We start from the raw sequence: 280,604 nt of genomic DNA on the forward strand, positions 1-280,604 counted from the left end.
ATTTTGTCCATTATTCAGTCAGTTCAGTCGCTCAGTCATGTCCGATGCTTTGAGACCCCATGGACTGCAGCACGCCAGGCTTCCCTGTCCATCACCAACTCCTGGAGCTTGCTCAAACTCAGGTCCATCGAGTCAGTGATGCCATCCAACCATCTCATCCTCTGTCGTCCCCTTCTCCTCCTGCCCTCAATCTTTCCCAGCATTAGAGTCTTATCAAATGAGGCAGTTCTTTGCATCAGATGACCAAAGTATTGGAGTTTCAGCTTCAGCATCAGTCCTTCCAATGAACTTTCAGGACTGATTTCCTTTAGGATGGACTGGTTGGATCTCGTTGCAGTCTAAGGGACTCTCAAGAGTCTTTTCCAACACCACAGTTCAAAAGCATCAGTTCTTTGGTGTGCAGCTTTCTTTATAGTCCAACTCTCGCATCCATACATGACCACTGGAAAAACCATAGCCTTGACTAGATGGACCTTTGTTGGCAAAGTAATGTCTCTGCTTTTTAGTATGCTGTCTAGGTTGGTCATAGCTTTTCTTCCAAGGAGCAAGCATCTTTTAATTTCATGGCTGCAGTCACCATCTGCAGTGATTTTGGAGCCCAAGAAAATAAAATCTGTCACTGTTTCCCCATCTATTTGCCATGAAGTGATGGGACCGGATGCCATGATCTTAGTTTTCTGAATGTTGAGTTTTAAGCCAACTATTTCACTCTCCTCTTTCACTTTCAACAAGAGGCTCTTTAGTTCTTCTTCACTTTCTGCCCTAAGTGTGGTATCATCTGCATAGCTGAGGTTATTGATGTTTCTCCCAGCAATCTTGTTTCCAGCTTGTTCTTTATCCACCCCAGCGTTTCTCATGATGTACTCTGCATAGAAGTTAAATAAGCTGGGTGACAATATAAAGCCTCAATGTACTCCTTTCCTGATTTGGAAACAGGCTTTTGTTCCATGTCGTTTTAACTGTTGCTTCTTGACCTGCATCCAGGTTTCTCAAGAGGCAGGTCAGGTGGTCTGGTATTCCCATCTCTTTAAGAATTTTCCAGTTTGTTGTGATCCGCACAGTCAAAGGCTTTGGCATAGTCAATAAAGCAGATGTTTTTGTAGAACTCTCTTGCTTTTTTGATGATCCAATGGATGTTGGTAATTATTCCTTTATAATCCTTTTCATTCCTATAACAATGTCCCGACCGAATATCTTGCATTTCTGATTTTTGTAATGTGAATCTTCTGTCAAGATTGTGTGTGTTTTTTCCTCCACTGGAGTCAAGTTTGCCACTTCCGGTAGTGGAGCGGCTTGGTTTCACAGCTGTTCTGCATCGGTAGAACCACCTAGGTGGTTCAGCTGAGGGAGCAGAGAAAAGTGGCCATGGGAGTGACCCCAGGCCCAAATGTCAGACTCTCACTTTTTAATGTAAAGATTCCTGAATGAACTCGTCTCAATTTGTTATATGCCTTTGGCTAATTTCCAGAGTGCTGAAATAGTTGGTTTTGACAATTTTTAAATTGTCAGTTTTTAAATACTTCAAACTTTTTAGATATTCAGTTTTTGAATTAGTTTTCATGGGGGAGATTTGCCAAGTTCATCATGTTGCCAGTGCTGAATGTATATTTTTACCCAATATTTTGGGTATTGACAAGCCCTGCCACTGTATAGACTGAATTGACTCACAAAAATGGATAGTTTTAAGTTTTAAAGACAAAAATCATCATAGCCATTTCCCTCCATTTTGGACCATATTAATATATTACCTAGCTACCATCTAGTGAATATTGGGATAATTGCTTTATCTACACACACACACACAAGCACACACACACACACACACACAAGCACACACACACACACACTCTACAGTCCTCACACTTGTAATGTTACTCACATCACAGGGAAACCAAGCCTTGAGGAGCTTGTCTAAGGTACTCAGTAGCGGAGAAAGAATTCACGCAGGCCATTCTGACTGTGCTGTTGCCATTATACCTGTTTCTGCAGTTGTTCACCACTCCTCCAAGGAAATGTGTTCTTGGTATCAATTTGATTCAGTCAGTTCAGTCGCTCAGTTGTGTCTGACTCCTTGCGACCGCATGGGCCAGCACGCCGGGCTTTCCTGTCCGTCACCAGTTCCCGGAGCTTGCTCAAACTCATGTCCATCGAGTTGGTGATGTCATCCAACTATCTCATCCTCTGTCGTCCCCTTCTCCTCCTGCCTTCAAACGTTCCCTGCATCATGGTCTTTTCTAGTGAGTCAGTTCTTCACATCAGGTGGCCAGAGTATTGGAGCTTCAGCTTCAGCATCAGTCCTTCCAGTGAGTATTCAGGACTGATTTCCTTTAGGATGGACTGGTTGGATCTCGTTGCAGTCTAAGGGACTCTCAAGAGTCTTCGCCAACACCACAGTTCAAAAGCATCATTCTTCGGCACTCAGCTTTCTTTACAGTCCAACTCTCGCATCCATACATGACCACTGGAAAACCATAGCCTTGACTAGACGGACCTTTGTTGGCAAAGTAATGTCTCTGCTTTTTAGTATGCTGTCTAGGTTGGTCATAGCTTTTCTTCCAAGGAGCAACTGTCTTTTAATTTCATGTCTGCAATCACCATCTGCAGTGATTTTGGAGCCCCCCAAAATAAAGTCTGTCACTGTTTCCCCATCTATTTGCCATGAAGTGATGGGACCAGATGCCATGATGTTCACTTTTTGAATGTTGAGTTTTAAGCCAACTTTTTCACTTTCATCAGGAGGTTCTTTAGTTCTTCTTCACTTTCTGCCCTAAGGATGGTGTCATCTGCATATCTGAGGTTATAGATATTTCTCCTGGCAATCTTGATTCCAGCTTGTGCTGCATCCAGCCTGGCATTTCATATGATGTACTCTGCATGCAAGGTAAAGAAACAGGTTACAGTATACAGTGCTGATGCACTCCTTTCCTGATTTGGAACCAGTCTGTTGTTTCCTGTCTGGTTCTGTTGCTTCTTGACCTGCAGACAGATTTCTCAGGAGGCAAGTCAGGTGGTCTGGCGTTCCCATCTCTTTTAAGAATTTTCCAGTTTGTTGTGATCCACACAGTCAAAGGCTTTGGCATAATCAGTGAAGCTGATGTTTTTCTGGAATTATCTTGCTTTTTCTATAATCCAGTGGATGTTATGTCCAGTGGCAATTTGATCTCTGGTTCTTCTGTCTTTTCTAAATGCGGCTTGTACATCTCGAACTTCTCAGTTCGTGTACTGTTTAAGCCTTGGAGAATTTTGAGCATTACTTTGCTAGCGTGTGAGATGAGTGGAATTGTGTGGTAGTTTGAACGTTCTAGTCAACTTGATTAATCAACATGTGTAGAGCACATATTGTTTTTTGAGTCTCATTCAACCTCGTTTGTTCTGTCCCCAGCCTCCCCCAGCGCATTCTAGACTTCCAATGTAGGTCCATAAAGAACTTCAATTGGGAGGGCTTAGGATGAAAGGTTTTCACTAATAATTCAAATCACATTCAGACCCTTTTTGAAAGCTGCCTGAGTATTCTAAAACCCACTTTTTTTCTGGGCTCTTGGTTTTGATGGGGCACCTACTTCCCACAATATGAGCCAAAAAAGAACCATCTAGAAGGTTCTTTTATTTCATTATTTCCTCTTCTTCCAGAATAGTATTTTATAGAATGCTGTACTACAATTTGAATGATCATTCTTCAGGCTCTTTATCAGAAACGTTACTCTTTCAGAAATGAAATACATCCGTTTTATCATCCTTGTAATGGGCTCATTGAGTCGACACAGAAAATCTATTTACCCGACCAATCTACCTACATATCTGATCATATAAATCTGGTCTTCCTTCTGGGAACTCACACCCAAGAAATAGACCAAGATACAAACGTTTAAGTGCATTAGATAAATAAACAAGCAGACCAATAGATGTGAAATCTACAGCCTTTGGCTAAGTCTAGCTATAAAAGGCAGGGGTCTATATGTACATCTAAAGAACTATGACCAACACATCAGGAAGAGAATTCGAGGTACCGAAGTTCAGGATGAACAGACCTGAAGTACAATTTTAATAGTTGTTAAAATGACTCGATAGGCTAATTGCATGAACCTAAAATAGTCCCTTTGTCACTAATCTAAGGCTTACAGGCATGAAGGACAGGACAAAGGTCTTGAGTCCTCTCCTTTATATCCACAAAGAGAATTTTATGGTCAAGAATGAGTCAAACTTGACTGTGTAGGGGTGTCTGCTAAGACTTTCCCAGTCTGTACATTGTATGTACATTACTCAGTCTTTCCTTCATTTATCCAGTAAACTATGTGGAGATTCATCTGTAGGCTCTGTATCATGTTAGACACTAACTTGAAAAAGATACAGTTCTTCCTTCAAGGTCAGAGTCCCTAAGTGTCAGGGAACAGTTCAAAACGATGAATGAGTTCATCAGCAGGCAAGGCAAGAGCATTCAGAGGCACATGACATGCACACACTGCCATATTTAAAATACATAATCAGTAATCACTAAGGACCCGTGTACAGAACATGGAACTCTTGCTAAATGTTACCTGGCAGCCTGGTTGGAAGGTGATTTGAGGAAATACATGTATGGCTGAGCTCCTTCACTGTTCACCTCAAACTATCACAACATTGTTAATCAGCTATACCCCAATACAAAATAAAAAGTTCAAAAGGAAAAAAAAAAAAAAGACGCACATGACAGGCAGTCTTTTAGGGCACAGAACAAATGGACATAAAAGTAACATGGCTTGATGGAAACTGGGAAGATGAGTCCCTAATGAGTCGCAGCGGTGGTCAAGTAGGGAGCTTTCAAACAGCAGAAAGGTCAGTAATGTTGCAGCACATGACGTTAGAGCAGCCAAGAGTAAGGTGTCAAGAAGGCAATGGATAGTAGCCAATGCTGCCTAGGTGTCAAGTAATATAAACTGGGTAGGGTCCACTGACTTTGTGATAGGATGTGACCTACACCACGGTGGGAACATAAAGAAATTAAGCCCATTTAGCATCATGTTGAAGGAATCACTACGCCCTTAGCGATCTTAACCTATGAGAGCAAAAAGGTCAAGGAAAGTTATGTCTCCAACAAGAGTTATTTTAAGGACCAAGACATCTGACTCCAGCAGTTAGGACATTTGTCTATTTGAAGAGAGTCTCTAGTTTCCTTTCAAAAGAGCCAAGATAAATCATTAAGGCCAAAGGGAAAAATCAAACTAATCTAGCATTGAGTACCCCAGTATACTGATGACTGCCACATTTCCTCATGTGTCAATGTTCCATATAATGGTAGACAATACTCCATCCCATAAACGTTTTTATAATCCTCTTGCTCGAAATCTTACAGCAGTTAATACAACCTCGTATATAAGAATTTTGAAGGTCTTAAATTTTCCCCCAGAAGAATTTTTGATATGGTAAAAACTAGAGGTTGGTATCTTAAGTTCTCCTCTTAAAAGAAATCTTCCAGTGTAAACTCCTTGCTATTCTAATCCGGCAAGCTTTGCAAAGGCCAATGCTTAAATTAAGAATTAAAAGAGAGACACATTCCTCCCTGCTCCATGCCTTCCCTTCATTCCCAAAAGTGACTTGCACACTGGCCTTCCAAAGAAAATGACATGCAGAATCTGAGTACAATCAGGCAGAGAAAACCCATCAGGCTTCATTCTATCAAAAAAAAAATGCTCAGTAACATTTCTTGACAAGATGGATGTCAAGGTGTTTTCTCTAACAATTATAGGTTTGTGTGTTTTTTGTTTTCAGAAATTGCTAGGTAATCACTGAGAGGTGAAATGTGTTTTTCCTTTTATAAAACGAGGAAAAGAACCAACAGGTATCATTAAAATATGTGAATACTTACATTATACTGACATTGGTTATCAAGATAGTATTTACACTCAAAAGCATGGATTTTTGAGTCAGATATAACTGTGTCAATTCAAGTGTTTTTCTAGTAATTTATTGCTAATAGTCTTCCTCCAAGAAACTTTTTTCTCCTATTATAGCAACTTGTATAAAGTTGCTGCTTTAGTAACCAACCTGTGCATCATTGAAAGGGCATCTCTCAAATGTTGAAGGTCAATAGCTAATACCTATTTTTTTTTTGTTTTTTAATATATTGGACCACAATTCATAAAAATAAGGGGGTGGTTCTTCCCATTACCCAAGAACTCCCAGAATACCTATCCAAGTGTTGCATGAGTCAATTAGAAAGGTCAGTTTAAACTGTATGTTTACGGAACAGACATTTCACATGGACTTTCTAGGTAATAAAGGAAGACATAATATAATTAAGTTAGATCCTATTAAGTTTTTGTTCTCTTTATTTACAACATAAATTGATTAAAATTATTAATTGCCAGAACTTGTGACCCAGAAGTATCTCTATACTGTAGTGAAATACACTTAACTCTTATAGTTAATAATGCACCCAGTTTCATTAAAAAACAAAAAAATTAGTCAACAGTAAGACTCTCTCACGACTGTAGCAAGTTGCTGATTTCTGGTTTTCTATTCGTCTGTTCCATGGAGCCTTATTTTTGGTACCGCAATGTACTGAGTGCTGGCAAAGGAGCTAAGGTAGAAGCACGCAGTGCTCGCTAGATTATCCAGTTAAAGTATGCGATACTTAAAATAGTATCCTTTTCCTAGATATGAATTTTTATTCACATTTGCAAATACATTCTTCCGTAAGTTCTAAAATCTTCACTTTAAAAAAGTGAAGGTATGTGGAACTGAGATATTTATGTTTCCTTAAAATTTTAGCACACCTAAGACAACAAAAAGAACCTATTTAAAAAATACTGTTAATAAAGTGGTATCTGATGGTCCTCTGGCCAGGTATTTATTTAGGAACCATCAATTACAACTCCAACTGGTATTCCAAAGGGAGCGGTTAAAAAAAAGAAAAAGAAAAATACAACTAATACAATTTCTCTTACTCTTCACTTTTATTATTCAAAAGTCAGTATGTTATTCTTAAATCATTCATCCTCAATTTTGATTTAATGTACCATCATTTTTTCCCAAGATATGAAATTTCAGAATCTCTTTGGAATACTAATTTCACGTTTCTAGGTTTAACAAAACTGTTGAAATTTTAAATTCCATTCTGTTTCCCTGAATTCTCAAGACAATTGCTGATGTAAATTTTAATATAAAATATTTAGTCACAAAATAGTATTGCTTTTTGTATGCACATAGTTGTAAGATTACTTTGCTTTTGTCAATAAAAACTATACCATCTTTCATAAAACTCTAAACAAATTAAGAAATGTAGAACAAAAATTACACATGGTAAAACAGGTACCAGCACAACGTTAGGTTATATTACATCAAAAAAAATTTTAATGGTCCCAAATATATATACTCAACAACTAAGCATACACTCAGAGAAGAAGAAAAAATCAAAAACAAAATGAAACAAAAAAATTATGACACAAATGACCACATCTAGAATTCCACTCAATCTTTAATCAAGTAGGGACAAATCCCCACTTTAAAAAAAATCTGCAGTTTGAAGGGCAAAGGGAACAGATAAAAAAGAGGAAACTTTATATTCGCCCCTCCCCCAAAGAAGTTTTCCAAACCTGTTGTAACTTGACTAAAATGTTCAGAATGTATGATTTTAAAGGCAGGTCTCTTTATACAAAGAAACTGCTGGCATTCTTAACTGGTGAAGAATTACGGCAGAAAAGCCTATTCTTCTGAGTCTCAAACATGGTCCGAGAAAGCATATTCTGATTGTAGCAACTGACCAGTCAAACCAGAGTTCCACTTACAAAACCCCCTGCCCTGTTGGCTTTTTGTTTCCATTTCCTTCCCTGAGAAAAGGGCAATGTGTGGTCCAAGCTGGAGAGCTCAAAGGCGTAAGTCTTTCCCCTAAATGTGTAATATCCCCTCCTCCTGCTCCACTGAATTGGCACTTGATGAGCAGAAGTCAAGTGTGCGAGCTGATCGGTGTGTCAGTCATTCACAAGAAACCACTGCTTTGTTGGAGATGTTGTAGTGGGGAGGGGTAGAGAACCAGTTTTCTCGACAGGTGCTGATCACAGGCAGTCGCCACTATTATGACTCAAACTTTGCTTTCTTTGACAACGGCAGAGTGTCTTCCTTGTCGTCATCCTCATCATCATCTTCATCATCGTCAGGATAATCTACCAGACCCACGAGGCCTCCCTGTTCAGAAATAAGGATTATTTCAAGAAAAGACTACATTTTTTAATACTCGTGTTTTAAGTCTGAGCAAAGGACACCCCCCCACCCCAATATACAAACTGGTTATTTCTGGGAGGTGAGACTGTATGGAGCTGAAATTTATTACATATTTCCCAAGTTTTCCATGATAAATTTTTAGCAGTTGATGGAACTTCCCTGGTGGCTCAGATGGTAAAGAAATCTGCCTGCAATACAGGAGACCTAGGCGGGATCCCTAGGTTGGAAAGATCCCCTGGAGAGGGGAATGGCAACCCACTCCAGTGTTCTTGCCTGGAGAATCCCATGGACAGCGGAACCTGGCAGGCTATATAGTCCATGGGTTACAAAGAGTCAGACATGACTGATAAACTTAACACTTTCACATGATCCTTGGAAATCACTCGGGAGATAACTACTAAGTACTGACTTTAAAATTCAAAATTTAAGTTTTAAGACTTAATGCATTAAAATTTTTTTAACACAGTCTCAACAGTATCAAAATTAAAACCACAGAAAATAAACAGACCACTAGAAATAAGGGCAGACAGGCTCTCAGAGGCTAGGAAAGTGATTCTGCCCTGTTCCTTCCTCATTTCATCCAGGCCCTGCTCCTTCACCAGAAACCACCATGGCTCACATCAGACCTGATGTAGATCAATGAATTCCAAATGCCACTGTGTTAACTTAGTCCAGGGAAACATAAGGTGGCCAAAAAAATTGTTTTTTATTCAGAGATTATGTTTGTCCCATATGTTAGTGGCAAAATTTTGATCCTTCCTAAATGAAATGTGATAGTAGACAGTTAATTCTTTTTTATATACCTTGCGTCCAGATATTTAAATTATCTTCTCCGCACGAAGTCTTTACCTGGGTATTAATTGGGAAAACTGAAAATAAACTTTAAAATTTCTGTAAATGTTTTGATATATGCAAGTATGAGCCTAAGGTTCTAAAATGCAAACAGCCAAAATAAGCATATATTCAAACTTCTATATGGGTTGTAAAAACTTTCAGAAATCTCTCAGCTGCTGGTGGGAGAATTATTCTCTATCACAAATGTTAAAATCAGTTCCAAAAGACAGTAACTGAAAGGAGTCCTAGTCATGACAACTAGTGTTGAGAGAGCTGGAACATACCTTGGTAGTAATAGCTGCCGTCTGAGATGTACTTTTAGGGATGGATCCAGGAGAGCCTGGAGACCCTGGGGATCCAGGTGATCCTGGAGAACCAGGCAGATTTGTTGCAGGTGACTGGCTGGAGAGGGTAGTCTTTGTTCCACTAGAGAGGGAAAGCTTGAAACTTGGGCTCTGCCGACCAGAAAGATTCGTTTTCAGAAGCACCTCCTTTTCCTCACTTTCTTTTACTAAAAATGAGAATATTGTCAATAGTTGTCACCCGTACTCATCTTTTAAAATACCTCCAAGTGAGGTGGCACTAAAACACAGTAATTAACTAGCTTACTCCTTCGCAAGAGCAACACTGAAGTTCAGTTTATGAACAAAGCTTAGAAACAAAGCTTAGCAAAATACTAAGCATCCTTATCCAGGAAAGGAAGGAGAAACCTTCATTGTTCTACCCTTCCTGAATATCTTATGTAAGTCAGATGAAGGAAATTTAGTCTATACCTTCACAACAGAGGTATTTAATCCACAGTCTATAAAAGCAAGAGTCTTTTAAAATCTGCTGTGACACAAAGTAGATACTAATCACTGTCAAGAAAAAAAGGATAAACCTAGAGTGAGAAAGCCTTCATTTTTCTCCACCCATCTTTTCAACATACATTTCTTCCTCTCCATGAATTTACTTATTGGATCCATAATGTCGTCATCGTTCTTAGTTTTGTCAGATGGAGACACTACAGCTTCTCCGTCCTCCATGTCATCCTCATCTGTGTTGAACCACATCTCCTCTTCATCTTCTAGAGTTCTAGCATCTCTTCGATATCGATGATTCCTCAAAATGGAACGCATACTGTGAGTAAAGAGGAGAAAACAGAATGAACAGACTCATAAATGACTCTTTTAGTCTTCAGATATTGCCCCAAATTACAGTCTTAATGGATTAATGAAATATTATAGATTCACAGACATACAGGCTGTGGGAAAAAAAAAAAAAAACAAAAAAGAACAGATTTTACCCAGCACAGAACAAAACACTACACTCTACCATATCTAGTGTTAATTAGTGGAATCAAAACCCCTATTATCAAAATTGTACTGTTACAGATCAGTTATTACACTAAGTCTTAATTTATGGATTTAAAAATATATCACAAGTATGTGAATTCAGGTAGTTTGGAAAAAGATACACAACTTCATCAAAATAACTTGTAACATTAAAGAAAAACTAATAATCTGATTTCACTTTGGACACAAAAAATAGCCTTACTGTCATATCAGTGTTTTGCTTTTTCTCTTTTGCACTAACTGGATATATATGCCCGAGATGGGTCTATAGGTCATATTGCTATCCACCTAACATTACCAGGAAAACATTTACATTGATCATTAGAGAAAAATACAACTTCCATTTATTTCCCCCTCCCTTGCCAAGCTAAATAATAAACAAAAAAGAGCTGCCACCATAAACCTGAATAGGTTCAAATATGTGGTAATCTACCTGTCAAGTTTGGGATTATCTTGCCTTTCTCTTTGTTGTTCAAATCTCAGTTTCAATCCTTTAAATGTTTGTACATAATCTACATCTTCCAGTGCTTTCCAGTAATTTTCAACTACATGAGCAGTTAATGATTTTATATCTTCCTAAAAAAAGAATTATAATACAAAATGATAGGGAAAATGTTATTTTAGCAAAATATGAGGCTTAACTGCAGTGAACTCATAAACTCTCCCAGAATAGTAATTTCATAAAATTGTTATCCAATCTTAGGGACAAATGAAAATGGGCATAACATACTAGCTACTTCCATATCCCCCAACTTTTGGTGCACCTCAGAATTATCCATGGCTCTTTCCAAAGTAAATGCCCAGGTTCCACTCTAGATGATTCTCATTCAGTTAAGTCTGGGCTGAGCAAATATATTTTAAAATCACACTACGTAACAGTGCTAGAGATGGATGGCGGTGATGACTGCAGAACAATGGGAATGCACTTAACGCCACTGAACTGCACCCTTTAAAAATGGTTAAAAGGGCCAATTCTGTTATGTATATTTTACCATAATGTTTTAAAAAAGCATGCCACAGATAATTGAGACACACACCAGTGTCTGAGAACTGCAAACATACTATATCATAAAAGAATCAAGTTTTTACTCTTAAGAAACATGGAGGAATGTCGAGAAAAAGCCAGAAAACCTCAAAGTTAAAAACAAAATAAAAACACATCCAAATACTATGTCAACTATAATTTCACTTTCTTAAAATGACCAATATGACATTATTATATCGGTTTTCAAACTATTCTATAAAGGGTTCACAGCTGCTGAGAGATTATTTCATTTTTTTCTTAGTCAGAATTGAATCTCTCATAAGCTTTTGGTAACACTGGTTTCCTTTCAGAAATTCTCTCCAAATATAATCTCAAAAAAGCCAAAATACCAATAATGCTTATTAGATTTTCTCAAACAAAATAAAAATTCTAACTAAAAAGCATAGAACCTACCACTCTAATAAATTCAAACATTTCTATTATAGCAGAGTTCATCAGATTGTAGCGGGATCCATTGTTGAGAAATGCTTTGACTACTGGTTCAAATAAAAAACTTTTCATTATGTAGCGGTTGTAAAACTCATCTTTTAATCCAATGATCTTTCTCTTAAAACGAAGAGCACCTGAAACACAGAGGTATTGTTGTTCAAATCACATACCGTATTTTAGAATTACCAAAAAACCCCAAACTATTTAATAAACATAGTTCTTCGTGCAGTAATAAGTTACTGCTTCCAGAAGTATGAACCTAAAAGATTACAAAAGGGTTATCAGAAAAATGTATTCTAAAAGTAGTGTATGTCATCATAGAACGCAAGTCTTAGCCAGAAAAATTCTGGAATTAAGTTACTAATTACAACAAGATGTATTTTATATCTGAAGAAATAAGACTGGGCTAATAAATGAATCAACCTATCATACTACTGCAGATGAGAAAATTCCAAATGTAACCTTTTGTATATACCTTCAGAACAACAGAAGAACTATTAGGGCAATCCACTCTATAATTTGATCTTATTTTTGGACACTCTTATTATTTTGTATCAGGGTTAATGGGTTTACATTGGTTTGTATTTCGATGTGTTTGCAGAAATGCCATAAACCCACAGAAATCTGCAGGACCCCAAATTTGCCTTCCCATAGATTAGGAATCAATTTAGAGGATGCTTTTAAAATGTGGTCCTCTATGCTTGCTGCAGCGAGTATGCTTTTTTTCCCTAGTTTTCCTTTTTACAATTAATTAGGCTTTAACTTACAGATTAAAAGGTATATTTACATCTTGAAGTATGGGGAGTTACTTAAGTCACCATTCATCAAGATCCAAATATACTCAGACAGCTAGACTTCAACAAAGCCCTCTTCACCTAAACGTAATTATCAGTAAGTTAATGCCCCAGTTATTGTAAACAGTTCAAAAAAGCATACTCACTTCATGCAGTCACATCGTCTTCGGTTGGCAAGATTAAATATTGTGTTTGTATTTTGGTTTCTTTGGAGATCATGGAAGTGGCTCGTTAAATTGCCAATTTGTTATTAATCAAGTCCTTCATGAGCAGGTAGCCAGGCAACCATGCTGACACGGTTTCTGGGTAGGAAGGCAGAGGAGTAAAGCAGCTCAATTTTTCTTTAGTTGGCAGAAAAGAGGTCCACAAGTGAATGCCCAATTAGGTACAGTTGAGTATAAACTGCCTTAACAGTCCAGCTTATTTAAGAGTGTCTCTTACTAAAGAGACACACTGGGCAGGGAGTTCAAAATAGTTTAAAAGTATTTTTAAACTACTGAATATTTTCAAATACAAAAGCATGGTGAAATAAAACATTTTAAACAATAAGCGTCATCTTTCTTTGTGATAATAAGTCAAAGCCTAACAATGAGTTTTGAGAGCCTTTTTTTTTTTTCTTTAAATGTTGCCTGACAGAGGAACTTAGGCAGTTCCATTTGTCAGAATAAAAATCAGAACTCATGCTAATAGGCCAAATTTTAAGCTTTTAGTAAATAAGGCAAGTGCTATTTTAAAAATTGTTACTCCAACTTTGCAGGCTTTTTGGAGACTTGTGTCCTACCATAACACACACTAGCCAAACCCCGTGGTCTGCAAGCATTTCCTGGGTAAGTGAAAAGAACTCCATTTCTAGAATTCAGTAAGATAGAGTATGCAGATGGCGCCACTGCCATCTCCTCAACAGCAGTTTTGTTCAGAAACTGCTAAGGTGGATAGAATGTGATTCTAATGGGCTTTTTTGTTTTGCTCCTCATTGCCCTTATGTATTTATATTAAGAATTGTGTTATTTCCACCCATACCTCTCCCCAAAAAGAAAACTTGTATGAAAAATATCCAAACATTATTCTTGTTCTTGAATAAAAACTTACTTTTAAAAATTTACCAGTGAGTTCTATGAAGTCAAGCTGCTCAAAGGAGAGTAGAGAAAGCTTTGGGGATGAGTCAAATTAGCACAACTGTAGGATTTTCAGTGTAAAAGTGGCACTCTGCTTCCACTCACATCTCTAACCTTCATTAGCATGCCAGTGATCTCTTAACGCTGTTAATCATCTCTGAAATAATAAATCTTACCTTATACAACATGAGATCTTATATGTAAGTTTGAAACTTTTTGCCTCACATGTAACTAATGATACTGACTAAATCATCTACCACGAAATTTTTCTTTACTTCATTCTTCATATAGATTTTCATATTAAGAGTAAGGTTTAATCAATGATAGCCTAACTTAGTTTGGAAAATATTAATAAAACTTAGATTTTTGCGAGCATGCTTAGTTTCCTATAATACAAACTCATTTTCTCTTCATAGTTCTCATCAAACTGTGAGACATTTTCTTTGCAGTACTCTAAGCAAATAACAAGACGAAAGAAAAGGCCTCTCCTTCTCTGCCACTCCTCCACTAGGCTCACGTGTCCCACCTATACCAAACCACTAACACACCACACTTAACATTTGTTCATCGGAATTATGTATTCAACCAGGAATGTCACCCTCTCTCATGATCAAGACACAACTTACTTTACTCATTTTTGCAAGATTTCCCTCATCTGCCTCATTCAGGTAGAATAAGTCATTTTCACTATACATCCAAAGACCCCCTGATAGAATACTGCTGTTGCTTTGGTTTTAACTCCTCCTAATGAACTCTGAGCCACTTGACAGCTGAGTCTAGGTCTTAATCATCTTTATCCTAATATCAGGTATGTACCATACTCCCTCAAATCTAAGATGCCATTGATTACAAAAAACCTTTTCTACTATTAAGAAAACAAAACAAACTACCAATCGTAACATGTCATTAAGACTCAACTTGATATGAGTATCAATACATATCTTAGAATCAATAAAATGTGGTAATAGGTGTTAAATTTACTGAAACAAAACTAATCAATTTATTCAGTTTTTCCATTCTGTCCCATCTATTCAAACTCCCTTTCCCACACTCAAATAAGACCTTCCAGACATGAAAGAAAAATTCAAAGAGGCGTTTGTTACTAACTCCCTCTCAACTTGCTTTGGGACTCTCCCTCTTCCTGTGGTAGGTCTGTAAGGAAACTGGGCCTGAGTTTGAAAGCCCTTCTTTATGCGCACCACGTGTGTTCTCAGTGCACACTGCAGAATGCACACCAGACAATTCACCTCTAACAACTGTCACCCCGATAGACTTCCTTCTAAGAAAAATTCATTAAGCTTTCTATTTTTAATACTGTTTTAAAGATAAAATGTTGACATGGTAAGTTAACATTAGGAATATCCTTATAACATGTTTTTAAATTTAAGGATATTTTCAAAATTTATAATTCAGAAACATGTTTCACTTCAGTAAACTAGGGTCTTATGAATACAGTGAAAGTCAATTTTTGAAAAACGTGTAACTAAAACAGCCTTGTTAGAAGAACTTGTTGCTCCAAGAGTTGACAAACCTTTCTCATAAAGGTCTACAGAATACATATTCTAGGCTTTGTGGGCACAAATGGTCTCTGTAGCTTTTTTTTTATTATTTCAACAATGCTTTAAAAACATAAAACTATTTTTCAGCTTCAAGTTGTGCAAAAACAGACCATGGACTGGATTTGGCCACAGCTGTGGTTTGTTACCCCTGCTCTAAAATATCTGAGGTAACACAATGGGGGAAAACATTTGTGGAATTAATGAATGGACCATCTGTAGACATTTGTGCTAGGCAATCTGTAACTTAGGAAAAAAATGCATTTTGGAAACTTAGTACTATTAGCTATGTTTTCCAAATTATGAATATATTCTTCATGACAGTGTGAGACTCTAGTCTCACAAGAGTGTCTAATTTGTGACTATCATGCCATATATACTAAGTAAAAACTAAATAAGGTAATAAAATGACTTAAGGTGTCATTTTAATAATGTAATACTTTAAAATATATCTTTATTGTATACTGAGAAAGAAGAATTAGGAAAATCACTGCTCAAAATGTGGCAAAAGTACACTGTCAGTATAGTTTAGTATTAGAACCTAGGTTTCCTGAAGTCAGTGATCTTTTCTTCTCAGGCAGCAAGACTGAAAGATAACACAATAATACAGAGACAATAAGTAATCCAGCAGAAGCAACACTTACACAATGCCAAGAAAGCATGCTTCGAGGCCATAAGAACCAGCACTCTCCGGAGGATGTCCTTGTTAATAATGTAGTTCTTTATGTGGTAGGTATGGTGCTCCACACAAAATGTTAACAATTCCAATACCAATGCCAACAACTGGGCAGTCTGAAAATCATCTGAACAAAACACAATTATACTTAATGGCTTATATTCATTTTCCCCCCAAATTTCAATCAAATAAAATCCTTTCTATTAACCCAAATAAGTTCAAATTAAGGAAAAGGAAACTAACATTTACTGAATGCCTACCATGTGCTAAGAACTGTGCTTCCTATTTTTCACATCTAATTTAAACAACTCTGAAGAATTAAGTGTCATAAGACCCAGGTGTGGAATGTTAAGGCAACTGAGACACAAATTTATTAGATCTGCTTTATTCCAAAGCGTGAGAATGCTCTACCATGTCTTACCATGTCCCTCAGCAGATGCAGGTATCACAGGAGGTCCTACCAGACATCACCCAGCTTTAATGAACTGCTCTCTCTGCTTCTCTGTGTTCTTGATTTGTGCCTCCTTTTACTCCATATTACTGAGTTCACACTGCATTATAATCTAATCACTGGTTTATCTTCCTCACCAGGCAGCAAGCCTCCGAAAGTATTTCACACATTTTTTAAAAATTTCCTTCATTTAACCCGTAAAGATTAGCACAGTGCCTTTCCCACAGAGGGCTAACAATAAATGTTTGATGAACTAAACATGTAGGTTTGCAAGGAAGCCTCAAGATTTACCTACTATATATTGTTTTCCTAAGACTTACTTCCAGAGTCATAAAAAAGGGTAAATTAACATGTTTTTAAGTGGTATTATGAATTATCAATACAACATATTTAACTTATATGACAAAATTACTTATTGTCAAAGCTTCAATAAGGAATTTCTCAATGCAGACCCTAAAACTACTGTTATTTTCTAAATCTCACACACAGACACACACAAGCTAAAGGAATAAAATGCAGAAATAAATAATCCTAACTTGGAATAATCCTCAATGCCAAAAAAAAGTTTAATACTGAGGACAAGCTTTGCTCTAGCTATACATGTGAAGTACAAATAACTTAAAATCAATCCTCTAATAATTACTTCCATTTGTTTCATATATGTAAATACATACTAAACACAAATATTGCTTTAACAAAAAAACTGTTTTAAAACTGAGAGCAACAAATTATCTCTGGTATTTCCTTTCAGAGTTCTACCACCTCTGATTATAACACTTAAAAAAAAGAAATTTAGCTTGACATTACCTCTTTTGAAAATGTGTTAGTAGACCTCCTGGTGGCTCAGATGGTAAACAATCTGCCTGCAATGCAGCAGACCTGGGTTTGTTCCCTGGGTTGGGAAGATCCCCTGGAGAGGGGAATGGCTACCCCACTCCAGTATTCTTGCCTGGAGAATTCCATGAACAGAGGAACCTGGCAGGCTACATACAGTCCACGGGGTCGCAAAGAGTTGGAAACGAATGAGCGACTAATACACATTAACACCAACTTTTTGGGTTTCAGAATTCAAAACAAAGAACTTAACTACCGACCTATATTATCTTACCTTTGCTAGGTTTGTCTTCAGTTGTATTTGCCAGTAAGGGAGCAGTAAGGACATGCATACAGTGCTTGTAGAAGAAACCCAGAAATTCAGTCTTTTCTGTTTTCTAAGGAATCAAAAACACTTTCATGAACTTTAACTGCACTGGTTCCTACCAGCAATAAAAATTATACTAGCATAAAAAGGAGAAAAATGCCCGTGGCTTACATTGGCAGTAGCCAACATGTTTTCAGGATCAACTAATGTTCGAAGCAGGCCCATAAGCTGGACTGCTCCTCCAAGTTCAGGGTCTGTATCACAAATCATATGTTCTATGATGAGGTTGATGAGCAAAATATCCTGTTGAGAAAAATGCACATAATAAGGATCACTGATTATAGGAAAGAATGGAAAGAGCACATACTATGACACATGCTACTGTATCACGCCTGGATCTTGTTAACTGCAAACCAAACACTCGACTAGCAGAATAGGATAGTGAGCAGGTTCCCTAAGTATGGTATAGGCACATTACACAAACAGTACCAAAATGAAAAAAAGTTCCTTTTTCTATTATCTTTTAAATCCCCTTAATTAAAAGAATGTTTAGCTAGAATTTGTAATATTGTTCTTTCACTGCTATAGATTCCTTCTATTTATGGCAAATAGTAACTGTATCTATTCTCCATTTACAGAAATGATGTAAAGTTTCCATTTAAAACAAATTTAAGGAAAAAATAGCTGATACCTATATGTCTAAAACTGGAGGAAATAAGATTGTGTTATTTAGAGGGCACACAGGAGAACAAATACAGATGTTCCAAATGACGTAGAAAATTGACTGTTAGTTTTCCTGATCCTCTACTGTGATTGGTTTTCGTGGCTCAGGGAGTAAATAAAAACTGAGGGATTCAGTGAGGAAATCTCTGCTCATGCCTATATATGCAGTAGCAGGACAGACAAGGAGAAAATGCAGACAGTCTATGAAAATGATGATCAAGACTGGGAATCAAGAAGATTACAGCACATGAATAAAGCACATTGATGTGTGTTCAACCAGTGGCTTACAGGGCTAACAACAATAGTCCTTAAAAAAAAAACCTATATGTTTATCTAGGTTTTCAAGATAGGACTATTTTATAAAAGCAAAATATAATATTCAACAGTTCAATCTGGCACTTCCTGCACCTACCCTGACATTATAATTTTCTTTTAAAATTATTAAATATACAAGTTTCTAGGCATTCCACTTCATTCTGACATCACAACACATTAAGATCTTTTTAAATAGTAGAAACTATTTTCTATTTTGTAAAAATACAATAGGGTATAATTCTGCATACATATTTCTTCTAAGAGGTATCTTTTTTACCTCATCCCTTAAGAAGGAATTCAGGGCAGGATACTATTTTTAAGTAACAAAGTACTTTCCAGATTTTATAGGGGAAGGAGGAAATAAAAACTCAGGATCATTGGTTTAATTATCTGAAAACAGAGCACACACACTTAGTGCTTCCAGATACGCCATGTACCACAGACTCTGGAAGCACCTTTCACATCACCAGGATACATTCTCACTGACTCTGAAACTGACGGGTGTTACAGGGGATGGAGGTGGGATGTGTGTGCATTCCTCCCCATTCTTGTTGATTTTGAGACTCTCTCCCTAACAAAGCCAATGTTTTCCTATTCATAGTTCAACAAAGAGAAGAACAATTTATTGACTAAATGATTTAGACAACACAATACAGCAGGTTAATTTCAGAATTAAGAAACTTCATCTCGAAAACTTTTAAAGAAATTTAAGTTGGGCATTATCAAATAACTGCTGTAAGACAATTTATAGACTAAGACAGGAGTCAATTTAGGAGAAGAACAAGTCATGATATTATGGCTATACTTTTCTCAAACATTAATTATTTAAATCTTTAAGATGAATAATAAATATAGTTATAGCTCCCCATGTATACTTACTGTTAGTGCAAATAATATTTACCTTGTTGGTTATTTTTTGCTCTGTTAACTTCTTACTTACATCATCATTCTGTTGTGCCTCCTGCATGACAAACTCTCGTACCATGGATGGATTATATTCAACCAAGTATGAGAATATATCAGTAGCAGCACTTCGCACCTGTGTATCATCCATGCCCTGCAGATTAAAAAAACCACTTATTTCTCCTATACTAATAAAAAGATGGAACTTGCACCTATATAAATCCAAAATCTAACAATAATAATAAAAAAAGGGAGGTCAAGGAAATTCTGCCATATGTAAAGTTCTTGTTCTGTGGATAGTTATACTTTCTATTCCTGTTTCTTTTTCTACTTTAACATTTCAATGAATAGGCTGCAAAGTTAACAAATTATTAAAAATATGGAAAATTCCCGTGAGTGTCCTTTTAGTACTGTGTTACAGGCCATCTAATACTAGGACTTTATAGCTTTTTAACTTTATGTAATACACAACTTATATTAAATATTGGCTATAATCAAATAGCTGCATGTTACATAAAAAATACAGTATTTTGTGGATTAAAAATAGAATGGTAATTAAGTATAAGGAGAAATAAACTTACAAGGATGACTTCTAAAGCTGGTAATATACCCATGTTTGACAAAGTCTTGAAAAAAGCATCTCTGTTTTGAGGTTGTAGCGTTTGGGAGAATGCACAAAATTCTTTTAAAAAGTTAACCTGAAATTAAGGAAAAGGGTGAGCAATCATAAAGGTGTGCGGTCCAGCTTCACGCCCTCCGCAATGTCAAATCTCTTATCAAATCTCTTACCAGCTCCTGTCTTTTCTCCTCATCTGTTGCTTCATCTGTTAGTTGTGCAAATAAATCTGTCAGAAATTTTTCATCTTCCTGTGAAATCAAAGGATAAATTTAATCATGCCAATAGTAAGAATATACTTTTAAGATATTATAGAAGATATAAATTATAATAACTAGAAAAGGGGAGATGGTATTGACAATGCTGTTTTTTAAAAGAAAAGTAAAAAAACTATTAAAGGATAAACTGGGCATTTATAAGGATATCCTTAGTATTTCGGCAAGGCTCTATTTCCTAAAGGCCACATTATATTTTTCTAAGGGCCACATTATAAATATTTTATGCTTTGCATTCTCTACCACAGCTACTCAATTGTTACCATAGGAAGCGGCCATAGGCAATGTCAGTGAATGAGTATGGCTGTGTTTAGATAGAACTTTATTTACAAAAACAAACATGGTTTATACACGCATCGTTTTCATAGGGTTTCATAACCTTACTTAACCTTAGAAGTTAAGGTTCTATAACCTCTCAAATGAAGATAAACTTCCTTCACATTTTAAAAACAGAAATGATTCAATTACTTAAAAAGCTAAATTCAGAACTTTTAAAGAAACATTAAAGATTTCCACATATACAATAATTTAACACATAATCAAATTATTCTGAAAATCAGTCAAATGATACTCTTATAGGATACTAATCTGAGCATGTAAAAGTTAAAAAGTACAGAACTTGGAAATAATATATGTTGTCTTATTTTTACCTCTTTATAATTGAGACACGATTAAGAAATTTACCCAAAGCTCAATCACAGTTAGCAGGGAGGTGGGTAGAGCCTTCCTGACTGCCTGTTCAATTTTTTCTGCCACTATTTTTAGTTAAAATTTTGTTTTAATTCCATACTACCACATCAAGTAGAAGTAAATTCAATAATACACGCCCTACAGTTAGGCCTATGAATTATCTCCCATTAGTTTATAAACCCCATATTCACTACTGTAAGTGCTCAACATTTGTGATACTAAATTAGTTATTCCCACCTTTACTTCTACAATACATATGCCATATCTCAAATGGCATCCAATATCAAGATCCAACTCAGATATAATATATCCCAAATAAAAATCTAATCATTAAAAAACAATCTCTGTACTGCTGCAAAGTATAGAGAATTAAGCAAGCTCCACAGTATCACACAGAATATAACCAGTCAATGGTAAGGCTTATGACCATGTAAAAGATGGGTAAGAACCTGCTTTAATTACTCCTTGTCAAAAAATTTGTAAAACTCTTCACAGCAGCACTTTGGAAATAAATGCTCAGCAACAAGAGAACAGAAGGACTACAGCGCTGGCAGCTGGCATTTTACAGAGCACACTGTAAGGAAGCAAAGCTTAACTTCAAATTATTCGTACTTAGTGAGTAAAACCGGCATTTTACCGGTCTGAAGCCCAAGAAAAACAAGTGACAGATCCCTGTGAAACAAAACAAACGAGAACCATGTGGAGCTAAATAGAAGGACCAACAGCACTCAGGACTATCCAAGGAAACCAGGAATCAAAACTACACCAGAACAAAGGATCTGTTAGATAGCTGGCAGGAACTAGTTCCTTAGCAAAGAACAAATGAACATTAGTACCAGAACCCTCCTCCTTCCATTATCAATCACAATATACTATGTAGAGGAATACGGTTGTAGTTACCAAATTGTATTGCCTGTATCATTTTCTTAAATGAATGAAAAATAGGTCAAATTAGTCAACATGAACTGGACTTATCACTAGCTTCAGAAAAGCAGTTTTGGTAAAATTGACCTTTCTATTTGAATTCATGGGTGTGTGTGTGTACGTTGTATTATATATATATATATATATATATATATATATATGTAAATATGTATATATACATAGTGACAAAACCGGATCACTGAAAATATAGTTTTCTAAAAAGGAATAGACAAAAATTATATTTACAGTTTTATTCATAACATATGCTACCAAGCAGCTCTTGCTGACATTTATTTGCTTCATTTTTTAATATAACAAACCCAGGTTCCAAATAATTATTTTATTTATAGATCTGGGGTAAGGTCTTTTAGCTTTCAAATCACATCACATATATGTTACTGTTAAAATATTCTGGGTAGGAACAAAGCACACAGGAGGTATGCAATGCACAAATCTTGGCACTATGAAGACATATTTCAGTTGGACTAGACTAATTCATGCACCATGGGATAATTTACTGAGAGATTCTCTGACTTTGGGGCTGCTACAAATGCAGATTACCAGCCAGCTCAGAGATCTGGATTGTGTGTTTTGTGCAGAATCCAGGATGCATCCTAGGTAATTCTGATGCAAGCACCCTAACACACCACACCCGAGAGACTGGGCATACTATAAAAAGAAAATCTGAAGTTTATGTTTAACAGGCGATTAACAGATATATAAAATAATACTCAAGAGTCTTGTATCATGTTCAATGCTTTACAAGCATGCATCTTATTTAATCTTCAGATGACCTTACAGGGTAGATACTAATATCACCAACCTTAAGATTAGGAAGCTGAAGCTTTTAAGAGATTAAGAAAGTTGCCCAAGTCACACAGCTATTAAGTAACAGGCAGAGGTGAAACTCAAATACAAGTCTAACCTCCCCACACTCTCATCCATTACAAAAGCATGTGTTTTGGAAGGGAGAGACACAGCTGTAACTTGCCAACCTCTGCTATATATTCTCTTGACCCTAAAGCTAGACCTTTAGTAAATAATTACCCCAGAGTTCTCCAAATTTTATAGAATTTATATTCTATATTTAATGACATATTTTTTGGCTTCTATTTTTTCTTTCTTGTTCCAATCTATTCCGTTTTATGCCTAATTGCTAGTTTAATATCCCTAAAATTCTACATTCAATTGTTTCATTCAGATCCTTTCTCTATAATTTCTTTGAGCTAGATTTTTTAAAAAACCACCTTTATCATCCCTAATCCAAACACAACCTTCTGTGTTCTGCAGTATTATATATTATAATCTCTTGCAATATCACCAAAGTAAATACCTTTAGACAAAAAATAAAATTCAACTCATGTGCCTAAAGGAACAGAAAATTTTTGCTGAAGGCAATGGGCATTTTTTTAAGCAGAAAAGAAAAAAAGAATGATCTAACTCACCTGTAACATACCAACAATTTCTACCTTATTGAAAAAAATAAAGGAGTGAAGTGTTGACAACATATTTTCTTCGAAGACTGAAGGGGTAGGTAGAACCATATCTTGTATATACTGAACTCTGTATGTCTGATGAATTTTTTGTTTCAACTCAGGATCTGATATGGGAATCACTTCTTTAAACTTGGCTGTTTTTGTTAGAAATTCCCTATGTTTTCGTGGTTGTGATAAAGCAGGATCATATTCTAAGCATCCAATGACGTCCATGATACATTCCTCAGAGAACATAACTTCAAAAAGAGCAGTTCGATTCAAGAGGAAGATGCCTTTGATAATTTCATACAAGTGGTGCAGTCCTTCAATATTTTCCAAATCCTCACACACATGAAAAAGCTCTAAGAGCTTTTTAATATAACCCTCATTTTCCAGTGCTAGTGCAAGTTTTTCACGACGCAGGGGAGAAGGTAAGGATGACGCCACAAGTTCTGCAATTTCCTCGAGACGACTTAATTCGCAAGACGGCAATTCTAAACCTGGTGACGACATGTCATCGAAACGCTCCTCTTCAGACTCATCCACAAGGTCCTGAGTGATGTCCACTGACGGGTCCTTTCCTTGAACCTGTTAACCAATATTTGTAACAGCTCAAGAAGTATAATCAAAGCAAATCTAAATGATATTCCTAGATATAAGAAACGTATAAGAAAACTATAATGATTTCCAAGATGAGAACTTTCTTCAAACTTGACACAAATGCCTGCTTTTCTAAGCACATTATTCTATAAATAATACACTTTTAATTTTAAAGAAGTTCAAAGTTCAGAAATGTAATGAGCTTCCTCATAAATACAAGGTTTATCAGCAATGGAAACATTCTAACACCTGCTGAAGTATCGGTGACTGTGACTTAAGAGTGCCCTGCAGACCCATAATAAAGAGGCCTGATGGTAAAACACCCATTCATCAACAGACCAGGGCAAACCCCAGAAACATTCCTAGCATTATGCTATGGTACATCCATTAAACTCTTCAAAGTTTAAGTAAAATTCAAACAAATGCTGTGACCATAGAAAATGTGTATCATTGTAAGCAATAAGAAAAATATTTAATATCAGTTAATTTAGAAACCAAGGGAAAAGAGCATGTACAAACTGGCTTTGGACCAAAGTGGGTCACTGATTTGGTATAAATGCTGGCTGGCAGCCCAAAAATATGATTAGGAAAAACTGAGCTGGAAACAAGTGCACCCACATAAAAATAAAACCACACAAAAAGTAACTGCAACCTATATGTAGTAGAGCTATGCCCTAAGAATACCTGCTTAAAGTTAAGTAACCAAACCATGAAATTTTTCTTTCTACACATCCAGACCTTTACCTTTCATGATCCCCTAGAAGCTCTAAAGTTTGTCATAAATCCCAACCTTATGTCAGTGTAGGGGGCTCTAATTATAAAAAGTTAACTTACAAGTCTTCACAATTAAATATAATTTAAAGTAAAAGAAACTTTTTACAAAAGGTCAGAGATATATTTCGGAATGAAATGAGTTTTGCTCTCTTGGCCCTATAATCTGACACTGGCATTAAACCAGCTCAAAAGGCCGAACTGAAAGGCAAAGGGATGGAAAAAATAGGCCTCATATGAAATGACCAACAAACTTAAACTGCTCAGAATGGTTAAGAGATGTTGATGGATATCAGAAGGGAAGAAGACCTGAACTAAGTCTTGAAATATGCTGCAAGGTGACACCATCTTGACCTTAATCCACTGGGCAGAAACACTAAAAGCAGGCCAGGCACATTCACAGCTTGTACCTGGCATGGTCTCAAGTTGGCTCTGGATTTTTGAAATTACATAAGATCTCACCACAGCTTTAGACTCCTAATATTCAAGCTATGGCTTTACCTATAGAAACATGGTAGGCATCTGATTACAAAATCAAATGAAAAGTGATGAGAGCCTGTAACTGTACTGAAAATGGTATCTTCTTGAGTGAACTCGCAAATATGAAGACTGAACAGGTAATCCAAAAAGGCCTGTGTTTAGGAATCTGATCTGCTTAGGGAAACAAGGTGAAACTCTTGAAATGACATGCTGAACATGAACCGTGTAACTATATCAGAAAAGAACAACAAAGTAGGCACGATTCCCAGGAATGTTAATATAGAGAAAAGTATACAAGTACTACTAGCGTCCCAAGAGAAAATGAAGAATTTATGGTGTTACAGACTAAGGAAAAGTACAATAAAGGTCTGAGAATTTTAAAGACGGCCCAGGCCTGACAGTAACAGACTGAATCCAGGTCTGAGTTAAATACTAGCCTAATGAAAGACTGTGTGCAGGGTGGGGCTGTTCATCTCAGGAAAGTGAAGAGGAAACAAGATTTGTGTGAATAACAGATACTTTCAGCACCACCCTGAGCTCATTAATTTCATCTCTTTCTACGGGAGAACTCCAAATGACAAAATCTAGAGGAATATGCCGTAGAAACAACTGTATGGGGCAGAAAGCAAAGAAAACATGAAGAAGGCATAAATACATCTATGTTAGTTTTTCACCTGTTAAGAGAAGGAAAGGGACAACTGAACAGGTTAATTTATGAAACACAACTGAGCAGAACAGTATAGCGGAAATAAACTCTGCAAGATAAGGAAAACCTGTGTCTCAAGAACACAGGCTTCTACAGTCTATTAAGGCAGTGGCTCTCAAATGTCATGGTTCTCCAGAGTCACCTGAAGCAGGCACTGACAGACAACTGCCAAGCCTGTTAATAAAAATGTACTGGGAAGAGAACCATGTCCATTTGTCATCTATGACTACTTTCTTAGTACAATAGCAGAACTGAGGAGCTAAACAGTAGCTAAACAGCACAGTCCACAAAGCCTAAAATATTTACTACCTTGCCCTTTAAACAGAGAAAATCTGACCCAGGCGGCTTATTAAAACTGCTACCTACCTAAAACAGAATTACTGGTACCTATTCATAGAGTTTTTACTTCAGCAGATCTGGGATGGAGGTCTCATAATTTGCATTTCTATCAGATCCCAGGTCATGCTCATTCTGCTGGTTTAAGGATCACACCTTGAGAACCAATGAATTAAAGAATCTGCGGAAAGTTATTTCTTCTCCAGATAAAATAAACATGAGGATAGAGAAAGTGTCCTTAGAATATAATGGTCTATGAGTCTTTAAGAAGAGAAAACAGCCTGAGCCACTAAAGTGCATTATCAATGACCATTCACAAAAGATTGTGGAGATGTTACCACTAGACTGAGGTACTAGAACCACTAAGGAATTCTGGAATCAGCCGAGAACAAAAATGATGAAACTGAAGAGAGAGTCAAGAGTCACAAGAAACTACTGAACAAAGAGTAAGATGATCAGACTTCCGTTTTAAAAAAGACACTCTAGCTGTGTAGATCTGGGATGAATGCAATAAACCAAGCAAGAAATGATGGGAGCTTAGTAAACCAACAGCAGTGAAAATGAAGATAAATGAATGCATTGAAGACTTAAGAGTTTAAGGACTGAATGGACAGAGAGGATGAAGGAAGGATAAACATGTTTCTGACTTCAGCAACTGAATGGCATTTACTGAGACGAGAGAGAGAGGAGAATGAACACATCTCAGTGAGTTTATGCTCAGTTTTAGACTACTGAATTTGAGATGCTAGTAGCACTCATGGAGGACAGCTCTGAAAGGCAGGTGAATATAAAACTCTGTGGAGTTCAGCAAAGGTCTGGACTGGGTACACTGGTGTCAATAAATTGTGCTTTTCTATACATCAAGTTTTTCATGGACAGCACTAATCTATATGCAATGTGTCTCTATGCATTTTAAAATATAAGGCATTAGCTTAAAGCACAGCAAAAAAACAAAGTGCTTAAAGTGAAAGCATGTTGATTTTCTACTTTTAAATTACCTGACATATCTTCTCCCAAATTTCATCACATCCAGCTTTTTCTTGAAAGCTGAGGGCCAAGTCATAATTTTCTGCTTCAGACCACACAATCAAAGTGTCCTTAAGAGAAAACAAGAAGTCTGAATGATTAACATATATTATCACAAACTACTTTAAAGTAAAAGGCAAATGAACAAAACAATAGGGAAATGAGAACAGTACTCATTTTTACTTTTTGCAACATTGGTATCAGTCATTTTCAATGTTCTTTTACACTTCACTTTATCCAATCTATAAAATGAAAACAATGTTCTCCTTACAGAAAAGTTGAACCCATATGTGAAAGGCACTACAACTGAGCACACAATCCAAATGTATCAAAAGATATAAACTAAAATTACATCAGTTTGCTTGCACATTCAGTCACATTTTATGCTCTAGTCAAAACGCCCAAAGAGAAAGTCTGAGTATTTTAATAACAAGGCTATGTTAGGATGGGATTAATAAAATAAACATAGCTCCTCCTCCTGTCAGTATCCAGTGTTCTTTACCTGGGGCACTTGAGGCCTGAACATCCTTGAAATGATCAGTTAAATTTGTAATATGTGAGCATTTATCTGGACAGAGGCTTTTTTTTTTTAACTTTTACCAACATTCAAGAAGCAAGATGCTCCTGCTGCTGCTGCTAAGTCACTTCAGTTGTGTCCGACTCTGTGCGACCCCACAGACGGCAGGCCACCAGGCTCCCCCATCCCCGGGATTCTCCAGGCAAGAACACTGGAGTGGGCTGCCATTTCCTTCTCCAATGCATGAAAATGAAGAGTGAAAGTGAAATTGCTCAGTTGTGTCTGACCCTAGCACCCCTTTATTTTTCATACTGACTTTTTTATGACAGCAAGTTTAATGAACAGTTTTTACTAAAGATGTCATCTCAGCAGGACTACAGTCACAATGCCAAGCCCACTCTGCATCTGCTGCAGTACAGGATGCATTCTACAGTACGCATGGTATAATACTTATGCGGTTTAAGGTTATCTTTTCAAGCTTGCGTTAGTCGCTTAGTTGTGTCTGACTCTGCAATCCTACAGACTGTAGCCCGCCAGGCTCCTGTGTCCATGGAATTTCCCAAGCATGAATGCTGGAGTGGGTTGCCATTCCCTTCTCCAGGGAATCTTCCCAACCCAGGGATCGAACCTGGGTCTCCTACATTGCAGGTGGATTCTTTACTATATGAGCCAACAGGGAAGCCCTTTCAAACTTACTGACTAAATAAAGAAAAATAATTCAAAGTGATTAATAAGTAACTGAAAAAAGCCAGGCCAAGGTGAGCTGAGCATCTGGTTGGAATGATTAAGATACCCGTATTGAAGAGGAAACCCAACTGTATTTTAAGGTATCTTAGAGGATCTATTATTTCTTATACTTTTTACTACCCTGGCAAGGGCACTTTATTGTACACAAACGGATCCCATGTTCAAAAATCTGTCTGCTAAACTTCATATAAATTCTATTCAATCATTTAACTATCAATCATGAGGCCAATAATCTCTTACTAAATTAAAGTGATGCCAGCCAGAAGTAGATAAATGAGCCTCTAACTGGGTTGTGCAGCATCACTACAGGATAAATCCACAAGTCTTACTCAGAATTTTTAAAAAAAGATCTCAAAGAGCCCTTTTTATTCTACCTTCAAGAACTTCTAGAGATCCCAGGCAAGCAGTCTGTTCCACAGTGACTGAGTAGCTATTCAAACTCAAAATAATTTACATTAACAGTGTGATCAACATGGAAGAAATTACTCAGTTGGGTGGCCTCCCTGAACCTCAGTTTGTCTTTAAATAAATGAGATAATACATACTGTTTTGAAAATTGGTAGTAACATAAGATTCACTGGAAGAAGTCTAAAACCACTACCATATTAGTAATGAGTTTAATACAACTAGAAGCAACTGTTCTGCTACAGTGTATATTATGAATCACCTGGAGGTGTAATCAGGGCACAGCTAGAAATATGCCCTTAATGATCCATTTAACAAATTTTTAAGTTTGAAAATTTTTAGGAACTGCTCGTCTGGTTTCCTTGAAGAGCCTAATTTTCACCAAATCATCTTGCTTATCATCCAACAACCTATAGGTTAAAACATATAGATTTGTTCATTCATCCTCAAAACAGATTCAGTCTTTTCTTTTTCTAAGGATGTGCTTTTACTCTTCAGCTGCCTGAAACCTCAAAATGTGAATTTAAGTATCGAACATCAAAATCAAATACTCTAGCCTCCAGCCATTCCCATAGAACTTGAAAGTTTTCTTAAGAACAACAAATACAATAGTGTTAATACACCATTAAATCATCAAGAAAATATTTCATATTGTACCAATGCTTGTTGGACAAATAAAACACCATTAAATAAATTTAGGAATAAATATCAAATTTCCTGTGTATTATCTGTGTGACCTCAAGCAAGCCACAACCTTTAGGCATCATCTAATGTGTAAAGTAAAACTAACTTCCCTCTAATAGTATTTAATGGTCAATGAAAAGCACTTTATATAATTCATTTATAAATATATATATATAAATGTGTTGGTAATATTTTTAAAGTTATTTTATATCTGTACCTTCAGAGCAATGAGAAGACTGATAATAATTTCAGTGGCTTTGTAGAGAACTCAGTATTATCTATCTGTATATTCTGAATACATACCAATTTTGGTGGTAATGCTTGTAGGCATTGAGAGATTTACTTTCAGATATCTCTTGCATCAGAAGGGTACAAGACAGTTTACTCAAACTGAAAGTTCTTAAAAAACTGTTACATCATTAGAAGGTCCTGCTCAGGCTATGTAAGAAATCAGATTCATATTTATACCAAGTCGCTGTATAGAGATACGAATGTTCCTCCTGCACTACTAGCATTCACAACAGCAAAGAAAGGAGCTGATTATTCTACCAGTGGTCACTTTTTAAATTCTCTTTAGGAGAGAAAACTGAGTTATTTTAGATGTGAGAAATAAGGCTCAAATATCTGGAACTGTATTTTGGAATTAGATAGGCAAAACATGTAAACTGCTCCAATTTTTCATGGTAAGGAATCAGATGGTAAATTTTCATTTAATCATCAAACTGAGAGGATAATATTCAAGATAAAGCACAACATCTTCAAAATTTTACCTGTTGTTTCTGGTATGCAGTATTTGGATTTATTTTGGATTCTAAAAGTAGAGAACCTAGGAAAGAGGGGAAAAAAACACATTCCATTATGTAACTGCAGAGCAGCAACACTGTATTATTCCCTTACATACACACACATTTCCTTTTTGAAGGTCTGATGCGCATACAACTTCGTACAGGAAATATTACTTAAAAAAAATACGAATTTAAATGTAACAGCCTATAACCCAAGAAATGCTCACTTCAGCATGTTTACTTTTAACAAGACAGACACAATCAACTAAAGAATGAGTACTGGATGCTAACAGGGATCTAACAAACTCCTGAGCAGCAAAGGTAGTGAAACAGCACAATGTGAAGCCAGATGATCTGGGATTAAACCTCTGATATACACCAATATTGAGAGAAATGCAAATAAAACATGCAAATTAGCATTATAAATAAAATCTGGCTAAAATAAGAATTTACTGATAAAAGTCTGAAAACATCAGGGATGATTCATTGACCAAGTACATCCCCAAATTGTGATTCACCTTCAGAAAATCTTATATTTTTGTTTAATACAGGAATTACCAAACTTCTCCATCTTCAAACTATCAATTTACTTCTCAGAGCAAGCGAATTTGCACATATCTGTTTTTCCCCTGGCAGTATCACAGTATCATAAGACTCAGGGTATTAGACCAAGTGTTCAGTTATATAAATATATACACACACACACACAAGTTCCCTTCCATCATGATTTAATCATAGGGTGAATATAATTCCCTCCGCTATACCGTAGGACCTTGCTGTTCACTCATTTTATATGTAATAGCATCTGCTAACCCCCAACTCCTAGCCCATCCCTCCTCTCCCTCCCCTCTCTTGGCAACCACAAGTCTGTTCTATTAATCTGCTTCATAGAAAAGTCTGCTCTATTAATCTGCTTCATAGAAAAGTCCATTTGTATCATATTTCAGATTCCACATATAAGTGATATCATATGGTGTTTGTCTTTCTGTTGGAGTTACCTTCATTTACTATGATAATCTCTTCAATCCATGTTGCTGCAAATGGCATCATTTCACCTTTTTTTGAAAATGGCTGAGCAGTATTTCCATTGTATATACGACCACATCTTTATCCATTTACCCTTCTACGAACAAGTTGTTTCCGTGTCTTGGCTATTGTAGATAGTGCTGCAATGAACACTAGGGTGCATATCCTTTCCAATTATAGTTTTCTCCAGTTACATGCCCAGGAGTGGGATTGCAGATCATATGGCAACTCCATTTTTATCTTTTTTTGGGAAGAACCTCCATATTGTCTTCAGTAGCCGCTGCACCAATTTGCATGCCCACCAACCGTGGAGGGGGTTCCCTTTTCTCCACACCCTCCCCAGCATTTACTGTTTGTAGATTTTTGATGATGGCCATCCTGCTTGGTGTAAGGTGGTGTATCTTACCGGTGTGTGTTTGCATCTCTCTAATTAGCAATGTGAGCATCTTTTCTCGTGCCTGTTGGCCATCTGTACGTCTTCACAAAGAAAATTTAAGACTAGATTTATACCTCTCCGCCTGGAGAGGTATAAATTGTGCTTAAGCTGGAATCAACCAAATCCAGTTTAAGGACAAGTTCTGGCCCAAAATACTTAAGAAGCATTTTCTCTGCAGCTGTCTCTCATCCAAGGCTTTCATCTCCTATTACATTTAACAATTGTTTTATCCATTCTAAATAGTGGCCAGACACTTGAGAAACAGGTGTGCTAACATTTCCAAATTGAACTACCTTTGCTTTAAATTCATTTACTAGTTTTGATACTGTCCTGTGTTAGCAATTTACTGACCCTTCACTGCCATGTACTCATAATGGTGCTAAATGGTACTGAATATATACAGTAAAATATCAGCATTTGCCAAGTTGTGGTGACTTAATTTGCAAACACCCAATTTAAAAATGCGCAATGGTTCTGAAGAGATACTTCTCCAAAGAAGATGGCAGTAACAAGAAAAGATGCTCAACATCATTATTCCTTAGATAAATGCAAATCAAAACCAAGAAAAGAACCGTTTCACATCACTTAGGAAGCCTACAATCAAAGACAGATAATGACAAAAGCTGGCAACCGTGTGGAGAAATTGGAACCTCAAACATTTTTCTTGTGGATATATAAAAAGGCATCTACTGAAGTTTGGCAGTTCCTCAAAATGTTAAGAGTTACCAGCAATTCCACTCCTAGCTATATACAGGAGAAATGAAAACACGCCCACACAAGTACGTGTACATACATTCATAGGAGCATTATTCATAATAGCAAAAAACTGGAAACAACACGACGGTCCAAATACTGATGACTGGGTAAAGTGAAATACTATTCAGCTATACAAAGGTATCAGGTTCTGACCCACGCTATAACAGATGAACCTTGAAAACATAAATGAAAGAAGCCAGTCACAAAGGACCACATATTTTAGGGCTGTGTTTATATGAATTGTCCAGAATAAGCAAATTTAGTGGATCTGCAGATTAGTGGCTGCTTAGGACTGGGTGGAAGGGGGAACAAATGGGTGCTAGTGAGTACATGATTTCTTTTAGAGGAGAAAATGTTCTCTCACTGTGGTGATAGTTGCATAACCCTGTGACTATACCAGAACATACTGAATTATACATCTAAAATGAGTCAATTAGCTGGCATGTGAATTGTGTTACCAAAAACCCCCCTAAAGTGTAAATATTCATACGATGGAATACCATATAGCATTGTTAATGAACCAAATATATGTAAATGCAATAATGTATATGAATCTTACAAACATGAATGAAAGAAGCCCCAAATGTATATCCCATAAGTCCATTTACATAAAGTTTAAAAAGTGCCAAATATTAATCTATGGTGTTAGAAGTTAGGTTTGTTGCGGGGAGGCGGGAGAGACGGTGACTGGAGAGACATGAATCAGGCTTCCAGAGTGCTGGTTATGAAGTTTTTTTTTTTTTTTTTTTTAACAGAAGGGGTAAAACAACACATGGCATGGGGGCTGCACTTCAAGTTGTGATTTCAAGAAACACATACCTGATTTGGCAGCTGCTAAAATAAAGCATCCAGCATTGGTAAAACCATTATTTTTTAAGAACCAGTTTCCATCCCCAGCCTCTTTTCATTTGTTTCAAAACTCAGTAATGTTACAACATTAGGAGGACTAGAAAGGAAAAACCAATTACAAATTATCTGCAGTTTGAAGTGTTCCCTTCCAAAGAGCTGGCTAAAACAAGGATAAGCACATACCAGAAGCTTCAGGTGTTAGTAAGTTTTTCTTTCTTCTGGGGCATTCAAGATTCAGGGGAAGTATCTCTCCTAAAACCCATTTCAGCCATATCTCATGGTTTCAGTCTAAGATACAACTTTACGTAGCCCAGCAACCCAGCTCTGGTCCCCAAGTACCATGTTCCCTAAGATGTCAGTAGGTTGTAGAGGCTGGACCATGGAAAGCAACCTTTTAATTGGGAGGCTAAGCAAGATAAAATGGAAAGACATCATGCTGACGTATGGCAGAAACCAACACAATATTGTAAAGCAATTATCCTTCAATTTAAAATAAAAATAAATTAAAAAAGAACTCAGAAAGACATATTTCTAGTTTTATTCCTAGCCCATCTATTAGGTTCCCCACCCCCATCTCTCAGTTCCTATTGGATCAAGTTACAAGCACTTACCAATCAACTGAAAAAGAACCAGTTGAGTGTCAACAGGTACTTACAAAATCTTCCCCTCAACAAGTTTGCTACCAGTTGCTACAACACATGGCATGGAGGCTGCACTTCAAGTTGTGATTTCAAGAAACACATACCTGACTTGGCAGCTGCTAAAACAAAGCACCCAGCATTGGTAAAACCATTATTTTCTAAGAACCAGTTTCCATCCCCAGCCTCTTTTTATTTGTTTCAAAACTCTCAGTAATGTTACAGCGTTAGGAGGACTAGAAAGGAAAAAACAATTACAAATTATCTGCAGTTTGAAGTGTTCCCTCCCAAAGTGCTGGCTAAAACAAGGATAAGCACATACCAGAAGCTTCAGGTGTTAGTAGTTAGTAAGTTAGTGAGAACAGTAGTTCCATCCTAATAATAAATGAGTGTGGAAGGGGATGCAGAGTTCAACTGTAGGTGAGAGGTATTTATCATGGTAGCAGAAATAATAAGGGGAGAAAGAAGAGAATAATCCTTAACAGGAGATCTTAAGCAAGATCAAGGGAGTTAAAGGAGACGTGCTTTTGATAATGGATAGATCCAGCATATATATCTTAATAACTGAATCACATACGCAAAACAGCTCCTCACCCCAATTTGGGAAATATATTCATCCTCTCCAATGAAACAGATGCCTTCCTTCATCCTCCACGGGGAATTTCATTCTCACCACCTCACTACGATACCATCTCCCCACACATCTGAGAAACCCTACATAGTTGAGAAAGACACTGTTACACAGACAAGAGAAAGACAAGCCTAGAGAGCAAACCCCAATATCAAGACTTGAAAAAGGCCTTCCCACTTGAATGACTCAGAAGGAAATAGGGAAATGCAAAAACAAGAGAGATGGATGAAGCTAAGGGGAATGCATCAATTAAACTTGTCACTGTAGAATCTATCCAGCAAAATCAACTACCCTCAGGTGAACTAAAGAATACTCCTGCACAGCAAATGCTTGCCAGTCCATCCCAAAGTCCTGATGCACCCGCAAGTCGATATTTATGCATATATATATACTTCAAAAAATAAAAGAGGGTCCTTAACTCTCATTTATTATTATCGAAACTGAGTATCAGCACAACCCTTTTGGAGGGTCATTTATCTTTATCTATGAAGCTTTTAAACACATATTACTCTTTAGTCCAACAATCCTTCTAGGAAATTATCCTACACCCTGATACAAGCGCCAAGCATATGAATAAAGATGTCATTAGCAGTGTTTGTAAAGGTTAAAGAAAACTAGAAACAATGTCTGTGCCAGCTATACTCAGAATGTGGGGATCTCCAAAGGCCTAGAAAATCAAAACTATTTTCACAATATTACTAAGAGATTAGTTGCCTTTTTCATTCTTATTCTCTCAGTGTGTCTATACTGATACTGCAACACATCGAATGCAGAAGTAGAAAAGAACCCTTAAAAAAAATTAAGCTGGACATTAAAGAGATATGTAAAAATGTAAAAGAAAAGACTTTTGAAGTCAGCTTTAAGGCGGTAAATACTGATATTTTCTGTTTAAACATAAATTAAGCTTTTAGAGGTCCTCAGTTATAATACATTAAAGTTATCCTAAGGGAAAAAATTTGAGACATGCTACTGTGTCAATAATGCTATACTTTGTGAATACTATGCTGATTTTAGATGAGATGAAACTGTATGAAAAAGTGAAAGTATTAGTCAATTTGTATATCCTGACACAAACAGATGCCCCAAATATACTGATAAAAAGGAGATCTATACACTCAGGGAATAGGAAGGGGAAATGCCCACTCATAACATAACCAAGACAACCACAGGTAAAGCTGTCATGGACTGACAGCAAGAAAAAGTGACCATAAAACAGTACAACTATGAGTATAAATAATTAAGTCATTAAAAAATGTTCCCTCTCTACTCCACATCCTGGGTCTCCTACAAAATAAAATCTGATAACTTCTCTAGTATTCTGTTGCAAACTCCCAACACAACCCTATCAAAAGGAAACACACACCTTCAGGGATAGGGGAGAGCAGTTAGCACGCGCAAAAGAACTGAAATGAGAGAACGCAAAACTGGTGCCTGCAGTATGGACCCAGCTCGGGACAGCTTGTTTAAGCCCCAGTTCTAGAAACATACTCACACAATATGTCCATGCTCGGTCGCCAGGCTTCTCTGTCCATGGAATTTTCCCTACAGGAATACTGGAGCAGGTTGCAATTTCCTACTCCAGGGGACTGGCCCCACCCAGGGACTGAACCTGCATCTCCTATGTATCCTGCATTACAGACAGGATTCTTTAACTACTGGGGAATAATTCATGCGAATCTTTTAAAATAGAAAGATTTTATATTAAAAAAAAAAATCTAGGTTTTTGGCTGGGTACAGGAAATAAAGACCCCAAAACTATTCAATCAAAGAATCAATGCACCAAGACTTAAAGTTAGAAAAATAATACCTCTCAGTGTTGCTTTTGAATATTAACTGAATATATAGTGCCTGAACCAGAACCTAACACATAACCAGCACTCAATACTCTTTTTAATAGCATGATCAGAATATCATTTCCCTGGCATCACTTTATTTCTGAATAGTAGAAAAATTAGTATTGATAACAATGATCTAGAAACACATTATGAACAAAAGACTAAGCATCACAGGCTCATTGTACTGTTTAAGAAAAACATTCTAGTATACAATATTTAGGAAGACTTTCAAATCTTCTGTTATACAGTTCAATTTAGCTGGAAAATTCACTTGTTCAAAAGGTATCAAAAGGAAGACCAAAAATCTCACCTGGATAGGAGATTAGCGTAATGCTTTAAACCTATAGTAGATCTGTGTTTCAGGTCCCTCCCACTCAATTTTGTGGACTACAAAGGCACTTAAAAACTAAAATGAAAGCTCAAGGAAAAAAACCTCAGTAGTGTTACATTAAGAGGTCTCACACCTCTGTCAGCCTTCAACACTCTCCACCCCAGTTATACACAACATAGCTGATGCCCTGAACTCAAAAGTTATCACATGCAACAGATGATAACTAGAGGCTTGATTATCCTAAGCCTATTAATTTTCCACAATGCAGGACTACCTACACAAGAGAAAAAGGAAGTGCATTTAAATCACGTTTTCAAAGTGAAATAGTTCTCCCACTGGATTCTTCGTGGTAGCTAAATTTTGAAATGCTTACTGTTGCAAGACCATATACTACCTTACTAATTTATAAGAATAACATAGAAAATGCTGATTCTATCTCTGCTCATTTCTCACCACAGCAGCCAAAACAAAACAGACTTTCCTACCCAAAGTGTTGACCTCTTCTCCTATTTATAGGAGAGGCAGGTCTATCTGTAACCAAGTTCTATCAAGGTAGAAGCACAGGATTCCAATTTTCACCATTTCACCATTTCAGTGCTACCCTGAACAAAACATTTCCTTATGTCTCATTTCTTCAGGCCTCAAGCAACAGTGAAAATTAAATCTTTGTAACTCTGAATAAATAAATCAGAATTTAAACTCTTAATATAAATTATTAAAATGATTAATAAGTTATCCATTTTTATTAATATTAATTACAATTATTTAAATATTAATTTAAACTACTGGATGTAAAAAAACATAAAACTTAAAGTAAAAAACATAAGAACACTATTCTTGATGATTGGCAAGTAATCCAGAACAGAGTACTGATGTGATTTTATGTTGAAAGACATCCTTCAGTATGTGAAGAAATTCCAATTTCTTTATCAATTCTAAAATTGGTAGGGCATGGTAAAAATCATAATGGAAAAAAAGAATGATTTGAACATAAAATGAGAGAGTAAGCAACAAGCTAATAGGTACAGCATAAACTGGAAGAAAATACACTAATCTTTACTGAAGATGAAACCTTACAAGTACATGGCTATGATAAAACCTGAGAAATTAGGTAATCTATCTTTGTTTTTAAAAAAGGATACATTCCAACAAACTATTTTGCTAGTAGGAACCTATTAAATAAGGATGCAAATCAGAAAATGGGCTCAGTAGCTAGTGGGGTATCTCTCCTCCAAGGGAAAGTGAGCTACAGATCGTCAAGCCAACTCAGCTTCACAAGGGAAGGGCACATTTGCCCAGAACGACATGGACTGACAGAAGACACAAGTACTTCCATTCAAAAACTGCCTTCTTAATTTTCAGGTAAGTCTATAAGCTCCTCTAACAAGATAAATGACTCATATGGAAAACCAGAAATAACTTTCCATAAAAAGAAAATTCTGAATTATCCCATATGGCAAATGAGGGAAGCCCACAATAATGGATAACCTAAGCTAGCAGCCAATGCAAAAATTCCCACATGTGGCTTGAAGACAAACTACAACTTGAAATATCGTTAGGCTAAAAATTTGTCTTCATTTCCTTTGATAAAACTTAGGTCTAAGTATAAAGCAGCAAATGCAAGTAGACAATAATATGGGTGTTTCAAACACACTGTAAACAGTTAATGATGTTAATTAAATAACTGATAATATGAGTTTCAAGTCATAGTCTAGAAATCTCATTCAATCTGATACCTCTCCCCGACCTCAGTTTGAACACTGATCTTCCTTGCTTTTCAATTAACCTAGCTATGTGATCTTTGGTTCTTTAGCTTCTCTAGGCCTCGGTTTCCCAATCTGTATATATGGCTAAAAATAGTACCTACATCAGAAAACACCAGAAGATACATGTGGCACACAGCAGACACTCAGTAAAATTTGACTATTATTCCTATTTGGAGTTTTCCTGTTAGAAAAAAGAATGATCAAAAGTAAAAGTTATTTATAAAGGATTCACAAATATCTTGGGATTTTGTAAGCCTACTCTTGGATTTAGTTTTCCTAATAACTTATAAATTGAACAAGGGCACAAAGATTCTTACATTATTGTGTTAAAAGAGTATGATTCCCTATGATAATATGACAATAGGATTTAATGCTTTAAAGTACTTTAAACAAAGGACTCTGTATGAGTACAATTAAACACAGGATGTGAAGTCACCTCTTATTTTAAATTATTATGAGATTTCAAAGAATTCATCTCTAATCTACATATGCTTTCATCTTAAGTTAACCAAACCTATAAAGCCTATACTTTCCAACTCATCACATAAAAAGTTTTCCAAAGAAGCAAAAACACAGAACTTAGAATAGTTGGTTATTATGTGATAGTCATACACCAAAGTAAACTAACACTCCACATTCAAACTTGTATTTTAAGAGGCAAGTAACATAGGCCTCAGAAACATATACCCAATGAATTCAAAACCCTTTAAACGCCACCAAGAAAAAGAGTTTTTCTCTGCTTTTAGTTTGGGGGAGCCTTATAAAGAAACCTATGGGCAATATACTCCAAGTTACCATTTTTCCTTCAATTCAAATTGAAAAGCAATGTCCTTGCAGTCAATTATAGAATGGTGAGCCTTATCTGTTCCAGGGAACTAGAGTTCTGGCTAGGAAGTCCAATTAAAATTCCTTAAAATGAGCTTGTAGTAATTCATTTACAGAACTACAATCATAAACTAAGATAGTTAGCTACCATAAAACTATGGGATATTGTTACAAAACAGGTTTTCAAATTGAGAGGAAAAATTCTGAAAAAAGTTTTACCCCATGTGAACTTTTTCTTTAAGGGAAATTCACGGTATGACACCGCGGGAAGTGGCAATCCCTGAAGAGTTGAGTCTTTAAAAATGTGAAAAGCTTATCTTCAAACAACTTGGTCTTTGAACCTTGAGGGCTGTTTCAAAATCTGTGAAGCTTACGCACCACTGGGGCAGAATCGAAAGGTTCTAGAGATACTTGCCAACTTCTCCCCACCTGTTAACTAAACCAAACTATGAACACATATTTAAGCAATCAAAAAGCTCCGATAATATGACTCCACACTTGCGGAACGTTTACACAGTGAAACTACACACAAAAATCTTCATTTCTAATGAAAAAGACAACTAGCACTGGGGAAACACCCATCTATCTTCTTACGCAAAGAAATATTTTCTCTGCCTAGCGCAGAGTTGCCAGATCCATGAACCAGCGCTGCCAACCTGCAACAGGATTGGAAAGATGCAGGAGTAACGTGTTTGGGCGGGGGGCGGGGGGAGTACAATAAAATATTCCTGTTCCAAAAAGCGAAACTGATAACTCTCTTAGCTCCGAGAAAAGTTTCATGCCTGCTCTACAGATGGATGAACTAAGACAGGAAATCGGTTTAATCAGTACCTTTCTCAAGGTCACTCTGGTGCACAGGAACGGCCCGCTCCGGGCTCCCGCGCCCACGTCCCCGATCTCGCCACACTCCCAGGCGGCTCCGCTCAAACGCGCCCGGTCCGCTCGCGCCCGCAAGTGCGCCCGGGAGCTCAGAGACCTAAACACTCTCCAGGCAGTTCCGGGAGGGCAGTGGTGCCGGGGCCCGCTCTGCCCCGAGACGGCGGCAGCTGCAGCCCCAGCCGCCCCCTTCGTCCTCCCAGGGAGCGGCCCAGGGGTTCCAAAGAACCGGGGAGGTGGCCCAGGGACGCCGGGGAGACGAGGGATTCACTCACCGTCACTCTCGGCCCTGACAAGCAGAGACATGCCCTTCAGGCGCTCCACGTAGCCGGACGACACATGTCCGGTGCCCCGGTCGTCCCACTGCCGGTCCTCGTTGAGGGTGTAAACCTTCACCCGACGCCGGGTGTCGGTCATCTTGCCGCCTGGGGGCCGGGCCCCGCCGGAGTCGCCCGGGAAGGGGGTCCGGAGAAGGCGGGAGCACGCCCGCGAGCCGAGGGCCCCTCGGCCTCACTGCCGCTGCTGGCCGCCCCGGAGCCGCGCTGCCGCACGCATGGCCCGCCGCGGGGCCGAGTTCTGGTCCCCGCCTTTCCTAGCCTCTGGCTCCTCGGCGCTATTGTCCAGGCCCGAGGAGCCCTGCCGCCCCAATCGGGGCGCGCAGCGCTTCGCAGCTTCCCGCCCCGCCGCGCTAGGAACTTGGGGCGCCGGTCACTGCCCTGCTCCCGCCTCCGCCATGATCTCAGCCAAGCCGCTTCCCGCGCCGCCGCCGCCTCCTCAAGCCGCCGCCGCCATGTTTTCCTTCCTTATACCTGGCCCTGCCACCGCAGCCGGAGGTTGTGCTCCGCTCGTCTGCTTCAAATGTCCGAAGCTGACGGGCTCCAGGTCCCGCTGCAACTGCTACCACTGCGCGGAAGACTCCGTGAGCTCCCAAGCACACGAGCGCTTCTGGCTACTGGGAGTCCCTATCCCTCCGGCGCCGCCGCCGCCGCCGCCTCTTCCGTCTTCCTCACCGAGCCAAAGCCGCCGCCATCTTGGTTCGCCCCTCAATAGTGGCGCGCGGGGCCACCCAGGCAGCGGCTGCAGGGGCGGCCCGTTGGCCCCACCATTTAAAGAGACAGGAACGAAGCTGTGAGTCTCGCAGCGGCGGAGGCCTCGGATGGAGGTGGGAGGCGGGCCCCGGGTTGCCGAGGTGGCGGGAGCGCAGGGAGCGGAGGAGGCGGAACGCTGGTCGCGCCGGTGACGAGCCGGGTCTCCCTCGCGCTCCCCGCACGCACCGTCGTGCGAGCGCAGGGCGGGTGTGCGTCCGTCGCGCCCTCTGTTCGTCATCAGCCGCTCGGGATTCGAAAGGGCGTGGAGGCCGCCTCTGGCTGCTGCGCGTTGCCAGGCTTTTTGCCCGCGGGGCGCTCTGGGTCTGGGGTTCTGGAGCCCGCAGCTGTCTTCACCGGTGGCTCGCGGTCCAGACGCCGATCCCGGCCGGCATCAGGCGGCTTAGGCCTGGGGTCCTCCCGCGCCCGCCCGCCTCCGCGAGTATCCTGTCCGAGCCGCCTTTGGGGCTGGACTGGGCACCCGGCGCGCAGAGGTCGGTGGCGCCGGAGCCTTCTGGCCTCGGGCCCTTTTCCTTTGGGAAGAAACAGAAAAGTTCTTAGGCCGGGAGGTCAGCCGCCAGTCCTGGGCATTGCTGTGGGGCAAACACTGCGGTGCGAATCTGGGGCCCTGGGGCAGTTTTCTACTTCTGGTTGTGGGACCAAGCTTGAAATCACAGGTCTAGACCCTCCACTTAAAATAGCTGCTACCTCTGTTCCTCTGTCCTTTGTCAGAATTGTTTTCTAGCTCTTCATGTTGCGAAAAGAACTTAACGGTTTTACAGAGACAAATGGGGTACTGTATAATCATACTGAGTAATTTTCAGCGTTCAGTGTTGAATCTGTTAATCTTCACGGAAGAATGACGTTCTCATTCCTATGATACAAACAATAGCCACCATTTTACAGGGCTTTTTACTATTTGCCGGGCCGTCTAGGTCATTGCTGGCCGCTGGGGGGAAAATGTTAGTTTCATATGTAGCTTTACGGTAGCCACTTCTTTAAAAGTATGAGGCAACTGCTGAAGCGTGTGTTTTTAGTGTGTTAAGAAAAAAATACCTGCCATGCCAGTTCTGCAAGATTCCAAGCATTAGCCACTGCAGTGTACCCAAGACAGTGCACCCTGAGGGGAATTCAGGATGGGGAAAAACGGCAAGTATTCTGTGCTTTAGATTCACTGGCCCCAAGAGAAATAAGATATACATATCTATGGAAAATTTTCTATGACCACCAGATTCTAACATCTTCCCCAAAGTAGAAAAAAACACTAAAATCATTAACCCAAGATGTCTGTTATTTGTGATTTACAGTAATCTTTTTATGCTTCACTAGGAATGTTTTTCCTAGCAAAAAGTTTGTATATATTCCTGGCTCCTCCCTTATTACTTTGGAGCAGTACCTTAGCGCTAAAGCCTGTTGCAAGGGCTATATATCAGTAAGGTCTCTTAATAGAACTTCTCAAAACTTTTACACGGTGTCTTTTTCAGTTGATAGTTGAATGCAAAATATTCAATATAAAATTAATGAGATATTTTGAATGATTATTTTCATGCTAAGTTCAAAATATGATATGTGCTTTACCTTGAGTGTCGATTTCTATATGGATGCTGAATTTTCACTGGAAATATATGATGTGGGTTTCAGTTCAGTTGCTCATGCATTGGAGAAGGAAATGGCAACCCGCTCCAGTATTCTTGCCTAGAGAATCCCAGGGATGGGGGAGCCTGGATGGACTGCCGTCTGTGGGGTTGCACAGAGTCGGACATGACTGAAGTGACTTAGCAGAAGCAGCAGCAGCTCAGTTGTGTCCAACTCTTTGAGGCCTCCTCCGTGTGGGTTTAGGTTTCACTAAATTTAACAGCTGAAAAAGTAGATTCACAAACTAAAGTTACCTCAAATATATTTTTCTCCCCAAAATAAATCAAGTATCATTTTTTAAATTTAAAAATTAATTAAAATTCAGTTCAGTCGTGTCGGACTCTGTGACCCCCATTGACTGCAGCATGCCAGGCCTCCCTGTCCATCACCAACTCCTGCAGCTTGCTAAAACTCATGTCCATTGAGTCAGTGATGCTATCCAACCATCTCATCCTCTGTTGTCCCCTTCTCCCGCCCTCAATCTTTCCCAGCATCAGAGTCTTTTCCAGTGAATCAGTTATTCGCATCAGGTGGCCAAAGTATTGGAGTTTCAGCTTCAGCATCAGTCCTTCCAATGAATATTCAGGACTGATTTCCTTTAGGATTAACTGGTTGGATCTCCTTGCTGTCCAAGGGATACTCAAGAATCTTCTCCAATACCAAAGTTCAAATTAATTAAAATTAAGTAGGATTTAAAATTTAGTTCCTCAGTCCCATTAGCCAAGTCTACAGGGCTTAGTTCTGAAAGCAAGCAGGACCCTGTGGGGCTTCTGGGCACAGAAGACTTTCTGTGTTCCCTGTGCCTTGTTTTCAGGGAATAGATTCCAACCTCCATCACCTTCCCTGAGTCATAAAGGGCACATTGAAACGGTTCCTCATCAGAGAAGGGAAGGGGTACGGAGACGGAGAGGGGAGAGGGGAAAGCCGAGAAAGCATTAGTGCAGCCCTGGGGCAGGGTTGCCTCAGGCATACACAAAATTTCTTTAAGCTCCTTCTGTAACTAAGTTCAGTTCAATTGCTCAGTCCTGTCCGACTCTTTGCGACCCCATGGACTGCAGCAGGCCAGGCCTCCCTGTCCGTCACCAACTTCCAGAGTTTACCCAGACTCAAGTCCATTGAGTCGGTGATGCCATCCAACCATTTCATCCTCTGTTGTCCCCTTCTCCTGCCCTCAAACTTTCCCAGCATCAGGGTCTTTTCAAATGAGTCAACTCTTCGAATCAGGCGGCCAAAGTATGGAGTTTCAGCTTCAACATCAACCATTCCAATGAACATTCAGGACTGATTTTCTTTAGGATGGACTGGTTTGATCTTGCAGTCCAAGGGACTCTCAAGCGTCTTCTCCAACACCACAGTTCAAAAGCATCAATTCTTTGGCGCTCAGCTTTATTTATAGTACAGCTCTCACACCCATACATGACTACTGGAAAAACAGCCTTGGTAGATGGACCTTTGTTGACAAAGTAATGTCTCTGCTTTTTAATATGCAGTCTAGGTTGGTCATAACTTTTCTTCTGAGGAGTAAGTGTCTTAATTTCATGGCTGCAATCACCATGTGCAGTGATTTTGGAGCCCCAAAAAATAAAGTCCGCCACTGTTTCTCCATCTATTTGCCATGAAGTGATGGGACCGGGTGCCATGATCTTAGTTTTCTGGATGTTGAGTTTTAAGCCAACTTTTTCACTCTTCTTCTTCACCTTCATCAAGAGGGTTTTTAGTTGTTCACTTTCTGCCATAAGGGTGGTGTTATCTGCATATCTGAGGTTATTGATAATTCTCCCGGCCATCTTGATTCCAGCTTGTGCTTCTTCCAGCCCAGTGTTTCTCATGATGTACCCTGCATAGAAGTTAAATAAGCAGGGTGACAGTATACAGCCTTGATGTACTCCTTTTCCTATTTGGAACCATTCTGTTGTTCCATGTCCAGTTCTAACTGTTGCTTCTTGACCTGCATACAGATTTCTCAAGAGGCAGGTCAGGTGGTCTGGTATTCCCATCTCTTTCAAATTTTCCTCAGTTTTATTAATCCACACAAAGGCTTTGGCATAGTCAATAAAGCAGAAATAGACGTTTTCCTGGAACTCTCTTGCTTTTCAATGATCCAGCGGATGTTGGCAATTTGATCTCTGGTTCCTCTGCTTTTTCTAAAACCAGCTTGAACATCTGTAAGTTCACGGTTCACGTATTGCTAAAGCCTGGCTTGGAGAATTTTGAGCATTACTTTACCAGCATGTGAGATGAGTACAATTGTGTGGTAGTTTGAGCATTGCCTTTCTTAGGGATTGGAATGAAAACTGACCTTTTCGAGTCCCATGGCCACTGCTAGGTTTTCCAAATTTGCTGGCATATTGAGTGCAGCACTCTGACAGCATCATCTTTTAGGATTTGAATTCGCTCAACTGGAATTCCATCACCTCCACTAGCTTTGTTCATAGTGATGCTTTCTAAGGCCCACTTGACTTCACATTCCAGGATGTCTGGCTCTAGGTGAGTGATCACACCATCATGATTATCTGGGTCATGAAGATCTTTTTTGTACAGTTCTTCTGTGTATTCTTGCCACCTCTTCTTAATATCGTCTGTTTCTGTTAGGTTCATACCATTTCTGTCTTTTACTGGGCCCATCTTTGCATGAAATGTTCCCTTGGTATCTAATTTTCTTGAAGACATCTCTAGTCTTTCCCATTCTGTTGTTTTCCTCTATTTCTTTGCATTGATCGTTGAGGAAGGCTTTCTTCTCTCTCCTTGCTATTCTTTGGAACTCTGCATTCAGATGGGAATATTTTTCCTTTTCTCCTTTGCTTTTCACTTCTCTTCTTATCACAGCTATTTGTAAGCCCTCCTCAGACAGCCATTTTGCTTTTTTGCATTTCTTTTTCTTGAGGATGGTCTTGCTCCTTGTCTCCTGTACAGTGTCACAAAGCTCTGTCCATAGTTCATCAGGCACTCTATCAGATCTAGTCCCTTAAATCTATTTCTCACTTCTACTGTATATTGTTAGGGATTTGATTTTACTGTGTATCATTAGGGATTTTACCATACCTAAATGGTCTAGTGGTTTTCCCTACTTTCTTCAATTTAAGTCTGAATTTAGCAATAAGGAATTCATGATCTGAGCCACAGTCAGCTCCCGGTCTTGTTTTTGCTGACTATAGAGCTTCTCCATCTTTGGCTGCAAAGAATATAATCACTCTGATTTTGGTGTTGACCATCTGGTGATGTCCATGTATAGAGTCTTCTCTTGTGTTTTCAGTAGAGGGTGTTTGCTATGACCACTGCATTCTCTTGGCAGAACTCTATTAGTCTTTGCCCTGCTTCATTCCGTATTCCAAGGCCAAATTTGCTTGTTACTCCAGGTGTTTCTTGACTTCCTACTTTTGCATTCCAGTCCCCTATAATGAAAAGGACATCTTTTTCGGGTATTAATTCTAGAAGGTCCTGTAGATCTTCTTCGTATAACCATTCAGCTTCTTCAGCATTACTGGTTGGGTCATAGACTTGGATTACCGTAATACTGAATGGTGATGTCCATGTGTAGAGTCTTCTTTTGTGTTGTTGGAAGAGGGTGTTTGCTATGACCAGTGCATTTTCTTGGCAAAACGCTATTAGTCTTTGCCCTGCTTCATTCCTCATTCCAAGGCCAAATTTGCCTGGTATTCTAGGTGTTTCTTGACTTCCTACTTTTGCATTCCAGTCCCCTAAATGAAAAGGACATCTTTTTTGGATGTTAGTTCTAAAAGGTCTTGTAGGTCTTCATAAAACCGTTCAACTTCAGCTTCTTCAGCGTTACTGGTTGGGGCATAGACTTGGATAACTGTGATATTGAATGGTTTGCCTTGGAGACGAACAGAGATCATTCTGTCATTTTGAGATTGCATCCAAGTACTGCATTTCAGACTCTTTTGTTGACCATGATGGCTACTCCATTTCTTCTGAGGGATTCCTGCCCACAGTAGTAGATATGATGGTCATCTGAGTTAAATTCACCCATTCCAGTCCATTTTAGTTCACTGATTCCTAGAATGTCGACATTCACTCTTGCCATCTCCTGTTTGACCACTTCCAATTTGCCTTGATTCATGGACCTAACATTCCAGGTTCCTATGCAATATTGCTCTTTACAGCATCGGATCTTGCTTCTATCACCAGTCACATCCACAACTGGGTATTGTTTTGCTTTGGCTCCATCCCTTCATTCTTTCTGGAGTTATTTCTCCACTGACCTCCAGTAGCATATTGGGTACCTACTGACCTGGGGAGTTCCTCTTTCAGTATCCTATCATTTTGCCTTTTCATACTGTTCATGGGCTTCTCAGGGCAAGAATACTGAAGTGGTTTGCCATTCCCTTCTCAGGGAATGTGGTCCTAGTGGACCACATTCTGTCAATATACCCAACAAAAGGAAGATGTTGGATTCTTCACTGCAGAGACCACCTGAGGCCAGATTAAAGGAGACCCTGCACACACCCTTCCCTTATCAGCAACCCCACACTTGAACCATAAAACCTGCATCTGGTCCCATCACTTCACAGTGAATAGATGGGGAAAAAGTGGAAGCAGTGACAGATTTTCTTACGCTCCAAAATCACTGTGGATGGTGACTGCAGCCATGACATTAAAAGATACTTGCTCCTTAGAAGAAAAGCTATGACAAACCTAGACAGTGTATTAAAAAGTAGAGACATCATTTTGCCAATGAAGGTCCATACAGTCAATGCTATGGTTTTTCTGACTCAGTGGACATGACTTTGAGCAAGCTCTGGGAGATGGTGAAGGGTAAGGAAGCCTGGCATGCTGTAGTGCATGGAGTCACAAGGAGTTGGATGCGACTGAATAATGGTTTTTCCAGTAACCATGTATGGATATGAGAGTTGGACCATAATGAAGCTGAGCGCTGAAGAATGAATGCTTTCTAACTGTGGTGTTGGAGAAGACTCTTGAGAGTCCCTTTGGAGTGCAAGGAGATCAAACCAGTCAGTCCTGAAGGAAATCAGTTCCTAAATATTCATTGGAAGGAGTGATGCTGAAGTGAACTCCAGTACTTTGGCCACCTGATTCGAAGAGCCGACTCATTAGAAAGACCCTGATGCTGGGGAAGATTGAGGGCAGGAAGAGAAGAGGGTGACAGAGGATGAGATGATTGGATGGCATCACTGCTCAATGGACATGATTTTGAGCAAGCTCCAGGAGATGATGAAGGACAGGGAAGCCTGGTGTGCTGCAGTCCATGGGGTCTCAAAGAGTCAGACACGACTGACTGACTGAACAAAAATCTGTTAACTTTTTACCCTTTAATTTTTCTGCCAGCTCAGACCTTTCATCTGGGATCATTTTCTTTTTGCCTGAAAGATACCTTTTTATAGTTTCCTGTAGTGAGACTGCACTTGGCGAAACTCTCTTAGTTTTTGTCTGAAAATTATTTTTTTCCTCATCTCTGACAGATATTTTTGGTTGCTATAGAATTCTAGGTTGGTGGTTATTTTCTTTTAAATATATTAAATATATTTTCAATTGTCTTCTTCCTTTTGTTGTTCTGAAGAAATCAGATTATTTCTAATTGCTACTAATGTTTGCCTTTTTTGAGGATGATACATTTTATTTTCCCTGGCTGCTTTTTAATTCTTTATATTTAGGTTTTCTTTAGTTTCACTATTTATTTCACTTTTTACTTGTATTGCTTGGAATGTGTTGAGCTTCTGGAGTCAGAACTGCTGTTTTTCATCATATGCTTGACATTATCCATCATTTCTTCTAATATTGCCCTCTGCCCTCTTATCCTCTCCTTGGGGTACTCCATCTGATTGTATTTTAGATTTTTGTATTGCTTCATCTTCATCTAAGTCTACCATATCTTCTGTATTCTCCATCATTTCTCTTTCTAGTCTGACATTGTTTTCTTACTGGATTTCTTTGTTGTAACAACCTATAATCCAATTATCTAACCCTTTTATTTCTAGCAATATTGTCACTCTTGTTCTTCATTTACTTAAACTTAGTTTGCACAGCGGTTTCATAGCATGTATCTGATAAATCCAGTGCCTGAAGACTTGGTGGGTCTGTTTTGGTTTGTTATTTCTGCTTACTTTTGCTGATAGAGTCCCTTTTTTTTTTTTTTTTTGCGGGAGGGATCCTGTTATTCTTCAGCTGTGGTTTGAACATTGTACTTGGAAAACTATTTGTAGAAATGGCCTGAGACCAAGAATTGAGGTGCTCTACTTTTTCTGAAGAAAAGCTATGCTCCTTGGAAGGAAAGCTATGACTGACCTAGACTGCATATTAAAAAGCAGAGACATTACTTTCCCAACAAATATCCATCTAGACAAAGCTATGGTTTTTTCAGTAGTTATGTATGGATGTGAGACTTGGACCACAAAGAAAGCTGAATGCCAAAGAATTGATGCTTTTGAACTGTGGTGTTGGAGAAGACTCTTGAGAGACCCTTGGACTGCAAGGAGATCAAACCAGTTCATCCTAAAGGAAATCAGTCCTGAATATTCATTGCAAGGACTGGTGCTAAAGCTGAAGCTCCAATACTTTGGCCACCTGATGTGAAGAACTGACTCATTGGAAAAGACCCTGATGCTGGGAAGGATTGAAGGCAGCAGAAGAAGGGGACAGCAGAGGATGAGACAGATGGTTGGATGGCATCACTGACTCATGGACTTAAGTTTGAGCAAGCTCTGAGAGTTGGTGATGGTCACGGAAGCCTGGCATGCTGCTGTCCACGGGGTCGCAAAGGGTTGGACACGACTGAGCAACTGAACTGAACTCTCTTCAGAGAAGAGTTGCATTTGCCTCTGCCAGGTTTTGGGGTTACTGCTAATTCCGAATCACTTTAAAGCAAGTTTAACTTTGTCAACCCAGGTGATTTGAAAACTGGCCATATTTCCATGGGGGCTGTTCCACTTCTTGGCCATCCTGTCCTATTTGTGCTTTGTGTTTAGTTGTTCAGTCGAGTGTGACTCTTTGTGACACCCCCCAGTCCCCAACCGCCCATGAATTGTAGCCCACCAGGCTCCTCTGTCAATGGGGATTCTCCAGGCAAGAATACTGGAGTGGATTGCTGTGCCCTTCTCCAGGGGATCTTCCCAGCCCAGGAATCGAACCGGGGTCTCCTGAATTGCAGGCAGATTCTTTACCAGCTGCTTCCAGGGTTCAGTTCAGTTCAGTTCAGTTCAGTTGCTCAGTCGTGTCCAACTCTTTGCGAACCCATGAATCGCAGCACGCTAGGCCTCCCTGTCCATCACCAACTCCCGGAGTTCACCTAAACTCATGGGCATCGAGTTGGTGATGCCATCCAGCCATCTCATCCTCGGTCGTCCCCTTTTCCTCCTACCCCCAATCCCTCCCAGCATCAGGGTCTTTTCCAATGAGTCAACTCTTCACATGAGGTGGCCAAAGGATTGGACTTTTCAGCTTTAGCATCAGTCCTTCCAATGAACACCCAGGGCTGATCTCCTTTAGAATGGACTGGTTGGATCTCCTTGCAGTCCAGGGGACTCTCAAGAATCTTCTCCAACACCACAGTTCCAAAGCATCAATTTTTTGGCGCTCAGCTTTCTTCACAGTCCAACTCTCACATCCATACATGACCACAGGAAAAACCATAGCCTTGACTAGATGGACTTTTGTTGGCAAAGTAATGTCTCTACTTTTTAATATGCTGTCTAGGTTGGTCATAACTTTTCTTCCAAGGAGTAAGCGTCTTTTAATTTCATGGCTGCAGTCACCATCTGCAGTGATTTTGGAGCCCCCCAAAATAAAGTCTGACACTGTTTCCACTGTTTCCCCATCTATTTCCCATGAAGTGATGGGATCAGACGCCATGATCTTTGTTTTCTGAATGTTGAGCTTTCAGCCAACTTTTTCACTTTCCTCAAGAGGCTTTTTAGTTCCTCTTCACTTTCTGCCATAAGGGTGGTGTCATCTGCATATCTGAGGTGATTGATATTTCTCCCAACAATCTTGATTCCAGCTTGTGCTTCTTCCAGCCCAGCGTTTCTCATGATGTACTCTGCATAGAAGTTAAATCCCTGTCCTATTAGAGTCCCTGCTACTGTCCTAGGCTTTGGTTCTGTCCTTGTTTTCTGGATAACTTTTTTGTTTCCTTTTGGAGCTTACAATTTCTTACTGTATTATAATTTTTAATGCTATTAAGATTTTTTAAAAATGTGTTAGCCACTACTTTTATGTCATTTTTCAGCATGTAAACTAGCCTTCAATGACAGGATAATAAATGGTATCTCCTTTTATCAGTTATATAAAGTTCTTAATAGCTACAAAGTTCTACATAGTTAAACAATGTGATCTGAAGAAAAAATACACAATTAAAACCTCATTTGTCAGGCTTCTCTGATGGTCCAGTGGTTAAGAATCTGCCTGCCAATGCAGGGGCTGTGGGTTCAATCCCTGCATGGTCTAGAGTCCATGCTCCACAATAATAGAGTAGCCCCCGCTTGCCGAAACAAGAGAAAACCCGCATACAGCAATGAAAGCTTAGTTCAGCCAAAACAAAACAAAAACGGAAACCTCTTTTGCCAAGATCAGGAAGCGTTGTCATTTCTCATTACAGACGAAAACCTCTGTGATTCCAAAATATGATAGTCCTCTCTTGGGTGCTTGTTTGAGTTTCTACTATAGAGCAAATATATATAAGCATCAATGGAAGACAAAGAAATTTAAAAACAGCTGAAGTTCTAGAAACACACCAGAAAGTAGAGCAACTAAGGTACTATATTAGTTTCCTAGAGTTCCCTAACAAATTACCATATTGTGTGGCTTCAGTTCAGTTCAGTTCAGTTCAGTTCAGTTGCTCAATCGTGTCCGACTCTTTGCGACCCCAAGAATCGCAGCACGCCAGGCCTCCCTGTGCATCACCATCTCCCGGAGTTCACTCAGACTCACGTCCATCGAGTCCGTGATGCCATCCAGCCATCTCATCCTCGGTCGTCCCCTTCTCCTCCTGCCCCCAATCCCTCCCAGCATCAGAGTCTTTTCCAATGAGTCAGCTCTTTGCATGAGGTGGCCAAAGTACTGGAGCTTCAGCTTTAGCATCATTCCCTCCAAGGAAATCCCAGGGCTGATCTCCTTCAGAATGGACTGGTTGGATCTCCTTGCAGTCCAAGGGACTCTCAAGAGTCTTCTCCAACACCGCAGTTCAAAAGCATCAATTCTTCAGTGCTCAGCTTTCTTCAGAGTCCAATTCTCACATTCATACATGACCACAGGAAAAACCATAGCCTTGACTAGACGGACCTTAGTCGGCAAAGTAATGTCTCTGCTTTTGAATATACTATCTAGGTTGGTCATAACTTTTCTTCCAAGGAGTAAGCATCTTTTAATTTCATGGCTGCAATCACCATCTGCAGTGATTTTGGAGCCCCAAAATATGAAGTCTGACACTTTCCACTGTTTCCCCATCTCTTTCCCATGAAGTGATGGGACCGGATGCCATGGTCTTCGTTTTCTGAATGTTGAGCTTTAAGCCAACTTTTTCCCTCTCCTCTTTCACTTTCATCAAGAGGCTTTTAGCTCCTCTTCACTTTCTGCCATAAGCGTGGTGTCATCTGCATATCTGAGGTTATTGATATTTCTCCCGGCAAACTTGATTCCAGCTTGTGCTTCTTCCAGTCCAGCGTTTCTCATGATGTACTCTGCGTATAAGTTAAATAAGCAGGGTGACAATATATAGCCTTGACGCACTCCTTTTCCTATTTGGAACCAGTCTGTTGTTCCATGTTCAGTTCTAACTCTTGCTTCCTGACCTGCATACAGATTTCTCAAGAGGCAGGTCGGGTGGTCTGGTATTCCCATCTCTTTCAGAATTTTCCACATTTTATTGTGATCCACACAGTCAAAGGCTTTGGCATAGTCAATAAAGCAGAGATAGATGTTTTCTGGAACTCTCTTGCTTTTTCCATGATCCAGTGGATGTTGACAATTTGATCTCTGGTTCCTCTGCCTTTTCTAAAACCAGCTTGAACATCAGGGAGTTCACGGTTCACGTATTGCTGAAGCCTGGCTTGGAGAATTTTGAGCATTACTTTACTAGCATGTGAGATGAGTGCAATTGTGCAGTAGTTTGAGCATTCTTTGGCATTGCCTTTCTTTGGGATTGGAATGAAAACTGACCTTTTCGTGTCCTGTGGCCACTGCTGAGTTTTCCAAATTTGCTGGCATATTGAGTGCAGCACTTTCACAGCATCATCTTTCAGGATTTGAAACAGCTCAACTGGAATTCCATCACCTCCACTAGCTTTGTTCGTAGTGATGCTTTCTAAGGCCCACTTGACTTCACATTCCAAGATGTCTGGCTCTAGATTAGTGATCACATCATCATGATTATCTGGGTCATGAAGGTCTTTTTTGTACAGTTCTTCCGTGTATTCTTGCCTCTTCTTAATATCTTCTGCTTCTGTAAGGTGCATACCATTTCTGTCCTTTATTGAGCCGATCTTTGCATGAAATTTTCCCTTGGTATCTCTAATTTTCTTGAAGAGATCTCTAGTCTTTCCCATTGTGTTGTTTTCCTCTATTTCTTTGCATTGATCACTGAAGAAGGCTTTCTGATTTCTTCTTGCTATTCTTTGGAACTCTGCATTCAGATGGGAATACCTTTCCTTTTCTTTGCTTTTCGCCTCTCTTCTTTACACAGCTATTTGTAAGGCCTCCCCAGACAGCCATTTTGCTTTTTTGCATTTCTTTTCCATGAGGATGGTCTTGATCCCTGTCTCCTATACAATGTCACGAACCTCCGTCCATAGTTCATCAGACACTCTGTCTATCAGATCTAGTCCCTTAAATCTATTTCTCACTTCCACTGTATAATCATAAGGGATTTGATTTAGGTCATACCTGCATGGTCTAGTGGTTTTCCCTACTTTCTTCAATTTGAGTCTGAATTTGGTAATAAGGAGTTCCTGATCTGAGCCACAGTCAGCTCCTGGTCTTGTTTTTGTTGACTGTATAGAGCTTCTCCATCTTTGGCTGAAAAGAATATAATCAATCTGATTTCGGTGTTGGCCATCTGGTGACGTCCATGTGTAGAGGCTTAGAACAACCGAAAGCCACCTCTTACCCTGGAGGCCAGAAGTGTTGAACCAACATGTCAACAAGACGGTGCTCCCTCCAGGGCTCTAAGGGAGAGAATCTGTCCCTCGCTTTTCTAGCTCCTGGTGGCCGCAGGTGTGCCGGCTTGTGTCCTCATGCTCATGTTCATACTCACGTGTCTTCCCTCTCTCCTGAGTCTCCTCTTCCGTGTCTCTAGCACACGTCCCCCTGCCCTTCTCTTATAAGGACACTTGGGATGGCATTTAGGGCTCAGTCACATAATGTAGGATAATCTCTCCATCCTAAAATCCTTAACTTAATCACATTTGCAAAGCAGTCCCACCCACCCCCAAATACAATGAATACAATAATTCTATAGGAGTCATATTATTAACAGCATATTATATTACATAGTGCTAAGTATATTGTTAATTTTTTTAAAAAAGCCATAGTTTGTTGCTGCTTGTAAACATGATGTACAAATGTCAAATCTTTATTTTAAAAGTTAAAAGTTTGTATTATCCAACTGTGTAGTTTAGCAACAGATTTACATGTTAACAGAAGAAGGATCCAATATGACAATTTTGCTATCTACCAAGTGTTTAATGTGCAGATTTTACTCATGCTACATGAAAAGCTAGAAACCTCGCACATATCCTATAAAATTGGAGGAAAAAATCCTAGGATTATAAGCATGGAACAATACTTGGATATTCTTTACTTGATCTTCTATCTTTTTAATAGCGATTGACAGCTAATGAAACATGCGGCTAAAAGACCCATGAGATAATTTGTATGATGTGATCACGGCTGCTCTAGGTCAAATCGGAGGCTCCAGGTAGGTCATTCTTTTTACTTTCTTTCATTTTTCCACCTTCCCTCAGTTTCTCTTGGTTAAATCGTGACGGTCACATCTTCCTCTCACATCCAGTCACCTAAAAAAGAGTGATTACATGTGCATATATACAAAAACAACTAAAGCTGCATGGATATTGGGCATATTAACTCTGACATGTTAGCAATGATAGCTCAAGGAAGAACTGGCTGTACACTCAGAATACGTTGAGGACCCCCCTGCATGAGATATTGCAAGCATCCATCCTCAGAACTCTTATGCAGTTAGTCAAGATGGATACCTACTGAAATTCCAATTTTCTAGTCAGTTCGGAAAGACTTCAATCCTTGAGTGTGTGTGTGTGTGCGCGTGTGCGCGCCCGCGCGCCCGCGCTTACTCACTCAGCCATGTGCGACATGACAAAGTGTCATGTGCGACACTTAGGCACAAAAGTGTTTCCCTCTACTGTTTTCTGTTGCATTTCTCTTGTGAGCCACAAGGGGAGTAATCACTTCTCTCTATCCTGACCTGAGAGGTTCAATGCCCTCTGCTGGAATTAGGGTCAGTTCAGTTTAGTCGCTCAGTCGTGTCCGACTGTTTGTGACCTCATGGGCTGCAGCACGCCAGGCTTCGCAGTCCATCACCAATTCCCAGAGCATACTCAAACTCATGTCCATCGAGTCGGTGATGCCATACAACCATCTCATCCTCTGTCATCCCCTTCTCCGCCTTCAGTCTTTTCCAGCATCAGGGCCTTTTCCAATGAATCAGTTCTTTGCATCGGGTGGCCAAAGTACTGGAATTTCAGATTCAGCATCAGTCCTTCCAATGAATATTCAGGACTGATTTCATTTAGGATGGACTGGTTGTATCTTGTTGCTGTCCAAGGGACTCACAAGAGTCTTCTCCAACACCACAGTTCAAAATCATCAATTCTTTGGCACTCAGCCTTCTTTATGGTTGAATGCTCACATCCATACATGACTACTGGAAAAACCATAGCTTTGACTGGATGGACCTTTGTTGAGAAAGTAATGTCTCTGTATTTCACTATGCTGTCTAGGTTGGTTATAACTTCTCTTCCAAGGAGCAAGCGTCTTTTAATTTCATAGCTGCAGTCGCCATCTGCAGTGATTTTGGAACCCAAGAAAACAAAGTCTGTCAGTGTTTCCATTGTTTTCCCATCTATTTGCCATGAAGTGATGGGACCAGATGCCATGATCGTAGTTTTCTGAATGTTGAGTTTTAAGCCAACTTTTTCACTCTCCTCTTTCACTTTCATCAAGAGGCTCTTTAGTCCTTCTTCGCTTTCTGTCCTAAGTGTGGTGTCATCTGAAAATTCATAATGGCCTTCACTTCTTGAGTTTTAAAACACTAAATAATATAACAAGCACTAAATAAATGTTGGCTCGTTTGATAAACTGCATGTGTGAATGCTTGGCTGAGAGCTGCGTTTTCAAAAGATTTTAAAAGACAAATGAACAGAGATTTCATCGTGTTGGACTGCTAGTATCACTTAACTTTCTAGTAATCAACATGCTTTTGATTTCTGCATACTTAGCCTCTTAGGTCCCGTGAAACTGAAAGTCCAGTCTGACTCTTTGCATCCCCATGGACTAATCAGTCCATGCAATTCTCCAGGCCAGAATACTGGAGTGGGTAACCTTTACCTTCTCCAGCGGATCTTCCTGACCCAGGAATCGAACGGGGTCTCCTGCATTGCCGGCAGATTCTTTACCAACTGAGTTATCAGGGAAGCCCCTTAGGTCCCTTAGCAGGAGGAACTTTTTGTCTTCTGATTTGAGGTTGCAAACTGCTAATCTGAGGATCAAATCCAGGTGATTGGCCTATTACCTTTGGCTGCATAGTTTAAAAGTTGGGAAATTTTACATAAAAATTTTGATTTGTGATTCCCTTGAGGGACTGGGAAATGTAACCACATTGCTTACATTCCCACAGGACAGCAAAGTGTTGGTGATACATGGTAGAAATTAGCTTTGAAGAGGGCCTGCAAGCTCCAGTTGGCTACAGGTTTCTCTTTTCTTGCTTCCTTATTGATTCCTGGCTCCTGTGAGCCCATTAAGTTTCTGATTATTCTTAGGAGATCAGTAAATGCCTTGCTGCCTAGGAGACAGTTGGCTATGTTGTAGATGAGTCAGCAGAACAGTTTTTGAGAGTTTGTGTGTGTGTTTTTAGTGTAGCTGCAAAAAAAGTTAAGTACCAAATATTCAACAGACTTGAAAAGAAAAACATTTCCCAGGTTATGTGATTTGTATCCCTTTTGAAGTTCCTTAACTCTTTCATGAGTTGATTTATCTCTCAATATATCTGATTTTTCTTTTGCTAAAGACATTAGAAAATTTAACTGAAACTAAGACTTAAACCAAATTAATAAAAAAAATTACCAGGGCTATTTTTTCTTTCTAAAGTGATTAATAATAATTACTCTAAAACATTGAATGGTGAACCAAGGAAGCATGTTTCCTGATGGCATTTACTAGAAGCTATTATTTCCAATATGTAGATGTACGTATTATCTCAATAATTTTTATTTCCATTTTAAGCACATTCAGATTTCCAACTAACACCTGAATAAATGTTACAGACAACACATTGGCAACTGCTGTGGAACCAAGAACTATTTACATTAACCTGGTAAGATAATGAAAAACTGTGTTTTAAAAAAGTCAAAGTTATGCTCAAAATCCTAGAGCAGAGACCAATAACTAGTAGCCCTACTCCTATATCTGTCTCACACATTGTATTCAAAAATTTTGAATTACTGTAGTTGCAAACTTGGAAAGTCACGGTGCTGTAGCGCAGCTTCCACAAGGGGGCGCTGCCAGAACACTTGACCAGGTCAAGTAACATGCCTGGCCCATAGGCATTAAGAATTTGTGACCTGTGCTCCACAGTTATTCTTTTTCAGTTCAGATGTATTACAAGGAGACTGATTTTCACCGTTTATTCCTAGTTTTAGAAAGTACTGATGGAAACACACACACACAAGAAGTAGCTGTTGGAAATGATAAGGCCAAAATGTGACATCATTGTGTGAGTATTAAATCCAAATAAATTAGCAAACTATCAGAATTAGAGGATTTAATAAAATGACTGTGAATAGATAAATGTAGCTGTTAATAATGCTCTAGTATTTCAGCATGGAAAATAAGATAATTTCTCCGTCACCTCATCTTTTTAAAAATATGTACTAAATACAGCAATTCTTGTTATATGTGGTAGTTAAGTTCTAAAGTTGCCAGACTGTGTTAGTGAATACTGAACTATTACTTCTAGGGGAAATACAGGGATGGTTTCCTGTGAGCTTCTGGTCCCAACTGACCAATACATGACCTTGTTTTTTGTATGTTTCGGTTTAAAGACACTTTATTTAACATAGTGTTAGTCACTAGAATTTTTCACACTTGGAGAATCCCTCTGTTCCTCTCTAGTGATAGAGGAAATCACCACATTGCTAAGTACTTCCCCCTCCACAAAAACAACAGTCCTTACCATCCTTAATCCTCAAAAATAGAATGGGCCAGAAGTACAAGTTAGTCAAATGCTGAGGAACTCAACCTGACTCGACTCCTAAGTCTTGTTGTTAGCCCTGAGGATCCTATAATCCTCACTTTCCCCTCAACAGTGATTCTCCCTTTGAGAAGTAATCACTGGCAGGCCCATGAAGATCCCTTACTCTTAGACCATAGGAGGTTCAGATCTGATCCAATTTGGTTTTCTTAAATATTGCCAAGGTCTTATCCGATACACTCATTACTGATAGTTCAAATGCATTTAATACTTTCCCCTGAGATATCCTACCTCAGCCCTTACATGATCTTCATGTTGAAGACCTGGTCTTCTGGAAAAAAAAAAAAAAAAAAAAAAACCATCAAAAGACCAATCCTGAAGCCAAATGGGAGGAACCTTACTTGTTGTTTAGTCACTAAGTCATGTTTGACTCTTTGCAGCCCCATGGACTGTAGCCCACCAGGCTCCTCTGTCCGTGGAATTTTCCAGGCAAGAATACTGGAGTGGGTTGCTGTTTCCTACTCCAGGGGATCTTCCCGACCCAGGGATTGAACCCGAGTCTCTTGTGCTGTGCTGTGCAAAGTCGTTTCAGTCGCGTCCGACTCTTTGCGACAATATGGACTGTAGCCCTCCAGGTTCCTCTGTCCCATGGGATTCTCCAGGCCAGAATACTGGAGTGGGTTGCCATTTCCTTCTCCATAGGGTCTTCCTGACCCAGGGATCGAACCCTCATCTCCTGCATTGGCGAACACATTCTTTACCGCTGAGCCACCTGGGAAGCCAAGGAAACTTACACTGTCTTTCTAACCACTGGTACTGCAGCAGAACCATTAGGAATACATCTTTTATGTCTCAATATTTAAAAAACAAAAGTCTTATTTTGAGGTTGGGAAAAGTCACCCGAGCAGCAGACCCTAAGCTGAGGCTCCTTGAGACCTCCCAGAAGCAGATGATGACGTGAGACAAACTGCTTTCTCATGAATTTTGGAAAAAGCAGATGGTACCACAATGGGGTCAACTTCCACCCACGATATTGGAGCACAATTGCATAGGATTCCTTTCTCCAGTGTCCTTCATGTTCCTCCTTTGTATCTTCATCATTTTTTAATTTTTCTGTTTTTCTTTAGTTTTAGAACTTCCTGAGTCATGTCTTTCCTATTCCTTTCCATTTCTGTCCTCCTTCTCTATTCCTCATTTATCCACAGTTGTGTACTTTTTTTCGCATTTGCCCCATCCCCCAACTTCTCTGACCTCTACATCATAAGCAAGAACATGTGAGATGCTAACCAAGAAATTCACTGCATTGCCTCCACAATGCAGTCACAATCCTGACCCCTTCTTCGAAGGATCTCCACATTAATTTCCTGGAATCCACTAGACTGGTTCTCACTGGCCTTGGGTCTTGGTTTTACTCCTTTTTACAGCCTCTGATAAACAATTTTCTGCTTTCTTTTGTAAGTATTCTTCTAATTAAGCACCTTTTCTCCAGAATCCTTTCTCCGCTTTAGACCACCATCAGAGCTCAACAGATGATTAAGCCCATGCTCCAAGGGGGGAGCCAACAAGAAATTGCTAACTCCATGGACAATTTTACTGAGCCTTGACCAAAACCCGCAGGAATTAATGAGATTGTTCTAAGACTGATGATGTTTGTATTCAACAAGAGGAGGCACTGATTAAGGCCAAATACAGACCTTTCCCTCTTTGTCTGAACCTGCAGATGAGGCCAGATACTGACCCTCCAACATTCCTTCTCTGTCTCACAACTGATTTGCTAAGATTACAGTTTTTTGTCCCCAGAAACTAGCTAACCACAGAAAAAGACATTTCCTGTTCACATAATTGACGTGACTTCTTGCTGGAAAAAAACACAAAACTATAAATCACCACCTCTGCAACTTGTTTACTCCTCCCTATAAAAGTTTAAGGCAGAATCACCCTGGGGAGACGTTCTGACCATTGGATGTTAGATGCTGTCGCTATTGCCTGAAGACAACCTATCTCCTTACTTGACTGACTGACCTTTGATATTTGTTGTTCAGTCACTCAGCCTTGTCCGACTCTTTGCGACCCCAAAACCGCAGGCTTCCCTTTCCTTCATCATCTTCCAGAGCTCGTGTCCATGAGTCAGTGATGTCATTCAGACATCTTATCCTCTGTTATCCCCTTCTCCTTCTGCCTTCAGTTTTTCCCAGCATCAGGATCTTTTCCAGTGAATCAGTTCTTTGCATCAGATAGCCAAAGTTTTGGAGCTTCAGCTTCAGCATCAGTCTTTCCAATGAATATTCAGGGTTGATTTCCTTTAGGACTGACTACTTTGATCTCCTTGCAGTCCAAGGGACTCACTAGTACTATATTGTCTGATCACTTTTAGTGTGATTTAAAAGTGACCAGACAGTGGAGTATTAGTGAAAAATCAAATGGACCAAGAAACAGAAATCAATCTATGTTATAAGGGAATTCCATGTAGGATAAATAAGGTACCACCATGGAATGGCAAAAAAAAATTTTTTTAATTGATGCTACTGGCCAAATTGCCTGGAATATTCCATGGACAGTGGAACCTGTTGGGCTACAGTCCATGGGGTCACAGAGTTGAAGATGACTGAGCAACTAACACTTTGATTTTCATGGAGAAAAGTAAAGTTGAATCCTTACCTTATTCAAATAAAAAGATGGGTATCAGACTGAAATCCTAAATTCAAAAATTAAATGTATAAATCTAATTGAAGAAAATGTAGAAGAATATCTGTGTGGACTAGAAGTGGAAAGAAATTTCGTAACCAAGACTCACATAATGAAGAAATGTGAGTGCATCAAACTTAAATTTATAAGCAGTGTACCCATTGGGCAAAATTAACAGAGATGTGACAGACCAGGAGATGTTTGAAAATCTATAACTGACCAGGGATTACAGCAAGGACAATTGATTTTAGATGATGATTTGCAGATCATTATTGAGTGATAAATTCAACTTAGTTGCAAGCAGAACTTTAGAAAATGAAGCAAAATAGAATAAAAAATATCAGCGTTCATAACAAGCATCATGAAAATATACTCATCAGCATTTTGTCCACATCATGTAAATAAAAATGTAAAATATAAAATGCATATATATACAATATTGTATATATACATTGTTGGGAATATATATACTAATAATTAGTCATATTTAATTGTATAGAAAAAAAACAATTATTTTATAAAATTAAAGTAATCAGGATCCAAAAGTTTTGTTACTTCATAATATGTATGCTATTTCTAAACTCCAAAATGAAAAAAAAAAAAGAGCACTAATACCTGAAAGGTATCTTACTATATTAGAAAAAAACAGAGATTTTTAGTATGGAATAAAAATAAACTTAGAGACCACAAATAAACATATCTGTTCTAATATAAAACAGGCTCAATCAAGGAATAAAATGTCCCTACCGTCACTGACCATTATATCTACTACTGTGCACAGAAATCCCTTAGAAGAAATGGAGTAGCCATCATGGTCAACAGAAGAGTCTGAAATGCAGTACTTGGATGCAGTCTCAAAAACAATAGAATGGTCTCTGTTCGTTTCCAAGGCAAACCATTCAATTGCACAGTAATCCAAGCCTATGCCCCAACCAGTAACGCTGAAGAAGCTGAATGGTTCTATGAAGATCCACAAGACCTTTTAGAACTAACACCCCCAAAAGATTTCCTTTTCATTCTAGGGACTGGAATGCAAAAGTAGGAAGTCAAGAAACACCTGGAGTAACAGGCAAATTTGACCTTGGAATACAGAATGAAGCAGGGCAAAGGCTAATAGAGTTTTGTCAAGAGAACGCAGTGGTCATAGCAAAAACCCTCTTCCAACAACACAAGAGAAGACTCTATACATGGACATCACCAGATGGTCAACACCATCAGATCAGATTGATTGAAATCAGATTGATTATATTCTTTGCAGCCAAAGATGGAGAAGCTCTATACAGTCAGCAAAAACAAGACTAGGAGCTGACTGTGGCTCAGATCATGAACTCCTTATTGCCAAATTCAGACTCAAATTGAAGAAAGTAGGGAAAACCACTAGACCATTCAGGTATGACCTAAATCAAATCCCTTATGATTATACAGTAGAAGTGAGAAATAGATTTAAGGGACTAGATCTGATAGACAGAGTGCCTGATGAACTATGGACGGAGGTTCATGACATTGTATAGGAGATGGGTTAAGACCATCCCCATGGAAAAGAAATGCAAGAAAGCAAATGGCTGTCTGAGGAGGCCTTACAAATAGCTGTGAAAAGAGAAGTGAGAAGCAAAGGAGAAAAGGAAAGATAGTCCCATCTGAATGCAGAGTTCCAAAGAATAGCAAGGAGAGGTAAGAAAGCCTTCCTCAGTGATCAATGTAAAGAAATAGAGGAAAACAGCGAATGGGAAAGACTAGAGATCTCTTCAAGAAAATTAGAGATACCAAGGGAACATTTCATGCAAAGATGGGCTTGATAAAGGACAAAAATGGTAGGGACCTAACAGAAGCAGAAGATATTAAGAAGAGGTGGCAAAAATACACAGAAGAACTGTACAAAAAAGATTGTTATGACCCCAAATAATCATGGTGGTGTGATCACTCACCTAGAGCCAGACATCCTGGAATGTGAAGTGAAGTGGGCCTTGGAAAGCATCACTACAAACAAAGCTAGTGGAGGTGATGGCATTCCAGTTGAGCCATTTCAAATCCTGAAAGATGATGCTGTCAGAGTGCTGCACTCAATATGCCAGCAAATTTGGAAAACTCAGCAGTGGCCACAGCACTGGAAAAAGTTTTCATTCCAATTCCAAAGAAATGAAATATATGAGAATAAATGATCAAATTGATAGCTCAAGAAGAAAGCGATAAGCTCTGGGATCAAGAGAAGAAACGTTGCTAGAAGGCACTATGGTAGAAAATGGGAATTAAAAAATAGTTTACTTAGTAAAATTAAAAATCAGTCAATCCATCCAGGAATTTATGTAAAGCAAAAAAAAGAGTGATGCCTAATGAGACCTACCATTGATATTTTATTAGTGAGCTAAAACAGTCTAGGCTTCAGACCTGGGTTCAATCCTTGGGTTGGGAAGATCTCCTGGAGAAGGGAATGGCTAACCACTCCAGTATTCTGGCCTGAAGAATTCCATGGACAGAGGAAACTGGCAGGCCATGGAGTTGCAAAGAGTCAGACATGACCGACCAATTTCACTGTATACATTCTTAATGGAATAGATAATTCATACCTTAAATGAACACACCATAATAAAGGAAAAGCTGTCAAACTCATTTTATGACTGAACTGCTTTATGTCAAAATCAGATACAGACAGTACCAGAAAAGAAAATAATAGGTTAATTTCACTTACATTTATAGCTGTGAAAATCTAGAATAAAATATTAACTAGCCAGACTCATCAGTATTAGTGATCAAGAATCAAGAATGGTTCAAGTAAGGTCAAATTACAAGTTTACAAGGCAGAAAGACTGGTTATAACTTTTCCTCTACCAGAAAAGAAATCTTCAGAAAAACCTTTATTTCAACATACCAAGAGTCTACAGTCAGCATAGTTACCTCTTGCTGCTGCTGCTGCTGCTAAGTCGCTTCGGTCGTGCCCAACTCTGTGTGACCCCATAGACGGCAGCCCACCAGGCTCCTCTGTCCCTGGAATTCTCCAGGCAAGGATGCTGGAATGGGTTGCCATTCCCTTCTCCAATTAACTCTTAGGTTGGTGCAAAAGTAATTGTGTCTTTTGCATTGTTGAAATTTGCCTTTGATATTGGAATACATTCTTTAAATAAATGTGGTTATGTTATATATAATTTCAACACACTTTTCTCAATTTTTTTTTTGCTAATGACATTTTTTTTACTTGCCATTTTTTATGTTTATATTAGATTATGGAAATGATGTTAGACAAAAAGCAAATTTGAGTGATTTTCTTATTTGAGTTCAAGATGGGTCATAAAGCGGTGGAGACGACTTCAACATCAGTGACACATTTGGCCCAGGAACTACTAATGAACATACAGTGCAGCTGTGGTTCAAGAAGTTTTGTAAAGGAGAGGAAAGCCTTGAAGAGGAGCCGGCCATCGGAAGTTGACAGCAACCAACTGAGCGTCATCGTCGAAGCTGATCCTCTTACAACTACATGAGACGTTGCCAAAGAACTCAATGTAGACCATTCTATGGTGGTTTGGCATTTGAAGCAAATTGAAAAGGTGAAAAAGTTCTATAATTGGGTGCCTTATGAGCTGACCGCAAGTCAAAAAAATTGTCATTTTGAAGTGTCGTCTTCTACGCAACAATGGCAAACCATTTCTTGATCCGCTTGTGATGTGCAATGAAATGTGTATTTTATATGACCGCTGGCAAAGACTCTCAGTGACTGGACTGAGAAGCAGCTCCACAGCACTTCCCAAGGCCAAACTTGCACCAAAAAAAATCATGGTCACTGTTTGGTGGTCTGCTGCTGGTCTGAACCACTTCAACTTTCTGAATCTCAGAAAAACCGTTACATCTGAGAAGTATGCTCAGTGAATCGATGACATGCACAGAAAACTGCTGTGTCTGCAGCTGGCACTGGTCAACAGAGTGGGCCCAATTCTCCATGACAATGCCCAACTGCATGTTGCACAACCAATGCTTCAAAAGTTGAAAATTTAAAAATTCCCCATTAAAGGTCTCCTTATATTACAGCCAAGAAAACACCTTCATAGATAAAGATAAATTATCAGAGAATTAGGCTTTTGAAAAATAATTGCCAAAGTGCTTCCCTGGTGGTTCAGACTGTAAAGAATCTGCCTGCAATGCAGGAGACCTGGGTTTGATCCCTGGGTTGGGAAGATCCCCTGGAGAAGGGCATGGCAACCCACTCCAGTATTCTTGCCTGGAGAATCCCATGGACAGAGGAGCCTGGAGGGCTACAGTCCATGGGGTCACAAAGAGTCAAGTAAAAATAGAAGACATCAAAGTAAGTACTATACACGATGTCAAACTGAGAGGAAGTCCCCTTGATGTAAAACAGTGCTATAAGCTTCTGTTTTTCCTTTGGAAATGTATCTTGTCTTAAGAAATAACAATAAACTTTTCTGAAGGGTAGGAAAAGTCAAATAATTGGAGAAAAGTACATCATGAAAGTGAAAAACGTGAAAGTGTTAGTTGCTCAGGCATGTCCCTCTCTGCAACCCCATGGACTGTAGCCCACTAGGCTCCTCTGTCCATGGAATTCTCTAGGCAAGAATGCTGGAGTTGGGACTTCCCTGGTAGTCCAGTGGCTAAGACTCCAAGCTCCCAGTGCAAAGGGCCTGGGTTCGAACCCTGGTTGGGGAATTAGATCCCATATTCTCCGACTAAGACCTGGCGAAGCCAAATAAAAATAATTTTAAAAAAAGATACTGGAGTGGGTTGCCATTCCCTTCTCCAGGGGATCTGAACCTGGATCTCCTGCATTTCAGGCAGATTCTTTACTATCTGAGCCACCAGGGACGATATCTTATATGTAACCTTAAATAAGGGAGATATTTTAAAGCACATATAAGCAAGAGACAGTTTTGGGTATTAATATGTCTAATTCAGGTTAACAAAAATAATCTTTATAGTTTCAGAATTACAGATTATATTACTAAAACTGCTAACAGTGAAAAGACATGGGCTTTTAGAACAAGGCAATCTTGTGTGAATTTGGGCTCTGCAATAGTCAGGGTGAGGATCCCAGGAAAAATAGTTAACTTTATTATAGTAAAGATTAAAACTAACAGATATTCTGTTGAAAATAGCTTACATGTCTGTAACATAAGTGGTATACAGTAGATGTTAGTCTTCTTCATTCATATTTTATAATATTATGTAGTTTTCAAAGCCTTATCATGTGTATTCTAATCTTTTATCCTTATCCTGGCATTGGGAGCAGGTAATATTATTCCCAGGTTTGATAGCTAATAAGTAGGAGAGCTAGTTAAAGGAATTAGAAGCTAGATTTTCTAATTTTAATACAGGACTCCTTTCACTCTACCACAGTATGATTCAGAATGGAAGTAGTAGTAAAAGGCCCTCATTTTATAGACGATGGGCTAGAGACCCAGAAAGTGATTGCTTAAAACATATACTTAGTTCTTGGCAGAGAACTAGATTAGAACCAGTGCGTTAAGGGTTAACAAAATTCTTTTCATTAGGTTAACAAAGAACTTCTGCAAGAGTGTTGGAACTCCTGTTAACTTTCTAACTGTTTCTTTGGTAACCTGATCAATAAGGTGTGTTGACTGTGTTACCAGGCAGTACTGCTTGTGGTAAAAATGACTCCTGACTGGGAAGCTGTGAGAACTATAAATACTTGATCTCCCTTGGGCTTCGCTGAGTGTGCTGAGTCTAGTCACCTGGAAGATATGCCTATAAAGTTGTCACAAGCGATTTTACTCCTCTAGGAAGTGGGGCTTCTAAAGTAGGGCAGCTCCCCTCCCCGTGATGTGAGTCTCATGTCCTTGAACCAAGCCCTTTACTGGGGGTGGAAGAGAACCATGCCTGCTGGGCTGCATGGACATCTACCAGAAGCCCTCTGAGAGCCATGCCTGACTGTCGCCTGGTAAGAGGGCCACCCTGTCCTATATCCTCTCACCAGACTAGGGGGTCTTGTGACTCTGAATGTTGAGAATCCATGCTTTAGCTAAACCTAAGACTGCCCCGAGGGCATCATGGAACACCCATGTCTAGACATTTAGTCCAATGTTCTTCCCGCGACATCATGGTTAAATAAGTCCTTAAAGCTGTAAATGGATTTTTGACAAATTCAAATTCTTCCATTGCAGAAATAGGAATAGAACACTACTACTTCCAAATTCCACTTACAAACCAGAGAGGTTGATGTGAATGATGGAAAAAACACGTGCTTCTGAGCAGGTGTGACGTGAGTTCAAATTTCCACTTTGCCATTTACTGTGTAAGCAAGGTACTCAACTATGCTGAGCCTCAGTTTTCCCATTGGTAATGTGAAAAGTCTACTTACCTTAAAGGGTTGTTTTAAGCAACAGCATGTATGTAAAGTACCTAGAATACAGTTATTGTTGCTGTTGGTGTTGCTCAGTTGTGTCTGACCCTTTGTGACCCCATGGACTGCAGCAAGCCAGACTTCCCTGTCCTTCACCATCTCCCAGAACTTGCTCAAACTCATGTCCATCGCGTCAGTGATGTCATCCCACCATCTCATCCTCTGTCGTCCCTTTCTCCTCCTGCCTTCAATCTTTCCCTGCTTCAGGGTCTTTTCTAATGAGTTGGTTCTTCACATCAAGCGGCCAAAGTGTTTGAGCTTCAGCATCAGTCCTTCCAGTGAATTCTCAGGATTGATTTCCTTTAGGATTGACTGGTTTGATCTCCTTGCAGTCCAAGAATACAGTAGGCATTCGTTAAATGTTTTATCCTCCAACTCAGGAATCAATCCAAGTTTGCCAGAGCATGTGGCTTCCTCTTCAAATACCAACAGTGAAAGATTCTGGGTCAGTAAGCGAACAAGTTCTCTAGGATGACCACAGATGCAGGTCTTGGGGCTGTTGAACAACGTCCTGCCCCTCCCCAATCAGGGGCCAACTGAGTAAATCGCCAAACTCTTTAGCATACAATGACTCAGTCTAAGAAGTGCTGCCATTTACAGAGTTCCCTGAGGAAGTTTTCTTTCACAAACCTTTCCTTGCTGGTCTGCCCCGTATCCCGGATACATTTTGACCAAGCTCACTGATGACATGATCAGCTATTTTTATGTCTTCTTAGGCACTTAGTCATGTCTGACTCTGCAACCCCATGACCTGTAGCCCACTAGGCTCCTCTGTCCATGAGATTTTCCAGGCAACAATACTGGAGTGGGTTGCCATTTCCTTCTCTAGGGGCTATTTCTTATAGGTTTATAAAAATATTTTTAAAGGAAAAAAGTTATAGTTTATTTGAATTATGTCTCCCCCAAAGTGGGCTCAGTAAATGGTACCTAGATGCTGGAGACAGACTCAGTTACTTGAATAATAAGATTTCTGTTCCTAATAATGGAAAATCTACATTTACATTATAAAATTTAACACAGGTTGATCTGATATCAGACCCCATGTCCGAGGTCAGGGGTGGCGGCTGAGAGGAGTACCCCCACGTCCAAGGAGCAGTGGCTGCGTGGGCACAGGAGGGCCAAGAAGAGCTACTCCACATTCAATATCAGGAGGGGCGGCTGTGAGGAGATACCCCACATCCAAGGTAAGAGAAACCCAGATGAGACGGTAGGTGTAGTGAGAGGGCATCAGAGGGCAGACACACTAAAACCATAATCACAGAAAACTAGCCAGTCTGATCACACGGAACACACAGCCTTGTCTAACTCAATGAAACTAAGCCATTCTGTGTGGGGCCACCAGTAGAGAGGTCTGACAGAATGTGGTCCACTGGAGAAGGGAATGGCAAACCACTTCAGTATTCTTGCCTTGAGAACCCCATGAATAGTATGAAAAGGGAGGATGACAGGATACTGAAAGAGGAACTCCCCAGGTCAGTAGGTGCCCAATAAGCTACTGGAGGTCAGTGGAGAAATAACTCCAGAAAGAATAAAGGGATAGAGCCAAAGCGAAAACAATACCCAGCTGTGGATGTGACTGGTGATAGAAGGAAGGTCTGATGCTGTAAGAGCAATATTGCATAGGAACCTGGAATGTTAGGTCCATGAATCAAGGCAAATTGGAAGTGGTCAAACAGGAGATGGCAAGAGTGAATGTCGACATTCTAGGAATCAGCGAACTAAGATGGACTGGAATGAGTGAATTTAACTCAGATGACCATTGTATCTACTACTGTGGGCAGGAATCCCTTAGAAGAAATGGAGTAGCCATCATGGTCAACAAAAGAGTCCGAAATGCAGTACTTGGATGCAGTCTCAAAAACAACAGAATGATCTCTGTTCGTTTCTAAGGCAAAACCATTCAATATCACGGTGATCCAAGCCTATGCCCCAACCAGTAATGCTGAAGAAGCTGAATTTGAATGGTTCTATGCAGATCTACAAGACCTTTTAGAACTAACACCCAAAAAAGATGTCCTTTTCATTCTAGGGGACTGCAGTGCAAAAGTAGGAAGTCAAGAAACACCTGGAGTAACAGGCAAATTTGGCCTTGGAATATGGAATGAAGCAGGGCAAAGGCTAATATAGCTTTGCCAAGAGAATGCAGTGGTCATAGCAAAAACCCTCTTCCAACAACACAAGAGAAGACTCTACCCATGGACATCACCAGCACATTCTATTGATTATAAATAATAAAAACACTGAAATCAGATTGATTATATTCTTTGCAGCCAAAGATGGAGAAGCTCTATACAGTCAGAAAAAAAACAAGACTGGGAGCTGACTGTGGCTCAGATCATGAACTTCTTATTGCCAAATTCAGACTTAAGTTGAAGAAAGTAGGGAAAACCACTAGACCATTCAGGTATGACCTAAATCAAATCCCTTATGATTATACAGTGGAAGTGAGAAATAGATTTAAGGGACTAGATCTGATAGACAGAGTGCCTGATGAACTATGGATGGAGGTTCGTGACATTGTACAGGAGACAGGGATCAAGACCATCCCCATGGAAAAGAAATGCAAAACAAAATGGCTGTCTGAAGAGACCTTACAAATAGCTGTGAAAAGAAGAGAAGCAAAAAGCAAAGAAGAATAGGAAAAATATTCTCATTTGAATGCAGAGTTCCGAAGAATAGCAAGGGGAGATAAGAAAGCCTTCCTCAGCGATCAATGCAAAGAAATAGAGGAAAACAACACAATGGGAAAGACTAGAGATCTCTTCAAGAAAATTAGAGATACCAGGGAACATTTCATGCAAAGATGGGCTCAATAAAGGACAGAAATGGTATGACCTAACAGAAGGAGAATATATTAAGAAGAGGTGGCAAGAATACACAGAACTGTAGAAAAAAGATTGTCATGACCAAGATAATCACAATGGTGTGATCACTCACCTAGAGCCAGACATCCTGGAATGTGAAGTCAAGTGGGCCTTAGAAAGCATCACTATGAACAAAGCTTGTGGAGGTGATGGCATTCCAGTAGAGCTATTTCAAATCCTGAAAGATGATGCTGTGAAAGTGCTATACTCAATATGCCAGCAAATTTGGAAAACTCAGCAGTGGCCACAGGACTCGAAAAGGTCAGTTTTCATGCCAGTCCCAAAGGCAATGCCAATGAATGCTCAAACTACTGCACAATGCACTCATCTCACACGCTAGTAAAGTAATGCTCAAAATTCTCCAAGCCAAGCTTCAGCAATACGTGAACCGTGAACTTCCACATGTTCAAGCTGGTTTTAGAAAAGGTACAGGAACCAGAGATCAAATTGCCAAACTGCTGGATCATGGAAAAAGCAAGAGAGTCTAGAAGAATATCTATTTCTGCCTTATTGATTATGCCAAAGCCTTTGACTGTGTGGATCACAATAAACTGGAAAATTCTGAGAGAGATGGGAATACCAGACCATCTGACCTGCCTCTTGAGAAACCTGTATGCAGGTCAGGAAGCAAGAGTTAGAACTGAACATGGAACAACAGACTGGTTCCAACTAGGAAAAGGAGTACGTCAAGGCTGTATACTGTCACTCTGCTTATTTAACTTCTATGCAGAGGACATCATGAGAAATGCTGGGCTGGAAGAAGCACAAGCTGGAATCAAGTTTGCCGGGAGAAATATCAATAACCTCAGATATGCAGATGGCACCACCCTTATGGCAGAAAGTGAAGAGGAGCTAAAAAGCCTCTTGATGGAAGTAAAAGAGGAGAGCGAAAAAGTTAGCTTAAAGCTCAACATTCAGAAAACGAAGATCATGGCATCTGGTCCCATCACTTCATGGGAAATAGATGGGGAAACAGTGTCAGACTTTATTTTGGGGGGCTCCAAAATCACTGCAGATGGTGACTACAGCCATGAAATTAAAAGATGCTTACTCCTTGGAAGGAAAGTTATGTCCAACCTAGATAGCATATTAAAAAGCAGAATAAATATTACTTTGCCAACAAAGGTCCATCTAGTCGAGGCTATGGTTTTTCCTGTGGTCATGTATGGATGTGAGAGTTGGACTGTGAATAAAGCTGAGCACCAAAAAATTGATGCTTTTGAACTGTGGTGTTGGAGAAGACTCTTGAGAGTCCCTTGGACTGCAAGGAGATCCATCCAGTCCATCCTAAAGGAGATCAGTCCTGGGTGTTCATTGGAAGGCCTGATGCTGAGGCTGAAAGTCCAATACTTTGGCCACCTCATGCGAAGAGTTGACTCATTGGAAAAGACCCTGATCCTTGGAGGTTTGAGGGCAGGAGGAGAAGGGGACGACAGAGGATGAGATGGCTGAATGGCATCACCGACTCAATGCACATGAGTTTGAGTGAGCTCCGGGAGTTGGTGATGGACAGGGAGGCCTGGCGTGCTGCGATTCATGGGGTTGCAAAGAGTCGGACACGACTGAGCAACTGAACTGAACTCAACTGATCTGTTGTATTTTCAAAAGGTGTTCATAAACTATTGTGAAATTAATTTATTTAGGGAAACAGCATCCAAATCATAAAGAAGATAATATAGACTCTGGTAGAGAATAGATAAGAAAAATCCTTTAAAAAGAAAAGTTAAATCTGTACAAGATGTTTAAAGCATGGGTATGAGAAAGGTGAGTCTTTGTTTATTTTAGACACTATCCTGAAAATAGTAGACAATAAGTGAAAGGAGCACATTCTGTCAATTACAAATAATAAAAATACTGGGCTTCCCTGGTGGCTCAGCAGTCAAGCATCTGCTTGCAATGCAGGAGCCTTAGGAGACTCAGGTTCAGTCCCTGGGTTGGGAAGATCCTTGGAGGAGGGCATGGTAACCCACTCCAGTATTCTTGCTTGGAGAACCCCATGGATAGAGGACCTGGTGGGCTATAGTCCATAGGGTCAGAAAGAGTTGGACACAACTTAAGTGACTTAGCTTGCGTGCATTAAAAATATTATAATGACAGTGCATAATATATCCCATGTCTGTAACTCACCATGTTACTGGAGGTAAGAAAATACTTGACTGTGTTTTTCTTTTACAGTTTTAAAATCAGAGTAACAGGAACAGTGTAACTTATTCTCTCCTAAATAATATAAAACACATGTTTTTGGTTACACATTTTTAAATAACAACAAACAAATGGAAAAGTTATACAACTCAAACAGAAGAATCATGATATAGTTTCATATTGCAATCCATCTTGCCCAAGATATTATTTAAATCTATTAAATCTTTGTTGTTGTTTAGTTACTAGTGGTATCTAACTTTTTTGTGACAGGCTCCTCTGTCCATGGGATTTCCCAGGCGAGAATGCTGGAGTGGGTTACCATTTCCTTCTCCAGGGGATCTTCCCAACCCAGGGATCGAACCCACATCTCCTGCTTTGGCAGACGGATTGTTTACCACTTCAGTTCAGTTCAGTCGCTCAGTCGTGTCCGACTCTTTGCGACCCTATGAATCGCAGCACGCCAGGCCTCCCTGTCCATCACCAACTCCCAGAGTTCACTCAAACTCACGTCCATTGAGTCAGTGATGCCATCCAACCATCTCATCCTCTGCTGTCCCCTTCTCCTCCTGCCCCTAATCCCTCCCAGCATCAGAGTCTTTTCCAATGAGTCAATTCTTCGAATGAGGTGGCCAAAGTACTGGAGTTTCAGCTTTAGCATCATTCCTTCCAAAGAAATCCCACTTAGTCCAATTAAATGTTTAAAAACTGTTAATTCATACAGAAAATATAGATTTTCACTGAGCACAGCAGATCTGTAATTCACCAGGGAACCAGCTCATCTTTCACTTCTCCCATTTTCTTATTCTCCCAGACTCAAAATCTTGACATTACCTCAGACTTCTTTCTTCTCCTGCATTTAATCAATTTTCATGTCGATGTCATAGTTTTTGATTCATCCTTTCCTTGAGATTCTACTCTCACCACCTCAAGTTGGGGCCTCACTACTTCAGTTGTGGATTGCTACAATAGCATCCTAACAACTATTTTTCTAGTTTGTCTTTTCTTTTTTTAATATTTATTTGTTTTATTTATTTGTCTGTGCCAGGTCTTAGTTGTAGCATGTGGGATCTAATTCCCTGACCAGGGACTGAACCTGGGCCTCCTGTATTGGGAGTGCAGAGTCTTAGCCACTGCACCACCAGGGAAGTCCCTGCTCTTGCCTTTTCAAATTGTCCTCTTCTCACTAGTTAAGTTGGTATCTCACATGTTACTTTCATCATGCTTTAAGAACTTACCTACCTACTACTAACTTCTCAGATTCATGTATCCAAGGACCTAATTATGTCTTATTTATCCAACATTAGACTCCTCCTCCTCTGAATCCTCCTTCCAGAAAACATGTTTGAAGTCTTATTTAACTGACACCAAAGGGATAAATATTTAACTGACACCAAAGGGCTTCCCTGGTGGCTCAGATGGTAAACAATTTGACTGCAATGCAGGAGATACAGGTTTGATTCTTGGGTCAGGAAGATCCTCTGGAAGAGGAAATGGCAACCCACTGCAGTGTTCTTGCCTGGAGAATCCCACGGACATAAAGGAGGGAATACGGACAACACAATGTCCTGCACACAGTCTGCATCAGGAGTGTGGGGTGTGGGAGGTTTCTCTCTCTAATCTGCTTTCAGTCTAATGAGTGACTGGCAACAGCTGTGCTTCTAGGGAGCGTCCATTAGAGAGATGTTGGGTCCTATACAAGTAATCCAGCATGAAATCGTATTTCCAGGTGCCCGTGGGGAATGGTAGCCACGGAGGTATCAGCTCAGGTCTCTGCTCTGGAGAACCTGCAACTGAGGATGGGGTCGGCAGACAGCCTCCAGCTTCCCCACCTCGTTCCCCTACAGTGTTCCCTGGGCGAAATGCCCTCCCTCAGCTGCTCTCAACCAAGGGAGGCCAGGAGGGGCTTAGAACTGGCCATTTCTGCTTGACATGAAACTCTCCTAAAGACAGTCCTGTTCCTAGGTTCACCCCTGGCTGAGACTTTTTTAGGATGACATGCAGCCTGAGTCTCCTCTCCCTCAACCCTTCCTCTTCCTCTCTCCTTCCACTGGAGGCTCTCTGGCTCCTGCTCCCTCCCCTCTTCATTCATTCTCTCAGGCATATCAGGTGCCATCTTGGAAGCTACAGCAGAACCCTGAAACTAGTTCTTAGATTTATAAGAAAACCTGTAAATTCCCACAGTTCGTTACCTGGGTCCTGGAACTTCAGGGAAGTTAGGAGGCCTCGATTCCCCCAGTTGTAGGGGGGTTGTGTGATCCAAGACCAACTTGCTGAACAGAATTTCTCCACTGACAATCATTTCTATATTACCAACCTTTGTTTTTTCTGATGTTCTTCCTAAATTACTACCACAAAATGAGTTACATCTTCTTACAGTGGTCTATGGATCAAGCATTTTCCCTTACAGGAATTTTTTTTTAAGTTCAAATGGTCCCTCTCATCCGGCCGCCCCGTGCATACACATACACACACACGGAAAATGCTTACTATTACTTAAAATCTTTAACTTGGTACTTTTTATTTTGGTTTTTAATTTTTAACATCTAATTCTCTTTCCCTGATTAATTCTTCTAGAGATAAACAGATTTGAAGTATCTTTTTTTCATTTATTCAACAGATACTCAGTAATGACTATGTATAAGAAACAATTTGCTGAAAGAAAAGATAACATGGAAAAGAAATATAAAAAGTTCTTGATAAAGAATTATTTTAAGCTCCTGTTTCAAAAAAATACATTCCCAGGAATGAGACTGTGATAATTCTCTATTAACAAAATTAATTTTTTCCTAAGATCGCTGTTAATTTGCGATAATTCATTTTAGAAAGATCAATTTGTTATCAGAGGGCTAATTTTTTCTTCTAAGTCCCAAAGGAAAACTGCATGTTCTTAAAAATATGATTAAAACAGAAAAAAAAAATTGACCAGAATGATTATCAATTTTATCACAACCAGAATCTCTGAGATTTATGAATGGCATGATGGCAAATCAGAAAGTGATCTCTTTTTAAAATTTGATCCTGAGAAGTGTTCACAAGATATAACCAATTTATTCAGAGACAGGATCTAACATGACAGATTCTCCTGTAAACTGATCTAGGTTGGGGACCAAAGGAAAGTTAGAATGAACCACAGTCTGACCCAAAACCATTTTTCCAAGACGATTACTTTATTTTAGGTATGCTTATATATGCACACACACACACACACACACACACACACACACAGATATACACACAAAAAACACAGAAGACTAAGAAAAGATATCAAAATTTCAGGTGGTATGATTTTAATTTTTCTTCCTCGTACTTTTATTTTCTAAATTCCCCTATTACTACTCTTAAATCAAAGACAGATGAAAAAGAAACACTTATAATTATATACATAGCATAATGATCCTCAAAACCTCTTCTTCTGAGTCCTTTTCTTCATCTGCTTATTCATTTCAACAAATATTTATTGAGTGCCTACTCAATAAATTGTGGGATGTGCCTGTTGTGCCTGTGGGATGTTCCATATTGTGCTGCTTCATCTGAACATCTCTCATAGAAGGGCTCTCATATCATATGTATGTTCTCCTGTTCATCCCCAAATTTGATATAAAATATTTTTTATTCCTCATTCACTTATTGAACATCAACCATGTGTTAGTCACTACCCTGGACAGGCATTAAAAGGAAATGTGATAGAAAATTAGCACCACACCTAGTGAAGAGGAGAGACAAGTATGTAAAGAGCAGAACCAGGCTAAGAGGTGTGATAATATAGAACTGTGCACAATGTTGCGCTACTCAAAGGCAAGAAAAACTCATTATCAAAGAAAGTTGGGAGAGAATTTCTCAGTAGAGGAGACATTTCAACTGGACCTTGAATGATGGGTCAAATGGTCATGGATGAGAGAGGAGACTGGCAGAGAGGAGAAGGCTGGCAGAGAGGTGGAGGCTATCTGGGAGGCTTTGTGGGGCAAGCTGGGGGCAGCAGGGAGGGCTCCCAACTCCAAAGCAGGCAGAGTTTCTAATGACACTGGCTGGCGTCTACCAAGAAAGGCATGGAGGGGGTCGATGGGCTTGGAGCACACATCCTTGTTTGAAGGTAGAAGGACTGTTTGCTGACCTTTCCAGTCTTGTCTAGTCACCTACCAATCCCCGCTCTTCCCCCTTCCCTTCCATCTGAATTGCACTGCAGTTTGCCCAGAGCCCTCAGCCATTGACACTCAGTCGCTGATACTCGCCATGCTCAGTCCTCATCTCTGCTCTCCATAGGCTGCATCAAGTTTTTGTTCTTCACCAGTTAGAGGGATTGCCAAGTCAAATAATGGTTTTTTCTTTTCTGGAAATGGTGCCAGTGAACAGAAGGGTGAGGTCTGCATTGCTTGACTTTGTCCCTGGCCATAGCTGGTTGATCTAGGAATAACTATCTGATCTTTCAGCCAATCAGGTTCCTGCTGAGGACTTTTAACCTGAACTGGGAGCCCCACAGTGGAAGTTCTAGTTGTGTGTATGTGCAGGGAGTTTAGTTACACGATGGCAAAGTGTGAGGTTGCTCAGGAACTCCTGACATTGTAGCCTGAGCTGCTTGTATAATCATGGACTGCCTGGCTGTGACATGAGATGGGGGTGGACAGGAAGAGGGGGTGGATATTAGTTGAACACTGAAAGAGGAATATTGTAATTTAGAATGGTTGCTTCTGATGGTGCTCAGAGACTCAAATCCCAGTATTACTGACCTAGCAAAAAAGCCTTCCTTGGAATGGTCTTGTGACCCTTCTGAATGAAGCTCTTACGGCTGTGGCCCAAAGCTGAGATGATGAAAACCCAGTTCAGAACAGATTTTGAGGATTTCTGAAGTACACTTCCAGTTGAATTCACAAGCCAGGGAAATACTGCTAGTGAACATCAAAGTGGTAGATTATATTTCCAAGTGTGTACTTCAGTTGTGTCTGACTTTTTGTGACCCTATGGACTGTAGCCTGCTAGTCTCCTCTGCATGGGATTCTCCAGGCAAGAATACTGGAGTGGATTGCCATGCCCTCATCCAGGGAGGAGATCTTCCCGACCCAGGGATTGAATCCTTATCTCCGGGATCTCCTGCATTGGCAGGTGGGTTCTTTCCCACTAATGCCACCTGGGGAGCCCTTTATACCTCCACAAATGACTGAAATAATCCCTCCTAACCGTATAGGCTCTTCTGCCATGTCACCTTGCCACTCAAAAGAGGTGGAGTCTGTTTCTCCTGCCTTTGAACCTGGGCTGGCATTGGGACCACCTTGACCAGTAGAATGAAGCAGTGATACTCTGAGATTTTGAAGTCTCAAGTGTTAAAGTCTGGCAGTGCCCACTTTAGTGTTCTGGGGGAAGCCAACTGCCATGTAAGAAGTCCAATTACTAGAACACTACAAGTCTGTAAGTAAGCCAGAGCTATTAATAGCTTCATGGAGATGCCACATGGAGAGACAGATGCCTCTTGGCCAGAACCCAGCTGCTGCAGTCAACCCAGCTGAGGAGCCAGATGTGTGAGTTAGGAAGACATCTTGGGCATCGTAGCCCTGGCACACAGAGAAGCCTAAACTTGTTCCTTTGGAGGACGGTGCTCTCTGATAAGTCTCCTGCATTTGGTGGCCTTCAGTGAACCTCATCTCTCAATATTTATGATTGTGCATAGTCCTCCTCCCTTAAATCTGGGCTAGGCTGGTGATTGGCTCTAGCCAATAGAATGTAGATGGTGTTATGCTAGTACTAGGCCCAAGCGTGGCAGTTTCCTCTTTTGCATTTTTAGGAGACCTGAGCTGCCATGTAAGAGGTCCAACTAACCTGGTAAAGAAGCCACATAGAGGGGCCAGGTAGAAAAGAAATAGGTCCAGAGACTACTACATGGAGTGAGAAAGAAGCTCAGACATCAGGGGCCCAGCTGAGCGGAGTCTCCAGCCAGTCCTCCAGCTGAGGATATACAAGAGGGTCATTGGTAAGACCAGCAGAAACACCCAGCTGAGTCCAGCCCAGGCTACCATCTTGAGAAAATAAAACGGTGGTGGTTTTGTTGCTATTGTTATGTCGCTCAGTTTTGTCTGACTCTTTGCGATCCCACGGATGCAAAGGTCACCTAAATTCTTATTTAGATCTAAATTCTTCCTTCAGTGAAACCTATGCCAGTTTCTGCTGTGCTTCCCTTGTAGACTGAACCTAAAAATCCCTCCTTTTCCCTACTCATTGTCAAATGGTGGATTCTGACTCAAACAGGAGAGTGTTAAGCACCATCAGAAAAGAAAAGAGTTATACCATAGAATTGCAAATTATAGAGTATGCTCATTTTATTGTTAAAACTCAGAGGAAATGTTTGTGGACCAGGAATTTTTGAAATGGTTGAAAAAAAATTGAAGAACCTAATTTGTGATTATTTTAAATTCATTGTCATAGTGAGACTGTATTTGTTATGCTAGCTAAGGCTGCTGGCTGGGGTTCTAAGGGATTGGATTGACTCATGTAAATTGGGCCCAATACCTGCACTATGTTAGGTGATGCTGAAAGGCCAGAAAGCACCTGATACAGTGGAGAGAGAAGAATTCAAAGACTGATAACACCCAGAAGTCTCTCTCCCTTTTTTCATCATTAAGAGCAGATCGATAAGGGAAGCATCTGAGTCTTTTAAAATATGCTCCCTGACACTCCCTGTACAATAGCTAACATGTCTAACAGCACTTTCTAGATGCCAGGCTCTGTTCTAAGCACTTTACATTTATTAGCTCCTTCAATTCCCAAGGAATCGAATGAGGCAAGTAATGTCATTTTTATGTTGGCAATAAAACTGAGACACAGAGAAGTTAAGTCACTTTCTCAAGATGACACAGCTAGAAAGTGGCAAAGACAGCATTCCAAAGTAGATGATCCTGCTCTGGCGTCCAAGCTCTTGACTGCCATCTTGGTAGGACTGGATGAAGGCAGGTAGTGCTGCACTTAGACACGGATCCCTTATATTGATGGAAACGAGAGGTGCCGAAGACGACCACAGCCCCTGTGCTCATTATGACGACAGCCAAGTGGGCACCGTAGCCATGGTGCCTAGAAGGCCCTGGCACCTGGCATGTTGCTTCTGTGCCGAGGATGGGCCTTCCCCTGGCCATTTAGTGGCACACTGTAACTTCTGCCACTGTGACTCTGTGCCCCAGTCAAGTGGGGAGCCAGGCGACCATCTTGCAATGTAATTGGACCTGAAGATCATAAAGAAACAATTTCCTAAGGTCTCTTGGTAAGATTCAATGATGAAATAGAAAATCAAAGTTAGTAAGAATACGCTTTAGCAAAGTTTGGATGTATTCAGTATTCTGGATCCCATAGTGATGTCCCATTCCAAAGTAAAGAACAGGTTAGAGAACCGCACGTTTCCTACTGCCAAGACAAACGATGCCTGGAAATGGGAGGCTGAATACCATTTAGAATTTCTGCTCTAATAATTTTGGTTCAAAAAAATGGACAGCTTTGAGTGGGATCTAGCCCAGTTCCAGCTGCAGTACAAATTGGTTACTCTTCTCTCATGACCCAGTAGACCCCGTGAACAAATTTAAGCCTTGTTTGTGTCAAGAACTGTGAAGGATCTGAGATATTATCCTACTTGCTAAGTAACAGTGTAGTTGTGGTGATGCTGGTGAGGACAGAAGACACCGGGACAAAACAAACAACTCATTACTTTCAACAGCAGCAGTAGCCAAAGTATCAGTATCTTTGTGCCGCACTTTGCACCTGAGTCCTCAGTTCAGTTCAGTTCAGTTCAGTCGCTCAGTCGTGTCCAACTCTTTGCGACCCCACGAATTGCAGCACGCCGGGCCTCCCTGTCCATCACCAATGCCCGGAGTTTACCCAACTCATGTCCATCGAGTCGGTGATGCCATCCAACCATCTCATCCTCTGTCGTCCCCTTCTCCTCCTGCCCCCAATCCCTCCCAGCATCAGGGTCCTTTTGAATGAGTCAACTCTTCGCATGAGGTGGCCAAAGTATTGGACTTTCAGCTTTAGCATCAGTCCTTCCAATGAACACCCAGGACTGATCTCTTTTAGGATGGACTGGTTGGATCTCCTTGCAGTCCAAGGGACTCTCAAGAATCTTCTCCCACACCACAGTTCCAAAGCATCAATTTTTTGGCGCTCAGCTTTCTTCACAGTCCAACTCTCACATTCATACATGACCACTGGAAGAACCATAGCCTCGACTAGACGGACCTTTGTTGGCAAAGTAGTAATATGCTTTATAATACGCTATCTAGGTTGGTCATAACTTTCCTTCCAAGGAGTAAGCATCTTTTAATTTCATGGCTCCAGTCACCATCTGCAGTGACTTTGGAGTCCCCCAAAATAAAGTCTGACACTATTTCCACTGTTTCCCTATCTATCTGCCTAGGGTGACACAAAGCAGGCTAGATGACTTGTGCACACATGATGAGTTGCATTACCTGATAGGAACCCTGAACTTAGGGAACCTGAGTCTTTTATCATGGGCAGTAAGCATGCTGCCTTTTGCTCCATAAAAAAGATGAATTATCTTTATTTACAGTAGGCATGTGTACCCATTCGCTCGGCATGTCTTATCTACTACCATGTGTTCCTCCATTTCTGTCTCTTTATGTACCAACACAGGGAATGAGGTAATAAAAAATGAGAATAGTAAGGCTCTGATGAATTTGGAATTTTTCCAATCAGAAAGTCTGGAAAGAAGTTAATTTAATTTCCACGTACATTTCAGTGTTGTATTATAATCAAACACTTAAAATTTTAATTACCCATAGAGAGACACAACAATCTTTTCAGCACACTGGAACCTTAGACATTTTAATCCCTCACAATTTGCCTCTGGCCCTAATGTCATTCACATCACAAAAAGAAGTGAGGTAATGGGTAGATGGGGATTCATAGCATTATTTTTTCTTAAGTCTTTTTTGAAATTTTGTTTCTGTCTTATGTTTTGGTTTTTTGGCCATGAGGCATGTGGGATCTTAGTTTCCCAACCAGGAACTGAAGCTGCACCCCCTTAACTTCTGGACCACCAGGGAAGCCCCCATTGCATGATTGCTACTCTGCCATCTAGACACGTGGATGGTCTTATGACAAGGAAGTCTACCAAAGGTTCATGCACAGTGGTCTTGGGGACACTGTGGTTTCTCCCGCTGGATGAAATGTATGTTCCATGTTGGAGATCCCCAGTATACAGGGATGCTTGCAATAGCTGGAACACAATAAAATGGGAAATAAGGGGTGGAGAGTGAATGTGATTATTTTTAGATTTCACTTAAGCCACTGCCAACAGTTTTGCTTTTTGAACTCTGTTAATCAAGCGGCCTATCTAACCAGTGTAAAAATACCAGTGAACACAACGGTGATCCCACTGGTCCCACCAAGACTGCCGCGTAACCGTTTTTGTGTGTTAGGAAAACAGGCATAAGAGGGGATCATCAGTCTTACTGAGAAAAAATAGAGATGCTCTAACACAGGGAAAAGTGAAGGTCTCTCAGTTGTGTCCGACTCTTTGCGATACCGTGGGCTATACAGTCCATTGAATTCTCCAGGCCAGAATACTGGAGTGTGCGGCCTTTCCCTTCTCCAGGGGATCTTCCCAACCCAGGGATTGCACCCAGATCTCCCACATTGCAGGCAGATTCTTTACCAGCTGAGCCACAAGGGAAGCCTGTAACAGTGAGGACCAATATTAATTGGGTGGCTTCTGGGCCACACACTTACTACCAAGGATACTCCAAGATAAAAATTCATAGAAACTGAAAAAAAAAAAATCAATGGAAACTAACTTACAGAGTGATAGGTATCTGATTGCCAAAGCCTCAGATCCTTCATGAATGAAGACATTTTGTTGTTTTGGGCAAAGGATCCTAATCAAATGAGGTACACTTCAGAGGCAAGGCAACACGTGGAATGTGTGGTGGAGAGATAAACCTAAGATAAACTAAGTCAGCTTTAGGGGCTTAGTTACAGGGTCATAAAAGAGTCACTTTTTTTTTTTTTTTTTTGTCTTTTGCTAAAGTGTACTAATTATCACCATTTTCTTCCTTTTTGACAAGAAATTAAGAGAAACTGATAGCACCTAGAGATTCTGGACTCCAAGAACAGTGGCTCTATGACATTATCTCTGGAATCCCATCATTAGCTATGACTTTGGATGGACTGTTTTCAGGGAAGAGGTGAATAAATTTGTGGTCACATGAAGAATGAATTAGCTGAGCAGGGGTATCTTTGAACACACAGGAATACAGATGCATACATGGCATCTACAGCTCAAACAGCCAAAGTGTAGACCACAGGATAGAATCTTAATAACTTTCCTGAGGTCACACAGTTTGCAGGTGATGGAGCTAGATAAAAACCAGGCTATAAGATGTTAATATCACCTTTCGACTTCCGCTTCTGGTCCATGTGAGAGACAGGCTGCTGAGATGAGCACGAACCAGGCTGCGGAGAGCAACCTTCTGGCTTCAAACCAACAGAAAGAACTAGAGGATTTGCCAAAAGACTACCCCTTGAGCACCAGTGAAGATGAAGGGGACAATGATGGAGAAAGAAAGCATCAGAAGCTTCTGGAATCAATCAGTTCACTTAATGGAAAGGATAGGCAGAAATTGGCTGAGAGGTCTGAGGCTAGTCTGAAGGTGTCAGAGTTCAGTGTAAGTTCTGAAGGATCAGGAGAAAAGCTAGTCCTTTCAGATCTGCTTGAGCCTGTTAAAACTTCATCCTCATTGGCTGCTGTGAAAAAGCAGCTGAATCGAGTGAAATCAAAGAAGACTGTAGAGTTACCACTTCACAGAGAAGAGATTGAGCGGATCCACAGAGAAGTGGCATTCAATAAAAGCTCCCAAATCCTCTCCAAATGGGATCCTGTTGTTCTGAAGAACCGGCAAGCAGAACGGCTGGTTTTTCCCCTGAGCAAGCCCCAATCAGCCTTTGCTCCCATTGAACATGTGGTCAGTGGCTGGAAGGCAGGAACTCCCCTGGAGCAGGAGATTTTTAATCTTCTCCATAAGAACAAGCAGCCTGTGACAGATCCTTTACTGACTCCTGTGGAAAAGGCCTCCCTCAAAGCTATGAGCCTGGAAGAGGTAAAGATGCGCCGAGCAGAGCTTCAAAGGGCCCGGGCCCTGCAGTCCTACTATGAGGCCAGGGCTCGAAGAGAGAAGAGAATCAAAAGCAAAAAGTATCACAGAATTCTGAAGAAAGGAAAGGCCAAGCAAGCCTTAAAAGATTTTGAGAAGCTGCAGAAGGTCAATCCTGCTGCGGCATTGGAAGAACTAGAAAAACTTGACAAGGCCAGAATGATGGAGCGAATGAGCCTTAAACACCAGAACAGTGGGAAATGGGCAAAATCAAAGGCAATTATGGCCAAATATGACCTGGAGGCTCGCCAGGCTCTGCAGGAACAGCTATCCAGGAACAAAGAGCTGACGCAGAAGGTCCGGGCGGCCTCTGAGAGTGAGGAAGAGGAGGAAGGCCAGGAGGAAGAGGAAGAAACTCTTGTTCCTGACATGGTGAATGAGGTGCAGATAAAGGCAAGTGGACTGAACCCCTGGATGTCCCAGAATCACTTCATTGATGCCAAAGAGACTGAGGTCCAGAAAGACCTGGAAGACCCTGCTGAGCCTGAAGCCCAGGAGACTTCTGAAAGTGAGGAAGAAAGAGCAGTAGTGGAGGAAGAAACTCTCTTGAAAGAATTTGAGGAAAGGCGATCACTTAGACAGAAGTCTAAGCTCAACCACATGGCGGAGCCAGTGCACAGACGTGTAACAAAGGATCCCAGCAGCCAGGAGGTGCTGTCCGAATTGAGGGCACTGTCTCAGAAACTCATCACGGAGAACCATCAGTCAGGGAAGCAAGAACTGAGTTCAGTGAGGACAGCTCAGAGAGAGGAATCTGCCAGGGAGGAAGAGGAGCCCATGTTGCTGCAGAGGCCAAAGAGAGCTCGGACTCTGGACGAGCTGGAGAAGCTGGGCAGAGAAGGGTGTATTGAAAACAAGGAGCTTCCCAGAACTGCAGTGGAAGGGCTGCAGTTGGAGAAGAATCGAAGTAATCATATTGGAGCCCCCAAGGAGAAGAAAAGGAAGGAGCAAATGATTGATCTCCAGAACCTCCTAACCACAAAATCGCCTTCCGTGAAGTCCTCGGCAGTTCCCACGACTGTACAGGAGTTGGAAGATGAAGAAGAGAGAGATCAAAGGCATATGATAAAGGAAGCTTTTGCTGGGGATGATGTCATCAGAGACTTCTTGAAAGAGAAGAGGGAAGCTGTGGAGGCGAGTAAGCCAAAGGACCTGGACCTGACTCTGCCTGGCTGGGGCGAGTGGGGTGGTATGGGCCTGAAGCCCAGTGCCAAGAAGAGACGCCGGTTTCTCATTAGAGCCCCTGAGGGTCCTCCAAGGAAAGACAAGGATTTGCCAAACGTGGTTATCAATGAGAAGCAGAACATGCATGCAGCAGCTCATCAGGTGCAGGTGCTTCCGCATCCATTCACGCACCATCAACAATTTGAAAGGACCATCCAGACCCCCATAGGGTCTACATGGAACACCCAGAGGGCCTTCCAAAAGCTGACCATGCCCAGGGTTGTCACCAAGCCAGGCCATATCATTAAGCCTATCAAAGCAGAAGATGTGGGCTACCAATCTTCCTCAAGGTCGGACCTCTCTGTCGTACAGAGGAATCCAAAACGACTCTCCATACGTCACAAGAAACGTGGAGAATAACTGTGTGGATTGAACTGCTGAAGTAGTGACACCTTGGTGCCAGGAACCAATAGCCCCGACTGTTCCTCCACTGGCCTGGTTTTACTTGGAGCTGCAAGATGATTCCAAAACAAGCTTAGCACACCATGGGTGTAGTTAAGCCACATTTCAGAAATAAAGGCATTTTTATCTATTTAACTGGAAAAAAAATGTTAATATCAGGGGCAAGTGAGTGTGGGTTATATGAGAATCCTCTGTACCACTGTAATAACTTTTCAGTAAATGTTAAAGTAGTTAAAAAAATTTGTTAAAAGAAGAAACACAGGTTGTCATACTCTGTAGTTTACACTTTTAATCTCTGTGCCATGTTTAATCTCTGGAGCCCTAGCCCAAGTGATGCTCTGAGGAGCTGACAAACTCCTGTCTCCTAAGTCCCCAGAATGAGTCTCCTTCCTCCCCACGGACAAGCACTCCTTGTCCAGATTTTGCTTTGATTTTCTGGCTTCCTGTAGTATCCTTCCAATAAATTTCCCTTTCATTGTAATTAGACAGGATGGATTTCTATTACCTGCAACAGAACAGCAACAGCTAACACTTAAGAGTATTCACAAAGCCAGGCACTGTTCTAATTACTTTGTATGTATTAATTCATTTGGCCTTCACAACAGCCCTATGAGGTAGGTATTAATATTACCCCATTTTACAGGTGAAAACACTCAGGCACAAAGAAATTAAAGGATTTTCTCAGGTCATACATCTAGGAAGTGGCAAACCTGTAATGTCTGGCTCCTGAGTCTGAGTGCTGGGTCTACCCTGCCCACTGTCCTCTCAGAAGAACTTTCAGGATACACAGGCATGGCCCTGGTTTGTGGTTCCCAGAACTGGACTCACCTGGGCTGGATGCATAGCCTTGCCCCACGTTGTCTAGAGCAGACTGTGGCTCCTGGGCTTTTCCAGGAGGGTGTAACTCTCTGATCTCCAAATGTACTGGCCATCTTCTGACGACCTGGGAACGGGTGCTCTGAGAGCACACAGAGGTGCATCTTTTGGAATTCTACATGTCACATGTAGTTCTGTAAACCAGTTCCTCCCCCAGACTCAGCCCCATGATGGGGTCACATTTCCTCCTCTTTAGGTGTTACAATCTGATTTTGAAGTTGCCTCAAGAAAACCCAAATGGAATTCCCGTGAGGTTCTGAATGCACACGTGGACAGGAGCCTCCTTTATCACCTATCTTTCCCTGGTAGGATTGCATTCTACTCATTCTAATCTGAAAAGGACAAGGCTCAGAATGGGCTCCAGTCAACAAAAGCTATCGAATAAATACAGAAAACCCGTTCCCCAAGAGATGGTTATCATTTTTCATTTTCTTAAAAATCTCAAGGAAAATCTTCTAAGTGTTACATAGAAATTTTCTATGTATCCAAAATAAGAGAATGGAATGGTAAACATGTTGACAGAGTGTAATTTGAGTTAAAATGCTAATTGTATAGTATTTTATCTAATTTTTACATTAACATTAAAATACATTTTTTTCCTAGGGATTGAGAAAATTATGATTATCATTTGTTCACTATTCAGAGTTTCATCTATGAACTAGCTAATTGGCAGTGATATTTGTGGGGTTCACATTGTTTCTTCTAATCAGTTTTTTGAACATATCCCATGGGTGGATATTACGTATTTGGAACATAAATGCTATAAAAATTAATCCCCCTAGCAGTACAGCTGCTGCAACAGCAATAAGTGTGTGTCCTGGAAATGGCAGAGGGACTTCGTCAACATAAATCTGCAACAGAGAAAGCAAAGTCTTTAAGTTTTCTGAGCTCAGCAATTCAAAACATTGAACTTGACATGATTCACGCAATGGTGGAAACACTACTACTCATATAGCAATATTCTGTCCAGACCAATATAGATATTCAGCCTCAACAGTCTCTTGGCAATCTGACAGGTAACAATGTGCACATGTTACATAGGGAATAATAATTCGATTTATATCCCATATCTTTATCTTTCATCTTTTTTCTTCTTCTTCTTAATCTTTTCTCCTATGCTTGGGCTTACTTGCTCCACGGCATGTGGGATCTTCCCACACACAATGTCTCTTGCATTGGCAGGCAGATTCTTTACTACTGAGTCACCAGGAAAGCCCTATCATTTGTCTTTAATGGCAGAGGTGGTCAGACAGAACACTTACGCAGTAGGAAAACGTTCTGTGTTCAGTCACAGGGGAACAGGCAAAGTGCCATCGGAGCATGGTGAAAGTGCAAGTGGCTCAGTCATGTCCGACTCTTTGCAACCCCATGGACTGTATAGTCCATGGGATTCTCCAGGCCAGAATACTGGAGTGGGTAGCCTTTCCCTTCTCCAAGGGATCTTCCAAACCCAGGGATCAAACTGGGTCTCCTGCATTGCAGGCAGATTCTTTACCAGTTGAGCCACAAGGGAAGCCCAAGAATACTGGAATGGGTAGCCTATCCCTTCTCCAGCTGATCTTCCTGACCCAGGAATCGAACCGGGGTCTCCTGCATTGCAAGCTGACTCTTCACCGACTGAGCTATCAGGGAACATGGAACATGGTGAGAAGTGCCTGACTGCTTAGAGTAACCAGGGAACATGCTTCCCGATCTGAACCTTGGAGAATGAGAGGAGGAGGAGAAGGTACATTCAAGGTAGAGGAAATAAGCATGTGCTCTTCCAGACTACCATCTCTTCAGAAAATTCTCAGTATGAGTGCCAACACTGGGAAATTTCTGTATATTCAAAATGTTTCCTCTGCCTGAGAGGATAATTAATAAACACAAGTTCCTAGAGGGGAGACAGGAGCACTGACAGAAGCAAGGATCTTCTGAGACTAGAGGGAAGGATGGCTGCCATGTACGCTACAGGTAGAAATGGGGGCATATGGAGAGTAAAATGGTTCAAGCTTGTGTTTTCCCTGTGAAGTAAGAAGCAAGACTATCTTTTGAGGCAGAATAAAGTAGAGATGAATAGAAACAGGATGTGGGAATGTGGGAAAATGCCAGGACAAGATAAAGGATTAAAAAGCTGCTTCAGTGTATAGCTCAAGTTCAAGGAATCACCATCCTTCAGTGACCTAAGGGTATATATGTTTTTAAGAAGCAATCCTATAGCTATTAATTTTTAAAATAATTTTTTCAGGTTCTTTCTGTTCTGCTTTTGATATTGCTATTTGGAATTTTATTACCTTACTTTGTATAAATAGCCTCCTTTCCATGCTGTCAATTCATGTTGACATAATAACATTGCCAGATTGATCTTTGTAAAACATTGGTCTGTCTATAAAACAACTTAAAAAAAAAAAAAAAGAGAGACTGCTTTATTTTCGACCAGAAGAATCTTGACCGTCTAGTTGAAGGTGAAAGTCGCTCAGTCATGTCTGACTCTTTGGACTCTGCTGCTACTGCTAAGTCGCTTCAGTCGTGTCTGACTCTGTGCGACCCCATAGACGGCAGCCCACCAGGCTCCCTCGTCCCTGGGATTCTCCAGGCAAGAACACTGGAGTGGGTTGCCATTTCCTTCTCCAATGCATGAAGGTGAAAAGTGAAAGTGAAGTTGCTCAGTCATGTCCAACTTAGCGACCCCATGGACTGCAGCCCACCAGGCTCCTCCATCATGGGATTTTCCAGGCAAGAGTACTGGAATGGGGTGCCATTGCCTTCTCCATTTTGGACTCTACAGTCCATGAAATTCTCCAGGCCAGAATATTGGAGTGGGTAGCCTATCCCTTCTTCAGTGGATATTCCCAACTCAAGAATTGAACTGGGGTCTCCTGCATTGCAGGTGGATTCTTTACCAACTGAGCTATGAGGAAGCCTTGACTGTTTAGAAGTAGTACCAAAAATGAGGTATTGAAAGCAACAGAATTTAAAAGTTGGCTCTGGCAAGTGGTGTGGAAAGCAGTGAGAAACTGCTTCAAATGTGAGAAGATAATTATCTTCATGGTAATGGACCAGCTGGTTTAATCATGTCCTGTTGTACTTGGAGGCTCAGACTATGTACCCAGTGCTTCAATATTTATTGGGGATTGAAGGAAATGGCAACCCACTCCAGTACTCTAGCTTGGAAAATCCCATGGATGGAGGAGCCTGGCAGGCTACAGTCCATGGGGTTGCGAAAAGTCAGACACGACTGAGCGACTTCACTTCACTTTTATAGAAAAATATTACCTATTGAATGTGATATACTACTTGTGGTTTTTGGTATGGTGCTCCAAGACAACAAAAGTCTTTTAAAGGTGGCCCATCAGAGGAGGTTGGATAATTAGCTTTGTAAGATCTGAAGATCTAATCTGTTTGTGATCTGTGAGGAAGACAATTGTGCGCTGCACGTAACTGCAAAAAATGAGTCTGCTTTTCTCTAAAGAAAATGCTAAAGTTAGGAAGACCAGAGGAAATAATCCATTGTAATCATAATCTATTTTTCTTCTGTCTCTGTTCTGCTTCCTCAGTATCAGATAACTCCCTCCAAAGTCCTAACAGTCCTACGGCTTGATAAGTAGCTCCTGAGGCTGCAAGCTTCCTTGTTCAACGTCATTAAGAAAGAGCAAGTTCACATCTTGGCACTTAGTGCGAAAGCACTGGGATTGCACAGTTGTAGATCATGTGCTCATCCCTAAACACTCCTTTCCAGAAATGTTTAATAGCTTCTCATTGCTGATAGGAATTTTCCTAAGTTCTCATTCTGACATTTGAGGTCTTCCACAATGGGACCCTAACCTACCCACTTTCATGTATATAACTTTCCATTCCAGCCAAATGGATCTACTACTGAAATGATTGCTTAATGCCTCTCTGTATCTGTATCTTTGCTGCTGTCATTCTTTCCACCCAGAATGCCTTCCTTACCCATTTCTACCTAAAACAAAATTTTAGTGACTTTACCAACTGGACAATATGAAAATTTCATTTCTTCAGTTAAGCCATCTAATACATTTCTAGGGCTTCCCTTGTGGCTCAGCTGGTAAGGAATCCGCCTGCAATGCGGGAGACCTGGGTTCAACCCCTGGGTTGGGAAGATACCCTGGAGAAGGGAAAGGCTACCCACTGCAGTATTCTGGCCTAGAGAATTCCATGGACTGTATAGTCCATGGAGTCGCAAAGAATTGGACACCACTCAGTGACTTCCACTTTCACTTCTATACATTTCTGAGAGTGGAAACCCTATCGCCCCTGAAATCATGTATTCTCCAGCTAAATTTCTGTCTCTAAAGTTCTTTTTTTTTTTTTTAATTTTTATTTTTTATTTATTATTTTTATTTCAAATGTCAAAGTTGCCTTCTCATTTATTTTTTTATTTATTTTTTTTTTTTTTAGTTTTTTATTTTTTAAATTTTAAAAACTTTAATTCTTACATGCATTCCCAAACATGAACCCCCCTCCCACCTCCCTCCCCATAACATCCTTCTGGGTCATCCCCATGCACCAGCCCCAAGCATGCTGCATCCTGCGTCAGACATAGACTGGCAATTCAATTCACATGATAGTATACATGTTAGAATGTCATTCTCCCAAATCATCCCACCCTCTCCCTCTCCCTCTGAGTCCAAAAGTCCGTTATACACATCTGTGTCTCTTTCCCTGTCTTGCATACAGGGTCGTCATTGCCATCTTCCTAAATTCCATATATATGTGTTAGTATACTGTATTGGTGTTTTTCTTTCTGGCTTACTTCACTCTGTATAATCGGCTCCAGATTCATCCATCTCATCAGAACTGATTCAAATGAATTCTTTTTAACGGCTGAGTAGTACTCCATTGTGTATATGTACCACAGCTTTCTTATCCATTCATCTGCTGATGGACATCTAGGTTGTTTCCATGTCCTGGCTATTATAAACAGTGCTGCGATGAACATTGGGGTACATGTGTCTCTTTCAATTCTGGTTTCCTCGGTGTGTATGCCCAGAAGAGGGATTGCTGGGTCATAAGGTAGTTCTATTTGCAATTTTTTAAGGAATCTCCACACTGTTCTCCATAGTGGCTGTACTAGTTTGCATTCCCACCAACAGTGTAGGAGGGTTCCCTTTTCTCCACACCCTCTCCAGCATTTATTGCTTGCAGATTTTTGGATCGCAGCCATTCTGACTGGTGTGAAGTGGTACCTCATTGTGGACAGTTTTTCTTTAAATGTTTCCCTTCCAGTCTTCTATGATTATCTAAATATTCCATGAGAAGTTTTTAAAAAAGGTTGAACGCCAGAATCACAGAAAAGTATGTTCTAGACATCTTTTTATCATCAAAATACTTCAGTTTGTGCTTCTTTAACACAAATTGAAAGGATTCACTCAGAGTGCAATTATAAAAACCAAGATATTAACTCTGAAACAATGCTACTTTCTAATCTACAGATCTTATTCACATTTTGTCAGTGATTTCAATAATGTCCTTTATGATGAGAAAAAAAGCCAAGATTTTGTTTTGCATCCCATTGTTTCAGGATACTTTCAAAAGCATGATTTAAGAAACTTTATCTTTTTCGATTGTTTCTTAATGATTCTCTTTCTTTATTAACTGTGCAATCACTTCCTATTTTTCTTTCATTCATTTTTGTAATTCTTCCTTCATTCCTGAAACTTTGTATCTCTGCTGACTCGTCTTCTTAGCCTGAAGAACTTCGTTATGCATTTTTTTTTTTTTAGAGAAGTTCTGCCTACAGTAGATTACTTTATTGTTCCTTCACCTGAAAATACCTTTATTTCCCTCTCATTCCTGAAGGATATTTTCACTAGATACAGAATTCTGGGTAGATAGTCCTTCCTCCCTACACTGTGACTGTCCTCAGTACATTAAGGATGTTGAACAACTTTCTTCTTGCTTCTGTGGATTCATGAATCTAATTCATTAGAGTTTTATCTCCCCGTATTATTGTGCTCTTCCATGAAACTGGGGCTGACCATGGGACAAAGAGGTGAGAAAAAAGAGAAAAATAATGAGGATTTTCTCTTAGGCTCCTCATATGACAGGTACTTCTTTTTCTGGATCCTCTTTCTAGTGGGATGGATTTTCTCTCCGGATCTTATCTACACTGCTGCTTTGGCCACCCATCTGGTGCAGACTTATTACTGAGGCAGGGCCAGGACAGAAAAAGGAAAAGGAGAGAGTTGAGAGCTTTTGTTTTTGATAATGTTGTGTTGGTATTTGACAGTGAATGAGCCATTAACTAATTAAATTCACATTCCTCTACACCCCCATAGGCAGCAGATACCATTATGCAAGTAAGCAAAAATGAGTCATTGAATATCAGAGGGTGATTTGAGGAGACTGACTTTGGTTTCCAATTCTTTTGGATCTTGATGGCTTTGGGAGCATATAAGACTCTATTATCACAATGCAAATAACCAAAGGGAGGATAATGCTGGAAACTAAAATGTTATAGGCCGAGGTCTCTGTGGGGAGATAGTCGGAGGGATCAGAAAATGGCTAAATATGGAAAGTGAGGAGGGAACAAAAACAAAGACAGGCAATTATTACAACTTTCCCAGCATCAACTGGTCCTGAGACCTATCGAGGACTCTGATTTCACCCTTGCTGATGATGTCACCTCCAGTCTCCAGGACCCCCATCTCTGAGCCTTGTCCATCATATACATTCTGTCCTTTTTTTCTCTTCAGTGTGCTGGACGGATGCCTGTCATATTACTTCCCCAGCCATCACCCCACTGGATATCTGTGCCTTCACTGTACCTGAAATTCTTCAACTAAGTTACAGAAAGAGACCCCTGGAACAACAGACACTCTGAAGTGAAAGAGCTCAGATCCCTGTGGAAAAAATACACCAGGCATTAGCAACATCGACATTTATGTTCCTTTAAGTAAAATATACACTGGGGTTACTTTCCCTACTGATGCTGCATAGAAAAATTCCCATCTCTTTTCTAAGCTTCTTGAGCATATACTTCATATAACAAGATAAAAATGGAAGGAGAAGGACAAGAGTTTGAAGCAGAGGGACTCGATAGCTGATACTTTTTTCTTTTTCTTTCATATTCATTCTGTTTTATTTATTTTCCCTACAGCTCTACTGAGGTATTATTGGCAAATAAAAATATACATTTAAGGTATACATGTGCTGGGGTTTTGGGGTAGATTTTTCAAAAATTGGAGTATAATTTCTTTTCAGTGTTGTGTTAGTCTCTGCTCTACAGTGAGTCAGCTGTATATATATATACATATATATATATATGTATATATATATATATATATATCCCCTGCCTCTTGTGCTCCCCTCTCTGCCCCCCTATCCATCCCACCCATCAAGGTCATCACAGACCACCTAGCTGAGCTCCGTGTGCTACACAGCAGGTTCACAGACACATAAAGTCTAACAAGGCCTTGAGGAGTGCTTTGGGCTAGTCCACATATATGGTTTTAATATGTCCCCTAACTTTTATTGGCTTTCACAACAATTACCTAGATTATGTCAACCTGCTGTGTTCTTAGAGGCAGCTGGACCCAGAAGACGTGTCTGTGTATGTCAAGGTGAAGAACGGTGAATCCGTTTCCACTAACTTTGGGAAACACCTTATCTGTTCCACCTTGATAATCCATTAGTCTTGTATTTCAGCTCAAAAAATGGTAAGTTAATGTTAAATTCAACATTAAGGTATCTATAGAAATAATGGCATCAAGGGAAATGGAGGAAAGCCTCCACACACTTCTCAGATGCTGTTTCCACCATTCATAGATAACTAAACTTTAAAAACAAAGACATAAAGGTCCTATCTAAACCCAAAATAGGGAAAATACAAATGTCAACTTACTTTTATACTTAAGTTGAGGCCTAAAGGATTATACACTGGAGCAGAAAGAATCGATTCTAAGTAGGTCTTCATTTTTTTAACGTTTTCTGGCACAGTATGTCCTAAAATCACACCAAGTGTATTTTAAGCACATGTATGCTATTTTCTCATTCTGCATAAAGTTTCTTAAGTACATTAAGGTACAATGAAAGATTCCACTCTATAACATGGCTAAATTCTTTCATAGTTTTAGTTCTTCTTGACTTGGTGGAGAATATATTTACAGGAAATTAGCCCTAGCATATGACAGGGTATCTTCTCAGGGGCATCATCAAGAAGGACAAGATCTCTGACCACCTTAATCCAGACTGACCTTTCTTTCCTGCCCTATGCTCTTGACTAGTCCTGATCAGCCTATATTTTGGATATTTGGCAATGAAATAATTTCAGGACTACCTTAGTTGGTAAATGATTTCCAGTAAGGTAGCAGAGAAGTTCCACAATAACATCACCAAAATCTTTTCCAAAGGAAATGATCAGTTACTCCTGTTTTCTCATAATTCTTTCTAAAACTATATATGTAGTGTAGGGGTTAGAGATTGCAGTGGTGTAATGGTACATGGGATCTAAAGGGGGGAAAAAACCTCTGATGGCAGCATCTGCCACTTTTCAGGATGTGAATATTCTTTTCTAAATTAAAAAAAAGTTTAAGTTGAAGTATAGTTGATTTAAATGTTAGAAAAAAATATTATGTTAATTCCTAGTATATAGCAAAGTGATTCAGTATATATATATATATATGTTCTTTTTCGTAGTCTTTTCTATTATAGGGTATAACAGGATATTGAATATAGTTTCTTGTGTTATACGATGAGACTTGTTTAGTTATTTAGTTTATATATAGTAGTTTGTATCTGCTAATCCCAAACTCTTAATTTCTCCTTCTCCCATCCCTTTTCCCCTTTGGTAACCATAAATTTGTTTACTATGTCAATGAGTTTTCTTCTGTTTTGAAAATAAGTTCATTTGTAACATATTTCAGATTCCACATATAAGTGATATCATATGATATTTGTCTTTTTCTTCCTTACTTTGCCTAGTGTGATAATCACTAGGTCCATCTATGTTACTGCAGATGGCATTATTTCATTCATTTTATGGCTGAGCAATAGTCCATCTATATATATGTCTCTCTCTCTCTCTATGTCTATATATATATATATATGTGTATCTCACATCTTTATCCATTCATCTGTCCGCGGGCACTTAGGTTGCTTCATGTCTTGGCTATTGCAAATAGTGCTGCTATGAACAGAGGGGTGCATTGTATCTTTTTCAATTATAGTTCTTTTGGGATAGACGCCCAGGAGTGGGATTGCTGGGTCATGTGACAGTTCTCTCTTTAGTTTTTTTAAGAAACCTCCACACTGTTCTCCATAGTAATTGTACCAATTTACATTCCTACCAACAGCATAGGAGGTTTCCCTACTTTCCATACAGGGTGTGAATATCCTCTTCATGACTAACTTTAAGCAACTAGTGTGTAACAACCAGTATGCCAAAATGCTTGAATATTTAACAATTGGCGCTCAAAGAGAACAGGTTTCAGCAAACCACAGAAAATGAGGATGTTAGTTAAAGCAAAATGTTTACTAATTCTCTTTGCTCAATTTTTCATTTCAAAAATTCATATGTGGGTCAGAGTACGACTCACAGAATATGAAATGTCTGGATATTTGGTCACATTTAGAAATTTCATTTAACTCCATTTATTGATCTATCAATCTATCTACCCATCAATCTCCTTAAAAGTACGCATTCATGAACAAACACAAATGTGCAACAAAAAATTATGTATTTGAGGTAAAATTGAATTTTGGTAGATTTCATTTTACTTATTTAGAAATACTTCTGCATTATTTCAGTTATTTTATCATAAGCTATTTAATAAACTTTTCTTATATAATTAGAAGATAGATCCTATGAATAATCTGGCAACACCTTTTATATCTTCCTCCATACAAGCAATGAAAGGAGACGCCAGACCAACATGTGGCACAAACTCAGTCAATCGTTTTTGCTGCTAATCTAGATAATGGCCCTGAATCCAGGTCACTGAAGTGATGATGAAATAAGTGTGAGACACAGACACAGAGAACAAACTTATGGTTAACAAAGGGGAAAGGGGAAGAAGGGATAAACTAGGAGGTGGGGATTAACATATATATAGAACTATTTACAAAACAGATCACCATCAAGGACCTATTGTATAGCACAGGGGAATCTACTCAATATTTTGTAATAATTCATAAAGGGTAAAGAATTTGAAAAAGAATATATAAATATATGTACAACTGAATCATTGCACTGTATTTAAAAAAAAAGTGTGAGATGATAGAAGTAGCATGAACAGTGATATAATAACTGATTAAACTTCTTTTCCAAAGACCTCTTGATTATCTTTTGGGTAAAAAGTTTTTGTAAACCACTTCTCTAGGTAATAACAACAGTGTGTGTGCTGTGCTCAGTCGTATCCGACTCTTTGCAGCCCCATGGACTGTACCCCACCAGACTCTTCTGTCCATGGAACTTTCCAGGCAAGAATACTGGAGTGGGTTGCAATTCCTATTCCAGGGATCTTCCTGACCTGGGGCTTGAACCCACATCTCTTGCATCTCCTGCATTGGCAGGTGGATTCTTTACCACTACACAACCTGGGAAGCCCCAAGACCACAGTACTTATAGCTGCAACAATTGTAGAAGAAAGCAAATCCTACTTAGGTTCCAGTTTTCCCTGTTATTCACTTCAGTCACAGTAACCAAGTATGGAGTTTCCACTGGGAAATTCCCATCTTCACTGTAAACTTGCAAAGAAACTGGATATTGTATAACTGGAAACTTAAAACGAGGAACCTAAAATGCAAATGTCAAGAATGAGTATAAATTTGGAAACTTGAATACTAATTTCATTTCCTGGAAAAGGATGAATAGAATTTGGCTATTCTAAATTAAGTGTGCTTCTGAGAGAATTTCTGCCTTCTCAGGTCATGAAAAAAAATCTGTCTTACAGCAGAATCAGTGTGAATTTCAAAAGTAATATGCAAACACTGTGGTAGCAAAACTCATATCTTTCTATTGACCTTTTTTCTTCCCATAGGAATTTGCTATGATGATTTTTTGACTAACCCATATCCCTTAAGGTACTGTATGAACTGTAAGGTACTGTATGAGGAGAGTGAAAAAGTTGGCTTAAAGCTCAACATTCAGAAAACAAAGATCATGGTATCTGGTCCCATCACTTCATGGGAAATAGATGGAGAAATAGTGGAAACAGTGGCAGACTTTATTTTTTTGGGCTCCAAAATCTCTGTAGATGATGACTGCAGCCATGAAATTAAAAGACACTTACTCCTTGGAAGAAAAGTTATGACCAACCTAGACAGCATACTAAAAAGCAGAGACATTACTTTGCCAACAAAGGTCCATCTAGTCAAGGCTATGGTTTTTCCAGCAGTCATGTATGGATGTGAGAGTTGGACTATAAGGAAAGCTGTAAGAACTGGGTCTTCCTAAAGCCCTCTCCCTGCCAGTCATGATCTTTCCATCATACTCGTTAAACTCAGGCTCTAGAGTTGAAATCTAGCTCCATCACATATTAGTGATATGATCTTTAGCAAATTACCAGGCTTCTGTGTGCCTCTAGCGAAATGAGACAAGTCATGGAGAAGCCTTAGAGCAGTATATGGTAGAAGTAAATGCTCAAGAAATAGTGGAATTCAGTAAGCGTGGAGTTGTGGTGGCACATAATAGCAACCTTTGCAATTTATTGAATGCTGACTCTATGCCCAATATTATGGTACATGATTTTATTTTTATATAAAAACAAAACAATGAAATCACTTAAAATAATGTCGTATGTAGTCTGACAAGGACTTTGAAACAGATCTACTTAAAAGTTATACCAAGGGCATAGGTTGAGTCAGCTAATGCAGACACCAACATCAACCTGATACATGTCTGAATGCTTGGAGACTAACAGAAGGAACTATTTGACATAGAACCCACTCTCTTAACCAGCATATTATACTGTCTTCTAGTTTGTCACTACTACCTTGAGCTTCAAGTTTGATATTCCAGAGCCTGATACATATTATATACTCAATACTTTTTTGAATAAATCAATATTTACCACAATCTAGTGTAGTTCTTGACAGGTTATAAATTGCTATCATATAGATATATGCATGTGTGTATCTTTATAAGAACCTGTGAAATGAACAGGGCAATGCAAGTTTTATTCTCTTTTACAGATGAGGTTAATTACTATGTCTCAGTTCAGTTTAATCGCTCAATTGTGTGTGACTCTTTGCGAGAGAATTACTATGTCTGGGAACATTTAAATTACTATCTTTTTAGCTTGATGTCATCTTTAATTCTATGTCACAGTAAGACATTATTTCTACGTCTTAGGTTTCATGTTTAACCAAAATGCACATTTCAAAATCTTATTAATATGAAAGCACTGTGTCTTCAGGAAATTAAAGATTATCTTACCTTTTCTCGACAATCTGAGAAAGCAACAGCATATGAAAACTTCTGATCATTTGTACAATTACACTCCTTCCGAGTAGTTGCATTTGCACACTGTTTGAATTTACCAGATCTCTGCAAATAGAATTAAAATAGGTCGATGTGCTGGTTTTGGTGGCAGAATTTCTGCAGACCGAGTAAATATGAAATAAATATTTGTTCCCTGAATGAATAAAACTTTGAGAAGGTCAAAGGGGAAAAGTCCATTAATAATAAGGTAAAAGCACAGTATTTCTGAATTTTGTCTCCTTGCTTAGTAAGGAATCCAAGTATCACTCAGCTGCTTACCTCAGGGTTACCCTAGAGTCGACAGGCAGGGGACCAGAAAGCTTGTATCATTAAAAAAAAATCACTTTATATTTGGTACGCTGAGTCTTTCTTGCTGTGCACAGGTTTCCTCTAGCCGTGGTGAGTGGGGGCTCCTCTTTGTTGAGGTGCCCGGGCTTCTCACTGTGGTGGTTTCTCTTGTTATGGAGCACGGGCTGCAGGATGCAGAGGCTTCAGCAGTTGTGGCTCCTGGGCTCTAGAGCGTGGGCTCAGTAGTTGCGGCGCACAGGCTTAGCTGCTCCGTGGCATGTGGGATCCTCCAGACCAGGGGCCGATCCTGTGTCCCCGGCATCGGCAGGCAGATTCCTATCCACCGTACCACCAGGGAAGTCCAGCCCGTGTCATTCTGAATGCACTAACTAGGATGCTCACCTCCCTGTCCTTGGCCGCTCCCATCACTAGCATGGAAGCTGAGACCTAAAGGAGCAGACCTGGCATGCCGTGTTGCAGACTATGGGTAGTCTTCAAACATATTATTTTGTACTTGTCTCTCCTCATCACAGTCACTAATGCTGTTAAAATCCCCACTGTAGCCATCCACATGTTCTTCATTTTTTCATTTGATCACTCTTGCTAGAGGTTAGTTTATTCATTTTGGCAAAGAACTGGCTTTTGATTTTGATAATCAACTCTATTTCTAAAAAAAGTTATTCTTCCTTCTTTTTATAAGATTACCATTCTTTTCCCCATTGCTTCTTTTTTCTTCTTTCTATTGAGATAAAATTTATCATTGTCAAGTGTACAATGCAGTGGGCTTTAGTACATTCACAATGTTGTTCAATCATTACCACTATTTCATTTCAGAACTAATTTGCTGCTTAGTTGGGTTCATTAGGTTCTTTGAATCTTCTTGAACTGTTGGTTTCACAATTATATTTTCAATTTTTGACATTTTGTGTGTGTGTATGTGTGTGATTCTGTCCCCATTTTTTTCATCATTACAATGGTTCCTTGAATTGTTCTGAAATAATTACTATGCTTATTCTAAAGTTTGCTTGTATTTATGATACTGTTTTTTGAGGCACAGTTTTTTAAGTTGTTGAGATTATGCTTCTTTCTTATTGTGGAAGTTTTTTTTTTCAAATATTTGTTGTTGATCATCATTGTTCAGTCACTCAGTGATGTCCAACTCTTTGTGACCCCATGGACTGCAGCACACTAGGCTTCCCTGTCCTTCACCATCTCCTGGAGTTTGCTCAAAGTCATGTCCATTGAGTCGATGATGGCATACAACCACCTCATCCTCTGTTGTTCCCTTCTCCTCTTGCCCTCCATCTTTCCCAGTATCAGGGTCTTTTCCAATGAGTCAGTTCTTCCCATCAGGTGGCCAAGTTCAGTTCAGTTCAGTTCAGTCGCTCAGTCGTGTTCGACTCTTTGCGACCCCATGAATCGCAGCACGCCAGGCCTCCCTGTTCATCACCATCTCCCGGAGTTCACTCAGACTCACGTCCATTGAGTCAGTGATGCCATCCAGCCACATCATCCTCTGTCGTCCCCTTCTCCTGCCCCCAATCCCTCCCAGCATCAGAGTCTTTTCCAATGAGTCAACTCTTCGCATGAGGTGGCCAAAGTACTGGAGTTTCAGCTTTAGCATCATTCCTTCCAAAGAAATCCCAGGGTTGATCTCCTTCAGAATGGACTGGTTGGATCTCCTTGCAGTCCAAGGGACTCTCAAGAGTCTTCTCCAACACCACAGTTCAAAAGCATTAATTCTTCAGCGCTCAGCTTTCTTCACAGACCAACTCTCACATCCATACATGACCACAGGAAAAACCATAGCCTTGACTAGATGGACCTTAGTCGGCAAAGTAATGTCTCTGCTTTTTAGTATGCTGTCTAGGTTGGTCATAACTTTTCTTCCAAGGAGTAAGTGTCTTTTAATTTCATGGCTGCAATCACCATCTGCAGTGATTTTGGAGCCCCCAAAAATAAAGTCTGACACTGTTTCCACTGTTTCCCCATCTATTTCCCATGAAGTGATGGGACCAGATGCCATGATCTTCGTTTTCTGAATGTTGAGGTTTCAGCCAACTTTTTCACTCTCCTCTTTCACTTTCATCAAGAGGCTTTTTAGCTCCTCTTCACTTTCTGCCATAAGGGTGGTGTCATGACAGGTGGCCAAAGTATTGGAGTTTTAGCTTCAGCATCAGTCCTTCCAATGAATATACAGGGTTGATTTCCTTTAGGATTGACTGGTTTGATCTCCTTGCTGTCCAAGGGACTCTCAAGAGTCTTCAACACCACAGTTTGAAAGCATTTGTCTGCTTATCCTTGGGGAGTCTAACTGTAAACTGTGTGTCTCGAATGATGTTACACATGATTGCCTAGTAAGGGGATGATGTCAGTGTAACGAGAAGTTACAGCATTGGTCCAGGTGCACTTTTCCCCCAGGTGATCAGAGGCAGAATTACATACATTTTTAGTCTGCCCCACTAGGTGATGCTATTTAATTTGTATAGCCTTCAAAACTTGAAAGTGAAAGTATTAGTGAAAGTGTTTGCTGCTCTGTCATGTGCCATTCTTTGTGGCCCCATGGCCTGTATAGTTTTCAAAGCTTATTCTCCCCCATTAAAGATCCTCAAAGATGTCATGTTTATCTAGTTCACTGTTGTCTCTCTAGAAAATATCTGTACAGTGTCTGATGACTCTGGAAATGCTGGAGTGTGAAATTAACATTTGTTGAATATAGAAAAGGTCCACCGAAATCTGTTATTTACTTGTATGTAAATTAGATAATTTCCTATTCAACTCCCAAGAAAATCCAGAAGAAAAAAAGAGAAAACCCAAACTAAGGATTTCCATGTAAATATATTAAACTCATATTTCAATGGAGAAGGCTTGATTCTAGTGACATAGCAGAGTTCATCTTTGGAAGAGACTAGAATTGAAGAATTCAGTATTTGAGTTGCTCATTGCCTGGAACAGAGATTTTTACCCTGAAATCTAAGGTTAAACAAGTCAGTCTCATGTTGTGTATGTACATGTGTGTATGTGTGCGTGTGTGTGTGTGTGTGTGTAATAGAGTGTGTATAAATGTGTATTATTAGTTTGTTGAACAATTTTTAAGCACTTCCTATGTCTGGCACTTTTCTGGGTACTAAAGATGCATGCGTGCCAAGTCGCTTCAGTTGTGTTCTGCTCCGAGATCCTATGGACCGTAGCCTGCCAGGCTCCTCTGTCCAGGCAAAAATACTGGAGTGGGTTACCATGCCCTCCTCCAGGGAATCTTCCCAGTGCAGGGATTGAACCCATGTCTCTTACATCTCCTGCATTTGCAGGCAGGTTCCTTACCACTGAGCCATCTTCAAGGGACACTAAAGATAGCAGAGAGAATAAAACTGATTAAAAATCCTCAGTAATAACCCTGTCTTATGTAGCTTACCTTTTAATGAAATCTAATAAATGAAAGGTCAGGGCAAGGTCAGGATGAAAGGTCAGGGCAAGGTCAGGCGTGTTGAGGCGTGTCGGGACATGTCCTGGCAGAGAGTGCTGCAGACATGCCCCGGAGACGGCCTGGCAACCAAGCCGACCAATCAGGAGCCGACACGAAGCCCTCGCCGTCCAATCAGGAGCTGACACGGAGCCCTTGGACACCAATCACCGCTGAGCCCATGTTTTCTTCCTTATATGGGAGCCCTGGCCCGGGCTATAAAACCCTTCCCCACCCTTGCAGACTCCGCAGACTCCCTTTACCCCGCAGACTCCCTTTGCTTTGCAGACCGACCCCCCCCCCCCCCCCCCCCCCCCCCCCGCAGCCGCCCCCTTGCTTACCCGCCCCCGGGAGTTCTGCCCGAGAGCGACTGCCCAATAAAAGGCCCTGATCAATGGTCCATAGGGGTAACTCCTTCTTCCCGTGGCGTTTCTTACAATAAATAAACTGGTAAAACACGTAAAATTGTAAAAGGGGCAATGAAGAAAAATAAGGCAGGGAAGAGGGGCAAGACTGGTATCAGTGGAGGTGGATGGTACAGTTTTAAACAGAGTGGTCAAGGAAGGCCTCACAATGATGGCAACATTTAAGCAAAAGCCTGAAGATGGTGATGAGATGTGCCATGTGATATCTGGCAGAAGTGCATTCCAGACAGAGGAAATTTCTGAAGCTTAAAGACCCTGAGGTGAAAATACATGTAGTAGGTTTAAAGAATAGCAAGGAGGCCAACATGGCCAGAGCAGACTGACCTGGGGGGAATCAGGTCAGATGCAAATCCAAGGCTAAACAATGGAGGACCTTATAAACCACTGTAAGAATAAAGCTTTTATTCTGAATGAGACAGGGAGATGAAGAGTTTTGAACAAAAGGAACAGCCATTTTCTGTCTTTGTGTGTGCACGTACGTTCAAGAATGAATATGAATGTCCACGTGTCCATATATATACGCAGGTGTGTTTTTCTGGAGGGAGATTTCACAGGTATCTATGAGGTTCCCTTGGGCAGCCACCCCATGATGCACTTTCCTTTTGAACCTAGTGGCTTCTCTCTGTTCTCTCTACTTTGTTCACTCGAACTCGAGAGAGGCAGAGTGCTGCTGGGGTTTGGTTATTTTCTAGGCAGGAAATGAGTCTATGTTGGAGCAAACACTCTTCTCTCCTTTGGGACATCATTCCTTTTACAGGGCTCAAACTATGAGATGCTTTGGGGCTCTTTCATTAAACAAAACATACAAACAAAAAACAATATTCTCATACCCCTTATGCTCTTTGAAATTCAAGTGGGAGTTTGGGAGAGGTTAAGGGGAAAGAGTCCATTTAGACTGTTCGGTTCCAAAACCAAATCCAGAAATAGCAGTATAATATCATATAAGAAACGAATCGCCAGTCTAGGTTCGATGCAGGGTGCAGGATGCTTGGGGCTGGTTGCACTGGGATGACCCGGAGGGATGGTGTTGGGGGGGAGGTGGGAGGGGGGTTAGGGATTGGGAACACGTGTACACCTGTGGTGGATTCATGTTGATGTGTGGCAAAACCAATACAATATTGTAAAGTAAAAAAAAAAAATAATAATACATAAAAAAAAGAGAGAAGAAAGGGCTAAAGTAGTAGCAGGAAGAACAGGGACAGCAGTAGTAATCGTAGTAGTGGCGGTAGTAAGGGAGGAGGAGAGGAGGGGGAGGGGAAGGAGAAGCAGCACTGCTGTATAGGTCATATTATGCTTAACGCACCTTCTCATCTAATCTCTGCAGCTAGGTCTGTTCATCTGTAATTTTACTGAATGGTTTCTTGAATTAAGATAAATACTAGTTTATCTGCAGAAAAAATATTTACCTTCGACTTGTAAAATAGATTTCTTGGTATGGGTTTGCTAGGATCTACATGATAAAAATTATCTGTAAGTGGAATAGCAATTCCCATATTAGATGGAGGCCTGTAGTTTATCTGAAAATGATCAAACAAAGATACTGTAAATTTCATTGTTATTTACCAAGTCTTTAATTTAAAAATCTTGATTTTCCAGAAAAGCATTCAAAGCAGATATTTCACTTTTAGCTCCTTGTATTTAAGTAAATTTCTTTTCCCCCAGCACTCCCTCAACCATGCTAATACAACTTGGACCTTGTAAATAAGTGAAAAAAGTTTTAGAGACTAAGGTAGCTGTCGTGAAGTCATGCAACAAAGTTTAAAAATCTTATTAAGAGTCTTAGTGACATATTTAATAAATAATTCAGTTATTTACTAAATAATTGATGGTTTGGGTAATAATTTGGGATTTTTTGTTACAAAGAAAATTATAAGTAATCAGTTAACAAAGAGCAGTAATTAATATTTTAAAAACAGTCACGTGTTCTGATGAGACAAAAATTAAAATTGTTACTACATTGAAATGGGACCAGTAAGATATATCAGCTCAAGACAAGTATGAGTCAGCTTAAGGGCAAATAACTGTATACACTGTGAAAGCCCAAGATTATGCCACCATAATATAGTAGAAAATAATGATGAGACTATTACACTAAGAAAAACCATTAGTTCAGAACATTTTCACATTTTAGTCATCATATCCTCAAAATGACACAAGGGTTGAAAAATAACTGAAGTGTTCTGAGTAATTCAGGAAAGAAATGCTAAGACCGAATGGCCAGCTAGTCACACAAAAGTAACATATCACTGGAACTGCTTAGGTTTCTTACCGGCAAAACTTTGATCATATTAAAACCCTGACTGTTCACGTAAACTCCACTCATCCAGTCTTCCAAGGGGATAATTTCACTAGGAATGTGATGCATAGACTTGAGATAACTACAGCTGCTTTTCAACATTGGCACGAATGTTGTAACATAGCACTCAGTCGATGCTCCCCAGACAATAAACTCCAGTGAAGTTGAACCCTGGAAATAGCCAAATAAATGAAGGTTAATTAAAGTAACTGTTACCTACTGAACTGTGCCTGTACCGTATGTTGAGGTCCCGACCTCCAGTATCTCAGAATGGGACTATATTTGGCGATAAGGCCTTTTTGTTGTCATTGTTCATATACTCAGTTGTGTCCGACTCTTTGGAGACCCCATGGACTGCAGCACACCAGGCTTCCCTGTCCGTCACAAACTCCCAGAACTTGCTCAAACTCATGTCCATTGAGTTGGTGATGCCATCCAACCATCTCATTCTTTGTCGTCCGCTTCTCCTGCCTTTAATTTTTCCCCGTATCAGGGTCTTTTCTAATGAGTCAGCTCTTCGTATCAGGTGGCCAAAGTATTGGAGCTTCAGCTTCAGCATCGGCCCTTCCAATGAATATTCAGGATTTATTTCTTTAGGATTGACTGGTTTGATCTCCTTGCAGTCCAAGAGACTCTCAGGAGTCTTCTCCAGCACCACAGTTCAAAAGCATCAGTTCTTTGGTGCTCAGCCTTCTTTATGGTCCAATGCTCACAAACATACATGATTACTGGAAAAACCTTAGCTTTGACCAGATGGACCTTTGTTGGGAAAGTAATGTCTCTACTTCTCAATATGCTGTCTAGGTTGGTCATAGCTTTCCTTCCAAGGAGCAAGCATCTTTTAATTTCATGGCTGCAGTTGCCATCTGAAGTGATTTTGGAGCCCAAGAAAATAAAATCTGTCACTGTTTCCATTGTTTCCCCATCTATTTGCCATGAAATGATGGGATTGGATGCCACGATCTTCGTTTTTTTTTAAAGTTTAGTTTTAAGCCAGCTTTTTCCTCTTTCACCTTCATCAGTTCAGTTCAGTTCAGTCACTCAGTCATCTCTGACTCTGTGTGACCCCATGAACTGCAGCACACCAGGCCTCCCTGTCCATCACCAACTCCCAGAGTCCACCCAAACCCATGTCCATTGAGTTGGTGATGCCATTCAACCATCTTATCCTCTGTCGTCCCCTTTTCCTCCTGCCCTTAATCTTTCTCAGCATCAGGGTCTTTTCAAATGAGTCAGCTCTTCGCATCAGGTGGCCAAAGTACTGGAGTTTCAACTTCAACATTAGTCCTTCCAATGAACACCCAGGACTGATCTCCTTTAGGATCGACTGTTTGGATCTCCTTGCAGTCCAAGGGACTCTTTTTTTTTTTTTTTTTGCTATACATGTGTGTGTGTATATATATATATATATATATTTATTTATTTATTTATTTATTTATTTTTACTTTATTTTACTTTACAATTCTGTATTGGTTTTGCCATACATTGACATGAATCCACCATGGGGGTACATGCGTTCCCAAACATGAGCCCCCCTCCCACCTCCCTCCCCATAACATCTCTCTGAGTCATCACCGTGCACCAGCCCCAAGCATGCTGCATCCTGCGTCGGACATAGACTGGCGATTCGATTCTTACATGATAGTATACATGTTTCAATGCCATTCTCCCAAATCATCCCACCCTCTCCCTCTCCCTCTGAGTCCAAAAGTCCATTATACACATCTGTGTCTTTTTTGCTGTCTTGCATACAGGGTCATCATTGCCATAAGAGTCTTCTCCAACACCACAGTTCAGAAGCATCAATTCTTCAGCACTTAGCTTTCTTTATAGTCCAACTCTCATATCCATACATGACCACTGGAAAAACCATAGCCTTGACTAGATGGACGTTTGTTGACAAATTAATGTCTCTTCATCAAGAGGCTCTTTAGTTCCTCTTCTCTTTCTGTCATAAGGGTGGTGTCATCTGCATATCTGAGGTTATTGGTATTTCTCCAAGCAAACTTGATTCCAGCTTGTGCTTTATCCAGCCTGGCATTTTGCATGATGTACTCTGTATATAAGTTAAATAAGCAGGGTGACAATATACAGCTTTGACTTACTCCTTTTCCAACTCGGAAACAGTCCATTGTTCCATGTCCAGTTCTAACTGTTGCTTCTTGACCTGCATACATTTCACAGGAGGCAGGCAAGGTGGTCTAGTATTCCCATCTCTTTAAGAATTTTCCAGTTTGTTGTGATCCACACAGTCAAAGGCTTTAGTGTAGTCAATGAAGCAGAAGTAGATGTTTTTCTGGAATTCTCTTGCTTTTTCCATGATCCAGCGGATGTTGGCAATTTGATCTCTGGTTCCTCTGCCTTTTCTAAATCCAGCTTGAACATCTGGGAGTTCTCAGTTCACATACTCTTGAGGCCTAGCTTGGAGAATTTTGAGCATTACTTTGCTCAAAAAAAAAGTGTGTGAAATGAGTGTAATTGTGTGTTAATTTGAACATTCTTTGTTCAAAGGCCTAAGGAGGTAATTAATTTAAGGCCTTAAAAGAGGTAATTAAATTAAGATGAGATAATTAGTGTGGGCTCTAATCCAATATGATGGCCATCACATAACAATAGGAAATTTGAACACACACGCACAGAGAGGAGACCAAGTGAAGACACAGGGAGGAGTCAGCCATCTGCAATCCAAGGACAAAGGCTTTAGAAGAAACCAACCCTGCCAATGCCTTGCTCTTGGCTTTTAGCCTCCAGAACGGTGAGAAAATAAATTTCTGTTGCTTAAGCCACTCAGTCCATTGTATTTGTTATGGCAGCCCTGGCAAACTAGGACAGTAATCAACTAAAGAATATAGAAAATGAAAAGAAATAAAAAAGAATGATAATATAATAGAAGACAAAAATAGAGTCATAAATTTGACCATAATGATCTGTTTTAGAATAAATCTTAACAGAAGACGTATTCTTTTCCAGGAAGAAATACATCCCAATCTAATTGGCTGTGGGTGACCATTTGAAAATGAACAAGGATCAAGTGTTTATTATTAAATAAACACTATAATTGGATGTAGTTGGATATAAAACCAACTTAGAATAGCAAGGCCTTTCTCTTTCATTGATGAGCCTGTGGACATTTGCTTTGATAATACGAATAAAATAACTTCCATTGGTATACATTCTGAAAAGAAGATATTCACTTAGCCATCAACGTATTTCACAAAGATATGTTTTTAGTAGAAATTTGTGTACAGAAAACATATTTTCACCTTGCACAACATTAAACACTCAACAAAATTTGATAAATTCTGTTTGAAATTCTCAAGTATTTCTGGAAATTAAAAAATGTAGAGATACTAATAATTGTAGAGATATAGTAACTCTGGTAGTTTTGTCCCTATCCCCAAACTCTGTATTCCATTAAAAATAACAATTTTTAATGAATTCTGCCAAGTTCAATAAGAAATAAGTAAGCAAACAGAAACATCCAGAATACTGGAGACTCTGCAACATAACTGACTCAACAGCAGCGTTTCAATGACAGGGGAAGATAATGGAGCAATACCTATTTTTGATGAAAAGAGATGAATAAATAACCACAGACTATGTGACTCTTGTTTGGATCCCAATTCAAACCAACCATGAACAATTTTTTGGAGAAAATTGGGGGAATTTGCTTATGGATTGGACTTTATAGAATATCAAAACAAATTTAGCTTAAAAAATTTCAAGGGTGAAAATGGTATTCTTGTTATGTGAAAGATTATACACATATTTTTGAAGATGTGTATGATGGCATATATGTATGAATTTGAGAAAACTCCTGGAGACAGTGGAGGACAGAGGAGCCTGGCATGCTATAGTCCATGGAGTTGCAAAGAGTTGGACATGACTTAGCAACTGAACAACAACATGGAAACATATAGGAGTGAAGTGACATGAAGTTGCTATTCATTTAACAGAATATAATATATTGTATTATAACAGAATATAAATGAATTCTGAATATCATTGGTCAGAATATAAACCAAAAAAAAAAATTAGAATGATAAAACAAGTGTCAAAACCCTGACTGTTTAATTTGAGAAATAGGTATATGGAAATTCATCTTTTGTCTATATCTGAAAATTTTCATGATAGACAAATTTTAGTATATACAAAAATATTTATTGACACAAAGGATTCTACCATAAAATTAAGTGGAAGTAATAGCTTACAGTGAATGGTGTCAGATTTGTGATTTCTGAAGAAAAGAATTTAGCTTCAGGACCAGAGAAGAGGATCCAGGCAGTCAGAGCTTCATGTGGCAGAAGTTTTATTACAGTGAAAAAGAGACACAGAAAGCTTCTGAAATAGACATCAGAAGGGGGAAGAGTGTCCCACTCTTGATAGTTTTATCAAGGCCTTATATTCTTTTTCCCTGATGACTTCCCTGGTGGCTCAGAAGGTAAAGCATCTGCCTACCATTCAGGAGACCCGGGTTCAATCCCTGGGGTGGGAAGATCCTTTGGAGAAGGAAATGACAACCCACTCTAGTACTCTTGCCTGGAAAATCCCATGGATGGAGGAATGTGGTGGGCTGCAGTGCATGGGGTCGCAAAGAGTCCGACACAACTGAGCAACTTCACTTTATATACTTTTTCAATTGGTTACTAACAATAGAAAGGTTTTACCAGACCCACTCCCATAACATACATTTTAAGATAATAGGATTAGTCAGAAGGTTCTTAAGGAGAAACATGGCCTTAAGCAGGATATATTGCTGTTATATAATCATTAGTATAGACTTTAAGGAAAAACATACCCTTGAGCAAATGAGTTGCTTTGTTGTGTAATCATTAGCTCTGGGATTAAAGAAAGTTAATCTTAGAAGAAATAGATTGTTGCAATAACAATTCAGAGCTTAAGGAAAAAACATCTTATGTGAGTAAGATGAGGGAATGTAGAAAAAAAAATTTATCCCTTTCTCCTTGAGGGCCTCGGACCATTATCAACCTCTCAGAAGGAGCAAATTTTTAAAAGTGTATATATAATGCTCTCCTAGTTTCAGGGGAAAAAGGAAAAAATGGAAAATTCATTGTTGTTCAGTCACTAAGTTGTGTCTGACTCTGAGATCCCATGAACTGCAGCACACCAGGCTTCTCTGTCTTTCACTACCTTCTGGAGTTTGCTCAAACTCATGTCCATTGAGTCAGCGATGCCATCCAACCATCTCATCCTCTGTCTCCCCCTTCACCTCTTGCCTTCAATCCTTCCCAGCATCAAGGTCTTTTCCAATGAGTCAGTTCTTCGCATCAGGTGGCAAAAGTATTGGAGCTTCAGCACTCATCCTTCCAGTGCATACTCAGTGTTTATTTTCTTGTTGACCATTTTCTATGTGCCAGAGAGTTATTGAAATGGCCTACATGAATTATCACATTTAACTCTCAAAACAATCCTATGAAGTATTATTATTATCACTTCCGTTTTATAGATGAGGAAATTTGGTCAAAGTATGTTTCTCAAGCTCACAAAAACACTGCCTGCATGTGTGCTAAGTCAATTCAGTCGTGTCCAACTCTTTGGGACCCTATGGACTGTAGCCCGCCAGGCTCCTCTGTCCATAGGATTCTCCAGGCAAGAATACTGGAGTGGGTTGCTGAGCCCTCCTCCAGGGGATCTTCCGACCCAGGGATCAAGCCCATCTCTCTTGAGTCTTCTGCATTGGCAGGTAGGTTCTTTACCACTAGTGCCATCTGGGAAGCCCACAAAAGCAGTCACAGCAGTACCAGTCTTTTCTGGGGCTCAGTTTTTTAATGTCTATCACATACAGCCTTTTTGTAATGCCCAAGATGTTAAAAGTGTTTCATCACCCTTGATAGGTAGGATTATGCATAATTTTTCCTTCTTTTTCTTGGTTTATACCCTAAATTTTCTATAATCAATAGATTTTTAAAAATAATTAAAGGAAAATTTACTTGGTGTAAAGTTTTGCTAGCTGTAGAAACTTCCATTATATAACTATCAGTTTCATCAAAATAGCCTTCAACTTTAACTTCCAACAAATTTGGGTTTCCAACAATTACTTGCAGTAGTGGTATTTTAAGCGTTGTAAGAACTATGGAAACAAAACCAAGAGTTAACATAAAATTAAGAAAAATTTAAGCAGTTTCATAATGATAGGTCAATTAGAATTCTAGAACATCTACAGAATCTATTATGAAGGCTGCATAATGGCCACAATATAGCTAGGGAACTTTAATACCTCTTTGAAAAAATTTTATTTTTTAAATTTTTTAAATTTATTTACTTTAATTGGAGGCTAATTACAATATTGTAGTGGTTTTTGCCATACAGTGACATGAGTCAGCCATGGGTGTACATGTGTTCCCCATCCTGAACAACCCCCACACCTCCCTCTCCATCCCATCCCTCAAGGTCATCCCAGTGTACCAGCCCTGAGCACCTTGTCTCATGCATTGAACCTGGACTGGCGATCTGTTTCACATATAATAATATACATGTTTCAATGCTATTCTCCCAGATCATCCCATCCTCGCCTTCTCCCCCAGAGTCCAAAAGACTGTTCTATACATCTGTGTCTCTTTTGCTGTCTCACATATAGGGTTATCGTTACCATCTTTCTAAATTCCATATATATGCGTTCAGTTCAGTTCAGTCGCTCAGTTCAGTCCAATTCTTTGTGACTCCATGAATTTCAGCACGCCAGGCCTGCCTGTCCATCACCAACGCCCGGAGTTCACTCAAACTCATGTCCATCGAGTCAGTGATGCCATCCAGCCATCTCATCCTCTGTCATCCACTTGTCCTCCTGCCACCAATTCCTCCCATCATCAGGGTCTTTTCCAATGAGTCAACTCTTTGCATGAGGTGGCCAAAGTATTGGAGTTTCAGCCTCAGCATCAGTCCTTCCAATGAACACCCAGGACTGATCTCCTTCAGGATGGACTGGTTGGATCTCCTTGCAGTCCAAGGGACTCTCAAGAGTTTTCTCCAACACCACAGTTCAAAAGCATCAATTCTTCGGTGCTCAGCCTTCTTCACAGTCCAACTTTCACACCCATATATGACCAATGGAAAAACCATAGCCTTGACTAGATGGAACTTTGTTGGCAAAGTAATGTCTCTGCTTTTTAATATGCTATCTAGGTTGGTCATAACTTTCCTTCCAAGGAGTAAGCATCTTTTAATTTCATGGCTGCAATCACCATCTGCAGTGATTTTGGAGCCCCCCAAAATAAAGTCTGACACTTTTCCCACTATTTCTCCATCTATTTCCCATGAAGTGAACCAGATGCCATGATCTTCGTTTTCTGAATGTTGAGCTTTAAACCAACTTTTTCCCTCTCCTCTTTCACTTTCATCAAGAGGCTTTTAGCTCCTCTTCACTTTCTGCCATAAGGGTGGTGTCATCTGCATTTCTGAGCTTATTGATATTTCTCCCGGCAATCTTGATTCCAGCTTGTGCTTCCCTCCAGCCCAGCGTTTCTCATGATGTATTCTGCATAGAAGTTAAATAAGTAGGGTGACAATATACAGCCTTGACGTACTCCTTTTCCTAGTTGGAACCAGTCTGTTGTTCCATGTTCAGTTCTAACTGTTGCTTCCTGGCCTGCATACAGGTTATTCAAGAGGCAGGTCAGGTGGTCTGGTATTCCCATCTCTTTCAGAATTTTCCACAGTTTATTGTGATCTACACAGTCAAAGGCTTTGGCATAGTCAATAAAGCAGAAATAGATGTTTTTTCTGGAACTCTCTTGCTTCTTCCATGATCCAGCGGATGTTGGCAATTTGATCTCTGGTTCCTCTGCCTTTTCACATATGGCTGAAGCCTGGCTTGGAGGCTTTTTGAGCATTACTTTACTAACATGTAAGATGAGTGCAATTGTGTGGTAGTTTGAGCATTCTTTGGCATTGCCATTCTTTGGGATTGGAATGAAAACTGACCTTTTCCAGTCCTGTGACCACTGCTGAGTTTTCCAAATTTGCTGGCATATTGAGTGCAGCACTTTCACAGCATCATCTTTCAGGATTTGAAATAGCTCCACTGGAATTCCATCACCTCCACTAGCTTTGTTCGTAGTGATGCTTCCTAAGGCCCACTTGACTTCACATTCCAGAATGTCCGGCTCTAGGTGAGTGGGAGTGATCACATCTTCATGATTATCTTGGTCGTGAAGATCTTTTTTGTACAGTTCTTCTGTGTATTCTTGCTACCTCTTCTTAATATCTTTTGCTTCTGTTAGGTCCATACCATTTCTGTCCTTTATCGAGTCCATCTTTGCATGAAATATTCCCTTGGTATTTCTAATTTTCTTGAAGAAATCTCTAGTCTTTTCTATTCTATTGTTTTTCTCTATTTTATATATATATAATATATATATAATACAATTATTTTTATAATGTCTTTCTTGTTTTTCCATCAACTCAAGACTGAAATTTTGTTTCCTATGCTTGTTGACTTTTTCTTATGTTCAGTCATTTCCTTACATGGTTTTAAAATTATTGTTCTCAATACATGGTCAATGTAGATAGTATTTTTTTAATTGGAAGATAATTGCCTTACAATATCGTGTTGGCCTCTGCCATTCATCAGCATGAATTAGCCATGGGTATACATATATCCCCTCTCTTATGAACCCACCTCCCATCTCCCACCCTATCACACCCATCTAGGTTCACAGAACACTGGGTTGAGCTCCCTGTGTCACACAGAAAATTCCCACTTGCTATCTATTTTACATGTGGTAATGTGTATGTTTCCATGCTATTCTTTCAATTCGTCCCACCCTCTCCTTCTCCCACTGTGTTCACAAGTCTGTTCTCTATGTTTGCGTCTTCATTGCTGCCCTGCAAATAGGTTCATTAGTACCATCATTCTAGATTCCAAACATATGCACAGAGTGAAGTAAGTCAGAAAGATTGACTTTTTTTTTGTGCAAGTCAATATTACCTGGATTATGAAAGTATTCATACAGGTGGTTTTGTGCTTCCTTAAGCTGGGGCCTAGGGGTTGTAATGATTTCTCAGTTTGATATTCTTGTTTCTGGTGTGTAGTCTCTGGGTGTTACACAGTCTAGAAGTTTGGGTTTTTTATAAGAAATTCTTTGAGAGTCCCATGGAGATCACAGTCTCCCATCTCCTTCTTTGGGTTGTTGGGTAGTGTTGTTCTTATTGCCTCTTCACCTCTCCACTATCTGATGGTTCCAGCCTTACTTAATGTTCTCAGTTCCAACTTCATACCATAAGGTAGAAATGTCTAAAGGTCTACATCTTCAAACCAATGGCTGGGCATTAAAACACATTCCACTGTCTAAGTGATCTACATCTGAGCCTCATAACCTTGTAGGAGCTACACATTAGCTAACTCTTTTGACTTTGAATTCCTTCTTCATTTCTTGTTGTTGCTCAGTTGCAAAGTGGTGTCTGACTCTTTGCGACCCCATGGACTACAGCACACCAGGCTTCCCTGTCTTTCACCAACTCTCAGAGTTTGCTCAAACTCATGTCCAATGAGTCGGTGATGCCATCCAACCATATTGTCCTCTGTTGTCCCTTCTGAAAGAATATTCAGGATTGATTTCCTTTAGGATTGACTGATTTGATCTCCTTGCAGTCCAAGGGACTCTCAAGGTCTTCTCCAACATCACAGTTCAAAAACATCAATTCTTTGGCACTCAGCCTTCTTTATGGTCCAGTGCTCACATCTATACATGACTACTGGAAAAACCTTATCTTTGACCAGATGGACCTTTGTTGGAAAAATGATATCTCTGCTTCTTAATAAGCTATCTAGGTTTGTCATAGCTTTTCATCCAAGGAGCAAGCATCTTTTAATTTCATGGCTGCAGTTGCCATCTGAAGTGATTTTGGAGCCCAATAAAATAAAGTCTGTCACTGTTTCCATTGTTTTCCCATCTATTTGCCATGAAATGATGGGACTGGATGCCACAATCTTCATTTTTTTGAAAGTTGAGTTTTAAGCCAGCTTTTTTACTGTCCTCTTTCACTTTCATCAAGAAGCTCTTTAGTTCCTCTTCGCTTTCTGCCATAATGGTGTCATCTGCATGTCTGAGGTTATTGATATTTCTCCTGGAAATCTTGATTTCAGCTTGTGCTTCATCCAGCCTGGCATTTTGCATGATGTACTCTGCATATAAGTTAAATAAGCAGGATGGCAATATATAGCCTTGACATACTTCTTTTCTAACTTGGAACCAGTCCATTGTTCCATGTTCAGTTCTAACTGTTGCTTGTTTACCTGCATACAGGTTTCTCAGGATGCAAGGAAGGCGGTCTGGTATTCCCATCTCTTTAAGAATTTTCTACAATTTGTTGTGATCCACACATCAAAGGCTTTAGTGTAGTGAATGAAGCAGATGTTTTTCTGGAATTCTCTTGCTTTTCCTATGATCCAGTGGATATCTGATTCCTCTACGTTTTCCAAATCCAGCTTGAATATCTGAAAGTTCTTGGTTCACATACTGTTGAAGCCTATCCTGGAGAATTTTGAGCAATACTTTGCTAACGTCTTCATTTCTAATGACAAGATTTTCCTTTCTCTCTCCTCTCTTTCATCTTTCTTTCCTCACTTTCTAGCTAAGTTATTTACTAAAGTTTTTTGTTTTACTTTTTTCCAGCATGCTATTTTACCATCATCTTTAGTAAGTTTTATATTTTTAAATAAATAAATACTTGGAAAATGGAGCAAAGTATAGAATTCTATTTAAAAGGTTTTTTTTCCTTAAAATAAATACTTGAAATGGTTATAACCATAACAAGGTAATTAAAAGGTTTTCTTTTCAGAGGGCAGCTAAAGTTTAAAATCTTCTATAAATTTGGGCTGATACTATAAACCTCATTTTTCTCACTTATAAAATAAGGATTATAATTAGCCCATTAGGATAGTCATAAACCATAAATTTTAAATGTATAAAAACATTTAATACAGAGTTTTGCATAAGTGCTCAATAATTAGAAGCTTATACTATTAGTGATAGAATGCCACCTACTAATGAAACCAAAGATAAAGGAAATGTAGAATGCCACCTACTAATGAAACCAAAAATAAAGGAAATATCTGAGTGTATTTTACATGCAAGAAAAGCAATAATATCTCCTCTTGTTATTTCCCAATAAAAATAAACTTACCATTTGTATTAGGTATGACCTTCATTTTTAAAGTGTGAGATTTCCCCAGATCAATGTATTTCAGGACACTGAGGGATAGTGAATCATCATGTTGTTGAAACCAGTAATTACATGGTTTTGCATATATGTTCCATGTTTGTCCATTCCTTTTTCCAAAGTTGTATAAGAACCAGGAGTCTTTTTGAAAGGTCATGTTACGGGGTACTATTTCAGGCATAGTAGCAACAGCTAAAGCATTCTCATTGTCTAATATCGTTGTGATCAGGAAGCTGCTGTAACCGGGAATCACCACAGTCTTTTCTATATCAGAATCTTGAAATGAGGAGATAACACCTGGAGCTAAAACAAGAATGATTTGGTATAAAATAGAACAGCCAATATTCTCCAAGCAATACTGGTGGACCCAACTGAGGAATACATTATTTGAGTTTTTAAACTATGGTCTTAACTAGAGAACATATTTGTCATATTTCTGGTCATAATTCAAATTATTTTGTTGAAAGTGTTATCACAAATATGCCAAACACAACATCTACTATGAAACCAGTTCTATAAAATTCTCAGCAAAAGACAATCCACACAGGGTTAAGTAATTATAAGAAAGTTGATTTCTTTTCTATAGAACTAGTAAGAGCCTTAATAACCTAGAGATTGGAGAAAATCCATCAGAGTGGATATGAGAGAAGTCAAAAGATGGCTGTTTGAAGGAGAGGAAAGTCATTATTTTAAAATGTTTTTGAAACACATCAACAATGATACTCAGCTTGTTCTGAAAAAAATAAATAGAAGTAGTCTGAAGAGAACCTCATAATTCCTTTATGCACACATGTTCTAATTTTTCCCATTTCAATAAACCAACAAAAAACCCTTTTTTACATTCCCTTCAACTACCATTTCATTTCTCTTTTCCCCTTCACTGTGAGATTCCCCCAAAGGATTGCCTTATTCACTGTCTTCAATTCCCTGCCTCTTGTAATTTTTTGACCCTAATCCAATGACATGTCATTTTTGTCTACATGATTCCACCCAACAACAGCTTTTGTCAACTTTACCAGTGACTTTGACACAGATGCATCAGGCAGTTTTCTCTCCCGACCTCTTTTCTAAACCCATCTCTTGGCAGCATCCAGCAGAGCATCACTCCTTCCTTCTTGAAGTAACTTTTTCACTTGGTTCCTGAGACATACTCTCTTCTCCTAGTAGACCATCCAGTCTTCCTCATCTCTCTGACCACTAAATGTTGGAAAACTGGAGACTGGGTCTCAAACCTTTTCCTTTCTTTCTCTACTCCTGCTTTCCCAGTGATTTCATCTAATCTAGCAGCATTAACTATCATATATGCTGACCACTGGGCTTCCCAGGTGGCTCGGTAGTAAAGAATTCACCTGCCAGTGCAGGAGATGCTGGTTGATCTTTGGGTTGGGAAGATCCCTTCAGGAGGGAATGGCAAACTGCTCTAGCATTCTTGCCTGGGAAATCCCATAGGCAGAGGAGCTTGGCAGGCTACAGTCCATGGGATTGCAAAGAGCTGGACACGACTGAATGACTGAGTACACGTGCATGATGCTGGTCACTCACTTCCCCTCCACCTTTTGACTTTTTGAGATACAATTGATACATAATATTAGTTTCAGGTGTACAACATGATTCGGTATTTTGGTATTTTTTTGGTATAAAACACCAAAAAAAATTAACAAAGTGGTGATCAATGCATACCTATCCATAACTACTTAAATGTAAATGAACTAAATTCTTCAACCAAAAGATGTAAAGTGGTTGAGTTGATTTAGAAACAAAAACAAGATATGCTATATGGTGCCTACAAGGGACTCACTTTAGATGTAAGGAGACACGCAGACTGAAAGTGAAGGGATGAAAAAAGATATTCTATGCAAGTGGAAATCAGAAGAAGTCTGGGATACCAATACTTATATCAGAGAAAGTAGACCTTAAGACAAAGGCTAAAGAAGGTTATTATATAATAAGAGTCAAACAAAAAGATATCACATTTGTAAATATTTATGCACTTAACAAATGAGCACCTAAATAATAAAGCAAATATTCATAGACTTTGAGGAGAAATAGATAGCAACACAAAAATAGTAAAGGATTTTAATACCCTACTTTCATCAATGGATAGGTCGTAACAGAAAATCAACAAGGGGCATGATTGAACTTAATGTTTTAGTAAAATCACTTAAGCTGCTCTGTTGAGAATAGACTGGGCATGTGACAGAGAAAGGGCAAGAAGGAAAGCAGAGAAATTAGTTTCCTTAAAAACTATTGAGTTGGCCAAAAAGTTTGTTCAGGTTCTCCTGTAAGATGTTATAGGAAAACCAAACGGACTTTTTGGCCAACTCAATAAATATGCAATTACTATTCAGCCCAGCAGTTGCACTCCTGGGCATTTATTCCAGAGAAGTGAAAACATATATATACACAAAAACCTGTACACAAATACTTAAGGTAGAGTCAAAATTCTGTCTATTGTATGATTCCGTTTATGTAACATTCTGGAAAGGAGAGAATTGGGGGAACAGAAAACAGATCACTGGTTGCCAGGGGCCAGGGCTGGGAGAGCAAAGAATTAGGAGAGAGTTTTCTGGGACTGATCACAGTGGTGGCTCCATCATTGAATGAATGGATTTATCAAAATCCATAGATATACACTGATAAGAGTGAATTTTACTGTATGTAAGTTATACCTTAATAAACCTGACCAAAAAAAAAAGAAAGAGAGAGACTATTACAATAATCAAGTGAGAGAATGTATTAAATGTAAAATGCCTGTTATTCATCCCAGTGGAGAAATCAGGTTTTATTATATTAAAAATAAAGAATTCCTCTAGGAATTTAAGTATATGTAGACTTCTGTAGATTATCAATTGGTTTAAATTTTGAAATCTATTGTTCTATAACAGAGCATGAACACTCATCCCAAAAGCTAATTCTTCATTTTTCCCAGACATTGGAAATATTATTACACTTACTTTGTAACTGAAGACTAAGTTTATAGGAGTGATTTCCAGCTTCACTAATGAAAAGGGAACTAGACAAACAAGAGCTCTCATTTACTTCCTCTGTTCCAAAAGGGTCTATCAGTTCTGCAATAACCGAGGACAAAAATCCTTCAGGAGTGTTATGGTGAAATACCTTTCTTATGTAAGCTGTTCCAGTTTTCCTAAAAACAAACCAGCAAATGTCAAGCAATTTGGATAAAACAGTCGTTTAAATTAGCAAGTTAATAAACATATAATTTATAAATAAAAAATACCACAAACAGTTAACAAATGAATATTTGAGTAACATTTATTCAATTTCATTAGTAACTGATGAAATGTCAGTTACAGCAATGGGATGTGATTTTTCACCTATCAAATTAAGGACGTTTTTAAAAGACAGGATGTAATAGTGGTAAGAACTGAGAGAGATTGGCACTAGTGAAATGGTAAAATGATACACTCCTCCTAGAAAGCAGTTTGAAACTATGCATTGAGTTCTAATTTTTTTTTTTTTGCCCTCTGATTCCATAAATCTACTGATAGGTCTCTATCCTAAGGACATAACTTGAAACACAGAGGGGAAGAAAAGCTTTCCACACAAAGATGTTCATCACAGCATTATGATAACAGTTAGAAATAGAAATGCCAACAATAGGAAAATTAACTAAATGATAATACCTGACCTACCTAGAAAAAAATCATCCATTAAAATGATTCTTACAAAGAGTTTTTCATTACCTAAGGAAAGTGGTCACATTATAATGTCTAAAATAAAGAAGTATAGTGAAAAATGTTGAAATGAATGTTGAAAAGGACTGATCAGTAATTCATCAGAGTGTTAACAGTCATGATTTTAACTGTCTTCTTTATATTTGCCTTTTAGGAAATTTCTGCAATGAGCATGTGCTTTATAAGCAGGAAAAACAACCTTCAAATGTTAAGCTAAGATGTGTGTGTGTGTGCTAAGCTGCTCAGTTAATAGAAGAAAATAGTTACGAAAAACATATCTGACAAAGGACTTTTATCCAAAATAAACTATTGGGGAAGAATAGAATCTCTTTTTCCTCTACCCTTCTAGGTTCTGTGCCTGGGACCCTAGAAATTAAACTGACAAAAGCCATATTAACAATAAAATATTAACAATTTAGAACTGTAGCTTACCAGGCTTCCCTGACCATGGGATTTCCCAGGCAAGAATACTGGAGTGGGTTGCCATTTCCTTCTCCAGGGGATCTTCCTGACCCAGGAATCAAACTCATGTCTCCTGTGTCTCCTGCATTGCAGGTGGATTCTTTACCCACTGAGCCATCAAAGAAGGCTCAACACCGAAGAACTGACGGTTTCTAATTGTGGTGCTGAAGAAGACTCTTGAGAGTCCCTTGGACAGCAAGGAGATCAAACCAGTCAATCCTAAAGGAAATCAACCCTGAATGTTCATTGGAAGGACCCTTGCTGAAGCTGAAGCTCTAATACTTTGGCCACCTGATGAGAAGAACTGACTCATTGGGAAAGACCCTGATGTTGGGAAAGATTGAAGACAAAAGGAGAATGGGGGCAACAGAGGATGAGATGGTTGAATGGCATCGTCAACTCAATGGGTATGAATCTGAACAAACTCCAGGAGATTGTGAAGGACAGGGGAGCCTGGCTTGCTGCAGTCCACGGGGTCACAAAGAGTAGGACACAACTTAGCAACTGAACAACAACAGCAAAATAGAGACAGTATAGACGTCAGGGATGAACAGGATGAGCAGAGAGGACTTTCAGGGCAATGAAACTATTTTGTATGATAATATAAGATGTATATGTGCCATTATAGAACTGTCAAAATCCATAGAAAGTACAACACCAAGAGTGAATCCTAATGTAAACTATGGACTTCGGGTGATTGACGATGTGTCAGTATAGGTTCATGGGTTGGAACGAAAAACCACTATAGTGTCAGACACAAAGTAAGGGAGATATGTGTGGAGATGAGGCACATGGGAACTCTCTGGACTTTCTGATCCATGTTGCTAATTAACACTGCTATCCTGACACTGCTCTTAAAAAATAAAGCTTATTACCATAATTAAAAAAAAAAACTATTAACTTCTTTGCATCTTGAGTCACTGACCAATAGCCAGGCAGACACCTTAATTATTGACCCTGCCATCCCACTTCTACCACTAGAGAAGTAAATGAGTCTCTTGTATTGAAGTGTCCAGGATGGCTCTTGGGGGGCAATCAAGCTCCACTCTTACAGGAGAGGTAAGAATTCAGCTTGTATAGGAGAGAAGAGACTTTGGGCAATGAAGGATGAGCTTAAAATTAGGAGTAGGGAAGTTCCTGAGGTGGAGAGGAATATCTGTTGAGTGGGGAAAACACTACAAAAAGGCAATCGCCATCAAACGTAACTACCTATACCTGATAAACTCCAGTTCCAGTACCCATGCTGTTTCTCCAGCCCACTGCCCTCATCCCAAGCCAATGAAGCTGCTTTAATCAAGGTTACTACAGCCTGGAAGGTTGCCACAGCCTGGAAGGTTGCCATATCCAAAGGTCTTCTTGGTTCTTAGGTTACTCAGTCTCTCGGTCACATGGGTCACAGTCGTTTACTCCATACTTTCCAAAACATCCGCCTCCCTTGGCTTACATGTCCCCACTTTACCCCGTTTTTTTTTTTTTTTTTTTCTATTTTATTGACTATTCCTTCTTCGTTTTCTTGGCTGGGGCCTCCTCTTCTGCCTAATCTCTCTTCCAGGAGTGCCCCAGGCCTTTTCTTCTCTACATACATCCATTTATATTGGAACAACTACCAAATGCAGAGCTCCTGCTATTTTTGTGGTATGCATTCATATATCCAGGCAACTGTCAACTTCACATCTTTACCTAGGTACCTAATAGGTATTTCACACTTAATATTTTCAATGTGCAAATCTCACTCACCCTGCCTAACTCTGCACTCCAAATCTCAGAAAATAACAGCATCCTCTACCTAGCTACAAACTAAAACCCTAGCAAATTCTTGATGGCTCTCTTGCTCATTCCCACAACAGGCAATCCACCATCAGATCCTGTCTTTTCACAAGTACACTGCTTTGACCATCTTCTTTTCTCACCTGTATTATTTCAGTAGCTTTCCAAGGAGCCTAGAGACTTTGACTCTCACCCTGTCCTATACTTTTCACAGCAAATGGTCTTTTAAAAAATATAAATTACTTCACTATCCTATATAAAACTTTCCAATGGCTTCCCCTGGCACAAAGAATAAAATATAAACCCCTATGCAGCCTACAGTTCCCTAGATGATCTGGTACTTCCCTACCTTCTCACTGACCTTCCAACACACCATCTCACTCTGCACTACCCACACAAGCAATCCAAGTATAATTGGACTACGCTCTCCAATTTAAAAAAAAAACAGTTCTAAAAAAAAGAAAGAAATAGTTCTGGAGATGGACAGTGGTAATGGTTGCACAACCATGTGAATATACTTAATGCCACAGAACTGCACTCTTAAAAATGGCTAAAATGGTAAATTTTATGTTATGGATATTTTGCTATACCTGCTAGGCTGTAATGCAAAAAAGCATTATAAATATAAACATAGTCATTAAATACCAATAAAATGTTCAACTCATCAAGAAGATGTAACAATTCTTTTTTGTAACACTGCAAGTAGCTGTCTTATTTTAAACTACTTTATTGAGTTATGATTGACACATAAAAGGCCTTACATATTTAATATAAACAACTTGATGAGTTTAAGGGTAAGTATATACCCATGAAATCAACATCATAAGCAAGTCTAAGAAGATGTAACGATTTTAAACTTATACATATCTAACAACAGCCTCACACATATATAAGCCAAAATTGACAGAACTACAGTGAAGAACTGACAAATTCAATATCACATCAGAAAATTTTAACATAATTCAATAATTGATAGATCACAAAAGAAAAAAAATCAGTTAAGGGTAAAGAAAATTGGAAAATCACAATTAACACGATTAATCTAACAAGTGAATACTAACACTGCACACAACAATCTATGAAATATATAAACATAGATAATACACAATGACCAAGACAGGTTTATTCCATGACTTTCAGTCTGATTCAACATTAAGTCCATAATATAATTCACAGCATTAAGTAAAAGTTCAAAGGAAAAAATTATATAGATAAGTTCAATAGATACAGGAGAAACATTTAAGTTAAAAACCAAAAGAAAACACCTCTTAAACTGAAAAAAAAAAGGTAACTGTAAATGAAAAAAGTTTTTAAAATGTATAGAAAGGATAGTACATGATGGTGAAATGTTTAAAATATTTTTTTTTTAAGTCAGGAACAAGGAAGCCCACTGCTAATGGTCTGAATGTTTGTATCCCTCCAAAATTCCTGTGTTGAAAACACAATGCCCAAAGTGATGATATTTGGAGATGAAGCTTTTGGGAAGTGATTCAGGTCATGCAGGCGAAGCATCTGTGAATCAGTTTAGTACCCTGCCCCTTTCAATCATGACAGTACACGGTGAGAAGTTGGCAATCTACCCAGGAGAGAGCCTGCACCAGAAACTTACCATGCTGGTACCTTAATCTTAGACTTCTGGTCTTCATAACTGTGATAAATACATTTGTTTATAAGCCATCTGTCTGGAGAATCCCCATGGGCAGAGGAGCCTGGTGGGCTACAGCCTATGGGGTCGCAAAGAGTTGGACACGACTAAAGTGGCTTAACACATAGCCATCCAGTTTTTTTTATGTTTGATTAGAGCAGCCTGAACAGAATGACACCCATTAACTTCATTGATATTTAATAAGCTCCTAGATACTGTAACAGAAAGACATATATAATATGCTAAAAGGTGTTAAAATAAACAAATTATCTGCAGGTGATGTGATTATCTGCTTAGAAAAAATATTTACCCCTACTCAGAAAATCCAAAAGAATATATAGAAAAAGTACTAGAATAAGCAAATGAGTTTAGCAAATTTGAAACACTTGAGATTGCTACACAAAAGTCAATTATACATTGACATGAATCAGCCACATGTCAATGTATGGCAAAACCAATACAGTACTGTAAAGCAAAATAAAGTAAAAATAAAAATTAAAACAACAACAACAACAAAAGTCAATTATAAGGCATTCTGCTTTGGCTTTTGATGTAGAAAGAAGCAGCCCAACAAGCAATGAAACAAAATGGATAAATCATAAAGTTGTCACTTTGCTTAAGCCATCCAAGAACTAACCAGAAATCCAAGCCATTCCAAGGAGAGTCTCAACACGGCAACAGTCTCACTTGTGGAAGAGCATAGAAGGGAGAAACATGGTGCTGGCCACAAAAGAAATAAATAGGAAATGTCTAAAAATAGAAAAAACAGAAACAAAAAACTGCCAAAGGCCAAGATGTGCTGGTACGTGAGTTTGGAAATGCTGGGGCACCTTTCAAAAGGGAGCTGCACTCATTTGCAAGCTCCTTCCCATGGGCCTCAGGAGTGGACCAGAGAGAGTCCCTGCTGGTGGTGCAGGCAGCAAGGGAGTATGGGGCAAGGTCATTATAGGGAGGCTGGAGAGGGTGGGAGGAAACAGGGAGGAAGTCTCATTCACTTCCCTGAACCTTCTTTCATAAGAAGCAAAAGCCTTGGGCTGGGCATTAAACAGTTAAACATAGGCCTCAAAAGAGGTGATCCTGGTTGGGGAGGAGGGCCTGGAGGGTGCTGGCACTGAAGCCCCGACTCCCTCCCCTTCACTCCCACCTCCCCTCTCTCCTCCCACCCTCGTCTCCCCTACACAGTAGAAGCTTTAAACTACTGAGAGAGAGGAAGCAAAGCCACCCGTCAATGGGGCACAGGCAAAGACACATTACAAGGAAGGGAAGACTAAAATAATAACCCTCTATCCTTATGGAGAGTCAGGAAGTTGTCCTGAGCCTAAAATTCTAGGAGTGCAAATGGAGTATCCTACTGCAAGAAGAGTCAGGAATCTCCACCCAGGATCTAACTGCAGCTATAAAGCAGAATTTGGTTGCAAGAAGTAATTTTTATTAACAGGTTGTTATGCTTTTTTTTCCCCTTAATGGAGCTTGACTAGCTGAATCTAACATTTAAGTGCAAGAACAAAGGCCAAGAAGATCCAGGACAGGGTGCTATTCACACAAGTTACCTGGTTAGAGAAAATTTGTCAGCATGACCTAGGGAAGGTCAAATAAAGTAATGAAACAGGAGAGAGACCGAGAGACTGATGCACGCGGGGAACTAGGATATGTTACAGTGGTGACACTGTAGGTCAGAAGGGCCGTGTTTGCACAATTGGTAGTCTAAACATAAAAAACTAAAGAAATCTGATTTCTATTATACTTCATACTACACTCAACATCTATTCTAGATTAAAAACGTAAAAGGACACAGCAAAAGTTAAAAAACTACAAGACATAATAGGAGAACAGCCAAATAGATTGTGATATATTCATAGGAGTGAATATAGACACATACATCAATACCAAATAATTTTTTGTATGAAAAAGGCAAATCATAGGAAAGGGTATACATTGCTAAGTAATACATTTGGCAAAATGAAACAATATAGTTTGATACACATGTATGTTAAACCTTTAAAAAAACATTTCTTAAAATGTTCACACAAAATTTAAGATAATGGTTATTTCTGGGGAGGCATAGTTTTGGGGAGGAGAGGCAGGAAAGAAAAGGAAAGTTGCCCAGAAGCAGTAGTGGAAGAGTTCAGGGCCCTCAACAGAGGGGAAGACTTTCAGACACCTAGAAGTGAGGGGGGCTGTGGTATTCAGGTAGAAGTGTCACCCCCATCAGCAGACCTCTTGCCCCTTTATCTCACCTCACTCTCAGTCAAACTCCAGAAGGGGATGGAAACCATCAGCTAAGAGGGAGGGAGGATATGAGTCTAAAAATAATAAGAATGAGAACCTCTTCACCCTCTAAACTCTAGGCTCCTCAGACTGGGTCAGGCTCAAATGGGAGTTGGAAAACAGACTTAAATCCAACAAGGGTTTGAAGTTTCTTAAAACACTGGACAGGAATGGAGTCATGTGGTAATTGACTGACTTAGATATTTTTAAGCTAAGGAAACAATTATTTACTCTCTAATGGAAAAGCTATAGGCCTTGCAGATACTTCATCTAGAGGCAGAAAGCAAATAGGTCCACAGAGGTGGTTTGAAAAGACAGGATGAAAAGTACAGTTGATACCTAGCTGATTGAGTAAACAAACTACATATAATCAATCTGGTCATTCATTTAATTAGAATCCTTCAAGCTTTCTGCTCCCTTAGAATAACATCCACATTCCCTACTGAGACTAAAAGGGGCCCATCTGGTCTCGAATAACTTTTCTCCTCGGTTCACAACACTTAGGTCACTCTGGTTTTTCTTGAGTTTCTCAAGCACACATCATACTTCTTTGGGCCTGGGGGCCTTTTCCACACTGTGGTCTTGGCTAGAGCCTTTCCCCCACCCCCTTCCTTTACCCTCATTCCTCTGATCTCACCTTAAGCATCACCGCCTCTGCGAAACCTCCCCAAATCCTCCCAACAAGTACTCACCCCTGAGAACTCACTCTCTCAATGCTCCATGCTCCTCTGTTGTAGGTTCACGTTACCTGTAATTTCACAACTGTCTACGCCCTGTGCTGGAACACAAGTTCCAGGAGTACATGGGCTTGAATGTCTTCCTCACTCTATCACAGCACCTCCCTAAGTGCCTTGCAGGTAGTAAGTATTAGAAAACTATTTGTGGAAGAGGAAAATACAGGGCTCATCCTGCTTCACCCCTGACCATCTAGGCATCTTCCTTTGGCCTATGGCTGGCCTCATGACTCCGGCTCCCAAATCCTTGTCCTTTCTGGTTGAAGTCCCACCTGCGTCCAGTTCCCAGATCTGGCTCTTTGCTACCATGTCCTTCCTCAGAAATGCCCATTCTCTAGTTTTTGTGCAAGTAGAGCAAAGTTACTGACTGAACATAGAACATGCTATGCTGCTTTTTAAACATTCTGATCTTTTATCATATGCTCTCAAAATAATTAGCATAAAAATTGATATTAATATTCAGATGATACTAATCATATGTTAATTTTAGAGAGTGATTCTCTATGTTTTCTACAAAGACATACCTATATAAACGGGCATTAATGGATCTGTAATATCATACATACGAAAGCCATCAAAAACAAATAGTTCTCAATGATCACGGATACTTTTCTTTGAGACAGAAGTTCTACAATCATTGTGGAATAAAACCTAATGCCAACATCTGCTATATTATGTTTGCTTCCTGTCTGCATATCTACCTCTGAGGGAGGTATTGGGTGGAGCATGGAGCTGTTGGCTGCTCCTGCTGCTCCTGCTAAGTTGCTTCAGTCGTGTCCAACACTGTGTGACCCCATAGACGGCAGCCCATCAGGCTCCCCCGTCCCTGGGATTCTCCAGGCAAGAACACTGGAGTGGGTTGCCATTTCCTTCTCCAATGCATGAAAGCGAAAAGTGAAAGTGAAGTCACTCAGTCGTGTCCGACTCTTAGCGACCCCATGGACTGCAGCCCACCAGGCTCCTCCGTCCATGGGATTTTCCAGGCAAGAATATTGGAGTGGGTTGCCATTTCCTTCTCTAGGAGCTATTGGCTATGGGACATTATCTAGTTGATAGCTCAATGGATATATAATAGAGACATTTCAACCTGGTGGAACAGGGCTCACCAGTTTGGGAACAGGTGAGTTTCTGGTAATCTGAGACTATTCCTTTTCTGGTTGTTAGATGTGTGTGTGTGTGTGGGAGGGGGTAGCTGTAGAATTCATATTGTTTTTCAAAGATTTTAAGCCTTAAAGGCAGCGTTCAGGGTCATTGGCTCTTGCTAATATCTTGGAAGAAAGCATTCCTGAGAACTCTGCGTACCCTGTCAGGCAGTATTTCATGCAGGATGGTCTCCTCTGTGTTAGATTTGCTTGTCGTAGGGCATATGACAACTGCCGTGGGAGTGAGCTCTGAGGATAAGCAGTACCCAGTGTAGCCCAGACATTTTTGATACTTGGGACAACAAGCACCCATTTCTTTAGCTTGGCTTAATGGTGCTGATATACTTGGCCCCATGTTCCTAAAACTGGGGCACTGTGCAAAGCACCTAGAAGTCTACAAATGTATTTGACCTCGCAAGGTGTTAAAAAAGACTTACTCTCCCTGACTAAGAAAATTAGTGCAAAAAGTAGGCTCAAAATTTAGAATTTAGATACCAGTGTGCAAGCTAAGTAAAATGTGAAGCTAATCAGTACCTACCTGGAGTGTATCAATTTTCCAAAGTGAATGTCATAGAATTGCTTGGTATATATTCTATCCTTCGGTTCATCCTTGGGCACATATGCATAAAATATCATTTCATTTAAGGTGAGATACTGTGGAGCAAGGGCAGTGTCAAAGCCCATGTCAAAAGCCTGGAACATGAAAAAAGAAAATATTGAATTTATTTGGACTGCAAGGAGAACAAACTGTCAATCCTAAAGGAAATTAACTCTGAATATTCATTGGAAAGACTGATGCTGAAGCTGAAGCTCCAATATTTTGGCCACCAGATGCGAAGAGCTGATTCTTTGGAAAAGACTCTGATGCTGGGAAAGATTGAGGGCAGGAGGAGAAGGGGGCTACAGAAGATGACATGGGTGGATGGCATCACCAACTCAGTGGACATGAGCTGGAGCAAACTCCAGGAGATAGTGAAGGGACGGGGAAGACTGGCATGCTACAGTCCATGGGGCTGCAAAAGAGTTGGACACGATTTAGCGACTGAACAACAGCATAATTCCATTACGACAAACTGCAAATAATGGATTTGCTTCCATTTCACATCAAAACAATATTGCTTTTCTCATCTGCTGAATATCCACGCAGATGGGAGGGAAAACACACTGTTCTATTGAGGAGGAGAGGAAATTCTGAACAGTGAAGTTCAGTTTAACATTCCTGTATAGAAGGCTGCAATGGCAGACAGGAGTGTCTTGTCTCATATGTGGGGGAGGAGTTTAGAAGTGTAGGTTCTAGAAGTTGGTTCCTGTTTGGAGTATTCTGTAAGCAAGGGGCTGAGAAGCACCTCCTGACATTTAACAGCTACTCCCACCATGTCATGCTGTAACTGTACTGCTGCTGCTAAGTCCTCGAGGCTGGTGGTTCACAAGGCTTTTCCTCTCTCTCAACACAGACAACTTTGGACCAGATTTCTGATCTGCAAGTCATCTTTCCAACATCCACTTCTCTGATGCTGACCTTGTTCAGCTTTGAGAAATTGTAGGAGTGAGAAGACAGGTGGGGACCAGTCCCAAGGGGATGCTGGAGTTGCCCTGGTTGCTGTGACATGAGGACGGAGGGGTAGATGCTGCCTGCAGTCAGACGGAGCAGTCCCCATCAAGCACTGCCGTTGAGACCCATGTTCTGTCATGCCTTTTCCTCTGGTCTCTGAAATTTGGGAACTCACTGAGAAAGGGAGAGAATGGGAAACAGATGCCAGGAGAATACACATGGGCCTGAACATGTATTGAACAGATGGCTTAAGGACTCTTGAAAGCTGACAAGGCTTTAAGAGTTCTGTGTGACATTCGAGACTGGGAGTGGCAAGAACATCCCAGGAAAGAATGTGCAAGTCCCGGCAAAGACAGCATAGTGACTAAAAACACAGGTCCTGAACCTGTTGCCCCAAACTGATTTGATACCTGATTCCAGGAACTAACCAGTGGTGTGTGTACTTTGGGGTGAATTATTTACCCTCCCTGTGCCTCACTTTCTTTGTGGGTAAAATGAGGATAAGTAATTGTTACAAAGATTAAGTGTTCACGACAGTACTTGGCACTTGCTGCTGCTGCTGCTGCTAAGTTGCTTCAGTTGTGTCTGACTCTGTGCGACCCCATAGACGGCAGCCCACCAGCCTCCCCCGCCCCTGGGATTCTTCAGGCAAGAGCACTGGAGTGGGTTGCCATTTCCTTCTCCTTTGGCACCTACTCAGAGCCAAACAAGGTTTACGGATCATGTGTATTCAGAGAAGACACAGATATAGTTTGTTTTGGGAGAGGGAGGTGATAATATTGAGTGCAAATTCCTTGAATGCACTCACCTTGAGTATAAAAACCCATTTTGGCTTTTGATTTTAATAATTTAAACTTTCACATAAGAGAACATTTTCTACAAATTGTGAAGTTAGTGAAAATTGAGGTAACTGCTTTTTTGGTTAGGGCTACCCTGCTGATCACAGGATTTGATTTGTTTCTATGTAGCGCCACACAACAGACTGGTGAATAAATTAAACAGGGAGTCACATGATGGCATCTTACTGTCACTAGGAAGTTCCACTTTTTTCTCTGCCAGTATCTCAGAAGACAGGGAAGTTAAAGCACTGTGTTCTGAACTGCAGTCTTGGCCTGGTGATTTTGAGTGATTTATTAAAACTAGAGTCACCCTTTATTCTATATAAAGTGCAGATTTTATTAGATCCCAGTTTAAAAATCTGTTTATTTGCTGATACATTGATGAGAGTTCATTATCATGATTATGTGTTCTGTGATGAGTTTGTAGGTTCAAATATCTTTATAAATTGGAGAAAGAAATGGCAACCCACTCCACTATTCTTGCCTGGAGAATCCCATGGACAGAGAAGCCTGGTGGGCTACAGTCCATGGGGTCGCGAAGAGTCGGACACGACTGAGTGACTTCACTTACTTACTTATCTTTATAAGTAGCCCATTATACATTAAAATTATTAGAAAAATCTGCATGAAGTATCATCTGTGATGCAGATGATTATTCCTTTCTCTGTTAGCATTAGAAAAGGAAGAAACAAGTGGGGAGAGTTAGTAAGAAAGAAAAAAGTCAACAGTGGGAGAAAACAGAACTCATGTTTCTTTAAGTCAACCTTGAGAGAGTCAAACTCACCATAAACCTGGGTTGGATCTAGTTTAGAACATCTGGTGGTTTGCTGTGAAAACATTTATATGAAAATATTCCAGGTGTGTGTGTAATCTATAAAGCTCTGTATGGGACTTGAAAGATTTTGGAGATGTTCCCTGATATATGAAAGTTTTTCCTTTAGTTAAAAATAGCAAAGAGTATTAAGAGTGTTTGTCCCAAGGAAAACGCTTTCCCTATTTCTCTGTATATAGAATATGACATCTATTAAAACAAGGCAAACAGTTTCAACACATTAGATCACTGACCTGTCCAAAAATACCTTTAGAATTTCCAAAGGCAGCAAGTGATCCACCAGCTTCAAAGTGGTCTGGAGTCAGTTTATGTATGAATCCCATGTGGTCATAGTATAAAGTGAAAATTTTATCAGAAATAGATCCAATTTTACTATATTTTCCTAACCCTGTTAGGAAAGAAATGGATATCACTTGATATTGATATGATACACTTCAGTTCAGTTCAGTCACTCAGTTGTGTCTGACTTTTTGCGACCCCATGGACTGTAGCATGCCAGGCTTCCCTGTCCATCACCAACTCCTGGAGCCTGCTCAAATTCACGTCTATTGAGTCAGTGATGCCATCAAACTATCTCATCCTCTGTCGTCCCCTTCTTCTCCTGCCTTCAATCTTTCCCAGCATCAGGGTCTTTTCCAGTGAGTCAGTTCTTCATATCAGGTGGCCAATGTATTGGATGATACAACTAGAGAACTTTTAAAACTCTACCTTATAAAAACTCTATTTAAACTAAGAGTTGAGAGAAGTGCTCTGAGACTCAATAACTAGAAAATTCATGTTAGTTTTTGTTAAATCCACGGAAAGTTTTTTTTTCAAGCTCCTTTTCATTACTGAACCTGTTTGCTGAAGCAAGTGGACAGAGTGAGCAGATGTCTGGAGGAAAGGGGGCTAGCTCCCCCTGGCGGTGAGTTCTCTTCATAACACTGAAATCAGACTCTCCAGTAGGTGGAAGTGGAGAAGGAAATGGCAACTCACTCCAGTACACTTGCCTGGAAAATCCCATGGACGAAGGAGCCTGGTAGGCTACAGTCCATGGGGTCGCGAAGAGTCGGACACGACTGAGCGACTTCAATTTCACTTTTCACTCTATGCATTGAAGAAGGAAATGGCAACCCACTCCAGCATTCTTGCCTGGAGAATCCCATGGACAGAGGAGCCTGGTGGGCTGCTGTCTATGGGGTCGCACAGGGTCAGACACGACTGAAGCGGGTTAGCATCAGCAGTAGGTGGAAGGCAGTGAGAAAATAACCCTCGGGGAGGCAAGGGGAATTATCAGTAGAGACCACTGGGTCATTGGCTATACTAGGATTACTATGTTGAACCAGACTTGGTTATCTCACGCTTCTCCTGTGTCCTGGCAGTAATCTGGTGGTGCAGCAACATTCACTGGACCAGACATTGATCCACTGAAAGAGAGTGCGCCCTCTCCTGGATGGACGACGAACGCTCAGGTCTCAGTATGAGAAAAGCTGATATCCAAGCCCCAGCCACCAAGCCCTCTCACCCTTCCAGTTTGGCCAGGGTCTCCTGGCCCGCTCTCCTGTCCTAACCCCTAATACTGGAGTGACCCGGGACTCAGTTCTTAGATCTATTCTCTCACTCTCTCAAGATATCTGGTCCAGTTTCAGGTTTTTAAATATATCTTTATGTGGATGATTCCCAAATTGAAACCTCCCATCTCACTCTTTCCTGAACTCTAGACTTATCTATAACTGTCTAATGACATCTCCATATGCATGTCAGGCAAGTGTCTCCCATGGAACTGATCCCATACTGCACTCCTAACCCTCACACAAACTTCCTCCATGTTCAGCCTTGTTACTCACTCAGTCATGTCTGTTTGTGAAGTGGTCAAACAAGAGATGGCAAGAGAGAACGTCGACATTCTAGGAACTAAAATGGACTGGAATGGGTGAATTTAACTCAGATGACCATTATATCTACTACTGCGGGCAGGAATCCCTCAGAAGGAATGGAGTAGACATCATGGTCAACAAAAGAGTCCAAAATGCGGTACTTGGATGCAATCACAAAAATGACAGAATGATCTCTGTTCGTCTCCAAAGCAAACCATTCAATATCACAGTAATCCAAGTCTGTGCTGCAACCAGTAATGCTGAAGAAGCTGAAGTTGAACGGTTCTATGAAGACCTACAAGACCTTTTAGAACTAACACCCAAAAAAGATGTCCTTTTCATTTAGGGGACTGGAATGCAAAAGTAGGAAGTCAAGAAACACCTGGAGTAACAGGCAAATTTGGCCTTGGAATGTGGAATGAAGCAGTGCAAAGACTAATAGAGTTTTGCCAAGAAAATGCACTAGTCATAGCAAATACCCTCTTCCAACAACACAAGAGAAGACTCTACACATGGGCATCACCAGATGGTCAACACCGAAATCAGATTGATTATATTCTTTGCAGCCAAAGATGGAGAAGCTCTATACAGTCAACAAAAACAAGACCAGGAGCTGACTGTGGCTCAGATCAGGAATTCCTTATTACCAAATTCAGACTCAAATTGAAGAAAGTAGGGAAAACCACTAGACTATTCAGGTATGACCTAAATCAAATCCCTTATGAATATACAGTGGAAGTGAGAAATAGATTTAAGGGCCTAGATCTGATAGCTAGAGTACCTGATGAACTATGGAATGAGGTTTGTGACATTGTACAGGAGACATGGATCAAGACCATCCCCATGGAAAAGAAATGCAAAAAAGCAAAATGGCTGTCTGCGGAGGCCTTACAAATAGCTGTGAAAAGAAGAGAAGTGAAAAGCAAAGGAGAAAAGGAAAGATATAAGCATCTGAATGCAGAATTCCAAAGAATAGCAAGAAGAGATAAGAAAGCCTTCTTTAGCAATCAATGCAAAGAAATAGAGGAAAAGAACAGAATGGGAAAGACTAGAGATCTCTTCAAGAAAATTAGAGACAGCAAGGGAAAATTTCATGCAAAGATGGGCTCGATAAAGGACAGAAATGGTATGGACCTAACAGAAGCAGAAGATATTAAGAAGAGGTGGCAATAATTAATGGAAGAACTGTACAAAAAGATCTTCATGACCCGGATAATCACGATGGTGTGATCACTCACCTAGAGCCAGACATCCTGGAATGTGAAGTCAAGTGGGGAGGTGGTGGCATTCCAGTAGAGCTATTTCAAATCCTGAAAGATGATGCTGTGAAAGTGCTGCACTCAATATGCCAGCAAATTTGGAAAACTCAGCAGTGGCCACAGGACTTGAAAAGGTCAGTTTTCATTCCAATCCCAAAGAAAGGCAATGCCAAAGAATGCTCAAACTACTGTACAATTGCACTCATCTCACACGCTAATAAAGTAATGCCCAAAATTCTCCAAGCCAGGCTTCAGGAATATGTGAACTGTGAACTTCCTGATGTTCAAGCTGGTTTTAGAAAAGGCAGAGGAACCAGAGATCAAATTGCCAACATCTGCTGGATCATGGAAAAAGCAAGAGAGTCCCAGAAAAACATCTATTTCTGCTTTATTGCCTATGCCAAAGACTTTGACTCTGTGGATCACAATAAACTGTGGAAAATTCTGAAAGAGATGGGAATACAGACCACCTGACCTGCCTCTTGAGAAATCTGTATGCAGGTCAGGAAGCAAGAGTTAGAACTGAACATGGAACAACAGACTGGTTCCAACTAGGAAAAGGAGTACGTCAAGGCTGTATATTGTCACCCTGCTTATTCAACTTATATGCAGAACACATCATGAGAAATGCTGGACTGGAAGAAACACAAGCTGGAATCAAGATTGTCGGGAGAAATATCAATAACCTCAGGTATGCAGATGACACCACCCTTATGGCAGAAAGTGAAGAGGAACTAAAAAGCCTCTTGATGAAAGTGAAAGAGGAGAGTGAAAAAGTTGGCTTAAAGCTCAACATTCAGAAAACGAAGATCATGGCATCCGGTCCCATCACTTCATAGGAAATAGACAGGGAAACAGTGGAAACAGTGTCAGACTTTATTTTTTTGGGCTCCAAAATCACTGCAGATGGTGACTGCAGCCATGAAATTAAAAGATGCTTACTCCTTGGAAGAAAAGTTATGACCAATCTAGACAGTATATTCAAAAGCAGAGGCATTACTTTGCCGGCTAAGGTCCATCTAGTCAAGGCTACGGTTTTTCCTGTGGTCATGTATGGATGTGAGTGTTGGACTGTGAAGAAGGCTGAGCACCAAAGAATTGCTGCTTTTGAACTGTGGCGTTGGAGAAGACTCTTGAGAGTCCCTTGGACTGCAAGGAGATCCAACCAGTCCATTCTGAAGGAGATCAGCCCTGGGATTTCTTTGGAAGGAATGATGGTAAAGCTATAACTCCAGTACTTTGGCCACCTCATGCGAAGAGTTGACTCATTGGAAAAGACTTTGATGCTGGGAGGGATTGGGGGCAGGAGGAGAAGGGGACAACAGAGGATGAGATGGCTGGATGGCATCACGGACTCGATGGACGTGAGTCTGAGTGAACTCCAGGAGTTGGTGATGGACAGGGAGGCCTGGCGTGCTGTGATTCATGGGGTCGCAAAGAGTCGGACACGACTGAGCGACTGAACTGAACTGAACTGGACTGTAGCTCACCAGGCTCCTCTGTCCATGGAATTCTCCAGCAAGAATACTGGAGTGGGTAGCCATTCCCTTATCTGCAGATCTTCTCAAACCAGAGATAAAACAATGGACTCTCGCACTGCAGGAAGATTCTTTACCATCTGAGCCACTAGGGAAGTCCTCCTCATCTCCATTAAGGGAACTGCATTATTCCTGCTGCTCAGTCCAGAAACCATGGTGCCATTCTTAACACCTCTCTTTCTGTCACACTCTGTACCCAATCCATCAGGAAATCCTACTGACTTTAGCCTCAAGGGGTATGTGTATAAAACTCAGTCTCTCTCACCAGAATCACCCTGGACAAGCCAATATATACATTCAGTTATTAAGAAATTTATGAGGAATTACCTCATGCAATTATGGAGGCTGAGAAGTGCTATGATCTGCTGTCTGCAAGGTAGAGAAGAAGTGTGAGCACCTGGAGAGTTGGTGGTGTGACTCCTAGTTGGAGCCCAAAGGCCTGAGAACTGGGTTGTTGGGTGGGAGAGCAGAAAACAGATGTCCCAACTTGAGCAGGTGCAACAAGAAGCAGAAGGGGTGAATTCCTCTCTCCTCCACCTTTTTGTTCTATTTAGGTCTTCAACAGACTGGATGATACCCACCCATACTGGGCAGGGCAGTCTATAGAATTCAAATGTTAATCTGGTCCAGAAATAGCCACACAGACACGCACAGAAATATGTTTAATTGGGGCACCCCTTGGAATCACGATGGTGTGATCACTCATCTAGAGCCAGACATCCTGGAATGTGAAGTCAAGTGGGCCTTAGGAAACATCACTATGCACAAAGCTAGTGGAGGTGACGGAATTCCAGTGGAGCTATTTCAAATCCTGAAAGATGATGCTGTGAAAGTGCTGCACTCAATATGCCAGCACATTTGGAAAACTCAGCAGTGGCCACAGGTCAGTTTTCATTCCAATCCCAAAGAAAGGCAATGCCAAAGAATGTTCAAACTACTGCACAATTGTACTCATCTCACACACTAGTAAAGTGATGCTTAAAATTCTCCAAGCCAGGCTTCAGCAATACGTGAACTGTGAACTTCCTGATGTTCAAGCTGGTTTTAGAAAAGGCAGAGGTACCAGAGATTAAATTGCCAACATCCGCTGGATCATGGAAAAAGCAAAAGAGTTCCAGAAAAGCATCTATTTCTGCTTTATTGCCTATGCCAAAGCCTTTGACTCTGTGGATCACAATAAACTGTGGAAAATTCTGAAAGAGATGGGAATACAGACCACCTGACCTGCCTCTTGAGAAATCTGTATGCAGGTCAGGAAGAAAGAGTTAGAACTGAACATGGAACAACAGACTGGTTCCAAATAGGAAAAGGAGTACATCAAGGCTGTATATTGTCACCCTGCTAATTTAACTTATATGCAGAGTGCATCATGAGAAAAACTGGACTGGATGAAGCACAAGCTGGAATCAAGATTGCCAGGAGAAATATCAATAACCTCAGATATGCAGATGACACCACCCTTATGGCAGAAAGTGAAGAGGAACTAAAAAGCCTCTTGATGAAAGTGAAAGAGGAGAGTGAAAAAGTTGGCTTAAAGCTCAACATTCAGAAAACGAAGATCATGGCATCCGGTCCCATCACTTCATGGCAAATAGATGGGGAAACAGTGTCAGACTTTATTTTTTTGGGCTCCAAAATCACTGCAGATGGTAATTGCAGCCAGCCATGAAATCAAAAGACGCTTACTCTTGGAAGGAAAGTTATGGCCAACCTAGATAGCATATTTAAAACCAGAGACATTACTTTGTCAACAAAGGTCCATCTAGTCAAGGCTATGGTTTTTCCAGTAGTCATGTATGGATGTGAGAGTTAGACTGGAAGAAAGCTGCTGCTACTGCTGCTGCTAAGTCGCTTCCTTCAGTCGTGTCCAACTCTGTGCGACCCCTCAGATGGCAGCCCACCAGGCTCCTCTGTCCCTGGGATTCTCCAGGCAAGAACACTGGAGTGGGTTGCTATTTCCTTCTCCAATGTATGAAAGTGAAAAATCAAAGTGAAGTCGCTCAGTCGTGTCCGACTCTTCGTGACCCCATGGACTGCAGCCTACCAGGCTCCTCCATCTATGGGATTTTCCAGGCAAGAGTACCGGAGTTGGGTGCCATTGCCTTCTGAGTGCCGAAGAATTGATGCTTTTGAACTGTGGCGTTCGAGAAGACTCTTGAGGGTCCTTTGGACTGCAAGAAGATCCAACCAGTGCATCCTAAAGGAGATGAGTCCTGGGTGTTCATTGGAAGGACTGATGTTGAAGCTGAAACTCCAGTACTTTGGCCACCTGATGTGAAGAGCTGACTCATTTGAAAAGACCCCAATGCTGGGAAAGATTGAGGGCAGGAGGAGAAGGGGACGACAGAGGATGAAATGGATGGATGGTATCACCAACTCAATGGACATGGGTTTGGGTGGACTCCAGGAGTTGGTGATGGACAGGGAGGTCTGGCATGCTGCGGTTCCTGGGGTCGCAAAAGTTGGACACGACTGAGTGACTGAACTGAACTGAACTGGTAGCTCAGATGGTAAAGACTCCACCTGCAATGTGGGAGACCTGGGTTCGATCCCTGGGTTGGGAAGATCCCCTGGAGGAGGGCATGGCAACCCACTCCAGTATTCTTGCCTGGAGAATTCCATGGACAGAGGAGCCTGTTGGGCTACAGTCCACAGGGTCAGAAAGAGTGGGACACGACTGAGCAACTTTCACTGGCTCAGTCAAGTTGACACATGAAATTAACCATTGCAATTACTGAGGTTCAATATGCTGTATTTCATCTATAAACATAAGATAGACTTTTTTTCATATTTTAACATCTTGGAAATGGACGTTTTTATAATTGATGTCTTATAATCATCGTCCACTAGGTGGCACTCACGCCATAGTAGTCAATTAGCTATGGGGGCTATATCAATATTGTCTCCGTTCTTTATATTGTCATTACTTCCCTGGATCATTGGTATAATACATGTTAAGCTATAATGCTGCTTAAAATGATTTAAAATATTACATTATAATTTGGTATTGAAACAAAATAACTGTGGGTTCAGCAAGAGAGGAAAACAAAGCAAGGCCTATATTCATCAAAAAAAGCAAATGGCACTAAAGAATTACCACACTACCACATTTTCTTGTAGAACATTCACCAACTATTTTATATGACCTAAGAGGAAAGAAGCCTATAAGTAGATGAAATTACATGTTTTACTGTGAAGATACACATGAAATTATTGCCTTATCACACACCAAGCTGGGGAAATAATGTCAGCATAATCCATGCATCACCCATGATCATTATTAAAACACGGTTTAAAGTTTAACTGGAAGAGTTATTCCTTTCTTTGTGTGAATAGAACCAAGTGTATCTTACACTCAATAAAGCTCATATTTGATGAAATATGTTTATAACATTCTTCTGTTGGTTTTGCCTATGAACAACTAGTTGTGCGTGAACAGTTGCTCAGTCGTGTTGGACTCTTTGTGACCCCATGGACTGTAGTCCGCCAGGCTCCTCTGTCCATGGGATTTTCCAGGCAAGAATACTGGAGTGGGTTGCCATTTCCTCCACCAGGAGATCTTCCTGACCCAGGGATCAAAACCTGTGTCTCCTGCATTTTCCTGCTTTGGCAGGGTGAGTTTTTACCACTGAGCCACCTGGGTTGAATTGGCTCCAGATTCTTAGGTAATCTTTTTCTCCAAAGGTTCTTTAAAACAATATGTGATATTATTTGTTGCATTAGAGAAAAAACCAAGGTTGGCTTGATTCTTTTGTGCCTTTAACATTGATTTACATTTTCTACTTCAAATAATCCAGAAGTGTTTTTGCTTTTATTATTGATTTTGCTTTCAGTTAAAAATTTAGTGTCTTATCAATTTTGGTTTCCTATTCTTACTATTTTCAGTATTGATTCATTCATTTATATTAGAGAGCTACAATGTGCCAGGAAGAGAAATACAGAACCACCACCTTTGTTCATCACAGAAAATCCCCACCACTTATAAGTTCTCAATCTTTAGCATCAACGTTTGCCATCTGAGATTCTACTTATTTATTCATTCTATATGTAGACATGTTTCTGTAGTTTATATCTATGATTTTTAATAGTTTATATTGTCAAGTTAGTTTAGTTTTCTTAAGTGTTGATTATTTTTACTATTTCCAAAGTAATCTTGCTTAGTCTATTTTGACTTTTGTTTCTAATATGTGTTTATTCTCTATTTGACTATTCCCCTGGATCCATTCTCTGACTCTTCCTTGTTTGGTGCACTGAAAGGCTCATCCCTTTGAATTTCAATCTGTTGCTGTTCAGTTGCTAAGTTGCGTCTGACTCTTTGTGACCCCATGAACATCTAGGCTTCCCTGTCCTTCATTATTTCTCGGAATTTGCTCAAACTCATTTCCACTGAGTCAGTGATGCTTCCTGACCATCGCACCTTCTGTTGCCTTCTCTTTTTTCCCTCAATCTTTCCTAGCATCAAGATCTTTTCCAAAGAGTCAGCTCTTAACATCAGGCCAAAGTACTGGAGCTACTTGCGCTGCTTCTAGTAGGCTTCTGACTGCCAAACCAAGTAAATGGAGAGCCATATATCATTTACCCAACTCTACCTCTTACAAGCTGTGTGGCTTTAATCATATCAACTTAATCTGTAAAAATAACTAACATTACCCACTTCACCTTGGTTGTTGTGAATATTAAATGAGATGATACTTGTAACACTCTGAATACAACTGCAGTAGCTCAGTGTGTGGGAGCTATTAATATTATTTGTCTTTGGGTAGAGTGACGTTATAAATGAGAATAAAGCGTAATGTTTCAGAGTTCCCCTGCTTTAGGGTTGTTCATAGGATCTTACTTTTGTAGATCCTAAAAGTCTACCACCACCACCTCATCCCTGCCAGAGGATTCTGGGAAGACGGTAGAGTAGGCTGCACTAGGAATCTCTCTCCCCACACGGACAACAATTGCTCTGGAAGAATCTACCTGATGTAACTCTTTGCGAACTCTGGAGTCTATTGAAGGCTTGCAACTTTCAGAGAAAGACTTGGAGAGTAAATTGTGGTTAATTTCAGCTCTTAACACAGTAGAAGCTACCCATCCTTCATTTTCAGTCTCATGGCAAACAGTTATGCATATGTTTCTGGGGCAGTTGCACACAGTTTGCAGGAAGCAGGGTGGGCAAAAAGAACTTTGTCCTCCAAATATTGCGGGTCTGTGTTCTGTTGGCTGATTGCGGCTCATCACACAAGTGCAGACGAAAAGCAGGGGCCATTCTTCTTGCACAGCTCTCAGTGTTGCAAGTCACACTCTCCCTGGTTGAAATGACTTCCAGGGAATTTAAAGGGCCTGGGCGTTTTGAACCCTTATTTACTCCTTAATTTCTCCCTTTTTTCCCTTTTTTAGAACCAGACATTAAAGACTAGACATCTCAGTTATTATCAAAAAGACTAAAGATATCAAGTGTTAGTTAAAATTTAGAGAAAAGAGAACACTTGTACACTGTTGGTGGGAATGTAAATTGGTGCAGTCACTGTGAAAAACAGTGTGAAGACACCTTAAAAAATTAGGACTGAAAACACCATATGATCCAGCAATTCCACTTTTGGGTATATATCCAAAGGAAATGAAATCACTATCCTGAATAGATAGTTGCATCCCCATTTTCATTAAAGCATTGTTCAGAATAACTGAAATATGGAAACAACCTTCATGTTCACCAACAGATGAATCAATAAAGAAAATGTGGTACATATACACAAAAGAATATTATTTGGCCACGAAAAAGAAGGAAACCCTGTCATATGCAACAATGGAGGAAACTTGAGGGCATTATGCTAAATGCAATAACTCAGAAAAAGTACTATAGGACCTCATTTATATGTTGAACCTATAAAAAAGTCAGTATCACATAAAGTATCTCCTCTGACCACAAGGAGATGATGTTAAAAATCATTAACAAAGAAACTGTAAAATTCCAAAATTGTGGGAACTAAATAAAGCACATTAAAACTATCAACTACCAAAGAATAAATCACAAGGGAAACTGTAAAATACTTTGAGGCAAATGAAAATGAAACTACAATATGCCAAAACTTACAGGATGAAGTGAAAGTGGTACTATTGGAGAAATTTGTTACTATAAATATTTATATTAAAAATAAGGAAGAAACAAGAGCCTATTATATGGAGTGAACTAAGTCACAAAGAGAAAAACAAATATTAATGTATATATATGGAATCTAGAAAGATGGTACTGATGAACCTACTTGCAGGGCAGCAATAGAGACGCAGACAGAGAGAACAGACTTGTGGTCACAGTGGTTGGGGGAGGAAGGAGAGAGTGGGATGAATGGAGAGAGTAACACGGAACCAAATACACTACCATCTGTAAAACAGATAGTCAAACGGAATTTGCTGTACGACTCAGGGAACTCAAACTGGGGCTCTAGGTAACAACCCTGAGAGGTGGGATGGGACAGGAGGTGGTAGGGGGGTTCAAGAGTCAGGGGACAGATGTATACCTATGGCTGATTCGTGTTGATGTATGACAGAAACCAACACAATATAGTAATTATCTTTCAATGAAAAATGTATTTTTTAAAAATTAAAAAAAGGAGTGACTGAGTGAAGGGAATCAAAGACTACAAAATTTCAATTATAAAATGAATAAGTCATGGAGATGAATAGGAATATCTTGGAGATGCTGCAACTTTGTTTCTAATAAAGCAAATATTGCAATAATGTGAATCACATGAATTTTTTTGATTTCTCAGAGTGTATAATGCAACCAATCAATGCGATTGATCAGTGATCAATGCAAAGAAATAGAGGAAAACAACAGTATGGGAAAGACTAGAGATCTCTTCAAGAAAATTAGAGATACCAAGGGAACATTTCATACGAAGATGGGGACAATAAAGGACATAAATGGTACGAACCTAACAGAAGCAGAAGATATTAAGAAGAGGTGGCAAGAACATGACCCAGATAACCACAATGGCTTGATCACTCACCTAGAGCCAGACATCCTGGAATGTGAAGTCAAGTGGGCCTTAGGAAGCATCACTATGAACAAAGTTAGTGGAGGTGACGAAATTCCAGTTGAGCTATTTCAAATCCTAAAAGATGATGCTGTGAAAATGCTGTACCCAATATGCCAGCAAATTTGGAAAACTCAGCAGTGGCCACAGGACTCAAAAAGGTCAGTTATCATTCCAATCCCAAAGAAAGGCAATGTCAAAGAATGTTCAAACTACTGCACAATTGCACTCATCTCATACACTAGCAAAGTAATGCTCAAAATTCTCTAAGCCAGGCTTCAACAGTACGTGAACTGTGAACTTCCAGATGTTCAAGGTGGATTTAAAAAAGGCAGAGGGACCAGAGATCAAATCACCAACATCTGATGGATCATCAAAACAGCAAGAGAGTTCCAGAAAAACATCTACTTCTACTTTATTGACTACGCCAAAGCCTTTGACTGTGTGGATCACAATAGTGGAAAATTCTTTAAGAGATCAGAATACCAGACCACATTACCTGCCTCCTGAGAAATCTGTATGCAGGTCAAGAAGCAAGTTAGAACTGAACATGGAACAACAGACTGGTTCCAAATTGGGAAAGGAGTATGTCAAGGCTGTATATTGTCACCCTGCCTATTCAACTTATATGCAGAGTACATCATGCAAAATGCTGGGCTGGATGAAGCACAAGCTGGAATCAAGATTGCTGGGAGAAATATTAATAATCTCAGATATGCAGATGACACCACCCTTTATGGGAGAAGAACTAAAGAGCCTCTTGATGAAGGTGAAAGAGGACAGTGAAAAAGCTGGCTTAAAACTCAACTTTCAAAAAACGAAGATCGTGGCATCCAGTCCCATCACTTCATGGCAAATAGATGGGGAAACAGTGGAAACAGTGACAGAGTTTATTTTCTTGGGCTCCAAAATCACTGCAGATAGTGACTGCAGCCATGAAATTAAAAGACGCATGCTCCTTGGAAGAAAAGTTAGGACCAACCTAGACAGCATATTAAAAAGCAGAGACATTACTTTCCCAACAAAGGTCCATCTAGTCAAAGCTATGGTTTTTCCAGTAATCATGTATGGATGTGAGAGTTGGACTATAAAGAAAGCTGAGTGCGGAAGAATTGATGCTGTTGAACTGTGGTGTTGAAGAAGATTCCTGAGAGTCCCTTGGACTGCAAAGAGATCCAACCAGTCCATCATAAAGGAAATCAGTCCTGAATATTCATTGGAAGGACTGATGCTGAAGCTGAAACTCCAATACTTTAGCCACCTGATGCGAAGAACTGACTCAATGGAAAAGACCCTGATGCTGGGGAAGATTGAAGGCAGAAGGAGAAGGGATGAGAGGATGAGATGGTTGTATGGCATCACCAACTCAATGAATATGAGTTTGAGTAAACTCCAGGAGATTGTGAAAGACAGGGAAGCCTAGCATGCTGCAGTCCATGGGGTCACAAACAGCTGGACACCACTGAGCGACTGAAAAACAACAGCAACAGCGTTGTACAGGAGGCAGTGACCAACGTAATCCCAAAGGAAAAGAAATGCAAGAAGGTAAGTGGTTGTCTGAGGAGGTTTTACAAAGAGCCAAGAAGAGAAGAGAAAGGCAAGGGAGAAAAGGAAAGATAAAACCAAATAAATGCAGAGTTCCAGAGAATAGCAAAGAGAGATAAGAGGCCTTCTTAAATGAGAAATGCAAATAATAGAGGAACGCAATACAATGGGAACGACTACGAATCTCTTCAAGAAAATTAGAGATATTGAGGGATCATTTCGTGCAAGGATGGGCACAATAAAGGATAGAAGTGGTATGGACCTAGCAGAAGCAGAAGATATTAAGAAGAGATGGCAAGAATACATAGAAGAACTATACAAAAATGGTCTTAAAGACCCAGATAATTGTGATGGTGTGGTCACTCACCCAGAGCCAGACATCCTGGAGTGCAAAGGCAAGTGGGTCTTAGAAAGTATTACTACAGCAAAGCTAGTGGGCATAATGGAATTCCAGTAGAAACATTTAAAATACTAAACGATAATGCAGTTAAAGTGCTGCACTCAATATGTCAGCAAATTTGGAAAACTCAGCAGTGGCCACAGGACGGGAAAATGTCAGTTTTCATTCCAATCCCAAAGAAAGGCAATGCCAAAGAATGTTCAAACTACCGTACAGTTGCTCTCCTTTCACATGCTAGTAAGGTTATGGTCAAATCCTTCAAGCTAGGCTTCAACAGTATGTGAACTGAGAACTCCCAGATGTACAGCTGGATTTAGAAAAGGCAGAGGAGCCAGAGATCAAATTGCCAACATTTATAGAAAAAGCAAGAGAGTTCCAGAAAAACATCGATTTCAGCTTTATTGACTCCACTAAAGACTCTGACTGTATGGATCACAAAAAACTGGAAAATTCTGAAAAAGATGGGAATGCCAGATACATTATCTGTATCCTGAGAGATCTGTATGTCTGTCAAGAAGCAATTGCTAGAACTGGACGTGGAACAACTGACTGGTTCAAAAAATTGGGAAAGGAGTACAACAAAGCTATATATTGTTACCCTGCTTATTTAACTTATATGCAGAGTACATCATGAGAAACGCTAGGCTGGATGAAGCACAAGCTGGAATCAAGATTCTGGGAAAAATATTAATAACTTCAGTTATGCAGATGATACCACCCTTATGGCAGAAAGTGAAAAGAAACTTTAGTTCCTTTAGCCTCTTGATGAAAGTTAAAGAGGAGTGTGGAAGAACTGGCTTAAAACTCAATACTCAGAAAACAAAGATCATAGTATTCGATCCCATCACTTTATGGCAAATAGATGGGGAAACAATGGAAACAGTAACAGACTTTATTTTTGGGGTGCTCCAAAATCACTGCATACGGTACTGCAGCCATGAAATTAAAAGACGCTTGCTCCTTGGAAGAAAAGCTATGACCAACTTAGACAGCATATTAAAAAGCAGAGACATTGCTTTGCCGATAAAGGTCCATCTAGTCAAAGCTATGGTTTTTCCAGCAGTCATGTACAGATGTGAGGGTTGGACCATAAAGAAAGTTGAGTGCCAAAGAACTGATGCTTTTGAACTGTGGTGTTGGAGAAGACTCTTGAGAGTCCCTTGGACAGCAAGGAAATTAAACCACTCAATCCTAAAGGAAATCAGTCCTGAATATTCATTGGAAGGACTGAGGCTAAAGCTGAAACTCCCACACTCTGGCCACCTGATGCCAAGAACCAACTCATTGGAAAAGACACTGAGGCTGGGAAAGATTGAAGGCAGGAGGAGAAGGGGACAACAGAGGATGAGATGGTTGGATGGCATCACTGACTCAGTGGACATGAGTTTCAGCAAGGTCCAGGAGTTGGTGATGACCTGGGAAGCCTAGCGTGCTACAGTACATGTGGTCACAAATAGTTGACCTGACTAGTGACTGATCAACAATAACAAAAACTTCTTCACACCCAGAAGGATGATTGCTATCAAAAGACCAGAAAATAACAAGTGTTGGCAATGTTATGGAGAAACTGGAACCATTTTACACCGGAAATCAGAAGGTGAAATAGTACAGTGCTGTGTAAAATAGTATTGCAGATCCTCAAAAAATTAAAAGTAAAATTATCATATGATTCAGAAATGCCACTTCTGAGTATATACCTGAAAGAATTAAAAAGCAGGTCTTAAAGATGCTTTATTGACTATGTCAAAGCCTTTGACTGTGTGGATCACAATAAACTGTGGAAAATTCTGAAAGAGATGGGAGTACAGACCACCTGACCTGCCTCTTGAGAAATCTGTATGCAGGTCAGGAAGCAGCAGTTAGAACTGGACATGGAACAACAGACTGGTTCCAAATTGGAAAAGGAGTACATCAAGGCTGTATATTGTCACCCTGCTTATTTAACTTCTATGCAGAGTACATCATGAGAAACGCTGGACTGGAAGAAACACAAGCTGGAATTAAGATTGCTGGGAGAAATATCAATAAGCTCAGAAACGCAGATGACACCACGCTTATGGCAGAAAGTGAAGAGGAACTAAAAGCCTCTTGATGACAGTGAAAGTGGAGAGTGAAAAAGTTGGTCTAAAGCTCAACATTCAGAAAATGAAGATCATGGCATCCGGTCCCATCACGTCATGGCAAATAGATGGGGAAACAGTGGAAACAGTGTCAGACTTTATTTTTGGGGGCTCCAAAATCACTGCAGATGGTGACTGCAGCCATGAAATTAAAAGACATTCCTTGGAAGAAAAGTTATGACCAATCTAGATAATATATTCAAAACCAGAGGCATTACTTTGCCGACTAAGGTCCGTCTAGTCAAGGCTATGGTTTTTCCTGTGGTCACGTATGGGTGTGAGAGTTGGACTGTGAAGAAAGCTGAGCACCGAAGAATTGCTGCTTTTGAACTGTGGTGTTGGAGAAGACTCTTGAGAGTCCCTTGGACTGCAAGGAGATCCAACCAGTCCATTCTAAAGGAGATCAACCCTGGGATTTCCTTGGAAGGACTCATGCTAAAGCTGAAACTCCAGTACTTTGGCCACCTCATGCGAAGAGTTGACTCATTGGAAAAGACTTTGATGCTGGGAGGGATTGGGGGCAGGAGGAGAAGGGGACGACCAAGGATGAGATGGCTGGATGGCATCACTGACTCGATGGACGTGAGTCTGAGTGAACTCCGGGAGTTGGTGATGGACAGGGAGGCCTGGCGTGCTGCAATTCATGGGGTCGCAAAGAGTCAGATACGTGAGTGACTGAACTGAACTGAACTGAACTAAAAGATGTATCTGTATACCTGTGTTTGTAGCAACACTATTCACAATAGATAAACATGGAAGCAACCCAAGTGTCCACTGATAGATGAATGGACAAGCTAAATGTCATCTATATGGTACAATTATTATTCAGTCTTAATCATGAAGAAAACCCTCATACAAGCTATTACATATATGAACCTTAAGGCCATTATGCTAAGTGAAATAATCTAGTCACAAAAGGACAAATACTGTATGATTCTACTTATATGAGGCACCAGAGAAGTCAAAATCATAGAAACAGAAAATAGGATGGTAGTTGCGAGAAGCTGTGGGGAAGAGGGGTATGGGGATTTATTTTTAAAAGGTATAGAGTTTTAAGATGAAGAAAGTTAAGGAGATGGATGTTGGTGATGGTTGCAGAATATTTGCATGTATTTAATACCACTGATGGAGAAGGCAATGGCATCCCACTCCAGTACTCTTGCCTGGAAAATCCCATGGACAGAGGAGCCTGGTAGGCTGCAGTCCATGGGGTTGCGAAGTTGGACACGACTGAGCGACTTCACTTTGACTTTTCACTTTCATGCATTGGAGAAGGAAATGGCAACCCACTCCAGTGTTCTTGCCTGGAGAATCCCAGGGACTGGGGAACCTGGTAGGCTGCCGTCTAAGGGGTCACACAGAGTCGGACACAACTGAAGTGACTTAGCAGCAGCAGCAGCAGCAATACCACTGAGGGCTTCTCAAGTGGTGCTCGTGGTAAAGAACCCACCTGCCAATGCAAGCGATGAAAGAGATGCAGGTTCGATCCCTGTGTTGGGAAGATCCCCTAGAAGAGGGCATCACAACCCACTCCAGTATTCTTGCCTGGAGAATCCCATGGACAGAGGAGCCTGGCGGGGTAAGTCCATAGGGTTGCACAGAATTGGACACAAGTGAAGTGACTGAGCACGTATCCAATACCACTGAACTATATACTTAGAATGGTTAAGATGTTAAATTTTGTTATGTTTATTTTTATTACTGTAAAACATTTAAAAAATCCATCTAAAACCCCTAATATGTCTGAGACCTAGGATCAGTTCATTAATATGGCAGATTTAAAAATACATCTTCTAACCCTTGGCTCACAGGTAGTGCTTCTACCAGTAAAAGTGCATTCCTCACCTGCCTTTGTCAAGTAAACCTTTCCACTTTGGGAAACAAGAGTAATATCTGAAGTATAAAAACTATGGTAAGTATTCTTTATGATATCATCATGAAAGTCAGCTATTAAATCAAAGGTGTTGCCGCCATCAATTGAAAGCCATACCTAAGGGAATAGAAAGACAATATCTCACTAAAGAGATGCCATGTAACAGTCAGCAATTACCTAATCTTCCTACATAAGAAAGTCATGCAGCATAACCATACTCCCATATCCATCATTCATTCATCCCCCCTCACACACACACACACACACACACACACACAAGTGTAAAGACTCCTGACATACTTGATCAACCCTCTATTCCCTTCCTAGAGTTTGTGCAATGGTGTATGTGGCAATCTTCAGTTTTATAAAAGATGCATAAAAGAACAAAGTTATTTCATCATCTCTCAACTGGGTCCTCCTTGTTCATAAAAGGATGAAGTGTTGCATGAATTGCTATATGGAGGAGAGTGCTTACCCATATTAAAATGGGTTAAGTGCTTATCCATATTAAAATGACTTTTGTGATGAATTCCTCTATTCTAAAAAGCTTTTTTGTTTGTTTGTTTTTTGTAGTATCTTCAGAGTTTTCTACACATAAGATCATATCACCTATGAACACAGATAATTTTGCTTCTTCCTTTTATATGCAGATTCTATAAAATTTCTTTTTCTTATCTAATAACTCTGGTCAGAACTTCCAGTACTATATTGAACAGAAGTAGTGAGAGTGTGCTTCCTTGCCTTATTCCTTACCTCAGAGGAAAAGCTGTAAGTCTTTCACTGTTGAGCATAATATTCATTGTGTGTTTCTTGTATATGGTTTTTATCATGTTTAGGTAGTTTTCTTCTATTTCTAGTCTACTACATGTTTTTATCATGAAAGTATGTGAATTTTATCAAATGCTTTTTTGTATCAACTGAGATGATGTTGTGATTATTTTCCCCCTTCATTCTGTTAATGTGGTGTATTACATTGTTCAATTTTCATATGTTGAACCATCTCTGTGTTACAGAAACAAATCCCACTTGGTCGTAGTATGTATAATCTTTTTAATTCCATTGCTGAATTCAGTTTCCTAGTATTTTGTTGAGAATTTTTGTATCAGTATTGTCTAGGGATTTGATTTATAGTTTCCTTGTAGTATTCTTATCTGACTTTGATATCAGGTTAATGGTGGTCTTAAAGAATGACCTTGGAAATCTTCGTTCCTCTTCATTTTTTTCTTCCCTTTGGCAAGAGTTTGAAGAGGTTTAGTGTTAATTCTTCTTTAAACACTTGGACCAATTCACCAATGAAGCCATATACCCTTGGACTTTTCTTTATTAGGAGGTTTGACTACTGATTCAATTTCCTAACTAGTTATTGGTCTGCTCAGATTTATTTCTTCATGATTTAAGAATTAGTAGGTTGTGTGTTTCTGGGAATTTACCCATTTGTTCTAGGTTATCCAGGTTGTTAGCACACAATTCATAATATTCTCATATCCTCCTTGTTTCTGTGGCATCAGTTTTAACATCCCCTCTTTTAATTTTTAGATGAATCTTCATTTTCTTAGTTTATCTAGTTAAGTTTTGTCAACAAACCAGGTCTTAATTTAACTGCTTTTTTCTATTCCCTATTACATTTATCTTTCCTCTATTCTTTATTATATCCTTCCATTTGTTAGCTTTCAGTTTGTGGCTCTCCTTTTTTTAGTTCCTTAAGGTGTAAAATTAGGTTGCCCATCCTCCTAGGCAACCATTTAATTTTGTTGTCTCTTTCCTCAAATCCCCTCCCCTCTACATTTCTCCTCCATCATCACTCATAAATAATTTTGATTTTTTTTGTGTGAGAAAATAGAAGATACATTCACACATCCTCCATTACCTTAGCTCCCCACCTAACTGCTTTTGAACCCCAAAACCCTTCCTCCCTCCACTTACTACTGTCTGCTAAGATCAATCTCTTCACTAGTTCATATAGATTATCTCCTCTCACCTCTTCAGAAATGTCTCTCCAGTAGTTTGTTCTCTTTCCTGCATCATTAATTTTCCCCTCTCTACCAAGTAATTCCCAGAAGCACAATCATAATTCTTTTTATCTTAAAAAACCCTCTTCTTTTGACCTTTCCTTTTTCAAATACTGTCACATTTCCCTGTTCTACTTTTCAGCAAAACTTTGCAAAAGGTTTGTTTGTATTCACTGTCACTAATTCCTTTCTTCTCATTCTCTCCTCATTAGGCTTTCCACCTCTCTGACCATCAGAGCAACTCCATTATTAACGTATAACCATTCAGCAGAGTAAGTGAAGAATTTACATCTATACTAGAGTGTAAAGTTTAATCTATACATACCTGATTACCGTAAGCATACAGAAAATGGCTTCGTGGGTGGAATATCATTCCAACAGGAGAAGAGAATGATGAAGGAAAAGAGAAAGGTGGAAATTTTTGTATTAAGTCTGGTTTGTTGTGTTTTAGGATCCTCACAGAGACAATGGTATTTTTCTAGAAATAGATAAAGAAGGAGCAAATGGTAAGATTTCTTTCCACCAACAGTACTACGTCTATGTTACAATTTTAAGAGTTTCTTGTTACTTGGATTTTGATTAAGATAGGGATACAACCTTTAACAGCATAGAATTGAAAGGATTATCAGCTATTGGTATCTCTTTACTTTGCCTCCCCCTACTGTATAGGTCCATCTTGCAGATATTGAACATGAAGTAAAGAGGATTAAATAATTTGTCCAAGGTTTTATAATAAATGTCAAGGGGGGATTTATTGTAGAATCATTCAGTACTGAACTTGACAGGCTCCAATGCCCATTCACTAGAACTATAATGTCAAGCTACTTTTTAAAATGTGAACACCTAGGCCACACTACAGTTCTGTCAGATCATGATTCTGATGGGGATCAGAATATGTACCCCAAGGCATGACACTTTGGTATAAAGTTTATTTTATGCTGATATTTTAGATTCAAAAGATGCAAAAAATTTCTTCCCTCATCTGACTAAAAGCAGCAATATCTGGGATATAAGGCTGCCATTAATTCCTCTTCAGAGCATATCTACTCCCAGAAGGCAGCATGCAAACAAAACCTACCCCAGATCCCTTCTTCAGGTGAGCTTTAAGGCCCACAAGAGACAGAAAAATCACTCAAACTTATTCAAACAAATATTATCATGGACTTTCTTAACTCCTGTTTGTTCTCCTGTAAACCCATTATCTTTTCACTTGTTTTCTTTTAAGTATCCTTCTCACTCAATTTCTTAAACTATTAAGATGGTATGTAGCCTCCAAAATTTAACTACCTTTTGAGTTATTCATCATTGACTCATACCCACATGTGTGTGCCTTCAGTTCACAGTCAGTTGTGTCCAACTCTTTGCAACCCCATGGACTGCAGCATGCCAGGCTTCCCTGTCCATCACCAAATCCTGGAGCTTGCTCAAACTCATGTCCATCAAGTTGGTGATGCCATCCAACCATTTCATCCTCTATTGTCCCTTTCTCCTCTTGCCTCCAATCTTTCCCAGCATCAGGGTTTTTTCCAAGGAGTCAGTTCTTTGCATCAGGTGGCCAAAGTATTAGAGTTTCAGCTTCAGCATCAGTCCTTCCAGTCTTGATATCCTTTAGGATTAACTGGTTGGATCTCCTTGCAGTCCAAGGGACCCTCAAGAGTCTTCTCCAACACCACAGTTCAAAAACATTGATTCCTCCAGTTCCATTCTTATTTCTCAAGATTGCTTTGGCAATTCGAGGTATTTTGTATTTCCATACAAATCTTGAAATTATTTGTTCTAGTTCTGTGAAAAATATGGCTGGTAGCTTGATAGGGATTGCATTGAATTTGTAAATTGCTTTGGGTAGTATATTCATTTTCACTATATTGATTCTTCTGATCCATGAACATGGTATATTTCTCCATCTATTAGTGTCCTCTTTGATTTCTTTCATCAGTGTTTTATAGTTTTCTATATATAGGTCTTTAGTTTCTTTAGGTAGATATATTCCTAAGTATTTTATTCTTTTCGTTGCAATGGTGAATGGAATTGTTTCCTTAATTTCCTTTTCTACTTTCTCATTATTAGTATATAGGAATGCAAGGGATTTCTGTGTGTTGATTTTATATCCTGCAACTTTACTATATTCATTGATGAGCTCTAGTAATTTTCTGGTGGAGTCTTTAGGGTTTTCCATGTAGAGGATCATGTCATCTGCAAACAGTGAGAGTTTTACTTCTTCTTTTCCAATTTGGATTCCTTTTATTTCTATTTCTGCTCTGATTGCTGTGGCCAAAACTTCCAGAACTATGTTGAATAGTAGCGGTGAAAGTGGACATCCTTGTCTTGTTCCTGACTTTAGGGGAAATGCTTTCAATTTTTCACCATTGAGGATAATGTTTGCTGTGGGCTTGTCATATATAGCTTTTATTATGTTGAGGTATGTTCCTTCTATTCCTGCTTTCTGGAGAGTTTTTTTTATCATAAATGGATGTAGAATTTTGTCAAAGGCCTTCTCTGCATCTATTGAGATAATCATATGGTTTTTATTTTTCAATTTGTTAATGTGGTGAATTACATTGATTGATTTGCGGATATTGGAGAATCCTTGCATCCCTGGGATAAAGCCTACAAAGCCACAGTCATCAAAACAGTATGGTACTGGCACAAAGACAGACATATAGATCAGTGAAACAAAATAGAAAGCCCAGAGATAAATCCACACACATATGGACACCTTATCTTTGACAAAGGAGGCAAGAATATACAATGGAGTAAAGACAATCTCTTTAACAAGTGGTTCTGGGAAAACTGGTCAACCACTTGTAAAAGAATGAAACTATATCACTTTCTAATACTGCACACAAAAATAAACTCAAAATGGATTAAAGATCTAAATGTAAGACCAGAAACTATAAAACTCCTAGAGGAGAACATAGGCAAAACACTCTCCGACATAAATCACAGCAGGATCCTCTATGATCCACCTCCCAGAATTCTGGAAATAAAAGCAAAAATGAACAAATGGGATCTAATTAAAATTAAAAGCTTCTGCACAACAAAGGAAAATATAAGCAAGGTGAAAAGACAGCCTTCTGAATGGGAGAAAATAATAGCAAATGAAGCAACTGACAAACAACTAATCTCAAAAATATACAAGCAACTTATGCAGCTCAATTCCAGAAAAATAAACGACCCAATCAAAAAATGGGCCAAAGAACTAAATCGACATTTCTCCAAAGAAGACATACGGATGGCTAACAAACACATGAAAAGATGCTCAACATCACTCATTATTAGAGAAATGCAAATCAAAACCACAATGAGGTACCACTTCACACCAGTCAAAATGTCTGCGATCCAAAAATCTGCAAGCAATAAATGCTGGAGAGGGTGTGGAGAAAAGGGAACCCTCCTACACTGTTGGTGGGAATGCAAACTAGTACAGTCACTATGGAGAACAGTGTGGAGATTCCTTTAAAAATTGCAAATAGAACTGCCTTATGACCCAGCAATCCCACTGCTGGGCATACACACCGAGGAAACCAGAATTGAAAGAGACACATGTACCCCAATATTCATCGCAGCACTGTTTATATAGCCAGGACATGGAAGCAACCTAGATGTCCATCAGCAGATGAATGGATAAGAAAGCTGTGGTACATATACACAATGGAGTATTACTCAGCCATGAAAAAGAATACATTTGAATCAGTTCTGATGAGATGGATGAAACTGGAGCCGATTATACAGAGTGAAGTAAGCCAGAAAGAAAAACACCAATACAGTATACTAACACATATATATGGAATTTAGAAAGATGGCAATGACGACCCTGTATGCAAGACAGCAAAAAAGACACAGATGTGTATAACGGACTTTTGGACTCAGAGGGAGAGGGAGAGGGTGGGATGATTTGGGAGAATGGCATTCTAACATGTATACCTTCATGTAAGAATTGAATCGCCAGTCTATGTCCGACGCAGGATACAGCATGCTTGGGGCTGGTGCATGGTGATGACCCACAGAGATGTTATGGGGAGGGAGGTGGGAGGGGGGTTCATGTTTGGGAACGCCTGTAAGAATTAAAGATTTTAAAATTAAAAAAAAGAATAAATAAATAAATAAAAAAGATACTTTAATGTCCTTAAAACAAAAACAAAAACAAAAACAAAAACAAAAACATTGATTCTTCGGCACTCAGATTTCTTTATAGTCCAACTCTCACATCCAATACATGATTACTGGAAAAACCATAGCTTTGATTAGATGAACTTCTGTCAGCAAAGAAATGTCTCTGCTTTTTAATATGCTAAGTTGGTCATAGCTTTTCTTCCAAGGAGCAAGTGTCTTTTAATTTCATGGCTGCAGTCATCATCTGCAGTGATTTTGGAGCCCCCCAAAATAAAGTCTGTCACTATTTCCATTGTTTCCCCATTTATTTGCCATAAAGTGATGGGACTGGATGCCACGATCTTCATTTTTTGAAAGTTGAGTTTTTTAATATAAATTTATTGAATTGGAGGTTAATTATTTTACAACATTGTAGTGGTTTTGCCATACATTGACATGAATCCGCCATGGGTGTACATGTGTTCCCCATCCTGAACCCCCCTCTCACCTCCCTCCCCATCCCATCCCTCTGGGTCATCCCAGTGCACCAGCCCCGAGCACCCTGTCTCAAACCTGCATCAAACCTGGACTGGCGATTCATTTCACATATGATAATATACATGTTTCAATGCCATTCTCCCAAATCATCCCACCCTTGCCTTCTCCCACAGAGTCCAAAAGACAATTCTTTACATCTGTGTCTCTTTGCTGTCTCACATATAGAATTATCATTACCATCTTTCTGAATTCCATATATATGTGTTAGTATACTGTACTGCCTCATTTTCTTTCTGGCTTACTTCACTCTAAATAGGCTCCAGTTTCATCCACCTCATTAGAACTGAAAGCTGAGTTTTAAGCCAACTTTTTCACTGTCCTCTTTTACTTTCATCAAGAGACTCTTTAGTTCTTCTTTGTTTTCTGCCATAAGGGTGGTGTCATCTCCGTATCTGAGGTTATTGATATTTCTCCCAGCAATCCTGATTCCAACTTGTCCTTCAGCCAGCCCAGCATTTCACATGATGTACTCTGCATATAAGTTAAATAAGCAGAGTGACAAGATACAGCCTTGACGTACTCTTTCCCAATTTGGAACCAGTTTGTTTTTCCATGTCCAGTTCCAATGTTGCTTCTTGACCTGCATACAGATTTCTCAGGAGGCAGGTAAGGTGATCTGGTAGACCCACCTGTTGAAGAATTTTCTACAGATGGTTGTGATCCACACAGTCAAAGGCTTTGGCGTAGTCAATAAAGTAGAAGTAGATGTTTTTCTGGAACTCTCTTGCTGTTTTGATGACCCAACGGATGTTGCTGATTTGATCTCTGGTTCCTCTGCCTTTTCTAAATCCACCTTGAACATCTGGAATTTCACAGTTCACATACTGTTGAAGCCTGGCTTGGAGAATTTTGAGGATTATTTTGCTAGTGTGCGAGATGAGCGCAACTGTGTGGTAGTTTGAAAAATCTTTGGCATTGCCTTTCTTTGGGATTGGAATAAAAACCGACCTTTTCCAGCCCTGTGGCCACTGCTGAGTTTTCCAAATTTGCTGGCATATTGGGTGCAGCACTTTCACAGCATCATCTTTTAGGATTTGAAATAGCTCAACAGGAACTCCATCACCTCCACTAGCTTTGTTCATAGAGATGCTTCCTAAGGCCCACTTGACCTTGCATTCCAGGATGGCTGCCTCTAGGTGAGTGATCACACCATCGTGGTTATCTGAGTCAGAAGATTTTTTTTGTATAGTTCTTCAGCATTGGACTTTACTTCCATCACCAGTTTCATGTACAACTGGGCATTGTTTTCACTTTGGCTTTGTTTCTTCATTCTACCTGGAGTTATTTCTCTACTCTTTTCCAGTAGCATATTGGGCACCTACTGACCTGGGAAGTTCATCTTTCAGTGTCATACCCTTTTGCCTTTTCATACTGTTCATGGGGTTCTCAAGGAAAGAATGCTGAAGTGGTTTGTCATTCCCTTCTCCAGTGGACCACATTTTGTCAGAACTGTCCACCATGACTCATCCGTCTTGGGTGGCCCTACACGGCATGGCTCATAGTTTCACTGAGTTAGACAAGGTTGTGGTCCATGTGATCAGTTTGATTAATTTTCTGTGATTGTGTGTGCATTGTATGCATAAATAGTTATTTTCTTTTCTCTTGTTAATCTGTCTTTTATCAGTTTAATTTGCAGGGCCCTAATTAGAGGGTAGAGGAAAAATTTTTATCCCCTAAAATCATCCGGGTAGGGCTTGTTCCACTTTTTGTTCATTTAAACTAACCATTTTATGGAAACTTAAATATATACAGAGCAAATACAGCTTATACTATCCTGAAGAATAAGCAAAGCAAAATCATTATACAAACAGCATTGAATTTTGTGTCTTCATCAAACTGAATGATAATCAGAGACAAGACATCTATAAGGTATCAAGTGAAAGTGAAAGTCACTCAGTTGTGTCCAACACTTTGTGACCCCATGGACGTCCATGGAATTCTCTAGGCCAGAATACTAGAGTAAGTAACCTTTCCCTTCTCCAGGGGATTTTTCCAACCCAAGGGCTGAACCCAGGTCTCCTGCATTCCAGGTGGATTCTTTACCAGCTGAGCCACAAGGGAAGTCTAAGAATATTGGAGTAGGTAGCCTATCCCTTCTCCAGCGGATCTTCCCAACCCAGGAATCAAACCGGGGTCTCCCGCATTGCAGGTGGATTCTTTACCAACCTAGCTATGAGGGATGCCCATAAGGTATCAAACTATATTAATTATCATAAATAATTTCACTGCAGCCAATTTTTAATCAACTTATACTGCCAAAGAAAACAAGAACTTGGAATAAGCTTTGGTCAGGTACATTTTCATTATTGTGGTGTCAAGAGCAATCCCCTCTGGGCTTTAAGGCCTACCTGGTTATGGAAGAGGTAGACGGCAGAACTTTGCTCTTGGTCAACAAGAAATGTTATCACAGTTGAAAGAATAGTTTTGGTTCCTTTTGAAACAGGGGGTAAGCAAGGCAACCATTCAAGAAATGGTTCTTTACTGTAAAAACAAGAGTTTGCCTACAAAAAGAGAAAGGAAAAGTTAATGCCATTGTTGAACTCTTAAAGTCCTCATTATTTTTGTGTGCGGTGTTAGAAAGTGATCTAGTTTCATTCTTTTACAAGTGGTTGACCAGTTTTCCCAGCACCACTTGTTAAAGAGATTGTCTTTATTCCATTGTATATTCTTGCCTCCTTTGTCAAAGATAAGGTGTCCATATGTGTATGGATTTATCTCTGGGTTTTCTATTTTGTTCCATTGATCTATATTTCTGTCTTTGTCAACCACTTGTAAAAGAATGAAACTAGATCACTTTCTAATACTGCACACAAAAATAAACTCAAAATGGATTAAAGATCTAAATGTAAGACCAGAAACTATAAAACTCCTAGAGGAGAACATAGGCAAAACACTCTCCGACATAAATCACAGCAGGATCCTCTATGATCCACCTCCCAGAATTCTGGAAATAAAAGCAAAAATGAACAAATGGGATCTAATTAAAATTAAAAGCTTCTGCACAACAAAGGAAAATATAAGCAAGGTGAAAAGACAGCCTTCTGAATGGGAGAAAATAATAGCAAACGAAGCAACTGACAAACAACTAATCTCAAAAATATACAAGCAACTTATGCAGCTCAATTCCAGAAAAATAAACGACCCAATCAAAAAATGGGCCAAAGAACTAAATCGACATTTCTCCAAAGAAGACATACGGATGGCTAACAAACACATGAAAAGATGCTCAACATCACTCATTATTAGAGAAATGCAAATCAAAACCACAATGAGGTACCACTTCACACCAGTCAAAATGTCTGCGATCCAAAAATCTGCAAGCAATAAATGCTGGAGAGGGTGTGGAGAAAAGGGAACCCTCCTACACTGTTGGTGGGAATGCAAACTAGTACAGTCACTATGGAGAACAGTGTGGAGATTCCTTTAAAAATTGCAAATAGAACTGCCTTATGACCCAGCAATCCCACTGCTGGGCATACACACCGAGGAAACCAGAATTGAAAGAGACACATGTACCCCAATATTCATCGCAGCACTGTTTATATAGCCAGGACATGGAAGCAACCTAGATGTCCATCAGCAGATGAATGGATAAGAAAGCTGTGGTACATATACACAATGGAGTATTACTCAGCCATGAAAAAGAATACATTTGAATCAGTTCTGATGAGATGGATGAAACTGGAGCCGATTATACAGAGTGAAGTAAGCCAGAAAGAAAAACACCAATACAGTATACTAACACATATATATGGAATTTAGAAAGATGGCAATGATGACCCTGTATGCAAGACAGCAAAAAAGACACAGATGTGTATAATGGAGTTTTGGACTCAGAGGGAGAGGGAGAGGGTGGGATGATTTGGGAGAATGGCATTGAAACATGTATACTATCATGTAAGAAACGAATCGCCAGTCTATGTCCGACGCAGGATACAGCATGCTTGGGGCTGGTGCATGGGGATGACCCAGAGAGATGTTATGGGGAGGGAGGTGGGAGGCTAACATGTGTTTGTTAGCCATCCGTATGTCTTCTTTGGAGAAATGTCGATTTAGTTCTTTGGCCCATTTTTTGATTGGGTCGTTTATTTTTCTGGAATTGAGCTGCATAAGTTGCTTTTATATTTTTGAGATTAGTTGTTTGTCAGTTGCTTCATGTTTGGCAACGCATGTACACCCGTGGTGGATTCAAGTCAATGTATGGCAAAACCAATACAGTATTGTAAAGTAAAATAAAGTAAAAATAAAAATTAAAAAGAAAAAAGTCCTCATTAGCTCCTATAGGCAGATAAACCAATGAACCATTGTGTTGTTATCTTCTTGGGGATGCGAGTCCAGAAAACATGGCCAAACATCCCTTTCTGGCATGAATTGTTAGATAATTGCTGCTGCTGCTAAGTTGCTTCAGTCGTGTCTGACCCTGTGCCACCCCATAGACGGCAGTGCATCAGGCTCCTCTGTCCCTGGGATTCTCCACGCAAGAATACTGGAGTGGGTTGCCATTTCCTTCTCCAATGCAGAAAAGTGAAAAGTGAAAGTGAAGTCTCTCAGTCATGTGTGACTCTTAGTGACCCCATGGACTGTAGCCTACCAGGCTCCTCCATCCATGGGATTCTCCAGGCAAGAATACTGGAATGGGGTCGGTTGCCATTTTCTTCTCCAGTTAGATAATTACCATTAAACCCAAGTAGAGCCACCACTCGGAACAAAGAGTGATTGTTAAGCTTTTCAGTCTGTAGAATTGCCATTCTTTACATTAATAACAACCTATGAAATGATGCACAGCAAAATTTCTTACTTTTTAAAATATTGAATATCATACCTCACTTAGGGTCCTGTTTCTGTCAAAGGTGATAGTAACATAATCAACTATAAAATATAAAGGTACAGAAATTATAAGTAGCATCTATATTTTTAAATGTATCATTAAATATACTCAAATACAATTTTCTTGCATTTATAACAGGGCACGCCTATTTTGCCTTATATTTAAATCAATTTTTCCCCCAGTTTTAGGCTCTTAACTTATACAAAACAAATCTATCTTTATGTTTAATTCTATTTTTATTTCATTTTATCTAATCTATATGTGCTATCTACTTTGAGAAAAGTTTATTAAAATTTACCTTCAAAGTGTTCTCTGTTAGCAAAACACCTTTCATTATACCACAGTTTTCCTTTGATGTAGTCAACCTACATAAATAAACAAAAGTATCATTTAGGCAATACATAGACTTAAGATGTAAGATAGAAAAACATCAGAAAATTTAAAAGTTAGATAGTTCAGGAATGTGAGGCAAATAAAAAGAGAAAAACTGTATGCCAACAAATAAAAGGTCATAGAGGGCAGTAAACAAGAATATGCTTTTTGAACAGCACACGAAAAAGGAATAAAAAATTTTGCTTGATTAGCATATGTTAATGAAGATGCTGCTGCTGCTGCTGCTAAGTTGCTTCAGTCGTGTCCAACTCTGCGTGACCCCATAGATGGCAGCCCACCAGGCTCCACCGTCCCTGGGATTCTCCAGGCAAGAACACTGGAGTGGGTTGCCATTTCCTTCTCCAATGAATGAGAGTGAAAAGTGAAAGTGAAGTCGCTCAGTCATGTCCGATTCTTCTCGATACCATGGTCTGCAGCCTACCAGGCCCCTCCATCCATGGGATTTTCCAGGCAAGAGTACTGGAGTGGGGTGCCATTGCCTTCTCTCTATGAATTGTCTATCTGAGGCTCCCAGGAGCTGTTGATCTTTCATTACAGTTAAAACAGGCCATATACTTATTGTTTATTCTCCTTCAGCTGCAGATAGATTTAAGGAGTCTTCCCAGAAGCCTGACAGCCGCACAAAGCAATAAGAAAAAAATACAGGTTTTGAAAAACTGGTCATAAGAAAGAAACTTCCAAGAAGGTAAGATTATACATGTTGGATATGAGTTATATGCAAGAATTTGAGATGGTTCTGTTATAGGTATCTATAAAAATATGTTGCCTGCCTGCAATAAACAAAGGATTTGCAGCCATCAAGCCACTACAACCACTATAACCACAACTGTGAGCCCCGAGGGAACTCAGGATGGAGACAGATGGGCTGTCTGCCTGCTGCCTTGCCCTCAGTCACTGCAGCCAGCCCCCAAAGATGCACCCTGAGGAGATTCAGGATGAGAAAGCACAGGGTACTGGTCCCAAAGAGCTGAGGTGCACATCAGAGGAATGATTTCAGGGAGCCCAGACTCTTTTATAGAAAAGCACTAAATTCCTTGAGATATATGGTTTTCTTTAAAGAAAACTTTTGATGTTCCAACTACCTGGTCTTTGCTACAAAAACTCCTTATATATCCTGGTTCCCCTTTCCCTCTTGGGAGCAGTCTCTCAGAGCTATCTGAGAGGCCATGTCCTGGGCTTATATCCTCAGTTTTGTCCACAGAATAAAATATAACTCTTAACTTTTAGATTATGTAATTTTTTCAGTTAACATAGGAAGACTCTGACTCTTAAATTATTGAGACAAAAGGAAAACCTTCTTACATTTTTAAAGATCAATAATAAAATCTGCATAACCTCTACAATAAAAGCCTTTAAAATATTTTAGAATAGACTGTGGTGATGGTTGCACAACTGTGAATATACTAAAGGCCACTGAATTGTACACTAAAGTGGGTAAATATGCTATGTGAATTATATCTTAATAAAACTTCTAAACAAAGAAGCCTTTTAAAATGGACTAGACAATAATTTATTTGAATTTCAATCTAAGGCATTATATCAAATGAGCCTGTTCTCATATAAATCTTTAGTGTTTAGAATATTGTGATTATCATGACTATATATGGGCAATTAATAAAGAATCTCTACTGGGTCCTGAGATTCCTTTTTTTTTTTTCCCTAACCTGGAATAAAACTGATAATACTTCAGTGAATATCCCTGGGGATAATTTAATCTGAACAGGCTAACTTTATTCCAAGGATGAGCTCATGCCTCAGGCCTGATTTAGAGGCACAAAGATGGGTCAGGAATGAACACACGATCCAAGTCAGGGTAATGAGTCGGCCCTGAGACTTGGAAGTACCAGAAAAGATATACTTTATTCCTGCGGGGATTGCTAAATTGCTTGCACATAAACTTGGTGGCCGTTCTTACTGACAATTGGAACAAATCCACTGAGAGTGAAGTTAATGTAGAGGAAAGTAGACTCAAATGCTGAGAAGACAGAGTTTGATGGACACTTGTTAGGCACAAAATCCAGTCATGTCTGAAAGCCAGATTCTTCATTCCTTGAATTCCCTGCTCACATGAGCCAACAACTGCATCTCCTTTGCTAAAATCAGATTTAGTTGGTTTCTGTCATTCGCTTTCAAAAGGTTCTGACTATCTGTTTGGAGAGAAAATATAGTTTCTTGTTTGTTTGTTTAAGTTTCTACTTTGATTCATGAACCAGGCCAAATTTTTATATAATGTTATTTAATCACTTCAACTGTAAGAGGTAGATAATGTTATGAACATTTTAAAATGAAGAAATTGAGGCCAGAGAGGTATATGACTGTTCAAAGTTCCATGGTGCATGGCTACTAACTTCCTACAAGACTGGATTCTTGTCTGTCTTCATTTATTCACTCATGGATTCTGCACATATTTATTTGAGATGACCTATGTGCAAGGCAAGGTGGTAACTTATTAGCATACACCAGTAAATAAGGTAGTTCTTGACATGGAACCTAAAATCTGGTGAAACAAGTCAGAGGGCTCAACAGACAAAATAGGGTGACAAACAACAGCCATTAGTGGTGACAGCATTGAGACTGCACAGGAAAGGCACCCTTGGTAGTCACAGAGGGGATTGAAGAAGCGGTAGGAACTCTCTGAGTCATGGGTCCCTAACCTCCAGGATCTAATGCTTAATGATGTGTGGTGGAGTTGATGTAATAATAGTAGAAATAAATTGCACAATAAATGTAATATGCTTGAATCCTTCCACAACCATCCTCCCTCACTCCAGTCTGTGGAAAAATTGTCTTCCATGAAACTGGTCCCTGGTGCCAAAAAGGTTGGGGATCCTTGCTCTAAGTGAAATGAAAGGGAGGGGGAGGGAATGCACCCTAAGGAGATGAAACATCTTGTCCAACTGATTCAAAGTGTAAGAAATGATGGCTCATTTCAAGGTGTATTTGCTGTGCCTGGAAAGGGCTTCTTGGGGTGAGGAGCAGGCACCACAAGGCTGAGGAAGGCACAAGAGGCTCTGACCATGAAGGACTTTCTATGTCTCTCAAGAGCTTGGATTTTATCCTTAAAGAAGTGACTCCAGATGCCTGCTATTTCCACTAACCAGATTTTGGCAGAGAGATTTTGCCTCATGTCAAGTTCCCAATTGAGGGCCTTTGCACCACTGTCTGGACATATTTTGGCAAAATCATTTCTTCAAATCATTTGAATTTCTGCTTCAATTTCACCCCCTTGGAGAGGTCTGCTATAATCACCTGGCTTAAAATACAATGTTATCTTCTCTTCACTCTCTGTTTCTTTTTCCTGCTTTAATTTGAATAAGCCCTTTTTACTCTTCACAGTCTGCTTATGTTTGTGTACTTTTTCATGGCCTAGCTGCTTCAGGAGAATGGAAAGCTACAGGAGAGTCTGGACTTTATCTTGTATGTCTTTGTCTAAACAAGCCTGGCTCAACAAACTTCTGTTGAATGGATGAATAAGTTCAGTTCAGTTCAGTTGCTCAGTTGTGTCCGACTCTTTGCGATCCCATGAATCGCAGCACGCCAGGCCTCCCAGTCCATCACCAACTCCAGGAGTTCACTCAAACTCATGTCCATTGAGTCGGTGATGCCATCCAGCCATCTCATCCTCTGTCATCCCCTTCTCCTCCTGCCCCCAATCCCTCCCAGCATCAGTCTTTTCCAATGAGTCAACTCTTCTCATGAGGTGGCCAACGTACTGGAGTTTTAGCTTTAACATCAGGCTTTCCAAAGAACACCCAGGACTGATCTCCTTTAGAATGGACTGGTTGGATCTCCTTGCAGTCCAAGGGACTCTCAAGAGTCTTCTCCAACACCACAGTTCAAAAGCATCAATTCCTTGGCACTCAGCTTTCTTCACAGTCCAACTCTCACATCCATACATGACCACAGGAAAAACCATAGCCTTGAATAGATGGACCTTTGTTGGCAAAGTAATGTCTTTGCTTTTTAATATGCTGTCTAAGTTGGTCATAACTTTCCTTCCAAGGAGTAAGCATCTTTTAATTTCAGGGCTGCAGTCACCATCTGCAGTGATTTTGGAGCCCCCCAAAATACAGTCTGACACTGTTTCCACTGTTTCTCCATCTATTTCCCATGAAGTGATGGGACCAGATGCCATGATCTTCTTTTTCTGAATGTTGAGCTTTAAGCCAACTTTTTCACTCTCCTCTTTCACTTTCATCAAGAGGCTTTTTAGTTTCTTTTCACTTTCTGCCATAAGGGTGGTGTCATCTACATATCTGAGGTTATTGATATTAATAAATCACCAAGTATTAACTCCTTCAAATTCCTGGCTGGATAGCCACACACATCCCATTCTTAATGTCCTTTCTTCATCATTATAGAAGAAGCCTTTCCTAAAGGTAAATCCCTATACCTTTGAGAATAATTCACTTTCCCCTGCATTTTGCCCTGCCACATGACCTCACTATCTTTGGAATGCTTGTAATTCTTCTCTCTCTCATCATCACCAGAAGTCCCTGAGTTTTTGCTGAAATATTTAAGCTTAAGAGGATTTATTTTAGTATCCTTGTAAATAGTAAAAATGTCTATGAAGGGCAACTTGTGATTGTCTTTTAATATTGTACAAGCATTTACTCCCTGATGTGTCCATCCAAGTTCCAAGAATGTATTGTACTGATATAGCCAGATATGTACAAACTTGCTGGATACAAATTATTAATGGAAGCATTGTTTGTAATATAAAAGCAAAAGATTAGAAAAACTACTCAAGTATCTACTCATAGGAGACTGGTTAAGTAAACTCTGGTTAAGTTCACAGGATGGAATATATGCAGCTATAAAAACACAGAAGGGTGGGCTCAGGTTTGGTGAAAAGCATAAATAAGTTTCCTGCCTCCCTTAGAGTTCACATTTCTAGTTCCATCATTATTTCTGGCATCCCACTTCTTCACGGGAATCTCTGGATGATAAACTCTCCTGATGGCTTATCTGTGAAAATTTCTTTTCTTCACCCTCACTCTTGAGTGATAGAGTTTTTCAGTTTGGAATTCTGTCCTTGACAGTTCTCCTCCTTGCTCTTTGTAATGGAAGTCAGTTTTGCCTGCTGGACCTTCCCAGTTCTCAGCTTGACGTTTCTTGGAATCAGTGAAGCAAGAAGTCAGTTCCTTTTACTTCCTGAGAAGTAAGTGCCTCTTTGCTTTAGTCAGTGTGAGTGAGTGTGCATGTGTGTGCCCATGTGCATCTGTGCCCACAGGCCTATATGGGAGGGGACATGGCAGAAGGCTATAAATACTCATAATTTTGTTGTGCTCATATGTTGATGGCAATGAGGCAATGACTTAGTTGAATTTCAAAACCTGACCTCATAACAGAGGGGAGATAATGGATGGAACAAAATCACACCCCCAAAAGCCAGAATCAGAGCTTATATGGTTGCTTGTATCATATTAGAAAGAGTGCCCCTTTGTCTCTGTAGACACAGACTCATGTGAGGGTCAGGAGCAGGCAGACTGAGGAGTCAAGTGTTAAGCCGGATTTAATCTCTATCTTTTCTTTACTTTTTTGTTTTTTTTTTAAAGTTTTTTTTGATGTGGACCATTTTAAAAAAAGTCTTTATTAAATCTGTCACAATATTGCTTCTGTTCTATGTTTTGTTTTTTTGGCCCTGAGGCATGTCGGATCTTAGCTCCCCAACCGTGGGTTGAACCCATGTCCACTGAATTGAAAGGTGAAGTCTTAACCATGGCACTGCCGAACCACTGGACTGCCCATCTTTTCAACTGGGTGCTCTTGTGCAGAACACACTGAACAGCCACAGCAATCCTGGACAGAACATATAAAGAAGGGGTAAGGGCTGCCTATAAAACAAAGAGTGGCATTTCCTCCTTTGAAACAGAACAAGAGATCATTGTTTAATGGTTAGTGGAAACACATCTTTAAGTTCAAACTGTAAATAATATTGTAGTGTCAGGTATCATCTATATCATGAATTCTTGTCTTGCACCTCATCTCTTAGGTCACCAAGGAAATGAATATCTTCTAACAAACCCTTGGAAATTGAAAGCATCTTACCCTTTCGAAACCACAGAAGTCTACCCTTGAAAGCTAGAAGAAAGAAAAGAAGGAATTTAAATTTTTGCTTGCAATCAGAAGGCATGATAAAACATAGCAGTGTAAATTACACATGTGTTTTCTACATGTATGTATTTGAAACTTCCCATAAATTTGTATAGCAACAAAACTAGCCATTTCTAAATGATATATTCAACACTATAAGGCAAAGGAAAAAGTCATGATATTATGCTTTTACATTTCAATTTTAAGATATATCACATGTAACTCAAGTATCCAATATTTCTACTTTATATCACATAAGATATTTAAGGTTAACTTCTAGTTACAGAGCAATTCAGTTCAGTTCAGTCTCTCAGTTGTGTCAGACTCTTTGTGACCCCATGAATTGCAGCACGCCAAGCCTCCCTGTCCATCACCAACTCCCGGAGTTCACTCAAACTCACGTCCATTGAGTCCGTGAAGCCATCTAGCCATCTCATCCTCGGTTGTCCCCTTTTCCTCCTGCCCCCAACCCCTCCCAGCATCAGAGTCTTTTCCAATGAGTCAACTCTTCGCATGAGGCAATTCACTTACCATTAAGACAGAGGATGATGGATAACGAAGATCTCTACTTATGAAAAGACCCAAAGAGGTGAGGATAACTAAAAAATGATTTGTTAAAACCATATCCACCACTGAGAGCTGTTTGTGTTCTAAAGGAAGAAATCATATAATGGGTTAAAAGATAAGGGAAAAGTGATGTTTTCAGCAAAGCAAAGACATTTCATAAATATTCATCAAATATTGATGCAAAGGAAAATGTCAAAGATGAAGTTGCTGTTAGAGGAATTACCTTCTCCAACTTGGGAATAGACCATATTTGTCAGGTTATACCATTGGGTATCATCATAATCCCAAAATCCAGAAAAGCTGAGGCCTATGTAAACACCTATCATGAGAGAAAAGGGATATTAAGGCAAGATAACTGCAAAGCGAGTAACTGACTCCTAAGGTGCTAAGGTTTTAGGACGGAGAGCCGGCACCTGCCCCACCTTCCAGGCTATGCTCTACCCTTGCCCCAACCCCACAAAGTGAAGTTTGAGTGTCACTTCCCCAAGCATTGGAAAGATAAAGTAACTTGAGTTGTACCACAGGAGTTTAGCCAGCCATCAAATTATTAAGGATTTTGTTTTATATTGAAGGAGATCAGAATATGTCATCCCTAAAATATGCCACTTTGGCATCAGAGTTTTGAGCTGGAGGCAGCTGAGAATCAAGAAATGCAGGAAGAGTTCTCTGCCTCCCTTTTCCTGCTAAAAAGTAGGGCATTTTCTAACCACTTCACCTGTATCAGGAAGTGAAAGTGAAAGTCGCTCAGTTGTTTCTGACTCTTGACACCATGGAATGAATTCTCCAAGCCAGAATACTGGAGTGGGTAGTATTCTTCTCCAGGGGATCTTCCCAACACAGGCATTGAACCCAGGTCTCCCACACTGCAGGTGGATTCTTTACCAGCTGAGCCGAAAGGGAAGCAAGCCCAAGAATACTGGAGTGGGTAGCCTATCCCTTCTCCAATGGATCTTCCCAACCCAGGGATCAAACCGGGATCTCCTGCATTGCAGGCAGATTCTTTACCAACTGAGCTATGAGGGAAGTCCCTAAAACCAGGAAGAGAAGAGAGCAATCTTCTCACCAGAGACAGGGAGATGATTCCAAAATGAGTCTGAATAAACAGACTTCTATAAAATAAGTCTTATCTTCCATGAGTCCACCCACAAATTTCCTCATCATGTCACAATTTCTTGTCCCTTGAGGTCTAGACTCCTTGTTAAGATGGTATATAAGCCTCCAAGTTTAACTAGTTCTCTGAGTTTCATTTCTCTTCTGGGAACTCCCATGATTATAAATATTAATAAAAAGTACATGCCTTTTCTCCTGCTAATGTCTTCGTTAGTTGGGAGGCCCCCAGTCATAATATATGAGGATACAGAAAGAAATTTTCCTTCCTGATAATATCCTTCCAAGCAAAAATATGTCCCTATTTCAAGAATACAATTATAGTGAACAATACAAAAATTCCAGAAAAAAAACATTAAAATGCAAAACCCAAGAGGGAAGAAGTTGTGTTTGATTTACTTTATTTTTTGAAAGTGATTTGCTTTATTGTGATTTTTAAAATAGAATAAATTGTTAATAAGGGAATCTATTTGTGGCTCAGATGGTAAAGAATCTGCCTGTAATGCAGGAAACCCTGGTTCAGTCACTGGGTTGGGAAGATCCCCTGGAGAAGGGAATGGCTACCTACTCTAGTATTCTTTCCCTTAGAGAAAAGGGAAAGGCTACCCACTCCAGTATTCTGGCCTGGAGAATTCCATCTACTGTACAGCCCATGGGATCGCAAAGAGTCAGACACGATTGAGTGACTTTCACTTTCACTAGTATTCTTGCCTGGAGAATTCCATGGACAAAGGAGCATGGTGGGCTGCAGGGCACAGGGTCGCAAAGAGTCAGACATGACTGAGCAACTAACACTTTACTTCATTCAAACTTTGAGAACTTATTAAAAAGAGACTGAACATGTTGCAAATACTGAAACCACTTTGTTCCTTGATCTTACCTTTCCTTGGCCATAGAAGGAATGTTAAGCATCTTTTGTGCTTTAAATGTGGAACATTAATATGAAATCTAGTCAACACGCATATAACTATGCAGGTGGTAGAAGGAGCCTGAAGAGAGTTGATAATCTAATGCATATGCTTTGTTTCTAAAAGATGAATGCAGCGTCACTCAGATTCTGACGTGTGTGTTTTAACTCCTAGATATTTTCTGTGTAGGGAAAGATATGGAAGAAAATGCTATCATCATCCACTTTTTCCAGAAAGAGGAAAGCTAAAGGCAAGCTTTGCTTTTCTAAGGCAAAAGCTAAGCATATCACATGACCAGACTCTGGCAAAGTCTAGAAATATTTAATAGAGAGGTAAGTAGTAAAATAAAAGCTTATTCTGGTTGATATTTTATACTGAAATTAAGTTACAGGCTATTCTCTGTGACAAACTGGCCATAATTGTATCTCAGGGTTACAGAAGCTGATGTAGACCATTGCAATGATTTTGGATTTTATTCTAATGGGCAAAGGGAAGCCACTGGAATGTTTGAAGCCAGAAAGTAGTGTGATTTGTTTTACACTTGAGATCATTGTGGTGACTGTTTGGATCGTGGGTTGTACTAGGGTTAGAAACAGGGAGACCGCTTGAGAGGCTGTGAATTAGTCTCATGGAAAACCATTGTTATCTTGGCGTAAGATTTTACCAGAGGAGAGAAGTGGTCATGCTGAGGATAGACACTGGATGTGGCCTCATCCTGGAATGTCATCAGAGTAAGAATAGTCAAAAGTCAGTGCTAAATTTTATATTTGAGTAATTGGATATACATTAGGATGAAAAGTACTAGAGAGGAACAGATTTTAAAGGGAGATGAATCAAGAATTTTGGCTTAGCTTTGTTATATCAGAGATGCTCATTAGATACCAATAGGAAGTATAAAACAGACAATTAAGTGTGGGAGTTTGGTCTCAAGGAAGTGGTCAGCACCAGAAATACAAATTCAGGGATCATCAGCCTGAAGGTGGCATTATTACCAAAGGACTAGATTACATTTCTCAGAGAGGATCTGGTAGAGTTGAGGACAAAGCCTTATTTCATTGACATGTTAGGGGTCACAACAAATGAGCCGGTTTAGAAAACTAAGGATTGACCAATGAAGTAAGATAAATGTAACTATAGGTGGTGTAAGGAAGCCAAAAGAATAAAGTGTTCTGTTGAGAAGTAAATTAGTTAACTGTGTCAAATTCTGCTGGGAGGGAGAGTAGAATGAGGATAACGAATTGACTGTTGGAATTGACAACATGGAGATCATGGGTGACCTTAGAATGAATTGTTTCAGAACAATGGTAGGGACAATCTGATTTGCAGGGTAATGAAGATAAAACCTGAGATATGCAGATAACACCACCATTATGGAAGAAACTGAAGAGGAACTAAAAAGCCTCTTGATGAAAGTGAAAGAGGAGAGTGAAAAAGTTGGCTCAAAGCTCAGCATTCAGAAAACGAAGATCATGGCATCTGGTCCCATCACTTCATGGGAAATAGATGGGGAAACAGTGGAAACAGTGTCAGACTGTATTTTTGGGGGTCTCAAAAATCACTGCAGATGGTGATTGCAGCCATGAAATTAAAAGACGCTTACTCCTTGGAAGGAAAGTTATGACTAACCTAGATAGCATATTGAAAAGCAGAGATATTACTTGGCCAACAAAGATCCGTCTAGTCAAGACTATGGTTTTCCAGTGGTCATGTATGGATGTGAGAGTTGGACTGTGAAGTAAGCTGAGCACCGAAGAATTGATGCTTTTGAACTGTGGTGTTGGAGAAGACTCTTGAGAGTCCCTTAGACTGCAAGGAGATCCAACCAGTCCATCCTAAAGGAAATCAGTCCTGAACATTCATTGGAAGGACTGATGCTGAAGCTGAAACTCCAATACTTTGGCCACCTCATGTGAAGAGTTGACTCATTGGAAAAGACCCTGACACTGGGAGGGATTGGGGGCAGGAGGAGAAGGGGACGACAGAGGATGAGATGGCTGGATGGCATCACTGACTCGATGGACATGAGTTTGAGTGAACTCCGGGAGTTGGTGATGGACTGGGAGGCCTGGCATGCTGTGATTCATGGGGTTGCAAAGAGTCGGGCACGACTGAGCGACTGAACTGAACTGAAGATAAAATAGGAAGGTGGAGAATGTAATACCATCTACAATAAATTCTCCCAATCATTTTGTTTGAAGGGGGAACAGAGGAATGAGGGATGGTGGTAAAGTGAGATAAATGAAGATTTTGGCTAAGATGGAGGATATTAGGGTATGTTTGTATACTAATGCATCTAATCCACTGAGGAGGGACAGAGTGATGATATATGAGAGAAAGGTGAGAACTGCAGGACAGATGCAGGAGTAAGGTTCTCCAGGTGATTGGAGAGAATAGGATGCAGGACACAAGGGGTGATGGGCAGCCTTAGGCACAGCAGAGAGATTTCTCACAATGCAACAGGCAAGAAGGCAAAGCATGCAAGTACTAAGGCAGGTAAGGTGACAGGTGAGTGAAGAAGCGATGATGGAATGCCTTGTGATCAGTCTTGATCTTCTACATCAAGTATTTTTAAAAAATAAATTTATTTATTTTAATTGGAGGTTAATTACTTTACAATATTATATTGGTTTTGCCACACATCAACATGAATCCACCACAGGTATACACGTGTTCCCTATCCTGAACCCCCCTCCCTCCTCCCTCCCTGTACCATCCCTCTAGGTCATCTCAGTGCACCAGTCCCAAGCATCCAGTATCATGCATTGAACCTGGACTGGTTATTCATTTCATATCTGATATTATACATGTTTCAATGCCATTCTCCCAAATCATCCCACCCTCTCCCTCTCCCACAGAGTCCAAAAGACTGTTCTATACATCTGTGTCTCTTTTGTTGTCTGGCATACAGGGTTATCATTACCATCTTTCTAAATTCCATGTATATGCATTAGTATACTGTATTGGTGTTTTTCTTTCTGGCTTACTTCACTCTGTATAATAGGCTCCAGTTTCATCCACCTCATTAGAACTGATTCAAATGTATTCCTTTTAATGGCTGAGTGATACTCCATTGTGTATATGTACCACAGCTTTCTTATCCATTCATCTGCTGATGGACATCTAGGTTGCTTCCATATCCTGGCTATTATAAACAGTGCTGTGATGAACATTGGGGTACACATGTCTCTTTCAGTTCTGGTTTCCTCAGTGTGTATGCCCAGAAGTGGGATTGCTGGGTCATAAGGCAGTTCTATTTCCAGTTTTTAAGGAATCTCCACACTGTTCTCCATAGTGACTGTACTAGTTTGCATTCCCACCAACAGTGTAAGAGGGCTCCCTTTTCTCCACACCCTCTCCAGCATTTATTGCTTGCAGACTTTTGGATCGTAGCCATTCTGACAGGTGTGAAATGGTACCTCATTGTGGTTTTGATTTGCATTTCTCTGATAATGAGTGTACATCAAGTATTAAAAGCACAGCTGAGAGCAGAAAGGGAAAGGAGGTGAGGCACAGCACTTGAGGAGTGGGAAGAGGTGTGACCAGGTCACTCTGCAGAATGGGAAAATAAACATCCCAAGGAAGAGAGGTGGGATTTCTGGGTCATTCTGAGTACCCACTTTGAGACTTGAAATCATGAATTTATGCTGAGACCAGCTGGTGAAATTTTAAAGAGACTGGTGTGCAACTTTTGTCTGGTAATATTCTGCTCTGCCAATGGAGTAGAGATGGTTTTAATGACAGGTCGGATTATGCAGGCAAGAAAGAAAGAGAAGGGCAAAGAAGTTACAGAAGTATTTATAAAGAGAGACAAAATTATGGTGAAAAAGTAAGTATGTTGTGTAGTGAAAAAAAAGTGGCGGAGAAAACGTATTGATGTCTCCAAGAAATCCAAATGTCAGACTGTGAATACAAGGGTAAGATGAAAGTATAGAAGGTAGTGCGCAGAGCATGAGATGATTGTAGTGGAGATTTTGGAGGCAGTAACAATATCAGAGACAACAAGGTCAAGAAAATGACCACAGAAGTAAGACGGGGGAAAGATCACTGGGGAAGAACAGGCCTTGAAAGCATTGGTCCATATGGGTGGTGAAATCACCAAAAATAGTAACAAAAATAAGGTAGGGGTCCAGATACTAAACTCATCAATGAAAGTGAGTGATGGGAAGGTTGTCATACACTAGCAGCCAAGGAGAGTTAGAGGGAGTAAAGTCTGACTACAAAGGGACTGAACATTTTCAAGGAGAAGACAGGAGTTAATTATTAAGAAGTAGCCCTTAAGGAATGAGGACAATGACGCCTTGAGACTCAAACATGTGAGACGGCTGCAGAGAAAAAAATGATAACTGGGATTGGCCAGATTACTCTTTACAGCAATTGAGGGGACCATTCAGAGAAAAGATTAGTAGTATGGGGGAATTTACTGATAACAGACCACATATTCCAATGAATGGATTTGGGAGAATGGAGATGGACCTACGTTTCAGTTCAGTTCAGTTGCTCAGTTGTGTCCAACTCTTTGCAATCCCATGGACTGCAGCATACCAGGTCTCCCTGTCCATTGCCAGCTTCTGGAGTTTACTCAAACTCATGTTCATTGAGTCAGTGATGCCATCCAACTATCTCATCCTCTGATGTCCCCTTCTCCTCCTGCCTTCAATCTTTCCCAGCATCAGGGACTTTTCTAATGAGTCAGTTCTTTGCATCAGGTGGCCAAAGTATTGAAGCTTCAGCTTTAGCATCAGTCCTTCCAATGAATATTCAGGACTGATTTCCTTTAGGATTGACTGGTGGATCTCCTTGCAATTCAAGGGACTCTCAAGAGTCTTCTCCAACACCACAGTTCAAAAGCATCAATTCTTCAGCGCTCAGCTATCTTTATAGTCCAACTCTTACATCCATACATGACTACTAGAAAAACCATAACTTTCACTAGACAGACCTTTGTTGGCAAAGTAATGTCTCTGCTCTTTAATATGCTGTCTTTGTTGATCATAACGTCTTTTTAATTTCACGGCTGCAGTCACCATCTGCAGTGATATGGAGCCCCCCAGAATAAAGTCTGTCACTGTTTCTTTGTTTCCCCATCTATTCGCCATGAAGTGATGGGACCAGATACCACAGTATTAGTTTTCTGAATGTTGTTTGGGTGAAATTAAAGGAAATTCAGAATAGTATGTGGTATAAAGTAACCGAAAGTGACCTGGAGGCTTGGGTTTCTGTAGTGACATAAAATTGGGGTGAGAGGCATGATGGATGTATTAGGAGTGTCATAGAGGAGGAAGATGGGTAATAATTCCAGACTGGAACATATGGACCATATGAGGCTCCTGGATTCCTGTTCTCACCATTGACTCCATTTGGGATGAAGCTTCATTGGTGTGGGGAGGGCAGATGAACCAAAGCCTCACAAAGGAATGGTCAGTGGCAGCCTGATACTGTGGGAATTTATTTTCTGCTTCAGCATACCAGTGGCCAGATGAGGGAAAAAGTGGGTTCATCTAAAAACAGGTTTCCAAAAGTTTCTTTTCTTGAGATGTTGAAGTGATCGAGTGAGTGAGACCTTGAGGAACTGAGACTTGCCTTCTCTCCTATGATTCTTGGGGGTGTGGCAGGATGCAGAGACTGGCTCCTCTCCTGTGTCTCACAAAAGTATGGCAGGTTTGGACAGAGAAAAGAGGAGGGGGCCCTGGCCTTGCATCCATGGAACAAAGCTAGAAAAGGAGCTGAGTTTCCATCTGGTTGAGAGAGAGGAAAATGAGACACAGTTTCTCACTGAACTAATTCTGCACAAGCAGGCTGGAGCTAGGATAATTAAAAGACTGCAAGTCATTGGAATTCAAAGAAATTTGGGGCAAGGCTATCTATATATCCCTATACCAGTGTATATTACTTGAATCTATTACTTTATCATGGTAGGGCAACCTATTATGCTGTTTTATTCTTTAAAATCATGTTTGTTAGTCATGTTGCTTTAGTCTCCCACATGAATTTTGGTATTGGCTTATCAATTTCCATATACACAAAAGTACAGCTGTAATTTTTCTTGGATTTGTATTGAATTGATTGATAAATTTTGAGAGAACTAACATTTTTACATAAAATCATTTTTAGTCTCTTTTTATAGCCTTCATTAAAATTTTATAATTTCTACACAAGCCTTGCAAGTCTTTTTTGGTTTATTTATAGGTCCCTATTACTTTCTGAATAGGGTTTTTAAATTTATAATCTTTTAATCAGTCTTTAGTGGAGTGGTTTTTATATACTGATATGTTTGTCAATTCCCTAGCATTCCCATACTTGTTCTGATAGTTTGTCTGTTGATTCTTTTGGATTTTTATATAGATACACATATAATCTATGGGTAATAAAATTTGTTTCCTATCTTTTAGTTCTTTTATTTATTTATTTTCCTTTAGAAATATCAGATTTGGGGTCACTGAAGTCATCAATGTCCTATGAAAAACAATCTAGAATAAGACGATTAGTAATTGAAAAGTGTAGGATGCTATTAATTATAATAATAATAGAAAAACACATAACAAAATAATGTGATACCTCAGAACAACTTTACATATTTATGTGTGGCAGGAATAGAAGATGGATTAGAACTGCAATGAATTATCTCTGGGAAGAAAGAACATATTAATGGAGGACAGAGTATCAAATGGGGCTTCCCTGGTGGCTCAGACGGTAAAGCATTGAGTCATTTCCTAGGCAGGTTGAAGTCTAGGGGTCCCCAAGGAGAGAGGGGTCTGGAACTCTCAAGGAAGAAGAAAGGATAAACTTTTTTTCCCCCTCACATTCCTTAGGATTATATAACAATAATGTATCCTGTCTGAGGACAGTCTCTAGATTAAACCTTCTGGCTAATCCTGTTATCTTAAAATGTAAATTATGGGAGTAGGTCTGGTGAGGTCTTTACAACCTTCAGACATTCTTTTGATTCATTGGAGAGTATATAACTCCACTGCTAACACTAGCAAGGGGGTACTCTTTCTGCCCTCTTCTGATGCCTATGTCAGAAGCTTTCTGTATTTCCTTTATACTTTAATAAAACTTTTATTACACAAAAACTCTGAGCGATCAAGCCTCATTCATCTCTGGCCCCAGATTGAATTCTTCTCCAGAGGCCAAGAATCCCGGCATATTTTTGTGGTTCAGCAACTACCTTTCAGCAACTGCCTGCAATGAGGGAGACTTGGGTTCGATCCCTGGGTTGGGAAGATATCCTGGAGAAGGAAATGGCAACCCACTCCAGTACTCTTGCCTGGAAAATTCCATGGATGGAGGATCCTCATAGTCTACAGTCCATGGTGTCACAAAGAGACAGACACGACTGAGTGACTTCACTTTCTGATAAACCTTTTTATCCTCTGCTGTACAGAAGCAGTAGGTATTTCTGAACATAAATCACCAGAGTATCAAGGAAATTTGGAGAGACATTAAAGTTAGTAGTAACATGGCAAAATGTCACAGAGAAAAAAGTTTATCACACTAGCAAGCAGACAAGGGAAAATGACAAAGTTCTTAGGTATTTTTAGGAAACATTTTCACTCCATTATGCCTGCATGTTTAACTTGTACTGCCAACTAAACATAACTGTCATATAATACAAAATGCCATCCCCAATTCTGATTAAAGTCACAAACTTACCATTAAGTGTTGTGTTCATAACGAAGCCAAGTAATGCCACATCATTGGCACAGGGACACTTTGTCGTTTTGAGATCTACCACATGTGGATATAATTGCTGGATTGTTCTTTTGTTCATCACAGTGCCAAGTTTCCAGTGAAGGATAGGTTCTGTGGAAATCAAGTTTTGGTGTTTAAATTACAGCAGCACTCTTGAAAATAGAACATTACTGCTTTCTTTTTTTCTGTCTTTTTAAAAAGTTAAAAAAACATTTAAATTGAAGTATAGCTGATTTACAATGTTGTGTTAATTACTGTTGTACTACAAAATGATTCTGCTATACATACATACCAACATATATATATATATATATATATATGTGCATATACATATTCTCTTTTACATATTCTTTTCCATTATGGTTTATCACAAGGTACTGAGTGTAGTTCCCTATACTATACAATAGGACCTTGTTGTTTATCCAGTCTATATGGATACCCATTCTATATGAATCAGAAGTTTGCATTTGTTAATCCCAAACTCCCAATCCATCCTTCTACCCACCCCCGCCTTGGCAACCACCAGTCTATTCTCTATGTCCATGATTCTGTTTCTGTTTCATAGATAGGTTCATTTCTGTCATACTTTAGATTCCACATATAAGTGATATCATATGGTATTTATCTTTATCTTTCTGACTTACTTCACTTAGTGTGATAATTTCTACATGCATGTTTCTGCATCCATGTTCCTGCAAAGGGCATTATTTCTTTTTTTTATGGCTGAGTAATATTCCATTGTGCACAGGAGCAGTGGCTGCACCAACACAGGAGCAGCTGAGAGGAACTACCCCATGTCCAAGGTCAGGGGTGGTGGCTGAAGGAAGCCACCCCATGTACAAGGTCAGGGGTGGTGGTCGAGAGGAGATATTCAATGTGCAAGGTAAGGAGCAGTGGTTGCACTTTGCTGGAGCAGCCGTGAAGAGATCACCCATGTCCAAAGTAAGAGAAACCCAAGTAAGATGGTAGGCGCTGACAGAGAGCTTCAGAGGGCACACAGACTGAAACCACAATCACAGACAACTAGCCAATCTGATCACATGGACCACAGCCTTGTCTAACTCAATGAAACTAAGCCATGCCGTGTGGGGCCATCCCAGATGGATGGGTCATGGTGGAGAGGTCTGACAGAATGTGGTCCACTAGAGAAGGGAATGGCAAACCACTTCAGTATTCTTGCCCTGAGAGTCCCATGAAAAGTATGAAAAGATAGGACACTGAAAGGTGAACTCCCCAGGTCAGTAGGTGCCCAATATGCTACTGGAGATCAGTAGAGAAATAACTCCAGAAAGAATGAAGGAATGGAGCCAAAGCAAAAACAATACCCAGTTGTGGATGGGACTGGTGATAGAAGCAAGGTTCAATGCTGTAAGAGCAATATTGCATAGGAACCTGGAATGTTAGGTCCATGAATCAAGGCAAATTGGAAGTCGTCAAACAGGAGATGGCAAGAGTGAACATCGACATTCTAGGAATCAGTGAACTACGATGGACTGGAATGGGTGAATTTAACTCAGATAACCATTGTATCTACTACCATGGGCAGGAATCCCTTAGAAGAAATGGAGTAGCCACCAAAATGGCTTTCAACAAAAAAGTCCAAAATGTAGTACTTGGATGCAATCTCAAAACAACAGAATGATCTCTGTTTGTTTCCAAGGCAAACCATTCAATATCATGGTAATCCAAGTCTATGCTCTGACAGGTAATGCTGAAGAAGCTGAAGCTGAATGATTCTATGAAGACCTACAAGACCTTCTAGAACTAACACCCCCCAAAAGATGTCCTTTTCATTCTAGGGGACTGGAATGCAAAAGTAGGAAGTCAAGAAACACTTGGAGTAACAGGCAAATCTGGCCTTGGAGTACAGAATGAAGCAGGGCGAAGGCTAATAGAGTTCTGCCAAGAGAACGCACTAGTCATAGCAAACACCCTCTTCCAACAACACAAGAGAAGACTCTACACATGGACATCACCAGATGGTCAACACTGAAATCAGATTGATTATATTCTATTGGATTTTACTGCCGCTGGAGCTGCTAATGACTTTTTCCATACCTTCTCTAACTTTATTTCTGGAAAAAAATTCTGCTGTTGGTGCTCTAATTTTACTTCTTATAATCATTCTTCCTTGTATTGTCAGGATTCTTCAGCAGAACATTCAGAAGCTCGTGACTGAGCTGCATCTGACTGCTTTAAGAAATAAAAAAGGGGGAGATGCCAGGAGCCAGTGTGAGGAACTCCGCCCATGGCAAAAGTCATGAGGAAGGAGGCTTGGCATACGCAAAGGTGGGATCGAGCTTCAGGAGACCCCCTGTTCCCGAGCATCTACCCCCAAAACCAGAGTCTGCCTACTTTACTGTTTTATGCTCTCACATATACCTATGAATTTACAGGGGGCTGTCCCCCACCACCTCTCTCGGAGAAGGAGTTAACTTGCAGCTTCAGTCAATAAAAATTCCTGGGTGTGACAGAGTGTTCAACTTACAAACTCCTCTGAAGGTTCTCTAGCCTGCCTGAGCAGGTTCGTCCAGCCACATGTGATTGTTTACAGCCTTCCAACCGTGAGAGGCACGAGATGCTTTAAACTTTCTAAATACAGATTCTTTTGAGAAGTTAGAAATTATTAGTATAGTGGGTTGGTTAGAAATTATACTGGTGAAGGGTTTTCATTTGTTGGGCCAATATTTGCTGCTAAGTCTCCACATTCCTTGCCCTTATACACATTAATGAATATAACTAGCATATAAGAGAAATAAGTATTAACCTTTGATATTAATCATGTTAAATCTTAGGCTAAGTAAATTCCTTTCTTGATTATAACCCCCTGCACCCTCACCCTATAGGAATGCAACTTTATCTGGTATCTTCAGAGGGTGGTGCCTGGTTTAAGAAAAAAATCACCTCTGGAAAAAATAAGTTTTCTGGTTGACTGACCGTTATCAGAAAGGGCCATAAAATGTCAGCAGGCCTCATGGCCAGAAGATGATGTAAAACCCCTAAGACCTTTGTATAAATTTATGTGAAGCACCTGATTTTGACAAGGGTCAGGTCTGCTGACCCCACGTGACTCTGTATTCTATCTCTATGTGTAACAAAAAGTATATAAGCAAACATGAAAATAAAGAAAATGGATCAGTTTCTGGAAAGACTGATTCCCCCATGTCGTTCTTTCTTGTTCTCCATTTTTCTGGCTGAATTCCCATCTGGAGCATGGAGGCTCGCCATGTCTATTTACTTGCCCTGGCTTCTAAGACCCACGCAAGAGGGAGCCCAAGCAGGGCACCCTCCTCTATTCAAGCAGGCACCGGTGGCCTACATAGATGGTGCAAATTCCTTGTCTTGGATTTCCACGTAAACCAAGTTATTCAGCCTTTTTCTCCACTAATATTTCCTACTATACTATCCTTTTCTAATCTCTCTTTATATTTCTAATTAAATAGCTTTTTCCTAGGATGCCGACTCCGTCTCCCCTTCAAATTACCCTGGATCCACCGGGGCTGGACCCTGGCAAAGAAGCTCTATACAGTCAGCAAAAACAAGACTGGGAGCTGACTGTGGCTCAGATCATGAACTCCTTATTGCCAAATTCAGACTTAAATTGAAGAAAGTAGGGAAAACCACTAGACCATTCAGGTATAACCTAAATCAAATCCCTTATGATTATACAGTAGAAGTGAGAAATAGATTTAAGGGACTAGATCTGATAGACAGAGTGCCTGATGAACTATGGATGGAGGTTTGTGACATTGCACAGGAGACAGGAATCAAGACCATTCACAAGAAAAAGAAATGTAAAAAAGCAAAATGGCTGTCTGAGGAGGCCTTACAAATAGCTCTGAAAAGAAGAGAAGTGAAAAACAAAGGAGAAAAGGAAAGATATTCCCATTTGAATGCAGAGTTCCAAAGAATAGCAAGGAGAGATAAGAAAGCCTTCCTCAGCAATCAGTGCAAAGAAATAGAGGAAAACAATAGAATGGGAAAGACTAGAGATCTCTTCAAGACAATTAGAGATATCAAGGGAACATTTCGTGCAAAGATGGGCTCGATAAAGGACAGAAATGGTATGGACCTAACAGAAGCAGAAGATATTAAGAAGAGGTGGCAGGAATACACAGAAGAGCTGTACAAAAAAGACCTTCACAACCCAGATAATCATGATGGTGGAATCACTCACACTCACCTAAAGCCAGACATCCTGGACTGTGAAGTCAAATGGGCCTTAGAAAGCATCACTACAAACAAAGCTAGTGGAGGTGATGGAATTCCTGTTGAGCTATTTCAAATCCTGAAAGATGATGCTGCGAAAGTGCTGCACTCAATATGCCAGCAAATTGGGAAAACTCAGCAGTGGCCACAGGACTGGAAAAGGTCGCTTTTCATTCCAATCCCAAAGAAAGGCAATGTCAAAGAATGTTCAAACTACTGCACAATTGCACTCATCTCACATGCTAGTAAAATAATGCTCAAAATTCTCCAAGCCAGGCTTCAGCAATTCGTGAACCATGAACTTCCAGATGTTCAAGCTGGTTTTAGTAAAGGCAGAGGAACCAGAGATCAAATCACCAACATGTGCTGGATCATCGAAAAAGCAAGATAGTTTCAGAAAAACATCTATTTCTGCTTTATTGACTATGCCAAAGCCTTTAAACTGTGGAAAATTCTGAAGGAGATGGGAATACCAGAACACCTGACCTGCCTCTTGAGAAACCTGTATGCAGGTCAGGAAGCAACAGTTAGAACTGGACATGGAACAACAGATGGGTTCCAAATAGGAAAAGGAGTACATCAAGGCTGTATATTGTTACCCTGCTTATTTAACTTATGTGCAGAATACATCATGAGAAATGCTGGGCTGGAGGAAACACAAGCTAGAATCAAGATTTCCTGGAGAAATATCAATAAGCTCATATACGCAGATCACTTGAAAAAGTGAAAGAGGAGAGTGAAAAAGTTGGCTTAAAGCTCAACATTCAGAAAACTAAGATCATAGCATCCAGTTCCATCACTTCATGGGAAATAGATGGGGAGACAGTGAAAACAGTGGCTGACTTTATTTTTTTGGGCTCCAAAATCACTGCAGATGGTGACTGCAGCCACGAGATTAAAAGATGCTTACTCCTTGGAAGGAAAGTTATGACCAACCTGCTGCTGCTGCTGCTGCTGCTGCTGCTAAGTCGCCCCAGTCGTGTCCGACTCTATGCGACCCCATAGATGGATTCTCCAGGCAAGAACACTAGAGTGGTTTGCCATTTCCTTCTCCAACGCATGAAAGTGAACAGTGAATGTGAAGTTGCTTAGTCGTGTCCGACTCTTAGCAACCCCATGGACTGCAGCCCACCAGCCTCCTCCGTCCATGGGATTTTTCAGGCAAGAGTACTGGAGTGGGATGCCACTAGACAGCATATTAAAAAGCAGAGACATTACTTTGTCAACAAAGGTCTATCTAGTCAAGGCTATGGTTTTTCCAGTAGTCATATATGGATGTGAGAGTTGGAATATAAAGAAAGCTGAGCACCGAAGAATTGATGCTTTTGAACTGTGGTGTTAGAGAAGACTCTTGAAAGTCCCTTGGACTGCCAGGAGATCCAACCAGTTCGTCCTAAAGGAGATCAGTCCTGGGTGTTCATTGGAAGGACTGATGTTGAAGCTGAAGCTCCAATATTTGGCCACCTGATGTGAAGAGCTGACTCATTTGAAAAGACTCTGATGCAGGGAAAGATTGAGGGCAAGAGGAGAAGGGAATGATAGAGGATGAAATGGTTGGATGGCATCACTGACTCAATGGTCATGAGTTTGGGTAAACTCTGGGAGTTGGTGATGGACAGGGAGGCCTGGCATGCTGACGTTTATGGGGTCGCAAAGAATCAGACTCGATTGAGTGACTGAACTGACCTGAACTGAATATTCCATTGTATATTAGTACTGTGTCTTCTTTATCCTTTTATCTGTTGACGGACATTTAAGTTGTTTCCATGTCTTGGCTATTGTTAATAGTGCTGCTATGAACATAGGAGTGCATATATCTTTTTGAATTGTAGTTTTGTCTGGATTCATGCCCAGGAGTGGGATTGCTAATAATTGGCAATTCTATTGTTAGTTTTCTGAGGAACCTCTATACTGTTTTCCACCAACTGCGTAGGAAGTTTCCACCCACAGCATAGGAAGGTTCCCCTTTCTCCACACCCTCTCCAGCATTTATTATATGTAGACTTAAAGAAATATATTTATTTGGTTGTGCTTGGTCTTAATCTTTGACTTTTGTTGTGGCATGAGGAATCTAGTTTCCTGACCAGGGACTGAACCTCGGCCCCCTGCATTGGGGGCATGGAGTCTTAGCCACTGGACCACCAGGGAAGTCCCTGTAGCCTTTTTAATGATGGCCATTCTGACCAATGGGGCTTCCCTGGTGGCTCGGATGGTGAAGAATCTGCCTACAATTTGGGAGACCTGAATTCAATCCCTGGGTCAGGAAGACCCCCTGGAGAAGGGAATGGCTACCAACTCCAGTATTCTCGCCTGGGGAATTCCATGGACAGAAGAGCCTGGCAGGCTACAGTCCATGTGGTCACAAAGAGTTGGACATGACTGAGGGATTTGAATTCTCTCTACATCATTCTGACCAATGAGAAGGTACTTTACTGCAGTTTTGATTTGCATTTCTTAAATAATTAATTATTTCTTTCTTCTAAGGATTTTTAAAAAATTATGTAAAGGAACTATTCCATTGTTTTAAAAAATAGGTGTATCACCTCATTTTTCATCAGTTAAAAATAGGTTGATTCTTATTTTCCCAAGTATGAGGAATGAAGGTTAATTTCCTTGAAGGGGGCCTGACAAAGTCATACAGCAGAAGAACATGTCATGTGAGAGATACTGTTTTGAACATCTTTAGGAAATACAATTGGCCACAGGATCTATCCCTAGAAATGGCATTGCTGGATCACAGGGTTTGCACATTTATAACTTAGAGAATAACTTCTGCTTTGAGAGGCCCCATATTTCCTTTCTGTTCACTTTCCCAATCCCATAGAGACAGCAGGAGATATAGATAAATAAGAATAAATCTGGAACAGCAACAGAGAATGGGGAAAGTTGTCATCAGTGGCCAAGACACTTGGAGGGATTTCTGGAAGATACCAAGGAGTCAGAGAGAGACTAATAGGAAAAACCAGTCAGAGGCAAGACATTTCCAACCCCTCAACCCAGCAATCTATTCTTAGATATACAAAGGGCTGGAGCTGGACAAAGTCAAAATTTATGCATGAGAAATGAGAGAATTAATTTTTCTGAAAAAAAATGAGAAAAGAGAATATAAAAAGTAAGCCAGGACAGTGTGACAGAGTACTGCTGTCTGAATTTCAAAAATAGTCAAAGGACTTTTAAGAACAGAGATATAGTCACTCCATAGCTGTTTACATTTCTGCAACATGAATCTCCTCATCAAATTTTCAATAAAGTCTGCTATAAAACCAAAAACTTAGTATGTACTTACTATATTCTACAGTTTGGGCAAAGTAAGAAAAGGAACTAAATTTCCATCTAGGCTGACATAGTGTAGCACAGGTATGGCCAAGAAGGAAAAGAGACACAATTTATAACCAAATTAATTCATTCTGAAATTCAAAGAAATCTGAGGCAAGGCGGCTGACTTTCCAGGTTGTAGCATGTGTGTACAGACAATTAATGACCATATCTCAGAGGGCAGGGAGATTTGAACTTGCATCTGGAACATGACTGCACTGACTTGAAAATGCCTCTTTACTGATGTGCTGTATTTTAAGTGTTTTAGGAATGAAGGAGTGATTAAAAGTCTTGACTGGTGAGAAGCTATAAAGGAGAAAAGTGACTGATGTGAAGGTGACTGGTGATTGTGATTAACAGCAATTTTAGTGAAGTGGTCTGGGCTGTGAATCAAAGATTAGGAAGTAGAGATAATATTTTTCAACAACTCTTTTGAATTTAGTAATGAGTAAAGCTTCCCAGCTATAACTCTAACCTTAATACTTACTGCTACTTTCCAGTGTTTTCTCCCCACGTCTTCAGCATCTCAGTAAATGACACTGTAATCTACTTGATTGCTCAAGTAAGAAATCTAAGATTCATCCTTAATATCTGTTTCCTTCATCCCCATTCCACCTGGAGGTCATATCAGCTCTACTTTCAAACTGTATCCTGAACACTGTGACTTCTCACTGTCTCCACTGCTCATCCCAAGTACTCCAGAGCATCTCCTGTGTGGAAAGTGGCAACAGCTGCCCACCAATTTCCTTCATTCTCCAGGCAAGAACACTGGAGTGGGTTGCCATTTCCCTCTCCAGGGGAATCTTCCTGACCCAGGGATCGAACCCAGGTCTCCCGCATTGCAGGCAGACGCTTTAACCTCTGAGCCACCAGGGAAGCTCCCCCATTCTTGTCATCTGCCCTCAAGAGTCAGTTCTCTACATGGCAGCCAAAGTGATATTTTTATGCAAGACAGGGAAAGAGACACAGATGTGTATAACGGACTTTTGGACTCAGAGGGAGAGGGAGAGGGTGGGATGATTTGGGAGAATGACATTCTAACATGTATACTATCATGTGAATTGAATCGCCAGTCTATGTCTGACGCAGGATGCAGCATGCTTGGGGCTGGTGCATGGGGATGACCCAGAAAGATGTTATGGGGAGGGAGGTGGGAGGGGGGTTCATGTTTGGGAATGCATGTAAGAATTATTAATTTTTAAAAATAAAAAAAAATAAAAAGAATAAATCAGTATCATTCTCCTGTTTAACACACTTCCATGGCTTTTCATTATGATTAGAATAAAATCCACACGTTGCTGTGACCTCTGCCCATCTGTCTAAACTCATTACACACCACTCTGTCATTCACCGTGCTCCCACAACACTGACTTCCTCTCAGTTCCTCAAACATGAATCTCCTTTCTGTAGCTGGAAACTTTAAGAACTTTTAATTTTCCACAGTGGCTGCATCAATTTACATTCCCACCAACAGTGCACAAGGGTACTTTTCTCTGCATCCTCACCAACACTTGTTATTTGTTGACTTTTTGATAACAGGCATTCTGACAGGTGAGGTAGTGGCTCATTGTGCTTTTGATTTGCATTTCCCTGATGATTAGTGATGCAGAGCATCTTTTCAAGTGCCTGTCAGCCATCTGCATGTCTTCAGTGGAAAAATGTCTATTTAGTTCTTCTGCCCATTTAAAAAATAAGGTTGTTTTTATATGGGTTCTTTGTATATTTTGGATGTTAGCCTCTTATCTGATATATTGTTTGCATACATCCTTTCCCACTGAGTAGGTGGCCTTTTTGTTTTGTTGATAATTTCCTTAACTCTGCAAAAGCCTTTGAGTTTGATGAAGTCCCATTTGTTGTTTGTTTCCTTTGTGTGAAGAGAAAGATCAAAATAAATATTGCTGTAAGCTGATACCCAAGAGTGTACTGCCTCCATTTTCCTCTAGGAGTTTTATAGTTTCAGATCTCACATTTAAGTCATTAGTCCATTTTTGAATTACTTTTGTTTTTTTTTTTAATTTAAACTTATTTATTTTAATTGGAGGCTAATTACTTTACAATATTGTATTTTGCCATACATCAACATGAATCTGCCATGGGTGAATTACTTTTGAATATGGTGTGAGAAAGTAGTCCAGTTTGATTCTTCTGCCTGTAGCTTTCCAGTTTTCCCAAAACTAAGTACTGAAGAAGTTTTCTTTCCCTGCACTGTACTTCTTGCCTCCTTTGTCATAGATTCATTAATCATATAAGTGTGGGTTCATTTTTGGGCTCTCTTCCATTCCACTGATCTATGTGTCTGATTTTTGTGCCAGTACCACAGTTTTAGTTACTATAGCTTTGTAGTACAATTTAAAATCAAAGAGCATTATACCTTTAGCTTTGCTCTTCTTTCTCAAGATTGTTTTGGCTATTTAGGGTCTTCTGTGTTTCCCTACAAATTTCTAGATGATTTGTTCTAGTTCTGTGAAGAATGCTATTGGTATTTTGACAGTGATTGCACTGAATCTGTAAATTGCTTTGGGTGGTATGGTCATTTTAGCAATGTTAATTCTTATTTTTTTTTAATCCATTCAGCCACTGTCTTTTGATTGGAGTATTTAGTCCATTTAGAGTAAAATTATTGATAGGTATGTATTTATTACCACTTTGCTCATACATGATTATTTAAAGTTGACAATCTGTTAAGTTTGATATCTTAAGTAGGTCTGACCGAGGTTCTTTTCCAATTACTGCCTCTGCACTGGGGCTAGGAGCGTGTGAGATTTGGTATATGTTCTCTAAGAGCAGAGTCTCTGTTTCCTACAGTTCTCCGGCTCTCCCACACACAAGCTGCACTGGGCTTCAAAGCCAGAGGTTCTGGGAGCTTGTCTTCCCTATACATCGGTCTTGGGAGCCCTGTGCGGGGTTTGGACCCCTTGCTCCTTAGGGAAGACCTCTGCAGTTGTGATTATCCTCCCATTTGTGGGTTACCTACATCGTGGTATTGGTTTTAGCTCTACAGTGACTCTACCCCCGCTCCTACTCATCTTCTTGTGGTTCCTTCTTTAAATGTTTACTTGTGGGAAATCTTTTCTGCTAGTCTTCTGATCACTCCATAGATAGTTATTCTGTAAATAGTTGTAATTTTGGTGTGCCTATGGGAGGAGGTGAGCTCAGGGTCTTCCTGCTTTATCTTGGCCCTGAATCGTCATTACTTTTCTTAAAGCTACCCAGGTGACTCTTTCCATAAGATGAAACATTTATTTATTTTTACTCTGGGCTTCCCTGGTGGCTCAGAGGGTAAAGAATCTGCCTATAATGCAGGAGACCTGGGTTCAGTTCCTGGGTCAAGAAGATCCCCTGGAGTAGGAAATAGCAACCCACTCCAGTATTCTTGCCTGGAGAATTCCATGGACAGAGGAGCCTGGTGGGCTATAAAGAGTCCACAGGGTCACAAAGAGTCAGACACAATTAATCAACTAACACTTTTACCCTCACTCTGCATTCTACATAGCACTGTATCAAAGTGGGAGCAAAAGAACAAACATGAAAAGGGAAGGTGAGGAAAATGAGGATAAATACAAAATCCAGGACTGAGGTTTTTTCCTATATACAATAGAGTCACAAAGAGTCAGACACAACTTAGTGACTGAACAACAACAGCACTATCAGTTCAGTTCAGTCGCTCAGTTGTGTCCGACTCTTTGGGACCCCATGGACTGCAGCACACCAGGCCTCCGTGTCCATCACCAACTCCTGGAACCTACTCAAACTCTTGTCCACTGTGTTGGTGATGCCATCCAACCATCTCATCCTCTGTCCTCCCCTTCTCCTCCTGACTTCAATCTTTCCCAGCATCAGGGTCTTTTCCAATGAGTTGGTTCTTTGCATCAGATGGCCAAAGTATTGGAGTTTCAGCTTCAGTCCTTCCAACGAATATTCAGGACTGATTTCCTTTAGGATTGACTGGTTGGATCTCCTTGCAGTCCAAGGGACTCTCAAGAGTCTTCTCCAATACCACAATTCAAAAGCATCAATTCTTCAGTGCTCAACTTTCTTTATAGTCCAACTTTCACATCCGTACATGACTAAAATGCACTATAGGTGATCCAAAAAATTGGGCAATCAATCAGACAAGTGAAAAAGAAAAGCCTAATCAGTTATATTCCTCAGCGTTCATAAACTTAAAACAACCAATTTGTTAATGAAAAAATACAAGTGTTCTTACTAACACTGAACAAAACCTTTTGCTTGATGGTTCTCATATAGTGTGATCCAATAAATACTACCTTCTATAATATCTCTACAGAAGATGCAAAAACTAACTTTATAAAGCCACTTTTTATGATGACCCCCAATATAGCTATAGAAAAAAAATATAATTCCATATTTCTATACCACTCTTTTGTTGTTGTTCAGTTGCTCAATTGTGTCCAATTCTTTGTGACCCCATGGACTGCAGTGCACTTCTTCTGTAGTGATTAGGTGATGGATTCTCTGTCCATCACCTACTCCCAGAGCTTGCTCAAACTCATGTCCATTGAGTCAGTGATGCCATCCAACCATCTCATCCTCTGTTGTCCCCTTCTCCTCCTGCCTCCAATCTTCCCCAGGATTAGGGTCTTTTCCAATGAGTCAGCCCTTCACATCAGGTGGCCAAAGTATTGGAGCTTCAGCATCAGTCCTTCCAATGAATACTCAGGGTTGATTTCCTTTAGGATTTACTGATTTGGTCTCCTTCCTGTCCAAGGGACTCTCAAGAGTCTTCTCCAGCACCACAGTTCAAAGGCATCAATGCTTCAGTGCTCAGCCTTTCTTATTGTCCAGATCTCACATCCATAAGCGACTACTGGAAAAATCATAGCTTTGACTAGATGGACCTTTGTTGGCAAAGTAATGTCTCTGCTTTTTAATGACACTGTCTAGGTTTTTCATTGCTTTTCTTCCAAGCAGCAAGCGTCTTTGAATTTCATGGCTGCAGTAACCATCTGCAGTGATTTTGGAGCACCAAAAAATAAGGTCAGCCAGTGTTTGCACTCTTTCTGCATCTATTTGCCATGAAGTGGTGGGACCGGATGCCATGATCTTCATTTTTTTTCAACATTGAATTTTAAGCCAGCTTTTTCACTCTCCTCTTCCACCTTCATCAAGCAGCTGTTTAATTCCTCTTTGCTTTCTGCCCTAAGGGTGGTATCATCTGTGTATCTGAGGTTATTGATGTTTCTCCTGGAAATCTTGATTCTAGTTTGTGATTCATCCAGCCTGGCATTTCTCATGATGCACTCTGCATGTAAGTTAAATAAGCAGGGTGACAATATACAGCCTTGACACACTCTTTTCCCAATTTGGACCCAGTCTGTTGTTCCATGTCTGGTTCTAACTGTTGCTTCTTGATCTGCATACAGATTTTTCAGGAGGCAGGTAAGGTGGTCTGGTATTCTCATCCCTTAAAGAATTTTCCACAGTTTGTCACAATCTACACAGTCAAAGGCTTTAGCAGAATCAATGAAGCAGAAGTGGATGTTTTTCTGGAATTCTCTAGCTTTTTCTATGATCCCATAAATGTTGGCAATTTGATCTCTGGTTCCTCTGCCTTTTCTAAATCCAGCTTGCACACCTGGAACTTCTCAGTTCACATACTGTTGAAGTCTAGCTTGAAGGATTTTGAGCATTACTTTGCTAGCATGTGAAATGAATACAATCGTGTGGTAGTCTGAACATTCTTTGGCATTGCCCTTCTTTGGGATTGGCTTCTCTGGTAGCTCAGATGGTAAAGAATCTGCCTGCAATGCATGAGACCCCAGTTTGATTCCTGGATCGGGAAGATACCCTGGAGAGGAGATAAACTACTGATTCCAGTATTCTTGGGCTTCCCTGTTGGCTTACATGGTAAAGAATCTGCCTGCAATATGGGAGATGTGGGTTCAATGCCTGGGTTGGGAAGATCCCCTGGAGAAGGGCATGGCAACCACATTTTGCAGACCTTTATTAAAAATTACCCATGTATATTTAAATCTTTGCCTCATCAGATTGTGAGCCCTTGAAGAGTCATGATTATTTCTTAACTATCTCTAGCACTTAGCAGAGTACAGCATATTATAGTTTACAAAATTTGTTGAAAGAATAATACAACTTTTGCTTTACTTTTACCTCCTGGCATTTACCTCGAACAGTATCCAGTAGTGTTCCTTCAGTGGTATAAATATTTAATCCATATTGTAAAGTGATTCTTACTAACCATTCTTCTACAGCTGCAGTATCTGAAAACAAAAGGCAAGCAATTAGTTAGTTTTTTTTGTATGTCATGTTGGTGAAATTTAAAACTATTTGAGCCTGGATCTCCTCCATGATGGGCAGATTCTTTACCATCTGAGCCACCAGGGAAGACCCATATGAACATTACTAACAACAATTACCTTTCATTTCCCTATCATTTTGATTGCACTTATATATGTTTTACTATAAACATTTTGATGATAAAATAAGCACAGAAGAATTATGAAGTGTTCTTATCAACAGAGTAATGAACCCAGAGAAAAATATTTTAGATTATAATTTTTCTTGAGAGCTGTTGTAACTTGCTAAGAAGCAAATTGTGACACTTCAAGTGAAGTTGTGTAATACTTTTTGAAAGCAGACCATGGGTAATTAAAATATTTAGCATATCAGGAGTTCCCTGGTTGTCCAGTGGATAGGACTGTTTCGCTGCTGAGGGAACCAGTTGACTTCAATCTCTGGTTGGGCAAAAAAAAGCTAATAAAATTGAAAGGAGAAATAAATCCACACAAATGTAGCTGGTTCCTTCAGCACTCCTCTTTCAGTAACTGACAAAATCAGTGAGGATACAGAAAAGCTGAATAACACTATCACCCAACTGATCCAATCAACTTTAATAGAACACTCTATTAAAAAAGAACTTTTTAATGGTAGTTTTTTTTTTTTTTCAAATGCACAGGGAAGATTCACCGAATGATCATACAAAATATATTCTCAGAACATATTAGAGTCAATCTAGAAGAATCAGTAACAGAAAGATATTTGGAACATTCCCAGATATATGGACATTGTACAACAGATTTCTAAATAACACATGTCAAAGAGAAAGTGACATGGAGAATTAAAAAATATTTTGAATTAAAAGAAAATGAAAACACAACATACAAAAATTTATGAGATGCAGAAAAAGCAATGCTGAAGAGAAATATATAGTAGTAAAATATTTATATTTAAAAAGAAAGATCTCAAATCAGTTATCTGAAGCAGTAGTAACAGCCTTATAAAGTGTCAAAGCGTAAATATTTAGGCCTTTGTGGGCCATATGGTCTCTGTCTCAACACTTCAACTCTGCCATGGTAGCACACAAGCAGCTATAGAAAACATAAATAAATGAGCATGGCTGTGTTCCAGTAAAGCTAATTTACAAAGCAGGCAGCAGACCAGATTTGGCCTGGAATCTGTAGTTTGTCAACCCCTGATCTAAAGGTTCCCAATATAAGAAATTATGGAAAAAAAGCAGCAAATAAAACATAAAGGAAGTAGAAGGATGATATAAAGAGTAAAATCAATGACATGAAGAATAGAAAAACAATAGCCAATATCAATGAAATCTAAAGATGCTTCTTTGAAAGGATCAATAAAATTGATGAATTTCTACCAGACTAATCAAGAAGGCTCAAACTACCACGCAATTGCACTCATCTCACATGCTAGTAATGCTCAAAATTCTCCAAGACAGGCTTCAGCAATACGTGAACCGTGAACTCCCTGATGTTCAAGCTGGTTTTAGAAAAGGTAGAGGAATCAGAGATCAAATTGCCAACATCCGCTGGATCATGGAAAAGAAAGAGAGTTCCAGAAAAACATCTATTTCTGCTTTATTGACTATGCCAAAGCCTTTGACTGTGTGGATCACAGTAAACTGTGGAAAATTCTGAGAGATATGGGAATACCAGACCACCTGACCTGCCTCTTGAGAAATCTGGATGCAGGTCAGGAAGCAACAGTTAGAACTGGACATGGAACAACAGACTGGTTCCAAATTGGAAAAGGAGTACGTCAAGGCTGTGTATTGTCACCCTGCTTATTTAACTTACATGCAGAGTACATCATGAGAAACGCTGGACTGGAAGAAACACAAGCTGGAATCAAGATCTCCCGGAGAAATATCAATCACCTCAGATATGCAGATGATACCACCCTTATAGCAGAAAGTGAAGAGGAACTCAAAAGCCTCTTGATGAAAGTGAAAGAGGAGAGTGAAAAAGTTGGCTTAAAGCTCAACATTCAGAAAACGAAGATCATGGCATCTGGTCCCATCACTTCATGGGAAATAGATGGGGAAACAGTGGAAACCATGTCAGACTTTATTTTTGGGGGCTCCAAAATCACTGCAGATGGTGACTGCAGCCATGAAATTAAAAGATGCTTACTCCTTGGAAGAAAAGTTCTGACCAACCTAGATAGCATATTCAAAAGCAGAGACATCATTTTGCCGACTAAGGTCCGTCTAGTCAAGGCTATGGTTTTTCCTGTGGTCATGTATGGATGTGAGAGTTGGACTATGAAGAAGGCTGAGCACTGAAGAATTGCTGCTTTTGAACTGTGGTGTTGGAGAAGACTCTTGAGAGTCCCTTGGACTGCAAGGAAATCTAACCAGTGCATTCTGAAGGAGATCAGCCCTGGGATTTCTTTGGAAGGAATGATGCTAAAGCTGAAACTCCAGTACTTTGGCCACCTCATGCGAAGAGTTGACTCATTGGAAAAGACTCTGATGCTGGGAGGGATTGGGGGCAGGAGAAGAGGACAACAGAGGATGAGATGGCTAGATGGCATCACTGACTCGATGGACATGAGTCTGAGTGAACTCCAGGAGTTGGTGATGGACAGGGAGGCCTGGCGTGCTGGGATTCATGGGATCGCAAAGAGTCGGACATGACTGAGCGACTGAACTGAACTGAATCAAGAAGGAAATAAAGATGTAAAATACTCACATTAGAGATGAAATATGGCACATCACTACAAACTCTTTATGGTTAATGAAAGAACATCACAAAAACTTTTATGTTATAAATTCAACAACCTAGATGAAATGAACAAGTTTCTTAAAAGATACAAACTGCTGAAACTCACTTCAGAATAAATAGAAACTTTGAGTACTTCCATGTCTATTAAGGAAATTGAATTTGTAGTTAAAATCTTCACACAAAGAAAACTTCACACCCAGAAATCTCCACTGGTGGTGAATCCCAAACATTTAATGGGCTTCCCTAGTAGCTCAGATGGTAAAGAATCTGCCAGCAATGGGAGAGACCTCGGTTTGATCTCTGGACTGGAAAGATCCCCTGGAGAAGGGAACAGCAACCAACTCCAGTATTCTTGCCTGGAGAATTCTGTAGACAGAGGAGCCTGGCAGGCTAGTCTATGGGGTCGCAAAGAGTCAGACACAACGGAGCAACTTTCACTTTCATATAAAAATTCTTACATAATATAGCGGGGAACTCTGCTCAACTCATATTTATTTATATATCTCCCTTTTTAGAAAGCCTGTAAATTTACTTTTTGACCAGATACTTACCAGTCAGGATTTCAAAAATCACAACAAGCAAATCAAACACCTGTGAGATTCTGATAGTGCCCTCCTGTGTTTCATTTTGGCAATTAAACCAGAACTCCCTTTCAAAGAAGCTTCTGTGCTGTATTTCCTAGAATGAAGCTCATTGTTTTTCCACTTGAACTCATCCACTTGAAAAGCAGACCCCCAAAACCAAGAACTCAGTCCCAATATCACCACATAAATCATTTTCATTCTAGCAATTGTACAGTTAATGACCCCCAAAACTCCTTTATTTAACAGAATGTTTCAATGCAAGGTAAAATTTCTAACACCCTTGTAAGCAACTGCCAAATGTCTTCCGTGGGAATCAGCAATATTTCACCCTTAAAGTCCTAGAGATGACCCCACCTGGCAAGCAGAGCCAAATCCTACCAGGGAGGAATATGGACAAAGAGCTCCTTGCTGGTCCCAGAACTGCTGTCAGACCCAGAAACAATAAAATTCGTCCTTACTCATAAACACTGTCCAACAAAGAGGCTACCATAAAACTCAGAAGCCCATCTTTCTGCACAGGTTTCTGGATAAAAATGTTTCTTTTTTTGTGTGCGTGTAACTCTGATTCAGACCAAAAGATGATTATTAAAAAGAAAATCAAGAAATGGAAACAAGTTTCTAGTAAAAGCTTCCTAGAAGACGTATTCCAGTGTGATAAAAATGATCTAGATAAGTTCTTTTGTCTAGAGGAATGCAATATTATCAGACCCTTACACAAGCCCTCCTGAAACTCCTTAGTAGACAACATTTCAACTCAGAAATCCAAGTGAAAATACCTTCGAAATGAAAGAAGTGATGTGGCTAGGAAACAATGTTCACCTTGGCGAACATTTTCCTACCCACCAAGAGCTTGGGTTTTCTGGTAAGGTCACCAGCTTTCTGGTCAAAAACATTCTTGAAGTCATCAGGAACAGAGGATTGGAGATTTGGTGTCTGAGCCCATGTGTTCTGGGTTCCATATCTGGGGCTCAAGAGCCAACAGGATCCTGTGGGACTCATGTAAGGTTCCCCAAGGCAATGAAGTTCTAAAGTTCCTAAAGCTCAGTGAGAACTCAAGGCTGGTATCACCTGTGCTGGGCCTTCCTTGACTCCTCCTAAAGTTCTGTGCACCCTTGGTTTTCAACTTAAAGCTGAGCACCTCCCCCAATGTTCATCAGCCCCACGATCCTAAACAGCTGAGCAACTCATGTGAAAAAGCATTACCAGATACCAAAACGAAAAAAAAAATTACAAGAAAATAAGACTCCAGATTGATAATTCCAAGAACCCACTAGCCAAATGAGTCCAGCAATACACAAAAAGGATAATGCATCATAACTAAGAGTTGTTTATCTTAGTATTGCAAGGCTGGTTCAGAATTCAACATAAATCAATGGAATCCTCCATATCAAGAGATGAAAGGAAAAAATCCTTATAATCATCTCAATAGATTCAGAAAGAGCATTTAACAAAATTCAACACCAATTCATGAACTCAGCAACTTAGGAATAGAAGGGAACTTCCTTAGCCTAATAAAGGGCATCTACAAAATACCTACATATAACAACACCTTAACCTAATGAGGAAAGGTTGAATATTCTCCCAAAGTTGTAAACAAGGCAACGATATCCTCTCTCACCATTCCTACTTAACATTGTACTGGAGTTCCCACCAGTACAATAAGGCAAAAATAAAGAAGTAAGTAAGTACATAAGAAAATAAATATGTAAATAAATAAAATGAATACATATTAGAATGGAAGAAAGGAAGTTATATCTATTTCTAGATGGATGATTATCCATGTAGAAAATCCCAAAGAGTATAAAAGGCTGTGCATGTGTGCTAAGTCACTTCACTTGTGTCTGATTTTTGCAACACTATGGATCATCAGGATCCTCTGTCCATCGGATTCTCCAGGCAAGAATGCTGGAGTGGGTTCCCATGCCCTCCTCCAGAGGATCTTCCTGATTCAGGGATTGAACCAGTGTCTTTTGTCTCCTGAATTGGCAGGTGGGCTCTTTACCACTAGCACTGCCTGGGAAGCCCCATACAAAAGGCTACTTGAATTAATAAGTAAATTTAACAAAGTTCCAAAATATAAGGTCACGTTACATTTGTATATTTATATATTATCAATCAGTTCAGTTGCTCAGTCGTGTCCAGCTCTTTGTGACCTCATGGACTGCAGCATGACAGGCTTCCCTGTCCATCACCAACTCCCAGAGTTTACTCAAACTCATGTGCATTGAATTGGTGATGCCACCCAACCATCTCATCCTCTGTCGTCCCCTTCTCCTCCTGCCCTCAATCTCTCCCAGTAGCAGGGTCTTTTCAAATGAGTCAGTTCTTCAAATCAGGTGACTGAAGTACTGGATTTTCAGCTTCAGCATCAGTCCTTCCAATGAATATTCGGGACTGATTTCCTTTAAGATGGACTGGGTGGATCTCCTTGCAGTCCAAGGGACTCTCAAGGTCTTCTCCAGTACCACAGTTCAAAAGCATCAATTCTTCAGCACTCACCTTTCTTCACAGTCCAACTCTCACATCCATACATGACTACTGGAAAAACCATAGCTGTAACTAGATGGACCATTGTTGGCAAAGTAATGCCTCTGCTTTTTAATATGATGTCTAGGTTGGTTATAACTTTTCTTCCAAGGAACAAGCATCATTTAATTTCATGGCTGCAGTCACCATCTGCAGTGATTTTGGAGCCCCCCAGAATAAAGTCAGTCACTGTTTCCATTGTTTCCCCATCTATTTGCCATGAAGTGATGGGACCAGATGCCATGATCTTCGTTTTCTGAATGTTGAGCTTTAAGCCAACTGTTTCACTCTCCTCTTTCACTTTCATCAAGAGGCTCTTTAGTTCCTCACTTTCTGCCATAAGGGTGGTGTCATCTGCATATCTGAGGTGATTGATATTTCTCCCAGCAATTTTGATTCCAGCTTGTGCCTCAGCCAGCCCAGTGTTTCTCATGATGTATTCTCCATATAAGTTAAATAAGCAGGGTAACAATGTATAGCCTTGATGCGCTCCTTTCTCGATTTGGAACCAGTCTGTTGTTTCATATCCAGTTCTAACTGTTGCTTCTTGACCTGCATACAGATTTCTCAAGAGGCAGGTCAGGTGGTCTGGTATTCCCATATCTCTCAGAATTTTCCACAGTTTGTTGTGATCCTCATAGTCAAAGGCTTTGGCATAGGCAATAAAGCAGAAATAGATGTTTTTCTGGAACTTTCTTGCTTTTCCCATGAACCAGCAGATGTTGGCAATTTGATCTCTGGTTCCTCTGCCTTTTAGGAAGCACAAGCTGGAATCAAGATTTCTGGGAGAAACATCAATAACACCACCCTTATGGCAGAAAGCGAAGAGGAACTAAAAAGCCTCTTGATGAAAGTGAAAGAGGAGAGTGAAAAAGTTGGCTTAAAACTCAACATTCAGAAAACGAAGATCATGGCATCCGGTCCCATCACTTCATGGGAAATAGATGGGGAAACAGTGGAAACAGTGTCAGACTTTATTTTGGGGGGCTCCAAAATTACTGCAGATGGTGAGTGCAGCCATGAAATTAAAAGGCGCTTACTCCTTGGAAGAAAAGTTATGACCAATCTAGATAGCATATTCAAAAGCAGAGACATTACTTTGTCAACAAAGGTCCATCTAGTCAAGGCTATGTTTTTTCCAGTGGTCATGTATGGATGTGAGAGTTGGACTGTGAAGAAAGCTGAGCACTGAAGAATTGATGCTTTTGAACTGTGGTATTGGAGAAGACTCTTGAGAGTCCCTTGGACTGCAAGGAGATCCAACCAGTCCATTCTAAAGGAGATCAGCCCTGGGATTTCTTTGGAAGGACTGATGCTAAAGCTGAAACTCCAGTACTTTGGCCACCTCATGCAAAGAGTTGACTCATTGGAAAAGACTTTGATGCTGGGAGGGATTGGGGGCAGGAGAAGGGACGACAGAGGATGAGATGGCTGGATGGCATCACTGACCTGATGGACGTGAGTCTGAGTGAACTCCGGGAGTTGGTGATGGACAGGGAGGCCTGGCGAGCTGAGATTCATGGGGTCGCAAAGAGTCGGACATGACTGAGCGACTGAACTGAACTGAACTGAACTGATACACCTATGTCCGCAAAGAGTTGGACATGACTGAGCGACTGAACTGAACTGATACACCTATTAGAATGGCTAAAGCAAAATACATATGTATTGATACATATTAAAATGTATATAAATATATATACATACTATATAAATATACACATATGTATGGGTTTCCCTGGTGACTCAGTGGTACAGAATCTGCCGACAATGCAGGAGATGCAGGAGACTCAAGTTAAATCCCTGGGTGGGGAAGATCCCCTAGAGGAGAGCATGGCAACCCACTCAGTATTCTTGCTAGGAAAATCCCATGGACAGAGGAGCCTGGTAGGCTACAATCTACAGTGTTGCAGAGAGTCAGACACAACTGAAGTGACTGAGTGTGCATGCACACATATGTATGCTGCTGCTGCTGCTGATGCTAAGTCACTTCAGTCGTGTCCGACTCTGTGCGACCCCTTAGACGGCAGCCCACCAGGCTCCCCCATCCCTGGGATTCTCTAGGCAAGAATACTGGAGTGGGTTGTCATTTCCTTCTCCAATGCATGAAAGTGAAAAGTCAAAGTGAAGTCACTCAGTTGTGTCTGACTGAGCGACCCCATGGACTGCAGCCTATCAGGCTCCTCCATCTGTGGGATTTTTCAGGCAAGAGTACTGGAGTGGGGTGCCATTGCCTTCTCCAACACATATGTATACATGTGTTCAAATACACTTACATATACTAAGTGCTGGCATGGCTCCAGGTAACCGGGTGATGAAAGTAAAAAATAATATAATTACTTTGCAAATAGTTTGATAATTTTGTATAAAGTGAAACTTATACTTACCATATAACACACTAATCCTACTATCTGGTAATAGTCAAATGCAACAAAAATTTGTATTCACACAAGAATCTATATGAGAATGCCTATAGTAGCTTTATTCATAATTGCCAAAAACTAAAAAACTCCAAATGCCCTACAAAAATATAAAGTAAGGTACATCTATACAGTGGAATAATAGCCAGTAAGAAAATGAAAGAAACTATAACAGATAAATCTCAAATGAATTATGCTAAGTGAAAGTAGCCAGGCTCAAAAGGCTACATATTTGATGATTCCATTTATATGCTCTGGAATAAACAAAACAATAGGAACAGAGAACAGATCTGTGGTTCCCAGGGACCAGGAGACAAGAGTTGACTACTGGTGGGATAATCTTATTGGATGATGGAACAGTCCTAAATCTTGATTTGTGATTACCCAATTGTGACAACTTATAGAGCTATGCACTTAAAAGGGTGTATTTTACTGAATGGAAAGTATACCTTATTTCAAGGTGAAAAAAGGAACAAATTGTGAAGTATAAATGGAGTGACTCTTTTTACTTTTTGCTGTCTTCCCCATGGGTGAATTTAACTCAGATGACCATTATATCTACTACTGCAGGCAGGAATCCCTCAGAAGGAATGGAGTAGCCATCATGGTCAACAAAAGAGTCCGAAATGCAGTGCTTGGATGCAATCTCAAAATGACAGAATGATCTCTGTTCGTCTCCAAGGCAAACCATTCAATATCACAGTAATCCAAGTCTATGCCCCAACCAGTAATGCTGAAGAAGCTGATGTTGAACAGTTTTATGAAGACCTACAAGACCTTTTCGAACTAACACCCAAAAAAGATGTCCTTTTCATTATAGGGGACTGGAATGCAAAAGTAGGAAGTCAAGAAACACCTGGAGTAACAGGCAAATTTGGCCTTAGAATGCGGAATGAAACAGGGCAAAGACTAATAGAGTTTTGCCAAGAAAATGCACTGGTCATAGCAAACACCCTCTTCCAACAACACAAGAGAAGACTCTACATATGCACATCACCAGATGGTCAACACTGAAATCAGATTGATTATATTCTTTGCAGCCAAAGATGGAGAAGCTCTATACAGTCAACAAAGACAAGACCAGGAGCTGACTGTGGCTCATATCAGGAACTCCTTATTACCAAATTCAGACTTAAATTGAAGAAAGTAGGGGAAACCACTAGACCATTCAGGTATGACCTAAATCAAATCCCTTATGATTATACAGTGGAAGTGAGAAATAGATTTAAGGGACTAGATCTGATAGATAGAGTGCCTGATGAACTATGGAATGAAGTTCGTGACACTGTGCAGGAGACAGGGATCAAGACCATCCCCATGGAAAAGAAATGCAAAAAAGCAAAATGGCTGTCTGGGGAGGCCTTACAAATAGCTGTGAAAAGAAGAGAGGCAAAAAGCAAAGGAGAAAAGGAAAGATATAGGCATCTAAATGCAGAGTTCCAAAGAATAGCAAGAAGAGATAAGAAAGCCTTCTTCAGTGATCAATGCAAAGAAATAGAGGAAAACAACAGATTGGGACAGACTAGAGATCTCTTCAAGAAGATTAGAGATACCAAGGGAACATTTCATGCAAAGATGGGCACAATAAAGGACATAAATGGTACAAACCTAACAGAAGCAGAAGATATTAAGAAGAGGTGGCAAGAATACATGGAAGAACTGTACAAAAAGATCTTCATGACCCAGATAGTCATGATGATGTGATCACTAGTCTAGAACCAGACATCTTGGAATGTGAAGTCAAGTGGGCTTTAGAAAGCATCACTACGAACAAAGCTAGTGGCTGCTGCTGCTGCTGCTGCTAAGTCTCTTCAGTCGTGTTCAACTCTATGCGACCCCTAGATGGCAGCCCACCAGGCTCCTCCGTCCCTGGGTTTCTCCAGGCAAGAACACTGGAGTGGGTTGCCATTTCCTTCTCCAATGCATGAAAGTGAAAAGTGAAAGTGAAGTCACTGAGTCATGTCCAACTCTCAGTGACCCCATGGACTGCACCCTACCAGGCTCCTCCGTCCATGGGATTTTCCAGGCAAGAGTACTGGGGTGGGGTGCCATTGCCTTCTCCGAAAGCTAGTGGAGGTGATGGAATTCCAATTGAGGTGTTTCAAATCCTGAAAGATGATGCTGTGAAAGTGCTGCACTCAATATGCCAGCAAATTTGGAAAACTCAGCAGTGGCCACAGGACTTGAAAAGGTCAGTTTTCATTCCAATTCCAAAGAAAAGCAATGCGAAAGAATGCTCAAACTACCACACAATTGCACTCATCTCACATGCTAGTAAAGTAATGCTCGAAATTCTCCAAGCCAGGCTTCAGCAATACGTGAACCATGAACACCCTGACGTTCAAGCTGGTTTTAGAAAAGGCAGAGGAATCAGAGATCAAATTGCCAACATCTGCTGGATCATGGAAAAGAAAGAGAGTTCCAGAAAAAACATCTATTTCTGCTTTATTGACTATGCCAAGGCCTTTGACTGTGTGGATCACAATAAACTGTGGAAAATTCTGAAAGAAATGGAAATACCAGACCACCTGACCTGCCTCTTAAGAAATCTGTATGCAGGTCAGGAAGCAACAGTTGGAACTGGACATGGAACAACAGACTGGTTCCAAATAGGAAAAGGAGTACATCAAGGCTGTATATTGTCACCCTGTTTATTTAACTTATATGCAGAGTACATCATGAGAAATGCTGGACTGGAAGAAACACAAGCTGGAATCAAGATTGCCGGGAGAAATATCAATCACCTCAGATATGCAGATGACACCACCCTTATGGCAGAAAGTGAAGAGGAACTAAAAAGCCTCTTGATGAAAGTGAAAGTGGAGAGTGAAAAAGTTGGCTTAAAGCTAAAGATTCAGAAAACTAAGATCATGGCATCTGGTCCCATCACTTCATGGGAAATAGATGGGGAAACAGTGGAAACTGTGTCAGACTTTATTTTGGGGGGCTCCAAAATCACTGCAGATGGTGACTGCAGCCATAAAATTAAAAGACGCTTACTCCTTGGAAGAAAAGTTCTGACCAACCTAGATAGCACATTCAAAAGCAGAGACATTATTTTGCCGACTGAGGTCCGTCTAGTCAAGGCTATGGTTTTTCCTGTGGTCACGTATGGATGTGAGAGTTGGACTGTGAAGTACGCTGAGCGCTGAAGAATTGCTGCCTTTGAACTGTGGTGTTGGAGAAGACTCTTGAGAGTCCCTTGGACTGCAAGGAGATCCAACCAGTCCATTCTGAAGGAGATGAGCCCTGGGATTTCTTTGGAAGGAATGATGCTAAAGCTGAAACTCCAATACTTTGGCCACCTCATGAGAAGCGTTGACTCATTGGAAAAATCTCTGATGCTGGGAGGGATTGGGGGCAGGAGGAGAAGGGGACAACTGAGGATGAGATGGCTGGATGGCATCACTGACTCGATGGACGTGAGTCTGAGTGAATTCTGGGAGATGGTGATGAACAGGGAGGCCTGGCGTGCTGTGATTCATGGGGTCGCAAAGAGTCGGACATGACTGAGCGACTGAACTGAACTGAACTGAACTGAACACATGCCTGCCTTCTAAGTCACTTCAGTTATGTCCAACTCTTTGCAACTCAATGGACTGTAGCCTGCCAGGCTCCTCTCTGTCCGTAGGATTCTCCAGGCAAGAATACTGAAGTAGATTGCCATTTCCTCCTCCAGGGGACCTTCCTTACCCAGGGATCAATCCCATGTAGCTGGCAGGGTCTTTACCACTAGTGCCTCCTGGGAAGCCTACATAACACCAAATGAGTAATAAATGAATTAAGATAGATAAAGTGTTTAGAGTCAAACTGTAAATATAAGAATTTAGTAAATGCTCCCTGCTGGTTCTACTACTACCAAGAAGATTATTTTGCTATCTTTGTTACTGATGCTACATAAACTACCCTTTCCAAGATTTTACATGTACACCTTGTGGCTCAGCTGGTAAAGAATCTGCCTGCAATGAGGAAGACCTGGGTTTGATCCCTGGGTTGGGACGACCCCCTGGGGATGGGAAAGGCTACCCACTCCAGTATTTTGGCCTGGAGAATTCCATGGACTATACAGTTCATGAGATTGCAGAGTCAGGCACAATTGAACAACTTTCACTTTCACTGCTCAAATTCATGGCATGGCAGCAAATGAGAAATGATTGAGGAAAAAGTAAATGAGCAAATATGGTCTCCTTCCCCATGAATATTTTCTTTCCTGATTTCTAGTGTATTACTAATATTAGATCATCCTCTTCTATTACATTATGAAGTGAAGTAAAAGTCGCTCAGTCGTGTCCCACTGTTTGAGACACCATGGACTGTACAGTCCATGGAATTCTCCAGGCCAGAATACTGAAGTGCGTAGCCTTTCCCTCCTCCAGGGGATCTTCTCAACCTAGGGATACCCAGGTCTCCCGCATTGCAGGAGGATTCTTTACCACCTGGGCCACAAGGGAAGCCCATTACATTATGAGCTCAAATATATCTTTATTTACTCAATCCAGAAGTTGCATCAAGATAGGCAGATATTATTTGGTCTCTTAATCTAAAATACTTAAATTTTCAGATCACCTTTGTTCCTCCCAAGATGATCTTAGAAATCAATGTATTCCTGAAATTAAAATTTGGAAATAGGAGAAGTGAAAATAACAAGTGATCTTCATTTCTTCAATTGTCAAACTAATGTCAATATTAGGCCAAGCAACCAGAGCAATCCATCATTAGACTGTACCCCCTTGCTCCTTTTTTAATAGAGTAGAATTTCCAGGATGAATTCTTTGAAACAAAAATCACAAAAAATTTCAATAGATTAATTTGAAAAAACTGAGATGACTGAAGGGTAAAAATAGTGATATAATCTAAGTTAGCTGTTATAACATGGAGGCTTCTTTTTCAATCTTTTATTTTTGATGTTTCCTTATATAGAGTCTTTTCCATTCTTTCTGCCTACTGTTACTTCTCTCCTGCCTTTTACTCTGTAGGACACATAATTTGGTTCATCCTTTAACTTCTTCCATAGAAGGGTTGACCTGTATGATTCCCCCAATTCCTCATCACCTGCTACATTTGATTGGCACACAAGAGGGTGCCCAATCAATTCTAGGGCAGTTGAAGACACTTTTCTGGAAATTTTGAATTGGGCTGGCCCCTAGGAAATATAAATAAAAATTTGACAGCAGTGAATCAGCTTTAGAAAACTAATCTGCAAAATGGAAAAATAAATATAGAGGTATAGAAAACATAGATAAGAGAAACAGGGTGAAAATATTCCCTGGGTTCTTGATGGCTCTCCATTTCTTACTTCTAATTCCTTCCTATAGTTTGGCTTCATTTTTGTCTTTGGGTTTCACAACAAAAAGAAATTTAGTATTTTTCCTTTAGTGAGGTCAAGATGGTTTCTGTTTCTTGCACCTACCAAATTAGAATAATATACCCTTTATCATTTTTAAACTATGGGTCTGTATCTCATACCTGAAGATCTACTAGCCCAGTCCACTAGCTCAATATTCACACCTTCTGGAATTTCATTTTCTTTCTTTCCTTTAGGTATTTACAGTAGCATATGAACTAGGCTATCACATCATACTTAATAATAGAGCCAACAGTAAAATAATATATTAAATTTTTAAATTAATGTTTCCATTTCATTAAAATTAATTGGCACCTGAATTTCTCAATACTATAAATTTTAAGTTCTAGAAAATGAGTCTACTTTAAATAAAGAATAATATAAGCTATGTATATCAGAACCATTCATCTATAATAAATTGCCAGATAAAACACAGGAAGCTCAGTTAAATTTGTGTTTCAGATGAATCACTAAATAACTTTTAATAAAATGTATGTCCCAAATATTCCAGGAGACATTAACATGAGATAGCATAATTTTTAACATGATAAATGTTTTTTATTTGATACATTTGGCAATCTATACCCATGAGTAAAATAATTAATTTAGATCACTCTTACCTGTATTTTTTGTGATGTTTTCTCTGGGAATATCAACCAACCAGTAAACCCGATCACTGTACTTGAATAAAGATGATGTGAGAAAACAGTGTCTTACAATGCTGATAGCAACACTTATTTTGGCATAGTCTACCCCATATTTAAAAACTAAAATTAAACAAAAACATCCAATGCAAATATCCTTTACCCAGAAATTTCACTCCTGGGGATTTAGCTTACATTATATTCACATATGTGTGAAATGTGTTCAAGGATATTTTCATCATTACTTCTGATAGTACTAGAGGATTGAAAATAACTAAAAAATAACTAAAGTATTCATTACATAAAGTTATATGTAAGAATATAGTCACAAAAAGGAACATGATACAGCCAAACTCAGGTAGCATAAAGCTGAAGCATTACTGGCTTATGTGTCAGAGGACAGAGTCTGCTGCTGACAGAAAATTTAGGAATTTGAGAGGAAAATACCAGGAGCAAGGAAACTGCAAAATATTGATCTAAGAGTTAAATATGAATGTGAGAGTTTGACCATAATGAAGGCTAAGCACAGAGGCATTGATGCTTTCATACTGTGATGCTGCAGAAGACTCTTGAGAGTCCCTTGGACAGCAAGGAGATCAAAACAGTCAATCCAAAAGAAAATCAACCCTGAATATTCGTTCGAAGGACTGGTGCTGAAGCTGAAGCTCCAATATTTTGGCCACCTGATGGGAAACCCGACTCATTGGAAAATACACAGATGCTGGGAAAGACTGAGGGCAAGAGGAGAAGGGAGCGACAGAGAATGAAACGGTTGGATGGCATCACTGACTCAATGGACATGAGTTTGAGCAAACTCTGGGAGATGGTGAAGAACAGGGAAGCCTGGCATGCTGCAGTGCATGGGGTTGCAAAGAGTAGGACATGACTAAGCCATTGAACAACAACAGGAGTTAAATATAAATTCTTTTCAAATTCTTGGGCAACACAAGTGCAGGGGAGATCTTCAGAAGGCCATGTTTAAAAAAAAATCAGCAGTGGAAAATAAAAGAACTAAGTAGACATATTAGCTGCTGAAACCATAGGTAAGACCATTTGCAATTTGTGCCAGGGTGTCAGGGGACGTTCAACTTTAAGGAATCCAATATGTTGCACTTTTCTTCCTTTGTGTGCCATTTCTTAAGGATTCTTTGTTCCTTATCAGTTCCTATTCTGGGAACGAGTAGAGCTGCATGCAGTTCTCAGGACTGAGATCATGGGAAAGGTACCTGCCTGGATTCTTCTCAGTGGCTCTCAATGACTCTTTTCAGCATCAGCGACCTTGTATGTATTAGACTATTCATTTTGTTGCAATTGATGGGATTTCATCCTTTGTAATGGCTGAGTAATCACTTTACTAAAGATAGATAAGCCTGCATTTCTGCTACTAAAATACACTTGTTTCACTAGAGACTTGGGTCCGCGTGTCTTTCTTTCTCTTTCTCTCTCTCTGGCTAATTCTCTGTAGCATAGAAACCTATAGAGCTCACTTTCCTGCCCGTGATTTCATGACCTCTTCAAGAGGATGCCCTGTGCCTCCATGGGCGGTACAAGCCCTGTCCTAGGGCTTAAATACGAATTGGTTCTTTATTGGTTTCTGCATAACCCAGGGAATGCTAGCCTCTTTCTCTCTTTTGCTTTCTTATCATTGACTCTGGACCACCAGGTTCTGGTCCATTAAAGGACCGCAACACCAGGGCAATTAATAGCATTTTAGATCACCACCAACAAAAACAATAGCAAATTCTTATAAGAACATAGCAGAATCCAGAGTTGCTACAGCTTACTATTGTCAATGTCACTTTTCTATCAAAAATAACAGGATATGAAAAGAAACAGAAATATGTAACTAATATTTAGGTTAAAAAAAGATAAACCATAAACTGACACAGAATGAGTTCAGATATAGATGAAGACTTCAAAGAAGCTATTACAAATATGCGAAGAGATTTAGGGAAAATTTGTTAAGGAGGAAAAGGATAGGAAATCCAGTACCAAAATGAAAAATAAAATCATAAAACCAAGTGGAAATAATGAGGTTGAAAACTGTAACAGATAAAATATTAACTGTGTGTGTGTTAGTCACTCAGTCATGTCTGACAATTTGCGACCCTATGGACTGTAGACTACCAGGCTCCTCTGTCCAATGGATTTAGAAGCAAAGAGTATTGGAGTGGGTAGCCATTCCCTTCTCCAGGGGATCTTGCCAACCCGGGGATCAAACCTGGTCTCCTGCATTGCAGGCAGATTCTTTACCATCTGAGCCACCAGGGAAGTCCTGTCAATTTTCAGATAGTATAAAAATTCAGTTGTTGAGGAAACTGAGGTACACTGACCTCCCCCCACCTCATGCCTCTGTTTGGCAGTCCACAGTCTAGCCTACACCCTCCTACTCTCAGTGGAATGAGTCACATGCAAGAAACCTTTTGCTATCAGGGAGGGTCTCAGGAGCCCTCCTGGTGTTGTAAGCTGTAGCAGCTCTGGCCTGTGTTGGGGGAGGCTGGGCAGGGCCAAGGGCTGTGGATGAGGGAGCAGGAGGAAGGGTGTGGTTGGAAATGGCAAAAGAAAGAATAAGTGAACTTAAATATATAACAACTGAGATTATTCAGTCTGAAATAGGGATAAAATGATTAAAGGAAAATAGATGGAGCTATAGAGATCTGTTCAGTTCAGTTCAGTTCAGTTCAGTCGCTCAGTCGTGTCCGACTCTTTGCGACCCCATGAATCCCAGCACGCCAGGCCTCCCTGTCCATCACCATCTCCCGGAGTTCACTCAGACTCACGTCCATCGAGTCAGTGATGCCATCCAGCCATCTCATCCTCTGTTGTCCCCTTCTCCTCCTGCCCTCAATCCCTCCCAGCATCAGAGTCTTTTCCAATGAGTCAACGCTTCACATGAGGTGGCCAAAGTACTAGAGCTTCAACTTTAGCATCATTCCTTCCAAAGAAATCCCAGGGCTGATCTCCTTCAGAATGGACTGGTTGGATCTCCTTGCAGTCCAGGGGACCCTCAAGAATCTTCTCCAACACCACAGTTCAAAAGCATCAATTCTTCGGCACTCAGCCTTCTTCACAGTCCAAATCTCACATCCATACATGACCACTGGAAAAACCATAGCCTTGACTAGACGGACCTTAGTCGGCAAAATGATGTCTCTGCTTTTGAATATGCTATCTAGGTTGGTCATAACTTTTCTTCCAAGGAGTAAGCGTCTTTTAATATCATGGCTGCAGTCATCATCTACAGTGATTTTGGAGCCCAAAAAAATAAAGTCTGACACTGTTTCCACTGTTTCCCCATCTATTTCCCATGGAGTGATGGGACCGGATGCCATGATCTTCATTTTCTGCATGTTGAGCTTTAAACCAACTTTTTCACTCTCCACTTTCACTTTCATCAAGAGGCTTTTTAGTTCCTCTTCACTTTCTGCCATAAGGGTGGTGTCATCTGCATATCTGAGGTGATTGATATTTCTCCCGGCGAACTTGATTCCAGCTTGTGTTTCTTCCAGTCCAGCGTTTCTCATGATGTACTCTGCATATAAGTTAAATAAACAGGGTGACAATATACAGCCTTGATGTACTCCTTTTCCTATTTGGAACCAGTCTGTTGTTCCATGTCCAGTTCTCACTGTTGCTTCCTGACCTGCATACAGATTTCTCAAGAGGCAGGTTAGGCGGTCTGGTATTCCTATCTCTTTCAGAATTTTCCACATAGAGATCTGTGGGTTGATAAAATATTTTCCAAAATGTGCCCAATTGAGCTTTTGGTTCAAGATGGTGGAGTAGAAGAACATGTCCTCATCTCCTCCTGTGAGAGCACCAAAATTGCAACTAGCTATTGAATAACCACCAACAGGAGGACACTGGAACCCACCAAAAAACATACCCCATGTCCAAAGAAAAAGAAGAAGCTGCAGCAAGATGGTAGGAGGTGTGCAGTCATGATAAAATCGAATCCCATACAGGCCAGGTGGGTGATCCACAGACTGAAGAACAATAATACCAAAGAAGTTCTTGCACTATTGTGAAGGTTCTGAACCCCACTATTGTGAAGGCTGGGAAGCCTGGCAATCTGACAAAGGGACTGGGAATCCTCAGGAATCTGGCCTTGAGGGCCAGTGGGTTTTGATTGCAGGCCTTCCAGAGGACTGGGGGAAACAGAGATTCCAGTCTTTGAGGGCACAAACAAAATTTTGGTGCAGCAACACCCAGAGGAGAGGAGCAGTGACCCCACACGAGACTAAACCAAAACTACTTGCTAGTGTTGGAGGGCCTCCTGTAGGGGCCTGGGTCAACAGGGGCTTACCACAGGGACGGGGGCACTGAAAGGTCTCCCTTGGCATAAACCTTCTTGGAGTTCACCATTAACCCTACCATAGAGCCTATAGACCCCAGAACTGGGTCACCTCAGGCCAAACAACTACCAGGGAGGGAGTGCAACCCCACCTATTAGCAGATAATTGGATTAAAACTACCAAGCAAGGCCCTGCCCACCAGAGCAAGACCCAGTTTTCCCCAGTCCCTCCCATCAAAAAGCTTACACAAGCCTCTTAGCCTCATCCATTAGAAGGCTGACAGAAGAAGCAAAAGAAGCATAGTTTCACAGCAGCTGAAACAAAAACCATATCACAGAAAGTTAATCACTATGAAAAAAGCAGAAAGTTTTGTCACAGATGAAGGGGTAAGCTAAAATCCCAGAAAAACAACTAAATGAAATAGAGATAGGCAACCTTCCAGAAAAAGAATTCAGGATAATGATAGCGAAGATGATCCAGGATCTTGGGAGAAGCATGGAGGCGAAGTTCGAGAAGACGCAAGCAGTGTTTACCAAAGACCTAAAAGAACTAAAGAACAGACAAACAGAGATGAATAATACGTTAGAAAGAATCCATAGCAGAATAACTGAGGCAGAAGAATGGATAAATGACCTGAAGGACAAAATGGTGGAAATCACTGCCATGGAACAGAATATAGAAAAAAGAATGAAAACAGCCTAAGAGACCTCTGATAACACTAAATGCACCAACATTCACATTATAGGCTCCCAGATGGAGAAGAGAGAGAGAAAGAACCTGAGAAAATATCTGAAGAGATAATATCTGAAAACTTTCCTAACATAGGAAAGGAAATAGCCAACCAAGCCCAGGAAGCACAGAGAGTCCCAGGAAGGATAAACCCAAGGAGAAACAAACTGAAACACATAGTAATAAAACTGACAAAAATTAAATGCAGAGATAAAATATTAAAAGGAACAAGGGAAAAATGACAAATAATAGACAAGGGAACTCCCATCAGGTTATCAGCTGATTTCTCAACAGAAACTCTACAAGCCAGAAGGGAATGACATGATATATTTAAAGTGATGAAAGGGAAGAACCTACAACCACAGATTCTCTACCTAGCAAGACTCTCCTTCAGATTTGATTGAGAAATCAAAAGTTTTCCAGACAAGCAGAAGTTAAGAGAATTCAGCACCACCAAACCAGCTTTACAACAAACGCTAAAGAAGCTTCTCCAGGCAGGAAATACAGGAGAAGGAAAAGATCTACAGAAAATAAACCCCAAGCAATTAAGAAAACAGTAATAGGATCATACATATTGACAATTACCTTAAATGTAAATGGATTAAATGCACCAATCAAAAGATATAGACTGGCTGGGTGGATGAAAACATGTGGATGTATGCACTTCCACTTACCACATCACTCTGCTTGACAACCCCCAGATTGTATGTAATCATTTTATATTGTTAAGTTAATCATGTTCCCATTATGGCTTGCAATTGTAATAATCTTTTATTTTTTGTCTGGCTGTTGATTGTGAAAACTGATAAACATCTTTTACTATTGTGAAAAAAAAAATATGCCCAGTTAGAGTCCCAGGCAGGAAAAGAGAGAAAGGGGCAGAACATTTCTTTGGAGAAGTAGTGGCTGAAAACTTTCGAAATTTTGTAAACTTACAATCCAAATAGCCTAGAGAATCTCAATTAGAGTAAATACAAAGAGAACATCTTAAAAGCACTAACAGGAAAATGCCACATTACATACAGGGGGCAATAACAAAATTAACAGTTGACTTCTCATTCAGGAAAAGTGATGTCAGGTGACATATTCAAAATGCAGAATGACATATTTAAAATGCTTAAAGCAAATGAAATCACTCAGAAATTCTACATCTTACAAAATAATCTTTCAAAAATTAGAGTGACCACTAAAAACCTACTAGAATTTATAAGTGAGTTCAGTATGTTTTCAGGATATCAGATACAACAATTAATTGTATTTTTTATATACTTGCAAAGAACAATCTGGAAATGAGAATAAGAAAGCAATTCTCTTTACAACAGCATCAAAAAAAAGGAAACATTATAAATAAATTTAACAAAAGAAGTGTAAAACTTATACTCTGAAAACAACAAAACATTGTTGAAAGAAATTCGAGAAAACCTAAATAAATGGAAAGAATCCAGCTTGTTCATCTGGAAGTTCTTGGTTCATATACTGTTGAAGCCTAGCTTGAAGGATTTTGAACATTACCTTGCTGGGATGTGAAATGAATGCAACTGTGAGGTAGTTTGAACATTCTTTGGCATTGCTCTTCTTTGGGACTGGAATGAAAACTGACTTTTCCAGTCCTGTGGCCACTGCTGAGTTTTCCAAGTTTGCTGATATATTGAGTGAAGCACTTTAACAGCATCATCTTTTAGGATTTGAAATAGCTCAGCTGGAATTCCATTGCCTCCACTGCTTTTGTTTGCTTCCTAGGGTTCACTTGACTTCACACTCCAAGATGTCTGGCTCTAAGTGAGTGACCACATCATCAGGGTTATCTGGGTCATTAAGACCTTTTTTTGTCTAGTTCTTTTGTATATTCTTGCCATCTCTTCTTAATCTCTTCTGCTTCAGTTAGGTCCTTGCCATTTATGTCCTTTATCATGCCCATCCTTACATGAAATATCCCCTTGATATCTCCAATTTTCATTTTATTTCTTAAAATTTTCATTTCTTAATTTTTGCTTGAGCTCTGTCTTTGTTGCTGCACACAGGCTTTCTCTAGTTCTGACAAGCAGGGCCCACTCTCTAGATGTGGTGCCTTGGGTTCTCATTGTGTGGCTTCACTTCTTATGGAGCATGGGCTCTAGGGCCCATGGGCTTCAGCAGGTGTGACTCTAGGGGTCTAGCTGCTGCTGCTGCTGCTAAGTCACTTCTGTAGTATCCGACTCATAGCGACCCCATGGACTGCAGCCCACCAGACTCCCCCGTCCCTGGGATTCTCCAGGCAAGAACACTGCAGTGGGTTGCCATTGCCTTCTCCGAGGGGCCTAGAGCTCAGGATAAATAGTTATGGGCTTAGTTGCTCTGCAGCATGTGGGATCTTTTTGGACCAAGGATTAAACCAGGGTCCCCTGCATTGGCAGGCAGATTGTTAACCACTAGGCCACTGGTGGCTCAGACGGTAAAACGTCTGCCTACAATGCGGAAGACCTGGGTTCAATCCCTGGGTCGGGAAGATCCTCTGGAGAAGGAAGTGGCAACCCACTCCAGCACTCTTGCCTGGAAAATCTCATGGACAGAGAAGTGTGGTAGGCTGCTACAGTCCATGGGACCGCAAAGAGTCGGACACGACTGAGTGACTTCACTCACTCACTCAGGCCACAAAAGAAGACCTTCCGATTTTCTTGAAGCAGTCTCTAGTCTTTCCCATTCTACTGGTTTCCTCTATTTCTTCGCATTGTTCATTTAAGAAGGCCTTCTTATCTCTCCTTGCTATTCTCTGGAATGCTGCATATAGTTGTGTATGGTGGTGGTGGTGGTTTAGTTGCTAAGTCATGCCCGACGCTTGCAACCCCACGGACTGCAACCTGCCAGGCTCCTCTGTCCATGGGATTTCCTAAGCAAGAATAGTGGAGTGGGTTGCCATTTCTTTCTCCAGGGGATATTCCCTGACCCAGGGATCAGACCTGGGACTCCTGCATTGCAGGCAGTCTCTTTACCAACTGAACCACTAGAGATGCCCCAGTTGGGTGTATCTTTCCCTTTCTCCATTGTCTTTCACTTCTCTTCTTTTCTCATATATTTGTAAAGCCTCCTCAGACAACCAGTTTGCCTTCTTAGATTTCTTTTTTGGGGATGACTCTGGTTACTGCCTCCATTAGAATGTTACAAACCTTCATCCATAGTTCTTCAGGTAATCTGTCTATCAGATCTAATCCCTTGAATCCATTCAGCATCTCCACTATATAATCAAGGGATTTTATTTAGGTCATACCTGAATAGCTTACTGGTCTTCCCTACTTTCTTCAATTTAAGTCTGAATTTGTCAATAAGAAGCTTATGATCTAAGCCACAGTTAGCTCCAGGACTTGTTTTTGCTGACTGTCTAGAGCTTCTCCATCATTGGGTGCAAAGAACATAATCAATCTGATTTCAGTATTGACCATCTGGTGATATCCATGTGTAGAGTCATCACTTGGGTTATTGGAAAAGGGTGTTTGCTATGACGAGTGTATATTCTTGACTAAACTCTTTTAGCCTTTGCCCTGCTTCAGTTTGTACTCCAAAGCCAATCTTGCCTGCTGTTCCATGTATCTCTTGACTTTCTACTTTTGCATTCCAATCCTCTATGATGAAAAGAACATTTTTTTTTTTTTTGGTGTTAGTTCTAGATGTTGTTTTGGGTCTTTATATGACCAGTCAACTTCAGCCTCTTTGACATCAGTGGTTGGGCCTGGACTTGAATTACTGTGATGTTGAGTGGTTTGCCTTGGAAATGAAGTGAGATCATTCTGTCATTTTTGATATTGCACCCAACTACTGCATTTTAGACTCTTTTGTTGACTATGAGGGTTATTCCATTTCTTCTAAGGGATTTTTGCCCACAGTAGTAAATATAATGGTCATCTGAATTAAATTTGCCCGTTCCCATCCATTTTAGTTCACAGATTCCTAAGATGTTCACTCTTGCCATCTCATCTTGCCAGTGAATTCAATGTTCACTGCTTGACCACATCCAGTTTACCTTGATTAATGAACCTAACTTTCAGGTTCCTATGCAATATTGTTCTTTAGAGCATCAGACTTTACTTACCCAACCAGACAAACCCACAACTGACTGTCATTTCCACTTTGGCCCACCCACTTCATTCTTTCTGGAGCAATTCATAATTGCCTCTACTCTTCCCCAGTAGCATATTGGACACCTTCCAACCTAGGGGGCTTATCTCCTGGTGTCATATCTTTTTACCTTTTCTTACTGTTCATGGAGTTCTTGTGGCAAGACTGTGGAGTGGTTTGGCATTTTCTGCTGCAGTGGACCACATTTTGTCAGAACTCTTCACTATAACCTGTCTTGGGTGGCCCTGCAGAGCATGGCTCATAGCTTCATTGAGTTATGTAAGCCTCTTTGCCATGACAAGGCTGTGATCCATGAAGGAGATCATAATATAATTTGTCACTGAAAAGGATTATGTACTGATATATGCTATCACATGATGAACCTTGAAAATATTATGATAACTGAAGGAAGCCATTCACAAAATATTGCATATTATACAGTTTCATTTACATGAAATGTTCAAATAAGCAAATCCAGAGAGACAGAAAGTATATTAGTGGTTGCTTAATACTGGGGAGCAGAAAGTGTAATGGGGAGTGACTGTCAATGGGTATGGGCTGTCTTTTTGGAAATGGTGAAAGTGTTCTAATATTAGATAGTAGTGATGGCTGCACTCTGTGAATTACTAAGAACCATTTAATTGTACACTTTAGGCAAATTGTATGGCATGTAAATTATATCTTACTAAAGTTGCTACCCTCCCTCCCTCCCCCCCAAAAATGAAATAAAGACATTTTCAAAGGAAAAAAACATCCAGAGAATTAATTGCTAGTACACCTGCTCTGTCGGAGAAGGCAATGGCACCCCACTCCAGCACTCTTGCTTGGAAAATCCCATGGATGGAGGAGCCTGGTGGGCCACAGTCCATGGGGTCGCTAAAAGTCAGACACAACTGAGTGACTTCACTTTCGCTTTTCACTTTCATGCATTGGAGAAGGAAATGGAAACCCACTCCAGTGTTCTTGCCTGGAGAATCCCAGGGACAGGGGAGCCTCATGGGCTGCCATCTATGGGGTCACACAGAGTCGGACACGACTGAAGCGACTTAGCAGCAGTAGCAGCAACACACCTGCTCTGTAAGAAATGCTAAAAGTTCTTCGTTGTTGAAGGAATATGACACCAGATGGCAACTTATACTTACAGAAAAGAATGAAGGGCAGTGGAAATAATGAATATGTGAATAAAAAATATGAATCTTTTTCTTTTCTTAATTTCTTAAAAGAATATGACTGTTTAAAGTAAAAAGTATAGCAATGTATTATTGGACTTAAACCATATTGCCAGATTAGCTGTTTTTAAAAACACATGCTAAAAGGAACAGTATTCTTGTTAATAATATATCACAGAATAAAATAAAATGTAATTACCAAAGTTAAATTAAAGTGGAAGATCCCCGTGTATGTACTATTTATGATTTCCAGGCTGGGAGCAAGTCCTGCTGATGTGAATATGCTGAGAAACTCCTTTGTAGTAAACTCAAGTTCAGATTGGAAAAAACACTGGATTTCCTTTGGGAAAAACAAAAACAAGTAGTGACAATTTAATGAAGGGAAGCGTGTTTTATATTAATTTAAAAGTGAGGAGATCTCTGTGAAAAGTAAATGCTGCTAAAGATTACTATCTCTAGTAATTCTAGTATTTAACTTCAAAAAATCTATTTTGAAAAGTACATTTTTCAAAAGTCAGTAAGCTATTATGCTAGTGTCATAACAGATTTCAATCCATCCTATAATAATATTTTCTGTCACAGAAATGGTCATAAAGTTGTTATATTTAATAAACGTAGAATCAAAGCCTAATGCTATCACATGTAGAAATTTCTATTTTATTAACATCATTATTTTGTGTCTAAATAAAGAAGAAGCAAGTGTATGAAGCAAAATCATTTCACTGCATTTTTATTGAATATTTCCCAGTTGTGAGAAGGTAAATGAAAAGGTAGTGATCATAAATGGATTTTCTTGAAAATCAATATAGATAAGACAAGCTTCATCTCATTTGGTTCTCCTAATAGAGGTCACTTTGGGCGAGTTACCTATCTGAATTTTAGTTTTCCTATCTATAAAATGAGGAAACATTCATTCCAAGGATATTTACCAAGCCCTTACCATGAAGCAGGCAGTGTCATTGGTGCTGGGGAAACAGAAGTGAACAAAACAGGCAAAAATCCTTGACCTAATGGAATTTGTATACTAAGGGGGTTAACTGGGAGATAAACCCAAACACAAAGGTGCTATCACTTCTCCACAATTTATAGCTGTTAAGATGGTATATAAGCTCCAAATTCTAAGCACCACTTTGAGTTACTCATCACTGAGTAGTCCTGTGCGTATGTGCATTGCATGTGTAAATAAACTTTTCTCTATTTTTGGCTGTGCCTTGCAGCTTGCAGGATCTTAGTTCCCCAACCAGGGATTGAGCCCAGGCCATGGCAGTAAAAGTGCTGAGTCCTAACCACTGGGCTGCCAGGGAATTCCCAAAGTTCATATTTATCTCCTGCTTAATCTGTCTTTTGTCAGTTTATTTTATAGGCCCCAGCCACAGAACCTAAGAGGGGAGGTTCAGTACTTCCCTATAGTACTTATCTTAAAGGAGATTAAATATTATAATGAACATGAAAATGCTTAGAAAAATGCCTGACACACATTAATACTTTATAAATGTTAACTATCATTTCTACTAATTCCTCTTCTAGAACTGTGCTGTGATGTGCTTAATCTCTCAGTCATATCTGACTCTTTTTGACCCCATGGACTGTAGCCCACCAGGCTCCTCTGTCCATGGAATTCTCCAGGCAAGAATACTGGAGTGGGTTGCCATGCTCTCCTCCAGAGGATCTTTGCAACCCAGGGATTCAATTCAGGTCTCACGCATTGAGGTGGATTTTTTACTGGCTGATCCATGAGGGAAGCCCCTTCTAGAACTAGCACATGACAACTATCCAAAAACTAGGTTATAATTCGCCTTCACAAAGGACAAAACTGAAGATTAGAGAGGTTAGGTAACCTGCCCTAGGCCACACAGCCCATGTACGGTAGAATCAAAATTTGACCCCAGTTCTGTAAGTCTCTCTTTCTCTAGAGCCCATTTCTTTTCTAAAATATGTTCTCAGAGACTCAGTCATGTCTGACTCTTTACAACCCCATGAACTGTAGCCCTCCAGGCTCTTCTGCCCATGGGCTTTCCCAGGCAAGAATACTGGAGTGAGTTGTCATTTCCTTCTTCATTTCCCATCTTTAATCACAAACATCAAAGACATGTGTGACTCAAAGGGCATGAACTTCATAAGGGCTGTAAATAATAAATTAAATATATGTTTGGCATATCAAGAAGGAATGGGGAACTAAGTCAAAGTAGACTTTAGGATAAATGTATTTGTCCTTATGGAGCATTCTTCTTTGTGTTCTTTTGTATTTATCATGGATTTTTAGACAATCTGTGCAATTTTCATTAACTTATATGTTTGTTAGCATTTACTTCATGACTATCTTAACAACAATTTATTTTGCTGTGCTTTTTAAACTTTGCCATTATTTGAATCAAAGGAATCAAATAACCCTTACCCAAAATGACAACTGCAATGTGGTACTTGTTATGAAAGGAAAAGATTCTTTCCCAAGTTCATGTGAGGTAATGTTCTTTCTCTAACAGGCTACATCTGTCAAACTTCAAATGAACAAATCAGATTCATAAAAAATGAAGATTGTTACAGCCAATCTTTTTTTTAAAAGAGGAAGGAGTCATTTAAAAAAAAACAACACGAAGGTAAACTACCGAGGGTGTTCAATGGCTAAATGAAATATTTCACTTGATCCAAGGGAAATGAAATAGAAATGATAGAAAAGATAATTATTTATATCTAATTTCACCTCCTGAAGCCTGAAAATAGTAGAAGATATTTGAAAAGAGTACAGTGCTACTGGTTTCACATTTGGACTTAAAAGGAGTACAAGGGATTGTAAAACACCTGCTATTAGTAATGGACCTTACCAAGTCATCAGAGGAAAGATACAATTTGATCATTTCATCCTTTGAGGGAATCCCTTCACTATCACAAGCAAAGCGTCCCTCTGTATCACCTAAATAGTACAAACACATATATGTATATTTTAGGTCATTAATGAAGAATTTCCATTAAAAACATATTTTTAAACAGGAAATATTTTTAAAAGAATAAAAATTATAATTGTATATTTTAAATTCACATCACTCTAGATAAAGTTAATGTCCCATTTTTTCATTTTAAAGATACAATTGCTGTTGTTCTTCAGGTGCTAAGTCATGTTCAATTCTTTGTGACCCCTTGGACTGCAGCAAGCCACGCTTCCCTGTCCTTCACTATCTCCCTGAGTTTGCTCAGACTCATGTCTATTGAGTCAGTGATGCCATCCAACCATCTCATCCTCTGTCACTCTCTTCTCTTCCTTCCCTCAATCTTTCCTGCATCAGGGTCTTTCCCAATGAGTCGGCTCTGTGCATCAGGTGGCCAAAGTATTGGAGTTTCAGCTTCAGCCTCAGCATCAGTCCTTCCAGTGAATATTCAGGGTTGATTTCCTTTAGGATTGACTAGTTTGATCCCCTTGCAGTCCAAGGGACTCCCCAAGGGTTTTCTCCATTTGCCAACAAAGGTCTGTCTAGTCAAGGCTATGGTTTTTCCAGTGGTCATGTATGGATGTGAGAGTTGGACTATGAAGAAAGCTGAGAGTGAAGAATTTGATGCTTTTGAACTGTGGTATTGGAGAAGACTCTTGAGAGTCCCTTGGACTGCAAGGAGATCCAACCAGTCCATTCTGAAGGAGATCAGCCCTGGGATTTCTTTGGAAGGAATGATGCTAAAGCTGAAACTCCAGTACTTTGGCCACCTCATGCGAAGAGTTGACTCATTGGAAAAGACTCTGATGCTGGGAGGGATTGGGGGCAGGAGGAGAAGGGGATGACAGAGGATAAGATGGCTGGATGGCATCACGGACTCGATGGACGTGAGCCTGAGTGAACTCCAGGAGTTGGTGATGGACAGGGAGGCCTGGCATGCTGAGATTCATGAGGTTACAAGGAGTCTGACATGACTGAGTGACTGAACTGAACTGAACTGAAAATGTTAAAGCTAGTTTTGAAGACTAATTTCAAAAGCATCAATTCTTAGGCGCTCAGCCTCTTATTTATGGACCAACTTTCTTATCCATGCATGATACTGGAAAAATCAGAACCTTGTCAGCAAGGAGATGTTTCTGCTTTTTAATATGCTGTCTAGCTTTGTCATGGCTTTCCTTCCAAGGAGCAAGCATCTTTTAATTTCATGGCCACAGTCACCATCAGCAGTGATTTTGGAGTCCAGAAAAATAAAGTCTGTCACTGTTTCCACATTTTCCCCTTCTATTTGCCATGAAGTGATGGGACCAGATGCCATAATCTTAGTTTTTTTAATGTTGAGTTTTAAGCCACTTGTCTATGCTGTGTTTGGAACTGAGGCTAGTTCTATACTGAGATATTTTTTCCTCAATTGCAACAGTCCCTGAATAAACTGTGGTATTACAGCTTTAAATACTGTCCAGCTCTGGCTTTCTTTGGCAGAATGAAGTTAAAGCCAGATGCAGCAAAGTACTGAAGCCCATCATAGATAAGGCTAGATGAAGAGTGACTACAGACATCTTTTATAATAAGCATGGGGTTTTGGTGGTATACAATGGCAAAATACTTTTTAAAAAACTGTTTAATTTAAAGATGAGTTAGGGATTTTTTAATATCATATTTGAAAGTGTTTTTAAATTTTCTGATCTTTTTGAAATGAAAAATGGCTGTCAGGAATATGCTGACAGTTTCAAAAAAGTAAATCAGGACTCAATATGTCCTTTCAAACTGTAGGTTCATTTGAACAAGGAACATGAAATCAAATACCTTTAAAAGTGCATGCTGTGGAAAGAGCATTTTGAATATAGGTAGTGGGAAATGTTTATATTAATATGTGATTTTGTTGTAGGAAATCTCATAAATATATCACCTATAATTAATGCCATATCTGTAATACTCTAGAAATTTTAAATGGAATTTTTACGTGGTTTAAATATCTCAAATGAAATTTCAATAAAGTTTGAAACTATTTAAATGCAAAAAATCTGATATACAGAAAGATGGAAGCTTGCTAAAATTTTTTCAATAAAAACCTTTACAAAGTTGAAAGATGGGATTGAAAAATCGCTTATCCTTAGATCACTTTTCCTTGTGCTGTCTTTGTGGGATACTCTTCCACATGCCTGCACAGACATTTGGGGGACCCATATATATTGCTATCTTTCCTGCAGTGTTTTCTCTGACTCCATCCTGTGCCCAGTTGGAAGTATATACTCTTTCTTCTCCGAAGTTTCATAAGTTTGCCAGTGACTCTGTAATCTTAGCTTATATCCATATTTGTGTAATATCTAGTAGATATAGGAAATAGAACTGATTCACTCCACAACTCATCCAATTCTGCAACACATCCATGTGTAGAAGAGAGCCTGAAGTGTCTCCATACACTCAGTCAACAATTTTTTTGAGCATCTACTATATTCCAATTTCAGATACTACAGAAGCTATACAATCTGCACAAATAGAGGTGGATTTGTCTTATTCCTTTTATAAAGTTTAACACCATCAAAATCCTATTCATCAACTTGATCCATGCATTAATTTCAGAAAATTATCAGATTATTAGCCTATAACTCATTTACAATTCATCTTACATGTAACCATTCATGGGGGAAAAATCAAAAAGATCTATCCAAATAATTCAAGCTTTGTAAATATAAAATGCGCCTTAAAATTTAAATATTGTATGACTTGCAAGTAATGAAATGCTATAGCTAAAGAAAAGTCCCAATGTGCACAATGATATTATTAGAAACCTCTACTACAATAGATAGTACCCAGGAGTTTTGGAAGATAAGGTAAAGAAGAAGTGCTAAAAGAAAAAAACTGTTAGTGTTAGTGAGGAAAGGCTATAAAGGGGAACTCCTGAGGACCTTTTCTCTATTTTAGAGAGTAATAGTCTGAAACTTACCTTTATTATATGTTATTCCTGATGAAAAGTCAAACGTATTCAAAAGTAAAATCAGAACATGTAAATATGGCAATTCCATCTGTTAGAAGAAACAAGAATTGTTTTCATTCATTTACTCTGAACATACTTTTTAGTCCCTTTTGCTATAAACAACAGCATAGTAAAGAAAACATCTCTCTTTTGAATTAAAAATATTTCTCATTATGTGATAAAAGCTGGAAACAATGGACTAAATTCTACACTTACTCCTTAGGTGGTGAGAAAGATATTTATAAATAAAATTATTGTAAACTAAAGAGCTGTGACTCAGCTTTTTCTGCAATCCATGTAACTGTTAGAGAGGCGTGATTAATTCTACAGCTGTATAAAACACAACCTGACTTGATAAAGACTCTGGGGATGATATAGTTGTCCTTGATCTAAGATTCTGACTGCAATGCTCTTGAAAGAGACAACCCATATGACTCCTAAGCATCGCTGCACATCCTTACTGGGTACTAAGAATGCAAGGCCCTTTTCTCAGGGTTGTGTTTGCAGCAAACAACCTTGAAGGAAGAGGTAACATCTTCCCTGGACAAGCACAGGCTTGTTTCCATGAAGAATCTCCCAGCCTCGGTGTTATTCTGTAATGCACACCACTGTGTGTTAGCAAGTATCTGTTACGGGCCAAACTGTTTCCCACCCACCAAATTCATATGCTGAAGTCCCAAGCCCCACATATATCAGAATGTGGTCATATTTGGAGATGGGTATCTTTACAGAAGTAATTAAGCTAAAATGAAATCATTAGTGTAGACACTAATCCAACATGACTTGTGTCTTTATAAAAAGGGAAAATCTTGGACACACACTCATACAGAGGGAAGATGATGTGAAGACACAGGGAGAAGGCAGCCATCTACAAGCCAAGGTGAGAGGCCTGGAACAGTTCCTTCCTTGTGGCTTTCAAAGGGAACCAACTCTGCTAACACTTTGATCTTGAAACTAAACAGGACTCTTTGGGACCTTCTTGCTTTGTTTGGGACCCTACGTGCCCCCCACTTTTTGAAATAAAAGAGGTTTCTCCAGAAGTTTGCAGGTTTCTCCAGAGTCTCTAAAGGCTGGCTCAAGAGTTAAATATCAGGAACGTGTGATCATGAAAAAAAAAAAAAAAAGAATAACTGTTGGGTGAGGAAACTGGCAATGATTTAAACAAAAGATTAATCAGATAGCAGAGTCAGAGGACCTTTAGTTCCTCCACTAAGATGTTTGACCACTGGAAAGTGACATAACTTCTTCAGGCTCAGGTTCATTTTCTATTCAGTCAAATAGGGCCTACTTCAGAGAGTTGTTGTGAAAAGAACTGAATAATATACTAACACATCCAACAGTTACTTTACACAGAATAAGCACTTGATAAATATTAGCTCTGAATCCATATTTTTATACATTGAAGCAACCTCGTTATCCTTATCATATCATACTCTCCTACTCATCCTTAACAGTTAAATTACCTCCGCTTATTCCCATTTAATGCTTACAAGTTTCATATAATGGTCAGATATAGGGCACATATCTGGGCATTTCTATTCTCTGGCACCAAATAAATATTGGAAATTGTCCCAGAGAAGGAACCTACCTCCCTCACCATCTGGTATTTATATTATCATGGAAGAGTGATTACACTGTAAATTCATGCTATAGTGGGGCCTTTATTTCTTACTGTAATTTCCTCTCACTGCGATGCCCAACCAGTTGCACTTTTCCTTTTTATATTTCCCCAAGCTTTCTTCCATATAAGTTGACAAAGAAGAACCCAAGTTGGGAGCCGAGTTTTCACAGCTTACTGGTTGAGTAGTTCACTTAACTGTGGAAACAGCCAATCAGCTGCTACCAAGTACAGAAGCATGCTTAGAAAAACCTAAAGGACAGGCAGTTAGAATTTCCAATTAACTGTCTCTTTCAAAGAGAACCAAAGGTCATTTTCTTTAAAAATCTTCAAGACATGGAGTTTATTCAAACCTATCATCTTTTATACAACATCCATCTAGGAAGGTTCAGAAACCTACAAGTGACTACAAAATACTTCAGTCATCATGGGATTGAGTGGCTGAGGACAAACAAAAATGATAAAAGGTCATAGCAACTACCTACAATGAGGTTTAAGGGAAGACAGTCTGCCAAAGAGAGCTTCATAACTATGTCCAGAAAGAAGAATGGGACTTAATAGGGAGTCAATTAGGGTTGATTGATTAGGGTAGCTAAGTAGGAAGTTAGACACGAGCCACAAGGGGAGGCCTGGTTGAAAAGGATGCAAGCTGATCTCTAAACTTCATCCCAGACACACACAGCAGGGCTCACAGATACACTACAAAATAACTACAGAGACTTTTCAACTCTTGCACATGTGTCCTAGGCACACAGTGGATACAAAAGACCACAGGGGCTTCTCCAAGAAACCTTAGGCAAGTTAGGCAGTTAGGAGCCCATTAAGGGCTCATGAATATTCCACATTTAACTATAACAGATGGAATTATGGGAAGATATAAACAACTCAGCCTGCTGTTATACAACTTATAATTGTCAATCAGCCTTGAACATATGCCCATTTGTATTCCCTTTCATTGACTGGTGGTGGGTACAAGCCCTACTTTGAACCAGACATAACCAAAAGGAGAAGACTGGAAGTATAAAATAGGGAAGCCAAGAGGGTTTACCAGGAAGGATGAGGAGGACTCCTTTTATCAGTTGGACTAATAAAAGATCTGTATGTTTGACCTGAATGAGTTGTAACTTGTCTGTTGTTCTACACCTTTTGGTCCATTGCTTTAATGTTTTGTTGTTACAAGATAAGAACCAATGAAGAGAGATAAACCAACCCAACACGGTAAACAGAAAAGTGAATATACAAAGCAGAAAGACAGCAATGAATTACTTGTGTTTGAGAATCAGTAAGATAAATTGCCAATATCTGCTGGATCATCAAAAAAACAAGAGAGTTCCAGAAAAACATCTATTTCTGATTTATTGACTATACCAAACCTTTGACTATGTGGATCACAATAAACTGTGGAAAATTCTGAAGGAGATGGAAATATCAGATCACCTGATCTACCTCTTGAAAAACCTGTATGCAGGTCAGGAAGCAACAGTTAGAAATGGACATGGAACAACAGACTGGTTCCAAATAGGAAAAGGAGTACGTCAAGGCTGTACATTGTCACCCTGCTTATTTAACTTCTATGCAGAGTACATCATGAGAAATGCTGGGCTGGAAGAAGCACAAACTGGAATCAAGATTGCTGGGAGAAATATCAATAACCTCAGATATGCAGATAACCCCATCCTTATGGCAGAAAGTGAAAAAGAGCTAAGAGCCTCTTGATGAAAGTGAAAGAGGAGAGTGAAAAAGTTGGCTTAAAGCTCAACATTCAGAAAACTAAGATCATGGCATCCGATCCCATCACTTCATGGCAAATAGATGGGGAAACAGTGGCAGACTTTATTTTGGGGGGCTCTAAAATCATTGCAGATGGTGATTGCAGCCATGAAATTAAAAGATGCTTACTCCTTGGAAGGAAAGTTATGACCAACATAGACAGTATATTAAAAAGCAGAGGCATTACTTTGCCGACTAAGGTCCATCTAGTCAAGGCTATGGTTTTTCCAGTAGTCACATATGGAGTTGGACTATAAAGAAAGCTGAGCACCAAAGAATTGATGCTTTTGAACTGTAGTATTGGAGAAGACTCTTGAGAGTCCCTTGGACTGCCAGGAGATCCAACCAGCCCTTCCTAAAGGAGGTCAGTCCTGGGTGTTCATTGGAAGGACTGATGTTGAAGCTGAAACTCCAATACTTTGGCCACCTGATACGAAGAGCTAACTCATTTGAAAAGACCCTGAAGCTGAGGAAGATTGAGGGCAGGAGGAGAAGGGGACGACAGAGGATGAGATGGTTGGATGGCATCACCGACTCAATGGACATGGGTTTGGGTAGACTCTGGCAGTTGGTGATGGACAGGGAGGCCTGGTGTGCTGTGGTTCATGGGGTCACAAAGAGTCAGACATGACTGAGTGACTAAACTGGACTGAACTGAACTATACTGAACTGAAGATAAATGATAGATGTATCTGTTCTTCAGATTCTTTCTTATGTGAATGTTCTTGGTAGGGTTGATACTGATTTAGTCTGCCTTTGACTAGTGAGCTGATACTGAACTTTCTTGACTTGGTACCCTGACTGGTCATCAAGGTTACAGAGGTTATAAAAAGTATGTTTTTAAATGGTGATAACAAGTCCTGTTCTACATTCATGTTTTCCTTCAGCTTCCCTGGTGGCTTAGACGGTAAAGCGTCTGCCTGCAATGTGGGAGAGCCGGGTTCGATTCCTGGGTCAGGAAGATCCCCTGGAGAAGGAAATGGCAATCCACTCCAGCATTCTTGCCTGGAAAATCCCATGGATGGAGGAGCCTGATAGACTACATTCCATGGGGTCGCAAAGAGTCAGACACGACTGAGTGACTTCACTTTCACTTTCACTTTTCCTTCAGAATTCCTTTCACATGGCCATGTAGAATCTGTTTACACCCACATCATGGAAGATAGCTGGTATCTGGGTTATCTGTTCCTAAAGAGAACATGTCATAACCACATCCACCCCTGCCCTACTCTTTCCTGATGATTTTAACTTGAAGAAAGTTACTCATCAACCTGAAAGAACAGTGCAGAACTCAATAAAATATCTCTCCCAGTAAACACTCAGTCCCTCCTCCTCCATTAAGAGTATGGATTTTCTTTCAATCAGTTAATGTTGAATTACACTTTGATATGAATGAAAGTTCCCATAGCAGAGCTTTTATCTGTAAGTGGAATGCAAATATTCTTCTGGGAAACAACACAGGCACTAGGCATTTTGTAGGAAATTAGAGGACAAAGAAAAGGGCTGACTGGCAAAAGATGTCTTGGACTTTTGCTGTAATTTTTTCTCTGACTACAAAGTTTTCATTATGTAAAACTTGAAAAATACAAACAAGTATAGAGAAATTAATTACCCATAAGCTAACAATCAAATATAACCACTGTTAACAATTTGACCTATTTCTACAACCTGTTCCCTACACATTTCTGTTTTAGGTAGGATCCTTCCATATGTAGCTTCAGTATATAGCTTTCAGTCATTGTTACTATAACCATTTTCTCATGTAATTGAACTTTTTTTTCCAAAAACTCTCACAATTACATATCTAAAATAATTTGTTGTTTAGTCACTAGGTCATGTCTTTTGGGACCCCACAGACTGTAGCATACCAGACTACTCTGTCATCCACCATCTCCCAGAGTTTGTTTAAACTCATGTCCATTGAGTTGGTGACACAGTCTAAACAGTTCATTCTCTGCTGCACCCTTTTCCTTTTGCCTTTAACCTTTCTCAGCATCAGGGTCTTTTCCAATGAGTCAGCTCTTCACATCAGGTGGCCAAAGTATTGGAGCTTCAGCTTTAGCATCAGTCCTTCCAATGAATATTCAGGGTTTTCTTCCTTTAGGATTGACCAGTTTGATCTCCTTGCAGTCGAAAGGACTCTAAGAGTCTTCTCCAGCACCACAATTTGAAAGCATTCAATTCTTTGGCACTCAGCTTTTTTTTTAATGGTCCAACTCTCATATCCATAAATGACTACTGGAAAAACCATAGCTTTGACTATGTGAAAGCTGCCTCTTGAGAAACCTGTATGAAGGTCAGGAAGCAACAGTTAGAACTGGACATGGAACAACAGATGGATTCCAAATAGGAAAAGGAGTATGTCAAGGCTGTATACTGTCACTCTGCTTATTTAACTTATATGCAGAGTACATCATGAGAAACACTGGGCTGGAAGAAGCACAAGCTGATCTCAAGATTGCTGGGAGAAATATCAGTAAACCCTATACAGTCAGCAAAAACAAGATCAGGAGCTGTCTGTGGCTCAGATCATGAGCTCCTTATTGAAAAGTTCAGGTCTGCAATAGAAAGTAGGGGAAACCACTAGACCATGTATGACATAAATCAAATTCCTTATGATTATACAGTAGAGGTGACAAATAGATTCAAGGGATTCAATCTGGTGGACAGAGTGCCTGAAGAACTATGGATGGAGGTTCATAACATTGTACAGGAAGCAGTGATCAAAACCATCCCAAATAAAAAGAAATACAAGAAGGTAAAGTGGTTCTCTGAGGAGGCTTTATAAATAGCTGAGAAGAGAAGCAAAAGGCAAGGAAGAAAGAGAAGGATATACCCAACTGAATGCAGAGTTCCAGAGAATAGCAAGGAGAGATAAGAAAGCCTTCTTAAATGAACGGTGAAAAGAAATAGTGGAAAACAATAGAATGGGAAAGACTAGAGATTTCTTCAGGAAAATTGGAGGTATGAAGGGAATATTTCATGCAAGGATGGGCATGATAAATGACAAAAACAACAAGGACCTAACAGAAGCAGAAGAGATTAAGAAGAGGTGGCAAGAATTGGTACAAAAAAATGGTATTAATGACCTGGATAATCACAACGGTGTGGTCACTCACCTAGAGTCAGGCATCTTGGAGTGTGAAGTCATGTGGGCCTTAGAAACATTACTATAAACAAAGCTAGTGGAGGTGATGGAATTCCAGCTGAGCTATTTAAAATCCTCAAAGATGATGCTGTTAAAGTGTTGCAGTCAATATGCCAGCTAATTTGGAAAACTCAGCAGTGGCCACAGGTCTTGGAAAGGTCAGTTTTCATTCCAGTCCCAAAGAAGGTCAATGCCAAAGGATGCTCTGTACAACTGTGCTTATTTCACATGCTAGTAAGTTTATGCTTAAAATCATTCAAGCTAGCCTTCAGCAGTATGTGAACTGAGAACTTCCAGATGAATAAGCTGGGTTTTGAAGAGGTAGAGGAACCAGAGATCAAATTGCCAATGTCCTCTACTGGATCATAGAAAAAGCAAAAGAATTCCAGAAAAACATCTACTTCTTCTTCACTGATATACTAAAGCCTTGACTATGTGGATCACAGTAAACTGTAGAAAATTCTTAAACAGATGGGAATACCAGATAACCTTACCTGCTTTCTGAGAAACCTGTATGCTGGTCAAGAAGCAATAGTTAGAACCATAGATGGAACAATTGACTGGCTCAAAATTGGGAAATGAGTAAGGCAAGATAAATTATTATCATCCTGCTTATTTAACTTCTATACAGAAGTTAACTTCTATACAGAGTACATCATGCAAAATGCTGAGCTAGATGAATCACAGGCTAGAATCAAGATGGCCGAAATATCAATAACCTCAGATAAGCAGATGATACCATTCTAATGGCAGAAAGTGAAGAGGAACTAAAGAGCTTCTTGATGAGGGTGAAAGAGGAGAATGAAAACGCTGGTTTGAAACTCAAAATTCAAACAACTAAAATCGTGGCATTTGGTCCCATCACTTCATGGCAAATAGAAGGGGAAAAGGGGGAAGCAGTGACCAATTTTCTTGGGCTCCAAAATCACTGTAGATGGTGACTGCAGCCATGAAATTAAAAAATGCTTGCTCCTTGGAAGGAAAGCTATGACAAAACTAGACAGCATATTAAAAAGCAGACATCACTTTGCCAACAAAGGTTTGTATAGTTAAAGCTATGGCTTTTCCGGTAGTCAAGTACAGATTTGAGAGTTGGACCATAAGGAAGGCTGAGAGCCAAAGAACTGATTTTTTTTTTAATTTAATTTTTATTTTTACTTTTTTTTACTTTACAATACTGTATTGGTTTTGCCATACATTGACATGAATCCACCATGGGTGTACATGCGTTCCCAAGCATGAACCCCCCTCCCACCTCCCTCACCATAACATCTCTCTGGGTCATCCCCATGCACCAGCCCCAAGCATGCTGTATCCTGCATCAAACATAGACTGGTGATTCGTTTCTTACATGATAGTATACATGTTTCAATGCCATTCTCCCAAATCATCCCACCCTCTCCCTCTCCCTCTGAGTCCAAAAGTCTGCTATACACATCTGTGTCTCTTTTGCTGTCTTGCATACAGGGTCATCATTGCCATCTTTCTAAATTCCATATATATGTGTTAGTATACTGTATTGGTGTTTTTCTTTCTGGCTTACCTCACTCTGTATAATCGGCTCCAGTTTCATCCACCTCATCAGAACTGATTCAAATGTATTCTTTTTCATGGCTGAGTAATACTCCATTGTGTATATGTACCACAGCTTTCTTATCCATTCATCTGCTGATGGACATTTAGGTTGCTTCTATGTCCTGGCTATTATAAACAGTGCTGCAATGAACATTGGGGTACATGTGTCTCTTTCAATTCTGATTTCCTTGGTGTGTATGCCCAGCAGTGAGATTGCTGGGTCATAAGGCAGTTCTATTTGCAATTTTTTAAGGAATCTCCACACTGTTCTCCATAGCGGCTGTCCTAGTTTGCATTCCCACCAACAGTGTAGGAGGCTTCCCTTTTCTCCACACCCTTTCCAGCATTTATTGCTTGCAGATTTTCTGGAAATAAAAGCAAAAATAAACAAATGGGATCTAATTAAAAGCTTCTGCACAACAAAGGAAAATATAAGCAAGGTGAAAAGACAGCCTTCTGAATGGGGAGAAAATAATAGCAAATGAAGCAACTGACAAACAACTAATCTCAAAAATATACAAGCAACTTATGCAGCTCAATTCCAGAAAAATAAACGACCCAATCAAAAAATGGGCCAAAGAACTAAATAGATATTTCTCCAAAGAAGACATACGGATGGCTAACAAACACATGAAAAGATGCTCAACATCACTCATTATTAGAGAAATGCAAATCAAAACCACAATGAGGTACCACTTCACACCAATCAGAATGTCTGCGATCCAAAAATCTGCAAGAACTGATGTTTTTGAATTGTGGTGCTGGAGAAGATTCTTGAGAGTTCCTCGGACTGTAAGGAGATAAAACCAATACATCCTAAAGGAACTCAACCCTGAATATTCATTGGAAGGACTGATGCTAAAGCTGAAGCTCCAATACTTTGGCTACCTGTTCCAAAGAGTCGACTCTTTGGTAAAAATTCTGGGGCTGGGAAAGATTGAAGGCAAAAGGAGAATGGGGTGGCAGAGGGTGAGATGGTTAGATGGCATCACTGACTCAATGCACATGAATTTGAGCAAACTCTGGGAGATAGGCAGGACAGGGAAGCATGGTGTACTGCAGTCCATGGGAATAGCAAAGATTCGGACATGACTTAGTGACTGAACAACAAGAACAATGACAACAACAAGCCAATAATTTAATTTCTGGATATTTATTTGAAGAAAATTTAGACAACTAATTAAAAAAGATATTTTTACTCCTATGTTCCTTGAAGCCCAATTTACAATAGCTAAGATATGGAAACAACCTAAGTGTCCATCAACTGATGACCGAATAAAGAAAATGTGCCATATACACACAACGGAATACTACTCAGTCATGAAAAGAGGGAAATCTTTCTATGTGCAACAACACAAATGGACCTAGAGGACATTATGATAAGTGATGTAAGTCAGACAGAGAAAGGTGAGGACTATGTGTCATTTATACGTGAAATATCAAAAACAAAACAAATGAACACACGTAACAAAACAAAATAGAGTTATAGATAAAGAGAACAAATTGGTGGTTGCTTGAGGGAGAGGAGTGGTGGAATAAGTAAATTAGGTAAGATAGATTAAGAGGCACAAACTTCCAGTTACAAAAAATTGAGTCACAGGGATGAAAGGCACAGTACAGGAAATATAGTCAATTGTACTGTAATATCTTTGTGTGGTGACAGATGGTAACTGGACATATCACGATGGATCATTTGTAACATATAGAAATATTGAATTGCTGTATTGTGCACCTGGAACTAATACAATATTGTGAGTCAATTATACTTCAATTAAAAAATATGTGTACACTGAAACAGTGCATTAAAATGCTAATGATGGCTATCTCTGGGGGGTGAGTTATGAGTGATTGTTGGTATTTACTTTATGTTGATTTCTTTTATAGATTTCTAGTTGTCCACAGTGAACATGTATGGCTTGTAAAATCAGAAAGAAAGCCAATAAATGTCACTATGAAAACATTTTTAAAATAAAATTTTTTAAAAAGAAAGAATTGAGAAATTAAATTTCATTAAAAGTAAATTTTCCTGTTGTGTGAAATGTACTGTCAAGAGAATAAAAAAATAAAGATGGGAGAAAATATTTGCAAAAGGCATAGGTGATAAAGGACTGTTATCTAAAACACACAAGGAACTCTTAAAATTAAAAAAAAAAAAAAATCCAGTTAAAAAATAGGCCAAAGATCTTAACAGAAATCTCATGAAAGAAAATATACAGATGGCAGATAAGTATATGAAAACATGCTCCATATCATATGTCATCAGGGAAATGCAACTCAAAACAATACCATTGCACATGATACCATTACACATCTATTAGAATGGCCAAAATTTGGAGCGCTGACAACATCAGTGCTGGAGAATATGTGGAGCAAAAGCGGCTCTCATTCATTGCTGGTTGGAATGCAAAACGTTACAGCTACTGGGAACACAGTTTGGTGAGTTTTTAAAAATAAAACTAACCATATTCATTGCCACATAATCCAGCAATTGCACTCCTTGGTATTTAGCCTAAAGCATTGAAAACTTAAATTCACATAAACACTTGTAAACAGATGTTTATACTAGCAGTTTTATTCATAACTGCCAAAACTTGGAGGCAACCAAGATATCTTTCAGTTGGTGAATGAATAAACAAACCGAGGTACATCTAGACAATAGAATGTTATTCAACACTAAAAAGAAATGAGCTTTTCACAAGGAGGAAACTTAAATGCATATTGCTTGGTGAAAAAAGTTAATCTGAAAAGGCTAGTTATTCTACAATTCCAACTATTAATATATGGCATTCTGGAAAAGGAAAAACGACAGAGACAATAAAAATATCAGCAGTTGACAGGAGTTTATAGTGGGGACGAAGCGGTGAATAGGCACAGCAAGCAGGATTTTGGCGATAGTGGAAATACTCTGTATGTTGTAATAATCATGAATACATGTCATTTTTCATTTATCCAAACCTATAGAATGCACAATACCAAGAATGAACCCTAAGGTAAACTATGGACTTTGGATGATTATACATCAATGTAGGAAATTTATCAGTTGTAACACATATATGACCTTGGTGGAGGATTTTGATAACAGGGGACGCTATGCATGTGTCAGGGCGGGAAGTATATGAGAAACTTCCATACTTTCCTCTGAATTTTTCTGTAAACCTAAAACTTCTCTAAATTTTTTTCTAAAACTTAAAAAAAATTAAATTAAGAATTACATTGTCCAAAAAAGAAAGAGAGACACATAGATATTCAAATCTTGCCCTCTACCCACAGTCTTGTCCAAAAAACATATGACATTTCAAAATGAAATATAGCAGGAAACATCCATGCAAAGCTACTGGAAGATAGAAGTATAAATGGAAATATTTAAGCAGATAAGAATATTCTCCCTGGGATTTCCCTGGTGGTCCAGTGGTTAAGACTTCAGTGGAGGTGATGGAATTCCAGTTGAGCTGTTTCAAATCCTGAAAGATGATGCTGTGAAAGTGCTGCACTCAATATGCCAGCAAATTTGGAAAACTCAGCAGTGGCCACAGGACTGGAAAAGGTCAGTTTTCATTCCAATTCCAAAGAAAGACAATGCCAAAGAATGCTCAAACTACCACACAATTGCACTCATCTCACATGCTAGTAAAGTAATGCTCAAAATTCTCCAAGCCAGGCTTCAGCAATACGTGAACCGTGAACTTCCTGATGTTCAAGCTGGTTTTAGAAAAGGCAGAGGAACCAGAGATCAAATTGCCAACATCCGCTGGATCATGGAAAAAGCAAGAGAGTTCCAGAAAAACATCTATTTCTGCTTTATTGACTATGCCAAAGCCTTTGACTGTGTGGATCACAATAAACTGTGGAAAATTCTGAAAGAGATGGGAATACAGACCACCTGACCTGCCTCTTGAGAAATCTGTATGCAGGTCAGGAAGCAACAGTTAGAACTGGACATGGAACAACAAACTGGTTCCAAATAGGAAAAGGCTGTATATTGTCACCCTGCTTGTTTAACTTCTATGCAGAGTACATCATGAGAAACGCTGGACCGGAAGAAACACAAGCTAGAATCAAGATTGCCAGGAGAAATATCAATAACCTCAGATATGCAGATGACACCACCCTTACGGCAGAAAGTGAAGAGGAACTAAAAAGCCTCTTGATGACAGTGAAAGAGGAGAGGGAAATTGTTGGCTTAAAGCTAAACATTCAGAAAACGAAGATCATGGCACCCGGTCCCATCACTCCATGGGAAATAGATGGGAAACAGTGGAAACAATGTCAGACTGTATTTTTGGGGGCTCCAAAATCACTGCAGATGGTGACTGCAGCCATGAAATTAAAAGATGCTTACTCCTTGGAAGAAAAGTTATGACCAACCTAGATAGTATATTCAAAAGCAGAGACATGACTTTGCCAACAAAGGTCCATCTAGTCAGAGCTATGGTTTTTCCTGTGGTCATGTATGGATGTGAGAGTTGGACTGTGAAGAAAGCTGAGTGCCGAAGAATTGATGCTTTTGAACTGTGGTGTTGGAGAAGACTCTTAAGAGTCCCTTGGACTGCAAGGAGATCCAACAAGTCCATTCTGAAGGAAATCAGCCCTGGGATTTCTTTGGAAGGAATGATGCTAAGGCTGAAACCTCAGTACTTTGGGCACGTCATGTGAAGAGTTGACTCATTGGAAAAGTCTCTGATGCTGGGAGGGATTGGAGGCAGGAGGAGAAGGGGATGACAGAGGATGAGATGGCTGGATGGCATCACGGACTCGATGGATGTGAGTCTGAGTGAACTCTGGGAGTTGGTGATGGACAGGGAGGCCTGGCGTGCTGCGATTCATGGGGTCGCAAAGAGTCAGACGCGACTGAGCGACGGAACTGACCTGAAGACTTCTAATGCAGGAGAAGCAAGTTTGATCTCTGATCAGGGAACCAAGATCCCACATGCCTCACAGTCAAAAAGGAAAAATTTTTTTAAAAAGAGAGAGAGAAAGAGAGAGAGACTATTCTCCCTGCCCAACACAGGAAATAAACAGACAAAAAAAAAAAAAAAAAAAACAAACCTGTAACATAACACTCTAACCTGAATTAAAATGTTAAAACAAGGATTTGTACATGAAAACAAAAATTACCTTAAATAATAAGTTCAAAATAAATCAAACTAGAAACAGAGAGAAAATAAGATGTGAAATGAGAGTTAACCAAATGCAGGAAATGGAAGAAAAAGACAAAATAATCTCAGAAATTAAAGATTAAATTTCAAGAGGCCCAAGGGAAAATAGCTTTGACCAGAATATAGTAAGGGTCATAGAGAAGAGAAATGAAAACTATCAGGAGCACAAAATGAAATAAAGGAAGTGGTAAAAGTATTGGAGGAAAAGTAATAAATATAGGCAATGGGCAAAGGAAAGCTAACATCTCCTCAGACCAAAAGAAAGACATAAATATATAGACTGAAAAGAATCACAGAATGCCAACACAAAAAATGAAAACGGGCTCATATCTGGATATAGCTTATGAAATATCCAGACTTAGAAACTCCCACTAAAGAGATAAGAATCTGATTAGCATAAGTCCTATGAGCAATACTGGATAATGGAAGAAAATGAAGCTAGGCCTTCAAGGTTGTACAGCAACTCATGAAATAATGAATGGATAAAGGAGGCATGGTATAAAATAAAAAAAAATGTGAAAAAAAGGAGGCATGGTATATACATATATATACCCACATACATACACAATACAATATTATTCAGCTATGAGAAATAAGGATATCCTGCCATTTGCAACAAAATGGATGGACCTTGAGAACATTATGCTAAGTGAAATCAGTGAGACAGAAAAAGACAAATACTGTATGATATCACATATATGTGGAATCTAAAAAAGCCAAAAACTCATAAAAACAGTAAAATGGTGATTACCAGGGAATGGAGAGGGGAAGGATAGGAAAGATGCTAAGGTACAAACTTGCTATGAGAGTAAATGAGCCCTAGAGATCTAATGCACAGAATAGTAAATATAGACAATATTTTGTTTTTTGGCTTTTGGCCTCAGTGCACAGCATGCAGGATCTCAATTCTCCGACCAGGAAGTAAAAGCATACCTCCTGCAGTGGAAGTGCAGAGTCTTAACCACTGGACCACCTGGGACCACTGGACCACCTAAGCTATCCTTAGACAATATTGTACTATAATCAACAAACTTGCTAAGAGACTAGATCTTAATTATTTCAGTCACTGAAAAGAAATGACAATAATGTTACTTGATGGTGATGCTAACTACACAACAATGGCCATCACATCACTACACGTAAATGTATCCAACCAACATGTTACACACCTTCAGTTTATACAATGTTATAGATCAAATATTATTTCAACCACAAAAAATTTTAAATGTCTATTGATAATAACTGTTCATTACTTTGAGGAACTTAGCCTCTCTCTGTAGTTTGGTGGGAGTGCTAATCAAGAGTCCTTGCCTTGATGTAGAAAACAAATTCACAGTTATCAAAGGGAAAAGATGGACAAAGGATAAATTAAGAATGTGGGGATTAACATATACATACTACTAAATATAAAATAGACAACCAACAAGGCTATTGTATAGCTGACGGAATTATACATAATATTTTGTAATAACCTATAAGGGAAAAGAAACTGAAAAAGAGTATATATAAAAAACTGAATCACTTTGCTGTATACCTGAAATTAGCACGACATTGGAAAGCGATTATACTCCAATTTTTTTAAAGTAAAAACCAAAAAAAAACCTTGTCTTTCAATAGCTATCTAGAATAATTAAATTAAACCCCTTAGCAAGCACATGCACATGCCTCAAGGCAGGACAAGCAGATTCTCCTTTCCTGAACCAGGAGTCATGAACAGAACAACAAAAAAACAGCTGATGGTGGGAGTCCATTCTTGAGGCAGGTTCCAAACTACACTGGTAAGTGCTTTCTGTATAATCCTCTCTGGAGCTGTCTAATCTTTATCTTTTCTTTCCCTAGTTTATCAGCCTTTGAGTAAGTGAGCACCCCATTATCCTTCAAATAAACTTCTTGATTAATTCATAAGTCTATTTATACTGTAAGATCTGAAACTAGGACACAGAAAGAAAACTTGAAGATATTCAAAGCACATTATTCTCTTGTTAACAAAAACAACAGCAAAATGAAAGGGGATAAGGAACTCTAGGAAAACAAAATGCTTATGTTAAAGCACCGTTTCAAATCATGATAGAAGATGACACTTTTTTAAAGCCAGGGTGCTTTACTTTTCTGTTTTATTTTTTAAACCAAAGTTATACATTCACATAGTTTAAACAGCCAAATAGTTCTACAAGTCTGGTTGCAAAAACACAGCAGTTCCTTGTATCTTCCACCCATCCAGAGACAATCACTTTCAATCTCCTGTAGTTTTATGTTAGTTTTAGGCAGTATTGATTGCCTTTTCATATCTGTCTCTCTTCCATTCTCCCAACACATGTGAACCCTTTCTATTCCTCTATTATCCAACAATCTTTTGATCTGTTCATACAACTTTCTTTCCACTCCTATTTCCTATCACTTTGTCTTTTTGCTTAATTTTCTAAGAATTTTCTCAATTTTGTCTTCCAAAGACTTTTCATTTCCATAGATTCTATTCTTATTTCATGTTCTCTCTTCCAAGAAAATATATTAACAGAGGGTGTTTTTATTTAACCTCTTTACATAGATCCCTCAAAATCTTTTTTTCTTTTAATTTTTTCTGGTTTCAGTCTTGAGACTTTCCCAGCATCCTTCATGATCCTTGGTTATTTTCTTATATTTAAAAGCAGGTACTATGAAGTTTGGACTTTCCCGGTGGTTCAGATGGTAAAGAATCCACCTGCAATGTGGGAGACCTGGGTTCAATCCCTGGGTTTGGAAGATCCTCTGGAGGAAGGCATGGCAACCCGTTCCAGCATTCTTGTCTGGAGAATCCCCATGGACAGAGGAGCCTGGTGGGCTACAGTCCATGGGGTTGCAAAGAGTCAGACATGACTGAGCAACTAAGGACACAACTATGAAGTTTATTTGAAGTTCATCATTGGATAAACCATCCAAGAGAATGGTCTATCAGCTATGAAAAGTGATAAGAAAGAGTAGCATGTTCTGGAGAATTTATTTCCTTTGGGAACAGTCTCAGTGTTTTTAACTGTTTTCTCTTTGGCATCTCAAACTTCACCTGGTCTTTCCATCTCCTTTCCAAAGAGAAGACAGGCTGCTAGCACTCTGGGGCGTCAGTATTTAGTATTTAAGCATTCCTCTCCACCTGTTTTCAGTATAGTGCCTCCTTTTTCACATATGCTTGACTTTGATCAGTCCAGCAACTCTCTGCTTTACCCTCTCCCAAGAATAAACCTTCAGCCACTCTCTGGGTGGGGAAGGGCAGCTGCCAGATTGCATAATATTGAGGATCTAAAAACTTCTTCCATGGGTATTCAAACAATCCTACTTTTAGTCCCACGTTGATCTCCACTTCAGGACATAGTCGTTGCTTGAGTCCAGAACCCTTAGGGGGTTCTGCAGTACAAACTCCATTGCTTCCACTCTAGCTCAATGCCAGTTTAGGATTTAGCTTTCCTAGGTCTGCTAATTCAATTATCATTTATCCATCTGCTTTCCTGCTTGCTAAATTTTGTTCTCATTGTCACACCTCTAGCTCTCTCTGTCCCTGTGGGTTTATGCCACTTTAGAGATCCTTTTAGTGTTTAGTTTGTAGGCGTTAGAGTAAATATGTTTATTCAAATCAATAAACAAATCCTAAATGTACCGCAAATTTAAAGAATTGATGTCCTTGTTGTTGTTCAGTTGCTCAGTCAAGTTCAACTCTTTGTGACTCCATGGACTGCAGCATGCCAGGCTTCCCTGTCCTTCACTCTCTACTGGAGCTTTCCCAAACTCATGTCCATTGAGTCAGGGATGCCATCCAACCATCTGGTCCTCTCTTGTCCCATTCTCCTGCCTTCAATCTTTCCGAGAATCAGGGTCTTTTCCAATGAATCGGCTCTTCACATCAGGTGGCCAAAGTATTGGAGCTTCAGCTTCATGATCAGTCCTTCTAATGAATATTCAGCACTGATTTCCTTTAGGATTGACTGCCTTGATCCCCTTGCAGTCCGAGGGACTCTCAAGAATCTTCTCCAACACCACAGTTCAAAAACATCAATTCTTTGACACTTAGCCATCTTTAGGGTCCAACTGTCACATCCATACATGACTACTGGAAAAGCCATAGCTTTGAGTATACGGACTTTGTCAGCATATAGTGTCTCTGCTTTTCAATATGTTGTCTAGGTTTGTTACAGCTTTTCTTCCAAGGAACAAGCACCTTTTAATTTCATGGCTGCAGTCACCATCTGCAGTGATTTTGGAGCCCAAGAAAACAAAGTCTGTCACTGTTTCTGTTGTTCCCCCTTCTATTTGCCCTAAAGTGATGTGATCAGATACCATGATGTTCGATCTCTGAATGTTGAGTTTTACGTCAGCTTTTTCACTCTCCTCTTTCACCTCCATCAAGAGGCTCTTTAGCTCCTCTTTCTTCATTTTCTGCCATAAGGGTGGTGTCATCTGCATATCTGAGGTTATTGATATTTCTCCCTCTTGATTCTAGCTTGTGCTTCATCTAGCCCAGCATTTCACGTGATATACTCTGCATATAAGTCAAATCAGCAGGGTGACTGTATACAGTCTTGACGTACTCCTTTCCTAATTCAGAACCAGTCCATTGTTCCATGTCTGGTTCTAGCTGTTGCTTCTTGACCTGCATACAAGTTTTGCAGGAAACAGGTAAAGTGATCTGGTATTCCTATTTCTTTAAGAATTTTCCACAGTTTGTTGTGATCCACACAGTCAAAGGCTTTAGCGTAGTCAAAGAAGCAGAAGCAGATGTTTTTCTGGAATTCTCTTTTTCTATGATCCAGCTGGAATTCCATCACCTCCACTAGCTTTGTTTATAGTGACACTATCTAAGGCCCACTTGACTTTGCACTCGAAGATGTCTGACTCTAGGTGAGTGATCACACCATGGTAGTTATCTAGGTCATTAAGATCTTTTTTGTATAGTTCTTCTGTGTATTCGTCCCACCTCTTCTTAATATCTTCTGCTTCTATTAGGTCCATACCATTTCTGCCCTTGACTGCGCCCATCTTGGCATGATCTGTTCCCTTGGTATCTCTAATTTTCTTGAAGAGATCTCTAGTTTTCCCCATTCTATTGTTTTCCTCTATTTCTTTGCATTGCTCACTTAGGAAGACTTTCTTATCTCTCTTTGCTATTCTTTGGGACTCTGCATTCAGATGTGTATATCTTTCCTTTTCTCTTTTGCCTTTTGCTTCTCTTCTTTTCTGAGCTATTTGTAAGGCTTCCTCAGATGACCATTTTGTCTTTTCTGCATTTCTTTTTCATGGGATGATCACCACCGCCTGTACAATGTTACAATCCTCCATCCATAGTTCTTCAGGCACTTCATCCAGCAGATTTAATCCCTTGAATCTATTTGTCACTTCCACTGTATAGTCATAAGGGATTTTATTTAGGTCATACCTGAATGGTCTAGTGGTTTTCCCCACTTTCTTCAATTTAAGTCTGAATTTTGCAATAAGGAGTTCATGATCTGAGTCATAGCCAGCTCCCAGTCTTGTTTTTGCTTACTGTATAGAGCTTCTCCATCTTCAGCTGCAAAGAATATAATCAATCTGATTTCGGTATTGACCGTCTGGTGATGCCCATGTGTAGCATCATTCCTTGTGTTGTTGGAAGAGGGTGTTTTCTATGATCAGTGTGTTTTCTTGTCAAAACTCTGTTAGCCTTTGCCCTGCTTCATTTTGTACTCCAGGCCAAACTGGCCTGTTACCCCAGGTTATCTCTTGACTTCCCACTTTTGCATTCCAGTCCACTATGACGAAAAGGACATCTTTTTTTGATGTTAATTCTAGAAGGTCTTGTAGGTCTTCATAGAATGGTTCAACTTCAGCTACTTCAGCACTAGTGGTTGGGGCAAAGACTTGGATTACTTTGATATTGAATGGTTTGCCATGGATATAAAGAGATCATTCTGTCATTTTTGAGTTTGCATCCAACTCCTGAATTTTGGACTGTTTTCTTGACTATGAGGGATACTCCATTTCTTCTAAGGGATTCTTGCCCACAGTAGTAGATAGAATGGTCATCTGAATTAAATTCACACATTCCAGTCCATTTTAGTTCACTGACTCCTAAAATGTCAGTGTTCACTCTTGCCATCTCCTGTTTGACTACTTCCAGTATACCTTGATCCATGGACCTAACTTTCCAGGTTCCTATGCAATATTGTTCTTTACAGCATCAGACTTTACTTTCACTACCAGTTACATCCACAGCTGGGAGTTGATTCCATTTTGGCTCAGCCTCTTCATTCCTTCTGGAGCTATTTCTTTGCTCTTCTCCAGTAGCATATTGGGCACCTACTGGGTGGGGGAGTTATCTTTCAATGTTTTTTTTTTTGCCTTTTCATACTGTTCATGGGATTCTCAAGGCAAGAACACTGAAGTGTTTGCCATTCCCTTCTCCAGTGGACCACATTTTGTCAGAACTCTCCACCACGACCTGTCCATCTTGTGTGGCCCTACATGGCATGGCTCATAGTTTCATTGAGTTAGACAGAGCTGTGATCCATGTGATTAGTTTGGTTAGTTTTCTGTGATTGTGGTTTTCATTCTGTCAATTGATGGAAGGTAGTAAAAAAAAACTTGCTTTTGATACTAGGTGCATTCTTCATTAAAATTTAGATATAATTGACATATAACATTATATTAGTTTTGGGTACACAAGACAATACTTTGATATTTGTGTATAATGTGTGGGGGAATGACCACCACAATAAGTTTAGTTAACATCTATCCATTGTTTTTGATGGTCTAGAGATTATGACATTAGACCCACTGGACCCAGGCTCCTGGAAATGAACAGTATTTACACAACCACTGTGGCTGACATAACCTAAGGTAACCCACAAAGATTCAAGTTTTTGTATAATCCCCTCTCCCTGAGTGTAGATAGGATCTGTGACTTGTTTCTAACCCACAGGATATGGCAAAGGTGATTAGATATCACTCCTCTGATTAGGTTATATCATATGGCACAGGTAATGGTAGGTCACTCCTGTGATGATGGTTCATTACATTACACATAAGAAGACTGATTTTGCTGAAGGTATCCTCCTTCTGGCTTTAAAGGAGTAAATGGTCATGTTGGGAGCTGCTTATGGAGTTGGGCCATGCAGCAGGGAACTGCAGGCATTCCCTAGGAGCTAAGGGTGGTCCCAGGTAGTCAGAAGCAAGGGCCCTCAATTATACAGCCATAAGGAGAGACATTCTGCCAACAGTCTGAGCTAAGACATGAATTCTTCCCCAGCTGAGTCTCCAGATGAAACATCAGCCCAGCAAACACCTTGACTGAAACCCTGAGATTCTAAACGGAAAACCGGTTAACTTGTGTTTGGGCTCCTCACCCGCTGAAAACTGTGAAGTAATAAATGTGTGTTGTTTTAGGCCGCTAAGACTGTGGTCCTTTGCTACACAGCAGTGGGAGTTTGTACGGGTCAAAACAAGGATTTCATTGACCTGCAAATAGAGACTGCTACCCAGCCACTCCAGGCTATTCTGCCTCTGAATCAACAGATTAAGAAGGAAGTTATTCTACTGGTCAGGGTGATTGATCTTGACTACCAAGCAGAAAGCAGTTTGGTTCTACACAAGGTGAGTAAGCAGGGGTATGTATGGCTTACAGGAGACTCTTCCAGGGCATCTTTTAACACTATCATGTCTGTAATTAGAGTCAATGGAAAACTACAACAACCCAATTCAGGCAGGACAGCTAATGGGGCCAGATCCTTGAGGAATGAAGATGGGGCTCACCCCACAAGGCAAAAAACCATAATCATATGAGATGCTTCTAAGGGCAAAGGAAATAAGGAACAAGGAATGAATAGAAGAAGACAGTTACAAATATCAACAACAACCATATGACTAGTTAAATAAATAAAAACAATAATAGTCATGAGTATTTCCTCCTAATTCTACTATAAACTTGTGTATATACATACATATGGGTTTCCCTGGTGGCTCAGCTGTAAAGAATCGGCTTGCAGTGTGGGAGACCTGGGTTCAATCCCTGGGTTGGGAAGATCCCCTGGAGAAGAAACAGCTACCCACTCCAGTATTCTGGCCTGGAGAATTCCATGGACTACAGTCCATGGAGTCACAAAGAGTCAGATGTGACTAAGCAACTTTCACTTTCATATATATATATATATATATATATATATATATATATATATATATATATACATACACATGCACACTATTTGGATATATCCAAATATTTTTGTGGCTTTCCCTCTCTCACCCCCTTATCATTTAGCATGTGATTAATTATTGTTAAATGTACATCTCAGTATTTAAATTACAGGATAGCAAAGGAGAAGAGTACTATCACTGAAGGACTCTGTCATCTTCTGGGAAAAAGGTTAGCTTATTTCAATTGTGCAGGGCAGAACTGTAGTGTGTAAGGCAGAAATGTGACTGTTTCACTGTCTTTATTTGGGCTTTAAGTATGATTTAAGCAGATATGTATGACAGCCAAGTTGACAAGGACTGTAGTGCTTTTGTGGTGTGTCAGCTTGGCTACATTCCCCAGAATTCTCTTTCTAGCATGTTTCTAGTTAGGTTGGGCTACAAGGGTTATTTTCTCATGAGCTGGAGGACAAATGGAAAGCAGCAGCCATTTGTAAAATCCATGTACCTTCTTCCAGTTATCCAATCAATCACTAGGTACTGCTGTAAAGGGATTTTGCAGGGGCAAAGACCCTAACTTGTTGACTAACAAAACAGGAGAATATCCTGGATTGACAAAGCAATTCAGAGGCTTCAAATTTCAGCTGTTGCTCCTGGGTTCCAGGCTGCTTGTGATCTTCTCTTTGTGATCGTCTGCCCTACAGACTCCAGGCTTGCTTGGCCAAGCCCCGACATTGCATAAATTACTTCCTCATAATAAACTAGTGTGTGTGTGTGCACATATTCAGATATATGTCTCTATATATATATACATAGATAGATACAAAGACAGATAGATAATCTTCTGGTTTTGCTTCTTTGGCTGAACTCTGATACAATAATAATAAATGTCACTGACTGGTTTCTGACATTTAAACTGAATTATTGAAAAAGCATAGGTTTACAAATCAAAAATAGAGGAATAATCATATTTTATAAAGCTATGTGGGCAATCACTGAAAGAACACAGAAACCATTAGGAAAGATGTCTCTGGAGAAGGAGACTAAGGTAAAAACTAAATGGAACCTGAAACTATAGCTTTTCATCATTATTTCTTTTTCACTACTTTGTTACTACATATTTGTATATCTTCAAATAAAAGAAGGCAACATATAATGTATTAAAAGAAATACACACACACACATATATAATTATATATATAATTTTCCTCCCCAGTGGAGACAATATAGATTGGAGCAAGGACTCTGCAGTTAGATTTCCTGGACTCTTAATCCTATAGACTTTGTTAACTGTGCTATTTTGAAAAGGTTACTTATCCTGCTAGCCCTCAGTTTCCATCTCTGAAAAATGGGGGTAATAATACTATTTATCTTACACATTATATGAGTGTGTGTTCATATACACTTTTGCTTTTCCTTTTAAAGTAGCTTACTTTACTTGCTGTTATGTTCTATACTTTTGAATCTAACAATGCATCTTGAAGCTCTTTCCTTATAGCTGCCCCATTCCTTGTTAGTGGTTGCCTCTTATCCCATCACGTGGATGTACCATAATTTATACAACCAGCCATAATTTATATACAATTATGTACTATAATTTATATAACCATAGTTTATATAACCTAGGACAGACAATGCTGTTGTTTCTAATCTTTTTCTGTTATAAAGAATATTCTCATCAACATATCATTTCACACATTTGTAAATATAAGATGAATTTCTGGGAATGAAATTATTGGCTTAAAGAAAAGTGCTTTTAAAATTTTACTATTATCAAATCTCCCATCGCTGCTGATGTGGAAATTAAGGCACCAACAGGATGTGAGGGCCAGTGTCTCCACATCCTCACCTACTGAAGCTATTATGTCATAGAAAATATATTGTCACAGTATTTGCATTGCTTACAGTATTTGCATTGCTTATAGTATATACTCTCTTTTTTTAGAGGTTTTGCCCATTTATCTTGAATGTTGATCTTTCTTACTGATGTGAAGCATTCTTCTATGTTAAGGAAATTAGCTCTTTGTCTATGAGGTAAATTATAAAGAATTTCCTCCATCTGTCCTTTGTCTTTTGACTTTTTCATGGTGACATGATTTTTAAAATAAAAGGATTTTCTCTATTATTCTGTGGTAATTTATGGTTTCATTTTTTAACATGACTTCTTTGATTCATCTGGAAATTATTTTGGTACAATATGTGAAGTAGAGATCCAGTTTTTTTTAGATGGCTACTCAGTTGTCCCAACACTATCTACTGAATAATCCTTTTTTTTCTCCACTGTTTTGAAATAAGACCCTCATTTATCTGCTGTGTATATTTTGGGTCCATTTCTGGGTTTCCTTTGGATTGTTAATTCACAAAAGTACCAGTATCTCATTGTTTTCATTACTGCAGATAAGTTTTTATATTTAGTATAGTTAATACCATTTCATTAATCTTCTCTTTTCAGAACTTTCCTGGTAATTGTTACTTCTTCATTTTTCCACATTATTTTTAGAATAAACTTGTCCAGTTCCAAACAAAAAACAACAAAAACATGCTGCTTGGATCAGTCACATTAACTTAAGGAGAATCAACATGATGATGATACTGAATTTTCCTATCTAAGTGTGGCAATACTCTTACATTTCTTTAGGTCTTCTTTTTTCACAGCACTTTGCCATTTTCTTCACATGAATTCACGTTTCATGTTAAGTATATTCCTTTATTTTAATCTTTTTCTAAATTATCCAAAGTGGTCATTTCTTCATAACTTCTTCTAACTAGCTGTTAATTGAATATATGAAATTCTGTTTCTGTGCTTTTTGTCTCAGTGACCTCACTGAAGTATTCTACCACTTAGTCTTTTAATTGATTTCCCGGATCTGCAAATGTTATTTTAATCTCCTTCTTTTAAAAAAAATCTGTACTGTTTCTACTTCTGTCTAATTGCAATGGCCAATACCTTTAGAACAAAGATAATTATGATGACTTCATCCTTATTGCATTTCTGATTTTAATGGGGGTGCTTATAGTATTTCTTTATTAAGTGTGATACAATTGTTAGTTTTCAGCAGTTTGTGGTTGTTTGATTCTACAGTTGCTAATCTGTTAAAAATCATTCCATTCAAATGGGCTCAATTCATCTCTCAGTTCATTATGCCCTAGCATACTGATTTCAGTCTAGACTCTCAGAGAGGGAAAGGGCTTGTTGTAGAGTGAGCAGCTATGTGGGATGGTGGTGGTGATATAAGATTTCTGACAGTAACCACAAATGCAGATGACTGTAAACTCTGAGAACCAGAAAACAAAAAAGGTATCAGGGTAAAGAAGTGGCAGAGAGAATTATAGAGGAAGAAAAAATGAACCAGTTTTACAGATGGAACAAGATTCCTTGCAGCCTGGGGTTGATATTCAGACCAAAACAAGTTGGCTATTGGAAAATTACTGGGCAGTATATTTCTAGTAATTTCTAGAGCTCTTCAGTTTGATTGTCACACTTAGAAAGAAGAACTGAAAGCAGCTAGGGATAAAAAGGAGAGAATACCTGCAAAGAAATAATTAGAAACACAATTGACCTTTCTTTAGTGATAATTAGGACCAGGAGGCAATGGAAAAATACCTTCAAAATGTTCAGCAAAATAACCGTCAACCTATACTGTGTGCCCATCAAAACTTTCTCTCAGGAATGAGGTTAAAAATAGAGCATTTACTATCAAGAATTCCACACTAAGGTAACTTCTACAGTAGTACTTCAAGGAAGAAAATGACATGACCTCAGAAAAATGATTGGAAGTACAAGAAGGAATGATGAAATAAAGGGAAATATAAAAAGAAAAAAGGTACCCAGCAATCCCACTGCTGGGCACACACACCAAGGAAACCAGAATTGAAAGAGACACGTGTACCCCAATGTTCATCGCAGCACTGTTTATAATAGCCAGGACGTGGAAGCAACCTAGATGTCCATCAGCAGATGAATGGATAAGAAAGTTGTGGTACATATACACAATGGAATATTACTCAGCTATTAAAAAGAAAATGCATTTGAATCAGTTTTAATGAGGTGGATGAAACTGGAGCCTATCATACAGAGTGAAGTAAGCCAGAAAGAAAAACACCAATACAGTGTATCAATGCATATATATGGAACTTAGAAAGGTGGTAACGATGACCCTATATGCAAGACAGCAAAAGAGACACAGATATAAAGAACAGACTTTTAAACTCTGTCGGAGAAGGCAAGGGTGGAATGATTTGAGAGAATAGCATTGGAACATGTATATTACCATATGTGAAATAGATCGCCAGTCCAGGCTCGATGCATGAGACAGGGAGCTCAGGGCTGATGCACTGGGATGACCCTGAGGGATGGGATCAGGGGAAGGTAGAAGGGGGGTTCAGGATTGGGGACACATGTACACCCATGGCTGATTCATGTAAATCTATGGCAAAATCCACTACAATATTGTAAAGTAATCGGCCTCCAATTAAAATAAATAAATTAATTTACAAAAATAAAAGGTAGTGTTCTTCAGTTCAGTTCAGTTCAGTCACTCAGTCGTGTCCAACTTTTTGCGATCCCATGAATCACAGCACACTGGGCCTCCCTGTCCATCACCAACTCCCAGAGTTCACTCAAACTCATGTCCATCGAATCAGTGATGCCATCGAGTCATCTCATCCTCTGTCATCCCCTTCTCCTCCTGCCCCCAATCCCTCCCGGCATCAGAAAAGTGTTTTTAGATGCAACTAATTTTGATTTTGAATTTAGGAGTCATCTGAAAGGATACTGTGTGACCCACACGATTGCTGGGAAAGCTCACAGGAGCCAAGACCACAACCAAAGTATTATTCTATAGTACAGTCCATGAGCACATTTTGCTGCTGCAACCAAAACACTGAAAGCCTGCAGCTCGCTACATGACCTCCAATGACCAAATGCCAGATACCACCTCTGCAGACAGGATGTTCCTGGAATTATCTACTGCTCCTGCTTCTTTTTGTCATAAATTCTGGATCAAAGTTGATGTGGGCACCCCTGATTGATCAAACCTAGGTCATATGCCTGGGATGTATGGCTCAGTGGTAAAGAATCCACCTGCCAATGCTGAAGAAACAGGTTTGATCCCTGGATCAGGAAGATCTTCCAGAGAAGGAAATGGCAACCCACTCCAGTATTCATGCCTGGAAAATCCCATGGACAGAGAAGCCTGGTGAGCTACAGTCTATGGGGTCCAAAAAGAGTCAGACATGAGTTGGAAACTAAAACCAAACCAAAACAAACAAAACAAGAGTTCCCAAAGAGGATCTCAGTCTCACTCCCAGTAAAACCAAGGTCTTTCTTGGTGGCTCAGTGGTAAAGAATCCACCTGCCAATGCAGGAGATGCAGGTTTGGTCCCTGGGTCAGGAACATCCCCTGGAGAAGGAAATGGCAACACAGTTTAGTATCCTTGCCTGGAAAATCCCATGGACAGAGAAGGGTGGGTTGTAAAAGACTTGGACACAATTTAGCAACTAAACAACAATAAAATTGCAAGGAAGGCTGAGATACCAACTATGTAGCATTTTGGGTTACATTTCACAAAAAGAAGTCTATGTAATAATGTCCTAAACACTGGAATATGGGGTGCTGAGCAACCCAACACATCTCACAATGTCCACTACAGGCAGAAAATTTTAAATTCAGATCAGACCATTGTCATAAAAAATAAAACCAATAGGACAAAACCATAACTAAGGCAGAATGTTTTAGCTAAGATTTTTAAAATAACTTAGACTGTTGTGAGCAGAGTGAGAGACACAATTTAAATAAAATATTTTATTGGGAAAAATCACAGCTGAAAAACCCTTGAAAGTGGAAAACCCCTTGAAAGTGGAAAACCCCAAGCAGATATCCAGAAAGTGGAGAAGTTCCAGGGAAAATCCCTTTGTTTGTGCCAAAGAATTATGCCTCCCTACATGGAACAACTGATTGGTTCAAGATTGAGAAATGAGTACGACAGGTATGTCAGCTGTCACCCTGTTTGTTTAACCTATATGCTGAGCACATCACGAGAAATGCCAGGCTGGATGTGTTACAAGCTGGAATCAAGATAGGTGGGAGAAACATCAACAACCTCAGATATGTGGATGATATCACTCTAATGGCAAAAAGCAAAGAGGGACTAAAGAGTCTCTTGAGGAGGTGAAGGAGGAGAGTGACAGAGCTGGCTTAAAACTAAATATTAAATAAACTAAGATCATGGCATCTGGCCCCATTACTTCATGGCCAATAGAAGGGGAAAATGTGAAAGTAGTGACAGATTTCCTCTTCTTGGGCTCTAAAATCACTGTGGATGGTGACGGCAGCCATGAAATCAGAAGACGACTGCTTCTTGGCAGGAAAGCTATGACAAACCTAGATAGTGTGTTGAAAAGCAGAGACATTACTCTGCCAACAAAGGTCTATATAGTCAAGGCTATGGTCTTCCCAGTGGTCCCATATGGCTGTGAGAGTTGGACTGAAAAGAAGGCAGAATGCCAAAGAATTGTTCCCTTTGAACTGTGGTGCTGGAAAAGACTCCTGAAAGTCCCTTGGGTAGACCAAGATTGCTTTAAAAGGTGAGGGGGGAGCACAGAACTATAGGTTGTCAAAAGCAGGTATGGCAAGGCACTGAAGAGTAGGCAGGTGCAGTATAACACCAAAGAAATAAACAGAAATTGAGAAAAGTTGGATGTGGGGCAAGCACTGGCAATAACAAACACTGAAAAGTAATCATGAAATCATATATGGTAAGACACTGACATTTTTATACAGAGAGACAAAAAAGAACTCTTTGTATTAATTTTCAAAAAATTTGAATAATTACTTGATTTACTCATTCATTAAAAAATATTTAAAGATCTAAACATAAGACCAGAAACTATAAAACTCCTAGAGGAGAACATGGGCAAAACACTCTCTGACATAAATCACAGCAGGATCCTCTATAACCCACCTCCCAGAATATTGGAAATAAAAGCAAAAATAAACAAATGGGACCTAATTAAACTTAAAAGCTTCTGCACAACAAAGGAAACTATAAGCAAGGTGAAAAGACAGCCTTCAGAACGGGAGAAAATAATAGCAAATGAAGCAACTGACAAACAACTAATCTCAAAAATATACAAGCAACTCCTGCAGCTCAATTCCAGAAAAATAAACGACCCAATCAAAAAATGGGCCAAAGAACTAAATAGACATTTCTCCAAAGAAGACATACAGATGGCTAACAGACACATGAAAAGATGCTCAACATCACTCATTATCAGAGAAATGCAAATCAAAACCAAAATGAGGTACCATTTCATGCCAGTCAGAATGGCTGCTATCCAAAAGTCTACAAGCAATAAATGCTGGAGAGGGTGTGGAGAAAAGGGAATCCTCTTACACTGTTGGTGGGAATGCAAACTAGTACAGCCATTATGGAGAACAGTGTGGAGATTCCTTAAAAAATTGCAAATAGAACTGCCTTATGACCCAGCAATCCCGCTGCTGGGCATACACACCAAGGAAACCAGAATTGAAAGAGACACATGTACCCCAATGTTCATTGCAGCACTGTTTATAATAGCCAGGACACGGAAGCAACCTAGATGTCCATCAGCAGATGAATGGATAAGAAAGCTGTGGTACGTATACACAATGGAGTATTACTCAGCCATGAAAAAGAATACATTTGAATCAGTTCTGATGAGATGGATGAAACTGGAGCCAATTATACAGAGTGAAGTAAGCCAGAAAGAAAAACACCAATACAGTATACTAATGCATATATATAGAATTTAGAAAGATGGTAACGATAACCCCGTATGCAAGACAGCAAAAGAGACACAGATGTATAGAACAGTCTTTTGGACTCTCTGGGAGAGGGAGAGGGTGGGATGATTTGGGAGAATGGCATTGAAACATGTATAATATCATGTATGAAATGAATCACCAGTCCAGGTTCGATGCATGATACTGGATGCTTGGGGCTGGTGCACTGAAACAACCCAGAGGGATGGTACGGGGAGGGAGGAGGGAGAGGGGTTCAGGATGGGGAACACGTGTATACCTGTGGCAGATTCATGTTGATGTATGGCAAAACCAATACAATATTATAAATTAAATTAAATAAATAAATAAATAAAAATAAAATTAAATAAAATAAATTAAAATAAATAAATTTATATTAAAAAAATAAAAATTAAAAAAAAAGTAGAAACTTGTCCTAAGTATAGTCCAGGGAAAGGGGAATGTTAAGGTCTTCCTGGTCACCATTATTCTTCCCTCAGGATATCTCAGTTCCTTCTCCAATTTGAAAATTTCTGTTTCAAAAAGCCTTAAAAGTTTGTTAAAAGGTGGGGGTAGGAGAAAAGAGAAAAAAGAGGAAAGGGAAAGGAGAGGAAACTGTGAAAAAAAATATTAAATATGTGTAGGTTGGAATGAAATACTGACATGTCCTTGCATTTATAATCCAGTGAGGTATAAAGCCAAAAATGAGTAAATGATTGAAAAGATTAGTAAGAGATCATGAGTAGTATTGTGCTATGATAGAGAATATGGGGGTAAGGGGTATGTACTATTGAAGGAATGCCTCTTTGAGATGATACCTAAACTAAAATTTGGATGAAGGCCTTCTGTGAAGAGTTGTTGAGTATAAAGTGGGTAGTATAAAGGGCAGAGGGGGCAGCATGTGGACTCTAATGATTCTTCCCATCACATGATTCAGTATCAATGCAGTTACAATAAGGATGTGTATAACAGTACATAGAAATGCGAAACTATCTTCTTGGCATCATGAAGGCTTCTTAGATTTTTGTGTTTTCTTTTCTGCAATAATCTTGAAAAACTAACGGAATCATTTTCTGTATCATTTGGGTGACTCCACATAACTGAGCACTGCCATTCAGCTCTACTGCTCAAGTATGTGTTCGTGATCTTTGTGTTTGAAATTTCCTTACAGTATCAAGCCTGAATAGAAACAAAAATTCACACTATTCCTTTCCCTTCCCAAACCCCAGCTTTGACTTTTATTAACCAAAAACACTGGACTTTGTTCATTATCTGAGTATGTTTTCCTAGTTCCTCTTCACCTCTCTAAACTCTTTGTGTTGGAGAACTTCAGAGCTCAGTCCCTGGTACTCTGCCTAGACCCATTCCTTGGCAAGCCTATTCAGGCTCTTAGCTTTATACATGTATGCCAATGACTCCAAAAATTTACATTTCCAGCCCAGACCCTGTCTCTGAACTTCTAACTAGTAACAAGCTGCTGTCTTGAATCTCTGTTTGGATGGCCCACATTTCAAACTTAACATGATCAAATGGAAATCTTCATCCTGTCCCCTCCCCCTAACAAACTTTCTCCCAACCATCCCTAAATCATCACCTGTGTCTCTGTGTGTGTGTGCATGTACACACACGTGTGTGTGTGTGTTAGTAGCTCAGTCGTGTCCAGCTCTTTGCGACCCCATGGACTGTGTAGTCTGCCAGGCTCCTCTGTCCATGGAATTCTCTGGGCAAGAATACTAGAGTGGGTTGCCATTCCCTTCTCCAGGGGATCTTCCCTACCAAGGAATCAAATCCTGGTCTCCCTCATTGCAGGCAGATTCTTTATCATCTGGCCACCAGGGAAGCCCTAAAGCATCACCCACCCAGTCATAAAGTCAAAAACCTGGGAGTCATCCTTGCTTTTCTCTATCACTCCTCCATTTGGCTGGCTGCCTTGACCAGCAGATGTGCCTCCAAAATTGACCTCAACTCCCTCCACTCCTTTCCACTTATAATGCCGTCACCCTACCCCATAGCTCTTACTATCTCTCAAACAGACTGCTACCTTGGTTTCCTGACTCCACTGCTCCTATTCTAAACCATTCTTCTTATGGGAACAACAGCTGTCTTTTAAAACCTAAATCAGTAGCTTCCCATAAAATGTGGATTCCTAACTACAGCCAAAGAGGCCATTTATTGTTTATCTGGCCCTACTGTGTTTTGTGTTTCTCCAAATTCCTTTCACAATACACTCACTCTCCCTTACCTCAATCATCACGCTCCAAATATCCAAATTAACCTTTCAGTTCCTCAAACACATGGAGCTCTTCATCTCTGGCACTTTCCTTATTCTGCTTCCACCTAGAGGCTCCTCCCCTATGTCCTCATAGGATTACTTTCTCAGTGTCCAACTCTCAGCTTAAATGTCACTTTCTAAAATAGCCCTCTCAATCACTCTAACAATCCAATGTATACAGCATCTCTCTTAAATCTACTGTTTTAATTTATAACACTTTAATATTTGTCAGTTCTAAAATAAATTCTACATTATACAGCATGGGTTGAAGATGGGCTTTATTGGGGAAAGAGAAAACTTAGAGGTAAAAGGCAAGACTAATGAGAGAAGAAAATATATGAGAATCCCACTCTCCCCCTACAGAAACCATTGTACTCCTGGGCTTCGACTCTAGTTAGAAAGACAACTTTGTTGTTGTTTGGTTGCTAAGTCCTAAGTCCTGTCTGACTCTCTGTGACTACATTGACTGTAGCCCACCAGACTCCTTTTGTCCATGGGGTTTCCTGGGCAAGAATACTGGAGTGGGTTACCTTTTTTTTTTTTTCCAGGAGATCTTCCCAACCCAAGGATAGAACCTGTGTCTCCTGCTTGGCAGGAGGATGCTTTACCACTGAGCCACATGGGAAGCCCAGAAAGACAATAGGACCCCTGCTATTGTCCCTGTTTATGGAGCCTTAACTTTAGAGAAATGCACAGACCACATGGTGCCTGACTTTGGTAGCTGGCAGGCTGTTTCCTGGAGTTGTCTAAGAATTCCAGCTTCCCTGTGAAGTTGCAATCACCTCTACTAAGAAGACAAAGCTACCAGTCCATAAGAACTAGGCACAGCTCTTCTTACAGAGGGGAAAAAGGAGCCCCTAGGTCTCTCATTGTTCAAGAAGCCCAGGGTAAGAACTCTGGCCATTTTCAGACAATTGTGTTCCTTGAACCACACCTTATTTCTTATCTTTCTCCCCTGCAAGACTGAAAACTCCACGAATGAAGGGACCAAATCTCTTTTGTCTCCTTTCATACTCCTGCTGCTGCTGCTGCTGCTGCTAAGTTACTTCAGTCGTGTCCGACTCTGTGTGACCCCTTAGACGGCAGTCCACCAGGCTCCCCCATCCCTGGGATTCTCCTAGCACCTATCAAAATGCTAGGACAAATACTAGGCACTCAATAAACACTTGTTGAGTAAATGAAAGGATGGATAGGAGGGCAGATCGAAAAAAAAAAAAAGTTCAAGATTAGAAAAACACAGTAATTTTTTAAGGTACTGCAAAACAAAAATCAGAAACTCTAGCTTTGTAGGAATGGTTCCAAGGTATTAAACACTTTCTCAAATCAGGTTTCTGATCAAACCAATTCTATATAGAGATTAAGAGGAGCCCTGCTGGAGAAGTAGGTCTGGTGTATGGCAGCAATGGTACGGTGATTTGATTACTGCTGTATGGGTGCTGATTATAACATGTCATACTTGGTTGACTCAACCCAGCACAAGAAAAACTCAGCCTTTATATTGCTTCCTACTGCTCACACAGCCAAAGAGTAGACATTTAATAAGTTCATATACATGTAGTGGGTGATGTCAGCACTGTACCCCTACCCACTGGGATTCATTAAACTTTTCTGCACACTGGCTCTTAGGGGGCTTTCACTTTCCAGAACCAATGTCTCTGAGTGCTGCTCTCAGGCTGCCAAAGACCACTTTGCCTGATAGCCTGAAGTTTTTGGGAGTTCACAGCTCCTCAGGGGAGAAGGCAATGGTACCCCACTCCAGTACTCTTGCCTGGAAAATCCCATGGACAGAGGAGCCTGGTAGGCTGCCATTCATGGGGTCACACAGAGTCGGACACGACTGAGGTGACTTAGCAGCAGCAGCAGCAGCAGCAGCTTCTCAGGGGCAACCTTTAAACCAGTGGTCCTCAGCTGGGGGCAATGCTGACCTCCAGGGGGTCAAACTGTCTAGAGGTGGTTTTTGGTGTCATCACTGGGAAGAGAAGGGGGTTGGAATGCTACTAGTCCCTAGCAAGTAGAAGCTAGGGATGCTGCTGGACACACTACGCTGCACAGGACAGATCACTGCAACATGAAACAAAGAACTACCCCCCAAATGTCAATAGTGCCCAGGTTAAATGCCTTAAACAATGATTGATTGGCCAGGAAGTACAAATACTCCAGCTCTCTTGGACCTGATTTGGATACTTCTGAAATATGACCTATGTTATCTCCAGAACTCTCTGTGAGATTGAACAAACTACTTCCTTGGGCTTATAAAAAACAAACTTATGGCTACCAAAGAGGAAATATGGCAGGGAGGAACAAATCAGGAGCTTGGGATGAATGCACGCACACTACTAAACATACGATAGACAATCAACAAGGACCTATTGTATAGCACAAGGAACTCTACCCAATATTCTGTGCTAACCTATATGTGAGAAAAATCTTAAAAAACAATGAATATATGAGTAACTGAATCACTTTGCTGAACATCTGAAACTAATACAACATTGTAAATCGACTATACTCCAAAAAAATATTTTCTTAAAAATTACCTCCTTGGTAGTTTGCCTGCTATTTTATCCTTGTTTGGCTTCCTTCTCTTCCCTGTCCATGTCCCCACTGCCCTACAGACTTTCCCACGGAACATTTCCTGATAAACCATTTACACAAATCTTCACCTCAGGGTTACTTTGGGAAAACAACCCAAAACAATATGTATAAGTGAATACTTAAGGATCACTACAGATTTTATGCACACAGTATGAAGTAAGTTACTAAATGGCTGGCTCTGTCCTAACCAAACCCATATATAGTTGGACAAGCCCAGAAGTAGAGAATCAGAGTGTGTTAAAGCCAAACTAGGAAAGCATGGTATGGTAGCAAAAGAAACTGAGAAGTTAGGAAACCTGAGTCATCTCTGTGACTAAGGAGTCATGAGATCTTCAGTAAATCACAGCTACTTGGAAAAGGAGGAAATACAAAGCTGGATAATTGCTAAAGTCTTTTCTCTAACAATTCTATTTTGGCTTAGAGCAATGGTACTCAACCAGGAGCAGTTTTGCCTTGGGGCACATTTGGCATTATCTGGAGACATTTTTGGCTGTCACATGCGGTGGCAGGGGAGCTATTGGCATCTAGTGAATAGAGGCCAGGGATATTGCTAAACCATCTACAATGTACAGGCAAGTCCACTGATTTCAATCCACCACCCCCCACCACCACCACCACCACACACACACCCTGCCAACAAAGAATTGTCAAGCTCAAAATGTCAACAGTACCCAGGCTGAGATATCTGATCTTATAGAGATAGATTATAAATTAACTTAAGACTTTCCTGATCTTTATATGAGGAAACATTACTGAAGGAAACTACAGCATAGTAACTAAATATATCCTTAAAAACATTGATTGTAGATGCTTTTCTGTGTAAGATTTGGATGGACTTATTCAAAACAGATCTTGAAATGTTCTGTGGCAGAACTAAACACCTATCCAAGAAGCTAGACAGAGGAGATCTGGTGCCTGAATATCAGCAAGCTGGACATTATTCTGAAGAATCAACTCAGTCATGCATTGGGATTTAAATATTCTGTGATTACACACCCCTCTCTGCTGTAATGACCAAAGAATCCTCCCTCAAATGTCTACTACCCTGTGGATACAACTGTGGGGGCTGAGCTTTCTCCTCTAAACATTTTCCTACAGTGAAAAAGAAAAAGTTTCCCCAAATCATATGAAAGTAAGAGAGAAAACTAATTATTTTATAGCTGGCTTATCTGAGTTGATAAAAATTTAAGAGTACAACATATTTGCTTTTGAATCCGGGTCTATTCATGTGACAGGTAGTACAATGACGCCATACTTAACTTAGACTTCACATTCCTGTTAGCTCAAACTTCTCACACCCTTTTTAAACAAAGAGCTGGCAGTAAAATCCAACATACTGCATAAGTAACTAATGTTACAAATTGCTCATAAAACTCTACACTCCCAACAGGAAATTCCAGAAATGAAAGGGGTTTCTCAGTTTCATTATCAGATAGGTTCCCTGTTCCAGTCACCACAATAGGTAGACTACAATGAAAACATTCATTCCTGGTTTATTTCCTTGAAAGTGATTTAAGGAGCAAACTTACAATTTTTAAAAATATTTATTTTCTTTAATTGATTGATGATGGCTTTACAGTATTGGTTTGATTTTTGTCATACATCAACATGAATTAACTATAGGTGTACATATATCCCTCCCTCTTGAATCTCCCTCACACCTCCTGCCATTCCCACCCCTCTAGGCTATTAGCAGGTATGACATAATGAATTCTTTTTAACCTTTGAAATAATATGTTGAAATATGCATTAGAAAATCTTCTAAGGTGCTTAAATTTTTGAAAGATTGTGTGTGTGTGTGTGTGTGTGTGTGTGTGTATGCTCAGTGTCTGATTCTTTGCAACCTCCTGGACTGTAGCCCACCAGACTCCTCTATCCACGGAATTTTGCAGGCAAGAATACTGGAGTGGGTTGCCATTTCCTACTCCAGGGGATCCTTCCAACCCAGGGATTGAACCCAGGTCTCTTATGTGTGTCTCCTGCATTGGCAGGCAGATTCTTTACCACTGCACCACCTGGGAAGCCCACGTTTTTGAAGACACAGCTAGTCTTTAGCTGCTGTCAATTGCAAGGCTGAGTTGAGATGGAGCCCAAAGTTTTCATTTGGTTCTGAAGGTGGATGGCTGGCACCCTGCACTTCATATAAGTCTTGTTGATCAGGAGTCCGGCAAAGAGAGGCATACTGATCAACCCCTTCCCTCCCACTGCCCCTCCCCCAACCCCGGCTTAGGAGAAAGGTCTAAATTCCATCTACCATAACAATACCACAAGGAATTTGATTATCTGCTGTCAATGGCTGAACCAAAACACGTTTAACAGAAAGGCACAGTTTTGACTTTCCAGATCCAAGGTCTCAAAGGTGAGTGTTTACTTTCAATAATACAACTGCCCAGGTATTAGTCAGCAGCAAAGCAAACACTTTAAGCTGTGATTCACACTGCTTACAGTTATTAAATGAAAATTTTAAAAAACTAAATAACACTGGTTTTCTTTTTACCAAAATTACCATAACTTTCTGGAGAAGGAAATGGCAACCCACTCTAGTATCTTGCCTGGAGAATTCCATGGACAGAGGAGCTCGGTGGGCTACAGTCCATGGGGTCACAAAGAGTCAGACATGACTGAGCTATTACATATTCTAGAATAATTTTAGCCAAAATATGGCATCTAACACACTACCTGGAGATGTAACAAGTACTTGTTGTCTGTTGAGCCAAAGATCATTAGACTAGACATCAGGAAACATGAATGTCTGACCTAGTTCTGACACAAATTAGCTGATCTGATAAATCCCTGCAACATTTACTTTAGATTCCAGGCTTCAGTTATGAAATGTTTCTTTTTCCTCTCAGGTTTATGATTCTAAGATCAATCAGATGGCTAAAAGCTATTAACATATTAAACCAGAAATTATAATCTGAAAATACACACTTTATGTTAAAAGCTATCAATTACTATAAAATAGGATCAGAAGAGGAGGAAGGAAATTGGCCTAAGATTTAGCAGTTTTATAACAAATCCAAAGAGTGATAAAATCGGGTTGTTGTTCAGTTGCTCAGTCATGTCCGATTCTTTGTGACCCCATGAACTGCAGCATGTCAGGATTCCTTGTCCTTCACTATTTCCCGGAGTTTGCTCAAACTCATGTCCATTGAGTCAGTGATGCCACCCAACCATCTAATCCTCTGTTGCCCTCTTCTCCTCTTGTCCTCTGTCTTTTCTAGCATCAGGGTCTTATCCAATGCGTCAGATGTTCACATCAGGTGGCCAAAGTACTGGAGCTTCAGCTTTAGTATCAGTCCTTCCAATGAATATTCAGGGTTGATTTCTTTTAGGATTGACTGGTTTGATTTCTTTGCAGTCCAAGGGATGTTCAAGAGTCTTCTCTAGCACCCCAGGTGGAAAACATCAATTCTTTGGCACTCAGCCTTCTTTGTGGTCCTACTCTCAGATCTGTACATGACTACTGGAAAAATCATAGCTTTGACCATACAGACCTTGGTTGGCAAAGTGATGTCTCCGCTTTTTATTTTTTATTTTTTTTGATGTCTCTGCTTTTTAATATGCTGTCTAGGTTTGTCATAGCCTTTCTTCCAAGGATCAAGTGTCTTTTAATTTCACGGCTGCAGTCATTGTTCAGAGTGATTTTGGAGCCCAAGAAAATAAAATCTGTCACTGCTTCCACTTTTCCCCCTTCCATTTGCCATGAAGTGATGGGACTGAATGCCATGATCTTAGTTTTTTAAACGTTGAGTTTTAAAACAGCTTTTTCACTTTCCTCTTTCATCTTCATCAAGAGGCTCTTTAGTTCGTCTTTGCATTGTGCCACTAGAGTGATATTACCTGCATATCTGAGGTTATTGATATTTCTCCCAGCAATCCTGATTCCAGATTGTGAGTCATCCAGCCCAGCACTTCACATGATGGATTCTTCATATAAGTTAATAAGCAGGGTAACAATATACAGCCTTGATGCACTCCTTTCCCAATTTTGAACCAGTCTGTTCTTTCATGTCTGGTTCTATTGCTTCTAGTCCTGCATACAGGTTTCTCAGGAGTCAGGTAAGGTGGTCTGGTAATCCAATCTCTTTAAGAATTTTCCATGGTTTGTTGTGATCCACACAGTCAAAGGCTTTAGTGTAGTCAATGAAGCAGATTATTTTTGGAATTCCCTTGCTTTGCCTATGATCCAGTGGATGTTGGCAGTTTGATCTCTGGTTTGTCTTCATTTTCTAAATCCAGCTTATACATCTGGAAGTTCTCAGTTCATGGACTGAAGTCTAGCTTGGAGAATTTTGAGCATAATCTTGCTAGCATGTGAAATGAGGGCAATTGTATAATAATTTGACCATGCTTTGGCATTGCCCTTCTTTGGGACTGGAATGAAAATTGACCTTTTCCAGTCCTGTGGCTGCTGCTGAGTTTTCCAAATTTGCTGACATGTTGAGTGCAGCACTTTAACAGCATCATATTTTAGGATTTTAAAGAGCTCAGCTGGAATTCCGTCACCTTCACTAGCTTTGTTTGTAGTAATGCTTTCTAAGGCCTATTTGACTTCACACTCCAGGTTGCCTGACTATAGGTGACTCTAGCTGGTGATCACACCATCATGGTTATCTGGGTCATTAAGATCTTTTTTGTACAGTTCTTCTGTGTATTCTTGCCACCTCTTCTTAATATCTTCTGCTTCTGTTAGGTCTTTGTCCTTACTGTTCTTTAGTGTGCCCATCTTTGCATGAAATGTTCCCTTGGTATCTTCAATTTTCTTAAAGGTATCTCTAGTCTTTCCCATCTATTGTTTCCCTCTATTTCTTTGCATTGTTCACTTAAAGTTTTCTTATCTCTTCTTGCTATTCTCTGAAACTCTGCATTCAGTTGAGTATGTATTTCCCCTTCTCCTTGGCTTTCTGTTTCTCTTCTTTTCTCAGCTATTTGTGGGGCCTTCTTAGACAACCACTTTGCATTCTTGCATTTCTTTTTCTTGGGGATGGTTTTGATCACTGCCTCCTGTACAATGTTATGAATCTTCATCCATAGTTCTTCAGGGACTTTACTAGAGCTAATCCCTTGAATGTGCTTGTCACTTCCAGTGCATAATATTAAAGGATTCAATTTAGATCATAACTGAATGGCCTAGTAGTTTTCCCTACTTTCTTTAATTTAAGCCTGAATTTTGCAATAAGGAGCTCATGATCTGAGCCACAGTCAGCTCCAGGTTGTTTTTTTTTTTTTGCTGACTGTATAGAGCTTCTCCATCTTTCATTGCAAAGAATATAATATCTGATTTCAATATTAACCATCTGGTGATGTCCATGTGTAGAGTTGCCTTGTGTTGTTGGTAGAGGATGTTTGCTATGACTAGTGCATTCTCTTGGCAAAACTCTGTTAGCCTTTGTCCTGCCTCATTTTGTACTCTAAGGCCAAACTTGCCTGTTACTACAGGTTATCTCTCGACTCTCTACTTTTGCATTCCGGTCCCCTGTGATGAAAAGGACATCTTTTTTTGGTGTTAGTTCTAGAAGGTCTTGTAGGTCTTTATAGAACCATTCACCTTCAGCTTTTTTGGCATTAGTGGTTGGGGCATGGACTTGGATTACTGTGATGCTGAGTGGTTTGCTCTGGAAATGAACTAAGACCATTCTGTCGTTTATGAGATTGTGTCCAATTACTGCATTTTGGACTCTTTTGTTAACTATGAGGGCTACTCCATTTCTTCTAAGGGATTCTATATTTTTTTTAATAAGGTAAAATAAATAAAATCCTGGGTCACACAAACAGAAGTATAGCAGCTAGACCAAAGAAGAGAATAATCTTTTTGCAAGTGCTGGTCAGATCATATTTGAATGTTTAATATAACTGCAAACCAGAAATGGTTCAATTTCCTAATTTTATAAAATAAATTATTTCTGAGCTTTCTCAAAAAAAAGTTACACAGCACTGACAATATTAATTCAGCCATCCAGGGCTCTAAATCCAAACTTGGGTTAGGGTTAAAAGAGGCAAGGTATGATGGTGAACTTTATGTGTCAACTTGGAAGGTATTTGCGGATAAGATTAACATTTAAATTGGTCAACTTTGGGTAAAGCAGATTGCCCTCCTTAATGTGGGTGTGCTTCACCAATATATTGAAGGCCTGAATAGAACGAAAAGACCAAGCTCTCTGGGCAAGAGGGAATTCTCCAGCAGTGTGACGTTAGACCTCATCTGGCCCTTGCCTGCTGGCCTTTGGAGTAGAACTGCATGTCCACTCTCTTGGAGCTTGAGCCTGTCTGCCCACACTACAGATTTTGGGTTTCCCAGCCTCCAAAATCATGAGAGTCAATTCCTTACCATTTATATGTGTGTGCATATGTATGTATGCATGTATGAATACACATTATTAAATATATAATTATATATTATAAAATATGATAAATTATGAATATGTATTTTATATATCCATTATCTTATTGGTTCTTTCTCTCTAGAGAACTCTAAAACAGAAGATTTCCTGAGAAAATGAGTCTAAGCTGAGACGCTTACAATACACAGAAATTAGATAGGTGAGGTGGGAAAGAGGAAGGCACTGACTAAAGTGTTTCAGGCAAAGGAAAACAATATCAGCATAGCTCCAAAGGGTAAGGAAGTATATGATACCCACGTACAAACCCCAAGACCTATGCTAATGATACTGGGTATTGAGATTTTATCAGAGTCTTTCTCTTATTCTGTATCCTGAGAAAAGGAGAAATAACTATTCCCAAGGAACATGGATTTACATATCATCAAATTACTTCCTTTTTTCTCAGGACAGACTATTTCAAGAGACTTTTGGCATGTAATTAATCTCTGTTAGTTAATGTTAACTCTTGTTATTTAACTTGAATCAATCTGGAAGATAACCAATCATTAATGGTCATTCTGTTACACAAAAGTCAGTAGAGCATTTCTTCCTACCACTTTCTCATAGACACGCATGTGAGGCAGTATATAAATATATGTTGAAAAAATTAAGAGTTAAAAATTTTAATGACTGGCACACAGATTTAATTATAAAAAAAGAAAAAATAGAAATAGAGTTTTCTCTGGAACCCATATATAATTGATATCCTGTGCATATAACTGATTTGAAAGCTACATTTACCTGCATTCCTTTTAAGTCATTTATCTACATGAGATAAAACATTTCTCATGTGTTTATAATTTTCATTAGGTATGAATATGAACTTCTTCAAATGGGAATGATTATACTTATGACCAATTGGCTTGGTGATGGTTAAGTGATGTTTTATTCCTAGTTTTTTCTCCATTTTTGGAAACAAGATCTTTGTATGTACTTTTTTCCTCATTATCACTCCACCTCTATGACAAAATTATTTGGAATTTTAGCAGATAAAGCCTTTTCCATAAATGTAATAAGCTTTCAGATGTTTTTTATAAGTATACTATCACAACTCTCCTCCTTCCAAGAATTTTTATTGATGGTTTCTGTAATTATGACCACATCCCAAAGACAGTAAGCAGAAAAGTTTATCTCAGATTAAGTAAATCCTCTGCTATATATGCTAAACTGGTGATGACCACCCTGCCACATTGGTTAATAATGTGGATGATAAAACTCTTTCAGTTAACTTTCATCCCACAAAAGGGGTAATGTCAGCACTGAGTAAAGGAATTGCTCTTTAAAATTTAGATGACATTATGGGCATTTCTCTGGTGGTCCAGTGGTTAAGACCCTGTGATTCCAGGGCAGGAGGCATAGGTTCAATCCCTGGTCAGGGAACTAAGATCCCACATGCTATGTGACACAGCCAAAAAAAAAAAAAAAAACTTAGCTAATGTTATGAACTAACATTTTCAAGAAACTCTACTTCTGAAACTTGTAGAAAACAGGGAGTCTCAGCAAATCTTTAAAACATAATACCAATGCAAGACTACATTTCTTTAGCTCTACACCATACTTGGCATGAAAAAGCTGTTTCTCATCATTTTCTTCCTAAGGGAGAAAAATGATAGAACACTTTCAGTTAAGTAAACTAAGATGCCAGAAAGTATCAAAATATACTTTTCACACTTTCAAACGACCTGCAATAAAAATAGAAATCTTGCTAGAGAGAGTGAGACACAGAAAGATAGAGACAGCTGTTTTATAACATTTTCCCTGTATCTCTGGAAAACATATCATTATTTGGAAACTCTGGGTTCCAGTCATCTAAATCCCAAACTGACATATCATTGGGATGCAGATTCACATGAGATTTACAAGATGACCTTAGATATTCTTTGACTAGCTGAAGAGGAATTCTGCACTGATATATTCCTCTTACCTTCCTTGTGCTATGAAGCCTCCCAACAAAGTTCAACATAAACCCTGTCTAGTTTCCTTGCATTCTAAATGATAGTGCCATATTTTCCTCCATATTTCATTTAGTGCTTAAAGATACTCCAGCTAAGGCAAAAAAAAAAAAAAAAGAAAGAAAAAAAGTTTCTTAAAAATGAAGAAAAGTGTTTTTAAAAGGAGGAGGCAATTAACTATATCAAATGCTGCTGCTGCTGCTGCTAAGTCGCTTCAGTCGTGTCTGAATCTGTGCGACCCCATAGATGGCAGGCCACCAGGCTCCCCCATCCCTGGGATTCTCCAGGCAAGAACACTGGAGTGGGTTGCCATTTCCTTCTCCAGTGCATAAAAGTGAAAAGTGAAAGTAAAGTTGTTCAGTTGTGTACGACTCCTAGCGACCCCATGGACTGCAGCCCACCAGGCTCCTCCATCCATGGGATTTTCCAGGCAAGAGTACTGGAGTGGGATGCCATCACCTTCTCCACTATTGATAGAATAAAAATTGCAAACCTAGAGACTTCATTTATATATTACCAAACACATATTTACATATTATCGAAGAGTGTGGGGAATTTCTAAAACTGCACATTGGATAATCTGGGAGACATCATAAAATGTGATTATAACTTAGCAAGCTGAAACCTCATCAATTAAATAACTTATGTGACCAAAGACTATAAAATAGGTGGAGGTGATTAGAATGAATTACAGAAAAAGGAAAATTCAAACAGGTAGAAAAAACCGTGTGAGTCCTATACTCTACAGGAAAAAGACAGTATGGGCATCAGACAGTAATGATCTTCAGCAGTCTCCAGCTTGGGGCAGGATGTTCAACTGGCCACACCAAAGCCTGCAATATACCTCTCTCTACAATCTGCTTCCCTTTGCTTTGATTTCATGCTCTCCAAACAATTATCTGGCTCCTAAAATCCAATTCTCTAGGTGCCCTGACACAAAACAGAGGCTGACTGTGAAAGCAGACATAAATATTTCTGTCACTGGAAGGACTATCCTCACTTAATAAATTAATAAATGTACTACAGTTGTACATCAGACACTAGAAAGTTTTGTTAACCAAGCCAACTCCTCTAATTTATTAGTGTTCTGAGAAAATGAAAATTTGAGCCTCGCAAAACTGTGAACCCAAATGCCACATGCAGAAACTTCACTCAGATGAAGCTGTCCTGAGCAGTCTTGGTCCTCCAAGTAATTTGCATCTCCCTTCTCAAACAGCCATGAAGAAGTTTACCTACTATCTTATAGCAGGCAACAGCAATCACACCAGGTCCTGAATGGTTATTTCCACTTTTCAAAGAAGTACTTTGAAACATTTAAATAAATGTTTTCCAAATGTGGCCCAAAGATCAAAAGATTAATACCTTCCAAGATTATGCTAAAGCCTTTGCCTATGTAGATCACAACACACTGTGGAAAATTTTTAAAGAGATGGGAATAACTAGACTACTACCTGCCTCCTGAGAAACCTGTATGCATGCAGGTCTCAAAGCAAGTCAGATCTGGACATGGAACGGACTGGTTCCAAATTAGGAAAGGTTGTACGTCAAGGCTGTATATTGTCACCCTGTTTATTTAACTTAGATGCAGAGTACATCATGTGAAATGCCAGGCTGCATGAAACACAAGCCAGAATCAAGACTGCCAGGAGAAATATCAATAATCTCAGATATGCAGATGACACCATCCTTACGGCAGAAAGTGAAGAGGAATTAAAGAGCCTCTTGATGAAAGTGAAAGAGGAGAGTGAAAATGCTGGCTTAAGACTCAAAATTCAAAAAAATGAAGATCATGGCATCTAGTCCCATCACTTCATGGCAAGTATATGGGGAAACAATGGAAACAGTGATAGACTCTATTTTCTTGGGTTCCAAAATCATGTGGATGGTGACTGCAGCCATGAAATTTTTAAAAGACGCTTGCTTCTTGGAAGAAAATCTATGACAAATCTAGAAGCATATTAAAAAGCAGAGCCGTTACTTTGCCTACAAAGGTGCATATAGTCAAACCTATGGTTTTCCCAGTAGTCATGTGCCGGGAGCCAGCATGAGGAGTCCCACCCATGGCAAAGGTCGTGAGGTTAAGGGGCCCGACAGGCAAAGGTGAGTCTGGCCTTAAGGGAGCCTCACTGGATCTGCTCATGCATCTGCCCCCAAAACCAGAGTCTGCCTGCCTTACTGCATTATGCCTTTCACCTATACTTCTGACATTACAGGGGGCTATCCCCCACCACCTCTCTGTAAAGGAGTTAACTTAGGACTCCAGTTAATAAATCTCCTGGGTGTGTTTCAGTCCAAAAACTCCTCTGATGGGTCTCTAGCCTGCCTGACAGGATTATCCAGCCACATGTGATTGTTTACAGCCTCCCAACCGTGAGAGGCACGAGATGCTTTAAACTTTCTAAAAACAGATTCTTTTGAGAAGTCAGAAAATTATTAGTATAGTATTAGCAAGTTAGTTAGAAATTATGTTGGTGAGGGGTTTCATTGCTGAGTTAATGATTGCCTCCAGGCCTCCATATCCTTAGGCACCTGGGAGTATGTTAATCAATGTAATTGGAATGTAGAAAAAGAAATATAGTAGTTTTGATGTTAGCAATACTAGACTTTTTGTGTTAATGAATTTTCTCTTTTGTTATAGATCACTGTACTCCTCTTTGTTATAAATCATTGTGTCCTTGCTATGTAAAAATGTAACTTTATCACTATCTTAAGACTAAATAGATCTTAAGGGGAAACAAGTTTTCTGGTCGATTAACCTTTATCAATAGAAAGAAAGGTGGGGCCATAAAATGTTAATCGGTCTCCAGACCAGAAGATATTGTGAACAAATATAAGACCCTTGTAAGAACAAAGATATGCTGATAAGGGTCGGAGCAGCTGACCCTGCCTGACTCTGTTTCTTACATTTATCTCTATGTACAACTAAAAGTATAAAAGTGGACCTGGAAAATAAAGAAATGGACCAGTTCCTGGAAAGACTGGTTTCCCCCGTGTGGTCTTTTCTCGTTCTCTTCTTTTCTGGCTGAATTCCCATCTGGAGCGTGGAGGCTCACCATGTCTACTTACTTGCCCTGACTTCTAAGACCCACGAGAGAGGGAGCCCAAGGCGGGGCACCCTCCACTATTCAAGCAGGTGCTAGTGGCCTACGTAGGTGGTGCAAACTCCTTGTCTTGGAGTTTTATTGGTTTTCCATGTAAACCAAGTTATTTAGCCTCTTTTTCTCCACTAATTTTCCTACTACACTATTCTTTTCTAATCTCTCTTTATATCTGTAACTAAATAAGTTCTTTCCTAGGACGCCGACTCCGTCCCCGCTTTGGATTACCCTGGATCCACCGGGGCTGGACCTCGGCAGTCATGTACGGATGTGAGAGCTGGACAATAAGAAAGGCTGAGTGCCGAAGAATTGATGTCTTTGAACTGTCGAGCTAGAGAAGACTCTGGAGAGTCCCTTGGACAGGAAGATCAAACCAGTCAATCCTAAAGGGAATCAATCCTGAATATTCATTGGAAGGGCTGATGCTGAAGCTCCAACACTTTGGCCACCTAATGGGAAGAGCCAACTCATTAGAAAAGACCCTGATGCTGGGAAAAATTGAAGGCAGGAAGGAAGGGATGACAGAGGATGAGATGGTTGGATGGCATCACTGACTCAATGGACATGAGTTTGAGTTACTATCTCTCTCTGGGAGATAGTAAAGGACAGAGAATCATGGCATGCTGCAGTGCATGGGGTTGCAAAGAATCGGACACATTGAACAACATTTTTCTAAAAATATATTTTAAAACATATTTAAAATAAAATATATGTACTCTATTTGCCTCATCCCTAGGCATGAAAAATACTTACACAATAATTTAGGGTTGACCAAAAATTTCGGTCTTCCCATAAGATGGCTTGAGTAGCGCCTAGTTGTCTTTAACTTCATTCAAAACAATTTTGTTAGATTGTATTATGACAGCTTATTATGACAGCTGTTACATCAGTGTGCATTTTTAAAAAACATCAAAATTGTTGAGTTTTTGTGTAGCCATTTTAATATTGAAGACAGAAGGAAAAAAGCAACATTTTCAGCATATTATGCTTTATCATTTCAAAAAAGGCAAAACACAACTGAAACACACACAAAAAATTTGTGCAGTGTATGGAGAAGGTGCTATGACTGATCAAAACATGTCAAAAGCAAAGTTTTATGCTGGAGATCTCTTGCTGAGATGCTCCACAGTCAGGTAGACCAGTTGAAGTTGATAGCAATCGAATCAAGACATTAACTGAGAACAATTAACATTTACCACATGTGAGACAGTCAACATACTCAAAATATCCAAATGAAAATCATTTGCACCAGCTTGGTTAGGTTTATCACTTTGATGTTTGGATTCCACATAAGTTAAGTGAACCTTGTTGACTGTTTCCGTATGCGATTCTCTACTTAAATGTAAAGAAAATGTTCCATTAAAGAAAAATTGTGACAGGTGATGAAAAGTGGATACCATAAAATAATGTGGAATGGAAGAGACCGTGGGGCAGGCAAAATGAACCACCTCAGCCACATCAAAGGCTGGTCTTCATTCAGTGAAGGTGATGTTGTGCATATGGTGAGACTGGAAGGGAGTACTCTATTATGAGCTCTTTCCTGACAACCAACTGATTAATTTCAACAAGTACTGCTCCCAGTTAGACCAACTGAAATCAGCACTTGATGAAAAGCACCAGAATTGGTCAACAGAAAATGCATAATCTTCCATCAGGTTGATGCATGACTACTTGTTTCTTTGTGTGTGTACGTGGTCAGTCATGTCTGACTCCTTGCAACCCCATGGACTGTAGCCTGCCAGCCTCCTCTGTCCATGGAATTTTCAAGGCAAGAATACTGGAGTGGGTTGCCATTTCCTATTCCAGGGGATCTTCCCAGCCCAGGGATCAAACCCATGTCTATTATGTGGGTATCCTACAATGGCAGGTGGATTCTTTACCATTGCACCACCTGGGAAGCCCCACATATTGCTTTGATAACCAGGCAAAAGCTGTTACAGCTTAGCTGGGAAGTTCTGATTAATCTGCTGTATTCACCAGACAGTGCACCACTGGATTTCCATTTATTTCAGACTTTACAAAATTCTCTTAATGGAAAAAATTGCAATTCCCTGGAAGAATATAAAAGGCACCTGGAATAGTTCTTTGCTCAAAAAGATAAAAAGTTTGGGGAAGCCAGAATTATGACATTGCCTGAAAATGGCAGAAGGTAGTGGAACAAAACAGTGACTACGTTGTTCAATAAAACTCTTGGTAAAAATAAAAAATGTCTTTTATTTTTACTTAAAATCAAAGGAACTTTCTGGCCAACCCAATGTTAACAAGGAACAAACACTTGAGAAATTCGAAAGGATAAATTACATTTTAATGTGTGACTTGCTTTAAGATGAAACTACATAGCCTAGGATTTGGCATTGTTTCTTGGGTATGACAACAAAGGCACAGGCAACAAAAGTAAAATTAGGCAAAATGGACCTCATAAAAATTACTTAATTTTGTGCATCAAAAGACAATATCAACAGGATGAAAAGACGACCCACAGAGTGGGAGGATATATTTACAAATCACATATATGATCCTGGTATTGATATCCGGAATATATGGAGAACTCCTAAAATTCAACAAAAACAAGAAAAAACAACTCAAACAAGGACAAAGGACATGAATAGACATGTCTCCAAAAGTATACGAATAGCCAATGAGGACATGAAAAGGTGCTCAACATTACTAATCATTACTAATCAATGGAACCTGAGTTTCCTGCATTGCAGACAGACTCTTTACCATCTGAGCTACCAGGGAAGTTCTACTAATCATTCAGTTCAGTTGCTCAGTCGTTTCCGATCCTTTGCGACCCCATTAATTGCAGCACGCCAGGCCTCCCTGTCCATCACCAACTCCCAGAGTTCACACAAACTCATGTCCATTGAGTCAGTGATGCCATCCAGCATCTCATCCTCTGTCGTCCCCTTCTCCTCTTGCCCCCAATCCCTCCCAGCATCAGGGTCTCTTCCAATGAGTCAACTCTTCGCGTGAGGTGGCCAAAGTACTGGAGTTTCAGCTTCAGCATCATTCCTTCCAAAGAACACACAGGACTGATCTCCTTTAGAATGGACTGGTTGGATCTCCTCGCAGTCCAAGGGACGCTCAAGAGTCTTCCCCAACACCACAGTTCAAAAGCATCAGTTCTTCGGTGCTCAGCTTTCTTCACAGTCCAACTCTCACATCCATACATGACCACTGGAAAAACCATAGCCTTGACTAGACAGACCTTTGTTGGCAAAGTAATATCTCTGCTTTTGAATATGCCATCTACATTAGTCATAACTTTCCTTCCAAGGAGTAAGCGTCTTTTAATTTCATGGCTGCAATCACCATCTGGAGTGATTTTGAAGCCCCCCAAAATAAAGTCTGACACTGTTTCCACTGTTTCCCCATCTATTTCCCACGAAGTGATGGGAAATCATTAGGGAAATGCAAATCAACAATAGAATGAGACACTACCTCGCACTGATTAGGATGGCTATCATCAAAACCAACCAACAAACAAAAAACAAATACATACACACACAAAACAAAACAAAACAAAAAACCAATAAAACAGAAAATAACAAGTGAGGATGTGGAGAAATTGGAACACTTGGTGTTTCACCCTGTTGATGGGATGTAAAGTGGTATAGCAGCTACCGGAAAACTATATGGTAGTTACTAAAAAAATTTAAAACAGAATTACCATATGACACAGTGATTCCAATTCTGAGTATATACATAAAAGAAAGCTGAGTTTCAAAGAGAATTTGCACACTTATGCTTGTAGCAACACTATTCAAAATAGCTAAAATATAGAAGAACCCAAGTGTCCATTTTTGGATGAAAAAACAAACAAAATATCACATATACATTCAATGAACTATTATTCAGCCTTAATAAGGAAAGAAATTCTGACATATTCTACCACATGGATGAACCTTGAGTGCTAGAAGAAATGGTGTGTATGTTCTCAGTCGTGTCCAACTCTTTACGACCCCATAGACTGTAGCCTGCCAGGCTCCTCTGTCCATGGGATTTTCCAGGCAAGAATACTGGAGTGTATTGCCATTTTGTCCTCCATAAGTGAAATAAGTCAGTCACAAAAAGACAAATGTTCTATGATTCCATTTACAGGAGAGACCTAAAGCAGTCAAAAATCATAGGAACATAAAGTACAATGGTGGTTTCCAGAGGTTGGGGGAGGAAGGAATGGGGAGTTATGATTTTAATCCATCTTAGATTTTCCAAGATGGAGTTATGGAGATGGATGGTGGTGATGGCTGCAGAACATTATGAATATACTCCTGAAGTATACACTTAAAAATGGTTAAGATGGTAAGTTTTATATCTATTTTACCACAATTATAAAAAATGAAAAAAATCCACAAACTACATAGCCTAGGTATGTGTACGAATTTTACTATGATCCACCTACTTCAGTAATTCTATAACAGGTATAACAAAGTCATCTAGAGTTCCCCAAACACACCTCAAGATTCACAACCTGGATGCAAATTATTGCTGCTATGACTCACTGTTAGTCATGAAGTGTGTCACACACCTCAGGTATTCTGGGGAAGAAAAAAAGTGAAAAACTATTATTTTGTTTCATATACCCAGGTAATACCATTAGGAAAAAAATTTTTAACTCTCTCAGCATTCAGAAAGGAACCAGGAATACAAACCCCTAGAGCATTTATTATTATCATCCACTGCAGAGATAGAATGCTAGACCCAGGGAACTGTATACTCTACGCCAAAAAAACAATGACATTATTCCAAACATTTTCCTGTTTTGTTGTTTCTGCAGCTTACTTTCTTTTGGACTAGGAAAGAGGAAGACTTTTCCCCTTTATTATTTCTTAAGCTTAGTGTTTTTCTGGATTGGGAAAAGAAATAAACTTGATTGTGATCAAATCTGTCATAATGTTTCCACCATTCTTCCAACTCTGTTGGAATCATTTATTCCCCTTTCAAGAAAACAGATGTCATTTTTCTAATTCTGCAAGATAAAGGACATGTGTGTTGCATGCATGGACACATGCACACGCGCACACACACTCACACACACACTTTAAGACAAATCCTACCACTTATTGTGACTTTCTTGACAATTGATATCACCATCTTCCTGAAAAACCCCACTATTCCTTTTGCCTTGCCCATATGCTTCAAAAGAGTGAAAAGGAATAAGAACGAAGAAAATGTTTTTAGCCAAGAGTCGGACACAACTGAGCGACTGAACTGAACTGAAGTTTCTCTCTAAACTACTAATAGAGTTATCTTTATAATAGTCCAACCATGTCTCCCTACCCACCACACCACCCTGCTTAGAATGAACTGATGTTACCTACACAATAAACTTTAAATTTTGCCAAAAGAAAAATAAATAAATAAAATAAAATAAAAAATTTTCTCTTATGAATAAAAAAGAAAAGACTCAACTATTTTTTCAATGTTCCAAAGAAACTGTACTTAGTTAATAAATAATCTAGTTTTAACATTTTAACCTGGTAGGCTGCAGTCCATGGGATCGCTAGGAGTTGTACACAACTGAGCAACTTCACTTTCATGCATTGGAGAAGGAAATGGCAGCCCACTCCAGTGTTCTTGCCTGGAGAATCCCAGGGACAGGGGAACCTGGTGGGCTGCCATCTATGGGGTCGCACAGAGTCGGACATGACTGAAGCGACTTAGCAGCAGCAGCAACAACATTTTAAGAAAATATTTCTGATGCTTTTTTCCTTTCCTTCGTCTTCCATTCTTAAAAGACAGAAAATAATTAACCTATGTGACTACATCAGGGAGAATATAAGTACATTCACGTACACACTCAGAAAGAGAAAGTAAATGCATAAAACTGAAATACTTTCTCTTTGGCCTTCCTAGACACCATAATTTCTTACAGTACAAAGATGTCCGTTGTACTTTTTGGCTAAAGTCAAAGTAGTTCAAGGAAAATAATACTTTCAAAATGTACCTTTTTTGAAAAAAACTCTTAGAATATCAATATATTATGAACATGAGTATCTGAAGGAACCTAAAACAGAAGGAAATTAAATAAGGACAATTTGTATTTGAAAGAGTCATAAGGAAGGAAGATCAGGAACAGATTTTCTGATCTTGTATTTGCTCATTCATTCACTGAAATTCATCAAATTTTACTCAGAAATATTCTGTGTGTTCTGATATATTCACCATAAACTTTATGAGGGCAGTTTTTATTTATTAGGTATATTCCCAGCATACAAAAATGAATGGCACAAGGTAGTTACCCAACAGTGGTAATTTACTCTAGAAGACACTTCAGGTCTTGTCTAGACACAACAGTCAACTATTTTATTATCACTGACCAAATCAGTTTTCATATTTTCTATGAAGAAAGCAAAAACTGAGCATGAGTTTTGGTAAACAGTAGAGATGCAGAAAAGGAGGAAGGAAAGATGAAGGAAAGGAGAAGAGGGAGGGATAGTATAAGAATTTTACACACATTTTTCTGAAGGAAGTCTAAATTATGACAAGGTGTTTTATGTAAAAAGTGTACAGTATTAGGAAGAATACAGTATTAGGCACTTTGCTAAGAGATCACTGTACAACTACATCATAGTAAGAAAATCTTATTCACCTGTCTTGTCCTCAGAATGAATATCTGTGAGGATGAGTCCTTTGTTTTGAGATGTATATAGGGTTAGGTTTACTTCTCTTACAGCCTCTTCTCTGAATTCCTTTCTTAAATTCTATCAGAAAAGGTCCCCAAACTTCTCGTTCTGTCCTTCCAGTATTAGAACTGTTACCCAAACAATCCTCTACTCATCTTTTCTACTAAAGTTTTATGAATCCTGTTTAAGCTGGCAAATAAATAGGCTATTTACATCTAACAGGAAAATTTCAAAGCTGGACACAATCTAAATATCCTTCCTATTTTATTCAGGAACCAAACTTAACCACTTCCCTGTGGGGAAAAAAAAAAAAGAAAAGGTTTTAAATAAACTAGTACAATATTTGTGCTTTGTAATAATACACTGGTGGGCTGCCATCTATGGGGTCGCACAGAGTCGGACATGACTGAAGCGACTTAGCAGCACCAGCAACAACATTTTAAGAAAATATTTCTGATGCTTTTTTCTTGTGCTTTGTAATAATACACAGTAAGCTGTTAACATGCAACAATAAAGTAAAATCTGATGACTACTCAGCAACCCATGAAATTTAGCATCAATTATGGCATGCTGCAGTCCATGGGGTTGCAAAGAATCAGACATGACTTAGCAATGGAACAATGATGTTATAAATACTGTTCAGAATTTCAGAAAAATTTTTTCCAGACCTATTTTTCCTAAGCTGTAACTCAGTGTGAAGGTATGTTTCTTTTTTCTATAATTAAGAAATACATCAACAAAATTTAAAAGTAAATGTACTAATAATGTATAATCCAACATTATTTCCTTCAGGAAAAAGATAATGGCCTTCAGCTATCACTTATAAGCAATATAATATGACTCAGTGTGTTCATTCATCTTTTTCTGTTTATTCACTGCTATATCCCTGGAACCCAAAATGCTGCCTATCAGCTAAATGAATGAATAAACAGTATTTACTATATATCCATTATGTGCCAGATACTGCACTAGCCTCAGGAATGAAACAATAAACAAGACCCTGCTTTCATGGAAACTGCAGTGTAGAAGAGATCTTAAACAAAAATTTCACAATTTTTAACCATGATAAAAGCAAAAGGAAAATTATATAAGAAAATAGGATCTAACATTGCCTAAGATATAATAAAAGACTTTTCTGAGGAATAGACACTTAAGCTGGGACCTGGAAAACAACAGAATTTGGCAAAGGGAAGAGTAAAGAGTAAAACTATGCCACAGGGATGAGACAACATGTGCAAAGATACTGAAGAAGCTAGGCATGTATTGTCTTCCAGGAACAGAAACGGATCCACGCAAATAGTTTAAGATCAGGCTGGAATACAACGCAGAGCTTGGACTATGCATGACCTTGTAGGATTTGGGGCTTCACATCAAGAGCAATAGGAACTAAGGAGTGACAACCATATTTACACGTTAAAAAATAACACTCTGCCTTCTGGTGTCTCTTAGGGCTTCCCTGGTGGCTCAGTGGTAAAGAATCTGCCTGCCAGTGCAAGAGACAAGGGTTCCATCCCTGGTCCGGGAAGAGTCCATATGCCCCAGAGCAGCTACTCCCATGTGCCACAAATATTGAACATGAGCTCTAGAGCCCGGGAGCCACAACTACTGAGCACACGTGCCACAATGACTGAAGCCCGCATGCCCTAGAGCCTGTGCTGCTCAGCAACAGAAGCCACCACAATGAGAAGCACGCACACCGCAACTAGAGAGTAGTTCCTGCTCACCGCAGCTAGAAAAAGCCCAAGCAGCAATGAAGACCCAGCACAGCCAAAAACAAATACATAAAATTATATATATAGTATTAAATGTATAATATATAAATAATTTCTTTAAAGAAGGAAATAGGCCACTTCAGAGAGGCCTGAAGTGTAGGTGATCTAACATACTATGTTGAGAAACTAATGCTTGTACTCATTAACTACACTTAAGTTCTTAACAATTGCTCGGGAATTTGTTGGGATTGTTTTCTACCAGTTACAATACTTGTTAAACAAGCAGAAATGAAGGTTATGGTTGGAAATGAATAGCCACGTGAGAGAAGGAAAGTGAAGAAAAATAAAAATTCCTGTGATAATGAAAACTGAGCTTCTGGGAATCTTTATGGGCCCCAAGTAGACTCATTCACAATAGTATGCCCTGAGGTGAACAAAGGGGACCTGGGAAAACAGATCGACACCAGGAGTTTGTTGCACTGCCCTTGTTTTATATAATGTCTCCATAGGTTCCTTCATCAGAACAGAAACTTGACTTCCATTGTCAAGCATGCACCAAGGAGCCTTGAATGATGATAGGAGTTATCCACTAGAGAGGCTCAAGGAATAGAAGAGAATAGGCATAGTAAAAGAAATGAGATCCCTGAAAAGCAGAGGGCTGGATTCAGAATTCATAAGAAAGAATTGACTTCCTAACATAATGGAGAATAGATATGATTAAAAATAAGTTTGTGGATGTGACAATGGGATAGTGAAGGAAAGCCTGACACTTTTGTGAAGTATGAAACAAGATCTTCTACCAAGAGTAAAGAAAGGAGTAGGTGAGTTGAAGATTAGAAGAGGGTGGAAGCAAGTATAGACTGTTTTCCAAAGTGAGTCAGCTGATTAAAAAAATGAACTAAGATTGCTAGTGTGGCAGAGTCAGTGATCATGAATTCACATTGCTGCCAATCTGCCTGGTTTTGTGTGTTTCAGATCAAAGATTTACTAAGCCTTTCCTAATTTCTTCAGCTGTATTTAATTAATTCTTTTTTTAAACTTAAAAAAATTTTTTTGAGGAAAACTGCTTTACAATGTTGTGTTGTTCTGCTGTATAACACTACCAATCAGTCATAACTACATGTATATCCCCTCCCTGTGGAGCCTCCTTCCCACCTCCACTCCATCCCAGTCATTACAGAGTGCCAGGAGGGGCTCCCTGTTATATAGCAGCTTCCCACTAGGTATCCATTTTACACATGGTGCTGTATATATGTCAATGCTACTTTCTCAATTCTTTATTTAAGCCTCTAAACATTTTGCCCATATTTAAATCCTGCTTCTTATTACAATTCTGCTTTATAGTGTTTTATTTCCAGAGTAAAGAGTGATGGACTATTCATTTTTAAATCCCTGAAAGGACTTAGAACAGTTCTTTGCATGAAGTGCCATATAGATATTTTTGTACTGAATTATGAAATATACAAAAAGGCTCATTTTAAAATTTAGTTTTTAATTTTAGTCCATGCATTGTATAATTAAGAAAGATTAACAATCTAGAAATTAAACTAAAAGACAACTTAAAACCACAGTCAGCCAAATTTATCTGTTAAAATCAATCTAGTTCTATGATTAAGGACAAGTTTATTTTATTCTCCTACCTCAGAAACTAAAGAATGGTGACGCAGAAAAAAAATTCCACAGCATGAGAAAATGAAAATCATCATATTCTAAAAGACATATCTCAGTCATAGATTTATCCCGGCATGGAATCAGCTATCTTTTTTAACTGTTTGAGAGGACATACAGACCTTTCTTTCTAGACATCTACTGCTATTACTGCTTCCCTGATGGCTCAGACAGTAAAGTGTCTGCCTGCAATGTGGGAGACCTGGGTTCAATCCCTGGGTTGGGAAGATCCCCTGAAGAAGGAAATGGAAACCCACTAAAGTACTCTTGTCTGGAAAATTCCATGGACTGAGGAGCCTGGTAGGCTACAGTCCATGGGGTCGCAGAGAGTTGGACACGACTGAGCAACTTCACTTTTACTTTCTTTCACTGCTATTATCAGAGTCCTATGTTTTAATATAGTTATATAATTGAAGTTAGTTATCAGTTTTAATAAAATGTCATTATTTTAGATATTAGACTTTTATATATGAAAGTTAAGAAATCCATAAACCTTAAATTAAAATTTTTTCCACTAGAAAATCACTGTAAATGTAGGCAGCATTCATCTTCAGATATAATCTCATTTTATACAGGGCTTAGCAACTAGACAGTAACAAAATTTCATAGGGCTACATTTTGTGTGTGTGTATATGTGTGTGCTCAGTTGTGTCTGACTCTGTGATCCCCTGGACTGTAGCCCACCAGGCTGCTCTGTCCATGGGATTTCCCAGGCAAGAATACTGGAGTGGGTTGCCATTTCCTTCTCCAAGGGATCTTCCCAACCCAAGGATCAAACCCATGTCTCTTGCATGTGTCTCCTGCATTGGCAGGCAGATTCTTTACCACTGCATCACCTGGAAACCCCAAGGCTACATTCAGTTCAGTTCGGTTCAGTCGCTCAGTCGTGTCCGATTCTTTGTGACCCCCTGAATCACAGCATGCCAGGCCTCCCTGTCCATCACCAACTCCCAGAGTTTACTCAAACTCATGTCCATCGAGTCAGTGATGCCATCCAGCCATCTCATCCTCTGTCGTCCCCTTCTCCTCCTGCCCCCTATCCCTCCCAGCATCAGGGTCTTTTCCAATGAGTCAACTCTTCGCATGAGGTGGCCAAAGTATTGGATTAACTACTACAGGCTACATTAACTCTTGTAAATAAACAAACAGAAACCTCAATAAGATAGAATTGGGAGACCAGAAGGGGGAGCTCCCATGCCCTGCAGTGTGACCAAAGCCCAACAGTAAGCAGAGATTCCTCTTCTTCCCTGGCAAGAACTCAACCAATGAAAAGCCATGACTCTGTTTACTGCAGCTCTCTCAACTTCCTTTTCCTCTCTATAACATAAAGTGTTTTCCTTCAGTGGCAGGTGGGACTTAGACTTGACTCTCCATTACAAATTGCAATCTTCTGCTGTTCCCCAATAAATCCATCTTTTCTAGAGAAATATCTGACAGTTTTGAATAAAAAATGTTGCCTGTCATATGGGTAAACCAAGGATGCTGCCATCAAGCTCTCCTGACAGTGAACCCTGAGGGAACTCAGGATGGAGACAAATGGGGCTGCCCCTGCTGGCAAGCCCTCAGTGGCTGCAACCACCTACAATGATGCACCCTGAGGGAACTCAGGATGGGAAAGCCAGGACACTGGCTCCCGATAGCTAAGGAGCACATCAAAGAAATGATTTTCAATGAGCCCTGGCTCTTGCATCTTCCCATACATAGAAAAGTGCTAAATTCCTTAAGATATCCAGTTTTAATTCATCTTTTGATGTTCCCACTACCTTTGTTGTAAGAACCCCTATATATCCTGGCTCTTCCCTACCTTTTCAGGGCAGAGTGATCTGAGAGGTTATCTTCTAGGCTTGAAGTCCTTGGAAAACTGCTGAATAAAACAAAATTCTCAACTTTCAGGCTGTGTGGTTTTTTTTGTTTTCAGTCAGCACAGTGTATTTATTTAAGGTCAACACTCTTTAACACCTTTTTAAATCTTAAATCTGTACTTCAAAATGGACAGGTACTTTATATATATCCATTTCATAATTATTTTCTTGATGTTTCAGACTAAAGTTCAAGCATTTGATATTTATTTTTGAACAAGAATTATAACTAATGCACTAAAAGAACACTAGTAGGTACCTGCCATGGTTAATTTTATGTGTCAGCTTGACTGGCCAGGGTGCCCAGATTAAATATCATTTCTGGGTGTATCTGTGAGGGTATTTCTGGATGAGATTAGTACTTGTATCAGTGTGGGTGGGCATCTTTTAATCTGTTGAGTACCTGAAAAGAACAAAAGGCAGAGGAAAGATGAATCTGCCCTTTTTTTTTTTTTGCCTCACTGAGCTATTCTTATCTCATCTTCTCTTGACTTCAGGCTGGGATTTATACTATTGGTGCCTCTGGTTCTCAAGCTTTTGGACTCAGACTGAATTAGACCATTGGTTTTCCTCGGTCTGCAGCTTGGGGCAGATTGTAGGATTTCTCAGTTTCCTAAACATAGGTGAATTCCTCATAATTAAAAGAAAATTTGTATCTCCCTCCCTTCTTATCTATCTCCTACTGATTCCATTTCTCTGGAACCCTAATACAGCTGACTCATGAACAACACAGGTTTGAACTGCACAAGTCCACTTATATGTGGATTTTTTCCAGTAAATACATGAGGCAGACAAGTTCTGCCCCAGACTAGTGGGCAGGCTCAGAGCTTACCAGGTCCACTGAGGCTGGGCTTGAGTAATCTAAGCATGGACCTCTCTGAGATGCACAACCTCTCATCATAGTATTTTGTACCTTTCCTGGACAGAAGTGCCAAGGCAGGCAGAGATGTGGCCAGGTTCCAAATGAAGACAGCATCTCTTAACTCCCTGTATCCACTGTCCATATCCAAAATGATAATCCATCAAATTTTTAAAAAGATAAACATTGTTCAGTTTCTTTAGACTAAATCTGAGATGAATTCTCTCCCCCTGGAGTTGACACTGCTGGGGTTTTCCTGAACCTAAGTCCCAGTTTTGATATTTACTAACTAGATAACTGGGCTTCCGAGGTGGTGCTAGTGGTAAAGAACCTACCTGCTAATGCAGGAGATAAAAGAGACCAGGCTCGATCCCTGGGTCAGAAAGATCCCCTGGAGGAGGGCATGACAACCCACTCCAATATTCTTGCCTGGAGAATCCCAAGGACACAGAAGCCTGGTGGACTACAGTCCTTAGGGTCACAAAGAGTTGGACACAAATGAAACGACTCAACACACATGCACAGTATAACATAATGCAAGGTTAGTTGAACCTGTGAATTCAGAACCACAGAGGGACAAATGTAAAGTTATACTCAGATTTTCAACTGCATTGGGATACCTTTAATCCCTGTGTTGTTCAAGGGTCATATGTAAACATTCTCACAACTAATGTAAATACAGACTTTTATCTGGAACTTCCCTCAATACAACCTACCAAATACCAAAAGTAAATATATATTTTTGAAATATCCATCACTGCCATAATATAAAAAGTTGATATTTATTGTAAATTTCTGAAATCCTTCATAAGCAAACCATTATTTGATTAAACAAACAGTGGAAATTTTTGTTGGGAAATATAGTTTTTATACATTAGTATCAGAGAAATTCACATAACTGTATTCAAACAAAAGATCAATTTAGGTTATTTTCAGATCATGACTACATAACTTACG

General features: G+C 39.7%; 3 protein-coding genes across 7 annotated transcripts; 1 reads left to right on the top strand and 2 right to left on the bottom strand.

Annotated features, from left to right (window-relative positions):
* Positions 1–6,913: 6,913 nt before the first annotated feature.
* PPP4R3A (protein phosphatase 4 regulatory subunit 3A) lies at positions 6,914–41,569 on the bottom strand. Of its 2 annotated transcripts, none has more exons than XM_004017947.5 (15): positions 40,794–41,569; positions 30,535–30,590; positions 27,384–27,482; positions 23,463–24,080; positions 20,302–20,379; positions 20,094–20,210; positions 19,550–19,666; positions 17,743–17,874; positions 17,539–17,641; positions 15,948–16,106; positions 11,803–11,972; positions 10,798–10,940; positions 9,959–10,149; positions 9,315–9,541; positions 6,914–8,160 (listed from the first exon to the last, which is right to left on the bottom strand). In XM_004017947.5, the coding sequence occupies exons 1-15, from the start codon at positions 40,933–40,935 to the stop codon at positions 8,050–8,052; spliced, it is 2,463 nt and encodes an 820-aa protein (XP_004017996.1). In that variant the 5' UTR covers positions 40,936–41,569; the 3' UTR covers positions 6,914–8,049. The 2 variants fall into 2 exon arrangements, with proteins under 2 accessions (XP_004017996.1, XP_011954326.1); XM_012098936.4 differs by having other exon boundaries at positions 19,511–19,666.
* A 57-nt stretch (positions 41,570–41,626) lies between these two features.
* Positions 41,627–86,954, top strand: LOC101112168 (U3 small nucleolar RNA-associated protein 14 homolog A). 4 transcript variants are annotated; one of them, XM_060401888.1, is made up of 5 exons: positions 41,627–41,680; positions 55,032–57,777; positions 58,097–58,176; positions 68,720–68,883; positions 82,761–86,954. In XM_060401888.1, the coding sequence occupies exon 5, from the start codon at positions 83,133–83,135 to the stop codon at positions 85,428–85,430; it is 2,298 nt and encodes a 765-aa protein (XP_060257871.1). In that variant the 5' UTR covers positions 41,627–41,680; positions 55,032–57,777; positions 58,097–58,176; positions 68,720–68,883; positions 82,761–83,132; the 3' UTR covers positions 85,431–86,954. The 4 variants fall into 4 exon arrangements, with proteins under 4 accessions (XP_060257871.1, XP_060257872.1, XP_060257870.1 ...); XM_060401889.1 differs by lacking the exons at positions 55,032–57,777; positions 58,097–58,176 and adding an exon at positions 67,461–67,551; XM_060401887.1 differs by lacking the exons at positions 55,032–57,777; positions 58,097–58,176.
* Positions 86,955–86,995: 41 nt separating this feature from the next.
* CATSPERB (cation channel sperm associated auxiliary subunit beta) lies at positions 86,996–221,494 on the bottom strand. The gene is given in 26 exon segments (XM_060401528.1): positions 86,996–87,199; positions 93,119–93,193; positions 94,195–94,295; positions 96,951–97,086; positions 98,728–98,838; positions 104,352–104,462; positions 105,215–105,412; positions 111,193–111,332; positions 116,387–116,719; positions 119,377–119,567; positions 128,674–128,828; positions 131,592–131,746; positions 148,944–149,088; positions 151,306–151,458; positions 157,967–158,131; positions 160,453–160,499; positions 160,757–160,823; positions 166,903–166,935; positions 167,479–167,597; positions 167,738–167,833; positions 177,183–177,332; positions 190,889–190,984; positions 205,242–205,302; positions 215,747–215,887; positions 218,370–218,458; positions 221,416–221,494. Coding segments are annotated over 26 exon segments (3,351 nt in total).
* Positions 221,495–280,604: the final 59,110 nt, after the last annotated feature.

Source organism: Ovis aries, chromosome 18 (genome assembly GCF_016772045.2).
Source record: "Ovis aries strain OAR_USU_Benz2616 breed Rambouillet chromosome 18, ARS-UI_Ramb_v3.0, whole genome shotgun sequence".
Lineage (NCBI taxonomy): Eukaryota > Metazoa > Chordata > Mammalia > Artiodactyla > Bovidae > Ovis > Ovis aries.

Excerpts from the sequence above, each read along its gene's own strand:
- LOC101112168 (XM_060401888.1), top strand. The coding sequence starts at position 83,133 with ATGAGCACGAACCAGGCTGCGGAGAGCAACCTTCTGGCTTCAAACCAA.
- PPP4R3A (XM_012098936.4), bottom strand. The coding sequence starts at position 40,935 with ATGACCGACACCCGGCGTCGGGTGAAGGTTTACACCCTCAACGAGGAC. Across the intron at positions 10,941-11,802 it reads TGTTTGAATTTATTAGAGTG|GAAGATATAAAATCATTAAC; the intron begins GTAGGTTCTATG and ends TTCTTTTTTTAG. Across the intron at positions 9,542-9,958 it reads ATTCATGGAGAGGAAGAAAT|TAAAAGAAAGTGAGGAAAAG; the intron begins GTATGTTGAAAA and ends TCTCATTTTTAG.